General features: G+C 33.1%; 11 protein-coding genes, 4 long non-coding RNA genes and 2 pseudogenes across 23 annotated transcripts; 15 read left to right on the forward strand and 2 right to left on the reverse strand.

Annotated features, from left to right (window-relative positions):
* Positions 1-10,375: 10,375 nt before the first annotated feature.
* LOC130893977 (ATP-dependent DNA helicase pif1-like) lies at positions 10,376-131,270 on the reverse strand. 9 transcript variants are annotated; one of them, XM_057800453.1, is made up of 11 exons: positions 129,346-131,270; positions 127,543-127,719; positions 127,154-127,484; positions 126,470-126,649; positions 125,788-125,945; positions 125,631-125,727; positions 124,855-125,024; positions 123,556-123,875; positions 85,504-85,703; positions 10,964-12,766; positions 10,376-10,882 (listed from the first exon to the last, which is right to left on the reverse strand). In XM_057800453.1, the coding sequence occupies exons 10-11, from the start codon at positions 12,015-12,017 to the stop codon at positions 10,431-10,433; spliced, it is 1,506 nt and encodes a 501-aa protein (XP_057656436.1). In that variant the 5' UTR covers positions 12,018-12,766; positions 85,504-85,703; positions 123,556-123,875; positions 124,855-125,024; positions 125,631-125,727; positions 125,788-125,945; positions 126,470-126,649; positions 127,154-127,484; positions 127,543-127,719; positions 129,346-131,270; the 3' UTR covers positions 10,376-10,430. The 9 variants fall into 9 exon arrangements, 8 of the variants coding, with proteins under 8 accessions (XP_057656436.1, XP_057656430.1, XP_057656428.1 ...); XR_009059271.1 differs by lacking the exons at positions 10,376-10,882; positions 10,964-12,766 and adding an exon at positions 59,835-60,453 and having other exon boundaries at positions 69,382-85,703; XM_057800447.1 differs by lacking the exons at positions 125,631-125,727; positions 125,788-125,945 and adding an exon at positions 126,710-126,812 and having other exon boundaries at positions 10,376-12,766.
* Positions 24,061-25,011, forward strand: LOC130894165 (uncharacterized). The gene has a single exon (XM_057800783.1). It carries the CDS (start codon positions 24,061-24,063, stop codon positions 25,009-25,011), a length of 951 nt encoding a protein of 316 aa, XP_057656766.1.
* Positions 37,345-37,926, forward strand: LOC130894166 (zinc finger BED domain-containing protein 5-like). The gene has a single exon (XM_057800785.1). It carries the CDS (start codon positions 37,345-37,347, stop codon positions 37,924-37,926), a length of 582 nt encoding a protein of 193 aa, XP_057656768.1.
* LOC130894167 (uncharacterized) lies at positions 41,902-42,405 on the forward strand. Its single transcript, XM_057800786.1, has one exon. The coding sequence runs from the start codon at positions 41,902-41,904 to the stop codon at positions 42,403-42,405; it is 504 nt and encodes a 167-aa protein (XP_057656769.1).
* LOC130894168 (uncharacterized) lies at positions 47,480-48,031 on the forward strand. Its single transcript, XM_057800787.1, has one exon. The coding sequence runs from the start codon at positions 47,480-47,482 to the stop codon at positions 48,029-48,031; it is 552 nt and encodes a 183-aa protein (XP_057656770.1).
* Positions 51,281-53,694, forward strand: LOC130894169 (matrix metalloproteinase-2-like). The gene is made up of 3 exons (XM_057800788.1): positions 51,281-51,392; positions 52,039-52,922; positions 53,629-53,694. The coding sequence occupies exons 1-3, from the start codon at positions 51,281-51,283 to the stop codon at positions 53,692-53,694; spliced, it is 1,062 nt and encodes a 353-aa protein (XP_057656771.1).
* LOC130894170 (uncharacterized) lies at positions 55,685-59,605 on the forward strand. The gene is made up of 3 exons (XM_057800789.1): positions 55,685-55,925; positions 56,343-57,688; positions 59,141-59,605. The coding sequence occupies exons 1-3, from the start codon at positions 55,685-55,687 to the stop codon at positions 59,603-59,605; spliced, it is 2,052 nt and encodes a 683-aa protein (XP_057656772.1).
* LOC130894173 (uncharacterized protein K02A2.6-like) lies at positions 116,609-119,506 on the forward strand. Its single transcript, XM_057800794.1, has 4 exons — positions 116,609-117,444; positions 117,514-117,851; positions 118,079-118,351; positions 118,473-119,506. Exons 1-4 carry the CDS (start codon positions 116,609-116,611, stop codon positions 119,504-119,506), a joined length of 2,481 nt encoding a protein of 826 aa, XP_057656777.1.
* LOC130893982 (uncharacterized) lies at positions 130,400-132,947 on the forward strand. Its single transcript, XR_009059273.1, has 3 exons — positions 130,400-130,698; positions 131,009-131,207; positions 131,269-132,947. It is a non-coding gene; the product is annotated as an uncharacterized LOC130893982 (long non-coding RNA).
* A 4,921-nt stretch (positions 132,948-137,868) lies between these two features.
* Positions 137,869-143,427, forward strand: LOC130893981 (uncharacterized). The gene is made up of 2 exons (XR_009059272.1): positions 137,869-139,833; positions 140,296-143,427. It is a non-coding gene; the product is annotated as an uncharacterized LOC130893981 (long non-coding RNA).
* A 2,817-nt stretch (positions 143,428-146,244) lies between these two features.
* Positions 146,245-150,796, forward strand: LOC130893983 (uncharacterized). The gene is made up of 2 exons (XR_009059274.1): positions 146,245-146,954; positions 147,379-150,796. It is a non-coding gene; the product is annotated as an uncharacterized LOC130893983 (long non-coding RNA).
* A 45,882-nt stretch (positions 150,797-196,678) lies between these two features.
* Positions 196,679-200,081, reverse strand: LOC130894175 (NADH-ubiquinone oxidoreductase chain 5-like; annotated as a pseudogene).
* A 749-nt stretch (positions 200,082-200,830) lies between these two features.
* LOC130894176 (cytochrome b-like) lies at positions 200,831-201,879 on the forward strand (annotated as a pseudogene).
* A 22,778-nt stretch (positions 201,880-224,657) lies between these two features.
* LOC130894635 (uncharacterized) lies at positions 224,658-236,803 on the forward strand. Its single transcript, XR_009059357.1, has 2 exons — positions 224,658-224,806; positions 232,025-236,803. It is a non-coding gene; the product is annotated as an uncharacterized LOC130894635 (long non-coding RNA).
* Positions 236,804-241,612: 4,809 nt separating this feature from the next.
* On the forward strand, positions 241,613-241,993 carry LOC130894177 (uncharacterized). The gene has a single exon (XM_057800797.1). The coding sequence runs from the start codon at positions 241,613-241,615 to the stop codon at positions 241,991-241,993; it is 381 nt and encodes a 126-aa protein (XP_057656780.1).
* Positions 241,994-256,411: 14,418 nt separating this feature from the next.
* Positions 256,412-259,808, forward strand: LOC130894179 (uncharacterized). The gene is made up of 4 exons (XM_057800799.1): positions 256,412-256,640; positions 256,741-257,415; positions 257,463-258,767; positions 258,964-259,808. Exons 1-4 carry the CDS (start codon positions 256,412-256,414, stop codon positions 259,806-259,808), a joined length of 3,054 nt encoding a protein of 1,017 aa, XP_057656782.1.
* Positions 259,809-260,207: 399 nt separating this feature from the next.
* On the forward strand, positions 260,208-261,353 carry LOC130894180 (uncharacterized). The gene has a single exon (XM_057800801.1). The coding sequence runs from the start codon at positions 260,208-260,210 to the stop codon at positions 261,351-261,353; it is 1,146 nt and encodes a 381-aa protein (XP_057656784.1).
* Positions 261,354-288,358: the final 27,005 nt, after the last annotated feature.

A 288,358-nucleotide genomic window follows, 5' to 3' on the forward strand; every position in this document is an offset into this window, starting at 1 on the left:
AAGAATTTAAAACCAACAACAAAGATTTGGCAACGAGAGCATGGACCCCCCTTGTTTACGATAAGTATGACAAACAAAAAAAGAATTGTAAATCCACACCTATTACACCCCCTAGAGAGAAATTAGGGCAGATGCATTTGTTCGCAGATTCTCAGTGCCAATCTCCCTGCTCCACTCCAGAAGATGTAGTTAGAGAGGACTTCACTCAGGGTCTTCCTCCATTTACCGCTTCGTCAAAAAGCACAATATCAGGCGGATCTGTTAGAACTATCGCCCCAGGAAAATTGCCAAAAGCTGGCGAGATAGTGTACGGGGCACACCCTGACATGGGGTGTTACTATATGACCTCCTTTTCAAAGTGTAAGAAGGATGGAAATTTGTTTTGGGCTCATCTTAATAAAGAACAACAGGAAGATTTGGTAAGATTTATACATGAAATTCTATCACCTGGTTTTAGAAACTGTATCACTGATATGAGTGAGCTTGAGGAAATGACAGCCTCTGTATTCAGAGATGTGCCCATAACTACCACTCAGTCTACACATAAAGAGCACATATCTTTTGCATGCGCCTTAAACCTCGAAATAGGTAAATTACGGGGTGGACTACGAGATGGAGTCAGAACGGGTGAGTTTACTCCAGGCGACTTTAAAAGGGGGATGGAGCAAATATCAGAGAGTCATAGTTACTCCCTCCGTTAAGGTGTAAGTGTCTCACTCGTTTCCGTCCACTACTACTCCCCAGATATAAGAGGTGCAGCCATCTCGCAGTGAAAATGAAGAGTACCAGAGAGCGAAAACGATTGTTGAGAAATTGAGAGTTACGAATGACACAGCGGAAAGAAGAGTGAAATTAATGCAAGATTATAACGAACAATTAAGCACTAACGAGGAACAGAAACAGTATATTCTCAAAATAGTATCGGACTACCGACAAAAATACCCCGATTGTAAAAAAAGTTCGTTGATATAAATTATTGAATAGCATTACTTGAATAAAATATGAAACTAGCATGAAATTTTTTAAAAGGTTGTAAATAGAAGAAAGTACGATTCTGGCCGATAAGCGTAACACCACGACACTCGTTTCGCGGCGCGCTGCAACGAGCGGTTGTCGGCGTTCTCCTGCCGCGCACGTTGGTTTTACAGAAACAATTGAACATGCATTGAGGCACGTGTTAATGTTGATCAATTGAGCTGAAATTTTTTTATACCATAGAACTATTTTAGGAGGTAGCAAGTCACCTTCAAAAATAAGGGCCACCCAAATATATATATATATATATATATATATATATATATATATATTTTGTTTGAAACATTATCAAAAGTGATTCGATGCTTTTTGTTTACGTGTAATGATGGAATAGATGAGACCGCATTAGTGCTCCATATGAATTGTATCAGATTTTATCTATTCATTATTACTATCGAGTGTTCCCACCAGCTTTTATTTTTTTCACCTTTCCTCATTGTATAGGTATAGAAGCATTCGTATTTTGATTATTTTGAATCAATTATGAATCCTGACGCTAATCGTCAAGAAGGTAATAACCTTCCCGCTCCCCGAACCCCCGGTCAATACTGGGACAAAAAGGAAAACCAACGGAACAAAAACGTTTCCAATGTACGCGACCAGAAACCTCCGGCCAAAGGCCGTACATCCAAAACCGTTCAAGCGCCTCCGGCGCTTCCTAAGCCCACCAGGGCTCATGAGGTCTCGGCACAGAGTGTCGTATCTCATCACTCACCTAGCGAGTCTTCGGTATTCTCTAGCGGAATATCGATCCGTGAGTCTAATGATCGGCTCACCTTTAATGTTAGCTCCCCGGCTCTTATCAACGTCTCTCGTCGCATGTTTGCTGAACTCCTAACGGATGACGCAAATCTTAGATATTTGAAGACTGCCCCACGGTCACCTATCTGGCTCCTTTATCGGACCGTGCCCACCTCCAGACTCCTGGGGGTTTTAGTTTTAGGGATAGTACACCTTCCGACTTTTTATCTAAGTGGTAGACAAGTCTTCTCCTGTCTATTCAACTATTCTCTAACAACTGAATCGAACTTACGACAGGCTTAGTTTCAGTCCTAGAACTATGGTCTTGTGCATATGTGGTAAAACTTTCGCCACTGATACTGGGCTTCAGACCCATTCAAGAAGGCTACGCTGCCGGGGTGCACCCCCGGCTGACGGCAATGTTTGCTCCGTATGCAAACAAACTTATAAGACTTACGCTGAAATGCGACAACACATGCGGAGAGCACACCCCGTGGAGTACAATGAGGAGCTTGAGAACCTCTACGAAAAGCCTAATGCCCCCGTTGAATTCGAGGATGAAGACTACATAGAAATGGCCAAGCACGAAATCGCCTACACCGGTCGTTTCATTAACAAACATCTCCAAAGTATCTATCCTAACCGTACAATCGACTCTATTAAATATAGACGGAAACAGGATAGATACAAGGAACTTCTCGAATTCCTAAGAAAAGAAAACAACATCGAGGCCCGCGTAGACGTTCTCGAACAACTTGAGAACGAAAACGCGCGGCCCCACGAGGAAGCAGAAGGTGAAGTAGTGGAGTTCTCTCTTCTCGAGAGTCCTAGAGATCGAGGCAAGGACTCAAGCTTCAAAAATCGTCAGTCTTAATCCGAATGCTGAGGAGTTCGTACCCATTACGATAGAACACCGGCACAATACAATCTCTACGTTTTTATACGATTACTGGCACGCTAATGACGGATGGAACACTTATGATAGCACTTTATTCCGTTACTCTCAATTCACCAATCTAGACCGCCATAGAGAGGGAGTGAGAAAAGAGGTGAATGATTATATTACTGCTCTCTTCGACCGAGCAGGGACTGGGAAGCCCAAAACGAAGGCAAACGGAAACCGCAGGGCCCCAGTCTTTAATAACAGGAACCATGAGCGTTCATATAAATACAAAGTCGTCCAACGACGATATCGATCCGATCGAGCCGCTTTGGCGCGTGATATCCTAGACGGGAAACCGCTCTGGGGGGACGTGCATATTCGGAAGTCCCTCTCTCCTAGACAACGAACCAATCTTGGATCAGAAAGGAACACAAACTGGACCAGCCAATTACAGAGTCAGACATCCTCTGGGCCATAAACACATCAAAATCAGGGGCGGCTGGTCCAGACGCAGTGCCCCTGCTAGCTCTCAAAAAGGCCCCTGTGAAGAGATTGGTTCTATTATATAATGTCATGTTTCTCTTTGGGGTTACCCCCGAGGTGCTCCGAGGGAACAGGACAACACTTATACCTAAAGGGGGGGACCGACGCTTGATTAACAACTGGAGACCGATCACAATATCATCGGTCATTGTCAGGGTGTTTCATCGTGTCCTTGGTAAGCGCTTCTCGGCGTTACCGATACACGCAACACGCCAACCAAAGAGGTTTCATGAAGATCGATGGTGTCCTGTTGAATAACATCTCACTCCAAACGCTTATCAAGTAAAGAAGACGTAGAGTTAAGCCATACAACATCTTGTCGTTGGACCTTTCTAAAGCCTTCGACACAGTATCGCAATGGTCCATCCTACGAGCTCTGAACAGGTTCGGTATAGACGAAATAACTAAAAGGTATATAATGGACTCGTACCAAAAATCTTATACCGTAGTTTCTGCTGGCAACAAGAAAACCAGGAGAGTAAACATCGATAGAGGCGTAAAGCAGGGAGACCCTTTACCGCCCTATCTTTTTAATTTAGTAGTGGACGAGTTGGTTTGCGAACTAGAGAATGGTGGGTCGGGCATACCTGTCTCAGATGACATGAAGGTGTCAGTACTAGCGTATGCGGATGACCTAGTGCTGTTGGCCGAGTCTGTCAAGGGTGCCACAAAGCAGCTTAGAACTGTTACTGAGTTCTTTGCGAAGCGAGGGATGTCGATTAACCCGACAAAGAGTGTTGCCATATCGGTTAACGTCAACCGAGGCAACAAACACTCTTACGTGGTTACTAGGCCTCTATTCGCGGCAGAGGGTCAGTTTATCCGCCAATTAACACCTCAGGATATGTTTAAATACCTGGGCAGGCGGTATGGAGTCATGGGACAGACTCGATCCACCATTTCCGACCTCAAAATCCAGCTCGACAGAATAAACAAAGCAGGACTTCAACCGGCACAGAAACTTAACATCGTAAAATATTTCTTGTTGCCGCGCATACAAGATCAACTCCAAAGCGCCATAGTCACCAAGAAAACTTTAAAAGCCGCTGATACGATCATCAGAGTATCCGTTAGGAAGTTTCTTGGTCTAACCGAACATGTGCTGATGCTTATCTGCATGCCCCTATAAGAGGTGGCGGCCTGGGTATAACTTGCTTATTCCAACAAGTGCCTGCCATAATGAAAAGACGCTTTAATAACTTGATAAATAGTGCTACGCCAACAACGGCAGCTGTTCTTTCCCTGCCTTATAGCGTCAAACTGTATGAAAAACTGTTGAAGTGGACAAATAACAGCGGCGACAGCAGTAGCATCATCGCACGGCAGATGATCGAGAGGCTGGAAAACGGATATTCCGGAAATGGTCTCCATCAAGGTGACTGCTCCACAGAAAGTGGTAGCCGAGTCAACAACCCTCCGCCCTACTGGTGAGGGTCAGATTTCAAAAGAGCTGTGCAACTTCGAGGCAATCTCCTACCTACTAAGGGCATCCCGTCCAATCCACTACATGAGAGAAAATGTAGGATGGGATGTGATCGTAACGAGTCACTTAGCCATGTTTTACAAAAATGTCCTGCGTCACATTGGCAGAGAATAAGGCGGTATGACCAGCTCGTTACGCTTACGCGAAAAATTGCCGAGAAGAAAGGATGGGTAGTAGAAGTTGAACCCCACATTAGATGCATCGACGGCGCATTAAAGAAACCCGATCTCGTGCTCCAGATGGGTTCAAGAGCCATAGTGTGCGACATTGCCGTCAGCTGGGAGGGACCTAGCTCCCTCTCCCTAGCCGCTCTGAATAAGAGCGCCATTTATAGCGAGCCACGCTTCCTAAGTGCCATGACATCCCGATACCCTGGGAAACATATCGTCGTGGCCCCTCTAGTCGTGGGAGCGCGTGGAATCTGGTGTCGAGATAATAATATCATTTCTAGTATTCTCGGCTTTTCTAAGCAAGACATCAGATCTTACATTACCAAGACTATTATTGGCAGCCTCTCCATTCATCGCTATTTTATGGCTTAATAGGCTTAAATAGGCTGATGAAACATATTCCCGGTTTAAGAAGCCTCTATATGATTTTCGCCCGAAGGTGTACTACCATTAGATATAGGTAGATTATAATATTTTATTTATATTTATATATTCTTTATTTTATATATATTTCTAGACCACCTTCGGCTATCGTGGAACACTATGCACTTCCAGACCTGGTACTTGGGAACTAGGACTGGGAGTGTCGTGAATTCCATTCATGAGCGCACCAGCCAACTACTGCTAGGAAATACAATGTCTTGGCCTCGCTTTGGAAAGGAGTCCGTCCTGGAAAGTGGCGCGGACTATGAAAACGAAATATTGGCGGGGCAGGTTAATTCCTAAGGCCCCATGCCGTGCTGTTGTCCGAGGTCGGACAACAGAGAGTCATAGTTACTCCCGCCGTTTACCCGCGCTTGCTTGAATTTCTTCACTCTGACATTCAGAGCACTGGGTAGAAATCACATTGAGTCAACACCCGTTGGGGCCATCGCAATGCTTTGTTTTAATTAGACAGTCGGATTCCCCTAGTCCGTGCCAGTTCTGAGCTGACCGTTGAATGGCGGCCGAAGAGGATATCCAAATACCGATTAAGGTAATATGGAACCTCGCAGCAAATCGGTTCCGCGGGAGGCCAAGGCACGGGACCGAACTCGGATTCATAATCATCACAAACTCCAAACCCGAAGGAAAGAGAGATGCTCCAATTACTTCACCTCGCCCAGGCCCGGCACGTCAGCCGTGACCCACTTCCTCGCCAAGCCCGACACGCCCCGATCCTCAGAGCCAATCCTTATCCCGAAGTTACGGATCCAATTTGCTTCCCTTACCTAAATAAATAAAATATTATAATCTACCTATATCTAATGGTAGTACACCTTCGGGCGAAAATCAAATAGAGGCTTCTTAAACCGGGAATGTGTTTCATCAGCCTATTCAAGATTGAGCCATAAAATAGCGATGAATGAGATAGATAAAATATATATATACCTCGAAAGCAAAACTGATTCAATTATGCATAAAATCAAGAAAGCTGACTTCCTGTACTCCAATTTGGAGTCCATTGCAGACTCTTACAATATCACAATACCACCAGAGTCCTTTGAAAAGTTATTAAAATTGGGTCTAAAGTGTCCGAGGGAACAGGCACCAGGGATAGAGAATATTGTCCTTAAGTACGCTATTGACCTAGGGTACGCTGTTTGTAATGACCAAGAAAAACTGAAAGAATTTAAAACCAACAACAAAGATTTGGCAACGAGAGCATGGACCCCCCTTGTTTACGATAAGTATGACAAACAAAAAAAGAATTGTAAATCCACACCTATTACACCCCCTAGAGAGAAATTAGGGCAGATGCATTTGTTCGCAGATTCTCAGTGCCAATCTCCCTGCTCCACTCCAGAAGATGTAGTTAGAGAGGACTTCACTCAGGGTCTTCCTCCATCTACCGCTTCGTCAAAAAGCACAATATCAGGCGGATCTGTTAGAACTATCGCCCCAGGAAAATTGCCAAAAGCTGGCGAGATAGTGTACGGGGCACACCCTGACATGGGGTGTTACTATATGACCTCCTTTTCAAAGTGTAAGAAGGATGGAAATTTGTTTTGGGCACATCTTAATAAAGAACAACAGGAAGATTTGGTAAGATTTATACATGAAATTCTATCACCTGGTTTTAGAAACTGTATCACTGATATGAGTGAGCTTGAGGAAATGACAGCCTCTGTATTCAGAGATGTGCCCATAACTACCACTCAGTCTACACATAAAGAGCACATATCTTTTGCATGCGCTTTAAACCTCGAAATAGGTAAATTACGGGGTGGACTACGAGATGGAGTCAGAAAGGGTGAGTTTACTCCAGGCGACTTTAAAAGGGGGATGGAGCAAATATCAGAGAGTCATAGTTACTCCCGCCGTTAAGGTGTAAGTGTCTCACTCGTTTCCGTCCACTACCACTCCCCAGATATAAGAGCTGCAGCCATCTCGCAGTGAAAATGAAGAGTACTAGAGAGCGAAAACGATTGTTGACAAATTGAGAGTTACGAATGACACAGCGGAAAGAAGAGTGAAATTAATGCAAGATTATAACGAACAATTAAGCACTAACGAGGAACAGAAACAGTATATTCTTAAAATAGTGTCGGACTACCGACAAAAATACCCCGATTGTAAAAAAAGTTCGTTGATGTAAATTATTGAATAGCATTCCTTGAATAAAATATGAAACTAGCATGAAATTTTTTAAAAGGTTGTAAATAGAAGAAAGTACGATTCTGGCCGATAAGCGTAACACCACGACACTCGTTACGCGGCGCGCTGCAACGAGCGGTTGTCGGCGTTCTCCTGCCGCGCACGTTGGTTTTACAGAAACAATTAAACATGCATTGAGGCACGTGTTAATGTTGATCAATTGAGCTGAAATTTTTTTATACCATAGAACTATTTTAGGAGGTAGCAAGTATATATATATATATATATATATATATATATATATATATATATATATATATATATATATATATATATATATATATATTTTGTTTGAAACATTATCAAAAGTGATTCGATGCTTTTTGTTTACGTGTAATGATGGAATAGATGAGACCGCATTAGTGCTCCATATGAATTGTATCAGATTTTATCTATTCATTATTACTATCGATTGTTACCACCAGCTTTTATTTTTTTCACTTTTCCTCATTGTATAGGTATAGAAGCATTCGTATTTTGATTATTTTGAATCAATTATGAATCCTGACGCTAATCGTCAAGAAGTTAATAACCTTCCCGCTCCCCGAACCCCTCCGGCGCTTCCTAAGCCCACCAGGGCTCATGAGGTCTCGGCACAGAGTGTCGTATCTCATCACTCACCTAGCGAGTCTTCGGTATTCTCTAGCGGAATATCGATCCGTGAGTCGAATGATCGGCTCACCTTTAATGTTAGCTCCCCGGCTCTTATCAACGTCTCTCGTCGCATGTTTGCTAAACTCCTAACGGATGACGCAAATCTTAGATATTTGAAAACCTTTTATTTTCTAGCTAGCTTTTATAGAGTAAAACTTTTCTAGACACATTGAAAAAAAACTGATATCATTTTGTTTCAACTCATAAGACGAATACAATATTTTTTGCTAAGGGTAACCTCTAGAAACATGAAAGTCGCAATATTGCTGAATATTAATTGTCAGATTCTTCTATCCATCATTGGTAGTTTTTCCTCGAACTTTTATCTTTTTGTCTTTCTTCCTTGTATCGATGAAAAAGCAATTTAGTGTTTAAATGTGAAGTGTTTCTAGAATAAAACTATACAGCGATACTTTTTTGTTGGTTCGGCAGAAACGTCTACATTCGGAAATATGCCAGTTCGAGTTCGAAGTCTTTTAATGGGAGAAGGGCATCATGGAGGGCCCTGATCTTAGGTGGGTCCGATGTAGAAAAGGATGTTTCCTTTGCAGATGACGATTCGAACGACCAATAAGGTGCATCACTGAGCAGTAGAGCACCGAAAAGAGACAACATAGTGGGCATTCAAAGGCAAAACGTTTAGTAATCTATCTTAACCTAGCCAAACAAAGCAGCTGTTGATGGCACCACATATTTCACCGGAGGAGGATTTTAAAATGAACCCAGTGTATATCTCTTTCCTTACTGGCTTCTTCCAAAAACAACGAAAAATTCTGTCGGAAACGAGATGATCGTATATTGTGAAATATTTACATAAATCTGTCTACGCTAGCAAACCACTATATTCACATAGTGAGTGACATGCAGTGAGAAATAATTAATGATGAAATAAGAATTCAAGGTACACTTCTTACATTAGTTGCATTTTTGACTAAGATTTTTTTATTATTGTAGACAGTTCAGCATTACATCTAACATGCCAAAGATACCAGTATACGAGATCATTTCAATCTCTTCGTTCTCTTTTTGTCCATTAACTGAGAATAAGTGTAATGAAAGTGATACATTTTTAGTAATACTTTAATGTGTTACATTCAGCAATCTTAATTTGTTCTTGATTATGGCTGCTAATATGAATTATAATAGAAGACAGGGAATAGCTTGGCAAAATGACTTATACTCAAGTTTGCTTCAAGCTATTATCAAAGAAAATGTTGCTGTAGATGAAAATACGCATCAAACTATTACTGATCAGCAGTTGCTTAACTTGAGTAAAGCTGTGCAAATGTTGTTTGCAGGTGATGGAGTGTTGTCGATACTGAAGATTGAACTACTTAGATTAAGCAAACAAGTCAAAATTAAAGTTGTAAATATTATTCGCCAGGAAGATTTTTTAAATTAAGTATAATATTGTGATTTTGAAACTTATGATACAAGCTAGTTATATCTTACATACAATAACAGACTAATATTTATTATTTTTTTAGGTTACATGTTACTTTTTTTACTCAAATTGTTGTAAGATTTCCAATAATCTGTCAAAGTTCTGCTGTAAGCAATGTAATGGTAGAGCTTGGACTTTTTAAACGGAAGTATTGCGCGTACCAAACCAACTAACATATAATTGTGTTCAAGAGACAGTATTTTTGGCAGTTTTGTAATATCAAAATCCTTTTTTTGAGCCGATAAATCAATCGCTAAGTAGTGGTGAAATTTTACGTTGTTTGTCATACACCTCTGACACTTAGGACAAATTGAAGTAGTATTAGGCTGTTTGATATGATTTTGTAAATCACATATGTTCAGATCTTGCGAAGTAATCTTCTTTACGTGGTGATTTGTGTCAATATTTAATCTACAATATTGACAACGAGATGTTTCGGTAAAGCTGTACAGGATTCCCATCAATTCTTGAAATAGGGTGGTAATCGCTGTACGAAGAGTTATAAAATTATGACGGTTAATTAATCCGTGTTGCAATAATAACCTGCATCTGTTTTCATATAACATGCGTTGGTTATTTTTCTCTGCATACTCCAGAATCATTTTCAAAAAGTTGTTACCATCCGCATTCACAAACTCTTGGCAATTTTGTTTAAAGGTATCACTATACCTGATTGCTCTTGTCAAAACTTCGATAATGCTATCAAAAAGACTTGTATTTTCATAAACGTATCTTTTTCTTTTGTAAATGAACACTCTGCGCTGCCCATTTTCGATCAAAATGCTCTTGTACATTTGTTTACGTTGTTTCTTGTAATACTCTCTAACTTCTCTGAATGGTCTATAGTACTTGGATGTTTTTTTTTTGTTTTTTTTTGTTTTTGAGTTCTGACTTCTTATTTGCTCTCATAGTTTCTGCCAACCCAGTTTTTATTTTTACAATTGGTGTAGATGTTGAGATGGGCAATATACTATTAGCAATAGTCGAATCCAATGTCTTCGATTCACTTCCGTTATCAAAACAAGTAGGCGTTGATATGAGCGTTATATTTTGGGCAGTCGTAGAATGGATTTTTCTCGCTTCTCTGCCATCACTAATGTAAGTGGAGCTCGAAAAGGATATTGTACTTTCAGGACTCTTGAATGTGATTGCGTGCACTTCACTATTTATATTATCATTGCTGATTTGCAAAATATTTTCACTGGTATGATCAAAGCTCGCAGTCGTACAAATCGTAAAGTAATCGTGATCATCGTTGATAATCTTTAAGCAAGATTCCAAACTTTCATAATCTGTAATTAAAAAAATTAAGTATATATTAAATACAAATCGCAAATATATATAATTTTGTAATTGTTTATAGATATGCTTACTGTAAAACTTATCAGTTTCGGTAGTATTTTGGAAAATGCCTTGATCTTCACAATTTTCGAGAAACTGATTCGTTTCAGAAGCTTCGTAGGATAAATCAATTGTAGTCAAATCATTTTTCTGCACGTCGGCTTTGCCACCCCAGTTTTCTACAGGTTCCTTTGATTTTTCCAACTTTTGTAGCTTTGGTTGCTTATCTTGAGGAACTGTGTCGTCGACTTTCCTTTTTTTAAGAGTACTAATCGTTTCTGAAGTCTTCAGTAGTTTCTCTTGTATTAATTTTGAATGTGAAATTACAAAGTCATCAACCTTGAATCCAGATATTCTGTGATCTAATACATTAGGCACTTGAGAATCGACACTGTGCGTCACATTAGTAGGATTAGAACTGAGTGATCGGTTAGAATTTACACAATCGCCAAAACAGTCGTCATTGCTTAATAATTCATCGTATTCTTTCGAAGTTTTTAACTGAGTAAAGCTGTCAACTGATTCAGGCTTGGAATAAATATTCGTCCAGAAAGGAAAGTAACTTAAAAAGTTTGTAAAAGCGACTATTCGTTTTTCTCCGATGTGACATGTGTTTGATCTCAATCTTAAATCACCTGTATAAGGAGTGCAGTGTTCTTTGGCTTTGGATTCGATTTCTTTAATATAGTTATAAGTTGAAGTGCTGCTACTAGCGTCGATAACATCATTCATGTTAAAACCTGCATTGCTTTTATAATTTTTTATGCTATTAAATTCCTCAAAAAGGGTATTAATCTTTGGGTTCATTTGAAACTTGATATCCAAAATTTTTCGCTCATCGATCAAGTACTTATTACGACGATTGCTCAGCATAAAAACGTATAACTTTTGCACTTCCGAATTGAAAGTTTTTAAGTCATCTGAGAGACTCAAGTGAAACATGAATTTAGCATAAAATTTTTGTATAACGACGTCTTTATCCAATTTTTCTATATACAACAATATTGGTAGGATATCAAATCGTAGAAAACAAAGTCCTGTAAGGCAGTAGCCTATACCTTCATTTTTCCTGAGTAAATGATACATATAATGATCTAAGGAGCACCAGTTAAAAGCTTTAGTAGCACCTTCTATCACAGGCTTATAAGGTGGTATCAAGACTGAACTTGGTCTATGTATTTCTAATCGTAACCATTCTTTTATGCTGTATTCAATAAAATATTTATCTGTTTTTTCAGACACTACTTGGAATAAAGGAATACACCATCAAGAGAGAATACCAGAGAATATAAAATAATATCTCCAGTTTCATGATTACACATTTTCACGTTTTCCATGTAACCTTTACTCACTGTTAAAACTAGAGGGTTGTCCAATTTTGTAAAAATTTCTTTCCATGTTTGTTTTTGTAAAGGTGAGCAATAAATTATGTGAAATTTACATGTTTCAACGATAAATCCTCCAAATTCCACACTAGATAATAAAGAAAGCAAATCATCCAACATGTTCTTATCTTCAGCAGATTCTGTTTTTTTTCAACATCTTGTCTCGATGTTGAAGGAATTTGATGATTTGTGTTTTTGAAGAAGTAATCTTTTAGTTTTCGTAATAAACCTAGTCTACTTTTTTGCACATTCAAATATAATGTTTTTATTGTTATTGTAAATTTTTCTTTACTTTTTATATCACTCCACACCTCATTTGTTTCGGGCTTCAACAATTGATTAGAATCAAACATCTCATATTTGATTAAAGCCTCATATAAATCTAGTGTTGATACTGTCGTAGGTCGACCTACTCTCCTATTTTCTTGATTCATAATTGTGACAGAACTTCTGAAATAAAAAATAACAAATGTTTATAATTATAATCACCACATCAATTACATCCAACCTGATTAGAGATCCTTACGTGGATTTAATACTTTTGAATAAAGTTCTTTATTTACATCTTACTGTAAGTAACACGATACTCCCATAGTACAAGTGCAATGCATGTTCCTTTCATATTCTTTATATTAGAAGATGTGAATGCATACATTATAACCTATTCGTAAAAACGTTAAATAAAAAATCCGTGAATTTCCCACTGAGTTAACGTATAGGACTCGTTCAGCTTATAATATACACTTACAAAACCATAAAAACATTTTTCAAATAATCAAATCGACAGTTGAAAAACGAAATCGCTTAAATTTTGTCCTTCTCCAAGAGTGGACAAGTATATATGCACGATCCGCGTTTTTCTGTAAACGCAAATCAAAAATACTAGATCATGTTTCAACCTGCAAACGTGACCGGAATCTCGAATTGTTCGATGACTTCTGCTAGCTTCGACCGTTGCACGCAAGATCTGCACAGATAGTGGTACATACTGAAATATTGTTTGGCATTAAAAAATTCTAATTCTGGATAATAACTGTATTCGAATCATGATTCTAAAATTCAGCACGACATATAAATAAGAGGTTATTTGAAAACATGGTAAAGTAGTCTGCAGGTTTTTCAATTATAAAATGTTATTTTATGTTTTTCAAAACATTTGTGTCCGCCTGTGAAATTTAATTTAGATAACGGAGAGTTAAACTATTTACAGTTGAAATATTAGTTTAAATCAAGTAAAAGACATTAAAGCTAATAACACTCAATCGAGTGCAGAAAATTTGTCTGCCTTCCGAAACAAACGAATCTAAAAATTGAAAGTTGAAATGCCAGCTAAAGATGAAGATGGCATCCAGTTTGAAATTTCTACATACGATACTACAGCTTTGTTGCATCATAGCAAAAGACCCTTCATTAGTACACGCAGAAGAAAGGCTGGTGAAAAATTGGTCTATATGAGAGCTAAACATTTCAAGGATGAAATGGTAAATGATATGATGAGTTTTTCTGATAAAGAAGAGCGCCCGGATATACCTACAGCTGCTAATTTGAGAACTGTCAAAGCTGAAGGATTACGAAACTATTTACGTATTTCTGGGCCGACAGACCCAATCAAATGCCTCATATACATGATGGATGAATTCCAATTCATAAAGGAAGTCTACCCAAAACCATTTAGAGCTTCTTACTGGTTTGACAATTAGATTACTTTATGGAATGAGCTTGCACCACTGGATCTAGATATAAAACTTGATGCTACCGGTAGTTTGGTTAAAAAAGTTACCATCAATGAAGAGTCTAGTGCTTACGTATATTTATATCAACTGATGACAACTGTGGACGGATGTTACGCCCCGTTACTTCAAATGATTAGCTCAAGGCACGATGCTAATGTTATTAATCAATGGTTGAATGAATGGAAAAGCCGCGTGGCATTTTTACCCAGAGGATGTGTATGCGATGACGGATTAGCGTTATTGTATGCATTGTGTGAAACTCTGAATGATTGCACATACAAGTACTACTTATTAGCAAGTTTACTGATTTTGCAAGGTGAAAAAGACATTCCACCTTTGAAGTGTCACAAAGGTTTAGACAGAGCGCATGTTATAAAAACACCGACAACTTGGAAAGCTGTTAAGGAGAAGAACGATAAGACTTTCACCGACTTCATAACTAGATCAGTAGCACTGGCTTCTATATGTGAAACATTACAAGATGTAAGAGAAGTATTACTAGGAACTTTTATTGTTTGCGAAAGCAAAACGATGGAAGACAAATCAATCTGTGATGAAAAATATGAATGGTTCATGAACAAGTTTGAAACCTTTGGCACAGGGTCGAAAAAAGACGCACACGATGAAGAGACAAAAGAAAAAATTTCAAAAAAAAAGAAGATGAAAAGAAAAATGAAGATATTCCAATAGAGCTGTGCAATTCTGATGCTCAAATAAAATTACACATGGATAGCAACATCGTTAAAGATTACGTAAAATCTATATATGATGAGGCTCTTCGGTTGGTCAAGTTAGATGAAACAGAAGTTACTGATCAAAACAAGAATGATTTCTGCTGCCCAGAAGTGATAAATAATCTCTTTTTTTTTGTACAGCCAGTTTCCGGCGTGGACAAACGTGATGCGAACATATTTTGGAAGTTCGGATAAGGTTGCTATATCAGCAGATGTTGAAGCATATTTTAAGGATTTGCGCAACACGTACAATCTTAAAAGTATTCTTGCAGCTCACACATTCGTCATGTATCACGGCCGCATTATTGATGCTCAAATTAAATTAGCTAGGTGTAAGCTAATGGAGATTTTAAATCAAGCAGACAAGAGGACAATTGAACAAGAAGTTTCGAAGCTGAATTCCGAGATTTCTTTGCTAGTTTACGATATTGAACAGGCTACAAGCAATAACATGTGTGAAGAAAACATGCCTAAAGAAGGCATGAAAAAAACAATCTCAATTAAAGTGAATAACGCACAAACACATAGTGAAATACAAGAAGCAAGTGCTGATAGTAAGTTTGAAGAGCTCACAGAACAAAAAATGTCAACAAAAGTACACAGCGCAGAAGCAGATAAGCAAGTAAATAAGGCTGCATTGAAAAACGATTTAAAAGATAAACGCACTATTTTCAATCTTAACCGTAGCACAAATGAAGGCAAGTTTCATGCTTATTTGAGAAATGGACATCTCGACGAGCCTGTGCTAATAAATAATCGTGAAGTGATATTTGGAAATACTTGTGGTTATGATAGCGCTATTTCAATACTTATTTTTGCTTATGAAAACAATCATCTTTTCAAAGATTTCCTTGATGACAAAATAAAAGATAACGGATTATTTTTTGAAAGCATTGCTGGTTACTCAAATAGATCGATGAACATGCAGCAATTCTATGAAAATCGAGGTCTACTTCTTTTACATTTTCAGAAGGACAAAGCGCTATCTTACTACAATTGCGAAAGCTCCGTGAATACACTTTTATCTGCATTATTGCGAAACCAATTTTCATGCGGTGAAATTGTTCGGTGTAATGTTTGCAACCACAGAAGATTGGACAAATTTCGCATTTTAATTGTTAATGATGCGCACGCAACAAATTTCATAAGATGTGGTACAGATAACATTATACATAGATGCATAATGGATCTTTTCAATGGAGAAGCTTTGAATTGTAGGGGTTGCCGTCGTAACGAACAAACTGCTTTCGGCATACCCACTTTAGGTTTTTTTTTAGCAATCGATATTAGTAAAGTTTTTGAGGATTACAATCTGTTAACTAGGCATGTACCTGTTCAGTTACTAATACAGGAAGTTAAACTCATATTGGCTGGGTTTGTCGTGCTTAAACCTGCAGTTAGAGGGGGTATAGCGCATTATATTGCTTATTGTTACGATCGAGGCACAGGCGTTTATGAAGTCATAGACGATTCAAAGCTGGAATCGTCATTTATAAAAACATTGCCAGATGACTTAAAAATATGTACAATGATTTATATGATTTCGGAAAATTAAATTTCGTACAGAAATATCTTGCTAGAGACTCTGTAAGTTGTAAATTGCAAGTTCTTGTCGACGAATGCAATTAATCTTGAATGATTTCAATAAGTAGATAAAAATTATTTGGACAACAATTAGCGCTGCTTTTCACTTAATTCGAGAAATTAAACTTATGGGTTTCACAATATAGAATTTTTTGAAACTATTCAAATCTCACATGTCGGTATAATTCGAAGAATGCGATTGTAAAATTTATTATAAATCTTCATGCATATATTACGTTAAGGACGTTCAACTGAAGCAGATATTTTTTTATTGCTTCTATGAACAAACGTGTATAAGCATACTGGTCGCTAAAATTTTTGTACTATAAATGTTCAAGCGTGTACATTCAATATATATGATAAGATTTCGTGGTTTGAGGAATAAATTGCAATTCCTTCGTGAACATATACTTTGTGATCAGATAACAAATCAAAAACTTCAGAAAAAGGTAATTCATAGAAATCCAAATTACACAAATCTACTTTTTTTCAATTACAGTTGAATTATACAAGTTTCTTGGTTTGCATCTTTAAACTCTTGTGATCCTGAAACAAAATCTCATTTCAATATAAATTCTTTTATCAACGACATTCTACATTGAAATATGTTCATTGACTTACTTGAGAATTGTCAAATCCACTTTGTATCAATAATTGAGCTATGCTGACTTTGTTGAATGAATTAAATCTCATTTTGAAAAATTTCTACTTCCCAATTCATAAAATGCTGTTGGATATTGACTTTCAAAGAATACGCTAATCTCAAAAAATAATGTGCTATGTGATCTTTTCTCCTTGCCTCTAGATTTGCATCAGTCTGATTGGCCAATAGCATTGACAGATTTTGAGCAGATAAAAAAATTCTTTTTTTTTTCGGTGTGCTTACGAATACTGTTTTGAGTTCAGCTGTTTTTGGAATGCTGAGCAACTGTAACTTCCAGCAATTGAAGGCACTACAATACGTATTCAAATAGTTGCATTTAAAATCAAATTCATATAAAAATATAATTCAAAACATACCTTTCTGCCTTTCAATTGCATAGTTTTGGTCAACAAACAGCAAGTCACCATTTGGTGGCCCTTGATATGTATTCAAATTATGAGGATAAATCTCTCAAAGAGGATGTATGTACCTCTGCCTTACTGTAAAGCTCTCATAGCGAGTGCCACTTGTTACTTTTTTTTCACAACTTGTATAATCTTTGATGAAAATACTACAAGTTTAATTAATATTTCACAAAACACTACTACCTCGTCTCCAAGAAAATTTCATCATTATGTTTGTAACAAGCTTTTGTTTACATTCACATCAGCAGCATCAACTATATGATATGAATTCGCGCAGAGCCGCCAACCTCAAAACGAGTATATTGTACACTGGCCGGATATTTAATAAGCGCATGCGCGCAAACCTATGTTCGGTCATACATCTATTAGCACGTAAAAATTGATTATTTATTCTTAGCGCTACGATTAATGCTATTCGAAAAAGAAAAATACCAATCGAAAGAGAAAATTACGAGCATTCGATTGGTCTACGAAAAATAATAAAAACTCCACTCCTTGTTTAAAAAAAAAATTGATTCCACACTGCTGCCAGCAACTACTGTTATTTAATTTTTCATGAACAAAAGGGACAGAAAATTTTTTACAATGATATTCGTAAAGAGCATTGAAAACCCTTGAGGCTAGTATTTTTTGTTGCTATATTTTTAACTTATGGAGCCGTCCTTAAGTACGCTATTGACCTAGGGTACGCTGTTTGTAATGACCAAGAAAAACTGAAAGAATTTAAAACCAACAACAAAGATTTGGCAACGAGAACATGGACCCCCCTTGTTTACGATAAGTATGACAAACAAAAAAAGAATTGTAAATCCACACCTATTACACCCCCTAGAGAGAAATTAGGGCAGATGCATTTGTTCGCAGATTCTCAGTGCCAATCTCCCTGCTCCACTCCAGAAGATGTAGTTAGAGAGGACTTCACTCAGGGTCTTCCTCCATCTACCGCTTCGTCAAAAAGCACAATATCAGGCGGATCTGTTAGAACTATCGCCCCAGGAAAATTGCCAAAAGCTGGCGAGATAGTGTACGGGGCACACCCTGACATGGGGTGTTACTATATGACCTCCTTTTCAAAGTGTAAGAAGGATGGAAATTTGTTTTGGGCTCATCTTAATAAAGAACAACAGGAAGATTTGGTAAGATTTATACATGAAATTCTATCACCTGGTTTTAGAAACTGTATCACTGATATGAGTGAGCTTGAGGAAATGACAGCCTCTGTATTCAGAGATGTGCCCATAACTACCACTCAGTCTACACATAAAGAGCACATATCTTTTGCATGCGCTTTAAACCTCGAAATAGGTAAATTACGGGGTGGACTACGAGATGGAGTCAGAAAGGGTGAGTTTACTCCAGGCGACTTTAAAAGGGGGATGGAGCAAATATCAGAGAGTCATAGTTACTCCCGCCGTTAAGGTGTAAGTGTCTCACTCGTTTCCGTCCACTACCACTCCCCAGATATAAGAGCTGCAGCCATCTCGCAGTGAAAATGAAGAGTACCAGAGAGCGAAAACGATTGTTGACAAATTGAGAGTTACGAATGACACAGCGGAAAGAAGAGTGAAATTAATGCAAGATTATAACGAACAATTAAGCACTAACGAGGAACAGAAACAGTATATTCTTAAAATAGTGTCGGACTACCGACAAAAATACCCCGATTGTAAAAAAAGTTCGTTGATGTAAATTATTGAATAGCATTCCTTGAATAAAATATGAAACTAGCATGAAATTTTTTAAAAGGTTGTAAATAGAAGAAAGTACGATTCTGGCCGATAAGCGTAACACCACGACACTCGTTACGCGGCGCGCTGCAACGAGCGGTTGTCGGCGTTCTCCTGCCGCGCACGTTGGTTTTACAGAAACAATTAAACATGCATTGAGGCACGTGTTAATGTTGATCAATTGAGCTGAAATTTTTTTATACCATAGAACTATTTTAGGAGGTAGCAAGTCACCTTCAAAAATAAGGGCCACCCAAATATATATATATATATATATATATATATATATATATATATATATATATATATATATATATATATATATATTTTGTTTGAAACATTATCAAAAGTGATTCGATGCTTTTTGTTTACGTGTAATACGTGGAATAGATGAGACCGCATTAGTGCTCCATATGAATTGTATCAGATTTCATCTATTCATTATTACTATCGAGTGTTCCCACCAGCTTTTATTTTTTTCACCTTTCCTCATTGTATAGGTATAGAAGCATTCGTATTTTGATTATTTTGAATCAATTATGAATCCTGACGCTAATCGTCAAGAAGGTAATAACCTTCCCGCTCCCCGAACCCACGGTCAATACTATGGCAAAAAGGAAAACCAACGGAACAAAAACGTTTCCGATGTACGCGACCAGAAACCTTCGGCCAAAGGCCGTACATCCAAAACCGATCAAGCGCCTCCGGCGCTTCCTAAGCCGACCGGGGCTCATGAGGTTTCGGCACAGTGTGTCGTATCTCATCACTCACCTAGCGAGTCTTCGGTATTCTCTAGCGGAATATCGATCCGTGAGTCGAATGATCGGCTCATCTTTAATGTTAGCTCCCCGGCTCTTATCAACGTCTCTCGTTGCATGTTTGCTGAACTCCTAACGGATGACGCAAATCTTAGATATTTGAAAACCTTTTATTTTCTAACTAGCTTTTATAGAGTAAAACTTTTCTAGACACATTGAAAAAAAACTGATATCATTTTGTTTCAACTCATAAGACAAATACAATACTTTTTTGCTAAGGGTAACCTCTAGAGACATGAAAACCGCAATATTGCTGAATATTAATTGTCAGATTCTTCTATCCATCATTGGTAGTTTTTCCTCGATCTTTTATCTTTTCGTCTTTCTTACTTGTATCGATGAAAAAGCAATTTAGTGTTTAAATGTGAAGTGTTTCTAGAATAAAACTATACAGCGATACTTTTTTGTTGGTTCGGCAGAAACGTCTACATTCGGAAATATGCCAGTTCGAGTTCGAAGTCTTTTCATGGGAGAAGGGCATCATGGAGGGCCCTGATCTTAGGTGGGTCCGATGCAGGAAAGGATGTTTCCTTTGCAGATGACGATTCGAACGACCAATAAGGTGCATCACAGAGCAGTAGAGCACCGAAAAGAGACAACATAGTGGGCATTCAAAGGCAAAACGTTTAGTAATCTATCTTAACCTAGCCAAACAAAGCAGCTGTTGATGGCACCACATATTTTACCGGAGGAGGGTTTTAAAATGAACCGAGTGTATTTCTCTTTTCTTACTGGCTTCAAACCTCAAGATTCAACTTCCTTTTTGACCACATTATATGTCGAAGGCAAATGTAATTTCCAACGATGTGGGCCGTTTATATACTGTCCGAGGAAGGTGTAAGTGTCTCACTCATTTCCGTCCACTACCACTCCCCAGATATAAGAGGTGCATCCATCTCACAGTGAAAATGAAGAGTACCAGAGAGCGAAAACGATTGTTGAGAAATTGAGAGTTACGAATGACACAGCGGAAAGAAGAGTGAAATTAATGCAAGATATATATATATATATATATATATATATACATATATATATATATATATATATATATATATATATATATATATATATATATATATATATATATATATATAAAAGTTCGTTGATGTAAATTATCGAATAGCATTCCTTGAATAAAATATGAAACTAGCATGAAATTTTTTAAAAGGTTGTAAATAGAAGAAAGTACGATTCTGGCCGATAAGCGTAACACCACGACACTCGTTACGCGGCGCGCTGCAACGAGCGGTTGTCGGCGTTCTCCTGCCGCGCACGTTGGTTTTACAGAAACAATTAAACATGCATTGAGGCACGTTTTAATGTTGATCAATTGAGCTGAAATTTTTTTATACCATAGAACTATTTTAGGAGGTAGCAAGTCACCTTCAAAAATAAGGGCCACCCAAATATATATATATATATATATATATATATATATATATATATATATATATATATATATATATATATATATATTTTGTTTGAAACATTATCAAAAGTGATTCGATGCTTTTTGTTTACGTGTAATACGTGGAATAGATGAGACCGCATTAGTGCTCCATATGAATTGTATCAGATTTCATCTATTCATTATTACTATCGAGTGTTCCCACCAGCTTTTATTTTTTTCACCTTTCCTCATTGTATAGGTATAGAAGCATTCGTATTTTGATTATTTTGAATCAATTATGAATCCTGACGCTAATCGTCAAGAAGGTAATAACCTTCCCGCTCCCCGAACCCCCAGTCAATACTGGGGCAAAAAGGAAAACCAACGGAACAAAAACGTTTCCGATGTACGCGACCAGAAACCTTCGGCCAAAGGCCGTACATCCAAAACCGATCAAGTGCCTCCGGCGCTTCCTAAGCCCACCAGGGCTCATGAGGTCTCGGCACAGAGTGTCGTATCTCATCACTCACCTAGCGAGTCTTCGGTATTCTCTAGCGGAATATCGATCCGTGAGTCCAATGATCGGCTCACCGGGTCTTATCAACATCTCTCGTCGCATGTTTGCTGAACTCCTAACGGATGACGCAAATCTTAGATATTTGAAAACCTTTTATATTCTAACTAGCTTTTATAGAGTAAAACTTTTCTAGACACATTGAAAAAAAACTGATATCATTTTGTTTCAACTCATAAGACGAATACAAAACTTTTTTGCTAAGGGTAACCTCTAGAAACATGAAAGTCGCAATATTGCTGAATATTAATTGTCAGATTCTTCTATCCATCATTGGTAGTTTTTCCTCGAACTTTTATCTTTTTGTCTTTCTTCCTTGAATCGATGAAAAAGCAATTTAGTGTTCAAATGTGAAGTGTTTCTAGAATAAAACTATACAGCGATACTTTTTTGTTGGTTCGGCAGAAACGTCTACATTCGGAAACATACCAGTTCGAGTTCGAAGTCTTTTAATGGGAGAAGGGCATCATGGAGGGCCCTGATCTTAGGTGGGTCCGATGTAGAAAAAGATGTTTCCTTTGCAGATGACGATTCGAACGACCAATAAGGTGCATCACAGAGCAGTAGAGCACCGAAAAGAGACAACATAGTGGGCATTCAAAGGCAAAACGTTTAGTAATCTATCTTAACCTAGCCAAACAAAGCAGCTATTGATGGCACCACATATTTCACCGGAGGAGGGTTTTAAAATGAACCCAGTGTATATCTCTTTCTTTACTGTCTTCAAACCTCAAGATTCATCTTCCTTTTTATATCTATTTTATATATATATATATATATATATATATATATATATATATATATACATATACATATATATATATATATATATATATATATATATATATATATATATATATATATATATATATAATTTTGTTTGAAACATTATCAAAAGTGATTCGATGCTTTTTGTTTACGTGTAATTATGGAATAGATGAGACCGCATTAGTGCTACATATGAATTGTATCAGATTTTATCTATTCATTATTACTATCGAGTGTTCCCACCAGCTTTTATTTTTTTCACCTTTCCTTATTGTATAGGTATAGAAGCATTCGTTATTTGATTATTTTGAATCAATTATGAATCCTGACGCTAATCGTCAAGAAGGTAATAACCTTCCCGCTCCCCGAACCCCCGGTCAATACTGGGGCAAAAAGGAAAACCAACGAAACAAAAACGTTTCCAATGTACGCGACCAGAAACCTCCGGCCAAAGGTCGTACATCCAAAACCGATCAAGCACCTCCGGCGCTTCCTAAGCCCACCAGGGCTCGTGAGGTCTCAGCACAGAGTGTCGTATCTCATCACTCACCTAGCGAGTCTTCGGTATTCTCTAGCGGAATATCGATCGGTGAGTCGAATGCTCGGCTCACCTTTAATGTTAGCTCCCCGGCTCTTATCAACGTCTCTCGTCGCATGTTTGCTGAACTCCTAACGGACGACGCAAATCTTAGATATTTGAAAACCTTTTATTTTCTAACTAGCTTTTATAGAGTAAAACGTTTCTAGACACATTGAAAAAAAAACTGATATCAATTCATATTCAAAAATGTTTGACTAAGTTTTGGAAAGTGGAAGAAACACCCTTAAAGTTACCAAGGTCGAATGAGGAAAATGCGTGTGAAGAGCATTTTAAGCGATACACTAAACGAGATAAAGACGGGCGTTTTGTAGTAACGTTACCGTTTAAGGAGAATCCTGAAAAACTAGGAAGCTCACGGGAAATAGCAATAAAGCGATTCATGTCTTTAGAACGCAAATTAGAAGGGGACGCACGCTTGAAAAAATTATATGGCGATTTTATGCGCGAATACGAGGATTTAAACCTTATGAGTAGGATACAGGATACCGAAACTGACAAAAGTTCCTTCTATATGCCTTATCGCAAGGCGAATTCTTTCATCGTGATATTAACAAATTGAACAAGAATAAACCTGCCGCTGACTGCAAAATTATTAGTCTTAATCCGTTTTTGGACCGCGATGGCATTTTACGAGTTGGCGGACGGTTAACCAATGCCAAATTTACTTTTGAGAAAAAACACCCGGCAATTTTATCGTCTAAAAGTCATTTAGCCGAGTTACTAATAAGAAACACGCATTTACGATTGATGCACGCTGGACCGCAGCACACGAGACATCCGTTTGAATTCGTCGGCGTTGATTATGCCGGACCTATGTCGATCAAAAATAAATCCGGAAGAGGATACAAGGTATCCAAAGCTTACATATGCCTCTTTGTTTGGTGCGTTACGAAAGCAGTACATACAGAGTTGGTGAGTGATATTAGTACGGATGCTTTTCTATTGGCTTTAAAACAATTTGTCTCCAGACGAGGCAAGCCCGCTTGTATTTACAGTGACAACGGCACAAACTTTGTAGGGGCCAACAATGCCCTAAAGAAACTGGGAAGGTTTATTATTAATAACGAAACAAATTTAACAAACTCCTTTCAAGCTGATGACATAACTTGGAAGTTTATACCTCCGCGATCTCCTCACTTTGGAGGACTTTGGGAATCGGGAATTAAATGTATTAAGTATCATCTGAGACGTGTTACAAAAGATTTGTCATTCACTTTCGAACAGTTGTACACTATATTGACCGAAGTGGAAGCAATTCTAAATTCTCGACCATTATCGCCCCTATCAGACTCTCCTCATGACCTTCATCCTTTAACACCATCACACTTCTTAATCGGTCGATCATCAAATGCTGCTCCTGAGCCTAACATAACCCACTTGCCGAGAAATCGGTTATCCATGTATCAGCATCTAGCCCAAGTTAAACAGCACCTTTGGAAAAGATGGAACAAGCAATATGTGAGCGAATTACAAACGCGAACCAAATGGAAATTTAACTACGACTCGCTCAAGGCAAACACATTAGTGCTACTAAAGGAGGACAACCAACCCCCAATGAAATGGAAACTAGGACGCGTGGAAGCCATTCATCCCGGCGCAGACGGCGTAGCAAGAGTAGCCTCAATCCGTACCACCGACGGCCACGTAAAAAGATCTTTTGCCAAGATCTGCCCGTTGCCGCTTGACGACAAGGAGTAGTGAAAGACTAATGAACTGTGTTTTTTTTTGCTCTTTTCTTGGTGACTACGTAAGTATAATTGGCCTCATCGTTCTTTATGCAAAATCGACTTCTCTAGACTCTGATTCCATAGAACTGAACAGTTGAAACTTCTTTCAAGGCGGGGGGCATGTTCAGTTTCCCCAGTATGCCTGCGGAAAAGTGCGTATCGGCAACGCCGCTTAATAAGAGCTTCTTGGCGAGGCCACCTATTAAAAAAGTGCGAACAACGAGTGCAAAAAGAGATTCGATTGTTTTCCGTACTGAAACGTAGTAGTTTGTAACGTTATGTTATTAATACAGTTTTGATTATAACCTTAGAAAATATAGCTGATTTTTAGTAGATGTAAAATTGGGTTTGATTTCAAGTAAAAGATTATCAATCCTAAACATTGGTACTGATACCAATGTTTAGGATTGATATTCAAATGGAGCTTAAAATAGTTTAGAAATTGAGTACCCTATTTGCAGTTTCCGCAGGATCCAATTCGATCAACAACTCAAACCCACTATGCATTATACATATGAAATTACATCAGATGAAATTACATCAGAATCCTAGGTGGGCGGTGTACTGACACTGGCCCAAAAAGGAACCATACAATAAGCAATATCATAAGTGATGCGATACATTTTGGTTGAGTGTATTTACTCAATAACTGTAGGTTGCAATAATGCTGGATATTAATTGTATCAGATTTTATCTATTCTTTATTACTTAATAAATACGTTGAAATCAATGTAATGTTCAGATAACAAATATTTTGTAACCAGAGAAAATTTATTTTCCAGTTTTCCACTGCAGGGAATTAGGACAGATTCTTACATGAGTCACCTTTATACACTAGAGCAGTGATTCTCAACCACTGTGCCGCCAAATTTTGCAAATATATAATAATGTTAATATTATTAAATTATATCATTTAAAAAGAAAAATATTTTTAAAATGAATATATATTTAAATCCACAAAAAAATAAATTATTTTATTATTTGCTTCGCAACGCGTTTTTTCTTAGTGCCAAATTATGATGCATAGCAATAGGAATATGTCTCAAGTCCGCGCTCACTTGCCACTTTTGCATACAAAACGTGTTGTTTTAGTGATAATTGGAGTTCACAAGGTGTTGCATAGTAGTTACTGCACCTTTTCTTTTGTTAAAATTGGCAAATGTATGTGATTCGGTTTAATATTAATTTATTTGCATGTAGTGTCAATTTATAAATTTGTAAACTTATTAACTTTGCAGTACACCTATCCCCGATTTACACAGTATGTACTTGTTTTACACGTTTTCGCTTTTACACGGTTTTCCAAATAAGTTTTTTTTTGTTTTTATCGCACTCTACTAAATGCTACTGAGATTGAACACGTGCGCTGTGTACACATCTCACCGGGAATCCCGAGCTTATGTGCTGACTTGCTGCACACGCTGTATTTCTTCGCATAAAATTCAAGTTTTATCTACGGAAAATTGTATTTGAGTGAAAGTTTCACAATTTCAGAAAGGTTTAATTTTCCATATTCATAAATTACAAGAGAGTGCATAATTTAGATTATTATAAATTCAAAGGTAATATATGAACCATTTTTTTAAATGTTTCGAGAATATTATTTTTATTTTATTAGATCCTTCTGAAAATGGATGAATAGTTAAAAAGAAGAAAGTTTGATGATGAAAATAGTGATAATGACAACGTTAGGGGCCAAGTTAATGAGCCAACCCCGGCACAAGTAAAAAATACTTCTTGCTCAAAAAAATACGTTGTCCATCGGAAATATAATGATGATTTTTTGAAATTTGGATTTACCTTTATAATGGTAAATGACATAGTTGTTCCCGAGTGTGTGATATTTGGTAGACATGAGACGGCGACTGCTATCGCTGCTTTTTAAAACAGTGATAATAGCTTAGAGCAGCAAGACTGCTATCACATGTTGTTGTGAATGCTATTCTGCTCATTTACTTTCTTTCTCTTATTCGCAAGAACACTGGTTACGTCAACCTTTTCTACAGACACAGCATACGACTGAAAACGCCAACGCAGCTATATACGAATATATACCTTATGTTATGATGCTACATGATCGTAATTACCATGCAGCGGGCGGCAACGGAACGATTGGAAGTTTTGTTAGAGTTGGAGAATTCCGTTTTCTCAATATCAACGACATTTATATTTAATGTTGGGCCGAAAAATATATTTACCTCTGTTTTTCAGTAAACTGTATTATTTTGTTTTTTAGGTGCTTTTGGTATATTATTTTTTGATTTTCCAAATATAAAAATACAAAATATTTGTAGTGATTATTTCGTTAATGTTTTAGTAGTTCCATCTTTACACTTATGTTACTGGGTTTAACGGGTTTCGTCTCGTCTGCTGGAAATACCCGACCCGATGCATTTGTTATTTTTATTATTTGAAATTAAAAAGTAGAATTTTATCTCATATGAGAATTGTAAATAACATGAGTCATGGTGAAAGTAATAATAGTGTAAATAATAAAAAAACAGTTGATACTTCTCTGAACAGTGAAAATAATTATTGTATAGTTCATAATGATGTTACTGATGAAAATAGTTTATCAAGTGATATTTTTGTTGAGAACTATATCGAATCTGAAAATGCGTTGGAAAGTGAGGTTATAGTGACTGGTGAAATGGAAACAACTGATGACTCTAGTGAAAATGAAAATGTGACTCTGGAAAACGGTGAAAATTCAGACAGACTGCAAGAAAGACTTCGCGAATGGGCTTTGAATAATAGAGCTAGTCTTCAATCAAATACCATTTCAGAATTACTTGTTTTATTGAGGGAAGAAGGTCATCCTTCCCTCCCTAAAACGGCACAAGCATTATTAAAAACAAAATCTCAACAAGTCGTAGAGTCTATACCATCCTTAAAAGAAACAGACAGTGATTATAAATATTGAAGTCCTGATACATATTGACGGAATGCAAGTTTATAAAAATTCACAAATACAATTGTGGCCCATCTCTGTTAAAGTTTTTAATCCTAATTACACAACGCATCCATTTGTTGCTGCAATTTATGGTGGTGATTCTAAACCCGCCAATGTTGAACAATATCTGTCAGATTTTGTAAAAGAGTGTAAAACATTAATTAAGCATGGAATCACAATTGATAATAAAAAATATGCTTTCAAAATTATCGCTATAGTTGCTGATTCGCAAGCTAGATCATTCATTAAACGTTGTAAAGCTGCAGGTACTTTTTATGCATGTGAAAGGTGTACAATTAAAGGAAAATCTGTAGGAAAGAAAAGACATAAAAAAAGAGTTTATCCAGAAATGGATTGTGAACTTCGTACCCGCGAAAGTTTTAACAATCGTATTCAAGAAGAGCATCACAAGGAGGGAAAAAAATCCCCTTTACGGAAGCTGCCTGATTTTGATCCTGTGGGTTCAGTTGTTTTAGATTCGATGCATTTATTGCACCAAGGAGTTATGAAGACTATGTTGGAATCTTGGATCTTAAGAACGAGTATTGCGCGATTAAAAGTAAAGAAAGTTATCAAACTCCGAGAAAACTTTTTAAAACTAACTAGTTCTGTACCTTGTGAATTCCAAAGAAAAAAATTCGATACAAATGACTTAGCAAGATGGAAGGCAACTCAGTTTCGTTTTGTGTTATTGTATTGTGGACCAATAGTGCTGAAAGAAATCTTAGATGAAGAAATGTACCAACACTTTTTGCTCCTGTTTGTCGCTGTTCGAATTTTACACTCAAAAGAACTCATGATAAATTTTAATAGTTACGCTAGAAATTTGTTACGGAAATTTTTTTATTTATTACTGTCATTCTACGGTGAACAGTCTCAAACATTGAATATGCATAATGTAATACATGTACCCGATGATGTATTAAATTTAAATTCATCTCTAAGTGAATCAGCGGCGTTTTGGGGTGAAAATTATATTGGCAAAATGAAAAAACTAATAAAATCGCCATACAAACCTCTGACTCAAGTACTCAATAGATTATCTGAGCTGGAAAATGAGGCGGTAATTAAAATAAAGAAAAAAAATAATGTTGAAAAGTGTTTGATAGATAGTTCATCTTTTATTAACTTTGAAGGAATAACGTACTTCAGTGTTTCAAGTGTGATTATTAATCAAAATTATTTATGTGACAAACATCCAAACAACATTATTTTATTAAAAAACAATCATGTGATTTTAATTGATAAAATATTGACAACAAAAACAAAATTACCTAAAAAAAGTGAGATTTACATTCTTGGTCATAAAATGTTGAACACGACTGATTTTTTTAATTACCCTAGTGCTTCATCAGACGTCGGAATTTTCATGGGAGAAGAATTTTCAGAATCTTGTGAGATATACTCGACAGACTTAATAAAAAATAAATGCATACTGTTTGATTGTGATGACATGAAGTGTGTCTTTATTACACGAATAATCACGTAAAATTACTAAATGGATAAATATAAAAGTATAAATAATGTTCATTGTAAAATAAACGTAGTTTGTGGTGACACTGAAGTTGTCAGACATTAAAAATTTTTTTAGAATTTTATAATAATTAAATTATAATAAAAAAAAATTTAATTAAAAAATTCCACATGTGAAAATTAATAAAAATTAAAAGTGAAAATTTTTCGAAGCATTTCCTTATTGTAATTAATTTGTCATTAAAATTTTTTAATTTGACAGCTGACGACTAACTTCAGTATTATATTTTGCGTATTAAAAAAAATAAAATTATTTTACAGAAAACAAATAAAGTTTAAAACTCAAGTGTCGACATCTGTATACATGCGGTGTATATGTCACGATAAATATATTTATGTATTCAAATTAATAATATTAAAAATATTGTTGTGTATAACCTGTAAACATTTTCGTGAACAGTATAAAAAAAGTTTATATACTCATAATTATGTGTATAATTAAAATATACTGAGTTTTTTAACTAAAATAAAGTAGCAGTGTACGTACTACGAGTGTAGGTAAATAACAACCACACGAACATAAATATACACGCATCGATAAGCTATAGATGAAACTAAACAGTGTGTATAAAGAGATGTCAGTATGTAGGTGTGTAAAAACTCAGTAAATGTATAGTAGTGTGTGTAAATACGTGAAACTATAAGTAGCTATCGAGACGTGCTTTCCCTCGCATTTGTTAAAGCTTTGCGACATTCAACGTACATTTTCGCGGGTGAACCATCTTGCCTCGTGATTATAACCTAAAATCCTATTATTATTTTCATGTAAAAACATACTTATTATTAATAAAAATTAAAATTTTGGAATAATATTGTTAATTAAAATTATCGTCTGTAAAATCTAATTGATATTTTTGATATTTAGTTTAGTTTGAACATTAAAACGGATATAATTTACAATGTAAGTATACTTTTATGATTTATGATTGATTTCGAATTAATTATTTTAAAATTATAATTATCAAAATTGATTTTTTTTTAGATGACCGAAATTGTTGATGATAATGAACTTGATGATGTAGAGCAAGCTACTCTGTACGCAATTATTTGTTTTTTACCAAAAAAGACGATGGTCCTTTAGAGATTGATTTGGTTCCGTATTCTTGGCTTGATCATGATGGTGATAAACTCTTATGCGCGTACCCGAATACAAAAAAAGATCTTAAAAAACGGGATGAATACTTGAAGAATTTATCACCACCAAAAGACAAATGGCCACGGTGTGAAATTGAAATTATTGCCTGCTCTGGTAAGTAGCAAATTTATTTTTGTTCTCTTTTTTAGCCATCGAAGATTGACGATGCATCAATACGTTAATTGATAGATATTTACAATATTTTATTTAAACTTAAATTATTCAATTAAACAATTGTTTACTACCTATTATTTTATTATAAATATTTTTGAGAAAATTATCATATTTAGAAAATGAATGATGTGATTTTAGATACCTTAGAGAGAGGACAACGACGTTTAAAACGAGCAGAAACTACCCGTAAGGTTGAGACAGAAACCGCCAGTGATTCAAGTGCTATAAATCGACAAGACTCCAATCTCAACAATATTGTTGTGTTTGAAAGAGACGATATTATAAATGAATTGGGACAGGTGGAATCTATGGGTTCTGTTACTTATCAGAGCACAGGTTCACGCTCGAAAAAAAAAACTTGACAAATCATTGAAGAAGAATGGTATGTTTATAATTATTATTGCTAAACTATTGTATATTAATTAAAGTTGAATAACTATATAATTTATTTTTTCGATTTTTTTCATTTTAGACGTTGATTCTCCCATTCAGGACCAGCCAAAAAATCAGCAAGCCATTGTAACTGATATCAATTATGATGATATACAGTTTGGTAAATGTTTATGGTTTTTATTTAAAGAACAATAAATTGAATACTTGTTGATTATTTTCTTTGAAATATTGATTTCTCGTATTTTTCGGAAAAAAAAATTTATTTTCATTAATTATTATTTACCATTCCAACTTTTTACATGAATTAATTTTTACGGATTTGATTGAACCAATTATTCTCTAATTACGATGTGAAAACAACTAATTAATATTTTATTTGTATTTGCATATGCATCGAATTTGCTTACTTTATTTCCAAGTTTTTTTGTTGTAAGAAATATTGATTATTTTATATGTACAAGTCTTGATTTTTCTAGCTATAATTTTCTTCTTAATAAATTTTATAATTTTTATTATTAATTACTCAAAATATTTTTATATGTTTTATTATTTACTGTTGTTTTAGATCGTATAAAGGCTTATGTTGATGGAAAATTTAAAGAATTGTATGAAAAATTGGATGCCTTCAAAATAAGCACTGAGTATGTCGTCAAAAATGAAGCGAAAAAAGTTAAAACTCAAGTTTTAATGCAAAATGGTGAAAACGTCCCTAAAATGACTAAAGTAACTGTTATGGAGCCTTTTAAAAATATGTTTCCCATCAATGACAAGGCGCAATTTTTGATTTTTGATAAGAACCTGAAAAAAGATGATGAAAAAAATAAATTGAAAAACTTATTTAGAGTCATAATGTACGGTGAATCAGATATTACAGTAATTATAAGAAAAACTATATCTGAGGTAATTACACCTACGGTGCAATTAAATTATTCTGGCACTGGGAGAAGAGTACATAACATTGGCAAAGAAAATTTTAGTGCTACTCATACTTACAATTGCTTAAAAGGTATGATGTATATGTTTAAAATCTACATTTGAATAAATTTATGTTTTAATTAAAAATATTTTTAATTTCAGAGGTTGTTGAAGAAAAGTTTGGAGACTCTGATCAGTCTAAATCATTAAGAGTGAAGCTTGGCAGTTTTCTTGCCAATGCAGGGGACAGAGATGGAGGTCGCCGTCAACGAGCTATTAACCGCGATAACAATATTAACAATAATAATAATAATAATAACGAAAACAATAATAACAGCCAATAACTAATTATTATTTTAAAATTACTTATTTTCTTTTTTAAAAAGTTAATTACTTTTGCATTATTTAAACTTATTATTGCGGTGCAATATTCTTTTAAAATATTTAAAATAAAAATAATTTAACATTATAAATTAATATATTTATCAAATAAATATAAATGTTTCTAAATAAAAAATTTTTTTATTTCTAAATTAAAAATAATTAATAATAATAATAATAATATGTTCGGCAGAGCTTTGTATGCAATGCTTGGCCGACATTCTAATGTTACGCTCGGCCGCTGCTTGAATCCTATGCTCGGCCGATCACAGGATCCGATATCGGGATGGCGTTACAACCCGATACTCACCCAGTCTTCGGCCGACGACATATTCGGATACTTGGCCGATACTTTTAAATCGGCTGCCTGGCTTGGCCCATTAATGGGCCGATCCTCATTCTTTGTATGGGTTTTTGATCGGAAATAACGACCTCGGTTATAACGACTGATCGGTTATAACAACTCATTTTGGTAAGACCCACCAAATTAAAAGATCGGTTTTAGCGACGCCGTTCCTGTAATTCATAAGGAGACATTGTCTACAAAAGCCTTTATTTTTCTAGGAAACCCCTTTTGATAGAAAATCAGGTTTTAAACTGGTGAGGACTTTTCTGGGTGTTTACCAGTAATTCATAAGGAGAAAATTGCGTACAAAAATCCCTAATTTTTCTAGGAAACCTTTTTCGATCGGGTTTTGAAGTGGTGGGGACTTTTCTGACTGTTCACTCTTTGCTTATGTAGTTTAACTTCAACATTCAAAGGTGCAACTCTGTGTGGTAACTTGTGAACATCATGTTTAAAAGAAAAACTTTTACGTTGGAGGAGAAATACCTCATTTGCTGCCGTCTAGAGAATGGAGAAACGAACGTCAGCCTAGCAAAAGAATTAGAGGTGAGTCACTCTACAATATCATCCATTTGGAAAAAAAGAGATGAGATAAAAGACATTGTTCAAAAAGGGGATTCATTAAAAAAAAAACTCCGTAATTCCACTAACGAGAATGTGGATCAGTTACTTTTGAAATGGTTCAAAATCCAACGCAGTCGTAATATTCCGATCTCTGGCCCAATTCTGCTAGCAAAAGCGAATGATTTTTTAAAATCTATCCCCCGTAGTTCCAGGGAATCGGACGAAATTATTCCAGAAGTTGGGTCCAACGGTTTTGCGTTAGGCATGCCATTGTTTTTAAAAAACTTAGTGGGGAAGCCGCGGGAGTCCCATCGGCAACATCTGATGATTGGCTATCCAAAGTTTGGCCTACTATACGAGAAGGCTACAGTGATAGTGACGTATTCAACGCTGATGAGACAGGTTTATTTTATAAACTTACGCCTGACCGTACCCTTCACTTCAAAGGAGAAAAATGTTCAAACGGGAAACTTTCGAAAGAAAGGATAACTGTTTTAGTTGCTGCAAACATGAGTGGATCAGAAAAACGTAAGCTTTTCGTGATAGGAAAGTCTAAGAACCCGCGTTGCTTCAAAAATGTAAAAAATTTGATAGTCGATTATTACAATAACCAGAAAGCCTGGATGACAACCGATCTGTTCAATAAATTCCTTTTAGACTGGGACAAGAAATTGAAGAAAAAGCGCAGAAAGATTTTGCTACTCATCGATAATTGCCCTTCTCATATTAATTTGAGAGATTTTGAATTTATAACGGTTGTATTTTTACCACCTAACACAACGTCCGTTCTCCAGCCAATGGACCAAGGGATAATACAGAAGATTAAAACCAATTTCAGAAAGCAGCTTGTTTTACGGTTTCTTCAAGATGTGGAGGAAAATCGGGAAACAAAAATTAGCATCCTTGATGCTATTATAATGGTCCACCAAGCTTGGGAAGATGTACCTGCGACAACAATCACAAATTGTTTCAAACATTCTGGTGTGCTGGGAAATCAAAATGAGGAACAACCGTCAGAACCAGCCGAAACTAACGCACTGGATGAACCTGAGTTTTTGCCGTGGTCCGAATCCTTAGAACTGCCAACCTTAATAAATAAAGATGTCTTAGCAGACTATGCAAAAATTGACGAGGGTCTCCACACGGAACAAGATATTAGTGATGAGGACCTTATCAATGAACTTGACGCCGATATTGAAACCGACAATGGAGAAGAGGATGAAGAAGAACAACTTGACATCCCACCGTTAACCGACGCATTGAGGGCGGCACAACTTTTGAAGAAATTTGTGATGTGTGACAATCAATTTTGTACTCAGAATATAAAATCTGGACTTGATGGAATCGAAAAAAAAATTTCGCGCGAGTTTTATCTAAAAAAATGTAAAAAACAAAAAGTTATTACCGATTACTTTTCAGCTCGAAATTGATTTTCCTTTTATTTATGTTAATTATTTTAAAAAATTAAGTTTTATATTTATCAATAAAAAATTCTATTATTATTATGTTGACAATGTGTAATTAATTTAACAAAATTCCTATTTCACATTTGCTTAATGTAGATGTCATGATCGGTTATAACGACGATCGGCTATAGCGACCAAATGTGCCTGGTCCATTGAAGGTCGTTATAAACGATATCCAGTGTACATCATAACCTTTTGGAGTGTATAAAATTTGAAGGTCAACACACTGCACTGGCTATTGCGGAAAAGTTACGTAAAACACTCTCTTCATGGAACTTATATGACAAAGTGTTAATTTTCACTACAGACAATGCCAAGAATATTTGTAAAGCGGTTCAAATTGAACTCAAAATTAAACGTTTTGGTTGTTTTGCAAACACATTAAATTTATGTGTGCAACATGCTCTAAGGGCGTTATCACAGTCAGAACAGGAATTGTCAGAGGATGATATTAATAACGGTGTACATATTATTATTCAAAAAATTAAAGCGATAGTTAATAATGTAAAGCATAGCCCGCAAAATAATGAAAAATTATTACATGCTCAAACGTTACTTGGAAAAAAACAACCGCTGTCGTTGATAAATGACGTTAAAACACGTTGGAACTCCAAGTTTTATATGATACAGCGGTTTTTAGAATTAAAAGAAGCACTCGTAATGGTATATGCCAATTTACATGTTCCTAATACTGAAATGCTGACAGAAGAAGAGTGGCGTATAGCGCAGGAGATATGTTATTTACTACGTCCTTTTGAAGAAGCCACACGAGAAATGAGCGGTGAGCAGTACTTTACCGCAAGAAAAATAATTCCTGTGTCCCAAGGTTTAAAGCGGGTAACCCAAACCGCGATTACCGAGGGGAAAGTTATGTCCATCCAATATGTTGCACAAATACTATTAGATCAACTGAATACACGTTATAACAAATTAGAATTCAGTGGTTCTATCTTGTTCATTTTTAGATCCAAGGTTCAAACAACATGTTTTTACGGATTCCAATGCTTTACAGATTGTTCAAAAAGACATTACAGCTTGGGTGACGGAAAATATATTGAAAAAATTGACTCAAGCAGTGTCCCAGACAACTGTGTTGCAATCGAATATCGCCGATACAGCTAGTCATTCGTACTGGACGGTATTTGATAACAAAGTGTCGAACATTTTACCACCCTCAAATGCTAAAGCGTCTGCAATATTGGAAATTCAACGATATATAAGTGACACGGTACCTGATCGAAGAGTTGATCCGTTATTATGGTGGAAAAATAACGAACATATTTATCCAAATCTAGCGGAATTAGTACAAATAAGATGTTGCATGATAGCCACCAGTGTACCATGTGAAAGCTTATTTTCCAAAGCAGGAATGATTATTACCGAACGCCGCTCCAGATTGTCACATCAAACAGTGAACAAACTTTTGTTTTTAAAATATAATACAAATTAGTATAGGTTCTATTATTTATATAAAAAAATACTTTGTTTAGACTCGGATTAGCTTAGTATTTCATTTTTATTTTTTTTTGTATTTACTGTTGGAATTGGTTACTATCTAATGAATTTATTAATAATTTTATTTTAACTTATGTTGTTACTTTTTTTGTTTTACTTTTTCCATAGTAACTATCGTGTTTCTCTATATACCCTAGTATAAAAACTCTGTGTTTCTATGTATTATATGTAGTGTACCTATTTTGTACAACATAAATATTTATATGAAAACTGGTAACCGTATGCGCATTTTCGTTCAATTATGTATTATAATGGTTACTCCTTATTATTACGTTTATATATTTCTAGCAAATTGATTCTTGCAGTTTCTACTACGTACGATCTTCCCAAAATTAGTAAATAAAGTAAAACAAAAAGTGGAATTTTTACAGTTTCAGAAAACAATTAAATTGGAAACGGTGTTTACGCGTGAAATTTACAACGTTTGAAATGTGCAATTACATTATATAACATATTGCCAAAATAAACACAACAGACGAATGTATTCCCATTAATAATTGTGCGAAGTGTTACGTCACGCCGATATCCGTTACATACTTGAACTAATAAAAATTTCCGTCCCATCTCTATCAAACCGTTCTGAGAGTGGTAAAAGTAGCAGCTACAAAAGCATGCTTTTCTGCTAGATTGCTCTCTGCGATAGCTGCTATCATAAATCACTCTTTCGACCCAAGCCTGATATTTGGTTTTAAATTATCAAATAGTGCTATGGTTCCTAGCAAACTCCAACGTCACTTGGTGACTAATCATCCTTTGCTTTCAACTAAAGATTAAGCTAATTTGAAAGGTCTTTATCATCAAAAATTAAGCGAGTCGAAAAGGCTCAAGTAGCTTCTTACGAAATAGCTGAATTGATTGCTGTTAACTTAAAACCTCAAAATTTGGCTGAAGAAATTATATTACCTGCTTGTCGAAAAATTGTAAAAACAATGATTGGTGGATCAGCTGATATTGATATTTGCAAAATACCCCTTTCAAATGATACAATCCATCGCAGAATTAAAGATATGTCAGAAAATATTGAGCAAAATACTGCAAAAACTCTTGCAAATTCGAATTTTGCTCTACAAGTCGACGAAACAACAGATATTACAGGAAATGCTCAATTAATTGCATTCGTTAGATTTATTCACGAAAATGATATAATTAATCAATTTTCATGTTGTCGGGAGTTATCTGATTTTACAACTGGTAAACATATTTTTCAAGTAATTAGTTCATATTTAGAAGAAATTAAAGTTTCTTGGAAGTCATGTATTGGCATTTGCACAGATGGTGCTCCAGTTATGACTGGACATCTAAAAGGATTGGTAGCATATGTTAAAGAACTGAATGAAGATATTTTAGTTACCCATTGTTTTTTGCATCGAGAAGCACTTGTTACAAAATTTTTGCCATCAGATTTGAAAATAGTTCTGGAACAATGTGTTAAAATGGTTAATTATATCAAATCAAGACCATTAAAAAGTAGATTATTTAGTAAATTATGCCAAGCTATGGAAGCCAAGTAAGAATCCTTGATACTCCATACAGAAGTAAGATGGTTGTCCAGAGGAAAAGTTATATCTCGTGTGCTGAAATTAAAAGACGAAATGAAAATATTTTTTTAACAAAATAAAAATTATCAATTTGTTCATTTGTTAGAAGATAAAATATGGTGTACTAAACTTGCTTAGTTATCAGACATTTTTGTTATTTTTAACAACATCAAGTATGCAAGGGCAATGAAAATATCTTAAACTCAACCGATAAGCTGGTGGGTTCCAAAAACAAATAACTTTATGGAAAAATAAAGCTCAGGAAGGCAATTTAAAAAAGTTTGAGTCAGTCCCTAAAGACAGTTAAAAAAACTATTAAATTAATTATTGCTGATCATTTGACAACATAAGAAATTTGATTGGGTTCGCAATCCATTTCTCATAACGGATACTTCTGTATTTGACTTAACTTTGAATGAAGCGGAGGAACTCATTTTGCTTTGAAAACGTTAAATATGTGCGGCAACAAAAAAAGGTTGAGAATCACTGTACTAAATTTTACAGGGGCCTACACCCAAAATATTGAATCCAGCTGGAGGCAGAGAAGAGAAGAAGAATATCGAGGGGGGCAATCAAAAATAACTTTGACCTGCATCTTCATGAATTTCTCTGGAGACGGCGAGTCCGGCGAAAAAATGTGAATCCATTCGATGCAATCATTGTAGATATAAAATTTTTTTATCCTGAAAAGAATGATTGACCTCCAATGGATGAGGACGAGGAAAATAACTATATTTTTGTGGAATAAAATTGGTTTTCATTTATTTCCATTGTTTTTATTGCTCTTTCGGAACCGGAAAATTCGTCGATGCTATCGATTCGGTCAGGTTAGGTCAAGTCAGGTTAGGTTAGGTTAAGTTAGGTTCCCGAGTGGGTTGCTGGTCCCATACCGGGCGCCTCCCCAGGTGGTGGATAGAGGAACGCCTCCCAGATATGGGTGGTACCGGCGAAATGAAATAGCCGGGGCGAACCAAAACCAGCATGGACGCGACGGTTACTTAGGTGAAAGGCGGCACTCCAAAGGGCGGATAGAGCTCATAGCTGTGGTGAAAGCAATCTGCCTAGAGCTGGAAACTCGAACAAACCAAAAAAATCAAAAAATGAAATGTCGGAAACAGAAAACTAGCTACCCCAGGATGGGAAATCCCTCCCTGCTTTGGCAGGCTGCCCCACGGATTCTGGGGGGGGGGCACTACTCCGATAGCTCACGGAGCCACGGGCTCCATGCGAATAGAAAAGGATGGAAGTGAAAAAAAGCGGTCGGTTACCGTCGAATTTACATGGGATGAAAAAAAAAGAGGTCTTGTACACCAGAAGTAATGAAGACATTAGGAGGGAAACAAACTACAAGTGTCTTCAAACCATTACAAAGAAGTAAATCTTTGAGTTTAGCAAGCACACCATAAAGGAAACTAATGGATACATCAATACAAGATGAATCTGGAATATACAAGAAAAAAGAAAGTTCGGAACTTTTCATTCTAAAAGAAACTCTGGATATGATAACGTATCTATTCTCCGAGCTTGAGCAAAAAATTAAAGAAACTGTAAAAGGGATGGACGCAACCCAAACAATAAGGGGAATACGAGAGACAAAAAACGGAAAAGTTCTTATATTAACAGACAAAGACAAGGAGGAAGTAAAAACTCTTCGAGAGAAAATAGAAAGCACAAAGGACATAACGGTAAAAACTGACGTCGGAGACCCTCAAGCGTATAATAAAAGAAGGGAGGTCTACTACATTAGAGAAATGGACATTACAACTAACAGTAAAGAGTTGGAAGAAGCTATAATTTCTTGTGTAGGGCCAATGGAGAAAAACGAATACGAGATAAGTCCACTTAGACCAAATATTGGAAAAACACAAGCGGCCACCCTGCATATAAGTCAGGAGAAGACAAGGGCTCTAGATAATTTAACTAATATAAGAGTGGGCTATACTAGATGTAAAATCAAAAAAAAGATATATTTAAGCAAGTGTTGGGAGTGGCTGGTTTTATAGTCATACGGCCGACTACTGCAATGGACCAAATAGAAAAACTTTGCGCTATAAATGTGGCAAAGATGGACACAAAGCTAAAAAGTGCAGGGAAGGGGAAGTTAGATGTCTACTATGTAACGGCGAAAGTCATACTACGGGTACCGGAAAATGCAAGGCCTTCAAAAGAGCGCTAAGTAAAAGTCGCAGATATCAAAGACAAAAGAACACGAGGAACAAGAGGCAGATGGAGAGAGAAAAATAGAGAATTAGAATAGTTCAAGTAAACTTAAATAGATGTAAAGCAGCACATGACCTTTTATCAATACCCATGGTGGTTTCATGACAATAACAGAGATGTCATAGACCTAACAATGACAAAAGGGAAAATAGGTACAAAAACAATAAACTGGAGAATACTTGAGGAGGAAACCTTAAGCGAACATAGGTACATATACTTCGAAATTCAACAGGAATCAATAACGTATGAAAGCAGCAAGAACCCAAAAAATGGATGGAACCTAGCACGACTTAATCAAACAAGACTCATCAGAGCAATAAACGAGGCTGGAGAAAAAGGCCCGCTAGAAACACCAGAGCAAGTGTCAAATATATTAGAAGAAATATGTAATGCTGCAATGCCAAAAAGAGACACAACGAATGTCAGAAAACCAGTATACTGGTGGACTGAAGAGATCGCAGAGCTAAGGAAAGCATGTTTGGCTTCAAGGAGAAAGCTCACCAGAAGAAACAGAAAGCAGGCCACAGTTAACAACGCAGAAACAGAAGAATATACAAGCAAGAAGAAAGCTTTGAAAACGGCCATTAATAAGTCGAAAAGGTACTGCTGGAGTAAGATATGTGAGGAAATAAATAACAATCCGTGGGGTAAAGGATAAAAAATTGCGACAAGGAAACTAAAGCTTAGAACAAAAGGGCAACCACTCACAATGACAAATGCAATAAAGATAGCAACAACACTTTTTCCTTCGCGAGAGTAAATCTCCTGGGAGCAGGTGATGATTAACGGACCGGTACCAGAGGTAACAGCAGAAGAAATAACAGAAGCTAGCAAAAAACTTAAACTAAAAAAAGCACCTGGCCCGGATAGCATACCAGTCGAAGTACTACAGACAGTTATACAAAAGAAACCGGAAATGTTCTGCTCGGCCTACAGTAATATGCTAAAAAGTGGAGAGTTCCCAGAAAAATGGAAAATAGCAAGATTAGCTTTAATTGAAAAACCAAAGAAAAATCCAAACGAAGAACCAAAGTACCGACCAATATGTCTTCTTAGTATTAAGAAGAAGCATGTAGGAAGTTACTAGAACACTTAGTAAGAAACAGGTTAAAGGAAGATTTAAATTTAAAAGACAGCCTATCAGAAAGACAATATGGTTTCAGAAGCGAAAGGTCTACGACAGATGCGGTAAAGTTAGTCACGGAAATCATAAGAAAAGAAACACACGAAAAGTCTTACAGGCATCGAAAAATAGCTGCTCTAATAACATTGGACATCAAAAATGCTTTTAACTCTGCAACGTGGAAAGAAATAATAAAAGAATCACAGAATAGAGGAACAACACTTTACATAATAAAGATAATAATGAGTTATCTAACAAAAAGGAAAACAGTCATCGAGACAGAAGGAAAGACAATGGAAATGTGCATGACATTTGGAGTGCCACAGGGCTCTGTTCTGGGACCAACTCTATGGAACATATTGTATGATAGACTTCTAAAATTGGAATTACCAAGAGATGTTACTCTAGTAGGATACGCAGATGATATTGCTGCAATTGTAATTGGAAGAGACATGGAGGAAATTCAAATAAAAATCGATACTGCTATGGGGGATATCCAGAAATGGCTCCTAAACAACCATTTAGAGCTGGCTACAGAAAAACAGAAATACTGATAAATACAAAAAGGGACACAAGTCCAGCAAAAACCGTTAAGTATACTTGGAATGGAGATAACTCCTAAAGACTCGTTAAAATATCTTGGAGTGTGGATAGACAAAAAACTTAAATTTTCAGTACGCGTCAACAAAACAGTAACTCGGGCAAGTCAGACAACTATGGCATTGGCTAGAATCATGCCCAACATTGGAGGCCCACAAGCAAGTAAAAGAAAAGTATTGGCAGCAGTCGCAAACTCGATATTGCTTTACGCTGTGCAGGCATGGTCAACGGCAATAAAAACAAAGAAAAATAGAAAAGCATATCAGAGAGAACAAAGGCTCTCCGCGCTAAGGATATGCAGCGCTTACAGAACTGCACCAACTGAAGCACTTCTAGTAATAGCGGAACAACCACCAATAGATTTACTGATAGAAGAAACGTCATATATGGCGTGGAAAAAGAACGTAGGAAGCAAACTCGGAAGGAAGCTAAAGCCCAAACCTTACAGCAATGGCAAGAACGTTGGAATGATAATGGAACCGAAGAGTGCAGGTGGACAAAAAAACTAATACCTAACATAGAAATCTGGGTAAGCAAGAAACATGGAAATATTAACTTTTATATCACGCAGTTCCTACTAGGATATGGCAGCTTCAGAGATTATACATATAAAATTGGAAAAACGTGACAACGAATGCATATACTGCGGAGAAGCTGATACAGCAGAACATACAATATTCCAATGCCAGAATTGGAAACAACAAAGAGAGGTATGCCACCAAAAAATCGGCTGCAGAGTTACGAAGAAAAACATAATCAGGAAAATGATAGAAGAAGAAAATAAATGGAATGCAATAAACGAGATGATACCCCATATAATGAAAACAAAAAGTGTGGAAGAAATTGCTGACGAATACAAGTAGTTGTAGCTCCCTGCCATCTGAAGTAATGCGAGAGCGGTTTCCGGATGGAAGCTGGGAAGTAAAGAGGGGAAAGGGTTTTAGTCGGTCGACAACCGGCAAGGTCGTCAACCCGACACACCCCCGTCATACGCCAGACCAGGCGGCACCCTGTCACAAGAACAACAGACGGGGTAGTCTGACAAGCAGATTTCCTAAACCACTCTATAAAAAAAAAGGTTAAGTTAGGTTAGGTTCGTGCACGGAGAGGTCGGGTCGAGGAGGCAGGAAGTGAGTCGGCCCAAAGTAGAGTCGAGGGAGAAGTAGAAACTAAAAAAGAAAAGAAAGAGGGAGAAATGACAACAACGGGGGAGGAGGAAAGGGAAATAGATAATAAAATAATGGAAATAAAGAACATGCTAGGAGGGGACGAAAAACTAATTTAAAAAATTGAGGAGTTGAGGGAATTAATATTTAACAAAAACTTAAAAAATATAGGAAAGAAATGTAGGAAATGTATAGAGGAAGAAGAAAAACACAGGAAAAAGGAGAAAACATAAAAAATTATGGAGGAACTAGATACAGGGGGTGGGGAATGTGAGGTATGGGAAAAATTAGCGGGGGAAGAATGGGAGAATACAAAAAAACCATCAGGCACCGGCATCAGGGTTTTGCAGATTAATGTGGGAAGGGCCAGACTAGCTCACGACCTGACCCACGTTAAAGTTGCTCAACTGAAAGCGGACCTTCTTATCGTTTCAGAGCCCAATAAAAAACTGACTGAGGGGGGTGGTTGGTACAGGACAAGAGAAAGGACGTGGCGGTATTCTTTAGAAATAGGGATATTGGGGTGAGGAATATGCAAAGAGAAGCGGGCTACGTCGTGGTCGAGCTTGATTGCGAGATCACGATTGTGGCCTGCTACATTTCCCCCAATATCTCTATGATTGATTATAGAAAAATAGACAGAAAAGGTGGTGATCTACGAGACTCTTCAGTTAGTATTAAAGGACATAAAAGAAAAAATTATAAGGGAAAATAAAAAGAATAGTAACAGGCAAATGCCATATTGGTGGAACGATGAGATAGAAAAACTCCGAGAGGATTGCCTCCTTACCCGAAGGACATACACAAGAAGCGGGGGCTAAGGAAGTTACCAAGATATTTACAAAAAAAAAGCTCTGGGCAAGTTAATAAAAAACGAAAGGAGGAAAAGATGGCGGGCCATATGTGAGGATCTAGAAAAGGACATATGGGGCGACGCATATAAAATCACAATGAAAGCATTGAAGGTCGTCGCCCCATACAACTTGAACGAAGAGCAGCGGCTAGAGGCCGCGTCGCTACTCTTCCCTAATAAAAGGAAAGAAAACTTCCGCAAGGAAAGCGACGCGGCTGTACCGAAATTCACGACGGAAAAGATCCTGACCGCTGCCGAAGATATCAAGCAGGGTAAAGCCCCTGGCCCTGATGGCCTGCCACCAGAGGCAATTAAAACCCTGATCACAACGAGGCCTGAAACTGTTACATCCGTCTTTAACGAACTACTGTGTAGTCAAGAGTTCCCCAGAGAATTAAAAATAGCAAATTTGGTATTGTTATTAAAGCCTGGGAAACCCCCCGATTCGCCGGCCTCATATAGGCCGGTATGCTTGTTAGACTGTCTGGGAAAATATTACGAAATCCTAATTAAAAAACGATTAGAAAAATTCCTGGAGAGCAAAGCAGCTCTATCGGATCAGCAGTACGGCTTCCGCAAGGGTCGATCAGCAGTGGACGCCGCAAAGTGGGTACACGATGCGGCGAAAGTTTCAAGAAGAAGATGTGTAGTCCTCGTTATGAGACATCAAAAACGCATTTAATTCAGCTAACTGGGGCCTCATAATACAAAAATTAAATGAAATGGAGGCCTCAGGGTATTTAGTAAATATTTTAAAGGACTACCTAACCGAAAGGAGAATATGCGTATCGAGAAAGCAGGAAATTAAATTGACCGCCGGAGTACCTCAAGGGTCGGTGTTAGGACCGACCCTTTGGTACATATTATATGACGGGGTACTCCTATTAGAACTGGAGGGCGGCACCAGATCGATCGCATACGCTGACGACCTAGCGATATTAGCGGAAAGCGATATGAATTGGGGCATCGTATATATAATAATAGAAAACATGATAAGAATTAAAAGCTGGATAGAGCAGATGGACCTACAAATAGCAGTAGAGAAGACGGAAATAATAGTGCTAAGAGGTCCAAGAACAGTCCGGTATCAAATCCAATTTGATCTCGGAGGGCACTTTGTAATTTCCTAGTAAACATTGAAGTACTTGGGCGTAACCTTTGATAATAGACTGACCTTCTCGAAACACAGAGGCAGCGGTGCGGAAAGCCGAGGAAAGGACTTCCGCCCTACAGAAGATATTACTAAACATAGGTGGCCTCGGTAGCAAAAGGAGGAGGGTGCTACTTGAAGTAATGCATTCCACCTTCTTATACGGGTCATAAAGATTAAAAATATAAAAACTTATACACCTCGGCACAGAGGAAACCGCTGCTTCGGGTCTGCAGCGCATATAGAACTGTTTCAGCAATAGCGCTGCAGACGATCGCGGGAGCGATCCCAATCCACATATTAGTGGAGGAGAGGGTCAGAATCTACAGGAGAATCCAAGCTGACAAGGAAAACATTGAAAGAATAAAAAAGGAAGAAAGGAAAGTCAGCTTGGACAAATGACAGCGAGAGTGGAGAGAGGAGGGTGCCAAAGCCGAGTGAATATTTTTTAATTAGATTAAGAAAATTTTTAAGGTTAAATTTTATTTATATAGTTTAGGTAGGTTTTTTATGGTTATATATTTATTATGTGTTTGTCCCCTTTTTATTCTTATTTGTGCGTGATGTTTTAGTGTTTAGTGCATGTAGTAATTATATATATATATATATATATATATATATATATATATATATATATATATATATATATATTATTAAAGGAAGAAGACAACGGAGTGAAGAGTACAGCCACGCGATGTTCGCTAAGAACGGTCCCACATGCGTCGGTGGAGAAGAGGGTAGAAGAGCACACCTGGGACACCTTCCCAGAAGTCTTTTGAAGATTTTCCCACCCACACAAAAAAAAGGTTATTTTTATTTATACAATTTTAAATTAGACCTAAGATTTTATTTTTTTTTTTAATTAGATTGAGAAAGAAAAAAAATTTTCTTCTATTTATACACAATTTTAAATTAGAATTAATTAAAAAGAAAAATTCTTTTAGATTCCTAGGTTAGGTTTTTACAAATTTTAAGATAGGTTAAGTTTTAACTATACACATGATTTTAAAAATAGGATAAGTTAGGCTAAGTTTTACTTATACAGTTTAAATAGGTTTTATTTATGGTTATTTACGTGTATGTCATCTCTTTTTTTATGTGTCTGTGATGTTTTTTAGTGTCTAGTGCATGTGTTATTTATGTTATTTATTATTATTATTTATTAGAGGAAGCGAAGAATACGGAGAGCACACGGAGTGAAGAGTACAGCCGGCGCATGTGACGCAATGTTCGCTAAGAACGGTTCCACATGCGTCGGTGGAGAAGAGGGTGGGTTTTTAGCTGGTAGGCGTCCGGTTAACGGGTGAATCCAGCACACCTGGGACACTTTCCCAGAAGTCTTTTGAAGATTTTCCCACACACAACAAAAAAAAAGGTTAGGTTCCACTCCTGAGAGCTGTAAGACGTTGGTGGAGTGGCTCAGTAACTTCCTCTCTTCTCGGACCGTCTCGACGGACGGGTAGAGGGGAGTGAAGCTAAGAAACAGCTCAAAAAACAGGAGTAAACCTGGAGAAAAAATCCGTAATCCTACGTTGTTAGCCACCGTGGCTATGGGATGAATGGCTGCGCGGGATGAACGGTGCCTCTGGGATACCAGGCGACCTCCCAGAGTACCTTGCCTTAGCGAGGTAAGGGCGCACTGCCTCGCCGGACAGTTATTTCGGCCCCACTCGTGTGATTATTTATGGATAATACAAAAACAAAAAAACGCAGAAGAGGAAGAAATCTTTCGTCGGAGACGGAGTCATCTCTGTCTCATGACAGAAGGAGAAAAGTTCTGAATGATGAGGATTACACGTCGTCTTCTGGTGAAGACGATAAAAAAGCTACTGATGAGGATGTGAAAACTGTCGAGGATGACCTCGCCCGGGAGCTCTTCCAACCGCAGCTGATTCTAAAATACAAGAAAATGAAACAGTCGACCATGATAGAGGAATATAACGAGTGGCCCAAAAGTCGCACAACGCTAACACAAAATGCGCATGAGTTGGTTTCACCCTTCTAGTACAAGGTTACGCGTTTCTACCGAATATCTTACAGTTGTTCGTGTGTAAAGGAGCGGTGAGGGTATTTAAATGTGTAACGGGATCGAGTTATCGGTTCACAATTGCGGAACGCGTGTTTTTAGTGACCTCGTACTACCGTTATCATGCCGATTATCAAAACATTTTCTCCGATTTTGCCGAAAAATTTCCTACAGTCAAGTTCTGAGGCGTGAAACTGTGTATCGCTTGATAAAAAGGTTCGAAAAAAATGGTACTGTGAATGATACGAAGCGTTCGGGGCGGCCACGCAGCGTGCGAACTGCAGAAAACTTACACATCGTCGCTGAGAGTTTTGTTGAAACACCGGCGCGATCAGTCCGTAAAGCTTGCCATGAATTGGAAATTTCTCGTTCCAGCTTGCAGCGAATAATGAAGGAAGTAGGTATGCATGTTCACAGACCACGACTTTTACAAGCATTAACAGAAGACGATCCGGACCGCAGACTTCAGTTTGCTGAGTGGTACGTAATTCGATGTGAAGCGTTCAAAGACTTCTTTAAAACCATTTTGTGGTCAGATGAAGCACAATTTAAATTAAATGGCCGAATCAACAGACACAATTGCGTAAACTGGTCTACAGACAATCCGCATATCACCATCCAAGAAAAATTAAATGTTCCAGGTGTAACGGTATGGATTGGTGTTTGCTCCTTCGGAATCATTGGCCCTTACTTTTTCGATACAACAGTAACAGGTGCTGCATACCTTGATTTGTTGATGGAACTGCGCGAAGAACTGAATAATAACCCGGATTTTTCTAGTCGTGTGTTAACTCTTCAACAAGATGGCGCGCCGGCCCATTACGCTGTAATTGTTCGCGAATTCCTAAATCAAAATTTTCCGGATTGGATTGGTAGACGAGGTCAAGTGGAATGGCCACCAAGATCTCCTGACCTGACTCCTTTAGATTTTGCAGTGTGAAGAATTTTAAAGGATAGGGTGTTTAAAAATGCTTTACCAGATGTGGAGACTATGAAAAACATAATCACCAACGAAGTCGATACGCTGAATGCAGATAAACCTACACTTGCGCGCATCTGTAAAGCTGTTAAGAAGCGATGTCTGAAGTGCACAGAACAAGAAGGAGGTCATTTCGAACATCTGTTATGATGCCAAGAAGTCAGCTTTTGCCTTGCTTCAAACTATTTTTGTGTATTTCGTTTTTTTTTTCGAATAAATTTTGTACTTTTGCTACGCAATGTCATTTTTTTTTCAATTGGTTGCGCGACTTTTGGGCCACTCTGTTTAATTGAAGAGATGCAGGAGTCAAGCGAAGAGTTTGACTTCAGAAAGTCCGACCTATTCTCAATCCTACTCGGGATGTGTCTACTCTCCGTTCCGAATAATAAAGGGTTTTATTTATTTTTATTATTTATTTATTTTATTTTAATTTATATTTTAGACGAGCTAATGCCGTTTATTATTATGGAATCCCAAACTAGGATACCTACGGTTATTTATAAGATCAATAGTCCAATAAATTTTCCATATTTATTTACTACACATATGATGCCCGGGGTCACGTCTCTTTCTGCACAGCGTGGTGAGAATGTGGGCCTGATACAAGCAAAATAGCTAATGATCAAAAAATGGGCAAAAACCAAATCAAACTACTACAAGTGAACCTGGGAAGGTCCAAGATGGCGCACGATATAGCCTTCGACGAAGCGAATAAACACCAAATCGATATTATGATAATTTCCCAGCCAATCAAAAACATCGCAAAAAAAGGATGGCTCGTAGATAAGAAAGTAGGCGTGAAGATTGCCATTATAAATAAAAACTTAGAAATCGATAAGACGCTTCGAGGTGATAACTGCGTGCAAATAGAAACCAAGGGCACCATTATGACGGTCGCGTATATCTCACCGAATATAAGTGCTAGAGAATACCGAAAGGCCATAGATAAAACATTCGAAACGGCTACCAGAAACAACGGAAGACGACCATCCATAATGGCCGGAGATATAGTAGATGCCACCAGTAAAGATGACGATAATACCTCGATGCAACCATTCTGGTGGAACCCAGAAATAGAAAATGTCAGAAACGAATATAATAGACTAAGACGTAGATACACCCGAGAAAAACTCCCACAACTAAAACAAAAATGGGAAGACGGTATGAAAGAACAAAGCAAACTTCTTAAAAGATTAATTCTGCAGGCCAAAAAGAGATGTTGGGATGACCTCATGGAAGACCTGGAAAACGACATATGTGGTCAGGGTTATAGGATAGAGACGGGTAAAATGGCCAATAAAACACAAGGTCAACTCAGCGCGAAAAAGAGAAAAAAGATCCTCTGCACCCTCTTCCCGACAATAAGAGGGAGAATGATAAACAACGACGACGACGAACCCGCACTACACGAGGAACCTAAGAGTTTCACCAGCGTCGAGCTCGAAATAGCCATTAAGGATATAAAAAACGGCAAGGCACCAGGACCAGACGGCCTGCCAAACGAAGCTCTAAAAATCGCGGTGAAAACTAAACTGTTGCAAATCCTAAATTATTTAAACGAATTACTGAAACAAACAACAACGGTTTCCCGACTGCTGGAAAACAGCTAAAGTTGTTCTACTTCCGAAATAGGGTAAAGACCCAAACGAGACAGGCAGCTACTGCCCCATATGCCTGATCAACTCTTTCGGAAAATTATTAGAACGCATAATTACAAATAGACTGGGTGAGGAGATCGAGAATAAAAACCTCTTATCTCCACACCAGCATGGCTTCCGACCCAAAAGATCAACGATGTCGGCAATAAAGGAATTAAAGGAAGTTGTATGCAAAACCAGCCACAAATGGGGTGTATTTGTGGCGATAGACATAAAGAATGCTTTCAATACCGCGAAATGGCATAGAATAGTCATGGCTTGCAAGGATAACGGGATCAGCCCATACTTAACAAAATACATAAAGAACTAGTGGCAGGAGGGTGACTTCCGGTATCATTTCACACAAATGTACGATGGGTGTTCCGCAGGGCTCGGTCCTTGGACCAGTCCTGTGGAATATTATGTACAACGGTATCCTAGAGTTGGACTACGGCCCAAAAGTTTCCACTATAGCATACGCAGATGACCTCATATTTTACATCGAAGGCGACAAAAAAAATGAGGTCAGGAACAGAGCAGAGAATACTGTAGCTCTAGCGGTCCGTTGGATAACAGCAAACGGACTAAAAATTGCTCCACAAAAAACGGAGATACTGGTGGTGAAGGGACACCGGAAAACAAATGGCCCCTTCAAAATGGTAGTGGAAAGACAAAGAGTTGAGGCCAAGAAGAAAATAAAATATCTGGGAGTAATCATAACGAAAAACCTCAACTTTCTGGAACACATTAAATATACGGTCGAAAAAGCCAACAAAAAGATTACGCAATTACGGAGGCTGATGCCGAATGTAGGAGGACCTGGTTATTGCAAGCGCAGGGTTCTGTGCCAAGTAATGCACAGCGTCCTCCTGTATGCGGCGCCAGCCTGGCGCGAAGCCATGAAAATACAATCGTACAAGGAGAGATTAATGGCTGCGCAAAGAAAAGGCTTATTGATGGCCGCCGCTGCCTATAGGACCGTATCGGCCGAGGCAGTCCAGGTTATAGCAGGATTCCCACCAATTGATCTCATGATAGCTGAGATATGCTTTCTATATAAAATAGGAGGCAGGTTAGCCGGCAATAGACGAATGGCAAAAGAAAGAACATACAAAAAGTGGCAGGAGAGGTGGGATAGTCTGGAGACGAAGGCCCAGTGGACAAAAACCTTGATAAGAGATATAAGAAGCTGGGTCATGTGCAAACACAGTACCACTTCTTACTACATCACGCAGGTTCTAACGGGACATGGTTCGTTCGGTACCTTCACGAAAAGAATCCGTAAGACCGAGGATGACACATGTAAAACATGTGGGCAAATGGACGACCCGGCCCATGTCCTCTACGAATGTGTGAGATGGGGTGAGGAGAGAACCAGACTAAAAGAACAACTAGGATGTGACTTGCCAACGGCAACCGTGATCATAGGGAAAATGCTCGAGGATAAGAAAACCTGGAACGCGGTAACGACATATATGACCGTAGTAATGACCAACAAGGAAAAAGAGGATAGAAACACCCAGGGATAGAAATAGATAAGGAACAGGATTTATAAGGGAGGTGCGCCGATGTAATGACAACTTGTTGTCCTCCCGGCGCACGCAACTCCCAGGGATACAGAAACAAGGAGGGTAGTTTAGTGGGTGAGAGTCCCACACAAACTCACAGCATTGCACCCGCCAGCTGTGAGGACGGCATTAGCTTCCACCCTACCTTGGGGCCAAAAAAAGAAAGGTTAGGTTAGGGTAGGTTAGGTTAGGTAGGTTAGGTTAGGTGCGTTTACTATCGTGTCAACAGTTTCCACATTCTTGAGAAAGTCGGAAATTTAAAATATGACATCTCAAATTTCCATAGGAAGCTGAAAGAATTAGAAGATGAGCAACGTATGTCTGACTACAGAAATAGGGAAAACCGTGTGTTAGAGAGAGAGCAGCGAGACAATGTGTAAGAGAGAGAGAGAGAGACTTCGTTTTTGCGCATGCGTAAAGTTATATATTCGTTGCGATTATAACAGCGGGAGCGCTGATATAACAGGTCGGTTAAAAGTCTTTGGGTTTTAAAAATTATATATACCATTATTATTCGCTAATCTTGTAACATAAAAGTATAACGTATAAATAAAAAGAGATTTTGTCAATGTAAGGTATCACGCACGTAATCGAGACAGATTCGTTGCGATGATAACAGCGGTAGCGCTGATATACCAGGTCGGTTAAAAGTCTTTGGGTTTTTTAAAAATTATATATTCCGTTATTAATGTGATTGGAAATTAGTTTTTTGAGGATAGCAGAAGAGTGAAGATCATGTTATATTATAATATCATTATATTAGCTGCAGTACTATGTCCAGTACTATGCGTTGTCGACCAACAGTATGCTATGAAGTATTTACAATGGTTCGGGTACGCAAATGAAAATGATTTGACTAAACTTGAGGATTATTTGTTGAGTTTTCAAAAAAGATATAATATCCCTGCAACGGGAGAATTAGATGAAAATACAATTCAACTTCTAAATAGACCAAGATGTAATGTAAGTGAAGCAGCTTCCGACGATGATCATTCTTTTAGAGTTAAATCAAAATGGTCAAAATTTGATTTGAAATGGTATTTCCCTCAGGCAACTCCAGAATATCTTAAAGTAACCAAAAAGGCTTTTGAAGTGTGGAGTAACAGTTCAAAGTTTAAATTTGAATTAATACACAAAATACGGCCTTATGCTCCCGATATATCTATTACAGTTGTACGGGGAAAGCACTATTTTCGAGCAAATTGCCAAGGTAGAGGTGAGTGCTCCAGTACATTTGATGGGCCCGGAAAGGTGTTGGCACATGCTTATTTCCCAAAAGGCAACAGTTGTATAGAGCTTCATATTGATGCTGATGAGAAGTGGGATTTAAGTTTGGATGGATCAAGTTTAGAAGATCCGACTAGCCTACTTATGGTATTAATTCATGAAATTGGGCATATTTTAGGAATTGCTCACAGTGATATTGAGACAGCAATAATGTATCCATGGTATCAATTCAACATTGCTCCTAAATTGGATGAGGATGATAAAATGGCCCTTGAAGCTCTTTATGGACCAATCAATACATATGTAAATAATCCTTTCAAACCCACATCAGCGCTGCCACCGACTACAAAGACACTTGCACATCAACCAAATGAATCGGATAAAAATTTATGCGACATAACACCGTCATTGCCATGGCTGGTGAATTTGAAAATTACCATTTATATATTATTAATGAAAATTCCCTATGGAAAATTGATTTGAACTCGAAACTTATTCCCTCGCAACCAGAAATACTCGATGATTATTTACCTGAAGAAGTGGGTCCCATAATTCAGATTTTTCAAAGTTCTTCAGATAATTTAATAGCAGTCAATGACCGTAAATACTATGTAGCAGATTTTCCAACTCTACAAATACTTGAGGAAAATAATTTAATTATACCTAAGAATTCTCAAATAAACACAATGTTTCAAAGCAATCATGGGAAAATATATGTATTTTATAATAACAGTAATTATATTGAATTTAATAAGAACTTGAAAACTGTTCGGAATAGAGGACAAATAAAACATATTTTCCCTGGACTACCCACAGATGTTACAGGAGCATTCCAGTACATTGACGGACACATGTACTTTTTCAAAAACACCACATACTACAAATATAATGTGTTTACCAAAAAACTTGTTGCAGCCGGACCCTTTAATTGGAACGTGTTCGATATTCCATGTCCAAATGGAGACCTTTTAAATCATCTCAAAATTTTATTAACAAAAATAATTTCTTTTTATCAATGATGTTGTATATTTTGAAATAAACTCTTATTAAATTTTTTTTTTGGAAATTCCCGAATGCCAATCTTAAGATAACTTACCTATTAATAAGAAATTTTTTGATAACGCAGGAAATTGATAAGAATATTTCTAAACCAAATGGACCACATGTACAGGAAATAGTGAAAATTTATTAGAATACTCGGAAACCATATGGACCACATTTACAGGAAATTACAAAATTACAAAATTGCCGCAAATAAAATATTTTTTCTAGAACATTCTATCACAATCGTATGGAGATAGTGGCATGAGTATAAATAAGATGTTGCATTGTGTTGGAGCCAGTCTCTTCCACTGCCAGCAAGAGAAAAACCAGCTCTGAAGAACAAATACTAGTATCTGTTAAAATTGTGCCTTAACAAAAAATGTAAGTATTTTTTTTTCTTGTGGGTTACGCGCTCTCTCTCTTTTCAGATGGATTTAAAAAAAATTAACGCAACGTCTCTAATTACAGAGAGAAAACCAATAACAAAAATACAAGATCTACCTTTGAATACTCTGAGGGCTATAAAGAAGGCAAAAATAGTCAATTCCAAATTCGGAGAATCAGTTTTATTGGATTTAGATACAGAAGTAGTGTTTTTACCGCAAAGAGTCACAAGTGTCTACAAACCAGTCATTGAAGAATTTGAAAAGGAAAAATACGGAATTATATTCAAGGGATTAGTGGATGTTGGAAAAAATCAACGGCTAGCGTCATTTGAAATTGAGGAACTATAGACGTGCCTAAGACACAGAGAGAGAGAGAGAGAGGTGAGTACCATGAATATTGTAAAAAAATCTGAAAATTTACTGCAAGTCATTAAAAATGTCAGAAAAATATTGTTTGATAAGATAAGGGATAGAGATGTGGAAATTTGGTTGAATCGATTGAAAAAACAAATTAAAGTATGTAATTTGACAATTAAAAAAGGAGGACTGCATGTAGGTACAATTAGGAAATTACAAACATACATAGGACATTTCAAACATTTTAAACAACTTATTTCAAATAGGAATATAGGTATGGGGCTGAATAATAAACTGAAAAATAGGGTTAAATGGGAAAATGTAGCTTCTGCATTTACAAGAAGAATTAAAACCGGACTAATAGTAAATTTATATCATAAGGACTTAACGCAATTTTTAAATGATTGTCAAATAATTTTTAAAAATAAAATAAGGGAAATTTTTAGGAAAAAATATTCTGTTGTTAAAGTTTATGTTTGTTTTTGTGGAGAGTTCATTAAAAAATCTGGTGAAAATGAAATTTCTAGTTTCCATTATTTTATGACTAAAAATTCTATTATCGATGTATCGACCGATATAGAGCGATGGTTTTTCGAGAACGTCAAAGATAAAATTAATTTTAAATTATCAGAATTTCAAGAGAGGGACTCTGGTTTTGCATTAAGTAAAATTATTTCTTTAGAAGTAAATATCAATAAATTTGAAATTGGAAACGGCTCATCTTATATTAAACTTCCAGAACCTATTCAAAAAAAGCGAGGGTGCATAAACATTAAAAATTCTGACCAAGCATGTTTTTATTGGTCAATTGTTAGTGCTTTGTACCCAGCCAAAAATAATAAAGAACTCACTTCCTCATATCCATATTATAGCACAGTCTTGAATACACAAGACTTGGAAGCTCCGATGCCCCTGCATCAAATTTCAAAGTTTGAAAAATCTAATAACATTTCCGTCAATGTCTATGCCTTGGATTTAATTGAAATAAATAATAAAAAACCATTTTACAAAGTATATCCAGTAAGACTTGCTAAATCAATACACGAGAAACATGTAAATCTTTTATTAATTCAAAATACATATTTTCCAAAGCTAAACGATTATGAAGCACCTCCTATAGATAATAACAATTCAGAAATCACATATCACTACTGCTGGATCAAAGATTTGCCACGTTTAATTAATAGTCAGTTAAGTAAAACTACATATAAAAAATTTATTTGCAATCGCTGCATAAATTATTTCAGTAGTGAAAGTAAATTGAATGTCCACTTGAAATTATGCTCTGAATTAAATAATTATAAAATGTCTTTTCCAAAATATGAATCTGTTAGTTTTAGAAATTATATATATAAACAAACTACGCCTTTTGTAGTTTATGCCGACTTTGAGTGCATGCTAGAACAATTTACAGATAAAACACAGCTTCATAATAAGACAAATAAATATCAAAAACATATAGCATATAGTGCTGGTTACTATGTAAAATGTAGCTACAACGAAGACTTGAGTTTTTTCAAGAGCTACAGAGGTAGAGATTGCATGGATTGGTTTGCAAATGAATTATCGAATTTAGCTGAAAGTATTAAATCAGAAATTAAAACTATTACACCTATGGAAGAAAAACCAGATTTACGTGTGAACAATGTGTCACATATGTGAAAAGGGTTTTTCCTCTACAGATATCATTGTTAGAGATCACGATCATTTTACGGGGAAGTTTAGAAATTTTGCACATCAAGCATGCAATTTAAATTTCAAAAAACTGTTTGTTGTACCTACAGTTTTCCATAACTCAAGTAACTACGATAGCCATTTCATCATTTCGGAATTAAGTAAAAGAGGAAACATCAGTTTACTCCCCATAAATAAAGAAAAATACATTTCATTTACACTTAACGATTCAGATACAAATATAAAATTTCGATTCATAGATTCACTGAGGTTTTTGGTGCTTCCTTGGAAGAATTGGCTGCTACATTGAATGATAATGATTTAAAAATTTCCAAAAGAGAATTTAGTAATTTAAGTGTCGAACAATTTAAATTAATAGCCAAAAAAGGGGTTTTCTGTTACGATTTTATAGATAGTTGGGAAAAATTAAATACTTGTGAACTACCACCAATAGAGGCATTTTATAATAAATTGGAGGATAAAAACATCAGTATTGAGAAGTATTCTCATGCTCATGCAGTGTGGAAATCATTTGATATTGAAAATTTGGGTCAGTATTCTGATCTGTACTTAAAGACCGATGTTTTACTTTTATCAGATGTTTTCAAACAATTTCGAAGAAAATGTTCAATTACTTATGGTTTAGACCCTGCATGGTACTATACAATGCCTGGATATACTTGGGACTGTATGTTGAAATATGTAGGATGTAAATTAGAGTTATTGCATGACGTAGACATGATCATGTTTATCGAGAAAGCAATTCGAGGAGGAATTTCGGTTTGTAGCAGTAGATTATCGAATGCTAACAATAAGTACATGCCTAAATATGATTCTACAAAACCCTCAAAGTACTTACTCTACCTGGACGTCAATAATTTATACGGGTGGGCTATGTGTAAACCATTACCATACGGAGGATTTGAATGGTTAGATAATGAAAATTTTGATGTTATGTCTGTGGCAGATAATTCTTCCGTAGGATATATATTACAAGTAGACTTGGAGTATCCACATGAATTACATGATCTTCACAGAGATTTTCCATTTGCTCCCGAACACCGCAAGCCTGTAGGCTCAAATTATTCCAAATTAATGACAACGCTTTATTGTAAAAAAGAATACACAGTTCACTATCGTAATTTAAAACAAATGTTAGCCAACGGTTTGAAAATTAAAAAGATACATAAAATTCTGAAATTCAATCAATCTGCATGGCTGCGGCCCTATATCGAACTAAATACTCGTTTGAGGGCTGCAGCTACCAATGACTTTGAGAAAAATTTATATAAATTGGCAAATAATGCTGTGTTTGGAAAGACGATGGAAAATATACGGAAGCACCGAATTGTAAAACTTGTTAAAACCTGGAATGGTCGATACGGCGCCAAAAATTTGATATCTAGTGTTAGGTTTCATAGTCGAACAGTTTTTAATGAAAACCTAATTGCAGTAGAACTCACTAAATCAGAATTGGTTTTCAATAAGCCTCTTTATGTTGGTATGACAGTTTTGGATTTGTCGAAGCTGTGTATGTATCAATTCCATTATGATTACATGATTCCGAAAATGGGTATTGATAGATGTAAATTAATGTACATGGACACAGACAGTTTTGTGTATGAGCTCATCTGTGATGATGCATATGAGGAGGTGCTAAAAGCTGATTTAACAAAATTCGATACTTCAGATTACCCCATCAATAATAACTATAATATTCCACAGGTAAATAAAAAAGTTCTGGATGTTATGAAAGATGAAAACAAAGGCCAAATTATGACTCATTTTGCAGGCTTGAGGTCTAAAATGTATTCTTTTAAAGTTCAATCAGGTGCAATAGTAAAAAAGGCAAAAGGAGTTCGATATAATGTAGTAAAAAACAAAATAAATTTTGAAGATTATGTAAACTGTTTAAATGATTTCAAAGAAAAAAATATTACTCAACGCTGTATTAGGTCATATGCTTATAACGTATATAGCATAGAACAGACAAAAATTGCGCTAAGTCCTCATGACGATAAAAGATATTTGATTACCAATAGTTATGATACGCTGCCGTGGGGTCATTATAGTATTCCAGACTTACTCTCTTGTAGATAATGAACTCCTCAACATTAATGGAATTATTCATCATAAAAATTTGTGAAACGATAAAGTCAGCAGCCGATTTCGCAGAGCAATCCCCTCTTCCTCGGAAATTGACCGAAAAAATTTCCTGATTACAAATGGAATGCGATGATAAAAGAGGCTGAGAGTAATCCAAATTCTTCATCCATTGGAATAGAATATATTGACTATAATAAAGAAATACCGTTATATTTAAGAAACACTATATTAAGTAAAACAAATTGGGGAGATATGTTTGAAGAATCTACTTACTGCGTATGGTCTAGTGGATATTGGCTTCCACAATATCGTATAAATGTTTGTAAATCATGTTATTTTGTATTTAGAACGGTCCATAAATATTTAAAAAAGAACATCTTTGTTAATTATGATCACTGTCATGAAGTATTTGATGGTGACGAAATTGTTGAATGTGTATATCAAGAAATGTCCTATTGGTGTCAGAGTTGTTTTAACAAAGTCTTATTCATGATAAAATCACATGAGTCCTGTATTAATAATTTACATGAGATGCCTAGAAATAATCGTTTTGATGATTCTGATATAGACAGTGACATTGATACTTTTGAGGCCGCTATGCAGTAAAAACAATATTCATGGAATGTATCTCTCTCTCTCTCTCTCATAAATGTAGAATATTATCGTTTTCTTATTATAAAATTATTCCTGTGTTTTTGCGGTATTATGAACGGTGGCGGTTCATAATGCCACATCAAAATATCTGTTTTATCATAGTTTTTTAGTATGCGTTTTAGGTGATTTATATGAGCGTTGTTAGTGTTAGGCATAAGTCTGTGCCCAACAGGGCTTTATTAGAAATGTATTTTTATTTTTTTTTCTTTCCACTGGTCATTGTGATGTCATCCTTCATGTATAAGTGTTATACTATGACAGTCACGAGAGTAATAAAGAGTTTCAGCGATAATGTGAGCTTTTATTTAAGAAAAAGCAGTAAAAACAATATTCATGGAATGTATCTCTCTCATAAATGTAGAATATTGTCGTTTTCTTATAATAAAATTATTTTTAAAATTCTTGTGTTTTTGTTAGTTTCCAATATATCTTTATGTCATAGCAGTAAAAACAATATTCATGAAATGTATCTCTCTTGTCGTTGCGTCAAACGTCACATCGTTACGTCAAACGTCACGTCGTTATGTCAAACGTCACGTCGTTAAGTCAAACGTCAAGTGCTGCGTCAAACGACCATCAAACGTGTCTACGTATGAGAATGTTCTCTTTCGTAATATGTCTTCAGAAGAGTACAGACGTCGAATTGAAGAGTTTATTAATAGCATTGGTGAATTAAAGAAAGATATTGCTTTCTATGGAGATAAAAGTGAGGTTATGAAACAAATGCAGAATCTTAGTTTATTTGATAAGAAAGTGACGTGGAGCAGTCTTCACTGGGTGCCTGAAGAGGTCCATCAGTTGGCCCGTAGACTGCCGCAAACTACTTATCCGTTAAGACGTATTCAACCTACACCTTGTTCAACAGAACAGAAGGGGATATAAAAAATGAAATTAATTCTGTTTTTGCTATGTCATGTGTAATATTAGTAGCTGTATTTGTTTTAATTTTAAAAATTATTTTGAAAATTGTAAAACGAAAATTCCAATCTTCATGTAATATAAAAGTTGATGAATATACAGAGTGTTTCAATAAAACCCATATTTTAAAAAAAAAAACTTTATTTATAATGGTAATACAGTATTTAAAAACCAGTGACGGAGACGTTGTACATTTCTTTCAGTACATGAAAATAGTCCAGATGCGTGACAGGGGTTTGGATCTTGAGCAAAGTTTCCAGTTTCACAGGGTGTACCATCAAATTTGCAAACGTCAATAATATGTGGAAAAATACCGAAAATGTGACATTTCTTTTGCAGAAACTCGACTTTTTGTTGTCCTCGAACGTAAATGTAGTCTCCGGATTTCGCTACAGGTATTACTCGAGGAACCTCGACTTCTTTTTTGCCACCAAATTCTTTAATAAGTGCTTTGGCTGCTCGTAAGGCAAACGTTGCGGTGTCTTTCAAAGATGTTCCTCTCTTCAATGACTTTCCCACTTTCAGAATAACATCTCGATGCAAGGAACGACGTTTGCGACGACAACCCATTCCCAGCTTTCTTTTCACCTTCATTCCGCCTGTTACAAGTAATGCAGCAGCTTTCTCTCCCAGTGAAGCGTCTTTTGATTTGACGCGTGCCCAAGCTTTATCTTCAAGTATCTGATCGGCTTTGTGTCGTTCTTCGAGAGACTTATTCTTCCAGTAAGAAATATCGTGTTGTTTACAAGCAGCGTCCAAGGGGTTGATGCCCGGATCTCCACGATCAAGACGTTTTTCCAATTTTGTACCAGCTAAAAAAAAAAATTTTTTCGGAAAAAGGGTGTTGGGGTGGTTTACTTACGTCCACAGTACTGATAGCTAGGTAAGTGAAGTTCAATAGGTAGTTTATTGATGAGAGAATTCAAAATACCCTCTCCTTCAAACACCAACATTAAGACTGACACGCTTAATTGGTGACACCTATATTTAAAGAGTAGTACTACGAAAAACGACACACACAATGAAAATAATTCAACAAGAGCAGACTATACCCATTGAAAATCTGGATTTCACCTCAACACCAACTGTTGGCAAACATGGTAAATTGTTGCCAAATTCTTTCCGTGCCATTATATGTGGCCCCAGTGGGTGTGGTAAGACGAACGTCGTGCTGGCGCTCCTATTCAATCCAAATGGCGCGAAATTCAAAAATGTTTATGTCTATTCAAAATCGTTATTTCAACCAAAGTATCAATTGCTACAAGAAGTTATAGCGCAAGTCAAGGGTGTTGGGTATTTCCCATTTAAAGACAATGAGGAAATAATTAGTCCAGAGAAAGCTCGACCAAATTCCATCTTTTTATTCGATGACGTAGCCTGTGACGGTCAGCAGAAAATTCGTGAATACTACTCCATGTGTGGACATAAAGATATTGATGCTGCATATCTTTGTCAAACATACTCAAAAATACCGAAACAGCTTATTCGCGACAATTGTAATGTTATTGTGTTATTCAAGCAGGATGAGGTGAACTTGAAACATATATTCGACGAACACGTATCTCCAGACATGACGTTTGACACATTCAAAAATGTGTGTTCAAAGTGTTGGTGTGATCGCTATAGTACTTTGGTAATTATGAAGGATTTTACCCTTAATGGTGGTAGGTATCGCAAAGGATTCGATAAATATATAAAATTGTAAGCTGCATCTTTAGTCCATACCAAAATGTCTGACGATAAGGTTGCTAATGCATTGCGCAAGAAAAAAGTGTCCGAACCGAAAAAATACTTGTCGTTGAAATTAGGTAAATCAGAGCAAGATGAGTCTATTAATAAACTATTCAAGCCGATATCTAAACCACTTGAAGAAATTGTGCAATCCTCAAAGACATTACAAAAAACGATTACAAATTTAAATCCAAAAGAGGAAATAAAGAAGGAAGAACCTGATGATGTGTTTACACCTTTTCTCGAAACGGAACCGGTGGCCGAAACCGATGAATCCGGAAATATTACACGTTCTGAATCTCCAGAAGAGATGCGCCCCGAAATTTCCCAGGAAGCTTTCGCAGACTATTTGGACCAATATCCAGCCATCAGTCATCAGTTCATTGAAGATTACTTCCAAAAAGATGATAAAATTGATAAAAATTATGGTCCGATATACAACGATGAAATCGGTTGGTCATTAGGCAAACGTCGAATTGCATTTGATGGAAAAACCGGTAATATAAACATACTACCTGAGAAAAACAAAGGAGGAAGATATGTAATTGGAACACCAGGCTTGTATGAGCTTCTATTTTACCGAGACCCCAGTTATAATGATCAAGATTTACAGAACTATAAAAATCTTTTGACAACAACTGAAGTTCATTTAGACACGTTAGATCGTCTTAAGGAGTCAAGTACTGAAAAATATCACTACATCATAAAACCTTTATTCAAAACAAAATCTCTAACGACGACGAATAGATCGTCGCAGGTATTGACTCGTCTAAAATCGATTCCTTCAGCAAAAGGAAAAGGCATCGATCGTTTAAGATATAATGATAAACCTATGGAGTATATTTATTGGGATGATGCGAATGAATTGGTGGAACGTTTGAAGTTGTTGATTGCTTCAAAAGAGGCAGGTAACACGTCACACGACAACGAAATAGTAGCAATTATCAATGAACTCAAGGAGGCTGATATAATAGAATAAGTTGAAACTTGTTCATTTTAATTATGCCAGTCGATAAATTCGGACATAGACATCAAACGCCCTACGCGCGTTTACCAGTGAAAATTACGTTTCCTCATACACAGGACGGTAATATTGATATTGAAAATATGAAAATTTGTAATGTTAAGGAACCGACAACAAATAGTGATTCTGCAACAAAAAAAATATGTTGATGTCCAGTTGAATGACCTACGTGCTATCAACTCGCCATTAATTCAAGCACATGGTGTGGAGCTGCAGCAACAAGACCGTGATATAAAGGATTTAGCTGTAGGATTGAACGAAATGAGAAATGAGCTTCATAAGACGAAGATCCCCATATTACAGGCGCACATTACTAACTTACAAAATAAAACTAACGAAATTGATACATTTATTTCGCGAAATCCCCCTGTAGCAGCTAAGGATGTGGCTACGAAGAAATACGTTGACAATTCAATTGTTGCAGCCAAAATATTTATTCGAAAAGAATTCACTGCTTCTATTAACATGTGTGTTGAGAGCATACGTGAGTTACAAAAAGAAATTACAGAAAATATCAGATCCGTCTCTGATATGAAAACTAACGTTTCGGGCATTGTAAACAATATTAAGGTTATGAATACGAATACCGTTAACCGCATTAACAGTCTGGAGCTGAAGCTAGCTGGTAGTACGTCATAATATGTATGTAAAGAAAAAATTCATCTTGTAAACGAACTCCACAAACCGATACGGAAAAAATTTCCTCGGAGACGCACTATTATTAAGGGTCTTGTCGATCTTTGGCAAATGGATCTTGCGGAGATGAGGAATTTTGCATCACAAAATAGGAATCATAAAATGATACTGGTCGTCATTGATTGTTTTTCAAAGTTAGTGTGGACACGCCTACTAAAAACGAAGACCGGAGAGGAGATTACTCGGGCATTCTCGGACATTCTCGCTCACACTAGACGAATACCGAAAAATCTGCAATCTGATCAGGGAAAGGAATTTTACAACAGCAAATTTCAAAATTTAATGAGAAAACACAACATAAATCATTATAGCGTATTTAGTACAATGAAAGCCTCTATGGCAGAGCGAGTTATAAGAACGCTAAAATCGAAACTCTACAAGTATTTCAGTTTAAATGACACCTACAAATGGATTGATATTCTGCCTGAAATAACTCAAAACTATAACAATACAAAACATTCCACATCAAAATATAAACCTTCTCAAGTCAACAAATCCAACGAAAAATCTATTTTGAATAACACCTATAGTCATTTAAAGATAGCCGGTCCACGAAAATTTAAAGTTGGCGACATTGTGCGCATATCCAAGGCAAAGCATGTCTTTGAAAAAGGATATACACCCAATTGGACTACAGAACTATTCAAAATCACCAAAGTTAAAATTACCAATCCTGCTACGTATTTACTTGAAGACATGCAAGGTACACCAATCAGCGGCTGCTTCTATCATGAAGAACTACAGAAAACATCGAATCCAGACATTTACTTAGTTGAAAAGGTGCTCAGAAGAAAGGGTAACAAAATGTACGTCAAGTGGCTTGGTTTGGATAGCAAACACAACAGTTGGATAGAAAATATTGATATTGTATAGATTTTTTTTTCCCCCGGTTCGCCGCGCTAAAAACCTTGAAAGAGCTCTATAAATTGGAGTGAGCTTTGGATATCAAACCCAGTTAGCAACATGAGTTCCCAAGATAGTGGTATTGTCGACATCGAATCTGATTCGAGTAACTACAGTTCAGAGTTAGATAGAATATTGGAAAACTATGAGACTGCTGTCAAGTCTGAAAACATTTACCTGCTTTCAACACAGTATCCAATTTCGGGGTATGAAGTAAAATGTGGAATAAGTCCTGCAAGATCATTCACACCTGCTGTTATCTTATCTCAACATCTTAAGTTCAGCAAAATATCTTTCAGTACTTATGAATGGAATACCTTTATCTCAATGTCACAACAGATCTTTCATACCGGAGACGAGTTCAAACCTGATTCATTACCATGTGGAGATTACTGTACCATCACCCCATTGAATTACGATGACAGTAAGGTAATTTTAGTCAAGAAACATGGTGTTTAGTATTACATGGATGAAGAAGAAGTATCGCAAATTTTAGAATTAAATAATTTAATTATACAACGTATATCTGTGTTAGAAAATTTGAATTTTTGTGAATATTATTATAATGTTTTGGATTTCTGTAAAAATACCTTCTCCGAAAGTCCTTTACAAATTTTATACGCATTTTGTTCTATTACACCAAACGATATGTTACACAATGCTCTTAGAGAATTTGTATACTTTTATAAAGTTAAAGTTATCAATGATTTAAATAAATAATTATTATTCTTATTGTTTTTTTTATGTTACTTTTAAGTCACCCGGTATACGTTACTTTTAACTGTATTTCAGTAATAAGACGCTATCAGTTAACCGCAGATTTTTATATTACAAGATTAGCGCTCCCGCTGTTATCATCGCAACGAATCTGTCTCGATTACGTGCGTGATACCTTACATTGACAAAAAATCTCTTTTTATTTATACGTTATACTTTTATGTTACAAGATTAGCGAATAATAATGGTATATATAATTTTTTAAAACCCAAAGACTTTTAACCGACCTGGTATATCAGCGCTCCCGCTGTTATCATCGCAACGAATCTGTCTCGATTACGTGCGTGATACCTTACATTGACAAAAATCTCTTTTTATTTATACGTTATACTTTTATGTTACAAGATTAGCGAATAATAATGGTATATATAATTTTTAAAACCCAAAGACTTTTAACCGACCTGTTATAATCGCAACGAATATATAACTTTACGCATGCGCAAAAACGAAGTCTCTCTCTCTCTCTCTTACACATTGTCTCGCTGCTCTCTCTCTAACACACTCCCTATTTCTGTAGTCAGACATACGTTGCTCATCTACTAGAATTAACCGGTAACACAAAGAAAAGAATACCATGCATAACAAGGATTAGCCAACAAAGGATCCAGTTAGAAGAACATATAAAAAGGTGTTGGAAAGAATATATTCTACAGCTCTTTCGGGACAGAAGACCACAAGACATAGATCTACCAATTTCTGACGAATGTCTTGATATTTTAGAATCAGATGTCAGAAATGCACTAACAAATAGCAAAAATGGAAAAGCACTAGGGTTGGATGGAATACCAATTGAACTATTAGAAGCATTAGATGGATCGAACATGAAAAACTTCACTAAGAGACTAAATAATATCTACCAACAAGGAAATATACCATAGGAATGACTGAAATCAGTGTTCATACCGATACCCAAAAAGAATAACCCGGAGCTTTTTTTGTTTTAAACCTTCATAAACCTAATTACCAGGCTATGGAATTCCATAATAGGATTTTATTTGGTCTGTAAGTTCATTTTTTAAGTGCGAAGCAAGTGTGCATCGTGCGGCCCTAAAGACAACATTTCCATGCTGGCGTCACGCGATGCATCCGTGTTTCGCAGTGATCAGGAATAGACCTACAAGACTTAAATGCGTGTTATAAAATTTACGTCGTCTAATTGCTTAGTTTATCTTGGTCATTCACGAAGATAACTTCAATTGTGTAAAAAAGTAAATAGATAGTGATATTAGTGAGATGGGTGATTATGAGAATGAACAGTTACGTTTACAAGTAATGATGGACGATATTTTATCAGATGAAGAGCCGTTTGAATAATCGTCGGAAAGTTACAAGGCAAGCACAAGTTATTCTGAGTCTTCTGATTCATCTTATTCTCCTGTATAGACAAAAGACAAAGTGTCAAGAAACATAAGTGCTAATCCTGTTGACATACCTAGTACATCGTCCGATCAACTGTCTACCGAAAATGTACCTAACCAGAGGCAAATTGGGAGACGTATAGCACGTTTGAGGTAACGCAGAGCACGTAATTTTGTAATCTACAAAATTGAATACATTGACGAGCTCACAAAATGACAGAAGAAAAGTTACTAGAGGCGGTAAGGGAATACGGAGAGCTTCACGATACAAAAAATCGAGAATATATAAAGACGAAACTGAATTGTCCACTGTTTATTTCTTCTTCGATAGAATAAATTTATTAGGTGATATAGATATAAATGTTTTGTACGATTGTCAAATGTCGCGACTGTCAATCAAATCCAAACTCCCACCACTCAGCACGTGTAGCATGTCTTTCGTGTCAAGCTACCTCACACGTCCTATACGTGTCTCCGAATTAGCGCCTTGCCTAAAAAGGCCCCCAAAAGAAACCGCAGTTTCTATACAAGAAAGAAAAACTGTTCGAGGGAAATTTCTTGTTGACAATGGGAAGCAAATATCATGGTTTGACAGGACACGGATGATTACACGGTCTCGATCACTGATAACCTCAAAAAACGCATCAACCGCTTCTTCAGGTCTAGAAGAACGTTGACCTCCCAATTTATTTTTTATCTGCGAAAATAAGAATAAATCATTGGGTTCCAACTTTTGTTGGATTTGGTTCGTCTTGAAAGACTCATACAATCAATTATTGTTTAGTTTCTGAATCATATGCATAGATCCCTGATTCGACGCTTTTCACGATCCTATAAATATTCATGCAATATTGAATGTACACGAATGGAGTGATGCCATATCTCAAAACTTAAGTAGCAACCCTCGTAATGTTGTTGAGCTAATTTGAAAGAACAAATAAGTGAAATAGCTGTAAAGAGATTGAATAAAAAAATGCAAATCTCCAACTTGTGGGATGCTTTATAGTCAATTTAAAAACAACTTATAATTGTATGTCTTCAACTGAAATTTCCATGCTGAGATTTAGATTATTAGGAAGCAGGACCTTCGCAAAATATTCTACCGTCTCTATAGCTTGCTATAGAATCTGCAGCTGTCGTCCTCTGCCATGTTTATCGTCTTAAACGTGCACTAAATAGCCTTCATAGTCTTCAATACCCAGACAAGATACAAATATTCAAACTGTACAATCAACTTCCAAACTTTCTCGCAGTAAGGAGATCTAATAGAGGAAGAAAAGCACCTAACCTAACCTCAACTCTTTATAAAAGATCTGGAAAATTTGAAGAAGCCAGAGAAAACATCCAATTCTAATGTTCCTGGTCTCAAAAGGAATGCTGAAAATAATCAAAAACAAAAAACAAAATAACAATGACGAAAATGCCATTTTCTTATATTTTAATGACGTAAGCAATTTTTTAGCATCGACTGAACCTTGGGCACACTGCCAGCTCTGTGACGCCAACACAAGCGTTGGCACAGTAATTTCTTTAACGCATTTCTCAGGAACAAGTTAAGAATAAAACGATAAAAGTATGACACGTAAGAAAATTGTGAGATTTTGAAAGACACGCGAGCTGTATATCAAATATCATTAAGAAAGAGTTTTTAACTAAACGAAACGGAAATATCAGAAATAAAAGGAGGTAACATCTGATTTTGAAATTGAGACCTCCGAGAAAGTTTCAATAAGAAATATGGTCTCGAAACGTTTCCATATTTAGAACACACTCCTGAAAGACTTTCTGATCATTTAGAAATTGATTAATCTCTGCTTGTTGAATTAGCTTATGGAATTCCAGGTAAGTCAAATCATTAAAAGAGCTTCTCGGACACTATTATTATTTGAGAGCAGATAGATCATTTATCGGCTGATTGTGGAACCTAACCTAGAACCAGATTTTGATGACAGTATTTGAAAGGCGGGCGGGTCCAATATTTGGTGGAAATTTCAAATTTAAAGCATTTTTTACAAGAACTTTAAATTTTCATTTAGTAGGATCCTATCATATGATTACGACCGACATCATGATCGTATTAAACCGAATAGTTTCCAAAAAATCTTAAAGGGATACATCTAACAAATTATGGAATTAGAGTTCGACAGTTTCAAAATAAAAACATTTCGATACTTTTCCTGGCATAGAAAATTGTGCTATTACCCAAAAAGACAAAACTATTTTGTTGAAACCTTCGTTTGAAAGAATAAGATATTCGTTTTCTGGTCAAATATGAGAAAAACTAAGACCACACAAATAGATTTATTCCAAAAATTATTAGCATTCGAATATGAAAAAAGTCCTTACGATCCCACACTACGATACTACACTGATTTCTAGAAGCTTGAAATATTAGAAGGATTTATTATACAAGGCAAGATACTTTAACTACATGTTTTATTGAAGTTAACGGAAAATCATCTATTAATTTTCAAATTTCAAATTAATGCGTAGAGCAGCGATGATTTTTCCATGGTAGATCATGTTAAAATTGAATCAGAAAAATAGATATTGTTCAGTAGATTGACAGAGGAATATTTTGATTTCCTTCTGACTTTGTTTTGTATTTCGTTACTATTCTAATACAATTTCTCACTGATGATTGTGATACTTGAATTCCGTAGACTCTTTTGCTACTTCTATTTTTTGTGATTTACTAACGAGCTAGAATTGTGAGAAAAATAATAGGTGTAATCAAGTGTAGCGAATCATCTATTAACTTATAAATTTCAAGTTAATGCCTAGAGCAACGATAATTCTTCTAAAAGGATTACTTTGAAGTGAAACAAATAGTGTAACGTTCTCTCTCGGGGAGCTTCAGTTAGTTCTGCGCATCTTTTGCGTGCATGAAGCATGTGCAGTATAGATAAAGTGTGTCGATTAATATTGTCGGCACCGTAACGTAGGGACGTTTTTTCCTATACCAACGGTATTACATATATAACTGATTCATCAATAACACATTTCAATTGTGGTTAGGTTCAATCGTTTCTCGCCTTTTCAGCTGCCATTTTGTAGTCTATCAACAAAATGAAAGTACTAGATCTATGACAAAGTCATTATATAATGTTTACACAATGCTATAATTCAAAATTTTTGGTTTTGTTAGGTTAGGTTAGGTTAAGTTACAATTTATCACAAATGTGCTTGCTACTGCTGCTGCTTCTGTTATACTCTATTATTTATACTTCTGTTCCTTCATGTAGTCTTACCTTAATAATTGACGAAAGACACGCGAACGATTGGAACAAATAACAAAATCAACAATAGTTTTTCTATATTATGGAAGCTGACAACGTTTAGAAAACAAGAAATTTAGGTCAGCTGATTTTATGTGTCGTCCTTCTTGCTCTTTCAGTTGGTGTTTGGGCTACCTGGCTGGCGGTAGCGTTTATTAATACTCATCCTACCTGTTTAGATAATAAGACTGAATTTTTAAATAATTATTGAACGCGTAATTTTAAAATTTTTGTCTTTAGATAGGTCTCACAGACACACATTTTTTGCGTCATTAACGTTTCAAAAATTATATTTTTGTCCGCACGTTTTATTATCGAGTATTCCAGTAGATATTAGTAGAACTATTGCGAAAGACATCCTAATTATTGTTTCAACAGTGCGGTATTTTCAGAAGATGTTGCTCCAAGTTTAGATAGTCAGTCAACATTAGATGTTGCTATCAGCTCGACTTGTGATTTAAGTATCAACGAAACTAATGTTTTTCATGATATTTCTGACATAACATTGAAGTTCCACGACTTAATGTTTGTTTTTACTGCAATAAAGATCGTAAACAGAATAAAGGTAAACAACAAATTTTTCATTCGTCTAATGATAGAAAACTTTTCCAAAAAATCATTGAGTGAATGGAGAAACTCAATAATGAAGAGTTGTTACAGAAAATTACTCATTTTGAACCCGCAAATAAAAAAATATTCATCATTTGTGTGAATTAAATTATTCAAAGTAGTATAATAAAATAGTTTCAGACATTCCACATACTTCTTAACAAAAAAATCGTAATATCAATAAAAAAAATTTGAAATAGGAAGTTTTTAAAAAAATTGTGTATTGTTGTCATCTCTATGTGATATATAGAACTATGAGCAGAAACTTCAGCCTGAGACTGAAATTAGTTTAATAACTAATAATTTTCTCGAGAAAAAAATTCAAAAATATTTTAAGAAAATAATATTAAGGTAATATTCAGGCAAAAGAAAGCAATATTATTCCCAAAGATCAGGGTCGTGCCGGGGGTGCATGGCACCCGGACGGCACTGACACGGGGCGGCAAAAGGCAAAATGTGTCTAAAAAAAAATAACGGAACCCTATCATGCAATATTTAGTCGCAAAGCGTGAAGTGTCTTTCTTTGGTAGCGGCATTTCTCCGAAATATTGTTTTCATATTATTACAACAATACCAAAATAGTGAGTTGAGCGTTCGGGCGAATCGGGCGGCGTAAGAAAGATAATAAATAGGTAATAATAAAGAATAAGTCACTTGCCACAAAAATGACAGAATATATTAGAAGATTACTTGAATAAAGGGATCGCGGCTTTTCTTTTGGCTTTTGACTCTTAGACTCTTTGCCGACTTTGAGAATGTGGGATTTTTTAATTTTTCTAATGCCGTGTTTTCGTGTTTATCTAAGTTTGCGTAGCCTATTTTTAACTTTTTTAATTTAAGTTGATTAGTTGAAAACTAAAGAGCAAAGAGTAAAGATTGCGATATTACGAATTAGGGAAAAAGATCAGTGTCTAATTTGATTTATTTTTATTCAGTGATTGTGAACGGACTGAACGGTAGGTTTTAATTATTTTATATTAGACAATTTGCCAAAATTTTTAATCATAGTTCAATTATTTAGTTGTCTGATGGTCGAAAGAAACTTTTTGATTCACAATACCGAAAAAGGAAGTTAGAAAAAGAGACAAAAAACGATTAGCTGGATCATTAAAAAAGTTTTTTGTGTCCAGGAGCATGTTCAATATTTAATAATACACAAACTGAAGTTAGTGAAGATATTCTTAAGGTAAATAAGAAATTATTAAATGATCCAGCCTGTTGGCCGCAGGTATATGACTGGCAACATTTGTCTCGGAATTTAGAAAGGCATGAAACAAGTAAAGGCATTTTGAGAGTGTTAGAAAATGGGTTACTTTGAAGAAATCAATTGAGAAAAGTTTTACTGTCGACTCTTTTAATCAAAATTTAATTCAACTGGAAAATAAAAGATGGACACTCGAATACTTTTCAAAAAAGGTAACGGCAATTTTTTTAAACTTATGGAGACAATTGCAACAGACAATTGCAACATTTGATAACGTAATGGCCGAACCATATTGATAAGGTTCAAAAAGATAGCAAAAAAATGCCACACTATTTGGACAATAAAATACAAAATGAATTAAGTTTCCTGATAGGAGAAGTAAAGAGAACTATTATTGAAACCTTAAAATATTGTAAATATTTTTCAATTACTCTTGATTGTACACCTGATATCAGCCACCAGATAACAATTATTGTTAGATTCGTTTTCATTAATGACAATTCAAAAAGTATAGAAATTGGAGAACATTTTTTAGGATTTTGCCCAGTTACAAATACTACTAGGGATTATCTGATTTTTTATAGAATTATTTGAAAGAAATGGATATTAATATTGCCGACATGAGAGGTCAGGATAACGGTGCCAATATGAATGGCAAACATAATGGTCTCCAAAAAATAAAATTTGGGTATTAATCCAATTATTAATTAAAAGGGTTAAGAGGTAAGCAAATTTACGAAGATATGCTTAATACTCTTGGTAATCAATGTCGTTCGTATGCGACCGTGAAAAATTGGACTGCAAGCTTCAAAACAGGTAAATTTTCTTTTGAAGATAATGACCGATCGGGAAGGCCAGTTTCTGTGTCAATCCCCGAAAATATCAATGTAGTTCATGACATGATTTTATCAGATCGTTGAATTGGGCTAAAACGGATATCTGCAGCACTGAATATTCCATACGAACGCGTTCATTATATAGTTTACGTCAATTTAGACATGAGAAAAATTGCTGCAAAATGGATCTCCAAATGTTTGAATGTTGACAAGAAGCGTGGAAGGGTAGAGCATTGCGTTTGATCTGTGCACGATTTGAAAACGATGTAGACTTCTTAAACCGAATTGTTACTATGGATGAGACTTGGGTACATTTCTACGACCCAGAAACAAAGTGTACTGAATCCATATCTGATTATATATATTTTTAATTAATTACATAATTGATAAGTAATTTAACAATTTCATAAAATAATTTAGATATTATTATTAAACGAACTAACGTGACTCGAAAAGGTCATAACAAGATTTATATTTTAAATTATTAAAATAACTCGAAGGAATTTAAAAACAGTACGGTGTTTAGAAACAAATACAGATCGTGTTCACTTTCATTAGAGGTAAACAATACCAGCCTTGTCGAGTACACAATAACCATGAAAACACATATATATTGCTGACACTTCATACGAAAGAGAGAGTATTAATGGAAACATGATTTCTCGACATGGTAGTTCGTCGACTTAGTATATTAGGCCGGTTTTACGTATATTATAGAAAAATGTATTTAGTGTCAAAAGGCTTAGCCGTAAGTATTATGTTAACGTAATAAACACCCAGTGATTTTTGTATGTTAAGTAAACTAACTGATTCAGCAAAAACATCCTTAATTAAGAAACAAAATGGGAGGCAAATCATCAAAACAAGAAGTCCAAGACAACGGAGCCGTAAATAACAATTTCATAGTCCAGGACGAACAATTAATGAATCAAATGACAGAGCTAATGTACGTAATAGTGATCATTCTAATCCTGAAACTGGTATGGTCCGTCTGGAAAACACACAGAAGATACCTGAGATCTAAAGGCACCAGTCGCAACCCTAAGTGTATAAAAACTGTAAGTACTTCTACGAAATTCGTGTATGATAAGTTGTACGTGTAATTTATGGTTATATATATTCTTATTCTTTGTGTCTATATTCTTAAATTTTTAATATTTATGTCTATACTAAGGTTACATGGTTATATCCTATATCTAGATTTTATGTATTTATGTATGGTACGATTATACTAAAGCCAGCCGAGACACACTAAACTTAATTAATGTCATTAACTTGGGAAGAATTTGATATTAAGCTAAAAGAAATAGTGGAAGATGTAAATAGACAAAGTAAGAGTTTTAAAAAAAGAGGTTCTAAAGAAACTCGAAATACATAGGGACGTAATTAGTAATTCAGTAAGCTCTTATAATAAAAAATTTGATAAGATTCAAGATAAAATATCACGAATATTTGAAATATTAAATTATCAGATCTCATTACCACACTCAATTTTGCAAGAACTAAAGGGTGAAATATTACAAACAATATACAAGGTGAAATGGCGTTGAGTATGAATGAATTTTTTTAATTTAGGTAGCAGAATTTTACCAACAGAATTAAGCGGAGAAGCCAGCAAGTTGCAATCATTTTTAGACGCATTGGAGCTTCTGCAATTGAACATACAGGGAAACGAAACAAATGCTGTAGCAATTGTTAAAACAAGACTTACAGAAAAGCAAGAAATTTAATAACTACAGAAACGTCGTTAGAGGAAATAAGCCGAAAGTTGAAAAGTGGAATCAAAGGAGATAATCCCAGTCTCCTGTTAGCAAAACTGGATAAACTAAAACAAACAGGAAAAGATATAAACAGTTTCGCCACAGAACTTGAAAAGTTGACAGAAAACCTGCAAACAGCGTACATATCCGAAGGAATGCCGGAGAACTTAGCACAAAAATACACGACGTAATAAAATCAATAATGACAAACGTCACATCCGAATCGACCAAGACACTAATCGCAGCTGGTAACTAATCGACACTAGAAATAATTAGGAAATTGGTTTCAGTAGATAACATGACAAATCAGCAAGTACTGTATTATGAGAGTAATCAAAACTATTACAGGTCAAGAAATTACAGGTCAAGAAATTACAGTTCAAGTTTTCAAGAGTGAAACCGTAAATGAAAATCAACGGTTGGGGTTAGTTAGTTAGGGTAGAACAAATGATAAATCCACGATTTTAGATAATTATTTAATTTATACGCTTGACTTATCACTTTCAAATTTTGTAGAAATTCAGACTAATATCTCAGATAACACCTGCAACTTTATCTTAGAAACAGGAGCAGACATTTCATTAATTGAAATATCACAAAATTTTCCACAACAATTAATTCAGACTAATCAAAAAATAAGCATTAAGGGCATAATAATGCAAGGATTAGCTACAACATTAGGAAAAATTAATATAATTCTTTACATTAACAATACAACTTTTTATCACAACTTTCATGTACCATACGAAAATTTTCCTTTACCTACAAATGGGATAATAGGTAGAGATTTTATTAGCAGCAATAATTGTATATTAGATTATGACCAATGGCAATTGCATATAAGGAGCAAAAATAGAATCCCAGTATCTGTCCAAATTTTCGAAAACCCAGAATATGACACATTAGCTATACCACCTAGATGTGAAATATACAGGTTGGCAGAAAATTTCAAAAGGTTAAGAAAAGAAAAAATAGTAGAACATCAAGAGATAGCACAGGGAGTATTTTTAGCTAGAGCAATCATTTCAAGTAAAAATCCATATGTTTGAATTTTAAACATGAATTATGAGAATGTTGAAATAGATACGAGAAACATTAAAAACTTCTAAAAAATTCACATCCTTCAGCACAGAAAAAGGTTCGTTATAGTTCACGAGACTAAGTTTCGGATTGAACGTTAGTCCAAACAGTTTTTCATGAATGATATCCATAGCATTCTCGGGTTTAACTCCAGAAAAAGCATTTATCTATATGGATGACATAGTAGTAATAGGAATTTCGGAAAAACGTCACCTAGACAATCTTAGAAAAGTTTTTGATGCTTGTCGAAAATACAATTTGAGACTAAATCCGCAAAAATTCTTCAGGCGACAAGTCACCTATTTAGGTCACAATTTATCAAGTGAAGGCGTCTCCCCAGAGCAAAATATTCAGTAATCGAACAGTATCCAGTCCCGAAAAATGCGAGTGAAGTAAAAATATTCGTTGCATTCTGTAACTATTACAGACGTTTCATTCCAAATTTTGCAGAGATATGTGTACCTCTTATCAATTAAAAGAATTATTAGCAATACATTGAGGAATCAACCATTTCAAATGTTACTTGTACGGAAGTCCAAAATAATGTGGCATATAGGCAGCTACCTCCTAGGCAAAATTCTATGCCGAATTATCAATATACTAATCGAAATTCCGCATCAAACCCGCAAAATCGTCCATCAACTTCTTATATCCCTTCTAATAGGAATAATACAAACTTTTCTAATAATGGTCAAAACGTCTTTAAACCCAATCAGAACCTAATATTTCCAAATCCAACTCCAATGAGTATGTCTACAAGAAATACATCTAGACCCCAACCTCAAAATGATCAAAATAGGTTCCAACACAATCCTAATCAACCTAGAATCTTCATCTCGGAAGAACTCCATAATATAGACGATTCTGATTGCACTAATGATGAATCCGATAATTTTTTAGAGACACCAGCCTCGGAACCAAACCAAACATTATCGAATTGTTAAACTTAAATAATTCAGAAAGCGTGTTACCCTATATAATTTTTCCGTAACAAAATCTTAAAGTTTTAATTAATACTGGTAGCATAAGATCCTTTGTGACACCAGCAGTTGCTGAGAAATATTTCTAAAAATCTTATGTCAAAAAACCCTTCCATGTAAAATTTGCCTTTGGTAGCAGTCAACAAAATTTCTGCACACTCATTCCAATCCCTAAAATGTTAATTATAGGCAACCGTTCAATTTAGAATATTGCGTTTTCAAATTTCATGATCAAAACACGGTTCCAGTTAATTAAAAGTTATATATATGTTTATATATATATATATATATATATATATATATATATATATATATATATATATATATATATATATATATACTAGCTGACCCGACAGACTTCGTCCTGTCAAAAAGATTTGTAATGTGGAAGTTTTTGTGCCTACGAATTTTAAAAAATTCTCCTGAACAGAACCGTCACCCTGGTGATAGGGCGTTGTGAATAAAAAATAATTAAATAAAACATATATAAGGATTTAAAAGTAAGTAATCGCTTTATTTTTAATCATGTGAATCATAAATAATTATTATTATTATCATTGTAGTGCTTTGTGGTATACGATGTTTTTTGTTTGATTACCTGGCGCATAGATAAACAAATCTGATGGTTTTCCAACACGGGAACAGGCAACATACAATTGACCATGTGAGAAACATGGGTTTTCTAGATTAATACCACAAACACTTAATGATTGCCCCTGGGACTTGTTTATAGTCATAGCAAAAGCAAGCCGCACTGGAAACTGTAGTCGTTTAAACTCAAATGGCACATCAGTCGGAATCATTGGGATGCGCGGTATGAGAACATCTTCTCCTTTATACTTTCCTTTGAGTATAGTTGCTTCTATCACATTGTTTAGTAATTTTTTTATCGCTAACCCTGTACCGTTGCAAAGACGCGGTTGGTTGATATTTCGCAACATTATAACCACCGATCCGATCTTTAATTGAAGATTGTGAGGTGGCAATCCTGGCAAATCCAGCGAGTTTAAAAATTCCGGTGGATAGTTGACTACATCATCTTGATTAGTAGCCGAATCAACTGATTTATATATCCTCAATTCGCCTGTAATTTGTTCTTGAATTTTGAAATTTAATTCATTTACATCTATGTTTTTTGCAGCCAGTATAGCTCGTTCGCTCAACCAATCATGGTTTCTGTAATTTTGAGAAACATCTGGAAACACCTTCTGAATAAGTTCATCTTTTGATTGAGTTAACTGACAAAAACTTTGAGGAAAGTTAATGCAGCCAGTCAACAAGTCTATAGGTAATTTGCCATTACCAATGTCAATGAGTTGTTTAGAGAATATGTTTCCAGATTGGTCATTTTGCAACTCGACACGCATATTCTTGCTTAAATGAAGTACTTTGACATGTTTCCACAAATTGGAGGACTTTAGACATGCATTGAGTTCATCAGCTGGCGTTGATCGTGGAATCACTGGCAATGTTTGACGAAAATCTCCTGCTAATAAAATCATTGCACCACCAAATCGGTTATTATTGCTCCGTAGATCTTTTAAGGTTCTGTCTAAAGCCTCCAAAGATTTTTTATGTGCCATCGTGCATTCATCCCAAACAATCAATTTACATTGCTGCAAAACCTTTGCCATTGCAGAGTTCTTCGAAACGTTACAGGTTGGAGTTTTATTGCTTTGCATATTTAATGGCAATTTTAGTGCTGAATGGGCTGTTCGACCACCTTCAAGCAAAGTTGCTGCGATTCCCGACGAAGCGAGTGCAAGTGCAATTTTATTTTGTGAGCGAATTGTTGCTAATATTAATGAAATCAAAAAAGTTTTTCCTGTACCACCAGGTACATCTAAGAAGTAAATCCCTCCAGTTTCATCATTTGTTACTTTCATAAGAGTTTCAAATACATACTTCTGTTGTTCATTTAACAGTGGAAGATTTGTTTGAATTAATTCTTTCAAAGCGTTGAGATCATACAGTCTTTCTCGATGCAACTCTTGGTTAAAAGCGTCATGCATTGAACGATTGGGCGCGGTCAGGCCTAATTGAATTAATAGTTTGTTTGACATTATCAAACATGTCCTCAATTGAAATCAATGCTTCATTGTAAATTTCTTCACTGATTTGTATATTTGGATTTCCCATTCTATTCCGTATTTGATACAAAATATCATCACACATATAATCTTTGTACTTGATCCACAAATCAATTGGGTTTGATGGGAAGCATGTAGATATGATTATAGAAAACAATGTTCGTATTTGATGAGCGTGTGATGATATTACAGCATCATTGAGAGTTTGATCCCAATGAGCGTCATTTTCAAGTAAATACATACCTTGAAAGTTGGCATAAAATTTTCCCGAACTACATTTGTTGCCCCAAATGAAGTCATTTGAAAGCAATTGTTATATTGTTGGATATGTGTCAAAAAGTGTATAGAATCTGTTCCTATTCCTGAAACCAATGAGTACAATGGTTCTGGTGGTGGATCCAATGGTATCAATTTCACTTTACCATTTGCGCAACACAATCCATTGGCTTCGTTTTTGTATTTTAATGCCTTACAGTGTGAGCAAACCGAGTTCATAGAACCAATAACAACACATTGGTAGTTACTGTAGTCAATTGACACATCGTAACTGAAAGCAGCTCGATTCAAACTTGCGCGATTATTAGTTGAATGTCGCGCTCGCGCTTCACGCGTTTGTGATATCCGAATTCTTTCACGTTCATTTCCGTCGTCACGTTCTTGTGCAGTACGATTAGATCGGTAATTAGCTTGGTTTGTAGCATTTCTGGTTCTTCTACCTAAATTGCTTCGTCTTATAGGAGGCATATCAAATATACATTATTTTTTCACTAATCACGAACTAATCAAACACTAACTAACTAAACACTCTGCAAAAAACACGATATACGAATTTGTTTCGTGTATCAGTTGACAAAAGCAAACTCAGTAGATTAGGTAACAGACAACTTTTTTTTTTTTAATTTGATATGACTTGAAGTCAAAAAAATAATAAAACACTGTTGCTAACGCGATTTTTGTTTGACTGATGTAATGACGTGGAAACTGCTGCATTTTATCTCGCGTGCCGAAACTAATACAAAAGAAACGCGAGTTTCGGAACGCGACATTAAACTCCTCCAACTATGTATTCTGTGCTCCAACGCACACACACACATTGTTTTGATAGATATGATTTTTGACGTTAGGAACACACCTACATTGCTTAGACAACAGTGAGTGCTCAAATTGACTACGTTTTAGTTACAAATCATTTGTATGGGAAAAAGAAAAGAGCTATTTTTAGGGTTTTTCCAGCAATAATTCTAATTTTTCTCGCCGTAAAAACCATCCTTGAACTTCAACGAACATTTTAAAAAAAGATTTGGCCAAATTGGTCCAGGCGTTGTTGAGTTATGCGCTTACCAACACATTTTGCGATTCATTTTATATATATATATATATATATATATATATATATATATATATATATATATATATATATATAAATAACTCTCACATATTAGCCATCACAAGAGCACAAACTAGAAACGGGAAAACTAAAGGAGAAAAGGATCATGCACATAGAAAGAAGTTGAATTAGACAATTACTCCTATCTCCAATAAGATCTAGACACATTTGCTAGATAGAGACGATTTTTACTAATGAATATTTTCCCGGCGTAGGTAGGTACTTTTCTATCCTACTAGACTAGAAATTTACCTCATATCTCTCCTCACTAATCAAATGTCGACTAGGTACGCTAATAAGGCGGCATATTTTATTCTTGCATCCGGGCGACGGATACCCTAGGCTCGACCCTGTTAAAGATTCTAGTTTATTATAAGATGATCTTAGTAAACTCAAAGAAAACGACCTTATTGAGAAAGTCGTATTAATCTTGCGAGAAACTATTTTAAAAATTGAAAAATCAAAACTACCAAAAAATAAAACTGGCGATTTAATTGCTAGCGAATTTGTGATTCCAGATAAATTAGATCGATTCCTCAAAGTTTAACGGTTAAAATTACTATGGATTGAGTTCCTCCATTGCTGCTGATGCATTTTTTTGGGTAACGTATTACTCTTGGTACGACGATGAAAAGTCCAACAAGCAGTAAAAAAAATATATACTTCAAATAGATTACGACATTGCTGTAACTGCACTACTCTAGAAGAATTGGAAACAGAAGCAACAATTGCGTCGTTACAAAGGTATCAAGTTTGTCCGCCAGACATCATTATAAATTCCTCACTGTGCCCTGGTGTTGCCTTTGACAATTTTGATAAGATACATTGACACCTTGGACGGAAAATAAACTTGACATGATACTGTGGAGTAGTAGAGATAATAATTCCCATAGCGAATTGAACTAAGATGATGGGAATTGTTATTCAGAACATTTATCACCAACACGAATCAATTGATTAATCAACCTAATTACGCTCGATATTGAGTAAAATATTCAGATAATTTGAATAATGTCATTAAAACCTATCCCGGACTAAAAGATGATTTTAATAAAGGATATTTTGGAGTCAAGAGAACTGATAAGCCATTCTCATGAGAACCAATAGATCTCACTTTAGAACCAACTATAAATGCCGATGTGGCAAAATGACTGAGTGGAATTGCTCACTTTACTAATTTTATAGCTGCACGTCAACGCACATGTCTTGGATGTTTGTCTTAAGGTAAGATGTTACAGCAAAATTACAACCCAATAGAATAAAAAGCTATGGAAAACAAATTGCTGATTTCATTGAAATAATCGAAAAAAATTGATTTGATCAAACATTATATAAGGAGAATTTGTACAAGATTGCTACTTCAAGACCTGCTTCTCCTGAGGTTGCGGATTTTCTACTAAATAATGAGAAAATGCTAATGATTTAAGGAACCAATTTGTCAATGAATGCGTTGAAGATGAAAGTAGATTTGTGAAGCCAATAAAAAAACTAAAGTCTTTAATTTTGCTAAATCGCCAAAGAAAATAAATTGATTTGGGGAATAAAATTGTTGAGTTGTGATTCTATTCAGTAGAATGTTGGGGATTTCCTTCACTCATAAGGTTCATATATCGAGAAAATTTTGTCATTCCCACTTACTCCAATACCAACATCAATGTGCCATCCGGATGGTTCAATCTGTAAAACTAACACATCACAGTTAGCTAAGCTCATAGACACTGTTGAGCAACAAATGTCATCTTTTGATGTTTTCTTTTTGTTGCATCTAATGAAAGATGTACATTTGACGGTATATCTAAAAAATTTCTGAGTACTATCTTCCATAAGAAATCTATTCGGATTGACATTATCTTCGACCAATATTTTTTGCCGTCTATCAAAGATTGTGAGCGTTCACGCCGAGAATAATCAACTTGTCCAGTATATATTGGTTCAAATCAAGTTCGGCCACATAATTTTGGAGCAGAACTCAAAAATATCCAATTCAAAGAAGCCCTTGTTAACTTTTTCATTAATCACTGGGATACTGAAGAAATGTTATAACTTTTATTGTTAATAAAACAATTTACGGAAGTTCTAATAAATGTCTTTCTTAAAAAATTGTAAATAACAAAGTTATATTAAAATTTCTGAAGAATCATTATCATGTGAAAAACAAGAAGAAGCTGATTCTAGAATTATTTTCCACATTTCGATGGTTTTCTGACGCAACCTCGTAACTCGATTTTTAACGATTTTGGGATTTAAACGGAAAATTAATCGGTAAATATCGTCGCATCGATCTGTAAAGTTATAAATAAAAATATTCATCCAATTTTTTTTTATTTAAAAAAATACAATCTCGTATCTCAATTCAAAAAACTATGTCATGCGCAATCTCGTATCTTAAAATACAATATGGCGCATAAACAAGTTCCCTCTCAGTCGTGTGATTTAGTTAAATGTTTTTAAAAAAATTTAACTACTCATATAATGTAACTATCACTGACGGTGAATAAACAATAGTTAATAAATACATTTTTCATTGGAATGTAGAAAAATATCACAGTAAGTATTAACAATACAATATTTATCAATTCTAACCTATTATTACTGACACATTTCTCACATGACACTAAATTTTATATTTTTTAGAGTTAAATATGTCATCCGAAAATATAAATAATAATACGACAAGTGACAGTCAAGAAGTAGAAATGGTACTTGATGAAGCTACTGGAGTTTTTGTTCCTGTGGAATGTACACCAATGGACGAAGATGAGGAGGAGAATGTTGATTCTAGTTTATTTATAAATATGCACTTAGATGAAACTACTAGACTATTTGTAGTAGATTCAGATCAATCACATTCATCACGTGGATTGTTAAATTCTTCAAACTCTTTAGTTTTGAACCAAACTGACAGTGCAACTAGTGACGTAAGTCCATCTCGTCCATCAATAACTACTCTTAGTGAGCATTCAGGAATTATATCAAAAAAAAGGGCTCGTAAGAATCAAGGCGAAACTAAAGACTGGGAACGAAATAAAGTAAAAAAAGCTCGTGAAGAAGGTAAGGGTTATTTTAGCATAACTAGGAAAAAGAGTGAGAAAAGTTCATTAACTCAAAGAAATGAAAGAAAAATAAAACCAGGATGTACGTCAAAAAAATGTGCTGCTAGTCATAACAAAAAGTGCAATGAAATTTCTGAAAAAACAAGAAAAAAAATTTTCAATTCATTTTGGAAGGACTTAAGTTGGGACCAAAAGAAGTCTTACGTGATCTCTCTTGTTACCAAAGAAATTATTCCTCGGAAAGAAAATTCAAAGGACTCTCGGCGGAATTTCACTCTTAAATATTATCTGATGGTCAATAATCAAAGGTTATTAGTATGTAAAAAAATGTTATTGAGTACATTGAGTTTAGGAGAATCCCAAGTTCTAAACTGGGTAAAGAAAAGTGATGATTGCGGTTTATTGAAAAAAACAAAATTCAAAAACACTAGAAAAAATTCTACAGAAGTCAAAGGAAAGCTATCACATGTTGAGAATTTTTTAAATAAGTTGCCCAAGATGGAGTCACACTACTGCCGAAAAGATACTTCAAAATTATATTTAGATAATTTATACAAGTCTGCTCAAGATGTATACCGGGATTTTTCAAAATCTATGAAAGAGCTGAATATTCCAGACAATGAAGTGCCTAGCTATGGATTTTTACTTAAAAAAATGCAATCTATGAATATTGACATTTTTCAACCGCGTAAAGACTTCTGCGATACTTGTTTTGCTTTTAAAAATAAAAATATATCTATAGAAGAGTACAATAATCATGTGAAAGAAAAAGACCGTGCTCGGGATGAAAAAGAACAAGATAAAACAAAGGCTATTGCTGGAGAGATCAAGGCATTCACTGTAGATGTCCAGGCTGTGCAAATGATACCACATTTACCAGCAGGTGCTCTTTACTTGAAACAGAAATTAAAGTGTCATCAATTTACAGTGTATAATATAGCTAATGGAGATGTATTGTGTTATGTATGGCACGAAGGTGAAGGTGGCATGGATGGCAACGTTTTTGCGTCTTGTCTTCTTGATTTTTTACAAACCGAAGTTGAGCTTGATACGCCGATTGTATTTTACAGTGATGGTTGCAGTGCCCAGAACCGCAATGTCACTATAGCTAACGCTTTATATCAATTCGCTGCAAAAAATAATATTGAAATATGTCAAAAATATTTAGTTAAAGGTCACACACAGATGGAATGTGATTCGGTTCATGCAGCAATAGAAAGACGTAAAAAAGATCGCGAATTGTATGCACCGTGTAACTTTGTAAAAATTATTGAAGAGTCTAGGATGAAAAAACCGTACAAAGTTAAATATCTTGATTATAAATTTTTGAAAAATTACTCTGATTTAAAATTTTACAAATCAATTCGGCCTGGAAATAAAACTGGTTCACCAACAGTATTACAGTTGAGAGGATTAAAATATAGTCAAGACAAGATAATGTTTAAGTTATCCTTTGATAACGAATGGGAGGATCTTCCACAACGTTTGAACAAAAAAATTTCTGTCAATACTGATATTAAGGCTTTATATTCTAAAGAAATCCCATTAACTAAACAAAAATACATGGACTTATTATCTCTCAAACAATTAATACCTAAGGACTATCACTCTTTTTATGGAAATTTAAGATACGTGAATAATGAAAATTAAAAATGATATTTTTTTAAATCTGCAAGTATTGTCTGTAGGCAATGAAAAAAAATAATATTTGATGATTATTTTATTTTATAATTCTATTCGAAAAGCCAATGAAAGTGATTAAAAGTATTAATGAAACTATGTGATATTAATACTAATACTAGAATTAAGACAACAAATTTATCTAGATTTAAAAGAGTAATATATTGTAATAATTAAGAACTCTTATTATTTAAAAGTTAAACAATAACATTTTTATTCGATTAAGAATGATTTAAAAAGTTAATTTGTTCGCAAAATAAAATAATTAACAAAACTTTTCCATGTACTTATATTTGTAAAGATTACTACGCAATCACGTATGTTACGTTTTTTCCTCTGCAGCAAACACGTATCTCAGAAAATAAAAGAAAAAATAATGATTAAATGTTTTAAATGCTAAACTTATCTCAAAAATTTATTAAGAGAGTGAATATTTTTTAAATTAATAAAAAAAATTGTTTAAAAAAATTTTCAATTTCATTATAAAATGTTTTTTGTCATTCCTGAAAAGTAGTAGTTTTTGAGATACGAGGTTGCGTCAGAAAACCATCGATTTGTCAAATTGATTTAGACGCAGAATTTGTTATATGCTGTTCAGACTCTGATATTTAAATTATACTTCTGGGAAATATGGATCATTTAAACGCATCTTTCAAAAATTTGGAAAAATATGGGTGTAGGCAATCATCAGCGATACAACAACGTAAATGAACTGTACCGAATCCTTGGTGTCTCTTTATAGAAAGCTATACCATGTTTCCAGGTGCTTACTGGATGTAAGTACACGCCAGCATTTTTTAGAAAAGGTAAAGTTAGGCCTTATAAATCAAATTTTATTTTCAATAAATTCAATAAATTTTAAAACGTTAATGACGCATTTTTCAATTTTCTTCTCTCTAACTGAATTTTATTCCAATTTTATTTCTGTTCCAATGTTTGAATTTCTTATATATAAATTTGTTCTGAATAGAAGGAATGTAAGTAACGTAATTTTGAAATTATTTTCTGTCTCATTCTTGATCATATTCTACAACTCTCTTTCTCTTTGACTACTAGCATCATAGGGCAATACTTTACATGAGTTTTTAATTTTTTTGGCAAATTATCTTTAGACTATTTTATCTTCAAAGAATACAATATAAAAAATACGGACATTCTGAAATGTTTGGAATTTTTGATTTTAGGAAATAAAAAATTTGTACACTGAAAATGTCTGGCAATAAAAAATGTATGTCTGGGAGACCTATCTAAATTCAAAACTTTAAAAATTACGCGTTCAATAATTATTAAAAAATTCAGGATTATTACTTGTACAAGTAGGATACGCATTAACAAACGCAAACGCTACTGCTAGCCAGGTAGCCCAGACTCTAACCGAAAGAGTTTCTTACTCAACATATCAAAAAATCAACTGACCTGGAATTCTCTCTCAAAAACGTTACTAGCTCCTATACTACTACTCTTCAAATGAGTATAGAAAAATCATTTTCCTGTCAAATAATGAATACAATAATTTGAAGTGGCATCCTACAAATTTTCTTTCATTATTATTTGTGTTTCCATTAATGAATTGTAGTTGACATTCAAAAGATGGAGCATTTCAATATTGGAAAGACCTAAAAAAAAACACTTTCTTTATTTATGCTCAGCTACTAAGCCTTTGATGTGTTTAAAAAAATTTAATTTAAAAATTTTGTCCTGTTCATTAAACAAATACCTCAAAGTTTGTATGGGAAGAAAAATGTATAAGGTAATCACATATTTTATTACCTTCACTTTCTACAATATGCAATAGTTAAATACAGAGTACACATATAAATATGTTAACATGTGAAATAGAGTAGCAGCATTTTAGTTATATAATATCGTCGACAGACTAGCAAATGCCAAATGTAGTTCCAAAGAATATAAAAAAATTGTATATTTTAAACGAGATATCCCCTACAATATTTGACAATTTTCAATTATTTTTTTATTGCTAGATAAAGGCAAATATATATTGACCATCGATGTGAGGAAAGTAGGAAAATGTTTTTATTACAACCGATACGTTGGTATCAACATGCTGAGAAAATAAAATGAGTCACTTTGTTTATACTGGTATTATAATGATATAATATTGGTTTTATTTTATTAAATTATTCTTTTCTATGTTAGGCTAAGAACTCATAGACTACAATATGTAAATACTCATTTTGTTTACATTTCTTTGTTTCTAACATAATGGAGCGCCTCCTCTTCATCTCAGAGGTGTTCTTTGGCTAGGGATGGCCAACCCGCTGCTTGCCTGGGAGAGTTTGGCGGCTTAGAAATTTATCAAACATTAAAAAAAATATCATTGTACCAATAGTCTATTCTGGAATGCCTGAAAACGCGGAATCGCAACAAAAGTAAAAATAATAATCTAACCATACAGAGATTATAATAATACTAAAATTTCGTTTTTCTTTTTTTTTTTTTCTTTTTACAAAATCATTGTGACATATTATTCGAAATGTGTGACAGAGATGTTTTACATACAAATTAAATGTGTCTCTTTGCGCCGCCTAATGTTACAAAATGATCTTGCTTAAAAAAATCATATAGAATCCTTTAATATAAAATTATTTATTGAACTTCTGAAATATTATCATTAAATTTATTAGAATATAATAAACGTAAAGGTTTGCATTATTAAACAAAAAAATATTTTATCGTTGGGTCCGGCTACGTATGTTTTTTCTTGCTATCTTCTGTCACGCATTTCGCAAAACAAAAAACGCTTCTTAGCTGTTTGACCTTCAACACTAAGCAACAGTACGGTTTTCTCTTCCCCCTTGGCCTCATGCCCTGAGGCCCCACCCGGGAGCGAGCCGAGTTATTCGCCTGTAGGAAGTGAACAGAGGTGCGTGTGTTTATTCGGCGACCGCTCTGTCACGTAAGTAAGAAAAACCTTTGCTGGAGGCTCCACCAGAATGTTTATTATCCAGTCCAAAAGTTTTAGATCATGATATCAAAACCAGATGTGGTCGTGTGATAAAAAAACCGGACAAACTAAACTTATAGGAGGAGATGTATGATATAGGTTATCAATTATATATTTGTTTCATAGCTATCCCGCCACCTTTGTACGAGTCAATTAAAAGTTACAATTAATTGGCTCAACAGGGATGGGGGGTTCCACTCCTGGGAGCTGTAAGACCTTGAAGTTGGTGGAGTGGCTCAGTAACTTTCTCTCTTCTTGTGCCGTCTTGACGGACTGGTGGAGAGAAGTGAAGCTAAGAAACAGCTCAAAAATCCAAAGGATTCAGTGTTGTACGCTGATGTAATGACAATTGTTGTCCTCCCGGCGTACGACACTCCCGAGGATTGAGGAGGGTGGTTTAGTGGGTGAGAGTCCCACACAAACTCACAGCATTTGCACCCGCCCGTTGTGAGGAAGGCATTAGCTTCCACCCTACCCCTGGGCAAAAAAAAAAAGGCATGGGGGTTGAGGCTGTTAATATTGACAAACAATATAGTTCTGTGGTCAAACCTGAAAAATGTGTTTCATATACAAAAAAGAAGAAGAGAGCGGGAAGCTAAGTAGATAGACTGAAGGTGGTGTCGAAAGCATGGTCGACAGAGTGAATTAAGTTTTTAGTTATTATTATAAAGAATTATTGTAGTCATTTTGTTCCAATAAATAATTTTATTTAACACACTCTATACAACGCACATTTAAACCTAACATTGGTTATGGGCCCAGAGGGAGTGTGTTAAAAGTGGAAAATTAAAAGGTTACTATAACAAAAAGGAAAAAATGGCGAGTATGGAAAACAAACATGGAATCATTCCATTTAATGGAGATAACTTTGATAATTGGAAATTTCGGTTAAACTCCGTATTAAAAGCAATGGATTTAAGTGATATCCTAAAAGAAGTACCACAAAGCAATAGGAATGATGATTGGCAAAAGAAAAATAACAAAGCCTGTATGGTGATTATACAAAGTGTAGCAGATACTCACCTAGAATATGTGAAAGAAACAGAGATAGCATATGAGATGATACAAAAAGTCACTAAGTCCACTAAAAGAGAACCTTTATATTTTTAAAAAATAGTATCGCAAACTTCCAATGCTTCTCCATTTTTGTTTGATAGATACTATCAATTCGTCATTCTTTTAGAACTGATAGCGATATCTCATGTGAAAATTACGACTTTTTTGTATTTCTTTTTCAAAATTTTGTAAATCCTGCTTCTCTTTAATTGGATCCGCTTTTGGAGTCTGTTGTTATCGTAATGTCATCGATATTTTCAATTGCTTCGATAAATGTAATATTCAAATTTCATGGAACGTCGTTAAGTGATGGAAAAATGCCTTAATAGTGCATTTATAAAGACAGAACGTTTTCAACGCTATCCAAGCTGATATTGTCATGAATTTTTAAAAAAAATCAAATGTTAAATATAATTATACAAATTGATTGAATATAATGTAATGAATAAAACTATTTTACTTAACGGACTTTCATAATTCAAGGAAAATATGAGTAAGCTCCAAAAACAGTTTATCACTGTTAGTTTAGATTATATACCGTTATACAATTAATTTTACTGATTTTCGTAAATTATAGAATAGTACCTTTTATAACTTAAGTCATAATCGACGATACGATATCTTAGGGCATGTTTGCATGCCCGGTCAATGGCCACTTGGTTGTGATAGGCGATGGGCGTGCTTGCAAACCTATCTCATAGTTCGCTTAGATGCAGCCGCGTTTATAAGCTTCAAAAACTTAATTTTTATGTTGAAGTCTCTTAGATATAGCCACGGGTAAGAGATTGGGCTCCTGCTTATTTTCTTTGTGAAAAATGCTAGTCTAATCTTTCAGGAGTGCATTTGCAATTTATCTTGTCTAGGAGTGTTTATTATGGCTGAGAATATTTTCGCTATAGGACATATTAATTAATATTAAGCACAGGGGAATTTGCAGTGTAATTTCTTTAGTTGTTTGAATTCAATTTTTCTATGGAAAAATATGGGAAAATGTTGAAATAAAGTTTGTTTTTGCTGTTGCTGATGAGACAACGTTCGCTTTTATTCATGAATGTTAAATGTAGAAAAAAACTTGTTTCTTGAAGACCTTTACTTTTATTTTGTTGAATAAAGTTATATCTTATACTAAAAATTTACGAAATCCACAAATTTTTTTTACAACCATTTTCCCTTAATTGAATTTACATCATAAAAAATTTAATTTTCCAGTTTTCTTCTTTCAATACCTCAAGTATATAAATTAAATTAGCTTTAAAGTACAATTTATCCTGAAAATGTGATATATATTAAGTGTCAACTGAAAAAAGCCTTACATAAAGCATCAAAAGTATTTATTAGAGTAAACAGCATTCTCACGTCGAAATTATAGTGATTATTTTGGTGAATTATTGTGGCTGAAGTGCATTTTTTTATCAAAATAGTATATAATGATCAAAAAATACATCGGTTTTGAGTTAGTCAAATTTGAAAAGGGTTTAAGGAATTGATTACCTCAAAATTTAGATTAAAATTTTGTCGAGTAATCAGAGAATATCAATATTTATTCACCCATCCGTATTTCATGTTTTATTTTTTCAAAAAGTAGAGTATCATCATAGATAATATGAAAATTTGTCGGGATTCTAGAAATACGCTTTCATTGCTATTATTCCCCTTCGTTCGATGGAAATCGCACGCATAAAGATGAAATTTGAGAAAAGTCAGCAGTTGGAAGGAGCCATGTCTGGCAAATAGTGTGTATGATCAAAATGTTTGAACTTTGATTATGAGCTATGTGAGAAGGAGATAATTTTTTTGTATCCAGAAAAAATGATGTTTTCAGGTATCTAGACTCTTGCTCGCTTTACAGCCGACGTACAAGGCTAGCACCACTCCTAAGCCTCTTGTTTTGTATCATACTCATAATAATAGGCCCAAGTCACATCTACAATTATAAAACGGCACTAAATTCTTTTTATCTTCTAAAATGCATCAAATGCTCTTGGAACACGAGGGCCATTACAATAGTTCGATATTTCTTTTTTCAAACCTCTACTGATTGAATATCTGAATATCCAAAGCTGGTTATAATTGTTACAGATACGCTAACAACAAGAATTTGTAAAGGTCGTCCAAGCCATTGTAACATGCCATCGGCAAACATTTTGAATATGCCTTCTGATTTATTTATTCTAACATTCGAGTTTTTGAAGAAATTAATTTATTATGGACCTTCCACTTTAATCGAAAAATTCAATAAAACCTCGGAATGTAATCTAATTCTTCCTCTACCTATCTACACCTTAAATCATAGTATATTTGTGGTGATTCTATTCTTTATATTCACTGGAAAGTTTTTCTTTGCTTTATTTTATTATTGTTTTCACAAAAATTCCGGTTATCTTTTGTGTAGTACTTTCCGTGTAAATTTATATTTTATATTTATTTGAGTATCAGAACGAATAGAGTAGTACAGTTTCCTTTTTGGATATATTTAAAAAATATATAAATTCGGTTTTTATATATGTTAGAGCATAAGCTCCTTTTTATTCAAATCTGTTCTTTTTACTCGTTCCTTCTTTAGTAATTTCCATCAATGTTCCCGTTTCTCATTTTCATTTTTTTTATATTTGTAGCCCTCAGCTGGATTCCCAAAGGTTGGAAATGTAATGGTTGGTTTTTTTGTGGTGTATCGGCTTAATCCTTGGTTTAGCTCCCAACCAGGCAGTTGTAGAACTGCAGGAAAAAATAAAATGAACCAATATAACTCCAACGTTTGGGAATCCAGTTTAGGTTTGCAATTAAAAAAAAATGAAAATGAGGAAAGGAACGGGAACATAAATGAAAATTACTAAAGAAGGATCGAGTAAAAAGAAAAGATTTGAATAAAAAGAAGCTTATGCTCTAACATACAGAAAAAAACTGACTTTATTTTTTTTAAATACACGGAAACTATTATATAAAATTTGCTTAAAACAAAAGGAAATCCATAAAAATAACTATATATAAATAATTTTTTTGGGCACAATAGTAAAAAGTAAAGAAAAATTCACCAGCGAATATAAAAAATAAAATCACTACAAATTAACAAGTTTTTATTGAATTTCTCGAATAGAGTAACAAATTAATTTCTTCAAATGTTGGAATAAATAAAGTGCCTACTGTGCCACAATACGTGAACAAAGGAATGTTCAAAATGTATGAAAAAGTTTCTTTTTGAAAAGTAACAAGGATCTTTTCTAAAACCGTTCCAGTTAGAGCGACGAAACCATCTTATTTGAATTTATCCATAAAGATTAACTACAAAAAGTTTTTAAAATAAAATGTTTGAATACTACAGTGAAACATTCGCTCCAAATTACAAAACTATACTATATTTTTTGACTTTTCTTTCTTAGTAAAATATTTTCTTGAGACCGCTTATTTTGTTTGATTTACAGTGAACGGGATTTTTTAAATGAGAAAGGCATTTTTTGTTTTACACCAAAGCCAACGACGCTTTCCAATAATTTTGCACAATAAATTAAGTAAAACATTTTACAATTGGTGTATAAATAATAGAATCGAAAAAATCAAATATTTTTAAAGAAATCAGCTATAGTTATACTCCTAAATTTAAATGAGAAATACTTAAAAGGGACTGGAAGACAGGATATTCGTAACAAAGCTACACGTCTGATCCTACTGGCACAAGCCGAGAAGATTGGACAGATTTGTCGAGCTTTTGGGACAGTATTGGGGTTTATTAAAAAATTTAGCACATTACCCTACTTCCAAGAAGGTATGTTGTCACTGACATATGTTCCTAAATAGCTAAAATGACAAATTGAAATAACATTGTTTTCCATTTTGTTACTCAGCTCTACTTATCTACTTATTCATAGTTATTCATTGTAATAAAATTTGGAATATTCATTACAAATATTTTTTTATAAAAACAAAACGAAGCATGACGAAACCGTAGGCGCTATCGTGCACCATCCACCTGATCTATCTTTTTCAACTAGATAAAACTAGATAAGTTTCAGATAAAATGAGCAGTAGGACAGCAGCATGGTAGGAAGGTATTCTAAAGGAGTCGATAGTGGAACGGAATGAGAGAACAGGACACACCTTAAGGTAAAAGCTAATCTCAAACCGCCGCTTCTTTTTCCTTTTCTTCTTTCGTAATAGGAATGAGAAAAAGAAGAATGAATGTACTACCGCTATCGCCAATATAGTTGTTGCATAAGAAAAACTATTTTCATGTCCAGTGTAAGCATATTGCGAACAGTCCGTGGGTAAGAATACCTAAGTCGATTTGTTATTTTCATATCTTTTATTAATTCATATGTTTTGTTATTGACGGTTAAAGACATTATAATTGGCCAATGAATAATCGGGCTAAATGAAATCTAAACTAATTTTATGGCCAAAAATAATCATCTTTATCGCTTTCCAAAGACACGGTCTGATTCACACTAGTCAAATTAACTATTCATCGTCAAGTAATTGTAAAATTTTAAAACCAATTTTGGTAATATTTGGCAATTACATAAATGGAAACGTGAAAATGTTTGTTATTATGGAATTACATCACTGGCGTGGTTTTCCTTTGTACATTAAGTTTTCTGAATAAGAATTTTTCTGACGAATAAATCATATTGGCTTCCAGGTAATTTGATCTTCAATAAATACATACAGGGGTTTCTCACAAGTAATGATGGTTTTCATATGCGAATCCTACTTGTTAACTTTTTAAGACCAGTCTCTAAGTCTATAAAGAGTATAATTGTTTCATTTTCTTTTCATCATTATTTCTTTTTTTTTTATTGACAACGCAGTACTTTCATACTCGTATAATAAATAGTATGGAGTGCGATAAATATGAAAATCGTTTATTGTTACTTTTTGTTATTTTATTGGAAACAATAGTTCGAAATAGCCGTGACGGAAAATATGTTAAATAGGGATTTCAAGGTAAAAAAGCAAGCAGAAGATAACCAACTTGGTACCAGTAATCGCCGATTATTGGACTTCCTTGGGTATTCTAGAGATATCATGCATCACTATTTAAAATCATTAGCTAAGATCTATAAAAGTTTTGGAATAGTGCCACCGAATTAACCAAGATTCAAGCGAAACGGTGAATAAATGTTTGTGAACAACAATTCGAACATAGAAAATCAGTGATTAGATAAAGATCTTGCCGATTCGAGCGGAAAGTCTTTTGTGTTTGGTAGAATTATGAAGTTTCAGTCTATTTCGAAACAATTGCAGATGATTGATCTATCAATGCCGAGGTATATAGTGGACAGCTGATGCGAACGTATGAGACTTTATCGGAGAAATATCCAAATTTAGTTAACCGAAGATTCTCTTAAACAACAATACAATGCTAAACCATATACTGCGAAAGTTACGCTGCATAGGATTGGTGGTGTTGAACTCCTACCACATCTTTTACCTTCAGATTACCATTTATTCAGACCCATAGCGAAATAGTTGTTTGGTAAAAAATTTTAATCCAAAAAGATATCTAATTAAAATGCAGTACGACAATTGTTTGCATCTAAGCGAAAAGAATATATTTCAAATATTATGGCTTTTTTGTATCCCCTCTATCATTCGTTTTCTCCATTGCTTTAGACAGTTTTTTTTATAAAGACACTGTGAGAATAACCGTTTAACATCAGGGTGGAATAGTGGAACTAACATTTATTTACAGGGGATAAATCATGATATACTTGAAAAAAGTTTAATGATTTACTAAATTATTTCAAATCAAATTCACGGAAGAAATAAATATGAAAACATCATTTTTTGTTTTAGTATTGTCACAGAAAACAGTCTTTTACTCGCTAGCAACGGGCTGAGAGAATTCAGAGATCAGTACAGACCCATCATCGTCACTGTCTACCCCTGCAAAAGAGTTTTGAGCCACGGTTAAAATACTAATTAAACCTTCAGATTTAATATTGATCATTTCACTACAGACATAATGCTTCTTCCTCTTCTTCAGATTCCTCTATTCTTTTTTTCGGTTCCTCACCAGATAGATTCCTTCTAGCTTTGGTTGGTTGCTTCCTTAACATGATTCGTTCTCTTTATTGCTTTAGTCAGTTTTTTATAAGTATATGAAGAGACGCTGTGAGACTAATCCTTTAACGGTGGTCTTTATTTTGAGAAAGCATAGGAAAACTGAAACTGCTAGGTGTTCATTATTGGATTATATCACTGGTATGGTTTTGTTGTAACATCACTTTTGAACAAAAAGGGTATTTCTGGTGCTCCAAGTTATTTTTGACAAAAATGCTTTATCTATAAAAAATGAGATAATAATGAACGGGATTAAACTACATCAACAGCTCTATTTTGGTAAATCAGCTGACAAGAATTATGAAGGTAATAACCACTGTAGATTATCTGAAGGGATTTATATTAATTAGTACCGTTTTCCAGCCAATTGCATTTAAAAATTGAGTATTAATATATTATCAAAACATTTTTATCAGTGTAAGAATAAAACTAAAATAAGTAATCGATAGTTCGAAACTCAGATATTCATCTACACAAACCCAATTCAAACAATTTTGTTTGTACATAATCAGAGAAAAAATCACTTTTACTTTTTAAGCGTATTATTAATCAGATAGCATCATATAATAGACGGAGTCCCCAAGAAAAAGTGTCAACGACCTATACAAACTCGAACAAATCGGAGAATGACCGCGCCGATGAAATCGTCCCATACTACGCACCATGTGCTTCAGCATGGACGAAAAGGCATGAAATTTCTCTGCGATTATTTCACAGCGCTGCCATATCTTCTATTTTCTTCGAAATTCACTAATCCCATGAAGAGATATAAACTTGAGATTTAGGTAATAAAATACTTCTTAATGAAGGATAATAGAAATACGTTCTCCAACTTTCTCAGGTTTTTAACACCTACACAGAAATAAATTAATCTCATATTTTCTGTATATTCCCATACCAACGTTAAGTTATGGTTACGGACTGACCAAAATAATATCTTTATTAGAACCTTCAAAATAGGCTAATACAAGCATAACAACGATTAATTAAATTTTTCATACACATGTTGTAAGTCTCGATTGTGATAGTCTTCAGTACCTTTAACGAATTACTTGTGGCTTCAATGGCCTCATGATGCGTTCCTCGAAGAAAAATCACAGTGAGCCAAATCTAGCGAAAACGGTTATAAGCTATGTCTCTTGATTCGTATTTGGCCAAAAAAATCAGTCACAAACAAGTTGAAAAGTGACGGGACACTATCGTGGGAAATAATCCATGACTTGTCTACCCAATGAAAGCGTTACCGACGAATTGCTTCTCTTAGAAGCCTCCATACGGTGATAATCCTTATCGACCATTTGAATTTGTTTTTAGGTTTCTGCTCATTTTTGGAGCGCCTTTTGGTATATTGCTAGGAAGATTCAGCCTCATATTCACAAACTCACGTCTTGTCACGAATACTGAAGCGTTTGATAAATGAGTATCCTCAGCTACATTGTTAAGTCGATTTATAAGAGATAATAAAAGCGTCAGCTATCTCTCAGATAGTCGTTGATAACGGTGACTTTAAAGTTTTCGGTAACTGCCACCTTTACTGAATGCTCTGTGCCACGAAAATACTTGCTTTCGTGATAAAGTAGAAATGTTACTGATGTGCAGTTTAAATGAACCAGCCCGTGTTAAATGTGATCAGATTATGTATGTTGATCATTGTTTCCATATTAATTACATCGTCTGTATAATTATAATGCAGGTTTGTACGTACCGGAATGACATTGATAGGTTTCACGATGTACTAGACTTTTTTTTATATAAATACGCTCCAAAAATTTTCATCTGCGCGTCTGTATTCTTATCAATCTCGCGGCTTAACTGTATGTCTTAATGTTTTATTTTTTGTTGATAATCCGGCAACACCGATACTGCTTTCTTAGGGAGTGCATTCACATTCTACCTTAGATCTTTTATGCATTATTGCATCAATAATCGCCGGCAGAACGTCGTCAGTTGTAATAGGCGTCACATCGAGTGAAGTCGGTTTTTTTGTGTGGCGTCAAAGCTACTGGCGTGTGATATTGATTCACAATCTTATAACTAATGGATTCAGAATGAACGAATTTTTTTACTCTTGATTCAGTTTGTAATTTGTATCCACTTTATATTTATATATTTAATTTGTAAGCAACAGTTAATTTTTCTTGCAAAACATCTATTTCGGTTTTAAAATTTTTTAATCTGACTGATTAGATTCATAGAAGCATCCTAGGAAAAATTCTTCTTTACCTTCTGTGGTATCTACCACATTTTTTTAGCCCCGTTGCCTCCTAAATATAAAATTCAAAAATCACTATTTACATAAATTATATAAGAAAGAAAAAAATAGAACAACCAAATTATCGTAATAAACATAAAATATTAGTTTAAACTATATCAATAAATTTGATTCTCAAAAAGATGTGGCAACTAATGAAGACACATCATTGTTTGTTTTAGTATTGTCCTTAAAAAACAGTCCTTCACTGAATGCGCGCATCGAGCATGGTTCGAGCGCACAGCTTATATAGGAAGATGCATCGAGCGCACATTTGCAGGTTTAAAGACGGTATCTTCAATTCCAGTATTTAGCTTGAAATGTTTATTACCGTGAATAAGATTTTAATTATTTTGAATCTAATACCAAAAATGCACCCTCAGGGGGTCGCACTGCGACTACGGGTGTGGCAAGCCCGAGGTACCCTAGCTAGAGATCCACCCCACTCCCAAGGTGGACTCTTCCCAAAAAACCCCACTATTCCTAGAAGATTTTCCTCCTCCGACGCTATTAGTTTACGAGGGCTAGGGGGCTTCCTACCTTTTTTTCCTGTATCCCGGATTGGTTCTGCGTTGTAGTCTGCTGGGAGTGCATCGCCCTGCTTTCGGTTCGTCACCGAAGTAGCTGCTGATGCTGATGTGAGCTAGTCTCTGCCGAGGTGGAAGCCAGCCACTACGGGCCCTGATCAGGTAGTATGTATTGAATGTGGAAGTCGGAAGTTCACATCGCCCCGGGCGAGTCTGGTCCGTCTGTGTGTTCCGGGACTGGCTAAGCGAGGATTGGGCCTCAGTGAACTGGGGTAGGCGACAGCCGAGGGTACACCCGTTCTCAATCAACTCGACCCGCCCCCTTACATACGAAGCGCTGGTGACAAGAAATAAATGGATAGCTATAGTTCAAACGACGAAAAAACTGCATTGTCTTTAGAAGACAAAGGACAAAATGAAGGAGATATGACCCCAACAGGGTATCACTGGATGTTTACTACAGACCCTAGTGTTAGGAGATCCTCATTGGCAAGAACACCACCAATGAATCGCAAAGATTCAACTGCCTCTGCCACGGATGATGTTTTTGCTAGCCTAGAGACAAACTCTGGCACACGTCAAGATGACAAGACTGGGAGCCACAGTAACACGGCGTACGAAGCAAGTAGCGACAACAGTCACGATGGACTGGCAAAAAATACCAGTCCAGACAAAAAGAAACGAAAGCGAGACTCACATGGAAAGCATATCCCGGATGATACTAGCCAAGAGATGACTGCTGCTATGACCGCCTTGGGTAGTCTTAATAAAAAAGTCGACGAATTAAAAAATGAAGTCAAAGTGAGTACAAAGACAAAAACTGAAATCAAGGCAATAACGAGAGAGCTCGTAAGCATAATGGCAACCCTGAACAGAAGAATGGATGTTTTAAACATCAGACACACGCAGATGGTGCGAAACAACACTGAGCAATCATCGCCAGGTAAGAGCAAAACTGCTAATAATTTAGCTAAACCAGAGGACAATAATCCTAGCTACGCAAGACAAAGTATAGGAGTCCAAGCTGATGAAACCGACATAAGACGAGAGTTACTCGATCTTACAAATGAAATACGTACCAGGGTTGAGACGCAAATAACAGCAAGAAAAGGATGGACAGGGCTAGAAGAGGTAATACATCTCGAGTGGCCAGAAAGCTGCTACCAAAGCACCGTTGTTACAGAGCTGGGATCGCTTAGAGAGCTTCGAGGAGACCTGGTAATAGTAGCAGACCCTGATGTAACCTTGACCACCACTACGGAAAGCGACCTAAAATGCAACTTTCCGGAAATAACAAGCCTTATGTGCGAAGAACTTGAGGAAGGGTGTATTGAATATGTGAGGACGAACACCGAGGTCATACTCAGCAAAGGCAAAAATGGAGCAAGGTCAAGAACCATGTACATGCTGCCGTACAAGGTCAACCCAGAAGGGAAAAACGACATGGGTCAACTATATCAGTTGCTAGGCAAACTGCAAGCAGAGGTTCAAAACCATGGAGTGACGGAAATTCAAGTAGTAGCCTTCGGCAAAATTGATAAAATCTACCTTAGAAAGTGCGCAGAAGGTATCTTCAGAGGATCTGAGGTCAAAGTGCAAGTTATTATACCTAGAGATCCAAGCCGACTAGCACCTAAGTCAAGTAAGGGAGGACCAGCGACGACAACAGAGAAGATTATAATCAAATCTGAAGGAAAGCAATATGCTGACATACTCCGTTCGATCAAGAGTAGTGTGAACATAGATGAGATGGGTGTTAAGGTAAAAGGCATTAAGAAAACCGCTAAGGGTGATGTCCTTATGGAGATACTTGGAGAAAAAAATCAAGTAACCGCCCTCAGACAAGCTATAATGGACAAGGATAAAGATACCCAGGTAGAAATTAAAAGAGATGAAGACATTATTCATATCTCGGACATAGACGGAGATATGAACGCAAAACAGATAGAGCAAGATGTCAGGAAAAGCGTAGCAAACGCAAAAGAAGATGACGTCCGAGTGCTCTCTTGCAGACCAAACCAGAGGGGAAACCAAACTGCTACACTTGCGGTCAAAAGAAGAGTGGCCAGCGAATTACTCAAAATGGATACTGTGAGAATAGGGTGGGCACCGTGCCAGGTCCGAGCAAGGGTCAAAATCACCAGGTGTTACAAATGTTTGGAGTTTGGCCACCGCACCAATGAATGCAAAGGAACCGATAACTCGAAGATGTGCCTTAAATGCGGCAAAGATAACCACAAGGCCAAAGACTGTACTAACAAAAGCTATTGCCTAACATGCAAAAAAGACGGTCACAGAGCTGACCAGACTGCTTGCCCTTACTACCTTAAGCTTGTAAAGGAAAAATCAAAAGCAATTAGTGACACCAGACGCAGGCTCAGCACTGCACGCGGTCAAAACTTTAGTGTTCAATATTAAAATACTTCAAGCCAACGTTGGACGTGCCTATACAGCCCAAGACATGGCGTATGCCACCGCAGTTCAGCAAGGTATTGATATTATGGTAACTGGGGAACCGAACAAAAAAAGGACCAAAGAAGCAAACTGGATCAAGGACAGCAGGCATAATGTGGGGGTCCTACTTCTAAATAAAAAGCTTAGCGTAATAAACCACGTAGTCGGAGATGGTCACGTAATTATCAAACTCAAAGATCTTGAGCTGATATGTTGCTATATATCCCCAAACATCAGCATGGAAGACTACAAAACTGAGGTGGACAGTATAATGGAGCACATAACGAACAACAGTGATGCCATTATTCTGGGAGACCTAAATGCCAAGTCCCCAATGTGGGGATCACCTGTAACCGATGAAAAGGGTCAATACTGGGTGGAATGGATCAACGCTCGCGATTTGGTGGTTCTGAATACTGGAAATGAGCCCACATTTATCCGAGGAGATAGCGAGTCCTTTATTGATGTCACCATAGCAACCAATCGTGTATCTCAAAGAGTAACCAACTGGGAGATACTTGATACCGAAACACTGACAGAGCACAGATATATCGCATTCGAAATTAAAGTAGATAGAGCGAAGACCAAAACAACTTCAATAAGGCCCCTTATTGATTGGACCGCCTTTAAAGCCTGCATAGAGTTGCTTACCATTACTCCAGATGAAATGAGTCATGAAACAGTAACCAAGCTGATACAGATGGCAAGCAAGAACAGCACGCAAAATCGAATTCTAAAGACTGAAACATCATATTGGTGGAATGAAAACATTGCTGAAAAACGGTCACTATGCAACAGATTAAGAAGGGTACAACAACGTGCGGCGAGAAGAAACAACCCAAATCGAGACGATATTGAAGCAATGAAAGAGGCGTACAAGACCAATAGAAGGGAACTCTGCTGCCTAATTAAGGAATCAAAGAAGAAATACTGGAACGACATATGCAAAGAACTCGATAATAATATATGGGGAGATGCGTATAAGCTAGTAGCAAAAAAGCTTAATACTCTAAAACCCTATGAGCTTGACATCGAAAAGAAATCCGAAATCGTGGCAGTACTGTTTCCACCCGGAAATGATAAGTGGAGATACCCTGAAAAGGAAGCTCCAGCCCCACCCTTCACAGCAGAAGAGCTAAGGAAGGTAGCCCAAAGTATCAAATGTGGAAAATCACCTGGAATTGACCAAATTCCCCCTAAGGCTATCAAAATAGTAGCAGATTGTGCCCCAGATTGGTTATTAGGCATGATGAACAAACTACTTCAAAAACAGGAATTTCCAAATGAATGGAAAGTTGCAAAGATGGTTTTAATACTAAAACCAGGAAAGCCAGCTGAGTTACCTAGTTCCTACAGACCACTCTGTCTGTTAAATTCCTTGAGCAAGTTACTAGAAGCGTTCATACGGGGAAGACTACAAGATGAGCTTGAAGACAGAGGAGGGTTGCACATGTGTCAGTATGGCTTTCAAAAAGGGAAATCCACGATCCAGGCTGTAGAAGCTGCACTGAATACTGTAACGGAGTTCAAAAGTAGATTCTGCACCCTTGTCACAATTGACGTTAAGAATGCTTTCAACACTGCATGTCACAGCCTGATTATCAAAGAGCTACAAAAAAGGAATATATCGACATATCTAATAAACCTTGTCTCTAACTATTTAAGAAACAGAAAGCTGCAATTAGAAAAGAATAGGGAGATGGATATTACGTCAGGTGTTCCCCAGGGTTCCGTCCTAGGCCCACTGCTATGGAATGTACTATATGACGGCGTGCTGAGCTTAGAACTAACTCGTAATGCTGTAACAATAGGATTTGCTGACGATCTGGCGCTGATAGTCGGAGCAGAAAGCCAACAGACATTGGTTACTAACACCAACATGTGCCTGGAAAAAATAAATACCTGGATGAGAGACAACAAGCTTGCTCTTGCCCCCCACAAAACTGAGGCAATCCTACTAAAGGGTAAACAAAAGAGGGAGAAAATAAGCTTCAGCGTAGACGGAGTCAATATAAAGCCAGCAAAGAACTTGAGATACCTAGGTATAACCATTGACGAAAGTAGAAATTTTGGCAAACATGTAGAAACAGTAACAAAGAAAGCTACAGAAAGGGTGTCCAAACTTGCTCGGATTATGCCAAACGTAGGAGGTCCTAGGCAAAGCAAAAGAGCAGTGTTGTGTAGTGCTATGCAAAATATTGTCCTATATGGAGCCCCAATATGGCAAAAAGCGCTTATGAGAAAAAAGCACTTTACTACGGTCAATAGAGCACAAAGAGACATGCTGTTGCGAGTAGCCTCCGCCTTCCGAACTGTGTCTGGAGTAGCACTCCAAGTAATTACGGCTACGGTGCCCATTGACCTCTTAGCCCAGGAAAGAACATCCAAGTACAAATCGCTACAGAATAGCAACGAAGCTAGAGAAAGTTCCCTCACAACATGGCAAACTAGATGGGAAGGTGAGACAGTAAAGGCCCAATGGACCAAAAGGTTAATACCAGACATCAAGCCGTGGGTTAAGTGCGAGCACCGCCAGGTAGACTACTACCTGACACAGGTCCTAACAGGACATGGCGTCTTTCGATGCTATGCTAAACGGTTCAGAAAAGACACCACGGATAGATGTATATACTGTGCCGCCGTAGACACCGCCGAACATACCATCTTCGTATGCTACAAGTGGAGAGAGGTCAGAGACAGGACTTACAGACAGCTGGAATGCGAGCTCACTCCAGACAACATTGTAGAGAAGATGCTTGACAGCACAGAGAACTGGAAATTGGTGCAGAACTTGGCTAAGAGTATTCTCAGCAACAAGGAAAAAGATGAAAGGCAAAGACAGCAGAGAGAAAGGAACCCGAACTCCTAATCCCGAGAGGGGAAGGGAGACGTAGGGTAAAAGGAAACCACTGATAGCCCGTCACTCATGAAGTATGTTCCAGGAACGATGCCATAAGTGACAAAAGGGGCCGTAGACGACTAGAAGGACACTCCAACCGTCCGAGCCTCTCTGCAAAGCAGGACTCCGCAGAGGTGGTGAATGTTTCCCAGCAAATTGCTGAGGAAGTGTGACAAGTCGTTATTTAAAAAAAAAAAAAAAAAAATACCAAAAATGCACTCATTCTTAGAAAAAATAATTTTTTCTATTACTTTTTGTTCAATATTTTATATAATATTGAACATTTGCTCATTTTGGAAAATGGTTTTTCGATTATTATGATAATAATTATTCAAAAGTTCAAAAGATGTTTGCCCATCTCTGGGACTCACTTTGGCAGATCAAATTTTCTTGTGCGCTCGTCGAACGATATTTCGGATTCGACACAGGTCGTGGTGTGCGCTAGATGCAAGAAATGTTTTCTAAATGAGCCTGTGCGCTCGATGCACGTGCGCTTCTCGCACACCACCTCTTCACTTGCTATCATCGGGCTGACAGAGCTCATCGTCATTGTCTACCCCTATACAAGAGTTGTGAGTTCAGTATTTATAGTTAAAACAATAATCATAACTTTCAGATCAATTTGAATATTGATCAATTCACTACAGACATAATGCTTCATCCTCTTCTTCAGATTCCTCTATTCTTTATTCTGTTCCTAATCAGACAGATTCTTTTTAGATTTGGTTGTTTGCTTCCTTAACATGATTCGTTCTCTTTATTGCTTTGGTCAGTTCTTTTTATAAGGAATAACAGTTTTACCTATTATTTTCTACTCGGTAATCTTTAGTTTTGATACTAATTTCAAGAGAAAGTATCGGAATACTGGGACTGCTAGGCGTTTTTTTATCGAAGCACTATGAGAGTCAGACATACGAATATTTAGGTCGATTATTGTTTTCAGAATAAGGTCTAATTTTTATCGTGACTTAGGGTTTAGTTAGGCTGGTCGATTGCTGGAGAAGCTTGAGGTTCAAACGCATCAACTGGATAAGGAGTCATCATCGTTTCTTGACTGAATACCCGTTTTCTCGAAATCTTTTAATGCAGTTTTCGGTTGATTGCAATCGTTATCACACTTCATCTTGGTAATAGAGACTTGAAGGTTTTATAAACGCAACATCTAGAAGCTGGAATTTGTGTAAATAGTGCGATTAGAAGTACAATAAAATAAGATCATTTTCACGAGCTACATCGATCTCTTTTTGGTATTGGACGCATGTCCATTTAGAACTAAGAATTGGGGATTATTACAAAAATAATTCCACAGTCATCCATTCAAAGATAATCATTTTACAAGCTATCTGATAATGAAATAAAGCTCAAAATACGTTATTTCCCGTCCTTTGATTTTTAATCGATAAACTGTAGCACCACACGTATTTTCTTAATATAAAAATATTTCGAAAGTTTCACGTAGTTAACTGTTGTATCACAGGACAACCATAATATTTACGGAACTTGTTACCAGCAAAGAAAGTGAATAACTGGTAATTCAAGATAAAACTAAATAATAAACGTCCTATAAAGCTTGGTCAAGTAGCTACCATCTTTTATCATGGAATGTTAGAATGTATTCAAAAATGTGTCGTGTTTGAGGTAATAAATAACATTTTTTTTTCTATTCTATCAAAGATACAACAGTAAAAGTCAGTGGCGTGAACCTCATATATTTTATTCAGCATCCGAATAATAATTTTAGCTCAATCAAATTGGAAATATTTTTATATCTCATTTAGAATGAAACTACGTTTATTATATTTGGAGATTCTATTCCCTTGCAAATTTAAACCGTAACTTAAGTAACCCTGATATGATTGCACCGTAATATTTTTTTCTTTTGTTTGTGAAAATTCAGCAGACATACCATGTTGATTCCAAAATTTACCACAAAGCGATAGGTCTTCAAGATCTGTGCTAAAATAGTTATTGACATCCTCATTATTCACCTCCCTTTTCCCTATTGCGAAAATTAAAAAATTGCTTTATGGAAAATCATTTTAGAGCACCTAGACATTCTAATAAATGTAGTTGATCAGCTGATCACTTCATCTTCAAACTTATCTTTAAGCAGAATTAGTTAGACAATCGTTTTTTAAAAAAATAAAAAATAAGTTAGTAAAAACTTTTGATATGATTATTTTTAAAACATGTCGTTGAGCGAATATGTGGTTACTTTTCAAAAATGTTGTCAGACTAAGATTTAGTAGGGGAATTTACTCAAATTTACTCGGTACACCCCAGGTTGATCGTTCGTAATAGAAATAAATAATTCTGTTTATATAGTCCAGTAATTATAGGTTTCATCTGCGGAAAAATTCCTAGTGATTTGAATTTTTATATACACCTTCATTACGATGTTGTAATGAAGATGTGAAAAATCGACATTGATAAAACGCCGGCTAGAAAATTTATAAAGCTCAAAAGTCACGAAAATTCGTCATCACCTACGAGGTAGACGTTTTTTTACATGGTTTCCCCCATAGGCATAATCCATCATATTCAATAAAAGGTTTTTTTTATTCAAGAATAAATAATTTTTTATTGGAATTAAGTGAAATACAAAAAAATAATAGTATATTATTTTTTTATTCATTACCGATACCTTCAGTTTCTCAATCAGTAATAATTGCTGACAAAACGTCGAGTGGACTCATTTCTAGATTTACATCTACAACTTCGTCATTTCCATCATTTGTGGGCCCTGAATTTAATGATGACTGGCCACGGCAATGATCACAAACTTTTTAACACTTCTATCAAATTTTTTTGCATCCACATATGCCGCCACAACCTTTCGAACAATTACAAAAGATAGCGTTCACTAGATCATCGGGTGCTAGTGGTAACAAAGTAATTGTTGGCTGTTCTGGATCAACCAGTTTTTTCAAAAATTAATGTAGGTTGATCAAGTATTTGTGTGTATATATCACGCATAAAACAGCTAAAATAACGTGTTTAACACTCAAGAAATAATTAGAGATATTTGCGATAAACGGATTTTCGTAACCCTTTGACATTTATAAATTTTTTATCCGGCGCTATATCTTATATTATATTATAGTATATATTATAGTATATATTATAGTATATATTATAGTATATATTATATTATAGTAACAATTTAAAACTAGTCTTATAATTGTATCTTGATTGAAGTCTGTTTATAGCGGAATATTTTGAAAATTGATTTGATAGCGTCATCTCTAAATCGCGCTAGCGATGTGAGGTAAATTAGGTTAGAATCATATCTAGTAGATAAGTTTGGTAAAAGGGTTTATTCATATCCTGTATATTTGCGTACTAGAGGTCTTTATATACGTAGGGTGTTCTAAAAGTAATGTAAGTGACTTTATTTTCATTCAACCGACGTCGTACCGCAATTGAACCAGTTGAAACTGTTGGTTGTAACGTCAGGTAGAAAGCACATCGTGCATCAATGTGCTCCAAATATCCGGATATTGATTACGATCCGTAAGATTTGCTTTTGACCTTATACAATTGAAAATGCAGTTCTCTTTGGAACAAAAATTATTTCTATGATCGAGTCAGCTTAAAAACAAGATCAGTAAGTATTTTGGTAGCACAACCACCACAGGTGACAATGTGATGGATGTGAAGGAACTGTTGCGCTCATATCGACGACGAAGTGTTCTTTTGATTGGCCGATTTGTTACCTCGAAAATTCAAGTTTATGATATCGCCATATCGGCTAGCGGCAAATTTGCATTAAAAGGTTCCACTGTAGACCAAAATTTCCACCTCGTTGAAATGTACCAAGAAAATCTCAGGATATACAACTTGACCATACAAAAGTATTTGAATATATTATGCTCCGAAAACGTATCCTCGGCAATCCTCGGAGTAGCACAGTCCAGTGTCCCTTTGTTCAAAGAAAACCGTGATGATGAAATCCACGTTTATTGCCCATTTTGAAATGCGCGGATTGATTAATTACGAGTTTTATTTATCTGGAAACCCTCAAGTAAATAATACACAGTGTTCAATGCGTCCGGAGAGACATCTCTGACCACTGGAGGTTGCATCAAGATGACGCTCCGACCCTCGCTGCCTTTATTATATCTGAATACCTGGTTAAAGCAGAGGTGGCAGTGATTTCTCTGTCCCTGAACAGTCTAGGCATATCTCCTCACTCTTTTTTGTTACCACGTCTGAAATCACCTATGAAAAGCAAACATTTGGAGCATCATGATCAGGATATAGCCTGCTCCACACATTAGGGCTATTATTGGGTCCAGCGTCTGAACTAACTCGACTATGTTTGTGGATCATTTTAATAGAGTGCTCATACATTGGTGCTAAGGGCATTTCTTTCTGTATCGGGACAACATTAATATGTCTAAGCGTGAAAAAGAAATAGCGTTTTGTGCATTTGTCGTGATGATTGCTACCAACTATATTTCGAATTTAATTCTGCAACAAAAATCAGAGTATATGCTTACTATTGATTAATTGACTGATGAGCCCAATTGAAAGATGTTTGATCAATTGTTATGAACTGTTGGATAATGTTTTCTTCGTCTTCAGGACATTATTTTTGGGGCTTTCATAATGATTGTAATTTCAATGAGGGTAACCAATTTCGGATCAAATTTCACAGACAAACCTTTAATAACCCCGAAAACAGTGAATTTCCCTTTTTAAAATGTTAAACATTTCCTAGTTCTATGCAATGCCACTGTACTGTTGACAACAATCCAAGAATATTTGTTTATTTTGTCGGTGAAAGGGAAAGTGTAGAGAGAACCACTTTGGGAGCAATAAGCTGCCAGCGTTTGTTGCACTTTCTTTACTTTCTATTTAATCATGCGGGAGACAGAGGGAACTCGATTTATCTATGAGCTTTTATTTTTTTCTGTTAATGCCAACAACATTTTTGTTTGAAAAGAATTTTGTTCGGTTGTTATTAGATATAATTTCAATCAAATGAGATATGGACAATTTCTATTATAACTGTAACAGATTCATTTGAAACAATCACCCTAATTATAATTTAAATTCATCACTTGAGAACGGTAATTTGTCACAAAACTTAGAAAGTAACAATGAAGAAAATTTATTTATAACGAAAACAATTTGTTCAACTGCACGATTAGAAATTATTCTTCAAGAATGTATTGTTTCGTGAACTAAGATAATGAGGAAAACAGATATGATAAATTATGATAATGTTGAATAAAACAAACTTGTAATTATCTCATTTCAACCGTTATTCTAAATGAAAATAAATTTTGATATTGTCCTACGAATAATAGTTTCTTTTGAAAATATATTAATCATAAATAAATCTAAAAGGGTCAGTTTGGTATACCGATGGGTCAAAGTCGTAATTACGATCAGAGGAAGCTTTTTGTAGCGTTGTACCGAGAACGGAGTAGTCTCTTAAGCTTGGTTCCCTAGCCACAGATGGTCCCTAGACATTCTGGAATTGGGGAGAAGCTACCTCATCAGAGGGCAGTTAAGTTACTGGGAATAGCCTTATCCAATCTGAAAGAATTCAACTGAATCTGATTCTGCAAATACGAATAACTTACTCAAAACATATTTGTATTTGTTATTAGTTAGTTGATGTCATCTGTTAGATATTAAATCGTCATAATTAAGTCGATTGTTGAAATTTGTTTACTAAGGTTGAATGAATTACTTCATTTCTATATGCTTTTCCCTGGTAGCTGCATTTGAAAATCTTGTAAATGATAGTGTCTCTAACACCTTTCGTATTGGTACATTTTAAAATAAAATGTGAATATTGTTTGAAATTTGTTGCAACGTATATTAAGTAAGTTTCCACACTATTGAATTTATTTATGCGTCCATTAAAGAATTTAATGAATTGCCAAAATTTAAAAATAACCGCCATGAGATAAATAAATGCTTTTGCCATAAGGCTCTGTATGCAGAATTATTTGCTTTGTGTAGTTATTTGGTAGTTTGAGACCTCATTGTTTCCACCTTTATTACGAAAGGCTTTCTTCAAGAATTGTTGTACTTAATGTCGGTGAGTGTTATAAAGAGTCTGAAAAAGCGAGTTTAAAACCTACATGATTTTAAATTTTCTGGATGATCACTACCGTAAAGCGGTAGTGAGAACTGGAAGAACTACCATATCTCTTAAAGATCACGCAAACTTTTAGTGATGATGAATTAATCCTTTGGGAATATTTATTCTGAGAAAAATATATTAAGCACTATACATTTCTAACGGAGAAAAATGTATTTATCTGACAGTGACTTTGGAAGTGATTACAAATTACAACTTGAGCTTTGGAATGCTTGAACTTGTGTCTGGGTGCGGAAACTAGTTTTTTATACCAAGTACGCGGCAATGTACATATTGGTAACTGATGGGAAATGAGCAGGATTCTATCCAAAGCTCTTTTCATCTCATGAAAAGGAGTCATCTTCTTCTTGTTCTTATATCTTTCAGCTGCCACTGGGTTATCACTCCAGCTCTGGATTTTTTTCTGTCTAAGATCTTCTTCCACAACTTCCCTTCGCCGTTTTTTTAGTCTACCTCTTTTCCTATTGCCCTCTGGTATCTGCCATGTAACTCATTTTAAGAGTCTGTCTTCGACCGTTCGTGCTAAGTGACCTTCTTGGTTATCACTTTAGGACCTTCATTATTCAGTAGTGTTTGATAAACCTATTGTCTAAACTTGAATACAATAGTGAAAAGTATTGTCCAATAAGTCATGTAACAATGATGTAACAAGTGCTGCAAATTTTGAAAACTTGCTTGTCGACTTACTAAAAAGTTTCACTATTAAGATCTATAAAGTATCTGTGGAGTCCCGTAGATCAGATGTTTCTGAGATTGACCAACATGTTCCGCTACTGGCCAAAGCCCTCTGCCGTTCCAATAAACTTTGGTGTGTGGATGACTCATTTTTTTTTTGTTAAAGTTTAGAGTCAATACAAAAATAATTGTTCCTTTATTAAATGAGAGAGAGGGAAATCCTTTATTGTCAAAAAAATTGATACAATTTGTAGACAAAAGCTTGTAAAAACCAGAAAAAACAGACACAAGTAGAAGGCACTTTCCAGTAAATACGCCCTCAGATTATTGCGGAATGCGAGAAAAGATGATATCGATTTAATTTCAATTGGCAAGTGATTGTGCATTTTTTGCATTGTAAAATATTGAGCTTTTAACTATTTCTGAACGTGGAGTAGCTAGGTAAACGTTGTGCTCCGTGAAGTTTACTAATTCTTTATTGGACTTAATTGGACATTTAGACGTATTTTTATAAAAAATCTTGTTGATCTTGAGAGTTACCAAATATTTAGTTCTGAAATATATCTTAAAATCAAGATGTTACAGTATCGTCCACATTTCTATAGTTTCGTTATTGCCTTTGCCCTCGTCACAACTATCGAAGTGTGCGTGGGTTCACACATGCGTTAGGAGCAATGAACTCGCGGTCGTATCATATAAATAATATATCTACTTCATATCCCAAAATTTCATAAAAATTTTTTATTAACGCTTAGAATCAGATAAATGCATAAAATGTTTTATAAACGTAATCGATCTAGCAGTCTACCCACAAGAAGCAGAGAACAAGAACACACAATGAACTTATCTCATTTCTCGAATCTTTAAGAAAATTGTGTGTAGGCTGTTTCCACCAGTGGTAAGTCGGAGCTTGGTGTACTGGTATGTTGACGAGATATAACTTAAATAACACCATATAAAAATTAATTTTTCAAATATTCTTCTCTTTGAAGATGTCAGTTGAATAAATTAAATTCCTTTTTCACATTGTTAGACAATTTGTTGATGATTCAGTATAATTAAACAGAATAATTCTGGTCATGGTACAAAGAGAATTACTGTTTAAAGAATGATTCTGCTATTCACACTGGAATATTAGGTAATAAGTATGCAATTACATATAAATTATTTGCAGATTCTATATAAAAATTATCAACGCTCCCATTTTCGTCTTCAAAACAAAATTAATTAAATATAGTGGAGAAGAAAGATATCTAAGTAAAATTGATCCTTAACATGAAAAGTCATATGTGAAAAGCTCAATATGAATCCTAAACATTATGTATTTATGCAATAAATATTAATTTTCAGGTGAAAATTATGGCTTTTGTTTTAAACAATTGATGTGGCTCAATATATAATATTAGGTTCAAAGTCTATAAGTGTTTTAAATTTAGATGTTTGAGTAGTTTAAAATCCAATTAACAATATTGCGAATTCATACACAAAGAAATAACGAAGCAAAGTGAAGAGAATGCTGTGAAAAACTAGAAGAAATATTGACCGAATTCCAAAATAAACTTCAATAAAATATTTTCAATCATTACTTGACTTTTTATTTGTAGATATATATAGGAATTAGTAAATAAAAGTGGACATTTAAGTGCAAAATAACTAAACTTAATTTCGATAAAACTTACATAAATACAATCCTTTCATAAAGAATTGAAACCTGGGAGTCTTTGGGATATAAGAAAGCATAGCGTTTGTAGGACAAAAGCTATGAAAATGAGCATGTGCAAGTGGGACGTAGGACAAATTTTTGTTACCAGGGGGCCTCTGATGTACGAATTGTTGTTTACCAAATAAGATATTGATTTCAGGTAGAAACAAAAACGAAAAAGCAGAGCTTGTACACGATGGAACGCCAATCATAAAAGCTATAAAAAGTTGTACGTAGCACCTTTGTTTTTCAATGTTATGAAAACTTCAGTACCTTGATTGTCTAGTACCATGATTCCTAAAGTGGTCAAGGTGGATCACCATGGGTTCACGGGGGTCTACGTTGGGTGTGACAAAAAATTGCTGGTTTATAAAGATTTTATTTACTTTTTGACTCAGTTTTAGATTTTCCGGAAAGTAAACATTCTGATTTGTAAGAAAAACTGATCAATTTTAAAACAGATATCGCGTATTTGATAGATTTGTTCAAAAATTGTAGGACGTCAACTAACAATAAGAAGGGGACAGCCTTAGTTTAATAAAAATGAAGAGTGTAATTCAGCTTTTCTTAAATAAGTTGAAATTTATGATGGAAAATATTGGTCGGCGCGAATTTTCACTGTTTTTAAACTTGTCGCAGGTAGAATGCCTTGATGAAGATCTTCAGAGATACGTCCAACATTTGATTGATGATTTTAAACTCAGAATTGACGATATTCTGTCGATGGATCATGAATCCATTTGATGAAACGGAAGTGGTGAATGTGATATTACAAGAGGAGCTACTCGAGCTTAGCACCTAATGAGGAGGTCAAAGTGACATTTAAAATAGATTATCAACCACTGTGGTTGCAGGTAGAAATATCCAAAAGATATCCTAGACTATGGGGAACTGTGCAAAAGCTTCTGAGCTTCTGAAGATTTTCATATCTTGTCGAAAAAAATTTTAGTGTCGTTAAAAACTTATTAACGAAAAAAGGAGAGAAAATTTGAGGTTATTCTTTACAAAAATCAAGGCAATTATTGATAATTTGCTGTCAATGTCATGTACATCATGTACAAGTACATTCAAATTATATATTTTTTTGTAATTACCATTGTAGAAGTTACATTACAAGTGTTTAATTTTAATTATACTACGACTGTTTTAAAAAAGTAAAGTTGAATGGAGTCACTTTTTCGATTGGCCAACTTTGCTTTTTTTATATGATCTTACAGCACAATCAATTGAGATTTAATTGAAAATTTCTTTAGTTGATTTTATTATCAAATAATTCACACTATCAAGCAATCAATTCTAACCTAAACTCAATCACAACGCAAGTTTCCATATATAAATGTAATCCTCGCTTTTTTCCGAGATTTGGGAATTGGTAGATGATCCAGTAAAATTTTGAAAGTGCGCTATGAAACAAAAAAGTTTGGGTCTACTACAAACTGATGAGAACCTATGGCGTTGATAGAGACTATCTACATCTTATTAGTTTATAAATATTTATAAAAAATTTATAAAGAATCACCGCCCCCATTAGAAACTAACAATACTATGTGTGCCAAATTTAAGAGTGAATTTATTATCAATCTCTTCAATAGAAAAAGCCGGTTTTGAAATTGTTTGTGTCGATGGTAAAATCATTATAAAGAAAGGAAAAACTGTGTTTGTTAAAGGCGCAAAATGTAACAATTTATATAAAATAATTTTTATGCATAACAATAATGAATTTGCAAACTTGGCAGCCAACAGTAAAGATAAGCAACTTTGGCATTTCAGGTATGTTCATTTAAATTACAATTCACTTTTAAAAATTAAAAACTTGAATTTAGTGGATGGGATGCAGTTTGAAAATTCAGAAGTGGAGACCATATGCGATGTGTGTGTAAGATGTAAACAAAAATGCTTTCCGTACTACTCAAAGATATCTAGATCAAGTAGAGTATTGCAGCTTGTACACACGGATGTTTGTGGTCCAATTAAACCAGTTTCTCGAAATGATAATTTATATTTTGTAACTTTTGTTGATGACTATTCCAGGTTTGTAATGGTTTATATTATCAAAAATAAAGATGAGGTATTTAGATGTCTAAAAGATTATGAAGCAAAAGTAGCATCTTTGTTTTGCACAAGAAGGATATCTAAAATTAGATGTGATAATGGTGGAGAATATCGTTCTAAAAAAATTCAAAATTTTTGTTCTGAAAAGGGAATACAAATATCTTACACTCCTCCTTATACTGCTCAGCTTAATGGAGTTGCTGAAAGAATGAATCAGACCCTGATGGACAAGGCGAGATCTATGATAATCCAAGCAAACATGGACAAAATATTTTGGGAAGATGCTATCCTTGCAGCCGCCTATATTACAAATAGAACTCAATCATGCTTAGTTAAAAATAAAACACCGTTTGAATTATTTTACAATAAAAAACCCAATGTCGCTAATATGAAGGTGTTTGGTTGTATTGCATATACAAGAATTCCTGATTCATTAAGAAATAAGCTGGATGAAAAAGGTCAAAAATGCAGATTCATAGGATACACAGAAAATGGATACAAACTTTGTAATAAAGAAGAAGAAGAAGAAATGTTTTGTTCAATGAAAGCTGTTTCTCTTTAGAAGAAAACAAAAATTGTAATATTCAAGCTGAAAATGAAGAGTTTGAAGATGAATATAGTAAAGAAAAAGAAGTAAAAAATCTTAGTTTAAATGAAAGAATTCAAGAATCAAGAGAAAATATTCTTGAAAATGTTGAAAATAGTACAGAAGAAGAAAGGCCTAAAAGACAAGTGAAGTTACCATTAAGATTCAATGACTTTGAATTAGATGTAAGTTGTTTAGCATTAATTTCCGAAATATCAGATGTCCCGAAATCATACACAGAAGCGAAGAAAACTTCAAATTGGCCAAGCTGGGAGAAAGCTATTGAAGATGAACTAAATGCATTAAACTATAATGACACATGGAAGTTGGTTGAAAGACCAGAAAATGAATTAAGGATGACGGTGCAGGTAATTTTAGTTATAAAGCGAGATTAGTAGCAAGAGGATTTGAACAAAATAATTTCAATGAGTTTGGACAGATACATGCGCCAGTAGCAAGGCTTTCCACTTTAAGAATCCTAATTTGTATTTGCAATAACTATGATTTACTTTTGGAACAATTGGATGTAAAAAACGCTTTCTTACATAGTAAAGTTAAAGAGAAAATATTCATGGAATTACCTGAAGGTCTTAAAGTAACAGTTGCTGATAAAAATAAGGTTTGTATGCTAAATCGGGCAATATATGGACTAAAACAAGCACCCAAAGCTTGGAATGAAACCTTCAATGATTTAATGGTAAACTTAAATTTTAAAAGATCAAAATCTGACTACTGCTTATATAGTTTCCTTGATCAAAGCATAAGATGCTACTTACTTCTGTATGTTGATGACATTTTGATTGCGTGCAATGATTCTACTTTTCTCAATCAACTTAAGTTAAAGCTATGTCAAACGTTCAAAATAAAAAAAAGTATTAATGATGAATTTGATTTCTTAGGTATTAAAATACAGAGGAATCAGAAAAGTGGAGTCATGACTTTAGATCAGATTTCTGCTATCAACACCTTAGTAAAAAAATTCAATGTAGAAAATTGTAAGAAGGTCAAAACTCCTATCGAAAAAAATTTGAATTTAAAAAGATGTGAAGAAAGTCAAAAAACAAAATCACCTTATAAAGAACTTTTGGGGAGTTTGATGTATATAATGATGGGCACAAGGCCTGATATTTGTTTCAGTATTAGTTTCTTTGGGCAGTTTCAAGATTGCGCTAGTGACGAACATTTCAAACATCTTCTAAGAGTGCTCAAATATTTAAAGTTTAGCGTTAATTGTAAATTGCATTTTTACAAAGGTGACAGTAAATTAGTTGGATACTGTGATGCAGACTGGGCTAATGATATTTTAGATAGAAAATCTATAAGTGGTTATTGTTTTAAACTATTCAAAAATATTATTTCTTGGTGCTCTAAGAAGCAACCATTTGTAACATTGTCAAGTACAGAGTCTGAATTTGTGGCAGTATGTGTTGCATCATGTCAACTACTTTACATTAAAAACTTGTTAGAAGATTTAAATCTTACTTTAGATTTACCAGTTTGTTTATTTGAAGATAACCAAAGTGCCATTAAACTACTGCAAAATTTTGAAAACAACAAGAGATGTAAGCACATAGATGTTAAGTTACATTTTGTATTAGATTTAATAAATGAAAATATTGTCAGGATTGAATACTTATGTACTACTGAGCAACTATAGGTTTGAGGGAGGCTGTTAATATTGACAAACAATATAGTTCTGTGGTCAAACCTGAAAAACGTGTTTCATATACAAAAAAGAAGAAGAGAGCGGGAAGCTGAGTAGATAGACTGAAGGTGGTGTCGAAAGCATGGTCGACAGAGTGAATTAAGTTTTTAGTTATTATTATAAAGAATTATTGTAGTCATTTTGTTCCAATAAATAATTTTATTTAACACACTCTATACAACGCACATTTAAACCTAACAGAGGCCAGTGTTTTGGACTCGAGAAAAGACGATTCTAATACGCGGCTTTTCGTCAACACGTTTCAATAAAGACACGTGGTGTTACATTAACAGATTCGTTTTATTTTAACAAAATAGCTCCGATCATGGTATAATACATGGTGTCAGGTGTAAAAACTTGATAAAAAAGCTTGAGTAAATTTCGTACATTCGTACTTAGACATTAGTAAGCTGGACTTTGCTGCGATATAAGTAGAAGCCAACAGCAATCATACTTCAAACCTCCAGATCCTTTATCCATTGAAGGAAGCCTAGCTGATAACTGGCAAAAATTTGAACAAAAGTTTCGAAATTTTCTGACTGCTACAAGTTTAAGCAATGAAAATGATGAAAAAACGGTTGCAATTCTATTGAACTTAGTTGGTGATGATGGTCTTGATTTATTTAACTCTTTTGATCCGTTACCGGAGGCCCAGAAAACTCTTGATAATGTCTTGAAAAAATTTAGAGATCACTGTGAACCAAAGAGAAATGTTATATATGAAAGGTTCTTATTTAACAGTATAATACAAGAAGAGGGACAAAGTTTTGATAGTTTCCTGACAGAATTAAGAACAGCGGGAAAAAAAACTGGTTATGGTAATTTATTAGAAGAATTTATAAGAGATAGGATAGTGATGGGCATCTACGACCAAAGCACTAGAGAAGAATTGTTAAGAAAATCTGATCTAAAGTTGACACAAGCAATAGACATCTGTAGAACAAGAGAAGTTAGTCAAAAATAGCTGAAGGCTTTGCAGAATGAAGCTAGTGTAAGCTCTGTAAAGTCTAAGCATTTTGTGAAAGAAATAAAAGAAGGGAAATGTGAATTCTGTGGCTATGTACATCGAGAGAAAAATTTATGTCCTGCTTGGAATAAAACATGCGCAAAATGTCAGGGACGCAATCATTTTGCGAATGTGTGTAAAAAAGAGTATAATATTAATCAGTCTGAGAAGAAATGGGAAAAAAAGAAGAGCTATAGAAGATTGGGCAGAAGAAAAGTGAATAAAGTAGAAACTGAAACTTTTAGTGATAGTGAATCAGAAAATATTGAATGTGAGAGCAGTTCAAATGAGTTATAAGTTCAGTAAATAAAAAAAGTTGGTTCTGTTAGTAGTGTAAAGAAACCATTGTCATGGTTGAAGAAAATTATTGTAGAAGGTCATAAGGTAACATTTAAGCTAGATACAGGATGCAAAGTAAGCATTTAGACTTTAAATATTGTTAAAAAACTAGGGCTTCTTGATAAAATGCAAAAATCTAAAATCAAACTAGCTCCGTATGGCAGTCGGGATTATGTATTCGCTCCATTAGGAGAAATCACTTTAAAATGTCAAGTTAATGGCAATGTTAGAAACATATTCTTTGCAGTTTGTGATAATAACGAATTGCCACTACTGAGTTGTGCTGATTGCGTTGATTTAAACTTAGTAAAAAGAGTAGACTCAATTGTTGAAAATTCTGGTCAATTTATATCACTCGATCATGTTGTTAAAAGATACCCAGTAGTTTTTGAGGGTCTTGGTTCTTTTCCTAGAGAACATCACATTACTTTAAAAGAAGGTACAGTTTCAGTAGTTCAACCACTTAGACGGATTCCAATTGCATTGCATGATCGTTTAAAACTTAAGCTTGATGATCTTGAAAAACAAGGTATTATAAGGAAAATTGATAAGCCGACTGAATGGTTGAATCCTCTGGTGATAGTTGAAAAGAAAAATAAGGATTTATGCTTGTGTCTTGACCCAAAATATTTGAATTTAGCAATAAAACGAGAAAGATTTTTGATTCCTTCAGCCGAGGAAATAGCTGTTAAACTTAATAATAAAGAATATTTCACAGTTTTAGATATGAAAGACGGGTACTTTCAAATTCGAATTGATGAACAAAGTCAAGAATATTGTGTCTTTGGAACACCCTTTGGAAGGTATGCATTTTGTCGTTTACCTTTTGGAATTTGCTCAGCCCCTGAAGTCTTTCAAAAACAAAACTATGAAATATTTGGTGACATTGAAGGTGTAGGTCTTTACTTTGATGATTTGATTATAACTGGCAGTAATGAAAAGGAACATGATAATAATTTACGGTTAGTTTTGGAAAGAGCACAAAAATATAATATAAAATTTAATAGAGACAAAATTCAATTTAAATCTAGAAGTGTTAAGTTTATGGGTCAAATTTACTCACAGGAAGGTGTCAAACTGAACAGAAATTATGTGAAATCGATTCTAGAGATGCCAAAACCCAAAGATAAAACTGAACTATTAAGAATATTAGGCATGGCTAAGTATTTAGGAAAGTTGCCCAACATGTCGAAAATAACAGCTCCACTTAGAAATTTGACCAGGAATAATATTGATTGGCAATGGACTAAATTGCATGATGAATCTTTAACTAGACTTAAAGATAGATTAATCAATGCCCCAATTTTGTCATTTTTTGATTCAACAAAACCTATAGAAATAGACACTGACGCTTCCAAGGACGGTCTAGGTGCTTGTCTATCAAAGAGATGCTGGCGATTGTGTTTGCTACTCAAAAGTTTCATTATTTTATTAATGGATTTGATGTGAAAATCAACACTGATCATAAACCCTTGGAATCGATCATGAAAAAAGATCTAGCATCTATTTCTTCCCGCCTACAAAGGATGAGACTCCGCTTACTAAATTATAAAATAATTGTGAATTACAAACATGGAAAATTTTTGTATGTGGCAGACACGCTGTCAAGAGCGTTTTTACCAGAAACTGAGCTAAAGTCTGATCAAGAATTTAATTTTGCAGTACACTCTTTATCAAAAAATTTAGCCATGTCTGAAGAGCGGAAGGAACAATTCGGGAAGGAAATCGTGAAAGATGAGATTCTGAAACAAGTTATCAACTTCCATATAAAAGGCTGGCCCAATAATAAACATCACATGTCTCCTTCTTTGAGGCATTACTTTCAAATCAAAGACAACCTCAGCAATGTTGATAAATTGCTGTTTTTTGGTGAGAAAATTGTTGTCCCAACTGCCATAAAGGGTGATATGCTCAAATTATTGCACGAGGGTCACTTTGGGATTGAAAAATTCAAATGCAATACGTGCAAGACGTATATTTTATTGGCCAGGGCAATCTGTTGATATTGAAGCCTACATAAAAAAATGCAGTATCTGCGAAACTTTTGCGGAGAAACAGCCAAAAGAGTCGCTATTACCATATGAGTTACCGAATCGGCCATGGGAGAGATTGGGATTAGATATTTTTTCGCATGCCAACAAAATTTTTCTCATTGTGTTTGATTCATACTCCAATTGGTTGGAAACCACTCAAATTAAAGACAAGTCGGTGAAATCAGTTATTTTAGCTTTGATGTCTATTTTTTCTGTTCATGGGTCACCAGATAAAATAACTGCTGATAACGTGCCTTTTGATAGTAGAGAGTTTAAGACGTTTGTAAAAAACTGGAATTTTGAAATCATTTTGCGCAGCCCGTATTATGCACAATCTAATGGATTGGCAGAAAAAGGGGTAGATATAGGTAAAAATATGCTAAAAGAATGTTTGAAAGAAAACTCTGATATACACACTGCTTTATTGCAATACAGAAATTCACCACTCAAGTATATTGGCTATTCACCTGCAGAGTTATTGATGAGCAGGATTTGCAAGACAAAAGTGCCTATCAATTCCAGTCTTTTGCACCCGAAACTCTGTGAAGACGTTTCTGAGAAACTATTGCGAAGACAGAATATTTATAGGTCTTACTATGACAAGAAAAGTAAAGATCTAAAACCTTTGGACCCTAAAACCAATGTGACGATTTTTGACCATGTAAAGAATAAGTGGGAGCCTGCACAAATTGTTTCCAAGCATAGCTCTCCTAGATCTTACCTTGTGAAAGATTCCTTTGGTAATGTGATTAGGCGTAATCGCATTGACCTTAAGGAATCCCTAAATGAGTATGTGTCTAAAAGCAACGAGCCTGACATAGATGAGAGTAGTGGTGAACCTTTAGTTCAGCCTGCTGTGTCACTCAAGAATGAAAAACCTTTGCTGGAGGCTCCCCCAGAATGTTTATTATCCAGTCCAAAAGTTTTAGATCATGATATAAAAACCAGATGTGGTCGTGTGATAAAAAAACCGGACAAACTAAACTTATAGGAGGAGATGTATGATATAGGTTATCAATTATATATTTGTTTCATAGCTATCCCGCCACCTTTGTACGAGTCAATTAAAAGTTACAATTAATTGGCTCAACAGGCATGGGGGGTGAGGCCAGTGTTTTGGACTCGAGAAAAGACGATTCTAATACGCGGCTTTTCGTCAACACGTTTCAATAAAGACACGTGGTGTTACATTAACAGATTCGTTTTATTTTAACAAAATAGCTCCGATCATGGTATAATACAGTTACTACTTTAAAATTTTATTGTAATTAATATTTATATATGTAATATTATTATTTCCCAGCAAATCTGTCATATTCACCCACTTTTACGAACAATTTGTAATTTTGTGAACGCTAAAATTCTCGAACACTATTATTTTACACTTCTGTCACAAGGCACCTCTGTCACAAATAAACTGTGACGGAGTTTTTGTCTTGAACTTTGCATTGATTGATTTTTAAAAAAGTTAATTAATATTTTTTATGTTCTATATATTACATTATCGATTATTTTATTCATTTAAGGTATTATCATCGGGGTAATTAAAAATGGCGTTATCTGCGGTTGAAAGGCAGCGACGTTGTCGTGAAAAAAGGAAGCAAGACCCCGAAAAAGTTGCAGGAGTGAAACGAAAAGACTTAGAAAGAAACCATACTCGCAAAAAGCTAGTCAAAGATATGACACCTAGGGAACACAGACAAATGAAAAGAAAATGGCACAACGTTCTAATGAATGCTCCGGCTTCTACAACTGTTCCTTCAAGCCCCAGGTTACTTCCTTTAAGTCCTAGATCTTGTTCACTAACTTCAATCTCATCCACTGCTAGAGCAAGGGGTAGAAAAAAAGTTAGACGAGACAGATCGAAAATTTATAGGCAAAATATGAAACTCCAAGACAATGTAAAAGAATTACAGAAAAAATACGAAAATACAAGAAAAGACTTCAACGTCAAAAAAATAAAAAAGATAACTTATTACATAATATGACAAAAACTATAAAAAAAATGAAGGTAAAATTAAAAGCGCCAAAGAAGAAAAAAATATATAGTATCTTGACAAATGCCATTAAGGAACATTACAAAAAAATTAAAGACTATAAAACAAAACACTGCTTAAAAAAAATCCTTGAAGACACAACAATTAAACGTTCGGGACTAAAACTTAAACTGTTTCAAGAGACTTTGGAAATAAAAAGAAAATCAAAAAACTATACATTAAGCCCAAGAAGTATTTCATTGAGAGAGAAAATTCATACATTTTATCTCAGGGATGATGTGTCACGAGCTACTGCTGGGCAAAACGAAACTATAACTTTTCATAAAAAAAAAGATGCAAAAACGGATTTTGTTGGACACAAGGAAAAATCTATACTTATTTCGAAAAGAAAATCCGTACGTTAAATGTCACTACAGTTATTTTGCAGGACATAAACCCTTTTATGTCGTACCACCTCGTATTGATGGCCGCGAAACCTGCATGTGCAAGCTGCACGCAAATATTACGTTTATGAAAGTTGCTCTTTATAAAAACAAAGTTATCAAAACAAATGACATGAATCTGATAATCTCACAAATTGTATGCGATGTAAATTCATTAACTTGTATGAAAGGAAAATGCACTGAATGTGAAGCAAAGAAACTCAATTATGGTAATATGATCGACCAAGAGAAACTGGTTGAATTGGTACAATGGATTAGAAAAACAGATATTATTGAGAAGAATGGAAAAAAAGTTAAAATCAATAAAAACATAAAACAGACCGACCAAGTTACAATTGCAATTTTGATTAGTAAATTTGAAAAAGAATTAAAAGTTTTTAAATCACATATATTTAATATTAGAAATCAATATAAATCCTATCGCCAATGTATAAATGAATTGACTGAAACCGAAATTGCTTTACATATTGACTATAGTGAAAACTACGCCTGTAAGTACCACGAAGAAATTCAATCAGTACATTTCGGTGGATCACGAAACCAAGTGACTGCATACCGCAGTAATGTATTACTGGACTTCTCCAAAGGACAAACATATCACTTCTTTTTGTACTGTATCTTCTGATCTTAATCATGGCCCTGCAGCTATTTGGGCATCACCTACATCCAGTTCAAAAAGAATTACCCCATATTAAGACAGCCCACTTTTTTTCTGATGGACCAGCAACACAGTACAAGCAAAAAAATAATTTTTATCTTTTTGCAACAAGATTTTTTTAACAATACAGATTTGAAAGTTCAACCTGGAATTTTTTTGAGTCTGGTCACGGCAAGGGAGCAGCTGATGGTATAGGAGGGTCTATTAAACGTTTAGCTGACCATTTCGTCGCCAGTGGACACGACATTAGTAACGCTTTACAATTTTATGAAGCACTTAAAGACCGCAGTAAGATAAAGCTTTTTCTTGTTGACAAAGATGATATTGCCCAGATTTTAATGGAAATTCCAAGTAAAATTATTCCGCTGAAAGGTACTATGAACGTCCACCAACTAGTTGTTCAGCAACTTAGAGTGCTAGGCTATTGATCATTGAGTTGTTTTTGCCACAAATTTTGTGATTGTTACAATTTGAAGACTTATCGCCCATTGCCTGAACATGAGATGGAAGTTAACGACAGCCCAACCTCAGATTTAAAAGAACCACTGGCTGATATAACCAACATAATTAAAGCTCCTACAAAGAGATTTTATGAGACTGTTTATACTTCTACTTCAGAAGATGAAGATGATCAGCCTCTTGTTAATCAGAAAAAAAATGTGCACATAAAACCGGGTACTTCATATGACCTGTCTGTTGACAACATCCACCCATTATTAATAAAAAATGGTACACATATATTAGTAAAAGTAACCAGTAAAAACAAAGTCGAGTACACGAGGTATTAACAGAATTTAGTTTATTATCTTAACGAGCAAAAATGTGAGAGTGGTATTAAATGTTATTTTTTATATATTTGTAATAAAAATTCTTATAAATCGAGTTACATAATAATAAATGCTTGTATTCTAGTTAAGCAAAGTTAAAGAAAAACTGAAAATTTGATTTTACATAATAACTAATGAATATATTTTTTTTTGTGACTGAGGTGTTTATTTTTTCTTACTATTCCGATTAAACTTAAAATAAATAAAAGATATAAAATAAAACTTCGATGCATTATACATTTCTGAAATCTTCGATAACTGGACAATGATGTAAAAATACATATTATAAAAGAAATACACTTTTATTTTTTTAAAAAATCAAAAAATTTATCACTCAGATTGTCGGTAGAAAAGTAGAACGCCCCTAATACTAATATAATTTTATGTGTGGCTCGCCGAAATATCAACACAATAACTTATTGTATTATTTGTATACAGATTGGCTTTTTTTTCTATTTTCTTGGCCTGCAAGATCATTTGGGATGGTCACTCCTAGGAGAGATAGATTCAAATATATTAAAAAAATGTGAAGATCTGAATACAATTGAATATAAAAACATAACCTATAAAAATGCTGATATTTGCAGACGATATAATGTTATAGTAAATTTTAAAAATAGAATCCAAAAATTAATGGATGTCTGATCCTTAGAAATAAGAAAAATGACAAAACTAAAGTTGAAATAATAAATGTAAATCAAAAGAAACCAAATCTGAAGCTAAAACTTCACGGAGAATAACGACATAAGGATACCTTAGTATGGTACCAACAAAAGACAGAAAACCAGCTGAAAGAACAAATAAATTTACAACAGTACCAACTATAACCTACACAGCAGAATATATGACAATAAAGAGAAAACATATCTTAACCCAATGATAATTAAACATTAGAAAGAAAATTAATTAGGATAAAACAAAGAATATAGAAATTGAAAAATAATTAAAACAAAAATCAATAAAAATTTAGACAATATACAGCTGAATTGATATGTATATATTATAAGAATGAAGACATGTACACTACACCATTGAAAACTGAGAAAAAACTATGGTGAATAGAGCTAATGAAAGAACTAAGAATAAAAATATGAGATCACAGGAAATATACTAACCTCCAAAACATCTTCAAACGGTACAAATTTACATAGTGAATCCATTTTTTGCTCTCATCTATCGTGATAAGGACTTTTCTAATCCATTTTAACCATTTCTTAAGCCAACCGGTCAATTCTTTTTTGGTTTCCTTGGAGGAAATGAACTTGATTTTTACATAGGGAATCCATTTTTTGCTCCTATCTATCGTTTTAATGACTTCTCCAGTCCATTTTAACCATTTCTTAAATCAGCCGGTCAATTCCTTTTCATTGTTCTTGTATTTTGGAGTCTGGAAGGAAATTAATCGAAGGAAACCAACTCTCGACCTCAGAGCGCACTAAAAGAAAATTGGCTCAACATCACAAAAGAAACCATATCGAACTTGAATCAGCTAATGTCTAATCATATGAGAAATATTATTATAGAAATTACCCATTATTGAAAATTAAGTGATGAATTAGATAATAGTTAATACGCCATCATTGTTACCGTAATAAAACGAGTTAATTTGTATTATTAGTAAGAACATTTAATTTTTTTTATTTGATGCATATTGAAGTCAAATATTTCCAAAGGAACTATTTTTATGTCAAATGCAGACGAAGCTACTTCCTATTTCACAAGGGTGTGAGCACTTTCATAAATATATTTTTAGTGGAACTGTGATTTTTGAAAGTAATGAAAAGACTGTAACAATTTTTCTAAGAATCATAAGAATAAACCCATCTAAAACTTCAAATATTAGGTTAAATTTGGAACAGTACGATATCATGATATTTTTATTGAATTGAAAATTGGGTAATAAAACTTTTTCTTGCAGATGCACTATCGATATCGTTTAACACAGACTTACATTATTTAATATTGGTACATCAGAAAAATGTAAAAGTAATACCGATAACACCACAGGATTAAGTAATATGGAAAAGTTGTTTATTTCAAAATATATTGAGAGACCTGCCTCGTGAAATAAAAGAACATATTATTATAAAATTTCCGAAAGCCTGAGTATCTCCGTTCTATGTATGAATCTGAGTTTATACATCATTTTATTAATAAAAAATCAAAAATTATGCATCTTTAAGCATGAGGTGTTCAGACAAAGTTATCTAAAATCAAACGAGACGGCATAAAAAAAAGCAGAATTTGAAGGAAAATACTAAACAATCTGATTTATACATTAATTCTAAAAATACAAACAATTATCATTCAACCATGCTACAAGCTTGTTTTTGGGAGAAACTTCAAATTTCTTCACACTCACCTCTCAAACTTTTCAAATAGAAATCAAACATAACATGAAAATAAAAACTCACATCTTTACAAGAGACAAGATGATCACAAATGCTCGGTTTTGGTTAGGTTCCCGGTGTAAAAAAGATCTTTTATTTGGCCCCACAAATAAAAATCTAGGCAAGTTAGGTCTGAAGATCTGGATGGCCAAATAAATAAACTTGTCCTATCCATCTATCAGGGTACGTTTAATCTAAAAAATGCACGACTTATATGTAATAATATGCCGGGCAATCATCAGATTGTAAGAACATGTCACTACAAATGACTAAGTAAGGGCATATTTTCTAAACGAAAAGACAAATTCGTTTTTTCACAAGTATAAATATTTTTCTTAATTAACTTTCTCATTCAAAAAACTGGCCCAATTATTTGTCCGCCTAGAAACCCACGCCACTCATTTACAGACCAACGACCCTGATGTTGGATTTCCCGCATCCAACGGAGATTCGTTTTGAACCAGTAGTGTTGTTAATTGTTAGATTTATTACCTAGTTTATTTAATGATACGTTTTCATTGTTAGTAATATTAGCTTCACTTTTAGATAGCGCCATTCATCGGCAATTCTAAGATTATTATAAGAACAGTTTAAATGACCGCAGGTAAGCCAATGTAAGAACTTTCCATACATTCTAATTTTGTTTTTATCAAGATTATAATAAGAATGAGTATTAGTTTTATATAAGACTGATAGGTCTGTTACTTTATTTTCTATGAAAAAGTATCATTTTCCTTCGATTTTAAGAGTTTCGTAATAATTGCTATGATTTTTCTTTCAGCCCACAACATTAGATATACCATACAAAGCTCAGTTGATAGATATTTAATACTGATTTGAACATATCACCTCTGGGATCACTGAAAATACCTTCTCAATATATATTCACCCATGTATCTAAAAGTATGACATCGAATCCAATAAAGGTATATTCATAAAGATTGTATAATCTAATACCTAAAATTCTCGTGTCGTGGTATTTGTTGCCAACTCCTCCGAATTAACTGGACCGATTTTCGTGATTTTTTATGTGAATATAGTGTAAGTCCAAGAATCGGCCAACATCTATTTTTCATATCTCTATATAATAAGGGTCGCTCACACCAAAATAATGCCTAAGAAAATATTTCAAAGAAATAATGTTTATGGCAAAACAACGTTTGTCAGGTCAGCTAATATTTATTATAATAATTACATAGAAGGGTTAATGCTCAATACATTCTTGTATAAAGAAGTTTATTATATTTATGTAATTTTGATGACCTATACATTTTGTAAAATATGTATTAGAATGGTCAAAAACTTGAATTGATGTTTCCCAAAAATGGATCATAACATGAATTTGAATATAATAACAGAACCAATTTTTGAAAATATTTTCTAGTTTACAAATTTATGGTAAAATTCAACTAATTTGTTTTTTGGGCCATACTTAAAAAACCGACTCGACAATTTCATCTTAGATGAGAACTTTAGTTCCTTAAAATGGAGTTTTGAATTGAAGTAAAGGTAAAATAACATCTAATATCTGTTATTAGCAGTTGACAGAAAAGTTTCTGGACATTCCAAATTTTTATAAAAATACTACCCAAAAAATCGAAGAATACTTGGTGAAAATAATAGAATGTATTACACTCACCATTTGTACTGAAGCTATACAAAGCTTTCTTACTACATATTGAATAAAAGGAGATTAGTAAGATTATCAAGTCATATCGATCCATCCAAAAAGCAAATACTCAATGCGATTAATCTTGTTTTCTACTATTTGCATTTTAACATCTTAGTCGGTAAATCAGTTTCAAATTACTACTTCAACCTAAAAACAAGAAAACACTTCTTCAGTTGAGCGACACAAAATGTATAGTTAGCTTATTACTGGGTATTGTGATAAAGCAAGAAAATTTTTTTCTTTAGTAATAATTTAATTTCCACTCCTGTCAGCATTCAGTTGAAGTTAGAGGCCTTTTTCTGTTCTCTTTCTTCCCCCAAAATAAAAAAATTATACATTACATTTAATAATTCAACAGAAAAACATTTTCACACTGATGTTTTTTTGGAAAAGATCACTTTTTCTATTATATTTTTTTCACATTCAAAATTTTGTATTACTCCTCGATATTTGTTACATGACAGTTTTAATAATTCATATGGAATGCAATAATGTATCAATATTTCTGGCCTACAAGAATGAGGCTCGTGTGATTTAAATAAATCCAAAATATAGTGTTAAATTATAGAAAAAAATCAGCTTTTCCCCCACAAAAATTCACAAAAATACGAATCTTGCATATTCCGATATGTTACTAATTAGTACTTGTACCTTCTCTTTGCTCTTTATGTATGTGCTCCAGTTTCCGTATTAACAGTGAACTGATTAACAGTGAAGTGTATAAAATTCATCTTCTACTTTTGTAGTTTTGGTATTGGAATTCCACACATCAGACATAAAAGTAGTTCCGGATTCTAAGTACTGGCCAATAATATAAAGCCACACTTTTTTTCTCCTGAAAGGCACGGCAAACAAAAACATTTCCCATCTTCTTGACAAATTCCCACAAACACCTAGTGATGCGTCCTCGATTGTATATCGTTTGTGAATAAACAGGACTCATCAATTTATATGGGTTTTTTTGGGTTCTTGCAACAATTCCCTAAAATAATTTTTCCAGTTGGTTACCTCATCATTACTCGACCCTAATTCTTTCGTACCCTATTTCTCTTGTGGCCATGCATGTATCAATAATGCTAGGGTTTCATAATAATGAACTGCATTCCAACCAAGTCCCCATTCTCATAAGTTTCACGAATTGGCAACTTCTCTTCTTGTACACCCACCGAACTTAATTATTACTATAAATAGTACGCATCACTTGTTTCTGCTGTTTCCTTTTGGAATAATACACTTTTTTTTAAATTCTGCTGTTTCCTTTTGGAATAATACACTTTTTTAAAAAATTCTACTTCATTTTTTCGACACTACTTTTTTCAATAAAAAAGTGTACAACTAATATTTTCAAATTGACTATCAGAACCACTCTATGATAATACTGAGAGAATATTAGTCGATAACGGATAAAATCCCATTTCAAAATCCAATCACACACGTTTGTAAATATTACATCACCTAATAGATTCACACAATAAACATCAGCTACAACAACATGTAATAAGGAAAGCCTAAATAAATACAATTAATAAATTAAGCTAATACCACATCTATTAAGGAATTCCAAAATCTCTCATATTCATTAAATCATTCCACAATTTTCTACAAGAAATATTCAATACTCAGAAAAATTTCAAATGTAATTTTAAATCAACAAAAACAGAAAAGAGAACATCAGCTTAATGAGATCTATATACCATTACTATCAATCACCTTACTGTCAATGTAAGTGATATATGTATGTTATAATTTATTAACCAAGCTAAAGAATAATATTATAGAGTACAACGTAACTATTGTGAATTGTGAATACAACAATACATTATAATAACCTCATATGTCTTCACTATACTGAATAAATAAACAGCCACCTTTATATTGCCCTTCTCTTTTGTGTTTTTTTATATTTCACCCATTTATTCATTTTGTTGGAGATTAAATATAATATAAAATTAGTTGAAAATAAGTTGGTAATTATATTGAACTATAAAGTTTACTTCTGTTTAAATTCATCAAACTATCAATTTTCACAAGAAGAAGAGATAACATTTATAACACTGTTACATTAACCGTTTAAAGGCAATGATTCACTTAATTAATATGTTCATTATTTTTGCAATTCGAGTACCTACTTACATTATTTCATAAAATGTAAGCATGTTTTCTAGAAGCAATATTGAGGTAATATAAGCTAGCAGAAAAAGAATTGATTACATTATTAAAATATAATAATATGAAAAGGTATTCATGGTGTTTTAATGATCACAACTGTTGCAATTAAAAAATGTGCTAGTTTGGTTACATACACTATGCCACTCACTTCCCTGATTGCCTTAACAGACATTAGAACAAGAGTACAAACCAGCAAAAGTATCCAAATCCCCAGCCATACTGAAAACAGCTGCTAATAGAACCTTTTTCATTTCATATATCAATTGGATGTAGATTATTTTCCATCAGTTATATAAACAGATTTAAATTGATAATACAATATGGGCTAATCTAATACAACTCCAGAAAAAAATGTTTTATTCCTCAATTTTTCATTTTATTTATTAGGAGTTATTTGAAGGTTCACAATAAATGAATGTTTGGAATTAATTTGTTAAACGAAAGAAACTGATTTACAATACACCTTCTAGTTAGAATCCCTATCACAATCAATAACAATTTTTTTGTCACTATTGAACAATAAATATCCAATTATAATTGTTTATTTATAAATTATTTTAATTTTCTCTTTGATAGCCTATTTTTCATTTAATTCTCAATTTTATTAGCAAACACTAACTAACATATCTTCATTTTACTCACATCATGAGGATACTAAATATAGGAAGATTTACCTGTTTCATTCTGGTTATCCGCATATGTACTGAAGCTTCTTTCTACTACCTTTCACTAATTCATAATGTTGGTGTTATTTGGATGCTAATATTTTTAAACTCTGTGGCTTTCTTCAGCTTCATAATTTTAACCATTTTTACTTTGAAAGTACCAACTTCATTCCTGTATTTTGCATACAAGTCAATCAACTGTTTCATGTTGTTTCGTTGTTTATTGTTCAATTTCTTTTTTTATATGATTTATTAAAAACATATTTATTAACTAGTAGTTTTATTTATTAGCACTTTCATTATCAGGTTTTCAAGCTACCATGTTTTTTATCACTTTGCTATCTTCTTCTTTTTTCTATCTCTTGACAGGACTAGGGATATTCGATATAAATCGATGCATCGAAAACATTATACATTTTTTAATCATGTTTTTAGAGATATTCATTCATATATCTCTGCAAAACTATTTGACTGGTGATAAAAAAGGACAGAAAATTCCAAATCAAAATTCTATGATTTAGTAAAATTTCTAAATTCTATACTGTTATAGGGAACATTATCAGCATAGAAGATATCAGGAACACCAAATTTAGAAAACAAATCCTTACAATGCTTGATCATAGAAAAAGCTGTTTTATTTTGGATAGGAAAAACTTTCAACCAATGAGAGTAGCTGTCAACAATTAACAAATAGCTTTTGGACTGGTAATCAAAAAAGTCAGAAAATAATATTTGCCACGGTCTTTGGTGGCGTCCATAAGTTCCGTGAGGTGTTCAAAGGGGGAGGGGGTCAAGTTAAATCTTTCCAGATCTCACTTGGGGAGAGGGAGGTTTCAACAAATATCACGTATTTTTTTTTTTTCAATAGAAAACCATGTAGAATTGTGTGAAAGTAAAGTTAAATTGAAGTAAGAAATTTTTCTAGAATAAAAATATATGCGAAATTTTACACAATGGTGTTTGTCGTACTACCCCGAACTCCGCAAAGTAGCACAATAGCTCCCCGATTGTTTATGTGCTTTCGACCAGCCGTATCGATACGCTCGACTCGATGAATGTCGCAGCGTAAAGAGCCGAGTAACAACGACGCAAGTACAAGTGCTATAACCTGCTTTGTTGATGCCCGCAAATATTTTATTTAACAACTTTTTTGATACTATTTTAATGATTAAACATGAGTTTTCAAGAATATTATAATGCTTACGTTAAAAGACACATCTACAAGACAAAGAAATGCTGTCAAGAAGAAGTGGTAAAGTTATGGAACACAGCAAAACAAAAGTATCCAAAGAAAGAAGATTTGGTGAAACATATTCAGCATGAGATTGATCAGCAGCGGAAAAAAAGGTCTCTCTCTCTAAGGTAGGTTAGATACCTCTATTTATTTATTTATGCTATAAATTTAATTTTAATTCATCTAAATGTTCTTGATTTTATGTCCTTTAGCTATTTTAAAGACCTAAAATCAGAAAATTTAAATGCATTGATATATCAAAAGGTCTAAGAAATAAGAAATAGGAGAAATTTAATTTTATGTACAATATATTTCGAGATTGTGCTGAGGAGAAAAAAATATAGATCTTCTTAGCGGAAAGTTAAAAAATGCATAATTTTGTTCTAAACGTCTCTAATTCGTGAATCTTGAGTCTTTATAATGATATATTTATTCAAGGGAAACACTCGGAGCTCTAATAATGTTTCAACACAAGTTGATACAAGCGCTCAAGGTATGTCAAACTTAGAATGCGCGAGTTAAACTGAAATTAACATCAAGATTATTCAAAATGAGGAATCAGTGACTCGAAATGAGATTTCTCACTGTAATCAGCGGCTCATGGATCAAGATTACGATAATGAACCTCAACTGGCAGGTTAGTGTTTACCTTTTTTTTGTATGTGCGACATTTTCTTTATTTTTTCTTTCCCCTACAGGTGCTACAAAACGGAAAATTCAGCGACGATCTGAGATGAGAAGTTGCGGCAAGAAATTGATAATTTTGAAAAACAGCTCAAACCTAAGGAGAACCAAAGAGTATACTCGATGAAGCATAGAAAAAATAAAAATTATCGAATTGTGTTCTAAAAATCCTGGAGCAGCAAAATCGTTGATACCTCGAGCAAGCTCTAGACGTCCGCGCTTGGAGGAAGAGCAGTCTGAAACGGAGTCGCTGTGAAATTGTTCCTAGTGTCCATAGTCTTTTAGAGCTGCTCACTGAAAAACTTATCGAGCTGGGATTTAATATTTCTCGAAGCGCCGCTTACATTCGACTGTTGCCTAGACGGGCAGATACGCGGTAGGCTAAGCACCACGTAGTGACTGTAACGGTGAAGTTGAGTCGTCCTGAAGCAGACCATCATAAAGCGCACCAAGACCAATACTTTTCTGTAGCTTCCATAAGGTCACTAGAAACTGTAGCCTCAATACTTGGCCCTGATTCTATGTCTTTTTTATCCCAAGATGACAAAGTATGGGTCCCCATAGGATTGACAACAGCAAACAAACAGGCGCCTTTGCTAATGCACGTTGAGTATAAAGTGTCGTTACCAGATCGCGACTTTATAATTACTGCAAGACATAAATTGATCCCGAGTGTCTATGCTTTGTGTGAAGTAAAACCGAATGAGATGGGGCGGCCAGAAGCCGTCTCATATAGTGGACCAACATATATAGCAATCCGAAGTGGTAAGCACTCGTCTTCGACTGCAACTAGTCACGCTGAAGACTTGGACACTCTTTTAACTCTTCAGCCTTTTGGTAAATTAATGAAAAACGAAGCCTGTCCTTATTATTTCGAACGATGGCGGTCCCGATGAGAACCCGCGATATCGGAAAGTAATTGTACATTCTATACAGCATTTTAAAAAATATGAATTTGACAGAATATTCATTGGGACTAATGCCCCGGCAGAAGTGCTTTCAATAGAGTAGAGAGACGCATGGCTCCACTTAGCCGAGAACTATCAGGTGTTGTTCTTCCCCATGACTGTTTTGAGACACATCTTGACTCCACGGTAAAACAATCTGCAATCCGCGTCGGAGTTCTTTACATGATCTTTTTTTATTACCTCCATATCCCATTCAAGTTAATGGAGATCCGGCGATTCCGGATCCTGAACAGCATGATGGAAAAACATTTGCAACATTCTTCATTCGCCACTGCCTACCTATTCAACCATTACACACCTTCACAAGCATGCCTTATGATGACCTCTATTGTCCAAGTTTACGTCACGATATAGAAAAGAGATGCTGCAATACATGTGGTATCTATTTCGCATCCATCATCATGCACGAGATGTGCAAACACTTAAATTGCGACCATCGCGTATTGTTTCAAGACAAGCGACTGTGTGCAAGCGACAACGGTTTGGAGTGGCTCAATCAGAACGAAGTTGAAGGAGCAGATGATTTCATTGAAAATTATTTGAATACGTTGGTTCTAGTAGACACTCTTGAGAGTACACGAGTCTCCATGGACTGAATTAGAATAATCTCTTATTAATTTACGTTGAAGTATTTATTATTTAATTTCATCACAGTGATTTTAAACTAAGGCAATATTCTCAAATCACAATTGTATACTAGTCTTTAATAAAAGTGATAGAGCAAATTGTTTTTTTTTTTGTATTTTTTTCAAATCCAATGAATTTTACAGCCAAAAACACATTATAAAAAATCTCACGTGAGAATGGGGGAGGGGGGAGAGGTAGTAAAGAAAAATCTTACGAAATCTCATCAGGAGGGTGGGGAGTCGAAAAATCCTAAAAAATGTCTCACGTAATTTATGGACGCCCCCTTTCTGGTGTTTTATGTGGTACAAGAGTCTCTTTCGGGTTAGCTGGCCTATTGAATTGACAAGTTTCACAATTTCTTACATAGTTCTCAATATCTTTAGACATTTTGAGCCATATCACAATTTTACGTGATTGTAATTTACATTTTTACATTCCAAAGTTGGTCAAATGTATTAATTTAAACCTAATACTTATAAGTTTCAGAAGGAACAACAATTTCTATGTAGTAAAATAGCAAATTGTCAGAAAAATATTTGTTATGTCTCAAGTTAAAGGAATATTTCAATTCAGAAGTCAACTTTTTATCAGTGTTGGGCTATGAGTTATTCAACAATCATTATTAACAGAATTTTGAAAAACAATTTCCTTTTCTGCAGACATCGGTACAGTTAAAGAGAGTGCATGAATAGTGAATTCTAGTTCTGTAGGACTAGGTAAATATCTTGTGTCTAAAAGTTTTTCAATAGCCGAAACAGCTTGTACATTTTTTTTAGAAGGTTGTGTTCCATTTTTTGTTATGATTTGATCTAACAAATTAACAATGCCATTTTATATTGCAGCTTATCAAAGTTAAATTACAGATTAAATTGCTTTTCCTTCCAGCTTAGCTAAAATTTCGTCATACCTAGGAATAATATAATGCTCTCGACAAATATATTTGTTCAATGGTTTTGGATCTAAACACAAACAAAGTAATCCATTAGAATTCTTAACAATCATCAATGAATTAACCCAATCAGTTGGATACTCAACTTTAGAAATTATACTTTTTTGTTCAAGATCATCTAACGTTGATTTGAGTTTTTCATTAAAGGCCAATGGTACCTTCCTTTGTGTTTGTATAACTGGTATTTCATCTTCTACTATACTTACTCTAGATATCATGTTAAAATGTAAACAATCACCTAACTCCAGTGAAGGCCCTGACTCTAAATCAACTATAAAAAATTCAACATTTTTAAATTGACTTTTATAAAAACACTCAAGTATTATGTGACCTAGAGGTTTCGATTTAAAATTTCAATAGGAAATTATTGTCATGGATGTTGAAATAATTTTAGATTTATCAACATTTAGATCATTAAAATATTTCAAAGGTACAACGCTAGATTCAGCTCCTGTTTCAAGCTTAAACATAATGTCAATTGTCCATATTGTTAACAGTAATAGGTTCATACCAGCTATTGTTTTTAATATTTGGCTTATGCTCATTAATAAAAATAGAATTCTCAATACCTCCATTGTCCCTACTTATAATATCTGAATTCTGAGTTTACATTGCCCAAAACCTGTACTTCTGATGTTAGTTTCTTAGCCTCAGCTTCATCTTGTTCATTTGACCGATATTCTTCCTGCCTCCTGTTTTCTGGCTATTTGGAATTAGAATAATTACCTCGTTCTTACCACTTGTTTTGGTGCTGTTTGTCCTTGAAAAAACAAACCTTAGCAAAATGGCCTTTACCTTGACAAATTACACAAGTTTTATTATAAGAGGGGCATTGTCTAGGTTGATGACTGAAAACACATCTTTCACATTTGTGTAAAAACAATATTGAAGCATCTTGTCTAATGACATTGATGGTTCTCTTAATAAATGTCTTTGAACCTATTTATCCAGAACACCCAGTGCTATTCTGTCTTTTATCAGCCTCTCTGCATAGCTGCTTTTACACTGACCTTTTTCACATACAAACACAAACAAACAGTTTGCTGCTTGAGTATATATTTTGACCTTCTTTTTGCTGTATGCTGTTAAATTTAATTGTTTTCATACTTACATTTCTTTGGGTAAGAAATGATCATCAAAACAAAATAACACATCATCTAGTTTTGAAGTTTTGGTTGTTTCAAATGTATTATAGATATACAAGTAGTGCTTTTTCCTGAAGCTAACAAAAATATTTCAAATATTTGCTTCCATTTGGACCATCCATGTGGCTCCTGTACGTTAAACGCTTCCGGGGACTTGAAGTATTCCATTTTTCACTACACTTTTGATACATCCGTACGATTTTCTTATTTTTAACTTCTCGTTTTTTATTATATTTATTGGAGGGAAAATGGCTTCTGTCTAACTTTTATTTTTTATTCTTTTTAAGCTGTCGGCGATTTTCGACTAAGCTTCTGACACCATGTATCGTTGTTTATTGTTCAATTGCTTCTTTTATTAAAAATATATTTATTTACTAGTAGTTTTATTTATTAATACTTTCATTATCAGGTTTACTAGCTACTATGTTTTTATCAAGGTCCCCTCTTCTTCTTTTTTATCTTTTGACAGTATCAAAACTAAATAACTAAAAATGCATAAAACTTAAAAATATAGCCGATTTTAAACGTGTACCTAAAGCAAGTTACCAAATCAAGTAGCTAAATTTAGTTACTTGTATGGTGAAAACAACTTGAAATAGTACTTGCGCAAATACCTAATTTAGTAAACTGTTTAGTCAATTGAATAGAAACAATTTCTATTTACTTGAGTAAGTAGTTTCTCCCACCACTGCTTTCCGACAACTAAAACGCCGACTAAACGAGTGTAGACAGGTTGCTTCAGTCTAGTTTATTAGTACAGAGTGAGGGGATTATTTTTATTTGATTTGGTAGCGTGTTAAAATGTCTCGTTAGAGTGAAGCGACAACATTAAAGTTTGTAGAAGAATATTGCGAAAGGCGATGCCTATGAGGCACAAGGGCTGCAATTTATAAAAATTAACAAGCTCGGGATTCGGCGTATAAAGAAATTGAGGAGATCATGGGCATAAAGGGATTCGGAGTGCCTGAAATGAAAAACAAGATACGTGCGTTGAGGTCAACTCAGTCTCAAGAAAAAAAGAAAATAAGGGATTTGATGAAGTCGGGAGCAGGATCGGAAGATATTTATATTCCCAATGTAAAATGTTTCAAGGAAATGGACGCATTTTTACGTAATGTAGAGGAAAATAAAAGACCTGGGTACAAGGATAATCTCCTTATAAGTATATTGTAGCATATATATTAAAGTACAATCAAAAAATCATCCGCTGCTGCCATGAGACGACACCTTCACCCATAAGGTACTGGTAGATTCGGTTTCGTATTTCTCTTGCATGTCTTGAAGAATGATTACTTCCTAAAGTTCTTACAGACGGCAAATGTACATTAGTCTCATTTCTTCAAATATCTAATCTAATTTGGCCGCTTTGTATATCTTCTTCATCGACAGATCCATTTGGGCAGTTACGGATTAACCCTTAATCAAATTAAGCAATTGCCTAGGGCATCACCTTTCATTGTAGTGGTAGACGTTCTGTACACGCGCGTATGTGTGGGTAAGGTAAGGGATGGTTACAATATTATCAGGCGTCAGGTAACATAATCAAAGAAAGAAATAAAACTAAACACACACCCTGGGATACACTAAACAGTACAAATAAAGTGATAATGACTCAATAAACCGCTAACATACCTCTAAAGTCGCGGTTCTAGTACAAGTTTTCACAGAGTCTGGAAATTTGTAAAAATGTCTGGCATACCCACAGGCATGGATTGCTTAGTCTTAATCCGTCACTGCATTTGGGGTATAAATGTTATAAGAAGTTATTTGCAAATAGTCGTGTATTGCGCAACAGCGTTTCATAATTTTATCAACAGTTTCTGGTAAGCATGCTATAGGCTTCTCAAAAACACGAAATCTACTAACTAACTAAAGCTTTCTCTACTATCCTTCTTGCCCGAGAAAGGTGATAATTAAAAATTTTCTGCTCTTCCGAAAGTGATACTTTTGAATATGGTTTCATCAAATACATTTTAGCGGAAATGCATCGTCACCAATAATGAAGCCAACAACATTTGGCAATAAACAATTCTCTTGGGCATAGGTGGGAAACCTGCGGCCTCCGCGAGGTTCTTGTGCGGCCCTTTGCCACCTAGTACAAAATGGTAGAGTTCGTTTCAAACAACTATTGACCATCCGTTTCAGACTTGGACACACAATATTGATTTTTTAAACAGTTTTCAGCGCCCCCAAGTTGCAATAAGAATGAACTAAACGAAAAAAAAGCCGGCTTATCTGTGTGTGTGTTTTTTCTTTTTTCTTATTTTTTTTCCTTTTTTCTTTTTTTATTTAGAAGGAATATTGGGAATTGGTGAAAAATTATTTATTCGGAGATTTCAGAATTCCAGAAATCAATTATGCTTTTCTCAGAGTATTGCCGAAATGTTGGTTTTATATCCAAATAAATAATTTTTCACTTCACTACTGAAAAGTTCTTCAAATAAAAAAAAAGTTAAAAAAATTGAGATATGGAAATTTCTGTAGTAAGCTCCTTCTACGTATCTATTTAATCGAGTAACGAAATACTCTCGAATGGATTTGCAAAATGGAAAGGCGCAAATTTATCTTGAAATCAAAAGTATTTACTTGGGACATAAATTAGCAAATTGCGTCACTTATTCTATTTACAATAACTCTAAAACGTGAATTTGGTTTAGATTTTTTGTACTAGCAGCGCTAGTTTCTACTATTTCGTATGTCTCGGCTCTTGACTTTTTGTCACCTATTTACAAAACTGAAAGGAAGATGGCGTCCGTTATTTTCACACCAATTTATTTTTTTATTAAGACCAAAGTTGTGTGTCAGAGTGAAGAAACATACCTATTTTTATTGAATAATGTGTCCACCATCACGGAAATATGAATGGAAACTTCTAAAAAATTGAATCCCATACTCTACGAACAGTGGTTGATGGTCGAATGCCCAATAGTGACATCTCTTATTGAATAGCTGGATTTCATAAATTTTGAGTATTAATTTCATTAGGAAACATTTTTTATTTAAGTGCCTACTTTATTAGTATTAGGGGGTCGTTTTAATACGTATCAAAAACATTTTTTTATTAGTTGTATTTGAGGTCCATATTTTGAAATTATCTTGAACGATTTAAATATAATTTTTTGAAAATGAGATTAAAATTTTTTTACTCCTTTGAGAGGTGTATACAAATTTATATGAGAGGTAGGTAAATGAAAGAACCCTCTGTAAGTTATTGTAAGTTAAGAAAAAGAATTTACCTAAGTGACTTTCTTAATAAGATGCAATATCATCGTAGTCGATTAAATAGTAATTATTTGTTATTTTATATACAAAGTGAGTCCAAAATTGAAATTCTCATTATATTTCTTGTTTCGAATGTATCACACTGTAATTTATCTTCGTGTAATTTTTTTTTAGTATTCCCTATACGTTAAACTTATAAGAAAATTGCTAAAATTTATTGTAAACCGTAATTATTACCATTTCTTCAGAAAATATGATCAATCCAGTATACCTAATATACAGGAGCTCCCATCCAACTAAATAATATGTTTGGTTTGTAAAGGGGTTGCAACATTCAGTATAGTTCGAGATAATTTCAAAATATGATTTTTAATGATATCAATTATTATTTGGTACACTCTATGTAACTCTTTCAACATCTATATCAGGTTAAAAGACAAAAATAAATAACTAGTTTTATACACGAATTGGTAAAATTAATTTGATATCATGAGATATCGTCTTTTTGGTTTGATTGATTATTTTGGGGACATCCTGTAGATAAGTTTAGATTGTAACCGTGATTGATGTTTAAATAGCTACGAAAATGAATTTTTTTAAATCTCAAATACAGAAGACTCACCTTATATATATATAATCTACTTTGCAAAGCATTTACAAAAAATGTGTTTGTAAGAACGGAATTTTTTTTGGAAAACTACTAGAAAACATATATATGATTTTTATTTTTCTAATATTATATTAGAAAATACAAATAGTTGAGAAAAACACTGTATATCATAATTGGTAAAAATTTTTGGTAAAAATAATTTCAGAAATAAAATAATGTGGGCAATTATAATTTTCGGTTTTCGAAAATTATTTTTAAAAATTTATTTTTAAGTTTAAATTACCAAATGTATTCAATAAGTTATCTAAATCGTTCATAAAAATTATATATTCAAAATTATTAGATTATCTCTTCCTTGCTCAAAGTTTGATAAGGATAGATAAAAAAAAGGAATAAAAATAAGGAAACTTGGCACTTACAGCTATCTGAAGTCCTAAAGTTCCTCGTTGAACACGTAGATCTAGTGCTGCTGTACTGAAGTACGTAGTCGGAATTTTTTATCGCACTTTGCGTGAAAAATCGCGACCGCACTAATCCGAATAACTGCGCCAATTATAATTTTCGGTTTTCGAAAATTATTTTTAAAAATTTATTTTACACAAAATTACAATAAGTTGAATGAATATAATTAATCTCACAAGCGAACTAACTATAAACATTACTAAGTTGTTTACAATAAATCATATTTATAATAAAATAAATGCTGATGAAGTGTTTACGATATTTAATACAATTGGGTTTTATAAAATGTCCTTCAAGAATTTTCTTCATGTAACTGGGACTCTCTTCTGTCTTAAAATCTCAAAACTTTTAGTTGTAAACAACTAATAAAATCAAGTTTGAAACAAAAAAGGAATTTTTTGTATAATTGGAATTCGAAAGCGAACAGAATTTTATTTTAAAATATCGTTTTAGTGAGAATGATTTTGAATAATTTTGTAGGGATTTTGATTTGAGAATCGCAAATTTAGTGAAAAAGTAATTTTCCGTAAAAAATTTTCATGTTATATTTTGTTTAACTTGAAAACCACGAAGGCGAATTCGACAAATTTGATTAGGTGGGTGATTTTTTACTTTTTTGCTTGCAACTCGGATATTTTTTGTGAAGTTCATTTTGAAAATCTGATTTTATTGATATAATTTTCATTTATAACTAACTCACTCAAGTCGAATAAATTATAACATCTTGGGTAATATAACTTTGAATTTATAATACCGGGTACCACCTAAAAAGTGTGGACTTGATATTTACGAGGGGAAAAATTTTAGTGGCTGACAGATTTAAGAAATAATAAAAGTTTTTTTTTTAATATTTAGTTACATAATTTTCAGTTATTATTCATATAGTAGTTACATAATTTTCAGTTATTATTCATATAGGGGCAATCTATAAATAATTATAATGTTTAATTTAATTGTTTGACGTGAATAAATAAAGGGGACATTTGCATAATTTTTTTGTACTTTTTTAATTGCAAGGGTATTTAGAAAAAATATTAGAATTCATGTTTTTGTTTCAGGTGTTGGTGCGCGATTCTACGCGAAATTTTAACCCGTTAACGAAACGAAATGTAAATGTAGTGCACGTTCCATAATGCGGTTTGCCAAAAAGTAGGTGATTGTTGGATAAATAACAAAAAAAAAGATTTTCCATTCTTCATAACAAATAACTCAAACTATATATTTTACGTTTCTACTTGGTACTGCTAGATAATTCAATTCATTTAAACGTACGTTGAAATTTTCCAATATTGTAAATCAAATAAATTTTTCTCCATCCATTATTCCAAAATTTATGCTGAGAAATTAATATTTTTCCCAAAAATTGAATGTAATACAATTTCAATATGATATACGAGGTATATCCACAAAGAAAGTTTTATGTCACGTCAGAGGGTGAGATGGGGCATTATCGTGAAAAAAAACAAAAACTATTTGACAGTAATCCTCGGAGTTTGCTCTGTTTCTTAATTTCCACGCATGCGCCAAAATTAAACGGCAAAAGTCGGAGCAAACGGTGGAAATGAGTTGTCGAGGTGTCGAAATTTGCTTAGGGGTATGGTAAGATACCAAAATTTCATCCCCTATGACTATTCGAAATATAGGTTTTCATTGCAACTTAGAAATGGAACTTGTGGATGTACCTCGTATGAAGGAAATGCTAAAATCAGTTATTAAAACTTTTTATTCAAATTTTTCTGAAATTTTTGGTCCGAATTATTGCATCAAATTTTGATTGAAATGTTTTTTTTTGTTATTTATTGAGTGAGCAGAACTTTGATCAGATGTTGTTGGTTTTTGTGTTTTTGGGAATTCTAGGAATATTTTGTTGATATTAATACAGTTACAGATTTTAATTATTGAAGAAAAATAGTTTGAATTTATTTTTGAATAACTTTTTCAACATTCAAAAACGAAAAATATATGGTGTGCGAATCAATAAAGCGGTATGCCAAAAGGTAGGTGATTGTTGAATAAATAACAAAAAAACATATTTCTTCAATTTTTATAACAAATATGTATTTCAAACTACAAATATATGTGTTTCTAAAATGGTAATGCTGCTGCATCAGGAATATATAAATACATGTAAAATTCTATTTTCTATTATCGTTTTTCTGTGTCACGCTTCTTTCCAAAACTTAACCTGTCTGAAAAATAAATTTTTTATGTAATAAATTCTTTACAAATTAAATGTAAAACAATTTTCCTATTGTAAAGAAAATACTAAAATTTGTCATACACGTCTAAATAACATTTTTATAACAGTTTCAAGATTAATTTCAAATGAAATGTTTTTTTTTTGTTATTTATTGGGTGTGCTATGAAAATTATTTCCATGATAATTTGTTGATGGTTACAAACAGGAGTCATACAGGAGACAGGACACATACAGGATTCCAGGAACATTTTGATTGTTTACGTACGGAGATATCGTTTCAAATTCGTTTACATAATTACCTATTTATTATTAAACAGAGCCACTTTATTTTTGACTTAATTCGAAAAATTTTATTAAAATTTAGATTAAATATTAAGAAATTATACAATACATTATTTTCCAAAATGTCTTTAGAAACCATTTAAAATACAAAGATTATTTTGAGAATATTATCCAAATAACTTTGATAAAATTGATTAGATTCTGGTGAAATTTTGTGTAAAAATTGATGGAGTAAATTAAAATTTGAAAGTTAAATGTCCATTCGTTTGGAAACGAGAAAAGAAGATGATATGTTTGAAATAACAATTAGGGCATTATGAAAGTTATTAATTTTGATAAATTTGTTGAAAGATTCGAAAAAAATTGAGAGAGGCTCAATATATGAAAAATCCATCTGAATATGAATTGAAACGAATTATTTATTTTTTTAGAGGTATCTAGGTACAATGAAGAGTTTGCAGTTCTTTGATGTGTTATATTTCCAAATTTTTGAATTTATACTTTCTTGTTTTGATGTTTGTGTGATATGTGATCGCATGGTTATCCCCAGGTACAATAAGGACTTGTAGTTTTTAGAAAATCTCCTTAAACTTTATCCTTTCAATTGACAATTTACTAATTTTTTTATTTGAATCATAATTAATTAACGAACTTTTTGTTAATTTTTTCAATACTCTTGGTTATATAACTAATTAAGTTTAACTTGTAGATGTGATTTCCATTCAAATGACTTTCTATGTAATCTGTTGAGATTTTATCAACTATGAGCACGAGGCTGTTGAGTTAAGCTAATTTTTTTTCAGAAAATTAGTTCTCTAGAAACGACAAGTACAGGCTTGAAGTAGTTGCTCTAACGTAGTGGACTAAGAAGTCTCTGTTATGGGGATGATTGTGTGATGTATGTCTTTGGAATTTGATCATAAATGAGGCAGGCAAGACCATATGTGACTACAAATTTTTATATACATTAAATTAGGTTGGGTGATTTCGTTTTCTAGTGATAGTAAAGTTATAACGCAATGATAAAATTTTGTCTGATGCTTACAAAGATATGAAAATCAAGTTACTTTTGAGTTCTTTATTTGATAGAAAAGTTTCACATCCAAAAAAATCGCATGAAAAAAAAAAATTACAAATATCTGGAGAATAATATTCGTATGAATTTTTCTTGTTATGTTTGGTATTTTCAGTTAAGTAAATTGAAAGTATGTGTGTGATAATTATTGTATCTTGTATGCGTGTGTAAAAAATTCCGTTTTGCAATCTTCATATCGATGGCTACTTCATTTGTTATAAATTTTCGTTTTTCTTTCCCGAACTGGACCTGAAATTTAAAAATATAAAATGTTGTAAATCTCAGATCTGTGAATTACTTTGATAATAATTGAATGATAAAATTATTATACACTTTTTTGTTCTTATACAGAACTTAATAAAATTGAATTTTTCGAAATGAAAATTACATTTTTTTAATAATAATTCGAAAAAAAAACATATTTTCTGGACATTTTATTTTATAATCGACTATGAACAATTTATTCAAACGTTAATTGTTTCTAATTTATATTAACCCTTAAAAAAAGAAAACTGAATCTGTTTCTTTTTTAATTTTAAATGTTTTCTGCTCAAGTTAGTTGAATGTATATATGTAATAATATATTTTGCAAAATAAAAGATTTTCTCAAGAGTTATCGAATATCGATAGCTACTTCATTTGTTATAAATTATCATCATTCCTACCCATTTTCGACTTGAAATTTGAAAAGATAAAATGTAATAACTATCTAAGGTAAACTTCGAATCTTACTTAGACAATTGAATAATAAAATCATCATATATAGTTTTTTCTAATGCAGAACTTTACATAATTGAATTTTTCGAAACTGAAATTCCATTTTACCAATAATCATTTGAGAAAAATACATCTTATGGACTATTTTATTATAGAATTGACTTGGACAATTTTTTCAAACGTAAATTATTTCTAATATATATCAATCATTAAAGAAAAACCACCGAATCTGTTTATTTTTAATTTTACTTTGAAAATTGATTGATAAAATTATTATACACTGTTCTGTTCTTATGCAGAAATTTATAAAATTGCCTTTTTCGAAACTAAAATTACATATTTTTAATAATCATTTGAAAAAAAAATCATTTTCTGGACTATTTTATCATATAAGCGACTTGGAAAATTTTTCAAAGCTATTATACATCGTTTTTTTCTAAAACAAATTTTTATAAAATTGAATTTTTCGAAAGTAAAATTCCTTTTCTTCAATAATCATTTGAAAAAAAAAATCATTTTCTGGACTATTTTATTAATTGAGCCACTTTTTATGGTTATAATTGTACCGTAACCAGCGGCGTGGGTAACCGCATTCATTTCGCCTTCACCCAAAAACCAAACACTTCCCACTGAAAAAGTGTAGGCTTAGCCCTAGCAACATCGTTTATGTCAATACTGACATAACCCCCATTCCAAGCCGCCTAAATGACCTCCAAGCCCGCTAAGTGATTCGAACCATCGAATCAAGTAATTTCGTTGCGAAAGAGACCCTCCTCATCCTACCTTAATTTCCTCAATAGTTCCCCCATATCAATCAGATAAATTCCGACCCCCAACACCCACCCTCACTGTCATTCGATCGTCGGAGTTGCAGGTTTTCTGCGGTTTCCCTGCAACCTGGAGAACCGATTCTCCAGACAAATGTCCGACGATAGGGAATAATACAGCCGCAGCTGTACCCGCCCACCCCAAATCAGATTAAGAAAAAACACAAAATAAACAAAAAAAATATAAAAAAAACCCAAAGGAAAAAAAAGAAAAAAAAATTAATTAAAAAAATTCTTGGATAAAAAATAACAACCCCGCTAGAAGCAGCCGAGCAAGCACTCCCCAACAAAACAGTCACAAACCCAGCCCTGCAGAGGAAAAAAAATTCCTATATCAGGGCCTAAGCAAACAAATCCAAATTACCCAAAAAAAAACCTTCCTTCCAAATTCTACCCAACGAATCTCTCTCTCTCTCTCTCTCCATTGTAGGTCATTACATTTTAGATTTTAGCGGCGCTTAAGCTTACGTTGTAACTTATTATTCAAAATCCTTTTGAATATTTTTGTGAATTGTGAAGTGCATCATTTAAAAATGTAAGTAATTTCTGTCTCTTCTATTTTCATTTTTGTATTATTGATGTTTAATATTTTTGAGAATATAAAATTTATTTTTCAAATTATATTCTGGATATATTTTTATCTTTTGGACTTGTGATATTTTAAAATTGTTTTTTTTTCTTCAATTTTTTTCAATCTTCAATTATTTTCTTATATTTAAATTTCAAGTGTAATTTTGTGGATAAATGTTAAATTTTCAATATATAATTATTCCAGATTTTCAATTGTTACTCTGAAATTAGTTATTCATTGTTACTGGACTATTTTATCATACAAGCGACTTGGAAAAAATTTTCAAAGTTATACTTTTTTTTTTAAACAAATTTTTATAAAATTGAATTTTTCGAAAATAAAATTCCATTTTTTCAATAATCATTTGAAAAAAAAAATCATTTTCTAGAGTATTTTATTAATTGAACCACAAATTTTTAAACGCAAATTATTTCTAATTTATATCAATGAAAAAACACTGAATCTATTCATTTTTAATATTCTCTGGTGAAGGTAACACAAGAAAGTATGTATGTAATAATAATAAATACCTTTCAAGAAATGGAAATTATCCAAAGTCCATCAAATAGGAAGCTAACTTGTGTGAAAAATTAAGTTTCCCAATCTTCCTATTGACAGCTACTTCATTTGTATAAATTTTCATCCTTCTTTTCCATTATCGACTTAAAAACTTGAAATTTGAAGATGTAAAATCATGTGATAAATATCTAACGTAAACTCCGAAACATTTATTTGAATGATAAAATTATTATACACTGTATTTTTTTCAATGTAGAATATTATAAAATTGAATTTTTGAAAGCTAGAACTTTAATATTCTCTATCAATTTTTGGGACAAACGGTCTTGGTGTTCAGAATTTTGAACCTTTCATCACAAACATACTAAGAGGAATGAAATATGCCCCTCCCCACATGTTCTGATCGCTTTGCTGGAATTGCATACATCTTTCGAACCCTTGTTTTGATTGGTCGTTTTCATCCAATGTAGCTCTTTCCATTTTAAATTTTTGCGGCGCTTAAGCTTACGTTGTAACTTATTATTCAAAATCCTTTTGAATATTTTTGTTAATTTTGAGTGCATCATTTACAAATTGTAGTAAGTAATTTCTGTCTTTTCTATATTCATTTTTGTATTATTGATGTTTAATATTTTTGTGAATATAAAATTTATTTTTCAAATTATATTCTGGATATATTTTTATCTTTTGGATTACTATCATTGTTTTATTTCTGCAATTGTAATATCTTGTTATTTTTTTTCTCTAATTTTTTTTGAATCTTCAATTATTTTCTCATATTGTAATTTCAAGTCTGATTTTGTGGATAAATATATCCACATATTATATTTTCAGTGTATTATTATTCCGATTTTCAATTGTTACTCTGAAATGTTTTCTGAAAGAAATTAGCTATTCATTGTTATTGTATTCTTGCATAAATTTCATTTCCCGTAGAAGATCTTGTCATCTTCGTTTTGAATTCTTACAATTTTTTTCATTATATTATCTGTATGAAATTTCTTAAGTATACATATTCTCTAAACCATCATTCGAATTTATTAAAATTTATTATTTTCTTGTATTCAAATCCAGAAGTAATTTCACAAATTCAAAATTTTCTCGTAAATTCAGTTATTGTCTCTTACTGCATGTTTCATATCTTTTTATTTTTGAGAGGTGGTTGTTATAGAAATGTTCAATTTGATTTTTATAAGAATGTCCGTCCAATATTGATTGTTAAAAAAATTTCCCTATGTTGAGTTTAATTTCTATAGTTTCTACTAGCTGACCCGGCCACGCGTTGCTGTGGCTGAAGTTTTTGTTATATTACATTATAGTAAACAATCTAAGAGGAACGATAAAAGAACATCAGACACGGAGTCCACTATGCTTATTTACACAGATGGTATTTGAAAAAAAAATGGTGATCTCCTTATTTGACTTTCTACTACTATAACCCTTTAGTACAATGAAATTATTTACGAACAAAGACGAAAATGTTGATGGTGGTATACAAATTCACTGGATTGAGATTTGAAGGGGAAGTACGTTGAACACAATTAATTAAAATGTTCTTACACTTGATATTAAGCAGAAATCAATACAAAATAAAAATTTATCAGATTTATTATTTCCATTTAATTTTATAACAAATAAGTATATTACAGTATAATACAGTAAATAACATGTGACGCTTAAACATCATGAATGAGGTAGGCAAGGCAGACAGTCTTAAACTTTTAAACATTAATGTCTCTTTTTTTGAATTATAAATACTTTCAATTTCAATTTAATTTAACACCAATCGGTGCACAATGTTTTTGGTTAACCTGTCTTTAGCTAACACAAATAGATTCGACGGTTTCCCAACACGTGAACACGCAACATATAGTTGCCCATGAGAAAAACATGGATTTTCCAAATCTAAACCACAAATGGACATTGTTTGACCTTGAGATTTATTTATAGACATGGCGAAAGCTAAACGAATTGGAAACTGTAGCCTTTTGAAGGGTATGGTAGAATCTGATGGTATCATCGGAATACGTGGCAGCAAAACCACTTTTCCTTTAAACTTCCCAGCCAAAATGGTTGCTTCAAGAATGTTACCGGTGATCTTTTTGATGACCAAACGCGTACCGTTACATAATTGAGGCGGATTCAAATTACGGAGGAGAATAATAGGGGAACCAATCTTTAATCGAAGATTATGTGGTGGCATTCCAGGTATATCTAATGAATTTAAAAATTCAATCGGAAAATTGCACATTGAAATAATAAGTGCTAAATAATAGAGATTAAATAAAAACAATAAAAAAAAATATTTGTACAACTATTGAAAAAGTGTAGGAAATTGTGTATCATTTTTTCATTGACATTTTAATTAAATTTTATAATTATGTGATAATACTTACATACATATATTCAAATTAAATTATAAAGTTTTGATCAATGAAGCACAAATAAGTAAAAAGCAGGATTAATTTCACTGTATTATCTTCATTATAATATGAATTCAATTAACATTTCAGTCTAAGTAACACGTGGCCGGCTATGCTAACACCAAAAATTTAAAAAGTGGAAATAATTGAATTATGCGGTATTTCGTTCACTACAAAATAAATTTAATTAATTTTATAGCGTCAACAACACGTGGTAATTATGCTGTGAAAATGTAGCTTATATGACACGTTCGTAGATTTACCATAGCAGCGCCATCTATTGATTACTTACTCAACCCAGTCGAAAGGTATCGACATCTGTTAGAATCATTTGGAGTTAACAGATAATTTTGACTGTCAAATAATAACAGACGAATAATTAGCAATAAATTAAAATTGCGACTATAATTTGAGATTTAAACTATCCTATCTCTCAAGTTGGATCGAACTGCACATGGTGTGCAAATTTTATTATAATCGGTTAAGTGGTTTAGGAGTCCATTGAGGACAAACATTGTGACACGAGATTTATATATATTAAGATTTTTTCTACTAATGTTTAACATTTATCTGAATATGAATAATTAGAATGGTCGACAAAAAAAATGTTTTTGTAGTAACACAAGAATGAATAACATATTGTGATAAAATGGAAAATATGAAAAAAATAAATAATTGTAACACGTAAGTTACGTTTTTAAGTTACATTTTCAGAATCATATTCATTTGTAAAATATTTAAAATATTTATTGAAAAAAATAATTTCACTTTTTTTAAATCTTATATATTGACAATATTTATAGTTTACATCTAGTAAACATGCTTCACGTGTATTAAAAACAAAAATTTTAAAAAAATCCCTTTCATTATCAATTAGCTTTTTCCTTTTATGAGGGGTTGCACTTTCTCTTTTTGAAAAACAAACCGTAATCACCCATTATTCTAATATCCTGGTAGGTCCTTTCACCTCGCTGCTCATCACTGAAAGCTCCCAAATTTTCGGGAAAAAATGTCAGACGCGAATAGAGATGATGAATTTTCAATGACATTCGAGCACTAAGGGATTTGTAGGCGTCCCCTCACTACACTAACAAATGCATTCCACGGTATAAGTTCCTGCGTGGTCATCGTCCGGCAATTTTCTTATTTGTGGCTCAATAAAAATACCTTCCATTAATTTGGCATCGCTCAACTGGCGAAAAATTTCTCTAAGGTATTTGAATTTCACCATAAATAAACTGCGGCGCGTTTGACTCGACACTTTCGTCTTTATAATCACTTTTTGCACTATGAACAGAAGAGAACCGCTTACCATGAAACTCAACAAAATACTAATTTTTAATGTTATTTTTATGTTTATTATTCTGAATAATACAGTTCAGGTACTTTTTCGGCCATAATATTTACCGATTCTATCCGCCCCTCTATAAAATTACCTACCTGCTAGCCAATAAAAATAGGGATAATTGAACTATTGAAAAGTCCTAGATATTAGGAATTAATGAATATTTTTTCTATTATTAGAGGAGTATTTTCATTTAAAAAATTAATTTCTCACCTGTGTTACGAAATTCTTTCGACCATTGTTATTATACATAAAAATTAAGGGATATAACATAAAATATTGGGGTGCAGTAAGTTTTATTTTTATATAAATGAGGGTAATGAATTAATTAAAAGGCTAGGTAATGACGATAAATAGCGACTTGTGATTAATTGATCCGAGAATTAACTTTTGACGAAATGCTGCGTTTCTTTACTGACAGGCCATTCTGGATTTTGAGCTGCGGGTACTGGTACTTGTTTGATTTGTAGGTGCATAGTCAGTCGTCTGGTGACGTCTCGTTTCGAGGGTTAGCAGTTTCATCCGGTCTATAGTTTTCATTTTTCTATTGCGGGGACTTGAAAATGATGGAAGTTTTTTATCATCATTTTTCATAACATTTATCGTAGGGCATAGCATGTGAAACGAGTTTTTTATCATGTCGTGGCGTGAAAAACGTGACTAGGATCTTGGAATAAAAACTGGAAAACGGTCGAAGGATGAAAAATGTCGTGAATGAGGGAGGGTGTACCTGTTTAATGCATTTTTACGCGAAATTTTAGATAAATGAGGATAATGAATTAATTAAAAGATTAGATAAATACGATAAATAGCGGCTTGTGATAAATAAATCCGAGAATTAGCTTTGGACGAAATATGGCGGATCGCAGAAGAAATCTAACCACCTATCGCTGACATAGCTGAAGTTGTCATTCAAATATTGTAGAAATTTGGAATTTATATTGGACTGATGAAATTTCTATCAACAATTAACCTCTCAAATTATGTTAAAATAAATTTGAAAATTTGTTTTATATTCACAAAGTTCATAAACGATCCACGTCCTATTTTTTATGCACGCACTATTTTTATAATTGCGACAGAGTAATAATTGTTAGCGTTATTCCTTTCAAAACTAATATATGTTCAACAACTTGGCAACTTAGTAATTTGCTTTTGGTAATAAATAATCATCTCACTAATTTTCCAATCAAGACTTTGATTAGACTAGAGAATAAATCGAGGGGTGCATGAAATTTCTATCAACAATTCAACCGCTCGTATTAGGTCGTACCAAATTCCTGAAAGTCTCAACATCTCCCTAACTACTAAATAAATATTTTTCAGAGTTTTCATATTTTCTGTGTGAAAAACCAAATAATAAAACCAAAACAAATATTTGACAGATTGGGAATAAATTAAAAAGTCTCAACGTATTTTTTATCACAATTTATTTCAACAGTGAGCTGTTTGTTAGCTTCGCTTCTACTCTCCCGTCCTAGAGGCTCGAAAAAGTAGCAAGTTACTGAGCCACTCCACCAACTTCAAGGTCTTACAGCTCCCAGGAGTGGACCTAACCTAAGCTTACATTTAATCAACTAATTTTAAACATATTTACAAATCATTAAAATCAATTTCCTAGCTCTTACAATAAAACTAAAAAAATTACATCATGAAATAACAACATAAATATAACAACACTTCACTTCAACTCCTGCCGCCTCCTTAGCCATTACACAAACTTCCAGGGCGCTAAAACAAATAAAAATTAATACAACTCATTCAATAACTTTTCGAATAAAGCTAATAAAATTTATTCCATTTCTTAATTAATCTTTTGTCCATGAAATTGTACAAGTAAACACTTACGTTCAAATTAAACACAACACTTTAGTAACTTCACGCTAAAAATTAGTAGTTAGTAGTTGGTTTTCACACAGAAAATTGAAGGAAACTAGTTAAATGGAAAGATAAAATCAAAAACATTTAAACACTCAACTCTCAAGTCAATCTGATAACTGAAAGAAAAATTAAACCTATTTTAATAAGTTTGTTTGTTCATTTTCTAATTGCTATTTTTCTCAATTGGTCTCATATCTAAAATAGGAAAAGGAAAATTATACATGTGAAATATCTTTATAGTTTTTGAATGTGAAAAAAAATTAGTCACAAAGTTGATAGTTACAATTTGTTGTAACAAGTTCTTACCTTAAAGTTGACGAAAGCTATAAAAATAGGAATAGAATGGAAGGAATTAAATAAAACAATATATTTTTATTTTATTTCACAAGTTTTTTGCTAGTACTACAACACGAGGCGAATCCTTGAGAAAAAAAAAAGTGTCACCAACTCAAAGTAGTTGTTTTTTGTACAGAATGGCGTTTAATTTATGTAACAATCATTCGCTACAATTTGCTACAACAAGTTCTTACCTTAAAGTTGACGAAAGCTATTGCCGGGAATTGAATGGAAGGGAATAAATAAAACAATATAATTCAAGTTTATTACACAAGTCAAATAAATATCTTCCCAGTCTTTGCTAGGCAGATCGCTGAGGAAAAAAAGTGCCACCAAGACAAAGTAGTTATTTTTTTCTGAAAAGGCTAACATCGGTGATGAGTTCATCATATGCTACATTTCGTTGCAACAAGTTCTTACCTTAATGTTGACGAAAGCTGTAAAATAGGAATAGAATGGAAGGAATTAAATAAAACAATATATTTCAATTTTATTTATCACACAAATAAAATATATTTCTAGTCTTTGCTAGTAACAACACAAATTAAGAAAAAGATGTCTCCAGTTTGCAACAAGTCCTTACCTTAAAGATAAGAGATGCGGCCGCCACCTATGAAGCAATTTTTAAAATAGGAATTGAAAGGAAGAGGTTCAAATAAAACAAAATCATTTTATTATATCGTCTTTAATCTCATTTTTTGTTGAAAACTTCATTTAAATTTTCTTGGATTGAAATGAAGGGAAATAGAATAATATAATTTTATTTATATTTCTTAGTTTCAACTGACAAACACACTAATAATAATATTTTGCTACAATCATTTAATAGGTTTTTCACAGAGCAAATGCAACTGAACTGAGAGATGGAAAATATCGAAATGTCAAAGATGGATTTTATTAGTTTGAAGATGAGATCGCACCGGATATAAAGAATAATTTAAAGGACACAAAACATGAATTTAATCAAAAAATTATGAATTGGTAAAAGTGAAGAGAAAAATTATTCAGCTGAATGTTTGATCGAGAGGAAAGATGTAGTGCAGGTGATGGATGAAAAGCAGGTATAATCGGTGAAATCCCAGGTACTAAGCCTCACAAAACTATCTCATCAACCGAGTTCTTTTGATCAGACTAAAAAATGAGTCGTGGGGCGCGTGAAATGTCTATCAACTATCCCTTTCGCTCATATAATATTAACTACTATTTTTTATATTACGCCGAATTTCATTTTTAGTCTTTTCATTTGTTGTTAAATAGAGATGGAACTGAAGAAAATATTGAGTTATATAAAATACAGAGCGGCAATAAAATATCATGACCAATTTCGAAGATATGATAAATTTGTGAAATAAAATTGTAAGTTGTTCTGAAGTCCCGGTAGTATCAAGTTAATTTTGAATACATAGATATATATATATATATATATATATATATATATATATATATATATATATATATATATATATAAGCTGTACAACAATCAACAGTACGAATGTCATGAAAATGTTAAATATGTTGAAATAAGCGGGTAGGTACTTTGAGTTTTACGTTTACGAGATAATAAGTTTGATCTGAAGAACTCTGGAATCAAGAATTTCGGAAAAATTCGAAGTCCTAAATGAATTTGATTAGTTTAAAAATAATACATTTCGAGTATTTCGCAGCACAGAAAATAAGAAACAAAAAACGAGGCAATGTGTATGACCAACAATTTTGGAAAATTGGCAAAACAATACAATTATTTACTCCTAAGAACGCGATACCAACTTCCATCTATTTTTCAAAGTTTTCCCACATTAGAAAGCGGACGCATCGGCACAGCGACGAAATTGAAAACCCTTAGTCCAATTCACGTTGCCTCGATACGATGCTGTGGTATTTCACCGGGCGATGCGAGTGGGTCACATCTACCTCATCAATGGAGGATGAAAAGAAAATAATGGGATTGAAAAACACTCCATAGAAAATTGGAAATTTCAAAATATGACAATTTATATGATATTCTGAAAACATGAATAAATAATAAAGAGAATTTTTAGTTAGTAGCACAGAAAAAAATGGTTATTCACGGTTTGCATTCGTAAATCTGTTTTTATGGAATTATTTATTATACCTACCTATATTCACGTTGAACGTTTCCATCGGGAATAAGGATTGATGATTCGTGTAGGATTGATGTAACAAAAGCAATATGGGTAATTGGTCCTTGGTATTATGTTTTACACTTCTCTCTCATCGATCTTAGAGCCTTTTGAAAAGACTAAAAATGAAATTCGGCGTAATATAAAAAATAGTAGTTAATATTATATGAGCGAAAGGGATTGTTGATAGAAATTTCACGCGCCTCACGACTCATTTTATAGTCTGATCAGAAGAACTATATGGATGAGATAGTTTTGTGAGGCTTAATACCTGGGGCTCCACCGATTATACCTGCTATTCATCCTTCACCTACACTACATCTTTCCTCTCGATCAAACATTCAGCTGAATATTTTTCTTATTTCACTCCAATTAATTCAATTTTTTCTGTTTTGATTCATCTATCGTGTCCCCAAGGAGTGGTTTAATTCCTCATTATTCTACATTAATCATTGGTATCTAATTTGTAGCTACACCCTGTATTATTTTAATTCCTTATCTTTCGTATACACTCCGTACTGGAATGTGATCTTCACTCTCGTATACACTCCGTACAAAATAGGTGAGACTAGTTAGGGGACAACGATTGACACTTTAGTTGTTTTTTGTCACTAGAATAGAGTAGAATAGAGTATAGTAGAAATAAGTAGAGTAGATTTATGATTCTCAGTATTTCTTATTATTTGTTCCATCATTTCAGAGATTATTATATAACTTTAAATCGAGGGATTTAACGTCAAAAAACATTCATATTCACTGTTGCGTATTATATAATTGGTAAAACTGAAGAGAAAGGATTTTCTAATTAGGTAAACAGAAAAATATCACTTAGGTAATGGAGAAAAGTTTGGGCTTTTCGCACTGGATATTAATTTGACAAAGTATCTGTAAAAGACTGGAATTTCGAAATGTCAAAGATGATTTCAGAAGACCCCTAGCAATTGGTTTCAATATTATAGAGAAAAACTTGTGTTTTGCGTACGAGAAAAGGAAGGAGAACAACAACCCTTCGTTGACTGCGTGGATGAATGAGAAATTGAATCTTTACTAGAGGACACAAAAGAGGAATCGAAACAGGAAAGTTTGAATTAATTGATGTGAAATGGAAAATTATTCAGCTGAATGTTTGATCGAGAGGAAAGATGTAGTGCAGGTGATGGATGAAAAGCAGGTATAATCGGTGAAACCCCAGGTACTAAGCCTCACAAAACTATCTCATCAACCGAGTTCTTTTGATCAGACTAAAAAATGAGTCGTGGGGCGCGTGAAATGTCTATCAACAATCCCTAAATATTAACTGCTATTTTTTATTTTACGCCGAATTTAATTTTTAGTCTTTTCAAAATACTTGATTGATGGAAAAAAGCGTGAAGAATAGTACCAAGGACCAATTACCCATATTGCTTTTGTTACATCAATCCTACACAAATCACTAATCCATATTCCCGATGAAAACGTTCAACATGAATATAGAGAATGTTTTGATCAAAATTAGTTGGCTGAAAGGTTAATAGATATCTTTTCATTTGTTGTTGACTAGAGATGGAACTAAAGAAAAAAATATATAGTGAAAAGATTGCTTCGTACTAACAGAGGACGAAGATATGATTAAATTATTAAATGAAATTGTAAGTAGTACAACAACCCCATAGTTGACTTGGTAGATGAACAAGAAATTTAACCACTTCTAGGGGGTACAAGAGATAAATCGAAACAAGAAATATTGGGATTTATTAAAATATCTTGGAAGGCCCTAAAATCAAGACTCCGTAGAAAACTTAAAATTTCGAAATGTTTAGAATGTGAGACCCTGTATTTATCAGTAGTTTGATTCCTTATTTTTGACAATCCAATTACTGTAAATATACAAATAATAAAGTTGAAGCAGGAAATTTCAAATAAATACAAGTTGAAAGATAAACAAAACCGTTTGATCAGACTAAAAATTTGTCTTTTGGAGCGAGTTACGTCAATGAACATTGTTTATTAAGCTTTATTGTATAACGCCGACGAGGCACTTTGTAAAACATATAAATATTGTAAACCTGTAATAAATTGAGATTCTGTTTTGTCAATGTATTGAAAAAACGTTTCTCAACGTGTAATTCGTTTTTAAAAACGCCTTTTCGAAGTTCAGTAACGTAATTGGCGCAGTCAGTAGGATATTTCGGAAATTTAACGTATCGCACGGGAAATTTTTCGTTTCAACGATTAACCGAAATATTCGAATTTGTGTTCGGAAACTGTGAATTTGAGTCCATATCGAAGAACTGTAGATAGTTCGAGTGGACATCGAGCAATTCCGTCGGTTCCAGTGGACGACACCAGTGAAGAACTTAAGAAGAGCTAGAAAACGAGGACCACGATTTTCCTGGGCTAAGAACTAACATCGTTCCAACCTTTAGGACCCCTAGAATATGATAGCTTTAGTTGTAACGTAAGTGCTCATTATTATTTCCTTTTTCCACATCCAATAATTTAGTAGTTATATAAATATATAATCGTTAGTATATTTTGATGAGCGAATTTGACGTAGAAAACATAAGTATATTATTTGAAAGAATTTTAAGTTTTCGACCAAGCGAGGATAAAAATTTTGAAAATAGTTCTAATGAAAATAGTTTAGAAAATATAGATTTAAAAATGACTACATCAGGTACGAACTACCAATTACTTAAATTATATTTAGATTCAATTCCAAATTTTGATGGAAACCCTCATACGCTTAATATATTCATTGGTAATTGTGAAAGTTTTATTTCTGCGTTTGCTAGTAATTCAGATAATGCGTTAAACACATTTTTACTTAGAGCTATTATTGGAAAATTAACAGGTAGAGCTCAAATATTAATTGGTTCGCGCACAGAATTAAAAACATGGGATGAAATCAAACAAGCTTTAAATTTAAGTTTTGGGGATCAACGAGACATTGACTGTTTAGTTCAAGATCTCATTAACCTAAAACCATTTAAGAATGAAACCCCTTATAATTTTGGTATGCGATGCCAAGATTCTAGAAGCTTCATTATTTCTAAATTAAACACTTTACATTTAGACTCTAGTGAAAAACGCTTACATCTCAGGAATTACGATAATTTAGCTTTAAAAACTTTTGTTCGTAGTTTACTTTTTGTACTCTACCCAAAGATCAAGTAATTTGAATTCAAATGTGTCATTCAAACCTAGTTTGAGAGTTACACCTACTAGAACACAAAATATCAACCATTATCCCACAAATCATAATAATGTACAACCATTTCAACCACCCCGTCCAATAATTTCACCTAATTTAATAACTCATCCTCCAGCATCATACCCATCAAGTTATACACAACATTTTCCTACAAATCCGTCTTACAGTAATTGGCGTCCAAATAACAATTATCCAACTCAACGTCATCCATTTTTCACAAACCAAAACTACAACCCGATACAAAGACCCTCACAACCACCACAGAATTTCAATCAACCTCAAAATATTCGTCCTAATAATCCGCAATATAATCGTCCAAATAATTCACAAGCTTTCAAACCAGAACCAATGGATATTTCTTCAGGAAATACTATACTTAAGTCCCATTCGAGACCCAAATTCACATCTGCAGAACTTTTTAATCAATCTGTAGATAATTCTGATTCTCATGATCAATTTTATTCTATTATGAAAATATCGACGACGCCGATATAAACAATTATTATACACAGGAAACAGAACATTCTTATGTAGATAATCCGACGAATTCCAAAGATTTTTACACAGATGCTCACATTACAGAAATATCAAATAATCAGACTCAGGATTTTTATACTCTCACGAGCCCCAAGCAAGGTAACTTAATATATTTGAACGCATTAAAAACAAATCTGCCATGTATAGAAATTCCAGAAATAAATGCAAAATTTTTAGTTGACACAGGAAGCTCAAAGTCACTTATAAATCCGAAACTAGCTTATAAATTTTATGCGAATTATATATTTAATGAAAATTTTAATATTCAAACTCCCCTTAAAATTAGTTATCACGACGAGGTAGCGTATTGTTCAATATTTTTAATTTACAAGAGTTTCACAAATTTTATCTTTTCAAGTTTAGTGAAAAATTTGATGGAATCATAGGCATAGATTTACTTAAACAATTAAATGCTAGTGTTAACCTCAGTAAAAAGCAAATTATTACTCCTAATACAATTATTCCTCTAATATTACTTGCAATCGTATGGGCTTGCAAACACTTTCGACCCTATTTGTACGGACGACAATTTCACATATATACTGACCACAAACCCCTAACCTGGCTTTTCAAGTTAAAAGAACCCAACTCAAAATTAGTGAGATGGCGTTTGAAATTAGAAGAATACGACTATAAAATATTTTACAAACGCGGATCTTCAAATGTTGTGTCTGACTATCCAAGTAGAATACAAATTAACGCTTTTGAAACTGATTCAATTATTAATAACCCCGGTGACACGAATGACAAAATTTTAGAATTCTTACGAGAGTTCGAAAACTCTTTAGAACAAGAAAACAATTCTATCAATGAACAAAATCAATCAAAAGTAAATATTATCTCAGACGTACAAATACCGCCTCCTAAAAATACCACTAATATACCTCCAAATTTACGAGACGAACTCAATACACCTGAACCTAACTGGACGAAACCTTCTACCCCTAAATCCAATTCCTCAACTATTCATTCAGCTTTTGAAACCACTAACCAAGGAATTCCTATATTAGATGAAATTATTAATAACAAAGTTCACCAAATTTTAGTATATCCAAATTTATATCAAAAACTAGACATCTCTCACGATACATACGAAAATCACAAGATTACGAAAGTTAAAATTCCAGAAAATGACAACGAACGTTTTATAATCGAATTTTTAGTAGAAAACACAGATCTTAACAACACATTCTATCTCTATTTTAACAAAGACAACATGTATCATGATTTTAATAGAGTTTATTTGAAACATTTCTCTTCAAATCAACCAAGACTTATCAAATACACTAAATTAGTTAATACGGTATCAGATAAAGAAGAACAGATCCTTTTACTCAGAAATTACCACGAAAGCAAAACCACACACAGAGGAATTCAAGAAACTTTCGAAAAATTAAAAATAAATTACTATTGGAAAAATATGAAAAAATCGATTACTAATTACATTAATTCTTGCGCAATTTGTCAGAAAAATAAATATGCTAGAGAAAAACCTTATGTTCCGCTAATGTTAATCGAAACTGCATCAAAACCATTCCAAATTATACACGTCGACGTTTTTGTTTACAACGGAAAATCTTATCTAACCTTAACAGATGCATTCACAAAATTCGCACAAGCAATGCACATTCCTTCTAAAACAGCTGTTATAATAAGTAAAGCTCTAATAAAATATTTTACATCATTCGGAGTAGCACAATTAATTGTTTTAGATAAAGGTACAGAATTCCATAACGATACTATTAAAGAACTTTTGGCATTACACTAAATTAAAATACATTTCACCACAACTGGTCATCATGAATCCAACTCCATAGCTGAAAGAGTTCATTCAACCTTGATTGAATACTACGAGAACTTTACCCCGATGAAGATGATTTAATAGATTACGCAATAATAGGGTACAATAATTCTATACACAGTTCTACAAGTTTCACCCCTTTTGAACTAACCTTTGGTCATACAGATTCTAGAAACCCAAACGAAATTTTTATACCCCAAACTTTCTATAATGACTATGTAGACAATCATGGAACAAAGTTACAATATGTTTATAAAGATGTACAAGAAAAATTAAAAACAAATAAGGAAAAAATTTTACAAAACCGAAATACTAACGGTGATTCGAATAGTGAATTCAAAATTGGTCAATTTGTATATAAGCATAATCCCAAAAAACGAAATAAAAAAGACAAACGTTTCCTAGGTCCTTTCGAAATTAATCAAATACTTGACAGAAATCGTGTTGAAATTTCTGGAAAATTACTTAAACATAAAAAACTTAAAGCACATAAAGAAATTGTTCACATAAATGAACTAAAAAAACCTCCCATTTCAGTTTCTTCTTTTGGACCGTTGAAGGAAGACTTGATGCACCCAAATTCCATAACCTAAACGATAATCCTGGCCTCCTATCCTTACGACTAGGCACTGCTCATATACAAACCGACTTTTGGACTTTCGTACATGTTTATGACATTACATATATAACTGATCACTTTCTAAATTTAAAGGACCAATATGATAACCTATACGACTATTTTTCAAATCATCCTAGCATGTTCAACTTCACAGAGTACTTTGATAACTCCTACCACATAATTCGAATAATAAAAAATAAAATCACTTTACAAATAGAACAATTAAACCCATGGGGAAAACATGCGAAACATCGAACAATGTCATGTGAGTGCTATTCAAGAAGATAAAATTCAGCTGAGAAGATAAACTCGTTACCCATTCATTTTCAAAGTATAAGTTTTTATTCAATTTTATTATATTTTATAGTTACAGCCTGCGTTATATACCTAATAATTAGAATAAGAAGAAAGAAGAACCAACCCGAAAAAGAGACAACAAGCGAAGAAGATGTTTTGAAAAATTTTCCTCTAATGCCGAACTCTGGTCCATCCCCATAGTTCTCTCTTAGGGTGGAGGAGTTACGTCAATGAACATTGTTTATTAAGCTTTATTGTATAACGCCGACGAGGCACTTTGTAAAACATATAAATATTGTAAACCTGTAATAAATTCAGATTCTGTTTTGTCAATGTATTGAATAAACGTTTCTCAACGTGTAATTCGTTTTTAAAAACGCCTTCTCGAAGTTCAGTAACGTAACTCGCGACTTTCCGAATTGTCTAATCTTTAAAACAATTTGAATGGATCACAATATACTGTAATATAATTTTTGTAAGATGTAAGCCAGTCGTAGATAATAGGTCCCTATTGGTCCTTGAAATTTAAAGTATCCTAAAAAAAATCAGTTACCTAGTTTTAGGAGTAAGGGTATTTTTGATGTTGAATTAGTATTAGTAGTATATTAAAAACCAAATGATCAATGCCTTCCCATGAAAAGCTTGACCCAGTCACTTTCAGGTAGGTTATCTTTGAAAATGGAAACATTCCGGCCACACTTCTCCAAGTAAGACATGACATTTACTTTGAGGTCATTCACGCAAAGAGGAAAATCATAGGTTGCTACTGCTAGGATGTGACCAGCCAGAACCTCCTCTTCTATCTGTTGGACGACCTGGCGACTTAAGGCTGGCTAAGAGTGAGGCTTCTTCCGTGGCTGCTTTTTTTGCCTTCATGTATAATGCTATAGTTGCAACTGGAATACCGTATCTACAACAAACAAAAAGATACCTATATAAATCACATGCATTCATCAAGAAACACATTTCCATGTCAACATAGGAGGTTAAATTCACTTTTCAGCAGCAACTCTGATTGTTATCTGACGTTTGAGACATTTATCCTCAGCCTCATACAAAGTTTCAGCACTGTAGTTGCGGTAGGCACGTGCCCCAAGCTTACGAATGTATTTTCGTGGCATTTCAAGTCATTAAACTGCGAAAAAATACAAAAAAAAATGATGTTCTAAAGTAACCCCATGGCCATATTTAGAATTCCTCATGTATCAAAGTTACCCCTTTAACTTGTGTTGTTTTATGTTTTAATTCACAGTAAATCGTAGAATTGAATTATAGAAATAAAAAAAGGCAAATTCATCTGTGTAATCGGAAAATAACTCACCCGAATTCAACAGGTTGCTCAGTTGGTGGCACCAGAAGAGGTTACGACAACAAACTGATAACAGCTGATATCACTGATAACACATAAATCAGTGTTGCGAAAATGTGATAATGATTTTTTCAATAGATGGGATTGCAACAATACTAACTTGCATTTGAATGCATTTACTGCACTAATCATGTCAGCGATATGCTGATTTTTACCTTGTATTTTTAAATTTGATTCATTCAACTTTGCCGTTATATCTGTCATTTTCTTATTGCTCTTAAAATTCGTCTCTATATGCAATAAGTTCCTTTATTTGTGGCAAAAGCATGATAAACCGCTCAAGTATTTTACCTCTGCTCAGCCACCTCACTTCAGTAAGTAAAAGAAGATCTGTGAACTGAACGTCTTTATCTTCTAAAAGTGATTTAAACAATCTGTGTTGCATAGCTCCCGATGTTATGGAATTGATAATTTTATCATAACTATCGTAAATACGTGTTGAAAACCGATTGTTTTTGCGCATAAAATTTTCTGATGTATGAGGAAATAATAAGGGTTAGTGTAACCTAAACCCATGCGCGCACTGAAATGGTGTAGTAGTGGTGAGGTATTGGAATAGTACGTGGCATAGCGATGGTGAACATTTGGCGTGGCGATGGAATAGCGGCGAAGTGGTATGAAAGTGATTTAACGCGCACTGCAGTGGCAAACAACGTATGGTGTCACCGATTTATCAGTTCTTCAGAGGATGAAGATGCTCTTTTATTTGTACAGCTTGCTAACTTAAAATCAGGAGAAGAAGAAAAAACACTTTTGGGTGCATCCTCTCTGACAGAAAAATGAAAAATTTGGAATTTTTTACGTTTATCAAAAGGCTTTGAACTTGGATGGCCAGAAATTGAAACTTTTCTATCGAATGAAGAAGGTGACATTTTACAAGTTACTGACAAAACTACGAACTATACTTCAAAAAAAGGATACAAACTTCAGGAATTGTGTTTCTCCCGAAGAAAGACTTTTAGTAGCATTGTGGTATGTATATAATGAAAAATATTAATATATTCATTAACCAAATAAAAATTTATTTAAAAACATTATTTTGAAAAGCGTATTCATTATTTGGTAATAACGTGAATGTATCTCCTAAAAATTATTTTATGAACCAACATTTAGGACTCCCACTTTATATTTCCTTTTCTGCTTGTCCGTCATTTTTTATTTTAAGTCGGGCAATAGACTCAACAAAAATTGTATATCGGCATCATCATTAGTTAAAGCAGGTGGTCTATACGGTGCTTGCTTTTTATTTTCAAATACTCAAAGGCAGATTTGTTAACGTCTTCCAAAGTTACTTGATAGTGAATAGTTTTATTTCTTTTAGGTTTATTTTCACTGAGTACTGACGAACTGGATATACTTCTTTTTTGTTTTCCTTGCTTTGAATTATGAGAATCGTTTTTTTCCAAACTATCTTGCTGAGATAAAATTACATCTAATCCTCGTTGACATCTTCAGTAATCGACTGTTCATCATCACTATCGTTTTTTCTCCCTTGGTTGTTTTTGTCATTTGCACTTCTTAATTCTTTGGTTTCAAGCTCCAGGTCATCCGTAAATATTTCTTCAGTATCGGCCTTTTCATTATCCTTTGGTGGTTCAACATTTCCTTTGGGTTGGCATGACTTTGTGAATTGTTGAACAAAACATATGTACTCCGACAGATAGTATGGGCGTTTTACTGATGCTCCAGATCCAAATGGCATGTATGTCTTTTAATGTTTCGTGTAACTTCCACGTAGATTCTTCCACCTTTTTTTGCAGTCTGCGATGGTAGCACATCATTGAGATTTACAAACGAGCCTATTCCTACGAGTGTCGTTATCGCTTTTAAAAATATAAAAAATTACATGAAAATGGCCGAAAAGTACATTACTTCACTCGTTTACGTCATGTGCGTGCGAAAAGTACGCAGTGAAGAATTTTACAGCACTTAGGGCGGTAAAGTACTAAGTACTTACGGCACGGCATTCAAATGAGTAATAATAATAAAAATAATAATAATAAAAAAAAATTCCAGTTACATGTAGAGAATTCTTGAGGGACATTTTATAAAAAACGCAATTGTAACAAATATCGTAAACATGTATCAGCATTTATTTTATTATAAATAAGACTTTTGTAAACAACTTAATAATGTTTATAATTAGTTCGCTCTTGAGATTAATTGTATTCATTCAAATATTGTAAAATAAATTTCGAAAACCGAAATTTATAAGTTTCCACCTGCCTCTTTGTCACCACGCCACTGCCACGTCACTTGATGATCACTTTATTGCGCGCCTTGCTTAAGATATATTTGTATACGTCGAGCATAAGAAAGATGTAGTTGACTCCGAGACTTCGACGAGTGAACAAGTGCGAGAGTGTAGTGAAGGGAAAGCGGACCCAGGTACTCAGGTGAGATACCGATTAAACTTTCTTCTTTTGCAGGTAGCTGTGCTTTGACACAGCCTTTCATTTATAATGATAAAAAACATTTCTGCTTGAAAGAATTGTGTTTGTCAACACAAATTTGATTGTGCGGAATTTATCCGTTTCCCGAAACAGACGTACTTGTCAGTACGGCTTAAACTTGAAACCTGAAAACTCCAAAAATAGGGAGAAACCCTACGACAGAGTATCGTCGACGAAGAGACAAGATGAAGATAAAACAATTGAATTTACAAAACTGATAACTCAACAAAAAGCTGATTATGAAGCATTGGTAAAGTCGATGGGACAATCAAATCCCTCGAAGAGAGGATGAGAAATTATGAAGAAACGATCATCGGTAATGACAAGCATATTAAGTCCTTAAACGGCACTATTAGAAGACTGCATGCCGAAAACAACTCATTGGCAGGAAAAATACTAGAGTTGAAAAAGAATCCAACTAAAGAAGATGAGATGAAAACTCAAAATACAATAAAAGAAGGAACACAAAATGAAGACTGCCCCATGGAAGGAGACTTCATGGAAGTGAAGAATAAAAAAAAGAGAAAGAAAGCAGAGAGACAATCTTCAGATGAAGAAGAAATACCAACGGACAAACAAGTCCAAGAAGATTTGGAGAAGATAAAACGAGAAGAACAAAGGAAACAGACAAAACCGGAGAGAAGGCCACCTCCGATAATTCTAAAATCCCCACTCATGTGGACAGCATTACGCAAACAGCTAGTGCAAAGAAAAATCGATGCCCAGTGTAAAATGGGAATACACACGGGCAAAATAACGACGGCGACGAAAGAAGTTTTCAACAAAATAAAGATGCTCCTGAGCAAGTATAAGGAGATTGAGTGGTATACCTACCTACTGAACGAGGAAAAAGAGAGGAAGCTTGTCGTAAAAGGACTAGCCGTTAACACCCCAGTGTTAGAAGTAGAGGATGAACTGAGGGATGGCAGCTGACAAGCCGTACACAACGAAACGAGGACAACACACGAAAACTACTACCTATATACATGGTAGTAATAGAACCTACAGAAGAACCAACTTATAAGAAGTTGAGATACCTCTGCCACACAAGAATAAGTGTGGTAGAACAAAAAAGGCACGACGGACCTGTACAATGTTACAGATGTCAGGGATTCCATCACGGACAAAGCACGTGCAACATGGACGTGCACTGCGTGAGATGCGCGGGAGCGCATAGAGCGGCGGAATGCACGCTCAGCAAGATAGAAAAACCTAATTGCAGGAACTGCGGAGGAGAACACCCCGCAAACTACAAGGGGTGCCCGAAACACCCGAAAAAGTTAAAAAACAATCCAGCTAAGAACACCACGCAAACAGGACGCACTTACGCACAAGCTGCTAAGAAAACGACAACGACAGGAGAAAAAACACCAGAGCTACTGAGTGTGTTGCAAAACATGCAGACACTCATAGCAACACTCATTGCCCAACAGAAGTAAACCACAAGAGTACACCCCCCGACACGGTAACTCTGCATTTCACAAGCAAATGTAGAGTTATACGTCGGGGACAGCTATAGAGAAGGCGAAGGACCACTCGGATTAGATCTTTTCCTACCGGTTGGAGGTTGGAAGAGGTTTACCCGAGGCAACGAAAACACACACACATATTAAGACGTACAGAACAAGAAGCCAAGAGTGTATAGCCAACAGGCTAATCTCTTAACAAAAAGATAAGACATCCCAGAATCTCCCATAGACCTCAGGGGAGAGGAAGGAGTCTACGCGCGAAACTGCGACGCGGAAGAGGATGAGGACCTGTCGAAATGACAGGGAGTAGTGGAATGTTCTTCTTTGCACCCACTCGTGGATTTATCCGGGGGTGGATGCCTAGAGGGACGGGCTCGTCTCAAGGGAAAGTGTGTGTGTGTGTGTGAGAAAGATGTCTGGGGTAAGTGTAAACAATTCGTCTTATCGTATGCTGCAAAAGTAAATTTATTTCGAGAAATCGAAAGTCATTTAGCCCAAATTATATGAATCAAATACAATGTTAAATATTATTTACTCCATTTTATCGAGTGTAAGCGTGGGCAAATGCATAAAAATCTCTTCTCATTGATTATGCTCCTATCTTGTATAACAGGCCAATGAAATGTGGATATCTTACCAATTCTACAAAACTTAACTTCTAGGCATGGTTCCATCTCTGTCAACTGGTCCAAGTACATTTTAGTTTGTTTCTCTGACTGAATTTAACAACAATCCAATCACAAGTCTAGCTGAATTTCATTAAAGGAATTGATTTCTTCCTTTATCTCTTGCACTTCATCTACACTTTGATCGTTTGAAAGACTTTGAAAGTGTTTATAACTGCTGTCCTTACAGGTTTTCTTTTCTTTGCTTTTAATATTCTCTAATTTTTTTCACTCAACCATAGATCTATTACCCTCAATCAACTTTTTAACTTTCGTTACTTTGGGTTTCTTTTCTAGCCATCTTCTGAAGTGATCACTTCAGCACCTACACAGATTTCATTCCTTCTATTGACAATTTTTGGTGTTTGTTTCATTTCTTCCAAAAGTAGCTTCTCAAACGTTTTTTTCTGAAGGTCTGTGGGACAGGCTTCTGTGTTGTTGGGGTGTTTGTAATTTGTGTTGTATAATAAAAACATCTTCACATACAAAAATCACTGGGTGTTTATTACGTTAACATAGTACTTAAGGCTAAACCTTTTGACACTAAATACACTTTTCTAATATACTAAGTCGCCGAACTACCATGTCGAGAAATCATGTTTCCATTAATACTCTCTCTTTCGTATGAAGTATCAGCAATATATATGTTTTCATTGCTATTGTCTACTCGACAAGGCTGGTATTATTTCCCTCTATTGAAAGTGAACACGATCTGTATTTGTTTCTAAACACGAATTTCATGGAGAAAATTCTAGAAGGTCATTCTAATAGAACGCAATTGTATCAAATATTGTAAACACATTGTCAACAATAATTTTATTATATAAACAAAAGAATGTAAACACCTTTGTAATGTATTATAGTTAGTTCGCTCAAGAGATTAATTATAATCATTAATCAATTGTAATTTTATATCGAATAAAATGTTAAGAAAACATATTTTCGGTTACGAAAATATAATTGGTGCAGTCACAGTAGGATAGTGCGGTCGCGAGTTTTACGCAAAGTGCGATAAAAGTTCGGATTAAGTACTTCAGTACCTCAGCACTAAATCCACGAGCTCTACGAGGGATGACTTCATATAATTGTAAGTGCCAAGTTCCTATTTTTATTACTTTTATTATCTATCCTTATTGATTCCGAGTAAGGAAGAGATAATTTATTATTTGTTTTTCATCAATCATATGAACGATTTTGATACGTTGTTAAATACATTTGATAATATACACTTGATAGATAGTCCAGATTACGATAAAATGGCAACGACTAATCCAAAAACCTTTAATTGGAAATTATTTAAACTAAAACTGGAAAATATAAAACCATACGACGGTAACAGAAATACTTAAAACAAATTTATCAATAGATGTGAAAAATTAATAGAGACGAACTCGATTTATAATGTGCAAGATATCAATAATCATGTCTTGGAATGTATCCAAGAAAAATTAAGACGTGACTCATACTACAAGAATTGACAAGAGCACGACCATATAAAAATGAAAGTTTGATAGCGTTCGGAAATAGACTACAATTATTAAAAAGCCAAACAATCCAAAGAATTAGTAATAATTTGAATTTAGGTGAGATTGGCAAAAAATGTCAAATCAACCATTGCGAAAAAACAGCTTTGAACACCTTCATAGCAGGATGTTCAGGCACCATACGCAACAATATGTATTTGAAAAAGCCTGTATCGCTAGAAGATGCTATGGCTTATGTCGACGAATTTGAAAACTTCGAGAAACTCTATGGCCAATAATAACTTTAAAACTAATTCAATGAAAAATAATAGAAATAATCAATATAATAACAATACAATACAATCCCTACTATCAACAATATCAGCAATATGATAATAATTATAATAGAAATCAATTTTATAATAATAAAAGATATAATAGTAATAATAATAATTACAACTTCCTAGTCAACCAATTAATATAAATTCCATGCCACAAAGAAGGCAAAGTTACTCAACAAATGCACAGGTATTTCGTACCAGGAAAATAGTAATATAAGTTTAAAATATTTCAATAGAAAATTAAATGCGATACTAAATGACAAAATAATAGAAGAACAATTTTGGAAAAATTAATATTATCATTCATTAAAATGGTACGCAATTCAAGAAATTACACAATGGATTTTTATACAAAGACCTTTCTTTCTTTTTTATTATTATGTTATAAGAATAGATAAGATTTAGAATCAATAGAAATTAAAATAAGTAAAATATAAAAAAATTAGAAACTAGAATAATAAAAAGTTATTATTTATTAGAATATATATAAGAAATTTAATAATATAATTCATGACTTTGTGTATTTAACTAATGGAAAAAGAAGAAAACAATATAAAAAAATTTAAATTATAATCAGTGTAACACAAATGAAACGTTTAAGACAATTTATATTATTTTAAATGAGCCTCTTAATGTTTATCCTTTAGAAATAAGCCAATATGAAATTCATAATTTTAATTATTTGAAGGAGTACGAAAAAATAATTAGCGAAAATATAATTGACGATATATGATAGAAATCCCCCAGTAATTGAATTTAATTTAACCCCAACATCTAGCAAACCATTCGAACATATATATATAGACACTTTTAAAATAGCTAATCACTCATATTTAACTATAATCGACGCATTCTCTCGTTACGGTAAGGCATATTCAATGTCAAGTGTGAATGGAACCTCAGTCGTTGATAATATATTCAATTATGTTACTCATCACGGTTTACCTTATAAATTAACAGCTGATTGTGGTTCAGAGTTTAAGAATAACGACCTTCAAGATTTTTGCAAATTGCACAAAATTGAACTACATTATACGACATCTAAAAATAGTAATTCTAATTCACCTGTGGAACGATTCCATTCTAGTCTAATTGAGCTCTTTACATGTTTAAAAGAAACTAATAAAAATTTAACGCTTGATCAATTAAAACTAGAACAGAAAAATTGTTACAGAATAATGAAGCTGACGAAAGTATTAATAATACTACTTACTTACAAGACGACTAAGACAGAAGACATAGCAATTACAAAAGTAACTAACTTACTATTACTCATTAATTTAGGAACCAGTAATCTTGTAAATACTAAACACACTTTTATATTTTATATAGATTTAGCATTTATTCGTAAACAAACTAATAATTTGAAACAATATTATTATAATTTAAAAAATAATTTATCTCAAGCGAACGCTACAAATGTGAAATACAAAATTTCACATTTCAATAGAAAATAAAATAATAACTTTGAATAATTTTATAACATTTCACAGTACAATTTCACAGATTAATCTGGATTGTCAAAGTTTAATTACATTGATTGATAATATTGAAAACGCGATAACATTTTCCAAATTAAATACAATTCATAGTTCTGTTATATCGAGTCAAGACATTTTAGAAATGATTAAATATTTAACCACTATTCATAAAGAAGAACAAATTCCAAAATTTAATAATATTTTAACGTATTATCTCTTTCTGGGCTCACAAGTAACCTTTTCCATATCCAAAATAATTTTTGTTACCCATGTTCCAATTTTGAAACCTAGAAGCTATGAATTTTTCAATTTATACCCTATAATCCAAAATCATACGATATTTATCCATCCTCAACCTTACTTGGCCAAAAGTCAAGAAGAAGTTATTTTTATCAAAGAAGAATGTCCAGTGTTAGAAGAAAAATATTATTACAAAGAAACATTTAAGTTAAAAGACAATTGTACTATTGAATTGTTAAGCGGACGCTGTGCTGAAAATGATGTTGTTAGTGAAATAAATCTCCAAGAAACTATATTAAAATAAGTAACAAATAACGAACTTTTAGTAATTCCAGATTCAGAAACTGAAGTGAACCGTAACATCCAAATAGAAAGTGAAATCTTCTCAACTAACATAAAAATCAAAAAAGGAAAATCAATAATATTACCGAAATTAAACTTCAAATTTTTAAATAATAAAATTTATAAATCTCCAAATTTAATTACATGGAGAAAATTCTAGAAGGTCATTTTAATAAAACGCAATTGTATCAAATATTGTCAGTAATAATCTTATCATATAAACGTAAGAATGTAAACACCTTTGTAATATATTATAGTTAGTTCGCTTAAGAGATTAATTATAATCTTTCGCCAATTGTAATTTTATATCGAATAAAATTTTTAAAAAACATATTTTCGGCAACGAAAATATAATTCACGTACTGTTTTTGAATTACTTATCAATTATGTAATTAATTAAAAATAGATAATCAGATATGGATTCAGTACACCATCCTTCCTCAGTAGCGGGAAATTACATTTATTTTTCCACGTACAATGTTTGTTGTAATGTTTATAGGTACAACAGTTTTGTTTGTTGTTTGCACTTCACTTCACAAAAATATTTACTCCTTATTCTATAAACATAGTCTATTCATGTAGTTAATTGAGTTTTGTTTGTATCTTGAGATGTTATCTCACAATTTACACCTATATATTTGTTATCTTAAACTGCCCGAGGTACTGTGGGTCAAATTTTTGCCTTTCTGCTTTCTTGAGCAGTACTAGGTCTCCTTGTTTATTGAATTGCTGATGCTTCTTCCTCTCTAATTTTCCCTCTATTTACCTCAGGGCCGGATTAAGATTTATAAGGCCCGGGGCTGAAGTAATGACACGGCCCTCTTAAGGAATTCGGAAACCCGGAAAAATTCACAAAATAATATCAATACGTTAGACTTGTGGTATCAAAACATCAAAAAATACAGAATGATTTCCAAATGATGGGGCCCTCTTGGACCTGGGTCCGGTGCTATAGCCCCCCCAAGCCCCTGGTTTAATCCGGCACTGAATTACTGTGTGTTGTGGTTTAACTTTGTTTATTTGACACTCATGACATTTTTTTACATAATTTCTTACATCTCTCTCCATGTTTTTCCATCCAAAAATTGATCTTATCTTCTTTAATAGTAGGTATGTTATTTCCTGAATGTCCTCCAAAAATCGGGTCATTGTGATATCTTTTTAGGATCTGCGTTATTTCTTCTTTCGTTTCCATTACTTTTGGAATGTTACATATATTTGTTTGTATATTTTTCAATTTTCTTTTACTTTCTTCTATAACAGCGTTGTCCAACTGGCAGCCATTCGTTGTGGCCCGCGAAATGTTTTACGGTGAGGATTATGTTTTCTTTATCATTACATACCTTACATCAAAAAAAAAATACATTTTGAATTAGGGCATTAGGGCAGCAGGGCCGTAGTCAGAACCAAAATTTTAGCAGGGCTATTAGATTTTTTACCAGGGCCCATATTTTCACATTGAAATATACTGATATTTTAATTTTAAGGGACGATTTACGTACGAAACATACACCGCCATTAAATATGTTTTTTCCCTAAGAAATAAAACCAAATTGAGTGTTAAACATGTTCTATTAAATAAGAATAAATTTATAAATTTAAAAAGTTCTTTAGAACCAAACATGAAAAAAATATTTTATTCTTTGACTTACATGTGAACAAATATGCTTTGATAAAAAACAAAAATAACAGAACACTTTTAAAACTCATAACATTTAACACTTATTGTTAGAATATCTACATAGAAAATCATAAAAACAACACAAATACAAATAAAATAAATTTTCAGACAGATAATTAAAATGATTAAAACTAAAAAAGTTGCAATTTTCTTTGTTTACGATTGTTAAATTTTATTAAAAATGACTCCATGTCGAGGGACTCTGTTCTTCGACTTTCAAAAGCCAAGTAAATTAAATCGGCCATACGAGGCTGACTCATAGAATATCTCTGTGATCTGTTAATTGCAGTTAATGTTGAAAACGAAGATTCATTTACTGCAGTACTACACCCAAGGGTATATACTGTCGCAAACAGGGCGTATGTATTTTTAAATACTTCCCTTTGTTTATATAATTCAGCAAAAATATCTGACTTTGGTTTATTGTGCATGTAATCCTTGACTACTGCCAGAGTTGGTAGTGAAATCCCTAAAAAAATGTATAACACAACTTAAGAATTGCTACAAAACAAAATGACACTTACCCAACTTTTCCATATATTTGATTTTCTCCAGATCAAAAAGCTCAATGCTACTTATTGCAGTAATTAGTTCATCATTGCCAGAGAACCTCTCGTTTCATAGGGATAATACAAGGTCCAAGGACTCAAAAAATTCGGCTTCAATGCCACTTTTACTGGCATTTGGTTTATTAGACATTTCAGACGGCAGTTTTTCCATTACCAGATATTCCTTCATAGTTACGCTTAACTTTGGTACTCTCTTTTCAGTTGGTATTGCTTCCGTATCCTTTAAAAGTTGTGAAGCTTCATTGGCTAAACTTTGATAAGTCTCATTTGTTCTTAGATCTCGAATTTTATTTTTTACTGACTTAATAATTTCATTGGCTTCCTTTAGACTAATTGTACGAGCTTGTAAAGCTGAATCGGCAGGTTCTAAGAGCCCAAGTAACTTCTTCATAAAAACAAGGATGAATCTAAAGTCGTATTCCAACATAACTGATTTAACCCCAACAGATTTGACTGATAAATACACAGACCAACAAATAAATGACCGATCATTTTTAAATTCATCCAATGATCTTAATATTTCAGTGTAGTTTGAAAATATAACTTTAACAATTGCTATATGCCCAGATCAGCGCTGCTCCAATAGTCTACCAATAGACTTTCCCCGATAAATAGCAGCCACTTTTCCATGTCCAAAAAATTCATGTAACATAACAGTTTGGTCAAAGAAGTGTTTAATTGAATCTATTTCTGAAATAGTTCGCACAACTACAAGATGGAGCCGATGGTTAAAGCAATGTACGTATGGAATAAAACGTCCTAATGATTTTTGGATTAAAGCAGCTACTCCCCCCTTATGGCCGCTCATAACACTAGCACCGTCATAACATTGGCTAAGAAGGTGTTTTGTATCTATTCCATTATCATTAAGAATATTAAGTGTCATATTTGTGAAAGTTTTGGCTTCTAAATTTTTTGTAGTGTAAATACCTAGTAAAGATTCAAACACTTTACCATTTTTGCCATATCTTACTCCAATTGATACATTTTCTCTGTTGTTTTTATCTTTTGTGCCATCTTCAAGTAATGTAAACCATGGTACATCTGCAGTTTTTAGATCACCAACAACTTGTTCACGTACCATTTCAGCTATTATCTCATTTTGAATATCAGGAGATGTATACTTAGCATTTTGAGGAATATGTGGAAGACATTCGGCCAATTTTTCGTCCTTTTTAATTGTATATTTAAATAAATTTAAGAATAATCCCCGCTCTTGTTCATTCTCAATGTCATAATTGCCCCGAAGAGCTAGTTCATTTACTGTTAAAAACTGAATTATCTCAGCAATCGACTCAACATAATATCTGTATTTTTGCAAAATATCACTATTGATAAGCATAGACACAGCAGTGCCAGTTAAGTCTCTGATTTTTTTCTCGTTCCACATTTGCATAGCTTTAATGTGAACTGCCGTTTTTTCATGCGCTGGAAATTCATTTTTAAGATCTGTTGCATTTTTCCAGTTACTAAATCCGGAATAGGTATACACCGTGTGTCCTTTGCTTCCATTTGGTTGGAACTGACGAAATGCATAACAAAATGCAGCATTTAGCTCTTGGGAATATTCTAGCCACAAAAATCTCTTATACCAGTTAACTTGAAAAGACCGGTTATTTTCTTGTTTGGGATAATTAGCTAGTATTATTTGTTTTATATTCTCACCTTTTGGTGCCAGATCTGGAGCTGAACTGCTGGTTAAACTGGATAAATTGGTTGACCATCAGCATTTTTCTGACTTTTGGAATTACTGCCCGATGTATCAGGTACAGAGTCAATAGCACGTTTTTTATTAAAAAATTGTCTTATGTCCATTTTTATTCAACTAACTCACGACACTCGCTCAGAAAGTCAAAAACAATACTAAAAATACTCACTAAAGCAGCCGCAAAAAATTTCCCTTGATAAAGAAATAAATATGACAGCTACATGAAAATAATTATAAACGGATTATCGCGCCGGCGCGGCAATTCAACAGGTGGCTCTCGTCTTTCGTAACTTTCCCGACTACCGAGTGCCAAGCAGGTTCGCTACAGACTAATTTTCCAATCCAATGTGTAAATCTTTACGCCGCCGCGTCTTAACCTACGCGGCACGCGGTGGTATGGTGGTCGGCATGGCACAGGACAGGACTCTACCCGTATAAAAAAAATATATACATATAGAAAATAAAACTTGTGAAGTCAAATGACTTGCCGAAATTTTTGACGCGTGCTTATAGTATTTTTTTACCAGGGCTCAAATTTTTTTTACCAGGGCTCTGCCCTGGCCAGCCCCCCTCTAGCTACGGCCCTGTAGGGCAGTCTCTCAAACCTGTTTTTATATCACATGCGCTGCCCACGCGCTGCATAGCTGACGTGCAACATCCTTCCTCCACCACTACGAGAATTGCACCCAACACTGCGCATCACAGTTCACGCTGGCCACACCTCCCACAAGTGCACGATGCCTACTGAGACCGTCCGCCGCTAGCCGCCATCCCGCCATTGTGCTGTTGACACGTAGTCTGTTACGTCGCGAGTGAACAATTAATTGTTATTGAATTCATTCTTTATTTTAATTCCTTCCAATACAATAAAGTAATAAGTGGAAAATCAGTAAAACGTAAAGTTGACTGTGTGAATAGGAGTTACAAAGAAAATTGGGAGAGTGATTACTTGATTGCTAACCATAATGAAAAGTTGCAAAAACGTTATTTCAGTGCTGAAAGAATACAATGTGAGGAGACATTACACAACCACTCATAAAAATTATACAAATGAAAGTCGGCGCGCGCTTAGTTACAGATTTAAAGAAAAAGCTTAAACAGCAAACTGGTAAGTTTAGTAAAAAATCACACTCTCAAACGCATTCTTTGCATGCATCTTATGCCGTGTCGCTTGAGCTAGTAAAGGCAAAAAAATCTTTTACTGATGGCAATTTAATTAAAAAGTGTACCGTTGAAATGGCGAAAGCTTTTGAAGATTCTAAAATGGCGGAGAAATTTCAATCAGTGCCACTTTCACATCAAACCATACAAAGAAGTATAGTTGCTATGGGTGAGCAAGTAGAAAAGTCTATGCTTAGCCTAGTTAAAAAAAGTTCATATTTCTAACTTTGTCTGGATGAAAGCACTGATCAATCAGATGTTAGTCAGCTCCTAATATTTGTGCGTACTACTTATGACGATTTTACCAGTAAACAGGAGTTATTTGATATCTGCCCTTTTTATGGAACAACTAAAGAAAGAAGAAAGCAGTTGATAGAATTGGAGGTTTCGATAAATGTTCAGCCATAGCAACAGACGGGGCCCCATCAATGACAGGTGAAAAAACTGGATTAGTGGGTCTGCTTCGAGAGAATGGTGTTAATTGTCCTGAAATCCATTGTATCAGGGAGCTTTATGTGGAAAATCAGTCGAGCAAAATCAAGTTTTTCAAACCGTGAGTAAGATCCCTTCTACACAGGCAACTTAGGCAGTTTTTAGTGGAAACAGACGCTGAGTGTGGAGACTTGCTAATGTACAACCATGTAATAAGGTGGCTGAGTGCAGGAAAGTGCATGGAACGGTTTTTTGCCATAAGGAAGAAAATTCCTGCATTCCTCAATGAATAAGTTTCATCGAACACAACTGAATTGGAAAGAAAGATTAAGGATCCAGAATTAAGAATTCTTAAGACAGTTAGCTTTTTTAACAGATCTGACTTATCATGTTAACAGTTTAAATTTGAGCCAGACGGTTTCAGATTTAATCGGAAAAATAAAAGGATTTCGGAATAAGATGAGCGTGTTTAAACATGTTTTGGAAAAGAACAACCTGACATACTTCCCTAGCTGTCTGCAACTAGCAGAAGAATGCAATATTGAGGAAAATATTTAGTTTTTATGCTTCAGTTCACAAATTCAACAAGTTATTGATGAATTTAATACAAGATCTGAAGAAACCGAATGTTTCAAAAGCAGTTTACTGCTTTATAATGATCCTCTTGGAGCAATCATTGAAGATCAACCACCCGACTTACAAATTGAGTTATGTGACCTTTAAGCTGACATGTTCCTAATCACCAGACAAGAAAGGGGACCTGAATTTCTCAAATTACTGTCTAAAGAGATATTATGGTGATATTAGTGTAGAATCAAAACTTTTAATTTTATCACTAGAGTCAACAACCGCATAAGCTTTCTGAAAAATTATGTATCAAGCTTTATTAACATTAATAACATTTTTTCCATACATTAAACATGTAAATTCGTGCACAGCTTCCATCTTATTATCATTGAAAATATCCACATCATCTATTAATGACGCGAATAAATCTTGATACGTTTTATTTTTAGGCCGAACTTTTCTTTATTGTAAAAAGCTGCAGTGTAATCACAGCCCTGTATGAGCATGAAAAGCAGGCAATGAACGATATAATTGAGGATCTAATTTTGATGCTAACTCGGAACAGTTGATACAATTAAATTCTTTGTTACTTTTTTCATTAGATGAGCCAACTAACCAAATGTTTTTGTTTGGCACTTTATGTATATTCCCCAGTATAATGACCATTACATCAGTATCTGTTGCCTTCACTAATATTTTAGAGTTTTCCGGTGCTTGGTTAGGTGTCAGTTTCTTCATGATAACAACGTAAGTCGATTTCTTCTGATTTAATCACATGATCATTACTCACATAACAGGAAAAACATTTTTCTTAAACTGTTATAAAAACTTTTTTGTTTCCTAAAGCTGTAATCAAAGAATCATTTTCCCAATAATCGGATACGAACTGAACGAGAGCATTATTGAAGTTGTAATTTTTCATATTTCCTAAAAAATCGTTTGGTCTGGGCTGAAGTGAACCCTTGATCGAAAATGGAGTATCAAATTCTTTGCGGATTTCGCGTTCACAGCTTTTGATAGAATCTTTTAAATATCTATCAAATATTAAATGAATTTCTGAAGCGCTTGTTGATTAAAGCTTAATAAGAATCGATTCGGCGACTTTATCAAAATTTTTTGATAAATTTGATCCAATAAGCTGCAGATAGTACATAAAATCCGTAAATTATTTCAATATCTACGCTTGGAGACTGAATCGTTTGAACATTTTGTTTTAAAATTTTTGCCAAAGTCGATTTATGGGTCTTGTATATTTCACCTGTGCACGAAAATAGGGCTGGTGGTAGTGATGCTAAAGGGTATTGAAAACAGCGTTCTATGTCGATTTTTTTATGAAGAGCTTTGGCTAATAGCCTACCAAAAATGTCACGTTCCATTCTTAAAATAACTTTTTTGCTTTTATCACTACTTTTTTGTGATTTAGAGACACATAAAGACTCAAAACTCAATATTATATTCCTCTTGATACTTCGTTTAAATCGATCGGAATTAGATACACACAACAACAACAACAGCAACAAAATTAGATTTTTGCTCGCTGCCCGTAGTTCTTAAATTCAGGAAAAAGTTCGCAACCCCAGGAGGCGCAGCTCGGCCACTTGTAATATTGAAGAGAACGTTTTTATCTATTGTAGTAAGTATCAAAAGGGTTGAGAGTATTTTTTATTCCATCAATAATAGCATCTAGAGTTTTTCTGTCTTTGACAATACGAGATATTTGTGACCTATCATCTACATGAGACAGTTTTACATTATTTTTGACAAATGATAAAATCTTAGTTACATACAGTGGCTCAAAGCCCACCTTTGGCAATATGATATTGAATCTACCGGAAAGTGTCGACTCATGTGATTTTCGGCATCTGCATTCACAGTTTATTCCAATGTTAGATCAACCTGTGATCTAGCTAAAGGAGTTTTCGTCTAATGTCAAATGCTCCACGACGAAATTCTTCAACAAGCGGTGAATTTTGTACTTGTAGGTTAATCAGATTACTCAAATACTTAACAGCCCATCTAGCATAATTAGGCTGATTAAAAATAAAAAACAAATCAGACATTTCATAAATTAAATATAAATATAATTCAAAATTATTACTGTGTATGCTACGTGAAAATCATTTATTTTTGATTCATCTAATCCTGTATATTCTAATTCTACGTTCAATTCCACTTTATCAAATAATTCTACTACTAATTCTCCTTTTGTATCATTATTCATTTCTCCTAGCTTTATAATATTTTCTTCCGAATTCTTTTTTGTTACATTCAATTTATCTTTTTCTTCTTCATCAAATAATTTACTGAGATCTAGTTCTAAATTGTTCATTTATTTCTTTACAATGATTTAATTCCGATTCTTTCATTTTTATGAATTTTTGATTTTGTGGTACTGAATTATTAGATGTAAAATTTATTTCAATTATTTGTTCACTGGGTTCTGGTTCGTTAGTTACTATGAAATTTTCAAAGTATGCTAATAGATCATTAGGAGTAAAATTTATTTCTTCTATTTTTCACTCTTTTTCCGGGGCTTTTTTCGAAAATTTACGGTTTGACATTATTTTCATCTGGCTCAAATAAATTCTGAGAATCAATTATTTCTTCTTCTTCTTCGTTATCGTTACAATTATTATTCTATAATTCCTCAGATGTAAAATTTGGTTTTTCCTTTCTTGATTGGAAATGTTTATAATCATTATTATTATAATTATTGTTATTATAATTGTTATTGCGATTAATATTTACATGTCTACTGGGTTTATCTGTGAAGCTTCTCTATGTTGTAGACATCGATCGGTTCTGGTCTTGGTAGTCGATTTATAGGTATTTGATTTGGCCGGAAAACATTGTTTTGCCTTCTTTGTGGTATGGAATTTATATTATTATTTATATTATATTATTATTATTATCATATCTTTTATTATTATAAAATTGATTTCTATTATAATTATTATCATATTGCTGATATTGTTGATAGGAGGGATTGTATTGTATTGTTATTATATTGATTATTTCTATTATTTTTCATTGAGTTAGTTTCAAAGTTATTATTATATATATTATTATTATTATTATTAATTTTTTTTTTTTACCGAACTGTGTCTACCCCAGACACAGTTCGGAAGGCGGAGGCTTCTCGCAACAGCATGTCTCTTTGTGCTCTATTGACCGTAGTATAGTGCTTTTTTCTCATAAGCGCTTTTTGCCATATTGGGGCTCCATATAGGACAATATTTTGCATAGCACTACACAACACTGCTCTTTTGCTTTGCCTAGGACCTCCTACGTTTGGCATAATCCGAGCAAGTTTGGACACCCTTTCTATAGCTTTCTTTATTACTGTTTCTACATGTTTGCCAAAATTTCTACTTTCGTCAATGGTTATACCTAGGTATCTCAGGTTCTTTGCTGGCTTTATATTGACTCCGTCTACGCTGAAGCTTATTTGCTCCCTCTTTTGTTTACCCTTTAGTAGGATTGCCTCAGTTTTGTGGGGGGCAAGAGCAAGCTTGTTGTCTCTCATCCATGTATTTATTTTTTCCAGGCACATGTTGGTGTTAGTAACCAATGTCTGTTGGCTTTCTGCTCCGACTATCAGCGCCAGATCGTCAGCAAATCCTATTGTTACAGCATTACGAGTTAGTTCTAAGCTCAGCACGCCGTCATATAGTACATTCCATAGCAGTGGGCCTAGGACGGAACCCTGGGGAACACCTGACGTAATATCCACCTCCCTATTCTTTTCTAATTGCAGCTTTCTGTTTCTTAAATAGTTAGAGACAAGGTTTATTAGATATGTCGATATATTCCTTTTTTGTAGCTCTTTGATAATCAGGCTGTGACATGCAGTGTTGAAAGCATTCTTAACGTCAATTGTGACAAGGGTGCAGAATCTACTTTTGAACTCCGTTACAGTATTCAGTGCAGCTTCTACAGCCTGGATCGTGGATGCCCCTTTTTGAAGGCCACACTGACACATGTGCAACCCTCCTCTGTCTTCAAGCTCATCTTGTAGTCTTCCCCGTATGAACGCTTCTAGTAACTTGCTCAAAGAATTTAACAGACAGAGTGGTCTGTAGGAACTAGGTAACTCAGCTGGCTTTCCTGGTTTTAGTATTAAAACCATCTTTGCAACTTTCCATTCATTTGGAAATTCCTGTTTTTGAAGTAGTTTGTTCATCATGCCTAATAACCAGTCTGGGGCACAATCTGCTACTATTTTGATAGCCTTAGGGGGAATTTGGTCAATTCCAGGTGATTTTCCACATTTGATACCTTGAGCTACCTTCCTTAGCTCTTCTGCTGTGAAGGGTGGGGCTGGAGCTTCCTTTTCAGGGTATCTCCACTTATCATTTCCGGGTGGAAACAGTACTGCCACGATTTCGGATTTCTTTTCGATGTCAAGCTCATAGGGTTTTAGAGTATTAAGCTTTTTTGCTACTAGCTTATACGCATCTCCCCATATATTATTATCGAGTTCTTTGCATATGTCGTTCCAGTGTTTTTCCTTTGATTCCTTAGTTAAGCAGCAGAGTTCCCTTCTATTGGTCTTGTACGCCTCTTTCATTGCTTCAATATCGTCTCGATTTGGGTTGTTTCTTCTCGCCGCACGTTGTTGTACCCTTCTTAATCTGTTGCATAGTGACCATTTTTCAGCAATGTTTTCATTCCACCAATATGATGTTTCAGTCTTTAGAATTCGATTTTGCGTGCTGTTCTTGCTTGCCATCTGTATCAGCTTGGTTCCTGTTTCATGACTCACTTCATCTGGAGTAATGGTAAGCAACTCTATGCAGGCTTTAAAGGCGGTCCAATCAATAAGGGGCCTTATTGAAGTTGTTTTGGTCTTCGCTCTATCTACTTTAATTTCGAATGCGATATATCTGTGCTCTGTCAGTGTTTCGGTATCAAGTATCTCCCAGTTGGTTACTCTTTGAGATACACGATTGGTTGCTATGGTGACATCAATAAAGGTCTCGCTATCTCCTCGGATAAATGTGGGCTCATTTCCAGTATTCAGAACCACCAAATCGCGAGCGTTGATCCATTCCACCCAGTATTGACCCTTTTCATCGGTTACAGGTGATCCCCACATTGGGGACTTGGCATTTAGGTCTCCCAGAATAATGGCATCACTGTTGTTCGTTATGTGCTCCATTATACTGTCCACCTCAGTTTTGTAGTCTTCCATGCTGATGTTTGGGGATATATAGCAACATATCAGCTCAAGATCTTTGAGTTTGATAATTACGTGACCATCTCCGACTACCATAATATCAATACCTTGCTGAACTGCGGTGGCATACGCCATGTCTTGGGCTGCATAGGCACGTCCAACGTTGGCTTGAAGTATTTTAATATTGAACACTAAAGTTTTGACCGCGTGCAGTACTGAGCCTGCGTCTGGTGTCACTAATTGCTTTTGATTTTTCCTTCACAAGCTTAAGGTAGTAAGGGCAAGCAGTCTGGTCAGCTCTGTGACCGTCTTTTTTGCATGTTAGGCAATAGCTTTTGTTAGTACAGTCTTTGGCCTTGTGGTTATCCTTGCTGCATTTAAGGCACATCTTCGAGTTATCGGTTCCTTTGCATTCATTGGTGCGGTGGCCAAACTCCAAACATTTGTAACACCTGGTGATTTTGACCCTTGCTCGGACCTGGCACGGTGCCCACCCTATTCTCACAGTATCCATTTTGAGTAATTCGCTGGCCACTCTTCTTTTGACCGCAAGTGTAGCAGTTTGGTTAAAAAGATTAAAGAGTTTGAACTGTTGTACAACCCATTTTAGTAGGTACAGGCAAATAAGGTGAAAGTAAATAATAAGTAAAATTTGTGCTCTTAAAAGAAAAATTGTTTATCTCATAAACTAACCACTTTAACCTACAAGTATTATACATTTTTGAAATCAGCTCAAAGAGGAGTATCCAAATTTTACATAAAAAATATGAAAAGTAATTTAAAAAAATAAAGGGGATGCTGCTAGGGGTGAGGAGGTGGTTTTTCCAGTAAGTTTAAATAAGCCATAATGCTTGCCCCTTCCAACATAAATTGACGTGTTTTTGTATTTTTTCTAAATACCAGTATTACAAAAGTTATTAAAGGTGGATACTTTTATCTGAAAAGCACTGTATATAAGATGAATACATAAAAACCGTATTCTATTTATTACATATTTATTTATTTATTATATTATTATTTAAAGTTAATATGATACTTAGGATATTAAGTTTCTTAACAATTCCGATTCTCTCCCATTAAACCCCGGTTTTTCTACATTCACCATTTCTCTAAGAGATCACTAGTTCTTTTCCCAGATAATTCAGTTGTACAACTGGAATTCGAAAAACCACAGATCAAATTATTTTTGACATGGATTTAGAAGAAATCTTCAAACTGTTCCTCCTCAAATCCCGAAAGATAGTTGCTCTAAATAACTGTCCCCTTCTCACAACGTTCTTTTTGAAAAATATGCCGATGTTCACATTCCACTTATCACCATGATTGTCCTAGAAAATTAAAAACTTCCAAAATTCCCAACAAAATTTTATGTAAAAGAGACGGAGGATGTATGATTTTAGTTGTCAAAAGGAACTAGGCAAACAAAGAGAACTCTGGAAAAATATTTGATAACAATCCATGTTGTATTTCACGTATTAAGTATATACATAGTGGGAAAATGTAAGGACTAAGGAAGAAAGGATCAAAATAAAATCGTTGTATATTGAATATTTTATTGCCAACAAGAAAATAATATAAAATAAAAATAATTGGACCTAATACAAATGATTCCAAGTAAAATAATTTTCAGGTGATTTTCGCAAAATGTATCAAAGGAATTTTCGGTTCAATTATCACTTTTCTACGTGGTATGAGGATTTTTCTGGTACTACGACATGAATTTTCACCGACTGTATTTTGCTGCATGCTAATCTTTGTATCATTGTTTCGGAGCTTTCAGAAGCTCAATTTATCATATTAACTTTAAATAATAATAAGTATAATAAATAAATATGTGATAAACCATTTACTGCTTTTATGCATTTATATGTATAACATACTAAATATACATCAAGAGCATGGTGTCGTGATTTACATTTATATCGATTATAACTGTGTGACAATATTCTTAAGGATCTTTTCATTATTCTTGTCGATCAAATATAATGATTGATAATTGGTACATTTATAAAAAGTATTACAATTTTTCAAATATTTTCAAATGTTCAAATTGTCAGCATTATGTATCTTTCACATAGCTTCGTCAAATTAAATAATGAATAACATAAAAACGAATTATAAAATTATACTCCCGCCTTCTCCCTGTCAGGTACAGAGTTCTAAAAATTCAAATGAATCTTCTTGGTGATATCTGCCGTAAATAGAAGTTCGATTCATTTTTTATAATTATACGATTATAACCTTTGGTCATTTCTATTTCGTCAGAAACGTATGGTTCCATTTTCTGGAAGCAATCGATATCAGATTTGTAATATTTTCTGGCCCTACTCACTTGCAATCGGACGAAAATCCTCAGTTCCATTAATTTATTTTTCTTTTCTTCCGGCAGTAGATTGTTTTCAGTTGTACATATCGGTGAAGAATCGGACTTCTTATGATGCTGGTGGAAAAATATGTAATAAAAAACAGAAATGCCTATAATATAGAAAAATCGGAACATGGAACTCAAATACTCCACAAACAATTATTGAAATAAGTAGAAGGAGGCACAAAATGAGTATATCAATTCAAATAATTGACATAAGGAGGAAAAGACTAAACAATAAATGATGAAAACAATAATAACAACAAGACAAATAGTGTTGGAAGCAGATTTCATAAAATTTTTTTTCAAAATCAACCTATATAAAAATTTAAAAGTACACTAAAAAGTGGAAAATAAGGACATTTATGGGTCGTAGTCGATAAAGTTGGTACATTTGCCGTCAGAATTTGGTAATAATAGAATTTAAAAAAATATCAACAATTTATTATAACAAAACCAAATGTAAGCACGTTCAAATTTTGTCTTTTTCATGAATAGCAATATATCCTCTCATAAACATTTTTCTATTCAACTGAACGTATCAACCTTGTCCGCTACCACCCCTATCCTTAAATTCTTTTTCAGTTTTTAGTGCACTTTTGAAGCTTTATAAAGTATGATTTCAAAAAGTGTCGTAACTGTATTAGTGAAAAGCTTAATATCAGTATTGAATTTGTAAATTAGCCATGAATATCATTTTCAAACACTAAATAAACTGTTTGAAAGGAAGGTCAATTAGAAAGGTCATGAAACAACCAGACAAAAAATAATAATGGTTAAAATGATGAAAAAATCAAAAGGAAAAATAAAATTTGGAATAAACTTTGGAGTATAGTGAGGTGGTGATGGACTTAAATATAGCAGTGGAAGATATAATATCTAAGGGAATGTGATGTAATAGTCATAATTATCCAAAGAAAACAAATAATGGCAAAAGACCGAAAAAGCATTGAAAATACATTGGAAAAAATTGTGGGAGCGGTAGGAGAAAGAGGAATAAGAATAATTCAAGAAATCTGATACGTAAAAATTTACATACATCGAACGACTACTGGGGAAATGCTGTAATTGTCGAATATTCTAATTGGAGAAGACATCATTTAATTACAAATTGATATGAATTAAGAGCTACACTGGTCAAAATTATACCTATAACACACACGTTCAATACTCTTTTTCTCACAATACTTAAAAATATATCTTTATGTTATGAATTTTTCTGATTTTGACCAGTGTTACTTTCAATATTGAAAAATCTTAAAAAATTTCCCTTAACTTCAAAATTCGAATGTTTTCATCAATAAAATTCACTCGATAACAAATGGAAAGTTTCCACTTACTCGAAGACATTTGATTACTTGAATTTGTCAATAAATTGGAGTGGCTGTAAGAAAAACCGGAAGAATCTTTGGTTACTGGGCGTTATCGATCTCAATTGTCAGCGCCCCTCACGATTTGGATGTTGTATGGTACGGGCAATAATCGGCGGTACATAAATATTAATAAAATTTATGACACATTGGGAAGCGTCAAATGCTCTAGTTTACCAGCGTTCCACGCATTAACGGGCTGTGATTACAACCCAGCTTTTCATCAAAAGGGGAAAAGAAAACCGTGGGCGCTGTACTCAGAAAATGAACAATATCAAAAAGCATTTACAGTTTTACAAGATCCACGAAACAGCAATTATGAAAATGCTTTTGACCCGCTCGAAGATTTTGTCTGCAAAATGTACGCTACAGTAAAAAATGGGGTAAAAAATTGCTCGAATGTCGATGAAGCTCGATTAAAAATATTCTTCTCGACATATACTACTAACATCGAGCCCACGGACGAGTTCAAACAAAAATTAAAAGACTTTGACGCTTGCACATTACCACCTTGTAAGCGTGAACTCAAGCAGCAATTACTTCGAGCTTCATACATTGGACACATGTGGAAAAATACCTTTTCTCCAGTGCCCAACGAAACTCTAAATATTCTGGAATTCGGCTGGAAACTCGAAGATGACATGTATTCCTTCCAGTGGTTCGAGGGCGAGGACGTACCTTCAAATATTCAAGAAATAACTGAAGGTATTTCATTTTTTTATTCATACTTTCATAACAAATAGGGGGAAAATTCCGTGAGTTGAAAACAATAGAATTTAGCGCTCGCGAGCCGCGCTAGAGAACTTTAGGTATTTCTCCCCATTGATAAAATTGTTCAAATTGATAATTAAAAATCAAATGTTTATTTAATTTTGAAAGATCCAGAAGAAACAGATACGGATAATGAATTAGTAAGAACAACTAATTTTGAAGATTTCGGGGATGAAACTGATAACGATGACAGTGATTGTGAATCCGACATTGGAGAAACTACGGAAGATGAATCAGTATCATTACACACTGATTCATCTTCCGTTTTAATATAAGTGTATTAATACAAGTGTACAGTTTTGCAAATAAAAAGTTTTTGGAAGAAAGCCACGTACCAATGTATTGGCAGCGGCTTTTTTGTTTATTTAAGTAATTTTTCATCAATAAACATGCATGCCATTTGTTATTGAAGTTTAAAATAATATTTACAGACAATGTACAAAAAGGCATGCAAAAAACAGGGAAATGTTCCTTATTTTTAAATTTGTTGAAAAAATTTTTTTAATTTTATTTTTGCACAAGTTTTTTATGCCAGGCTAATGTAATACGCATGCCATTTTTTTATCAACTTAAAATAATGTTTTTTAATGAAATATTGAATGGCATGCAGAATAAAGTCACGGAAATTGCAACCGCGTTTTTTACAATTTACGTCATGCATGCCACTACTTTACAATTTCCTGTTGTGCATGCCAAATTTGCTAACGTCAATAAATTATAAAAATCAAGTATTGTTCAAATGGCATGCAGTTTAAAAATCATGGAAAAGTCGTATTGAATTTTCACAACATTTTCCTAATATTTCCCACCCTTGCTGCAGAATTGCTGTAATAACTACTAACAACTGCTCAAACAAATAAAGGTATACAGTTTAATGTCATATCTTTAGGTCGTATATCAATTACTGTATTAATAAAATTAATTGCTCCTAAAATAATTGAAGATATAAATGTAAACTAAAAATAGCTAAGTCTACTGAAGATCCACCATGTGCGATATTAGATGAAAGGAGGGGATAAACCGTTCATCCTATACCTGAACCTCAAAAACTTATATAATTTATTCGGGGATATGCTATATATGGAGCACCGATTATTAAGGGAACTAATCAGTTTCCAAATCCACCAATTATAATTGGTATTACCATAAAAAAATTATGATAAATGCATGAGCAGCTACGATAACATTGTAAATTTGATCATTTCCAAGTAAAGTTCCGGGATTTCCTAATTCTGTAAGTACTAGTACTCTAAGGGAGGTACCAACTATTCCAGCTCAAATCCCAAAAATAAAATATAATGTTCCAATATCTTAGTGATTTGTTGAAAACAACCATTTATTCAGTAAAATGACTGAGTTCGGGCGATAAATTGTAAATTTATTTATTAATATTAATATTCTTTTACCAAGCCTTATATTCAAGTATGATATTAAATTGCAAATATAAAGGTAAATAATGTTTAAGGCTTAGATCAAATATAATATCAACTTTGAAGGTTGATAATTTAACTTAACTTAAATCCTTATAAGATATTTAAGATCCTAGTACAAAGGCATAAGCTAAGTAAAGAAATTTAATTAATTTGTTCGCATTTAATGAACTAAAAAGTTGGTTTAAGTTGATAAGTTCAATTTCATAAAAAATAACAATATTTAAAGTAAAAAAAATTAATAATGAAATATACTAATCAAATTAATTTGGAATTTAATATTCCTGCCAGCATTCAACCGATATGGTTAATTGAAGAATATGCTATAATTTTTCGTAATCTTGTTTGATTTAACCGTTAAATTCCTCTTACGATAGAAGAAGTAATAATTACGAATGTTCAAAATTATTATTCTTAAATTATACATAATTGAAATTATTGGGGCTAGTTTTTGTCATGTTAATAAAATAAGGTTATTTATTCAATTTAAACCTTTTATTACTTCTGAGAACCAAGTATGAGAATTATTGGGGACATAATTGGGAAGCAATTAATGAAATAATTACGCTTCTGCGAGAAAAATATTTTTTTTCTGTTATTAAGGGGATGATTCTTTAAAGGTTAATTTCTAGACCAATTCATATATTAAATCAGGAATAAGATGAAATTGAAATTAAAGCTCCAATTATTATTGAAGTAAAAAATATGATTTTATTATTAAAAAGGACTCAGAAAGACTCAGTAAATATGTCAAGTTATGGGAGGTACTTGAGAAGGAGACACTCAGTGACCACCAGTATATTTACCTAGAAATGGAGAAATCGGCAGCGATAGATCACCTTGGGAAATCCAAAAGAAGCAAAAAATGGATATCTAGTAAGATTGATGAAATGGCCTTTAAAAAGTCCCTGATTCAAAATATTGAAAAATATGGAACCAAGGACACAAATGCCTGTGTTGCTGCTATTACAGCAGCATGTGACGGAGCAATTCCGAAAAGAAGAGAAACTGAGGTGTCCTGCAGGAGAGAAGTATACTGGTGGTCAAATGAAATAGCTCAACAGAGAACAGAATGTATCAGGATGCGAAGAGCCATGCAAAGAAAAAGAAGAACTGGCACATCTGCGGCGGTTGAAGAAACCACCAATGCTTATAAATTGGAAAAACAAGAGTTAAACAGGGCCATTCAGAAAGCAAAAGAGCTGATATCTGGGGTTTGGGCTATAAGATAGTAAGAAAAAAGCTCCCAGTATACACAAAAATAGATCCTGAAAAGAAAAAGGAAGTGGTAAATGCTTTATTCCCGCAGCACGAAGAGGTTACTTGGAAGAAGTACGTTGCTGGAACTTTTGACCTGTTCACCACAGAAGAACTTAAAGAGGCAGCAAATAAATTGAAACCAGGTAAAGCGGCAGGTCCAGATGACATCCCTTCAGAGGTAGTCAAACTAGTGGTAAAAGTAGCACCCGAATACTTACTGAAAATGTTCAACACGCTTCTTAGAGAGGGCCTCTTCCCTATTTGCTGGAAAATGGCTAGGCTGGTACTACTACGGAAACCTAATAAGGACGGGCCTAGCCCATCATCCTTTAGACCCTTATGCTTACTGGACACCTTAGGGAAACTCTTAGAGCACTTACTATCAGAAAGGATACGCAAAGAGCTTGAACACAAGCAAAATCTTTCTAACAGGCAATTTGGTTTTCGAAAGGGTATGTCTACAGTAAATTCCATAGAAAGTGTTTGCAGCTTTGCGAGAGAAGAGCTGCGGAAGACCTTTAGAAATAGACAATTGTGTGCACTTGTTACAGTGGATGTTCAAAATGCGTTTAACACAGTAGACTGGCAGCAGATAATAGGTGAACTGGAGAGGAGGGACATATCTCCTTACATCCTAAGAATGGTGAGCAGTTATCTTTCTAGCAGGTCTCTCTGTATAGAGGAGGATGAGATGGTACCCATTACAGCTGGAGTGCCACAAGGTAGTGTTATGGGCCCATTGCTGTGGAACATTATCTATGATGGGGTTTTAAACTTAGGACTAATGGAAGGAGTATCGACAGTGGCCTATGCAGATGATCTCGCAGTCATGATCAAAGCCAAAACAGAACAAGTTCTAATGGAAAGGTGTAATGATGCTTTGGAAGAAATAGAAGCTTGGATGAGGTCAGTTGGACTTAAGATAGCTCCCGAGAAAACAGAAGCTGTGATGATAGTTGGGAAGAAACGTCATGGCCCAATAGAACTTAAAATCGGAGGTCTCGCCATTCACCTAAGATCCATGTGAAATACCTAGGTGTAATCATAGACAGAAGGCTCAAGTTCACTGAACACCTCAGATATGTGTGTAACAAAGCGAACGTTACAGTTTCTGCTCTCAGTCGTCTAATGCCTAATATGGGAGGCCCATGTGAAGCAATAAGGAGGATTCTGGGGTGCGTGGCGGAATCTATACTTTTATTCGCAGCTCCAATCTGGGGTAGTGTTCTAGAGATTAACAAATATAACACCGTAGCCAGCCGAGTACAAAGAAGAGTAGCACTGAGAATATGCAGGGGCTATCGTACTATCTCAACCGAGGCTGCAAGAGTACTTGCACGAATAATACCTATAGATCTTCTAGTTGAAGAGAGATCGAGAGCGATAGGAATGACAGCAGGTGAGAAAAAGGCTCTTCGAAAAGAAACAGTACAGAAATGGCAAAATAGATGGAACGCCAGCGACAAGGACGTGTGGCTTCACAAACTGCTACCAGATATTACGTCGTGGTATGAGAGATCCTGTGGTGAAATTGGATACCATTTGACCCAAACAATGACAGCCCATGGCTTCTTCCAAAGTTATGTTAGGAGAATAGGTAAAGCTGAAAATGACCTCTGCCTATACTGTAGCTCGGAGATAGATAATGCAGAGCACACAATTTTCAGATGTCCTGCGTGGGCGGATATTAGAAACTTGTCTGAAATAACAGTAAGAGCTGAGTTACGACCAGAAAATATAGTGCAGATCATGATGGAAGCAGATTTTAAATGGAAAGCCGTTGAGAGTATGGTGGAAAAAATTCTAAAAAGAAAGGAACAGGACAGTAGACAAAGAAGTCCAAACACACAGCAACATTAGAAGATAATAGATAGACCCGAACTCCTCATCCCTGCATGCAGCAGGGGAAGGGAGAAGTAGGGAGCAAAACAGAAAAGAAGGAATCACAAAAAAGGCAGCTCATCATTATGAAGAAATATTTGTTAATGGTGCCAAATGATTAATGAGCGGAGTTCAGATAAAAGCGACTAACAGAGGACATACAAACCGTCCGAGCCCCACCGCGACGCAGGAACACGCAGTGGAGGTGAAAGTTTCCCAGCAAAACTATTTGCTGTGGAATTGCGATAAGTCGGTATAAAAAAAATTATTAAAAAGGAAAGAAACCTTTATAAATGGGGTATGAGCCTAGTAGCTTGAACTTAGCTTACCTTTTTTACACTTTAATATAAGATGTATATTAACTTTTGATGTTAAAATAAATAGTTTGATCTATTAAGTGTAATTTTTTGGGGGACAGGGGTGGGGGTTAATGAAGGTGGATTACATATAATTAATTCTTTGAAAATTACCCTTTTTTCAAACACATCATTTTTTTAATAAAAGAGTTTCTAATTAAACATGGAATTTAAAATTACCTAAGATGTTAATAAGAGAAAGAAAAATTTTTTATTAAAAAAATGTTCATTTTTGTGCAATTTTGCCACATTTTTTGCACATTTTTTGCAACAGAATTTTGTGCAATTTTTTTCCACTAACAGTAAATGCTAATCAATCATGGAAATTTTCATAGAAAATTTTAAACATATAGGTTTTTCCGATATAAACATTTAATAGATTAAAATAATAGAAATGTGTATATCACCCAAGAATATCTTTAATATGAAATTTTCAATAATGTTTTTAGTAACTATATATATATATATATATATATATATATATATATATATATATATATATATATATCTCACTTAAAAACTTTCATTGAAAATCCCAGAAAGAGAATCACATATAGATTTATAAAACATAAAAATTAAATAAATATTAAATACTTTAATTAATTTAAATTTATCATTAAAATTTGAAATTTCACTTATTAAATTTTATATTGAAATTGTTCTAAACAATTAATTACTATTAATAAAATTAAATTATATTATTGTCTAGCCACAGCTGCTAGCACAATTTTTGTTAATAATACTTATTATTTCTAAATCTAAATTTCTACAATATATAATTTTAATCACTGTTCAATTCTTCTATATAATAATTTATATATAATAACAAATAACACCTTATTTTTAAGTTACAATAAAATTTTTAATATAAATAGAATTAAATAAACACAAAATAAACTTCCTGTAAAATTTTTCCCACTGACTAAAATTAAAAACCGCCGTTCGATCCCGATGATCGCTATCACACTGTGATTTCATGGCTAAATAAAATTGAACAACTTTCCCAGATTCACGGATGGACCGATTATGAGAAAACTGGATACATGCAAATGAAGTTAAGGGGTGCAGCGCGTGAATGGTTTTTTCGTTTGGACAACTATGACAGAACTTGGGCTGAGTGGAAAACATCGTTATCCAGGGCATTTATTTTCCAGATGTGTTGATTACGCCATTCTCTTACCACTCTCTCTACGCCACGACGAACTAGTCGCACGAAAAAAAAGTCCCGACTCACTACTCATGACTCACTACTATCATGCGAAACTGAATCTTACGCAATAATGCCGACTAGACAATGAAGCTACAATCTCCTGTATAATTCGAGGACTCCCTGATGAGTTGCAGCCAAACGCTCGCGCACTTCAATGTATCACTCCAGATGAGCTGTACGCAGGCTTTATTTTCCCTATGGACAATTATCAAAGCCCCCAAAAAAGCGCAATACAGCCTCCCTCAGAAAAGAGATCTAAAATTGAGTGCTACGTTTGTGGGAAGTTAGGACACTAAACCATCTACTTCAAAACAGGGTGGACCAGAAACATCGCGATGTTCAGTATGCCGTCTTACAAACCACGCTACCAAGGATTGCTTTAAACGACAAGCTAGTTCCAAACAAAGATAAAGCGATGCGATTTTTGTAAAATTTTGAGTAGGTCAACACTTTAGGGCAAGCACAAAATGATTTATATAAATTGGTTGTTATAATAAATAATATTCCGTTTAGAGGGTATTTAGATACTGGTAGTTCAATAAATGTGGCAAATATAAAGGTTCTAAATCAAACAAAATTACAATTGATGCCCTCTACTACGGTTATTAGAGGTTTTGGTGGGTCATTTGTGATTCCAAAGGGCCTAATTAAAACCGATGTTTCAATAAATAAAATAGATTTTTCTACAGAAATCCTAATAGTAAATACACCAATGAATGATATTGATATTATTATAGGACAGCCTATATTAAGTCAACCGAATATCATGTTGAAAATAAAACCCAATCAAGTAACTTTATCAAAATATGAAGGTGAAAACAAAAATAGTATTCAAGTCAAAAAGTTAAATAACATTGAGTCTTCTGTAATAAAACGAGGTGATTTGGCGGATGGCGAACTGGATGATCTATTTCGTTTACTAAATTTAAAACAATCTTGCTTTGCACGATCTCCTGCCGAGCTGGTCAAAATAAATAATACTGAATTTTCCACAGCCTTAAATTCAAAACAAACAATATACTTATAAACCGTATAGATTGCCAGAAAAAGAAAAAACAATAATGCGAGAGCAAATAAATGAACTATTATCAGCAGGTATGGAGATTATAAACTATGCATTGATTATAGAAAGCTTAATGCTATTACTGTAAAAGATCATTACCCATTACCAAATATTGAGGACCTTATAAACAATTAGGCGGAAATAAATATTTTTGTAGCTTGGATATGGAAGAAGGTTATTACCAAATTCCTTTAACAAAAGATTCTATAGATAAAACAGCCTTTATAACTCTAGACGGTCAATACGAGTTCCTCAGGGTCCCATTTGGCTTATGTAACGCTACCGCGTCTTTTCAGCGATGGGTGAATAATATTATGGGTCCATTACGTCATTCGGAAATATTAGTTTACCTTGACGATATTTTGATTCCATCAAAATCGATATTTCAGGGAATGGAAAAACTTAAACTATTTTAGAGATATGCGAAAAAAGCAACTTAAAATTAAACTTGGGAAAATGTTATTTTTTCAAAACTAAAATTGATTTTTTGGGATACGAAATTAGTGGAAACGAAATCAAACCCGGTTCAAAAAAGGTAGAAGCAATAAAAACATTTAAAAACCCCCTCAAATGTGCATGAAGTAAGACAGTTCTTAGGTCTAAGTTCATTTTTCAGGAAATTCATTAAAAATCATGCCGAAATAGTCACATTAAAGAAATTCCTAAGAAAAAACGTAAAATGGGATTGGGGTTAAAGTCAAAATAAAGCAGTCTCAAAAATAAAATAAATTCTAATAAATGAACCTGCTTTAACGATATACAACCCTAGATTCAAAAAAATAACTACATACTGACGCTAACTCGAAAGGCATTGCCGGTATCCATTTCCAAAAAACAAGCAGCAGACTAAAGCCCGTAGCTTATGAAAGTCAGGGTGCAAAATGTCGCATGTAGATGCCCTAAGCCGAAACACGGAAAATGTTTTAGGACTTGAAATTGACGACTGGGCACTAACAGTACAAATACAAGACGAACAAATTCGAATAATTCGCGAAAAACTAAAATCGAGCACAGCGGTTAAAGAAATAAAAAACACGTATTGTCTTAAAAACGATAGAGTTTACAGGAAAATTTTAAATGGCGAATTAAGACTGGTAATTCCGAAAATATATAGGTTTAATATAATGAGAAAATATGATGAAATAGGTTTAAAACGATGCGAAACTTTAATAAAAAGTAAATTTTGGTTCCCAAAAATGACACGGTTCATAAAAAAGTATGTTAATGCATGTATTGATTGTGCATATAAGAAAAGTCTATATGGCAAAAAAGGTTTCCTTCACCCTATAGCTAAACCAAAGGAACCCCTTGGTACATGGCATATTAACCACATAGAACCCTTTTGTAAAACAAAACGCATACATTTTTATGATCGTGGATTCGTTTTCAAACAACTTGTTTGTAAGACCGACTAAAACAACAAACTCAAATGAAGTAACATATTGTTTAAAAGATTTATTTAGTATGTTTGTAATACCCAAACGTATTATCGCAAATCGTGGCAAGGCCTTTAAATCTAAAACATTTAAATAATTTGCGACGAAAGGAAAATTAAATTGGTTCTAAATGCAGTAGCTTCGTCCCGTTCAAATGGACAAGTCTAATGCTACAACCGTACCCTCTAGATGGCATAAATAGGAGTGTACAGAATGAAAACGAATGGCACGACAAACTGCCAGATGTTGTCTGGGGAATGAACAATACCATTAATGAAAGTACAGGGTACACCCCACACACATTAATGTTTGGTTTTGATAAATATCGTCACGGAAATTTAGATGAAAAAGATATCCACACCTAAAATAGGCAAGCAATCGCAGAAAAAGCCTAAACAAGAATGGACTTACAAAGCAAAAAAAATGCAGAAGCAGTTTAACAAGAAAAGGAAAGAGAACACTAAATACAGTGTAGGAAGCTTGGTTCTATAGCAAGGATATAAAAAAGACACTAAAGATGTCAGTCGCAAGAGAATAGAAATCTGGTGCAATAACTGAATCAGAAACGTCTTCAGACGAAAAGGTAAATAGTACGGATGAGTTAATTGATTTATTGGAGTCTTTATTAATTAACCTAAAAATGGAACACCATACCACATAAAAGAAAAAAAACAATAAAACAAAGGTATTAAAGTGAAAGTGGATCACCACATAATGGAACACCATAACGTACGAAAAATAATTGTTAAATATATAGTACACATTTATCGACTTAAAAAAAAAACATTAAAAAAATAGTTTTTTTTTCAGCACTAAGAGGAAGTACCGACCTGATCTTCGCGAGGGCGAGCGGGAAAACAGGATTATTAAAGTGCGATATTTAGAGGGTGCTTATTATAACAATAACCTATTAATAATTGGTTTATTAATTACAATACTTATTATATACCAATGTTGACGAGATATTGTTCGAGAAGGAGCCTATCAAGGATCACATACCTTTTTAGTTACTAAAGGATTACGTTGAGGGATAATTTTATTTATTACATTTGAAGTATTTTTTTTATTTCTTTTTTTTTGTGTATTTTTTCATAGATCATTAGCTCCTAGAATTGAATCAGAACTATTATGACCTCCTAAAGGTATCCAAACATTTAATCCAATTGAAATTCCTCTGTTTAACACTTTAATTTTATTAACATCAGTAACATAAGCTCATCACAGATTAATAGAAAATAATTTCACACAAGGACTTCAAGGACTAATTTTTTACAGTTATTTTAGGAATCTTTTTTACAATTCTACAAGGTTTGAGTATATCAAAGCCCCTTTTTCAATTGCTGATTCCTTCTTTTTTTATAGCAACAGCATTTCATGGATTACACATTATCATTGGAACAACATTGTTATTAATTTGTACAATTCGTCAATTTTTAAACCATTTTTCCTCTGTTCATCATTTTAGATTTGAAGCAGCTGCTCGATACTGACATTTTGTTGATGTAGTATGATTATTCTTATACATTTCTATCTATTGATGATGTAGATAATTTATATAATATAAAAATTATATTTGACTTCCAATCAAAAAATCTAGAATCTAGTATAAATAATTAAAATTTTAATAAGATTAATAATAATAATTTAATTTTAATATTACTAACAATTATTTTAAATTTAAAAAAAGATATTATGACCGAGAAAACAGAAGTCCTTTTGATGTGGATTTGACCCCAAAACTTTAGCTCGTCTTCCCTTCTCTCTACATTTTTTTTAATGCAATTATTTTTTTAATTTTCGATGTTGAAATTACTTTACTTTTACCATTAATTATAACAATAAAAATTTCTAACATTATGAAATATTCAATAATTTTAATCATCTTTATTTTTATTTTATTATGAGGCCTATATCATGAATGAAACGAAGGAGCCTTAATTGAATTAATTAGGATAATAGTTAATTATAACATTTAAGTTGCATTTAAAAATTATTGATTTATTCAATTTATCTTAAATAACAAGCAAAATATTGTATTTAGTTTCGACCTAAAAGTTTGATTTATAAAATGATTATTTTTAATTCTCCAATTAAAGAAATAAGAAATTCAAGAATAAGCTTCTAACTTAATTCTTAAGCAATGAAATTTTGTTTTTATTTCTATTTATATAGTTTAAAAAACAATAAATTTTCATTGTAAAATTAGATTTTTCTTATAAATACTTAAAAGTCTTTGACTTCCTTCATTTCTTCAAAATGACACTCTTTATAAGCTATTTAAGTAAATATTTAATAATAAAAACATTAATCAAAAAATTAATTATAATAAATAAATTTTTAAATGATTAATTGAAAATAATTGCATAAAAGTTAACATTTTTAAATTTTTTGCTATTTGTTGACCTCCATAATATTCTAATCAACCCTGATAAAAAATTTTTGAATATAATTTTCCTATATATAATGGTAAATAATTTACCCCTAATGTAGACAAATAAGGCATATTTCATATTATTCTTATAAACAACCTTGAAATTAAAAAGTTTAAAGTTAATAACTGATAAGAAAGTTTAAATTTAGGCAATTCATAGCCTAACCATCTTCCAATCATAATTACAAATAAAGTTAATATTTTTCTAAAAAAGCTAGAAAAATAAAATAAGGGGTAGAAAAAAGTAACCATGAAAATAGTCTTCCACTAAAAACTACAAATAAAATTAATCCTCTCATTCCTTTTAATATAATTATTCTTCCTTCTTGAATCATATGTAGAGATATAAAATTAAAAGTACCAATTATTGAATAATAAGTTAAACGAAATCTATAAGAAATTGTTAATCCAATTGAAATATAAAAAATTAAATAAATATGAATATTTAAATAATTCATTGATATAAATTCAACCACTAAATCTTTAGAATAAAACCCTGATATAAAAAGGTAAACCACATAAAGATAAATTACAAATATTCAAATAAGTACATGTTAAAGGTAAATGTTTTACTAAACCACCTATAAAACGAATATCTTGACAATTAAATCAGTTATGAATAATATTGCCTGCACATATAAATAATAAAGCTTTAAATAAAGCATGAATTAATAAGAGACAGAATAAGGAGCAATGAAATTAGAAGAATGTGTGACGTTCCGGATATAGTGAGATGGGCCAGAACTAGAAGAAGAGCATGGAGAGATCATGTCAATAGAATGAACAACGATCGACTGGCGAAAATCGCAAAGGAAGAGAGACCCAATACAAGTAGACCGCCTGGAAGACCACCAAAGCGCTGGTATGAGAGCTGGTCCTCGCAGTCACAACTTAGGCTGCCTCTTTGAAAACACAAGATAGATACAATTAAACCTAATTGTCTTAAAGTTGATAAAGCAATATTTTTTTTAAATCAAACTCAAAAGTAGCCCCTAGTCCTGATATAAATATTGTTATTGATGAAATAAATAATAAAATTATTATTAAATTATTACTAACTGAAAAAAATTAAAGCGAATTAATAAATAAACACCAGCAGTAACCAAAGTAGAAGAATGAACTAAAGAAGAAACAGGAGTAGGTGCAGCTATAGCTGCTAGTAACCAAGAAGAAAAAGGAATTTGGGCTCTTTTTGTTATTGCAGCTAAAACTACTAAATACCTAATTAATTGTATAATATAATGCCATTTTTTAATTTCTAAAATAAAAATAAAATTCCATCTTCCAAAATTTAATATTCAAGCAATTGATATTGGCAATCACCAATTCGATTCCTTAAAGCAGTTAATATACCAGCCCTAAAACTTTTTAAACTTTGATAATAAATAACTAAACAATAAGAAACTAAGCCTAAACCATCTCAACCTAATAAAATAGAAATTAAATTTGGTGAAATAATTAATAAGATTATAGATAAAACAAATGTTACAACCAATGAAATAAATCGCCCCTGAGGGGGTCGCACTGCGACTACGGGTGTGGCAAGCCCGAGGTACCCTAGCTAGAGCTCCACCCCACTCCCAAGGTGGACTCTTCCCAAAAAACCCCACTATTCCTAGAAGATTTTCCTCCCCCGACGCTATTAGGTTGCGAGGGCTAGGGGGCTTCCTACCTTTTTTCCTGTATCCCGGATTGGTTCTGCGCTGTAGTCTGCTGGGAGTGCATCGCCCTGCTTTCGGTTCGTCACCCAAGTAGCTGCCGATGCTGATGTGAGCTAGTCTCTGCCGAGGTGGATGATGGCGCGGGATCGGAAGCCAGCCACTACGGGCCCTGATCAGGTAGTATGTATTGAATGTGGAAGTCGGAAGTTCACATCGCCCCGGGCGAGTCTGGTCCGTCTGTGTGTTCCGGGACTGGCTAAGCGAGGATTGGGCCTCAGTGAACTGGGTAGGCGACAGCCGAGGGTACACCCGTTCTCAATCAACTCGACACGCCCCCTTACATACGAAGCGCTGGTGACAAGAAATAAATGGATAGCTATAGTTCAAACGACGAAAAAACTGCATTGTCTTTAGAAGGCAAAGGACAAAATGAAGGAGATATGACCCCAACATGGTATCACTGGATGTTTACTACAGACCTTAGTGTTAGGAGATCCTCATTGGCAAGAACACCACCAATGAATCGCAAAGATTCAACTGCCTCTGCCACGGATGATGTTTTTGCTAGCCTAGAGACAAACTCTGGCACACGTCAAGATGACAAGACTGGGAGCCACAGTAACACGACGTACGAAGCAAGTAGCGACAACAGTCACGACGGACTGGCAAAATATACCAGTCCAGACAAAAAGAAACGAAAGCGAGACTCACATGGAAAGCATATCCCGGATGATACTAGCCAAGAGATGACTGCTGCTATGACCGTCTTGGGTAGTCTTAATAAAAAAGTTGACGAATTAAAAAATGAAGTCAAAGTAAGTACAAAGACAAAACCTGAAATCAAGGCAATAACGAGAGAGCTCGTAAGCATAATGGCAACCCTGAACAGAAGAACGGATGTTTTAAACATCAGACACACGCAGATGGTGCGAAACAACACTGAGCAATCATCGCCAGGTAAGAGCAAAACTGCTAATAATTTAGCTAAACCAGAGGACAATAATCCTAGCTACGCAAGACAAAGTATAGGAGTCCAAGCTGATGAAACCGACATAAGACGAGAGTTACTCGATCTTACAAATGAAATACGTACCAGGGTTGAGACGCAAATAACAGCAAGAAAAGGATGGACAGGGCTAGAAGAGGTAATACATCTCGAGTGGCCAGAAAGCTGCTACCAAAGCACCGTTGTTACAGAGCTGGGATCGCTTAGAGAGCTACGAGGAGACCTGGTAATAGTAGCAGACCCTGATCTAACCTTGACCACCACTACGGAAAGCGACCTAAAATGCAACTTTCCGGAAATAACAAGCCTTATGTGCGAAGAACTTGAGGAAGGGTGTATTGAATATGTGAGGACGAACACCGAGGTCATACTCAGCAAAGGCAAAAATGGAGCAAGGTCAAGAACCATGTACATGCTGCCGTACAAGGTCAACCCAGAAGGGAAAAACGACATGGGTCAACTATATCAGTTGCTAGGCAAACTGCAAGCAGAGGTTCAAAACCATGGAATGGCGGAAATTCAAGTAGTAACCTTCGGCAAAATTGATAAAATCTACCTTAGAAAGTGCGCAGAAGGTATCTTCAGGGGATCTGAGGTCAAAGTGCAAGTTATTATACCTAGAGATCCAAGCCGACTAGCACCTAAGTCAAGTAAGGGAGGACCAGCGACGACAACAGAGAAGATTATAATCAAATCTGAAGGAAAGCAATATGCTGACATACTCCGTTCGATCAAGAGTAGTGTGAACATAGACGAGATGGGTGTTAAGGTAAAAGGCATTAAGAAAACCGCTAAGGGTGATGTCCTTATGGAGATACTTGGAGAAAAAAATCAAGTAACCACCCTCAGACAAGCTATAATGGACAAGGATAAAGATACCCAGGTCGAAATTAAAAGAGATGAAGACATTATTCATATCTCGGACATAGACGGAGATATGAACGCAAAACAGATAGAGCAAGATGTCAGGAAAAGCGTAGCAAACGCAAAAGAAGATGACGTCCGAGTGCTCTCTTGCAGACCAAACCAGAGGGGAAACCAAACTGCTACACTTGCGGTCAAAAGAAGAGTGGCCAGCGAATTACTCAAAATGGATACTGTGAGAATAGGGTGGGCACCGTGCCAGGTCCGAGCAAGGGTCAAAATCACCAGGTGTTACAAATGTTTGGAGTTTGGCCACCGCACCAATGAATGCAAAGGAACCGATAACTCGAAGATGTGCCTTAAATGCGGCAAGGATAACCACAAGGCCAAAGACTGTACTAACAAAAGCTATTGCCTAACATGCAAAAAAGACGGTCACAGAGCTGACCAGACTGCTTGCCCTTACTACCTTAAGCTTGTAAAGGAAAAATCAAAAGCAATTAGTGACACCAGACGCAGGCTCAGCACTGCACGCGGTCAAAACTTTAGTGTTCAATATTAAAATACTTCAAGCCAACGTTGGACGTGCCTATGCAGCCCAAGACATGGCGTATGCCACCGCAGTTCAGCAAGGTATTGATATTATGGTAGTCGGAGATGGTCACGTAATTATCAAACTCAAAGATCTTGAGCTGATATGTTGCTATATATCCCCAAACATCAGCATGGAAGACTACAAAACTGAGGTGGACAGTATAATGGAGCACATAACGAACAACAGTGATGCCATTATTCTGGGAGACCTAAATGCCAAGTCCCCAATGTGGGGATCACCTGTAACCGATGAAAAGGGTCAATACTGGGTGGAATGGATCAATGATGTAAATTATGGATGATTATTACTTATACGCAAATGGAGCTTCTTTTTTTTTATTTGTTTATATATTCATATTGGACGAGGAATCTACTATAGATCATATTAGAAACATGAATAATTGGTGTAACAATTTTTTTAACTATAGCAACTGCCTTTTTAGGATATGTTTTACCTTGAGGACAAATATCTTTTTGAAGTGCTACTGTTATTATTAATCTAATATCTGCACTTCCTCACTTAGGAAATATACTAGTACAATGAATTTGGGGGGTTTGCAGTTGATTATGCAACTTTAACACGATTTTTTACATTTCATTTCATTTTACCATTTATTATCTTTGCTTTTATAATTATCCACTTATTATACTTACACCAATTAGGATCTAGAAATCCAATTGGTACTAATAGTAATATTGCCAAAATTCCTTTTCATCCTTATTTTATCTTTAAAGATATTTTAGGAGCTCTAATTATAATTTTTTTATTAATCTTTTTAACTTAGAGAAATCCTTACTTATTAGGAGATCCTGACAATTTTACTCCTGCTAACCCTTTAGTAACTCCTGTCCATATTCAACCTGAATGATATTTTCTATTGGTTTATGCTATTTTACGTTCAATCCCTAATAAATTAGGAGGAGTAATTGCATTAATTATATCAATCGCTATCCTATATTTACTTCCATTTATTAATAATAAAAATTTTTTAAGATCACAATTTTATCCACTAAATAAATTACATAAACATTAGTATCTATTATTATTTTATTAACGTGAATTGGAGCTCGGCCAGTTCAGGACCCTTATATCTTAACAGGTCAAATTCTTACAATAGTTTATTTTCTTTATTATTTAATTAACCCAATTACTTCATACTTTTGAGATTCTATTATTTTTAAATAGTTAATGAACTTGTATAAGTTTATATTTTGAAAATATAAAAAAGAGGTTAAAATTCTCTATTAACTTATACTAAAAATAATTAACTAAATTATAAGAATAAAAAAAAATATTCTTATTCTCCAAAAAAAAATTAAATAATTTAATGAAATAGGTAAATAACCCTTTCAAGCTAAATATATTAATTTATCATAACGATAAAGAGGTAAAATCCCCCGAACTCAAAGTCAAAAAAAAGATAAAAAAGATAATTTAAAAAAATATATAACTTATTAAATTTGCCCCTATAAATAAAAAAACACATTATTTTTATAAACAAAATATTTCCATATTCTGCTAAAAAAATTATAGCAAAACCTCTCCTTCAATATTCAACATTAAATCCTGAAACTAACTCTGATTCCCCTTCAGCAAAATCAAAAGGAGTACGATTAGTTTCAGTTAAACTTAAAACTAATCATATAAAACATAATGGTAATAATAAATATATAAATCAAATAAATTCTTGATATTTAATTAAATCAATTAAATTTACACTTAAAATTGAAAATAAAAAAGATATTAAAATTGAAGCTAGTCTTACTTCATAAGAAATTCTTTGTGCTACTGAACGAAGTCTGCCTAATAATGAATAATTAGAATTTGAAGACCAGCCAGCTAATATAATTGTATAAACACTTAAACTTGAAACAGCTAAAAAAAATAAAATTGTTAAATTAAACCTAATACTAATTCTAATAAATGGTATACATATTCATATAAATAAAGATAATAATAAAATGAAAATAGGCGATAAATAATATAAATTAAAATTTACTATAAAAGGATAAGTTTGCTCTTTACTAAATAATTTAATAGCATTTCTAAAAGGTTGAATTAAACCAATAAATCCTACTTTATTTGGGCTTTTACGAATCTGAATATACCCTAAAACTTTTCGTTCTAATAATGTTAAAAAAGCAATCCTAATTAATACACAAATAATTAAAATTAATCTTGAAATTATAATTATTAAAAAATCTTTTAATATCAAGTATTATTTGTAATATAAATTACATTTAAAGATTCTAAATCCATTGCACTAATCTGCCAAAATAATTATTTTAATATAAAAATTATTTTTTTCATTTGGTCCTTTTGTACTAAAATGTTAAATTTAATTAAAGATAGAAACCAACCTGGCTTAAACCGGTTTTAACTCAGATCATGTAAGATTTTAAAAGTCGAACAACTTAATTAATTAGCTTTTGCACCAATTATAAATTTTAATCCAACATCGAGGTCGCAATCTTTATTATCGATTGAGCTCTCTAATAAAATTACGCTCGTATCCCTAAGGTAATTTTATCTTATAATCAAAATATTTGGATCAATTATTTATTAATTAATATAAAAATAGAAAAAAAGTTTATTAAATTTTTTTATCACCCCAATTAAATAGTTTTTAAATATAAAAAAATTAATTCTAAATCATTTATAAAAAAAATTATAAAACTCTATAGGGTCTTCTCGTCTTTTAATATTATTTAAGCTTTTGAACTTAAAAATAAAATTTTATAAAAATTAAATAGAGACAGTATTTTTTTCATTCAACCCTTCATTCCAGATTTCAAACCAAAAAAATATCAATTATTAATAATATAAAAATATTAAAAAATATTTATATCAATAAATAAATAAATTAAATTATATGTTTAAAAACGAATAACATTTCATTACAAAAAAATATTTAAAATTATTTATTCCACAATAAAAATTTTAATTTTTTAGCTCTTTTAAATTCGAAAAAATTAAACATATAAATATTATTCAATAAACCCTAATACACAAGGTAGAAAAAATTAATTTATCTTTTTTTAATAATAAAATTTTCTTTCACAATACAATTTACTATAATTGAATAAATTTTTTCTTTTTTATTAATAAAATAAATTTTACTTAATTAAAACTTTTTAACTTAAAAAAATAATAAAATTCTTATTTCAAATTAAATTGAATCTCACAATTAACTTTTTAATGTAACTAAAATACTTTTTAATCAAGCTCTAATTTGTATTCTAGACTCACTTTCCAGTGAATCTACTTTGTTACGACTTATTCCATATTAAATTAAAATGACGGGCGATATGTGCATATTTTAGAGGTAAAATCATTTTAATCAATTTATTAAAATTACTATCAAATTCAAATATAAATTTTTAATAATAGAAATTATCCAAAAATATTTTTATTGTAACGCATTACTTCTTATATATAAATTGCACCTTGATCTGATAAATTTTAAAATATTAAATTCTAAATATTTATAATTTTAATAAAATATTCAATTACGATGATATACAAACTAATAATATAAGTAAATTAAATCGTGGATTATCATTTACAGAACAGGTTCCTCTGAAAAGACTAAAATACCGCCAAAATTTTTAATTTTCAAGAACATTGCTATTACTAATTTAATATTTTTAATTACATTTAAAATAATAGGGTATCTAATCCTAGTTCATACTTTAAATTTTCAAACTTCATCAACAAATTTAAATTTATAAATAAAATTTAAAATTTCATTTATTAAATTTTATATTAAAATTATTTCTTACACTAATTTTTATTAATATAATTAAATTATATTATTTGTATAACCGCAACTGCTGGCACAAATTTTGTTAATAATACTTATTACTTCCAAATTTAAATTTCTTTAATATATAATTTTAATCACTGTTAAATTCTTCTGTAAAATAATTCACATATAATAAAAAATAACACCTAATTTGTAAGTTAAAATAAAACTTTTAAAAAATATTTACTTTTCCCACTGACTAAAATTAAAAACAAATTAATTCCAAAATTTATTTTTTAAATTTTAACCTAATATTTTAATTTACAATTATACGACTAATAATAAAATTACCTTCATATATGAGAACCAAATAATAATTTATAACCAAAAATATAAATTATATACATTTTAAAATTTTTAACAATTAATCTTCATCAAATAATCTAACTTATCCCCATAAACTAGATTGACCTACACCCTTAATGCAAGCTATAAAATGATTAATTAAAATTTTTCAGTCTAATTTATCCCCATAAACTAGATTGACCCGCATCCCTGAATGCAAGTCATAAAATGATTAATTCAAATTGTTCAGTCTAATTTATCCCCATAAACTAGATTGACCTACATCCCTTAATGCAAACTATAAAATGATTGATTCAAATTTTTCAGTCTAGTTTATCCCCATAAACTAGAATGACCTGCACCCCTAAATGCAAGCTATAAAATGATTAATCCAAATTATTCCTTTAATAAAATCAAATAAAAATATTTATCCTGCAGAAGCATCCTTAAAATACTTTATTACTCAAGCCTTAGCCTCTACTATTATCTTATTTACTGTAATTATATCATTAATCTCCTCAGATTATATCCCCAATAATTCTGACACTTGATTAATAATAATTCTTAATTCAGCAATATTAACAAAATTAGAAGCTGCCTCCTTTCACTCCTGGTTTCCTGTAATAATAGAAGGACTAAATTGAATAGATAATCTTATTTTATTAACGTGACAAAAATTAGCCCCAATAATTTTAGTGATGTATAATTTAAGTATACCTCAATTTTCAACATTTGTAATTATTACTTCTTTTATTGTAGGAGGAATTTTGTGATTTAATCAAACAAGCCTGAGAAAATTTATAGCTTATTCTTCAATTAATCATATTGGTTGAATACTTGCTGGAATATTAAATTCTAAGTTAATTTGGTAAGTATACTTTATTATTTATTTTTTTATTACTTTAAATATCGTTATTTTTTTATAAAATTAAATTTATTTAACCTAAATCAACTTTTTAATGCATTGAATGCAAATAAATTGATTAAACAATTTTTTATTTTAAATTTTCTATCTTTAGGAGGTTTACCGCCATTTTTAGGATTCCTACCAAAATGAATTGTGATCAATAACTTAGTTTTAAGTCAAACATACACTTTAAGAGTAATCTTAATTATTAATTGCCCTATACTTTTATATTCGATAAACATTTTCCTCTCTAACTATTTTAATAGTAGAAAATCTGGTTAAAGCAACAAAATTTAAGAATTTCATTTTTCTACTCTTAAATGCATTTACTTTACTTAGCTTATACCTTTGTACTAGGATCTTAAGTATCTTATAAGGATTTAAGTTAAATTGAATTATCAACCTTCAAAGTTGATATTATATATGATCTAAGCCTTAAACATTATTTACCTTTATATTTGCAATTTAATATCTTGAATATAAGGCTAGGTAAAAGAATATTAATATTAATAAATAAATTTACAATTTATCGCCAGAACTCAGTCATTTTACTGAATAAATGGTTGTTTTCAACAAATCATTAAGATATTGGAACATTATATTTTATTTTTGTGATTTGAGCTGGAATAGTTGGTACCTCCCTTAGAGTACTAGTACTTACAGAATTAGGAAATCCCGGAACTTTAATTGGAAATGATCAAATTTACAATGTTATCGTAGCTGCTCATGCATTTATCATAATTTTTTATAGTAATACCAATTATAATTGGTGGATTTGGAAACTGATTAGTTCCCTTAATAATCGGTGCTCCATATATAGCATATCCCCGAATAAATTATATAAGTTTTTGAGGTGCAGGTATAGGATGAACGGTTTATCCCCTCCTTTCATCTAATATCGCACATGGTGGATCTTCAGTAGACTTAGCTATTTTTAGTTTACATTTAGCTGGTATATCTTCAATTATTTTAGGAGCAATAAATTTTATTAATACAGTAATTAATATACGACCTAAAGATATGACATTAGACCGTATACCTCTATTTGTTTGAGCAGTTGTTAGTAGTTATTACAGCAATTCATCTATTATTATCCCTACCAGTTTTAGCTGGGGCTATTATATTATTAAATGATCGAAATTTGAATATATCTTTTTTTGATATTGCCGGAGGAGAGGACCCAATTTTATACCAACATTTATTTTGATTTTTTGGACATACTAAAATTTATATTTTAATTATTCCTGGTTTTGTATTAATTTCTCATATTGTTAGACAACAAAGAAGAAAAAAAGCTTTTGGTACATTAGGTTTAATTTATACCATAATAGCAATTGGACTACTAGGATTCATTGTATGAGCTCATCATATATTTACAGTTGGTATAGATGTTGACACCCGAGCTTATTTCACATCATCTACTATAATTATTGTAGCTCCTAGTGGAATTAAAGTTATTTAGTTATTTAGTTAGTTTATATTATTAGCAACATTTCATGGATTAAAAACTAACTATAGACCAGCAACATTATGAGCATTAGGCTTTATTTTTTTATTTACAGTTAGAGGATTGACAGGAGTTGTCCTAGCTAACTCTTCAATCGATATTGTTTTAAATGATACTTATTATGTTTCAGCTCATTTTCATTATGTTCTTTCTATAGGAGCTGTATTTGCTATTTTAGCAGGTATTGTTCAATGATTCCCTTTATTTATAGGTTTAACTTTAAATATTTTTTATTGAAAAATTCATTTTTTTATTATATTTATTGAAGTAAATTTAACCTTCTCTTCATAACATTTTTTAGGTTCAATAGGAATACCACGACGATACTCCGATTATCCTGATATTTTTACTCTATGAAATATTGTTTCATCAATTGGATCTTTAATTTCCCTTATTAGAGTAATTTTTTTTATTTATTTTTTTCTCTATACAACGAAAAAGAATTAATTCATTAAGAAAAATTCTTCAATTGAATTATTACAATTTCATCCTCCATAGCTAAGTATCTAAATTCAGGATCTGATAGTTAGATAGATCTATCAAGCTATTTCATATACTATGTTAGGCAATTTATATTGGTGTTTTATAATTCAATTAGTAGAAATAGATTGAATATTAAGGGTTTGACTGTAAGCTATTCTAATATTTTGTTATTTAAAGATTCCAGAAAGTTTAGGAGTAACTGATTTTATATATGGTAAAGGTGTATAAATATATGGAATATTTCTATCAACGTGAATTTGAATATTGAATTTTGAAACTTATGAATTTAAAATTTTTACAACAATTAATACAATTCAAAACCACCGAAAATCTTAATTAATTATTGTAAGTAAAATTTTAATTATTTTTATACATTTATATATAGGTATTTCTTATATTATATTTGACCATAATTTCAATCCCAGACGATGAATATATAAGTATTCGAAAGCTTTGAAAATACATTAAAGTTAGTCCAATTTGGTTTTTCATTGCCACCCACCCAATGAGAAACCGCTCATAATATATATATATATATATATATATATATATATATATATATATATATATATATATATATATATATAAATGTTCTTGATTTTAGGTATCTTCTGTTTCAAAATTGGTTTTTATTCAATTTGAAAGATAATAAAAATAAATTTGACGTTTCGGCTTTTCTTTGATTGACACTGACAATTTGCGTATTTATATTGATCTATAGATTACCTTTATCATGAATACCAAAATAAAAAAAAATCAAATTAGAGCTTTGTTCTAATAGCAGTGATTAAATTAATTATTTGTAGTTTTATAGAATTTACAAAATAGAGATATAAATTTTACTTAAATTATAAAGGTCTTTTTTATCATTTATAGCTTTTTCGTTCTTATGAATGTGAAGCATTTCTAAAAATATTCTTTTTCGTGTATTAGATTCTGTTTCAAGAATTTTTGAATCTTCATAATTGGATTTATGTTTTTGTATATTCCATGTTCGTTAATGCAGTTTTATTGTTTTTATCGTATTGATCACCTTTTAGTCTATTTTCCAAATACTGAAATGTCTATCCTATATAGACAGCGTCACAATTAGTACAAGGCACTTGATATATACATAATATTATTTCTTTTGTTATTTGGTATTTTAGATTTAAATTTAGTGAAATATTTGGATAACGTATTATGTTCTTTTTGACTTATACTAATATTATATTTATGAAAATACTTTGATAGTTTTTGGGAATCCTTATACCTACATATGGTAAGGAAAAATGTTTTATGTTTTGATGTTTGCTTTCTGTTTTGTTATTCAATTTATTGTAGTATCTGTTCATCCTTTTCCTGGTTATGAACTTCTAATCAACTTAAGAAATCGCATTTTTCAATCTTCCAGTAAAAAAGGATCAGCAAAATCTACCCCAACATTTAAAAAGGAAGAATAAACATTTATTCTAACATCCAGAAGATCACCCATCAAATATTGTAAACCTTTAGGTTGGGCTTCAGTGCAAATTACATATTTCTAGTAATTTTTTCACAGGCATTTCTAGACGAAATAGGCCAATATTTTTCTTTGACTGTATATAATAATTGTTGTGTTCCCAATGAAGAGATTTTCTATGGAGATGAGTTGGAATAATATCAGTCACAACATGAGATTTGAGTAGAATAATTGGAAATTTTTTATCAAAATGTTGTTTTGCCCTACTTAATATACCGCCAATACGAATAACTCTATCCTTTAGGAATGGGTTTGGTGATAGAATCGGACACCCTTTTAGCATTGATCTTTTATTTGTTAAACAATAATATTCATTTGCAAAGTATACCTTCTCAATTTTTTATATAATGCATAATTCCGTGATTTTAAGTTCTTTTGGAGTGAGTGGGTCGATAGTCGGCGTATTTGAGATAAGTTAAAGTTTCTTTCCGAATGATTTAATTTTTTCACAAAACCGAATTATGAATGCAGTGACAGCGAATAATTTAGAAAAATTTGAAATTCGTTCAAGTAGTCTTGTAACTAATTCATTTTGGATTACATTCGTGGATTTTGTTTTGCCTTTCGGAATTTCGTAGTCACCCCTCAAATTCCAAGTACTGCTATTGTTTAAGAACCAATGAGGTCCGTACCACCATAGAGTATTGGTTTTTTAGAATTTTTAATGAACATCCGCGCGATAAAATGTCAGCAGCATTGTCATTTGACGATACATGATACCAATGAGAACTATTTGTTGAGGTCTGAATTTCAGAACTCTATTCGCGACTAATGTTTTCCACTTGTAAGGTTCTCCTTTTATCCAAGCTAATGTAACAGTCGAATCAGTGTAAAAGAAATAATTATCAAACTTCAAATTTATTGTATTATTTATTTTGTTCACGAGCTGTGCTGTTACTTGCGCCGCACATTAGTCCAGACGGAGTAGGGTCAATTTTTTGGTTGGTGCTACATGAGATTTCGCGCATAATAGATTGGAATAAATTCGTCCGTCTGGTTTGACACATCTTTTAAACAAACACGAGCCGTATGCCTTTTCGGATGCATCGGAAAATGCATGAAGTTCTTTCGTGACGCTATCGTTATACAAAACGTGACGAGGACTGGTTTTATCATTTAAAATTAACATCTCCTTTTTGAACTCTAACCACAACTTCTCTAAATGCGGAGGTATGGGTTCAACCCACGATATTTTCATTAACCACAACTCTTGCATCATGATTTTTGCCCTGACTATAAATGCACCTAAAAAACCGAGTGGGTCAAAAATTTGACATATTTCTTCGTTTTGTTTCCAGTTCAATGTTCGACTCAATATTGGTTGCTGCATACATTATGGAGTCTGATTGTGCATTCCATAAAATTCTTAGTTTTGTTTGACTTGTTTCCGCTAAGTTGCAAATATTGAGATCTAGACCTTCACTTAGCTTCACCTTTGCTCAAAATATCAGTACTGTTGCTCAATCATTTTCGGAGTTCAATACCTGCACTATGATTATTCAAATGAAGTATTTAAACTAATAACTTGAATGAAATAAGCAATAAAGAATATGATTAATGAAAGGAACGGACTCTTCACCTTCTTCTTGTCTCTGCTAATGATGGAGATGAGTTCCCGCCTTTATGTATCTTCTTTAACCTCACTTCTTAATTGATGCACTTCTTCAATGGGATTTTTATGTTTGGAGATGAATCACAATCCTATCGATTAGACCAAAATATGTTGGAGGACAATTTAATTGATTAAGAGAAAACTTATATACTTCAGTGGACTGTAACACTTTATGTTTAACATAAAATATAATTCTCCGGTACAACACTCTACTTCGCTGATCATTTGTGGTAAACTGAACTTTTATTTCTAAGCACTATTGCCGCTTTTACAAACAATGTTTTATATTCATCAACAAGGACAGTTTCCTCGAAATCTTCCATTACTTATTGTGTTATAGCACTTGAAATGGCAGCTCCATAGTACAACCATCAATTTTTATGTATATTTGGTAACAGATTACAATTACTGAAAAATCAAACAATACAAAGAATCAGTAATAATTTAAATTTAGGTGAAATTGACAAAAAATGTCAAATAAACCATTGCGAAAAAACAGGCATCATACGCAATAACATGTATTTAAAAAAGCCTGTATCACTAGAGGATGCTATGGCTTATGTTGATGAGTTCGAAAATTTTGAAAAACTCTATGGCCAATTTTATGAGTCCAGAGTCAAATATAATAACAATAATAATAACAATGTTCAAACGAACCAAATAAGAAATAATAGAAATAACCAATATAGTAATTATAATTCTCTTTACCGACAATATTAAGATAATAATTATAACAGAAATAACTATGAAAACAATCAAAGATATAATAACAATAATAATTATAATAATTTTCCTAGTCAACCGATAAATGTAAATCCCATGCCACAAAGAAGGCAAAACTATCCGACAAACGCACAAGTATTTGGCACTAGGAAAAATGTTTTCCGTCCAAACCAAATACCTACAAACCGGTTACCAAGACCAGAACCGATGTCTACGACATCGAGAAATTTTTCCGATAAACCTAGTAGACGTGTAAACATTAATAACAATTATAATAATAATAATAATGCAAACAATAATAGATATTTCCAATCACGAAATGAACGACCAAATTTTACATCAGAAGAGTTATATAATAATAATTGTAACAATAATGATAATGAAGAAGAAGAAGAAGAAATGATTGATTTCCAACATTTATTTGAGTCAGACGAAAATAATGACCAAACCGTAAATTTTCGGAAAGAGCCTCGGAAAAAGAATCAAAAATAAAAGAAATTTTACTCCTAATGATCCATTAACATATTTTGAAAATTTCATAGAAACTAACGAACCAGAATCCAGTGAACAAGTAATTGAAATAAATTTCACATCTAATAATTCATCACCAAAAATTCAAAAATTCATAAAAATGAAAGAATCGGAATTAAATCATTGTAAAGAAATAAATGAACAAGTAGAACTAGATCTCAGTAAATTATTTGATGAAGAAGAAAAAGATGAATTAAATGTAACAGAAAACAATTCAGAAGAAAATATTATAATGGTAGGAGAAATGAATAATGATACAAAAGGAGAATTAGTAGTAGAATTATTTGATAAAGTGGAATTAAATGTGGAATTAAAATATACAGGATTAGATGAATTAAAAATGAATGAAAATGATAATGAAAGTGAAGTAAAAGGGAATGTAATAGAATTAAATGGAAAAATAAATGAAATAAATAATGATGAGACAATGGAAGAAAATGATATAAATGATGTTATAAAAATAGATAATGATATATTAGAAAAAGAATGTTATGTTATAAAACCTGAATTAAATACAAATATATTGGATATACAAAATAAAAATAATATGATTAATAAAAGAGACATGAATAATGAAAATGAGAAAACCAAAATTAATTACGAAACAATTAACAAAGAATTTGATAGAAATAATTATGAAATAATTTCAAAATATTTCAATAGAAAATTAAATGCTATACCAAATGAAAGTTTAATTGAAGAACTATTTTCGAAACGTAGATATTATCATTCATTAAAATGGTACGCAATTCAAGAAATTATAAAATGGATTTTTATGCAAAGAACTTGCTTTCTTCTTTATTATCATGTTATAAGAATAGATAAGATTTAGAATCAATAGAAATTAAAATAAGTAAAATATAAAAAAAAAATTAGTAAACTTAAAAAAATAAAAAGTTATTATTAATTAGAATATATATATGAGAAATTTAATAATATAATTCATAGTTTTGTTTATTTAACTAATGGAAAAAGAAAATAATATAAATAAATTCAAATTATGTATCAGTGTAACACAAATGAAACGTTTAAGACAATTTATATAATTTTGAATAAGCCTCTTGGTATTCCTCCTTAGAAAACCCAATATTAGAAATACCAATTTCAAATAGATCATTGAACACTTATAAACATCAAATTTTAATAACAAGTGGCGAAGTAAATAATATAAGAACACAGAGAGAAAAATGTTTTGATAACACTCGTATATATGTAATTTAATCTAAGAGAGATTTAGAAAATAACATAATTCAGTTTGTTAAGGAATATATTGACCCTAAACAACTTTACACATTATATTTTAGAGAACCCTTAAAACCAGAACGATTTATAGCTACAGTACAAAAATATTTTAAAAATGCAGCATTTAAATTTATTCATTGTATAAATGTAGTCAAAGATATTTGAACTGAAGAAGAACAAAAAGAAAAATTAGAATACTATCACATATACAAAAAGGGACACAGAGGAATTAATGAATAAAAAAATCACTAACTGAAAAATATTATTGGCCTAAAATGTTACAAGATATAGAAAATTTTGTTAATAATTGCGAAATATGCCAAAAGAATAAATATGACAGAAATCCACCAGTAATTAAATTCAATTTAACCCCAACAGCCAGTAAACCATTTGAACATATACATATAGATACTTTTAAAATAGCAAATCAGTCATATTTAACTATAATAGAAATTAAAACATAATTATTTGATATAGGTATCGTTTTAATGAAAATATTGAAAATAGACAAAAAAAATTTGTCAAGAGAAATCACAATATCTAAAGTATATTAAACATCGCCCTCTATCATTAACGATTCAAATTCTATCGTTTAGAATTCATCTACCATAAGATTTTGTGGAAACCGAACATAAGAAACACCACGCTGCAATTTGTACTATAAGTATGTTAAATTCGCATCAGCTATCGAGCAACCCCCCGACTTTCGTCCTTTTTCGGACCTTTTGTGTACACACTGTTGCAGAGAAAAATATTTTTTTTATTAACAATTTCAAATTATCACAACAGTATATAATAAATACTAATAGAAAAATCAAGAAAATACATTTTGAACCGGTCCAACGGGAATTAAACTTTCTAATAAACATTAGAAATAGAAGAAAAAAATATAAAATTTTAAAAAAGTAAAGATTTCATACATAAATTTTAATGCAAGCGGTCCACACGAACCTTACATTACTCATCCCAGGTATAGTTTTTTGCCATACCCAAATGGGCCTGCGGCTAATGCTAAGAATTTATATTATACATTTGTTGTGAACTAGAATTTCCAGATGTTGGTTTTCAGTATTGGTAGATATTTTAAAGTTTAATAGTTTATTACAGTGGTGCTAATAAAAATGCCGACAAACGTACCGATTTTCATCTGAAATGTGTGTGCATTGTCGAGAAATTCCCATCTTTGTAGTTTTTACACTATCCACCCTTAGTGCAAGAATTTGATTATTGTAAAACGATTTTTTTAATCAGTGTCAAATCATCTTTGCGACAGCTCATTTATAGAAAGTGGAAGTTTTAGTTAGTGAATAAGTGCCACACAAAACTATTGTATGCATTAAAACCTTTATTACAAACAATGTAATAATAAGAGAAGTACTACTGTTAACGAAATATTCTATGCACGCTACCTACGAAGTCAAAGTGTCGATTAAAAAGTGTTAGTGTCAATTTCGCATATATGTATGTAATAGTTGCATTTTTCTATAATCTTTAATCTAATAAACTTGAAATGTAAGTATATTTTATTTTCATTATTAATAAAAAAATGTCCGTTTTTCTTTCCTATTAAGTAATACTATTTATTTTATTGTAATTTCAACAAGAGTGAAAAAAGAAAAAATAGTAGCATCACCGATTTTTTAAAAAAGAAACTAAAAACTAGTAGTGATGATGAGTCAATGACATTGAGCCAAGTATCCAACACCAACTGCAACGCTGATCAACTGGATCTGTTGAACTTGCAACCATAGCATCAACGTCAACAAGTACTTATAATGATAACGATTCTGACGAAGTCTCGTGGCCTAATATTTTGAGTGCGGAAAACAGTGCACATTAATTCAGAAAAAAATTAAGTAGCGAACAGCATCAGCCAATAGAAAATGTAATAGACAATTTGAATAAGGCGTCTATTAAGAGCACATCTTTAGTATTTAGAACTGCTTATTATTTAGCCAAATACGACCGACCATATTCGGATTATTATAATTTATTGCAATTGCAAGAATTAAATGGAACAATTTTGGCACCTGGTTACGGTCCAGATATACCTTCACAAATATAATTAATCACATATCCAAAAATATGAAATTAATAATTTGTTCAGAAATTATTATCAAAACAAATGGAAAGATTTCTATTTTCATTGATGAATCTACAACATTAAATAAAAAATCTACTCTAATTATATTTTTAAAATTCGAAATAAATAAAATCAGTGAACCACGATTCCTTTTTTTTTGATTTAATAGAATTGTCCGATCAAACAGCATCAACCATTAGAGAATACCTTTTAAATAACTTGGAAAAATATGGCTTCGACGAGAATTATTTGAAACAAAATTTAATTGCATTTACTAGTAAAGAAGCAAGTGTAATGCAGTCGAACTCCAATAATTCGAACTGCAAGGGACCGTAGCAAAAGTTCGAATTATCGAGGTGTTCGAATTATCGGAGTTGTGCACATTTACATACATATATGTATGCATTTCGATGCATCTTTCCATTTTATAAATAAATAAATATGTTATGGGTATATAACATGTTTATTTATTTATTTATTTAAAATAATAATTTGTATACGTTTGAAGAATTTTTGGTCCTAAAAAGGACCGATTATTTATCTTAAAATAAAAAAAAAATACATATATTTATTTTTTTGTAAAGAAATCAGCTATGCTAGATTGCTTCATGCTGACGATTTTTTCCTTTGAAGCAAATCGAGTGATTCGACAAAATATCGTCGTCTTACCTAGAATCTGAAGATTCGAATTTTTCAATTTTTTTCAACACTAACAGTTCGAATTTTTTAATACCTTTGTACATACATAATTTATACAAGAAAAATTCGAATTTTTCAATTATTCGAACATCAAAAATTCGAACTTTTCAATTATTTAAACGCCAAAAATTCGAATTTTTCGGTAATTAACACAGAAAATACGAATTTTTTTGATAATTCGAACTTCAAAAGTTCGAATTATCGAGGTTTTTTTACATGTGTTAGTAATAGGAATGTCAAGGGACCGACGCAAAAGTTCGAATTAACGAGGAATTCGAATTATCGGTGTTCGAATTATCGGAGTTCGACTGGTTAGGAAAAAGGTCAGAGGTCAGGCTACAAAATTATTGAATAAATTTCCAAGAATAACGTGGCACTGTTTAAATCATCGTCTGAAGCTCTCTGTTAATGATTCTGTCGCGGAAGTAAATGTTATTAACCATTTTCACATATTTATGGATACATTATATACCATTTATCATCAATCTCCTAAAAGTCAACGCGAACTAGAATCATGGGCGGAAAATTTGGGAGAAGAAATTAAAAAAATAGGACGTTTTTTAGGAATAAGGTGGATAACTAGTTCATTCAGAACTGTTAATGCAGTTTGGCAAAATTTAAAATCTCTTGCTGAACATTTTCATTAAACCGCAACTCGTTCAAAAGCTGATCAGATCATGTCTAAACAATTTATAATTAACTTGGCATTAATCTATGACGTTTTGTATGAAGTTTCCATCTTTTATGAAGCGTTACATAACAGAAGTGTAACAATGATACATGCGGACAAACTAATCCGTCGCACTATTCGCTATTTGGAATCACTAAAAAAAGTTAAAAAAGGAAACAAATTCATAGAAGCATCAGAGGCTGTTCAAGTGAACATTAACTTTAACAGATAATAAAAAATTCTTATTATTAACAGAAATCAATTCCTTGTAAGTCTCATTAATAATATGACTAGAAGACTACATACAGAAAATGATTTGATAAGTGAATTTCGAGTACTAGATCCAACGGAGTGGCCGGCAGATATTGAAATTGGCTATGGAGAAAATGAAATCCAATCATTATGCACCAGATTTAATTTAACATCACCGATGCAATGTGTCAATGCGTTTAGAGATTATATTGATACTGGAGGCAAAGTAATTCCTGAAGACGTAGAAATCTTAATTTCATACATAAATAATATTGTACCTTGCAATTCGACAGAGTGTGAGCGCGGATTTAGTAATATGAATATTATTTTAAATGAACAAAGAAATTAGGAATATTAATTGAAAATCTAGCAAATCTTCTATTTATAAAAATGATTGGCCCACCACAACAATTATTTCAACCAGATAATTACGTAAAAGCTTGGTCAAAGTCTCATCGTTCAGCAGATGACAACAAAACAAGGAAAATTCAACCAAAAGATCCTGAATATAATCATCCTATTTGGAATATTTTATAAAAACCATCGGTGTTTTCATGTATTGTTAAAAATATTGTTTGAGTATCTACTATGCGTATTTTATAATTTGTTAACTAATTTTTATTAAACGGTTCTATTATTGGAATGAACATATATATATATATATATATATATATATATATATATATATATATATATATATATATTATATAAAATAAATAAAAATAAAAAAATTAATAGAACACCACTGCAATACGGTGTTTTCCTATGTTTGATTTTCTCAAAATCTCAAGGTATATTGTATTATTGGACAAAATCTCTTTCAAACGATACCAAGTTTATAAAAATAGGCTAAGTAGAACTAGACATTTTTCATAACTCTCCCCTATCTCTTATTTCAAATGATAAAACTTCTGAATTAAAAAATTCACAAAATTTGTTTGAAAACTATATTATCGTGTTCTATTCCACTTGATTCGGGGAATTTCAAAAACATTTACCTACATTTTTATTTAATTTTTCCAAATACACCTTCTAATGAGTAATAAATCTGAAATTCTGAAAATAATTTTCAATTGTTTTTTGAGGATAGTTTTGTTACAATTTTTTCTTTCCTGAGATATGGTTGACGGCTATTTTTAGTTGACCACCCGGTACAATTATTGACTGAATTTACTACCGATCACAACCTCACGAATCCCATAAATATATGAATAAAATATAGGCGTTGACATGACATTGTTGCCATGTAACAAAATATATGATGACATGTATATTTAAATTTAGCCGCCCCGTATACATTATTATTGTATGTGAAAAAACGCAATTGGAAGGTTAGAACACTTGATGAGAAAAATATAGTATTTGCACTAATAAATTTATTGTAAATTAGAGTGTAAAAAAAGAGGAATTTTTTTTTATTTCAATCATAAAATATTTGAGAGAAAATAGATTGGTTTAAGAATTGTAAATTCGTTTTTGTTTAATTGGCGTTTCTTAAAACGCACATCACTTAGTCCCTTAAAAAACCGGCATCATCTCTTTATAAAAACACTTAATATTTCGTTCAGTTGAAAAAGGTTGGAAATTGACGCCAGTTTCAAATAAAAACTTGTTTACATTCTCAAATTCAAGACGTTGGTCGGTTGTGCAAAAAAAGTGCCGGAATTATAAATTTCGGGTTTCCAAATTTATTTTGAATATTTGAATGAATACAATTAATCTCAAGATAGAACTAATTATAAACATTAAATATCATCAAGTTGTTTACAAAAATCCTATTTATAGTAAAATAATGCTGACACATGTTTACGACATTTGATACAAAAATAGAATAAATGCTGATACATGTTTATGATATTTGATACAATGGTATTGTTTTAAAAAATGTCCTTCAAGAATTCTTCGCATGTAACTCCTCCATCCCTAAGAATGAAAAATAACGGAGGTATTTTTCATCTCTTGTTTTCTTTCCTCTTCTAATTCGATTTCTTCATTCTTCGTTTCTTCTATTTTCTGTTTTCTTATAAACTTATATTTATATTTACGAATTATCCAAAATATTATTAAAATTATACAAATTATTATTATTACAGTAAATAGTCCTATCGATACATGGTTTTGCGGATTATAAATTTCATGGATTGGTTTTATATTCTTAGCAATGTTATTAATTTCATATAATTTGTTAAAATCTATATTAGTTAAATTAGGAGATTTATAAATTTGATTATTCAAAAATTTAAAGTTTAATTTCGGTAATATTATTGATTTTCCTTGTTTAATTTCGGTAATATTATTGATTTTCCTTGTTTAATTTGTACATTAGTTGAGAAAATTTCACTTCCTATTTGAATACTACAATTTTTTGGAATTTTTATAAGCGATGGATACATTATTTTAAAATAGCGGTCTGATACACATTTAGAAATTACATTAGTTTCTAAATTTGGAATCACTAAAAGTTCATCATTTGTTACTTGTTCCAACATTGAAGATTAATTTCACTAATAACACAATTTTTACCAGAATGTCCATTTAGCAGTTCAACAGTACAGTTATCTTGTAATTTGAAAGTCTCTTTACAATAATGTTTTCCTTCTAACTCGGGGCATTCTTCTTTGATGAAAGTAACTTCTTTTTGACTTTTGGCCAAGTAAGGTTGAGGAAGGATAAATATTGTATGATTTTGGATTACGGGGTATAAATGGAAAAATTCATAGGTTTTAGGTTTTAGGATAGGAATATGGGTAGCAAATATTATTTTGGATTTTGAAAAGGTTACTTGTGAACCAAGAAAGAGATAATATGTCAAAATATTATTAAATTTTGGTCTTCGTTCTTTATTATAAATGGTACTTAAATATTTTATCATTTCTAAAATTTCTTGGCTTGATATAACTGAACTATGAATTGTATTTAATGTAGAAAACGTTATTGCATTTTCGATATTATCGATAAGTGTAATTAAACTCTGACAATCCAGATTAATTTGTGAAATTATACTTTGGAATGTTATAAAATTATTTAAAGTTATTATTTTGTTTTCAATTAGATGTGAAATTTCTCTAAATTATCAAAAAGTTTTTGTTGATTAACCCATAGAGTCGTAATCGATTTGTTATAATGATCAATTAATTTTTTATGTAATATTTGTAAATTAACTTCGTGAATTATTTGTTTTTGATTTATTATACCGTTCTTCATCGTCTGAATCTAAAGTTCCAAAAAGCCATTTATCTATTTTGCCTACAGCATTTATTAATCCTCTTTTCAATCTTAAATGTGGATAAATATTTTCTGATTTTTTATCTAAAGTGTTAATTAAAATTTCTGTTCTACTACTCTGTTCAGCTAAGTTATGGTATGAAATAGGATTTGTTGCGTTCGCTTGAGATAAATTATTTCTTAGGTTATAATAATAATTTTTTAAATTATTGATTTGTTTGTGAATGAATTCTAAATCTATATAGTATATGAAAGTATGTTTAGTATGTATAAGATTACTAGATCCTAAATTGATGTGTAATAATAAGTTATTTACATTTGTAACTGTTATGTCTTCCGTCTTGATCGTTTTGTAAAGTAATAGTAACGTTAATACTATTGTCATCTTCATTATCTGTAACAATTTTTCTGTTTTAATTTTTTTGGTTTTCTAATTATATTTTTATGATAAATTCCTTTATCCGTTTCTAATAATATGCCAGAATCTTTTACAATTTCGGCCTTTTTAAATTTAGGTAGTTTTTTGGTCTCTGAATTTTGTTTTTATGTTTTGATTTTCGTAGGAAAGGAGATCATTTCTACTTTCGTTTCTCTTATTAATTATTTTTTTTTAATATTAGCATTTCTTTCTTTAATTTTTTCATATAATAATTTTGATGTTTCCTTGTGATTTTGTATGTAATTAGATATTATTAGGTGATCGTCTTAGTCAAATGGATCAGGGTTATTTATATAGCCTTTAATAATTTCAAATGGCGTGAATTGCGTTACCGAATGAATCGAATTGTTATATGCTAATATTGAATGTTTTATCAATTGATCAGTAGTTAAATCTTTATTATTTTCTTTTATGCATCTAAAATGTTCAATTAAACTGAAATGAAAACGTTCAACGGGTGAATTGGAATTACTATTTTTAGACGTTGTATAATGTAACTCAATTTTGTGTAATTTGCAAAAATCTTGTAGGTCATTATTCTTAAACTCTGAACCGCAAACAGCTGTTATTTTGTAAGGTAAACCATGATGAGTAACGTAATTTAATATGTTATCAACAACTGAAGTTTCATTCACACTTGACATTGAGTATGCTTGACCGTATGGAGAGACATAGATACATTTTCTCGTTATTGTTGAATATGAAAGATCTACTATCTTAATAACATTGATATATTAAATCAAATTTAATTGAAGGGTTTATATTATATTTATTCATTTAACACAATTCACAATTATTAGTAAAGTTTTCTACGTCTTCTGAACTCATAGGTTTGTTTTGATTAATTTACTTATATCTATTTTATTTTTGCGCCAATTATAAGTTTCTTGCCAATTATAATTTTCGTTGATTAGTTTTTTATCTTCTTTTGGATAGTTAAAGTTGTGAATTTCATATTGATTTATTTCAAATGGTTGGACTTTAAAAGGTTCATTAAAATTCTATAAATTGTCTTGAACGTTTCATTTGTGTTACACTTATTATAATATAAATTTTTATATTATTTTCTTTTTCCATTAGTTGAATAAGCAAAGTTATGAATTATATTATTAAATTTCTTACATATATTCTAATTAATAATAAGTTTTTATTATTATAGTTTCTTTTAAAAGTTTACTAATTTGTTTTATATTTAAATTATTTATTATCTATTAATTCTGAATCTTATCTATTCTTACAACATAATAATAAAAAATAAGAAAGTTCTTTGCATAAAAATCCATTTTATAATTTCTTGAATTGCGTACCATTTCAATGAATGATAATATTTATTTTTCCAAAATTGTTCTTCAATTAAACTTTCATTTAGTATAGCATCTAATTTTTTATTGAAATATTTTGAACTTATTTCATTATTATTTCTATCAAATTCTTTGTTAATTGTTTCGTAATTAATTTTAGTTTTCTCATTTTCATTATTCATGTCTCTTTTATTAATCATATTATTTTTATTTTGTATTTCCAATATATTTTTATTTAATTCAGATTTTATAACATAACATTCTTTTTCTAATATATCATTAACTATTTTTATAACATCATTTATATCTTTTTCGTCCATTGTCTCATCATTATTTATTTAATTTATTTTTCTATTTAATTCTATTACATTTTCTTTTACTTCACTTTCATTATCATTTTCATTCTTTTTTAATTCATCTAATTCTACGTTTAATTCTGCTTCTCCTTTTGTATCATTATTCATTTGTTCTACCATTATAATATTTTCTTCTGAATTCTTTTCTGTTACATTTAATTTATCTTCTTCTTCTTTATCAAATAGTTTACTAAGATCTAGTTCTACTTGTTTATTTATTTCTTTACAATGATTTAATTCTGATTCTTTTATTTTTATTAATTTTTGGTGATGAATTATTAGATGTAAAATTAATTTCAATTATTTTTTCACTAGGTTTTGACTCGTTAGATTCTATAAAATTTTCAAAATATGTTAATGCATTATTAGGAGTAAAATTTATTTCTTCTATTTTTGATTCTTTTTCCGAGGCTCTTTTCGAAAATTTACGATTCGATCATTATCTTCGTCGGACTCAAATAAATGTTGAAAATCAATTATTTCTTCCTCTTCCTCTTCCTCTTCTTCGGATGTAAAATTCGGTTCATTTCGTGATTTGAAATATTTGTTATTATTATTTACGCGTCTACTTGGTCTGTCAGAAAAATTTCTCGATGTCGTTGACATCGGTTCTGGTCTAGGTAATCGATTTACAGGCATTTGGTTCGGGCGGAAAACATTTTTCCTAGGACCAAATGCTTGCGCATTCGTCGGGTAATTTTGCCTCCTTTGTGGCATTGGATTTACGTTTATAGGTTGACTAGGGAAACTATTATTATAATTATTATTATAATTATTATTATTATTATTATTATATCTTTCATTATTATAGTTGTTATTATTATTATTTCTATCATAATTATTATTATAAGGTTGTCGGTAGAAAGAATTGTAATTATTATGTTGATTATTTCTATTATTTCTTGTTTGATTCATTTGAACATTGTTATTATTATTGTTATATTTAACTTTAGGTTCGTAAAATTGACCATAAAGTTTTTCGAAATTTTCAAATTCATCTACATAAGCCATAGCGTCTTCTAGAGAGTTAGGCTTTTTTAAATACATATTGTTACGTATAACACCCGAACATCCCGCAATAAAGGTGTTCAAAGCTGTTTTCTCACAATGATTAATTTGGCAACTTTTATCAATTTCTCCTAAGTTTAAATTATTACTGATTATTTGTATAGTCTGACTTTTTAATAATTGTAGTCTGTTACCGAATGCTATCAAATTTTCATTTTTAAATGGTCTTGTTCTCGTTAATTCCTGTAAAATACAATCTAAATCGCGTCTATCTGCAAAACACTGAATTAACGCCTCTTTTAATTTAAACCAGGTATTTAACTCAATTCTATTTCCCACCATTAACTCGGCTTTATCTATTTATTTTTCTTGTAAACATTCTAATACATGATTATTAAATGATTATTAATGTCTTGATCGTTATAAACTGAATACGTCTCTATTATGTTTTCACATCGATTTATAAATTTATTTAATGTATTTTTATTTCCGTCGTAAGGTTTAATGTTCTCTAACTTTAATTTGAATAATTCCCAATTTAGGGTTTTTGGATTTGACGTTGCCATTTTTCATATATTCTGGATTATCTTTTAAGTTTAACTCACTGAATGTATTTAATAATTTATCCAAATCGTTCATGAAATTATATATTTAAAATTATTAAATTATCGCTTCCTTATTCAACGTTTTGATAAGGATGGATAATAAAAAGGAATCAAAATAATAGGGAAACTTGGCACTTACAGCTATCTGAAGTCCTGTCCCTCGTTGAATATGTAGGTCTAGTGCTGAGGTACTGAAGTACTTAGCCGGAACTTTATCGCACTTTGCGTAAACTCGCGACCGCACTAATCCGAATGACTGCGCCAATTATATATTTCGGGTTTCGAAATTTATTTTTAAAAAATTTATTTTGAATATTTGAATCAATACAATTAATCTCAAGATCGAACTAATTATAAACATTAAATATCATCAAGTTGTTTACAAAAATCTTATTTATAGTAAAATAATGCTGACACATGTTTACGACATTTGATACAAAAATAGAATAAATGCTGATACATGTTTATGATATTTGATACAATGGTATTGTTTTAAAAAATATCCTTCAAGAATTCTTTGCATGTAACTCCGGTTCATTTAACATTCCCAACATTTTTTGTTGAACATGAGTGTCGAACGTACACGAACCAAGTTGGTCCGCTGTACGAAAAAACATCGTACCGACTGGTAGGGACGAATCAAAGCGATCGAAAATGTAATTTAGACATTCAGTATTCAGTAGTGCGGGTGCTCTCATTAGATATAGATTTGTGTGTGGTCGGAGTTCTAACAGATTTAGATACCTGATTATGTGAGTTTTAATTTTTGAATTTACCATTAGAGTTTTATTTTTAATGCGAGTGAATATTGCTTCCAGTAGAAACAATTTTCAACCATTTACTATATTATTATGAATAGAAACTGAGAGTTGGTAATTTTTTTGGTGTTATTGTGATTTGGAATTCCGGTGGTTAGGTTTAGGTCAGTCAGTCAGTAGTCGAAGGGTCTTGTTTTATTAATAAAGTAATTCTGGGAAATTATAGAAAAAGAAAGTTTTCCTATAACATGTGGTTATGAATGCAAAATCGTCACATAAAATTTGAATGATTTATCGTATAAATATTTGTTTAATAATTTTAGTTTCATGTGACCTCAACTTTAAAACTATTTAATATAGAATTTATATCGCCTTGATAGAATTGATTGGGGTATATCTAAAAATATAGAAATGGCATTCAATTTAGGAAATTCATTAATAAGTGATATTAGCGCATCATATATACTTCTAATCTAATTCTAATGGCCTAAATTATTTTAAAAAAAAAAACTTTTTTCTGCACACCAAACAAAAATTGAAATATTGCCATGGTACGTTACTTAATGAATACACGGTATATACAGAAAGTTTGGATTTTGTACTACAATTTTTTTAACGTGACTGATTAATATTGATGTTACATCACTAATTAGAAGCATCTATTATTTTCATAATAATCATTTGTGTCGTTTTATATATTGAAATGACACAAGGTGTTCTCATTTGATATAAGGGCCTTTCTCTACTAACAGGAAAATCATGGTCCAAGCATGTTTTTTTTTATTTTGGCTATATTAATGCATAGTTCTATTTATCAAAACACATAATCTATAACCTGTTATTTAAGGAGCCAAGCTGAATCAATATTTAGAATCATAATCATTTCATACATTCGGTCTAAAAGCCACTAAAAACAGTCCTCTGTTATGTCCTAATTCTGGATCGAGTATGATTCGGTCCGGTTTTTATTAGTTGTATTTAAAAATGTGAAATCTTATTACTCTATGAACATAAAGAATATTGAATGCATGTGAACAAAAAACAATTATAATTTTAGAGAATTTTTTTGTGCTAAAAACTAGTGTTTGAATTTTGTCCGATACATTTTTGAACAGTCCTCTGTCACAATTTGAATATCGCGCCACAAAAATATTAAACACTATTGTGGCTACATTTCGCGTCAAACGGAACATTAACAGTGTGAAGTTTGCTCGGTTGCCATCCTAAACAAGTCGCCGCCATTTTTCCCAGTGACAACTCCGCGTCTGTGTGGGAGCCACGTCTCTGTAGTGTTGAGTGAACATTCCTCTGGTAAGTCTATTTTACGGTATTTTATGTGTTTTAATTATATTTATTTTACAAAAAAAATTGCTCAGTGTGATAATTTATAGCTGTTTCTGTGTTATGAATTAATATTTAAACTTATACGTGTTATGACATTTTTTACGTAAAAATAACAGTCCTCTGTGCAGCAGTCCTCTGGAAATTTATAACACAGAGGACTGTTCAATGTGACAGAGGACTGTTTTATTTGACGTCCGTGTATTTTATTAATATTCTTTATAGTCTGCACTAACCTACTGCTTGCCGATAGCCTCTTTCTTTCTTACATTGGCCTGTCACGCTAATTCAGGTCTTTTGTTTTCTATTATGGATTTTGGAATATAAAATAATACGTACCTAGTAACTAACTGTTTTTAAACCCTTACGGTTTTTTTTTAATATTGAAAGTATGTTTTATTGTTTTAGTATTGCCGCAATGCCACCAAAGAAGAAACCTAAAACCAAAGAAGAAATAAAAGAGCAGAAACGAATTGCAGAAAGATTAAGATATCAACGGCTAAAGAATGACCCTGTAAAAAGAGAGCAATTGAAGGAAAAAGAACGACGAAACTACCAAAGAAAGAAGGAAAAAGGCATAAGAAAGTCAGTTAAATATATGAGTCGACGTGAACACAAAGCTGTGACTAAAGAATGGAGAAATCACTGTGCTACATATCGCGCAAAAAAAAAGCTTTAAAAGAAATTACAAACAATTTTGTACGACATAATACGCCTGAATCCGAGGGTTCACCTTCTCCTCAAAGTTCTGTCGCTCTATCAATACTACCTATGACCACTCCACGAAGTGATGCAAGTAATGCGAGAAAGCGTAATGCTAGAAAGAAACGTGACAAAATTATAAAGGATAAAGACAAAAAGATCGAGTATTACAGAAAAAAATCCGAGAAGTATAGGAAGAGATTAGAACGTTTGGAAAAAGCTAAGACAAAGAAAAATGTAGACACACCTAACACTAAACTGACCGAAATGTGTGATTCGCCAGGAGCTCGCAGAGAAGTAGTCAAAAAGGCGCTATTCGGTGAAGTGTTGAATGCCCAGCTGAAAGAGAACTACGCTAATTTAAAAACCTGCAAAGAGAAACAAATATTCGGAAAATCGTGTCCGGTAAACTAATACACAAGTACAAGTTATGGCGAAGCAAAGATATATAAAACAATTCAGAAGTCAGCGCGTCAATCGGGTTTAGTACCCAAGCTTCGGACTCGCAAAGACAAAATTTCATCTGATTGCATAAACACTGTACGAACCTTCTACGAAAATGATGACAACAGCAGACTTGGCGCAGGAAAACGAGAATGCCTGACCAGAAAAGGGGTTAAAAAACAGAAAAGATATCTATCGGATAGTATTGGAAATTTATACAAGAAGTTTCAAGCTGAACATTTTAAAATAAGCTACCCAACGTTTTGTCGTCTGCGTCCTTTCTGGGTCATAACACCAAATGTAAACGAACGTAACACGTGCCTCTGCATTAAGCACGCGAATATCGATCTGAAACTGTCAGCATTGCACAGAAGAAGAATTTTGACTTACAATAGTCACACTGCACTGCTTGAAAAGACATGTTGTAATCGCTATGACGAGCTATGTTTGTCACGAACCTGTCAACGCTGTATTGACAAAAATCCTGACTACAGGGAGTTTGATGACAGCAAGCCTATTGAATTTAAACAATGGATATCTGAGAAACAAACTTACAACGACCCCAAGACCAAGAATGCTCGAACAGTTACCAAATACCTAAAGAAAATGTTCACGGTTCGCCCTCGAGAACTAATAGAAGAGCTGCACGAGGATTTGGAAGCCTATTATCAACACGAGAGAAACATTACCCATCAATACAATGCTATCAAGAAATACAAACAAAACCTTACCGACGAAGACGCTATCATACATATGGATTTTTCAGAACATTATTGTTCCAAATACGGTGAAGAAATACAAGCATTTCATTTTGGAGGGTCGAGACTTCAGCTAAGTCTTCATACTGTGGTAGTGTATACCAAAAAGTCTATCAAATCTTATTGTTCCGTTTCCAAAAAACTCACACATTCACCAGCTGCTATATGGGCACATTTGCGGCCAATCTTTAAAACTCTCCCACCTAACATAAAGAGCATCCACTTCGTCAGCGATGGACTCGTAACTCAATACAGAAACAAAACGATGTTTTACATCCTGGCATCAAGGCTTCAACAAGAGGTTTCAAATGTGAAGAAGTTTACCTGGAACTATTCAGAGAGTGGCCATGGCAAAGGGGCCCCTGATGGCATTGGAGCGACCTGCAAGAGAACCGCTGATGCCGTCGTCGCTACAGGAGGTGATATTGATAACTTGGAATCATTTGTAGAGGCCATTCAACGAAGATGTTCCGCAATTACCTTGTTCACAATCGACGATAAAGCCATCCAAGAATTGACAGACGGCCTTCAAAATGAAACAGTTAATTTTAAAAGCTTTAATGGCACTCTTAAACTACATCAAGTAAAGGCTGAAATATTAAGAAGTCCTCTGGAATCAGCTCCAAAGGCCGCTAAACTCATAATGAAAAGTTTAAGTTGCACTTGTGAAGACGAGTGCCAGCATTTCAATTTAGGAGTGTTAGAGTACAAAAACAAGACAAAACTTAACGTAGATGATATTTACACAGAATGAAAGTGAAAACATGGACAACTCACAGAATTCCACAATGGAAACCGAAGACGACGGTGCACTGGCTGGACCTAGTTCAATCAACCAACAGAATTACACCATCGGTGATTACGTCTTGGTTAAATTTCTAGTAAGAAATACTGAATATTGTTATGCTGCAGTAATCAATAAGATAGACACGGAAGAAGGCGAACTAACAGTAACCTTCTTAAAAATTTGTGATGACAAAGGACACACATTCAGAGTCGATGAAAATGATGTTTCTGATGTGCCCTTTGACCAAGTAATAAAGAAGTTGCCAAACCCAGATGTTGCCCTAAAAGGGAAACGAATATTTTATTATTTTAATATACCTGTACCTGTTTTTGAGAAATAAGTCTGCATTGATAAGTAAACAAGACTGATTCTTAGTACCTAAGCTTAATTTTGATTATAATTATTTTAATTTGTTACTTAGAGAGCTAAGCTCGCAATTTATTCCTGATTTATCATCAATACTTATAAGTATTTAAATTCTGTATGTGATTTAGTATTAAATAAAGAAGAGAATTTATTTGATTACATTTAATAATTAATATTGTATTTTTCTTCATATAAACATTGACATAAACTGTTCTCTGGGTGGAAAAAACAGTCCTCTGGGTGGCAAAACAGTCCTCTGTCGCATTTTTTTACAAAATTGCCTATAATTCGAAAAATAAGGGAAAATTACAATGGTTTCTTGTTTATATGTACTTATATTATAACTATCTATCGACTTAACATATAATATTTTTAATTTTCTAGAGAAATAGGGTTGGGACAACTGTCAATAGACAAGTTTCCAGTTAGTAGAGAAAGGCCTATAACTGAACAGTTGATGTTTTAATTTACTCCACTTTAATTTCCACAGATTATGAGGTATATATATGGAACCTTTTCCAAAGTTGATTCAAATATATAAGTTTCTTCAAGTAAATATGTTACATAATGTAAGTGTAGATTGATATTATGAGTGACGTTTGCAGGTAATTCCAAAATTGTCGAAGTTCGTTTGCTGAAAACGGAATTAATACAGATGAATCACCCTCTTTACACAATCCATCATACAAATAAAATTAATTTTAGTTACACATTAGGGTCGTATAGTTCTTCCAATATCAATTGAAGATTATAAGAGCTCTTGACGACAATTTTGTTTGATCTACTATAGGCGTAGATACCTCATTTTATAAATTTATTATTTTAATAAATACTTTTAGAAATCTGCGTATCTTATGCGAGAAAGTATTCGCTAAAAGACAACCGAACCATTATAAATTGGATGGCATTAAACGACGTTATTTTGACAGATGCACTTAATTGTAGCCCTACTTGGAACTTGAAAAAACACTATTGTACCTCGTTGATTTGCTACAACTGAATGTTAAATTATAAAACGTAAATTGACGAGAAAAATGTACCTGCCTGGTTTAAACATGGTACCAGACGTGAACTGGGGCCTTTTTGTAACACATTCGTTTTTTTTTTTTATGGAAAACGAAGTGTCGAAGAAGAAACCAAAAAGGGAAAATGAATTCTTTGCAAATAAAGCAAAATAAAGAAAAACCATTCTAATTCCAAATTATCTTTAAATAATCAGAACATTTGATTGAATTATGAAGGGCTGTAAAGAGGGTGATACCACATACTCTTATCTTCTTTTTTAAGAACATATTCAACACAGTTTTTCCAAAGCTCTTGGCGGTATTTTGCTTGAGGTTTCTTTACGAGTTCTACAACCTCTTTACTCAGTTCTGAAAACTGATTACATTTTGGTAATTTTGATTTTACTTGTTTTTCGGTTCTGTGAATGATCCACAGCAACCTTTTTCGTAACTACTCGATAAATGATTAATTCTTATTATGATAGCGTTTTCAGATCGCTAGATCTTTTTTTAAACATTCTAATATTTTTAAAATAACTTGCTGTATTTGTATAACTAAATCTTCATTATTAAATTCATACCTGAATTTATTCTCACTACACTGTGCAATTTTATTGTCCTTATTCGCTCATAGTCTAAAGAACACAATATTTCTATTTATTTAAAGAAATTTATGAATTAAATAAATCTCACCAAGCGGCGCTACAGGAATATTTCGACAGCTTTGATCAATAGAAATGCATCTATGTTTACGATTCGATGATTTTATTGTTAAACAGTAGAGATGATGAGTCCACGTGGGTTGACGGTTTGTTAGATGTCAACTGAATTTTATAGGGGGAGTTAACATAATTTTTAATTTCCTATTTATATAATAATGATTGTTTTTCGTATAACTGTCTTCTGCAATTGATATTGGAAAAACTATAACATTTTAAGTTTTCGCAAAAAATGGGGAAACTTGATATTTTTGAAACAATTTCCATTACAAAGCAAAGTTTTGAAGAAACAAAATATATGCCGGTTCTATATATAAACAATAAAAAAATATTTCGATATCTAAATTTTTAGATCCAACAAATGTAACTAATGATTGGTCTACAATTTCAATTTGAAAGAGACAAAAAAGTTTTATTAGTATACTGGTATGGGATAGAAAGTATGTTTTATTTTCAAATTTCATATATATTTTCGTAAAACGGTTTCCAAAAAGATTTGTTATGTTGTAATTTAATTTATGTGCGTGGAGTTGCCATCACATAAAAAATTCTCCTTATTTCTATCAAATCTAGTGTGTAATGAAAATTGTGAATACCTAGAAAATTCTAAATTTACGATTTACTACAGTTTATGATGTGGTGAGGAATTTCTCTAGTTCTCTATTAAAAAGCATACGTTATATATATGATATAAAATTTGATGAATATAAATTAAAACTCCAAAACAAAAACTTGAATCATAAAAATAATAGGTTCGTTCTTTAAAACAGTCTGATCATGCGCCATATGAAAATAGCGTTCCAACAGCATCAAGTTCAAGTAATGAACAAAAAATTTCACTTTCTACAACAAATTGAGTTTGTTCACTTGTTAATTGATTATTTTTGGATTTGCGCATGTCCACACATATTTTACATCGAATATCGTGCTATATTATGCCGTAAAATATGAAGATATAGATAGAAATATAGTATTTAGTCAATAGTAAAGATGAAATTGAATGATTTAGTGAAACTTCATAACAAAAATGACTATTTTCTTTTTTCTCCCAGCTTTGTTAAGTTACTATTCTAACAACAATTGTTATGTAGGTACGTGTTCGTAATAATTCAAGTCATGCGTAGTGCATCCAAATTCGAAACATGATCCAAGCATACTGTTGGAACAAATCTAAACACAATTGAAATCCGTTCATTAAACACCTTGACGGAAATTTAAAAAGGATCAAAATATTTATGTATTATGTACATACATGTTTTTATTAGATGTTTTTAGTGCGCGATTCGACTCGAAAATTTTAACACGTTAACGAGACGAAAAGTTTAAAGTGCGCGATCGATAACGCGGTTTGCCGAAAGGAATGTGATTGTTGGATAAATAACAAAAATAAAAATAAGTCTTATTATTATATAAAACTTTTTCAACCAGATATTTTCACGATTCTGAACCGAACTGCTAGTGTATATATGGGCACATTAATTGTTTTCTGCATTATTAAACCTCCAATAATTATACCTGAAGAACTGAATTTTGTAAAATTGATTTTTTTCCAAATTTCAACTTTTATAATAAGAAAGCAGCACTGGAATTCATTATACACGCCTAATAAATAAAATTTTTGAGATGAATTTTCAAAAGCGGTTTTAATTGAAATGTTTTTATTTTTGTTATGTAATGAGTGTGGTATGAAAATTAATTTTAGGATAATTTTTTAGTGGTTTACATTTATTACAGGATTCCCAGTAATATTTTAATCACATACGAGGGTTACTACTCAAGTTTTGAGTTAGACAAATAAAAACAAATGTTTATCATTGAGTACGACTATTGTTTTTCAAAATCTTCATTAAGATCGAGACACTTTTCCATGCATTTCCGATTAATGTACTTCCAAATCATATGATTTGAACGCTTCAATCGCTTCTTCAGTTGTACGGAAAACCTTGGCTCGCAAATTTAGTTTTGATCCGCGGGAATGGGAAGAAATTATTGGGTGCCAAACAAGAACTGTACGGGGAATGACGCATCAATTGATGGTTTGACTGTTTCAAAACCTTGTTTGAACTGATTTGTGAAGACTCATCCATACTCTTTTCCTTGCCCTTATTTTTAAGAAAACTTCTAACAAACAAATGCTGATGTACCATTCAAAATTGATCATTCTACGTTGCTCTAATGAAACGGTGGCTGAAAAAACAGGTGCTTCGTGTACGAACAACAAAACTTCTTTTGAGCAATTGTAGTATTCAACGCGAACAAATATTCATTTAATATTGGAATGCTTCATTCTCACGATATGTCACATGTCGATCTTGCAATATCAGTTTACACATAGAATCGATTTTTTCTGGCACAACAGTCAATTTTTGATGACTTTCATGAAATTCATCCAGTGGCGATGTACAACCAAGATTAAACCAACGAAACTCGGTGGTTCAAAATGGTACTTTATCACCAAAAGTCGAAGCAAATTGATCCACACAATGCTGTTGTTTTTATTTTTTATATTTTTACAAAATTCACATCAACTATATGCTGGTTATTGAGTTTATTATCGAAATCCGTCTAATATAATTTTTGGTGTTAGTAATATTGTATAATAGGTCTAAAAATTTGATGAAGATCTTTCTGCGTTAAAAATGGACACTCTACAATTATGTGTTTTATAATCAATTTGCAATTGCAGTTGTTACATTTAGGTTCAGGTTCAGTATGGAATAAGTAGCTATGGGTCAGTCGCGAATGCCCTAGAAGGAGACGTGTTAGAAAATTTTCATCTCTACGATTTTTCAGTATCACTGACCATGGTTTCATGGAGTCCTTCACTTCACGAAGCTTGTATGTGGACTTTGATCATTTGTTCTCATTCTTTGAGCACTTCACATTTTAGGAATGATTTAATATCGACTCTAGTTGAAAAGTTCTCGCACTTGCTTAACTGCTATTGGTTTAATCTACATCGAAAATGTTCGCGATCCAATTCTATTTTTTGACCAAGATGAATGTTTCAAGTGTCTGTAAACATTTCAAATAGCATTCGTGTAACAACACGTTCTGAATACTTTCACCATTAAAAATGTCATACTTTATAATGGTTTTCAAATTTAACATACTCTCAGTGTTGCTATATCTGAAAACTTAACTAACAACCCTCGTACGTACGGAGAAATCGTTTCGAATTCGTTTACATAATTTTTCAAAAAAAAAAATGAATATTTTTGACATAATATAAAAAAATTTGTTTGAAATATCAAAAAAATTAAACGGGGGGACTAAATATGAAATAATATTTTCGAAAATTTCTTCTGAATACCAAGATTATTTTGAATCACTTTGATAAAAAAATGGTAGGGTAGATTGAAGTCTATAGGGAAATAGCAAAAAAATTACATTAAAAGCATTTTAAAAATCGAGTTTTAATGTTAAATTTGTTAAGATTATTCGAAAATATTTTGAACAGGTTCAAATAAATGAAAAATTAATCTAGATAAATTGAAACTGAACATATATTTATATTTAGGTAGATACAAGGAAGAGTTGGGAGTATTTTGATATGTGGCATTTTCAAATTTGTTAATTTAGTTGTGGGGGTTAAACAAACTTCAAAATTTGTTAACGATGTTTGAATAACGTTATGATAAAATGTGATCGCATGGTTATCCCCGGGTACAATAAGGACTTGTAGTTTTTAGAAAATCTCCTTTCAATTCATAATTTACTCGTTTTAAGCAAATTTATCAAAAACACTCGAAACCAGATTACTTAAAATATGTCGCAAATTTGGGGTACTCCATCATATAAGTTAAATTCGGAATCCATCGCGTATTATATATATCTGATCAAAACTATTTGCCCGATTTGTGAAGGTGATTAAATAAAATCTGAAAGTTACTGTTTTAGACAAAGCTGTCGATTGATCCATGATTTCTATCCTTTACTTTTATAAATCTGAATCTAGTAAATATTTGATGAATAATTATCCTAATATTAATTACATTTGACTTGATTCCAAGGGGTAGCTAAAAATTTGTTAATTGATTGAATACTCTTTGCTATATTTATTATGTAACTTGTAGATGCGATTATCATTCAAATGACTTTCTGAGTAATCTGTTGAGATTTTCTTGAACTATGAGGACGAGGCTGTTGGGTAAAGCTAATTTTTTTCGGAAAATTAGTTCCCAATAAACAACAAGTACTGGCTTGAGGTCGCTCTAATGTGGTGGACTGACAAGTCTGTACTATGGGGATGATTGTGTGATGTATGTGTTTGGAATTTGATCATAAATGAGGCAGGCAACCGCTGCGATATGGAAAAGTGATTAATAAATTTCGGTATCGGTGGTTTCGGTGTGTCGCGAATCGATTTTAAAAGTATTGGACAATATGGAAACTGGTATATGGGTATGGAATAAAGAAAATATGGATATGGAGATTCGGTTTCGTGGATAATAATAAGTGAGTACATTTTTTTACTTATCAAATTAGGTTAGGTAATTACCTTTTTTAATGACAGTACGTTGATTATCACACAAGTATAAATTGAGCTTTTTTGAGTCAGTCGTTTGATATATTACTCTGTTGGAAATCTTTTCTTTTGTTTATTTCCCAAGTGAATGATTGAATTTATGCAGATAAACAGTATCTTTCATAAAATGCACATTTTTTTTCAAAATACATCATATGGAGAGTAAGCGCTTATATGAATTTCATGTTTGCTATCTTCAATTCGATACCCACTTCATATATTATAAATTTTCGTTTCACATATACATATCTAATTTGAACTTTATAATCTCAGATTCACCAAGTAGTCACTATATTTTATCTAAACTACGGCAGATATGAATGATTATCGTATTCTTGTCGATTCAAGGATACTATTGATTTCTTGAAAAATTTTTTATTAAGTATTTGAAAATATAAATTACGTTTTTATAAGTGTGATTATAAGAAAAACAATACAGAATCAACCAAATTTGGGTTAAACTAGGCGGCCATTTTCATATAACCACACTGTATTGCAAACTGGTATACGAATCAGTTGTCAAAAAGCGAAAAGTAACAGCCAATTTTTTTTTTCGAGGTACTGTAAATGTAAAATTTATTGTAAGAATATGTAGTTAATTAAATATTCTACACGTTGATTCACTGTGTAAAAACTTTTATGGAAAATTTATGCCGAATCAGAAGTTTCCCGAATTTTTTTGGTTCGTTACACGAACATACCTCGCGTCCGATAGACGTGAGGACCATTAAAGCGAATATTAATTTAGTAGCATAGTAGTGGCGTTGCTGCTAAAGTAGCTGAAAGTAGGTTTGCTGATCAAGCTAGCGGCTAAGTTTACGTCGAGTAAACATCTGTGACAGTGAAGTGTAGTGAAAGCGGACTCTGATAAGACCCTGATAAAACTTTCTATTTCAGGTTGTGTCATTTAGGTACATCCTTTATTTTATATGTTTTAAGATTTTTAATTCGCATGAAGAGAGTTTGTTAATAAAGCAAGTTTGATTGTGCGGAGAATTCCGTTATTTAAAATGGCCGTACACTTAGTTAAATGATAATTTGAGGTCAATAAAATAGAAGAGAAAGATCAAGATAAGAGTTAAAGGCATAGAGCCTGACAACTCCATAAGTAGGGAAAAACCCTACGATAGAGGAACGTCGAAGGATAGAATAACGAAACTTCTTGAAGCCATAATAAAGAGAAGAAGATAACCAAAAAAAGGATGAGGAAATCAAGCTCCTGAGGAGAACAGTTGAAACACAAACAGCTAGAATGCAGAACATGATGGAAACAATAGACGAAACAAACGCCAAAGCAATAACACTTATCGAACAAAACTAAAAGTACAAAAAAAAGAACAAACCAAAATTGAAGACAAAAACTGGGAAAGGAGATGCGAGAGCCCGACAATAAACATGGAAGAAACTAATAACGAAGACTGTCAAATGGAAGATGAGGAATTCACGCAAGTGAAAAATAGAAGGAAACGAAAAAAAGCGGAAAGGTAAAACCACAGATGAAAACAAAAATGACGGTAATGAAAATGAAATACAAGAAGAATTAAAAAAAAATGAAGAGAAGCGGGGAACAAAAACTGAAAAAACCAGAAAAGAGGCCACCTCCAATTATACTGAAATCTCCACTGATGTAGACAGTTATCAGGAAACAGCTGATACAAAGAAAAATCAACGCGCAGTGCAAAATGGGCAATTTTACAGGAAACATCACCACGCAGTCAGTGGATGCCTTCAATAAAATGAAGATGTTCCTGATCGAGCACAAGGAAATAGAGTGGTATACGTACGCACTCAAAGAAGAAAAAGAAAGAAAGCTAGTGATAATAGGACTAGCTATGAACACCCCCGCATCGGAAGTAGAAATCGAGCTAAGGGAAAACTGACTGAAGCCCAAAAAAGTATGGCAACTCACCAGCTATACTCAGAAGAACGAAGACAATACAAGAAAATTGCTACCAATATACATGGTAGTTATCGAGCCTGCAGAAGAGCAGTCATACAAAAACTTAAAATATCTCTGCCACACGAAAATAAGTGTGGTAGAAGAACAGAAGAAACACGACGGACCTGTACAATGCTACAGGTGCCAAGGTTTCCATCATGGACAGAGCAAGTGCAACATGGACGCTGTGTAAGATGAGCAGGGGCTCACAGGGCTGCGGACTGCACCCTGAGCAAAACCAAAAACCTAAATGCAGGAACTGCGAAGGAGACCACCCAGCCAACTACAGGGGGTGTCCAAAAAATCCTAAAAAATGAAACAACAAACATCAAAAACAACGACCCCAGGAGTCAGCTACGCCCAAACGGCTACGAAAACGTCAGATTCAAAGCACAAAGAACACAAGGAACGAGTGAGATATTGAGTATGCTGCAGAATATGCAGACACTAATAGCCCAACAAGCATAATAGAATGGCGAACAACCTTCCTAATCAAATAAAGATCGGCTCGTGGAACACAGGAGGGCTACGAACAAACCAAAACACCATGGGAGTGATCTTGGAGGAAGAAGATTAAGATATCTTCGCACTACAAGAAACGAGATTGCCAGGTGACACACACAGATTCACCTGGCCAGGCTACAACGTTTAAAGAGACGATATAAACGGACGCTCCGGAGGTACAGCGATCTTAGTGAAAAAAGAGTTGTGCCAACACCGAATAAACTCACCGGACGGACTACTTAGAATGGAGGCGACAATAGTAGTCATTAAAACATCATACGGCGATATTAGAATGATATAAGCATACGTATGGTCTGACACCACAATACACGAGGAAGACGTGTTAGCAGTACTACCAGATGGTGAAAAAGGCATTATCATAGGAGATCTGAACGCCAAGTCCCCTGCGTGGTACAGCACAAGAAGAAACAGACAAGGAAGAAACTTGGAGAAGATCATAGAAGATCACCCATCCTATCAAGCGATAGGACCAGTAAGACCGACACACCACCCATCAAACGGAGGAAGGCCCGAGGTTATAGACATCGCTGTGTTGAGAGACATGGCGATGCCTGTAGAAATCGGGACTGAAGACGGCGGCGACGCTCACTCACCACTCGTCGTCACCATTGGTAGCGGCAACAGACAAACAGGAAGAACCGTGAGAAAAACCAACTGGGATAAATTCAGAAGGCTAACAGGACAGCTGTTAGGACCAATCACGGAAATAAGAAACAAAGAGACGCTAGAAGAACAGGTCTGTCTCTCCGAAGAAGAACTATCAGAAGCGATAGAATGAAGTACCACAATGACCATAGCAGACAAATACGGCAGATCTGAGAAATCTGATTAGGGAGAAAAATCGAATAACTAGTAGAGCCCAAAGGACACAAAACTCAGAAGAAAGAAGGAGAGGCAGGGAAATGAAACAGGAAATTCAAGAAAAATTACAGGAACACAGAAGCAATGAATGGAACAGAAAGATAAACGAATTAGACCCGCAAAAGCCCGGATTATGGAACATATCTAAAGTCCTAAGAGAAGAAAGAAAACTAATGCCGCCAATACACGGAATCAACGGGATGGCGTACACAGACAAAGAGAAGGCAGAAGAGCTGAAAAACACAATGGAACTTCAGTTCACACTGAACGAGCATCCCGACGAAGACATGGACTTCTCAGACATGATAGAAGAAAATATAAACGAATACCTAGAAGACGAGGAGGACCAAGAAACCCTAGGATTCGCAACACCGATGGAAGTGAAGGAATTACATAGGTTCGCATCAGCAAGGAAAGCACCGGGAGTAGACGGAATCTCAAACAGAGCGCTGAAAAACATGCCAAAAAAAGGTATGGCATACCTTTCGAACATAATAAGTGGCATGTTGAAGACAAAACACTTCCCATCGAGATAGAAACAAGCAGACATTATCATGCTGAGAAAACCCGGTGAAGATCTCACTTTCCCCCAAAACTATAGACCGATAAGTTAGTTATCTGCCATGAGTAAAATCGCAGAGAGAGTGGTACTGAGGATTGGAGAAAACACAACACCGAACAACAAATCTTGAGACTAGTAGAATATACTACTCAAGGTTTCAACCAGAAAGCGAACGACACTGTAATAGCAACGAGGTGCGTTAAGGTGAAAAACATCACGAAAAGACTCCAAAACGCTGCAAAAGAGATTGAAGAATGGTGCAAAATATGGAAAATACAAGTCAACTGTGAGAAAAACCAAGCAGTTCTCTTCAAGATAGAAAGGGGACCTCTTAACAAAAAGATAGACATCCCAGAATCTCTCATAGAACTAAGGGGAGAGGAAGGAGTCTAAGCGCGAAATAGGATGAGGACCTGTCGAAATGACAGGGGGTGGTGGAATGTCCTTCTTCGCACCCATTCGTGGATTTATCTAGAGGTGGATGCTTAGAGGGACGGGCTTTCTCACGCGCATGTGTGTGTGTAGCATAGTGTAGCGAGTATATAATCTTTGTTTAGCGGTGTTCTTAACAAGTGAAGTTGTGTTGATTACTGCAATTGTAGTTTTCGATTTATAAATTTTACTGTATTCAGAAGTGTACTTATAATATGAAATACGCAATAATGTAAGTTTTTTCTCATCGTTATAGGCCAGGTACTGTAGCTCTTCGTGAGATAAGACGTTATCAAAAGAGTACCGAATTACTTATTAGAAAATTGCCATTTCAACGATTGGTTCGTGAAATAGCACAAGATTTTAAAACAGATTTACGTTTTCAAAGTTCAGCGGTTATGGCTCTCCAGGAAGCTAGTGAGGCTTATTTGGTAGATCTATTCGAAGATACTAATCTGACTAATCTGTGTGCCCAACCACAAATAATTTAACATTTATGATAGTAGCATAATATCTTAATATAAACATAGGATGTTCGTTTGAAAACATCTATATATATAATAAAACTAAGTCGATAAAATGTGCGTGCCGATAAAACTTAAAAAGGAGTCCCGACACGATAAAGGGACTTATGTGGTGTGATAGCCCTTTATCCCTCCTAGAACAAGAAAGTTCCCGTTTTAATCTAAAGGGCATGTTTTTAAAGATATAAGGGACTTTCCGACCCTTCAACTTGGAAATTAAGTCCAGTGGCGCCATCTGTTATCGAATGACGAGATCTTCAATGAAACACTCATTCGCTTAGAAGATAAATGTTTAGCAATAAATAATCAGGCCTTAGTAGAACTTGGAATGCCAGCACCACAAAGAAATGCTTTTAGTGTGCTAAACTACGAAATTATGAAGGAAAAAAGTTACAACATCAATGAACTACTTGAATACATTGCTCACAACAAACCACTTCTCAATGACAATCAAAAAAAAGTTTACGACGTTATAATGAGCCGGATAAATAACAATATTGGTGGAATTATTTACTTGGACGCACCAGGAGGCACTGGTAAAACGTTTCTCATAAATCTAATACTGGCGGAAATACGTGCTAAAAAACTCATCGCACTGGCACTAGCATCATCTGGCATTGCAGCCACACTTATGGAAGGAGGACGAACTGCCTATTCTGCCTTACAACTACCATTGGATATAGCCGAACAACAATTCCCGGTATGTAAAATTTCAGGAAAATCTGGACGTGGCCAAATTTTAAAACAAGGTAAAATTATCATCTGGGATGAATGCACCATGGTCCATAAAAAATTTATAGAAGCCATGGTCAGAACATTACAAGAATTGCGAAAAAACTCTGAAATAATGGGAGGAGCTCTACTCATACTCTCAGGAGATTTTCGACAAACACTTCCAGTTATTCCCAAGTCAACATCAGCAGACGAGATCAATGCATGCTTGAAAAAATCACATCTCTGGCCACAAGTACAAATACTGCAATTAACAAAAAACATGAGAGTTGAATTATCAAGAGATGAAACAACAGCACAATTTGTTAAAATACTTTTACAAATCGCGCAGGTACATATCCTACTGACCAAACGACCGGCCTCATTGAACTTAATAGTGATTTCTGTGATATAGCCACTACTGAAGACGAACTAATCGACAAAATTTATCCAAATATTATTCAGAACTATACTAATGCAGAGTGGTTATTTCAAAGAGCAATTTTGGCCACTAAAAATAATATTGTTGACGATATCAATTTTAATATTCTAAAGAAAATACCTGGTGAAGAGAAAATATATAAATCGATCGACACGATGGTATCCATTGAAGAAAGTGTCAACTTCCCCACTGAATTTCTAAACTCTTTACAAGTACCAGGAATGCCATTACATTGCCTTCGTCTGAAAATTGGAACTCCAATCATACTATTCAGAAATCTCAACTCCCCAAAATTATGTAATGGAACTAGAATGATCGTAAAACAGCTATCGAATAATATCATTGAAGCTGAACTTATTTCTGGAAAGACCAAAGGACAGACAGTATTTATACCTAGAATACCTCTGATCTCTTCGGAATTGCCATTTCAATTTAAAAGACTGCAGTTTCCAATAAAATTAGCCTTTAGTTTTACAATTAACAAAGCGCAAGGACAAACTTTAAAATATTGTGGCATTAACCTCAAAGAATCCTGAGAATGAGAAAACGTTTTCAATAAACTTTTTTTTTACTTTTTACGTCATAGTTTATTTTTTTATTTCGACTCTACCACGTCATCTCATATCAACTCCCGGGCGAAGCCGGGTTTTTTAGCTAGTTGAAATATAAAAGGAAGATATGATTGTTGATTGGCTAAAGAAGACACACACACACACGCACGAGATAGAGAAAATTATTATTTTTAACTAACAAATTTTAGACAATATCGACATATAATAATTGAAAGTTTATAAAACACATTAGATCTACTATATCGTAGGTAGGTTGAGACAAATCTAGAAGGTAACAACCTACAATTACATCGATCGATGAAAATATTATATATAATATAACATATCAATTATTGAAACGAAATTCAAAAAATTCTTGTTTCATAAAAACAAACACATTTGTTTTTCATTTTCTTCATAAATAAATGAAAAAATTGTGGCCCTGATAAGGGCCATTTGTTATTATTGTCGATTGTCGTCGTACCCATCATCAGTCCGATAATACTTCTCGATTGTTGTACTATCTTTCTGTCAGAAAAAAGATATTCTTTTTATTTCTTCTTTTTAGGAGCGGCGGCGGCGGCTTTTCTTGCTTTAGGAGAGGAACTGCTAGCAGCTGCTTTCGCAGTTTTCGGTTTTGGTGCTTTCGGCTTTTTCGTGGGACTGCCTTTATTGGATTTTTTTGCTTTAGTAGGATTCTTCGTTTTAATTTCGGATGATGCGGCACTGGCTGTATTGGAGGCGGCGGCGGCGGAGGCGACTCCTTCTTTAGTCGAAGATTTTTTGTCTGTTTTTTTTTGGCAACTTTAACGCCTTTCTTATCAGTAATCGGTGTTGTTGTTGTCGTCGAAGTTTTTAAGGATGCCGAAGCTAACTTGAATGATTCGGAAGCTCCTTTACCTTTAGTTTGTACCAAAGATCCCGATACTACAGATGCTTTCAAATATTTTTTGATGAATGGCGCTACTTTTTCTGCATCAACTTTGTAATTGGCAGCAATGTATTTTTTAATTGCTTGTAAAGATGAGCCTCCTCGTTCCTTTAAACCTTTGATCGCATTGTTTACCATTTCCGAAGTCGGAGACGACGAAACCTGCGGTAAATTAGACGCAGACGTTGCGGTTACAACCGAAGTTTGATTTTCTGTATCCGCCATAACTACTAACAACCTTGTGTGTTATATCGTCGATAAACTACACTAAACTGATATAAAAAAAAATATTGGATGTAGTTTTATATTTCATTCGTTTTATAAAATTTCACCTCTATATATACTTAGTAGTATAAAAGACTTTTAATTTTCCGCGTGTAATGAGTTACAAGAGTAGTCATTCAAATGAAGCGGAGGAAAGACTGAACGAACGAATAGAACTAAGTTAAACAACGAACCTCATACCAGAGTTATTTAAGAGCGAAAACTTATAGTGATTAAAATGTTAGTGTGAGGAAAACATGCAAGCCTATAGTGACAGTTAAAACATCTCCTAGGGAATCAATTACTAAGGGTACGTACAAACATGAAATTATTGAAAGAAACAGAAAGAAACACCCACTAAAAAACACCTCCACACAAAAAAGTTGCAAAAAAGGTGACTTGGAAACCAGCCCAAACGAGGAATGTGCATCCGTATGCGCTTCTAATAGCCCCAACTCACCTCCCACATCTATATATTCAAAAAAACTACGATAAATTGAAAACAAAAAACGAAAATTACCTCTCAACTAGTATATATAAACGAAGATAACACGTCTTCCGAGGAAAAACTAGATTCATTAAAAAATACTGGAATAAACAACCCTAAAACATTGCAAATAACGGAAAATCAACTTAAATCTGTCGACATAGAGACATTGTATAAATGTCTAGATATAACAAATAAATTTTCCAAAAATAGTGCAGAACAAGAAAATAAGTACCCTGTATCCAGTCCATCACCATACCAATAATTATGGAAAAAAATTCAATTGGGCTCAGCGCAAACGAAAACATATTAGTTGAAGTAGATAAAAACCATCAAACTCCAACTAATACCAACAAACAAACTGTGGTGAAAGCACAAATCCACAAAGCAGCGAATCACTCTTGGGCACAAGAGGTAGAAGATGCAGAAAAGGCTACACCAAAGGAAAATTCAGACAATTTCACATCACAATACGAGGAAATGATTAAAAACATAGAAATTACAGTCAGAAATCTCGATGTGTTTTCGAACAAAAGCAAACCAAAACAAAAAGTAGATATAAACGAAATTATCACAATTCCACAAAGTGAACCCATGGAGGTTGAGGAAATCACTCCACCAGGTTTCACCAATCCCAGAAGATACACTCCCTTTAATAAAATTATAACTCAGAACATAAACCCGACCATCACGCAAAACACATATGAAATGTCCGAATAAGAGTCTCAACAAACAATAAACACCCAAAAGAAAAGGAAAAAAACTACCTTCAGAAAATACAATGCCACAGAATCAAGTTCGGATGAAGACAAACAGAATAAACAATCCAGCAAGAGGCAAAAAGCTAAACAAACGAACACTACAATCAAAAAGAATAACACATCTTGCCCGCCAATCGTCATTGATGGCAACGTTTCTGCACATAGGGATATGGTGAATAAGTTGAAGGAAAATATTCGCAAACCGTTCGAAATCAAATACACAAACAATTCATCAATCATTTTCACTAAAGACGTTGAAGACTTCGAAAACTTGAAAAAGGCCTTAAGAGAGGAAAAAGTGCAATTCCATACTTACTCAAGAAGGGAGGATAGATCTCATGCATTCGTTCTTCGTGGCTTAGCCGAAGGTCTTCAAATAATAGATATAAAAGAGGAACTCAAGAAAACATACAAAATTCACACCAATGATATTTTCAGAATGACCACGAAAGGTAGACCTCTCTACCTAGTAGTGACTGATTCAAAAGTCACTTTGGACTTTCTAAACAAAAACGTAAAGGTGATAGAACACACTAGAATTCAATGGGAACATCGTAGGCAGACAAAACCGATAATACAATGCCACATTTGCCAGCAATGGGGACATGCGATTTCAAATTGTGGTAGAGCACCGAGATGCCTGAAATGTGCTGGACAACATCTCACACCGGAATGTCCTAAGGAGAGAAGTAAACCTGCGAGGTGCGCAAATTGCAGGGGTGACCACCCTCCCAACGCAGAAATTTGCCCGGAGTTCATTAAAAGAAGGCAATGGCTTGAAGAAAATAGAAATGTATACACTAAACCGGATCCAAAAAAATACATTCCTGCCCCTACTCCAGCTGTCAACCCATGGACACGAGTATCCCAAAATAAACAAGATTTTCCCAGCTTACCTAAAAGACAAAACTCCCAACCGATTCCGCAAACCCCTTCCCTTCAACCCACTTCCCAAAACAAACAAGTCAAACAGCAGATACTGACGTGGACAAATTTAATTAATTAAACAGTATGTTCAAAGAGCTGCATTCATTGGTAAATTTGGATGAACAAACCAGAGCCGTCGCAGATCTGCTACAAGAAATGAGGAAGGCGACCAACAAATTAGAAAAATTGACAATCTACAATAAATTTGTTGCTGGTATAGACAACTATGACATCTAGGCAGGTAGGTGGCAAAGCAGTATTTCAAAATCGATCTAATCTTAAAATAATTTTTTGCAATATAAACGGAGTTTTTAACAAACTCCATCTTATAAGACATTTTCTCTACATTCATAAACCTGATATATTTTTTCTAATAGAGACTCTACTCAAACCAAACAAAACAGTAAATTTCAGAAACCCCGAATATCGTCTTTTAGACAAGACCGCCCCGATGATGCCAACGGTGGCGGTATCGCATTACTCATCACAAAAGGCATAAATTTCCAACTTTTACAACAAAATAATTCTGTGATTGAGCATATCGGAATCCTTCTCGATAATAAAATTAAAATAGTTGGTGCATACAACCCTCCAAATACTAAATTGAACGAATCAGATTTTTTCAATATTATGAAAACCCACAACAAAGTATTGTTGATGGGTGATTTTAATTGTCGACACCCACAGTGGGATCGGTACGCAAACTATCCTAACAAAAATGGAAGTACTCTCTTAACTTTCTGCGATAATTCGGATTGCAACATATTTTTTACTGACGATCCTACCCATTTTCCTTACGCAAACCACACCCCTAGTACGTTAGACATAGCAATAGGACGTAACATAAATAACATAACAAAAATGAAGACATTGACAGACCTAATTTCCGATCACGATCCCGTCCTAATTCAACTTAAACTTTCACATAATATAAGCAACACAATAATAAAAAATATCTATGACTACAGCACCACGAGCTGGGTCAAATTCAGAAGAATCATTAACGAAAACATTGAAATCATAGTCAAAATTGAAAATACAGAACATCTAAATAGAGTCATTGAAAATTTACAAGATATAATCCTAACCGCTAGAAAACTATCCACCACCCTTAAGCGTATACCCCCAATAAACGATACCCTCCCGGACTACATCACTGACATAATACACGACAAAAATAAAGCACGCAAAAGATGGCAATCATCAAAGCTAGAAAACGATAAAATCATATTAAAACAATATCAATATACAATAAATAAATTAATTAAAGAATACAAAAACAATAATTGGGCGAAATTTTTAAACAAACTGAAACCCGAAAATAACTCTTTATGGAAAATTGCCAGACATTTCAAAAACCAACGTAACGAACTAACAAAAATTGTTTACAACGACCGCACTATAACGAATATGACTGAAATTGCAGAGAAGTTTGGAGAGTACTTCCAATAAAACTTTATAAACAACATGCCCAACACACAATATCACGACAATATCTCAAATATTGTACGAAATCACCTAAACGCACTAAATATACAAAATTCAGAATATCTTACAACTTGCACTGAAATTCATAATATAATCTACAAGTTGAAAAATAAAACTGCACCGGGTATAGATGGCATAGCCAATATACTACAAAAATCTTCCCAAAAAAGCTTTAGTGCAACTTACACATATCGTTAATTTTGTTCTAAAAACAGGACATTACCCCGATAAGCTCAAAATTGCCAACATCCTTCCCATTATCAAAGCTAATAAACAACCATACTATGTGGATAGTTACAGACCTATATCCTTGCTCAATAATATTGCAAAGGTGATAGATAAAGTAATTCACAAAAGATTACAAAACTTTATTGAAAAACAAAAAATTATACCACCCGAGCAATACGGATTCAGAAATGGACACAGTACGACGGCCCAAATAATACGAGTTTTTAATTATATTAGAGAAAGCTTCCAGGACAAAAATAAGTCCATCATGGTCGCTATCGACATCCAAAAAGCATTTGACTCCGTATGGATCGAGGGTTTAATTTTTAAATTGATCAATTTAGAAGTTCCAAACTATTTAATAAAAATTTTGCATTCCTATTTAACGAATAGAGAATTTTACGTCAAAAACAATGAAAGCCAGGCGGGTCCATACCCCATAAAGGCTGGAGTTCCGCAAGGGTCCGTACTATCACCTCTGTTATATTCCCTTTTTACACATGATATACCCACTTCCCAACAAATCCTAACAGCTATGTATGCAGATGACACTTGTTTTGTAGCATCGGCAAAACATCCCGATAGCACTTAACATCATCCAAACACATTTAAACAACAAAATTTTACCATATTTTCAGAACAATAAACTATCTATAAATGCGTCAAAAACAGAGTACTTGTTACTCAGACGTATAGCCAGGAAAAGCAGCTCATTACAATCGCAGCTTCACATTAACGGACAAACGATCCTGCCAAGCAGTACCCTAAAATATCTAGGGTATATTGTGCAAGGAAACACGAATGCTAACGCCCACATAGCCAAACAAATACAAAAAGCTAAGATTGCGATGGGCAGACTTTACCCTCTCATCTGTAAACTCAGTAAACTTACCACACAAAACAAACTTTTATTATACAAACAAATCATTAGACCCATTTTAACATACGCAGCCCCAGTCTACTACACAGGTACTGTTACGACTTCTAAATTTTATATGGAAGCTAAACCTGGCAACGCTGCGACCACGAGGGCCCAGAAGAGAGACAGGAAAAACCCAGGGCATTCAATATACACACCACAAGAGTTGCAGACGTAAAATTTATAAAAATCTGTTTAATGTATAATAATTCAATATCAATATATGAGATGCAAGGATAATATATGTAATTAAAGTTGTGCGTTTACGAAATACAATAGTGTATCATTATTATTATAATAAAAGAAGAAAGAACAAACACCGACACCTAAACATTTGGTCCTTCGAGCCGCTTGAGACGATATCCAGCTAATTCCGATGATAAGCCGACAGACAAAAAAGTGAGTTTTTTCCTTTATTTTGCTTTGAAATCCTTTCAAATGTGGCCTTTGTTTGAAGAGTAAAGTTAATTCAACCTTATATCAATTTAAATTATTTCATATATAGTTGAAATTTTAATTTATATATTATATTGGCGTTGCCTTGAGTTGTTGATTTAATCATAAAAATAAAATAAATTGCTATCGCCATATCATAATATTATTTACAATTGATTTATTCTTATGCACACAATTCATATGCATTTATAATATATTGGTGTAGAATAGAGTAGAGTTATCCACAAAAAAGTTACATGCGAAGAATTCCTGAAGGACATTTTTAAAACAATACCATTGTATCAAATATGATAAACATGTATCAGCATTTATTCTATTTTTGTATCAAATAACGTAAACATGTATCAGCACTATTTTATTATAAATAAGATGTTTGTAAACAATTCGATGATATTTAATGTTTATAATTAGTTCGATCTTGAGATTAATTGTATTCATATAAATATTCAAAAATAAAGTTTTTTAAAAATATATTTCGAAACCCGAAATATATAATTGGCGCAGTCAGTAGGATTAGTGCGGTCGCGAGTTTACGCAAAGTGCGATAAAGTTCCGGCTAAGTACCTCAGTACCTCAGCACTAGATCTACGTATTCAACGAGGGACAGGACTTCAGATAGCTGTAAGTGCCAAGTTTCCCTATTATTTTGATTCCTTTTTATTATCCATCCTTATCAAAACGTTGAATAAGGAAGAGATAATTTAATAATTTTGAATATATAATTTTATGAACGATTTTGATAAATTATTAAATACATTTAGTGAATTAAACTTAAAAGATAAACCAGAATATATAAAAATGGCAACGTCAAGCCCAAAAACCCTAAATTGGGATTTATTCAAATTAAAGTTAGAGAATATTAAACCTTACGACGGAAATAAAAATACTTTAAATAAATTTATAAATCGATGTGAAAACCTAATAGAGACGTATTCAATTTATAATGATCAAGACATTAATAATCACGTATTAGAATATATTCAAGAAAAATTAATAGATAAAGCCGAGTTAATGGTGGGAAATAGAATTGAGTTGAATACATGGTTTAAATTAAAAGAAGCGTTGATTCAATGTTTTGCAGATAGGCGCGATTTGGATTGTATTTTGCAAGAATTAACGAGAACGAGACCATTTAAAAATGAAAATTTAATAGCATTTGGTAATAGATTGCAATTATTGAGAAGTCAAACTATACAAATTATCAGTAATAATTTAAACCTAGGAGAGATTCATAAAAGATGTCAAATTAATCACTGTGAGAAAACAGCTTTGAACACCTTTATTGCGGGATGTTCAGGCGTTATACGTAATAATATGTACTTAAAAAAGCCTAACTCTCTGGAAGACGCTATGGCTTATGTAGACGAATTTGAGAATTTCGAAAAACTTTATGGTCAATTTTACGAACCTAAAGTTAAATATAATAATAACAATGTTCAAATGAATCCATCAAGAAATAATAGAAACAATCAACATAATCATAATTCTTTCTACCGACAACCTAATAATAATAATTATGATAGATATAATAATTATGATAGATATAATAATAACAACTATTATAATGAAAGATATAATAATAATAATAACAATAATTTCCCTAGTCAACCTATAAACGTAAATCCAATACCGCAAAGAAGACAAAATTACCCAACGAATGCGCAAGTATTTGGTCCTAAGAAAAATGTTTTTCGCCCGAACCAAATACCTGTAAATCGTTTACCTAGACCAGAACCGATGTCAACGACATCGAGAAATTTTTCTGACAGACCTAGTAGACATATAAATAATAATTATAATAATAATAATACAAATAATAACAAATATTTCAAATCACGAAATAATCCAAATTTTACATCCGAAGAACTATATAATAATAATTACAAAAATAAAGAAGAAGAAGAAGAAATAATTGATTTTCACCATTTGTTTGAACGCGAAGAAGATAACGATCGAATTGTAAATTTTCGGAAAGAGCCTCGGAAGAAAAATTAAAAATAATTGAAATAAATATAGCCGCAAACAACCCTTTACCTTATATTGAAATTAAAAAACCAAATTTAAAACTATTAATAGACACAGGAAGTAACAAATCAATATTAAAACCTTCAATTGTAGAGAAATATTATCCTCAATGCATATATAACTCAAATGTAGAAATTAGAACATCATTAACTAGTAAAATAATTCGGCATCAGGCAAAAATCCCAGCATTTAAAGAATTCAATTATAATGATACAATAGATTTTATTTTATACGATTTTCACGACTTTTTTGACGGAATATTAGGTATAGAGGACATGATGAGAATGAAATTAAATATTGATTTTACTAACAAACAATTAAATAACAAAAACGTTTCAATTCCAATAAAATTTAGAAAACCAACTGACATAAAGTTCTCATTTGACATTGGACCGACTGAAAAATTATTAAAGTCTGTACCAGTAAATGTATTAAATGGAGAAATATTAATAAACAAAACACAATTAGGAAAAGCATATATTCCAGAAACACTAACAATAGCTCGAAATGGTTATGCTATAGTTGAGATTATAAATGAATCATTTAAAACAATACCTATAACTTTAAATGAACCCCTTAAAGCTCAACCATTTGAAATAAATCAATACGAAATTCACAATTTTATTTATTCAAAAGAAGATAAAAAACTAATTAACGAAAATCATAATAGGCACGAAACTTATGATCGGCAAAAAAATAAAATAGATATAAGTAAACTAATTCGAACTAGTCATATGAACGAGGAAGAAAAGAATAATATAATTAAATTATGTAAGAAATTTTCCGATATTTTTCTTAAACCAGGAGATCCACTAACATTTACATCCAAAATAAAACATTCAATAAAGACAACAGATGAAATTCCTGTACATGTAAAATCTTATAGATACCCATACGTACACAAAGAGGAAGTACAAAAGCAAATCAATGAGATGTTGGAAAAAAGAATAATAAGAGCATCATATTCCCCTTGGAGTTCACCTATATGGATCGTTAGTAAGAAATTAGATGCATCCGGAAAACAAAAATGGAGATTAGTAATTGATTATAGGAAATTAAACGAAAAAACCATTTCTGATAGATACCCGATTCCAAATATTACTGATATATTAGATAAATTAGGAAGAGCGCAATACTTCACAGTATTAGATTTGGCTAGTAGTTTTCATCAAATCCAAATGTCGGAAGAATCGATAGAAAAGACGGCGTTTAGTGTAGATAATGGACACTACGAATTTCTTAGAATGCCCTTTGGATTAAAGAATTCACCCGCAACATTTCAAAGAGTAATGGACGAAATTTTGCAAGAACTACAGAATAAAATTTGTTTAGTATACATGGATGACATCATAATATTTAGCACAAGTTTACAAGAACACATGCAAAATCTACAAGCAATATTTTATAAACTAAGAGAAGCCCAGTTAAAAATTCAATTGGACAAATGTGAATTTTTATGCAAAGAAGTAGAATTTCTTGGACACATTGTTACACCAGAAGGAATTAAACCTAACCCAAAAAAAATTAAAGCTATAAAAAATTTCCCTATACCTTATACTCAAAAACAAATTAAATCATTTCTAGGATTATTAGGATATTATAGAAAATTTATTAAAAATTTCGCAAAAATTACTAAACCTATGACGACATGCTTAAAAAAAGATAGAAAAGTAGAACATACGCAAGAATTTATAAATTGTTTTAATACTTGTAAACAACTTTTAACGTCAGAACCTATATTGGCCTACCCAGATTTTAATAAAAAATTTGATTTAACAACTGATGCATCAAACTACGCAATAGGAGCAGTATTATCTCAAGAAGGACATCCAATTTCCTATGCTTCAAGAACGACGCAGAAACGAATTACTCAACAATAGAAAAGGAACTATTAGCAATAGTATGGGCATGTAAATATTATCGACCCTATTTATTTGGAAGAAAATTCACTATATACACGGATCACAAACCTTTACAATGGTTAATGTCACTCAAAGAACCAAACTCAAGATTAGTAAGATGGAGATTGAAACTAGAAGAATATGATTACGAAATTAAATATTTAAAAGGAAAATCCAATCTAGTAGCAGACCCATTATCACGAATAAAACCAGACTGTGACGTAAATGCTTTAGAAACAGAATCACTTAATGTTAATATCGACGACTTAGATTCAATAATTCAAAGAGAAATTGATAACTTACCAAATGATTTTGAACCGATAAATGATGAATTATTACCTGACTTATCATATTTAGACGATGTCGAAGAAATTATACAAAATAAAAATATAAATAATAACAAAATAAACATTATATCAGATATTCAAATACGACCACCGTTAAATAGAGATTCAGATTTAGAAACTATACATTCTTCTTTAGAAAATCCAATATTAGAAATTCCAATTTCCAATAGATCATTGAATACATATAAACATCAAATTTTAATAACAAGCGGAGAAGTAAATAATATAAGAATTAAAAGAGAAAAATGTTTTGACAATACTCGTATATGTGTAATTTTATCTAAAAGAGATTTAGAAAGTAACATAATTCAATTTGTCAAAGAATATATCGACCCAAAATTACTTTACGCATTATACTTTAGAGAACCTCTAAAACCAGAACAATTTATAGCCACCGTACAAAAATATTTCAAAAACGCATCATTCAAATTTATTCATTGCATAAATGTAGTAAAAGATATTTTAACTGAGGAGGAACAAAGAGAAAAATTAGAATATTATCATATATATAAGAAAGGACATAGAGAGATCAACGAACTAAAAAAATCACTAACTGAAAAATATTACTGGCCCAAAATGATACAAGACATGGAAAATTTCGTTAATAATTGTGAAACATGTCAAAAGAATAAATATGATAGAAATCCACCGATAATAAAATTCAATTTAACTCCAACAGCTAGTAGACCATTTGAGCACATTCACATTGACACCTTTAAAATAGCAAACCAATCATATTTAACCATAATAGATGCTTTTTCTAGATACGGTCAAGTTTATTCAATGTCAAGTATGAATGGAACTTCAGTTGTTGATAACATATTAAATTACGTTACTCATCATGGTTTACCTTATAAAATAACAGCTGACTGTGGTTCAGAATTTAAGAATAATGACCTACAAGACTTTTGCAAATTACACAAAATTGAGTTACATTATACCACGTCTAAAAATAGCAATTCTAATTCACCTGTTGAACGTTTTCATTCCAGTTTAATCGAACATTTTAGATGCATAAAAGACAATAATAATGATTTGACTCCCGATCAATTGATAAAACACTCAATATTAGCATATAACAATTCAATTCATTCGGTAACGCAATTCACGCCATTTGAAATTATTAAAGGCCATATAAATAACCCTATGAAAATCAGAACATAGCCTACATAAAAACAAAATTTCGAGACAAGAAACTACCTAAATTCAAAAAAGCTGAAATTGTAAAAGATTCTGGCATACTATTAGAAACAAACAAAGGAACATATCATAAAAATATAATTAGAAAACCAAAAAATTAAAACAGAAAAATTGTTAGATAATGAAGCCGACAATAGTATTAATGTTACTATTACTTTACAAAACGATCAAGACGGAAGACATAACAGTTACAAATGTAAATAACTTATTATTACCTATCAATTTAGGAACTAGTAATCTTATACATACTAAACATACTTTCATCTACTATATAGATTTAGAATTCATTCATAAACAAATCAATAATTTAAAACAATATTATTATAACCTAAGAAATAATTTATCTCAAGCGAACGCAACAAATCCTATTTCGTACCATAACTTAGCTGAACAATCTTTGAGTAGAACAGAAATTTTAATTAACACTTTAGATAAAAAATCAGAAAATATTTATCCACATTTAAGATTGAAAAGAGGACTAATAAATGCTGTAGGCAAAATAGATAAATGGCTTTTTGGAACTTTAGATTCTGATGATGAAGGAAGATATAATAACGCTATAAATGTTCTACAACAAAATCAGAAACAAATAATTCACGAAGTTAATTTACAAATATCATTACATAAAAAATTAATTGATCATTATAACAAGTCGATTACAACTCTATGGGATAATCAACGGAAACTTTTTGATAATATAGAGAAATTTCACATTTCAATTGAAAACAAAATAATAACTTTAAATAATTTTATAACATTTCAAAGTACAATTGCACAAATTAATCTGGATTGTCAGAGTTTAATTACACTAATTGATAATATCGAGAATGCAATAACGTTTTCTAAATTAAATACAATTCATAGTTCAGTTATATCAAGCCAAGAAATTTTAGAAATGATAAAATATTTAAGTACCATTTATAATAAAGAACGAATACCAAAATTTAATAATATTTTGACATATTATCTCTTTCTTGGTTCACAAGTAACCTTTTCAAAATCCAAAATAATATTTGCTACCCATGTTCCAATCCTTAAACCTAAAACCTATGAATTTTTCCATTTATACCCCGTAATTCAAAACCATACAATATTTATCCCTCCGCAACCTTACTTGGCCAGAAGTCAAAAAGAAGTTACTTTCATCAAAGAAGAATGCCCCGAATTAGAAGGAAAATATTATTGTAAAGAAACTTTCAAATTACAAGATAACTGTACTGTTGAACTTTTAAATGGACATTCCGGTAAAAATTGTGTTATTAGTGAAATTAATCTTCAAGAAACAATATTGGAACAAGTAACAAATAATGAACTTTTAGTGATTCCAAATTTAGAAACTGATGTAATTTCTAAATGTGTATCAGATCGCTATTTTAAATTAATGTATCCATCACTTATAAAAATTCCAAAAAAATTGTAATATTCAAGTAGGAAGTGAAATTTTCTAAACTAATGTACAAATTAAAAAAGGGAAATCAATAATACTACCGAAATTAAACTTTAAATTTTTGAATAATCAAATTTATAAATCCCCTAATTTAACTAATATAGATTTTAATAAATTGTATGAAATTAATAACATCGCTAAGAATATAAAACCAATTCACGAAATTTATAATCCACAAAGTCATGTATCGATAGGTCTATTTACTGTAATAATAATAATTTGTATAATTTTAATAATATTTTGGATAATTCGAAAATATAAATATAAGTTTGTAAGAAAACAGAAAATAGAAGAAATGAAGAAAGAAGACATTGAATTAGAAGAGGAAAGAAAACAAAGGATGAAAAATACCTCCGTCATTTTTCATTCTTAGGGATGGAGGAGTTACATGCGAAGAATTCCTGAAGGACATTTTTAAAACAATACCATTGTATCAAATATGATAAACATGTATCAGCATTTATTCTATTTTTGTATCAAATAACGTAAACATGTATCAGCACTATTTTATTATAAATAAGATGTTTGTAAACAATTCGATGATATTTAATGTTTATAATTAGTTCGATCTTGAGATTAATTGTATTCATATAAATATTCAAAAATAAAGTTTTTTAAAAATATATTTCGAAACCCGAAATATATAATTCGCTTTCGCCGGTATATTTTGTTTACGATTTTTATACCTAACACGAATTATCAGTTTAGTTTTTTTTGTTAGAATTCTTGGTGTTGTTGTGCGTTCATATTACACTGTTGCCAACAATTTAAATTTCGCACAAAGATTATTATTGCATCATTTTCAAATTAAAATGGCTGAAGATCTATTTAAAACCTTAATTAAAAAACGAGGTGTTCTTAAAGGAAAAGTTTCTGTTTTTAGCAATAAAATTACAAAATTACAGGAAAGTTTTTTGAATGAAGAAAATATTTCGGAACAAACTATTATTGAATTAGAAGATAGAATCGGTCAGATTAGTGATATTAGTAATGAGTTTGATAGTATTCAGAGTCAAATTGAAATGGAAATTTTAGATGATGAATCCAAGTTTATGGAACAATTAGCTCAACGAGAGCAGTTCTTACAAAATTTTTATGATTCATTTGCGTCAGCAAAACATTTATTGAATCAATTAAAACCAGCTAATAATAGTAACAGTGATCATAATTCCGATAAGAATTCGAGTATTTCAAGCAAAAATTGTAATTCTCCTGCAGTAAAATTGCCAGACATAAAATTACCTACATTTAGTGGGTCTTCAAATACCTGGCTTGAGTTTCGAGACACGTTTACCGCATTAATAAACGACAACCCTGATATTGATGATATAAATAAATTTCACTATTTAAGGGCTTCTAGAGGGTAGCGCTAGTCAGATCATTCAATCTCTTGAAATTTCTGCAGGAACGTATAAGGTTGCATGGGATTTGTTATGCAAACGATATGATAATAAAAAAGCATTGATATACAATCATTTAGATGCATTGTTTGGTTTAGAAAAAATTGTTAAAGTCTCATCTTTTAAATTAAGAAATCTCTCAGATACAGTCTCCAAACACTTGAGGGCTCTTAACAGTCTTAAACTTCCCACAGATCAGTGGGATATTCTAATTTTACATTTAATGGCCAAAACTTTGGACGATGGATCTGTTAGTAAATGGGAGGAATACAAGTCTAAAAAAGATTTGCCTTCTCTTGAGGATATGTATGAATTTTTTAAAAGTAGATCAGACTTGCTAGAGCGATTAGAGTTGAACAAACTTGAACAGGGATCCAAGTCAGGGAAAACCAGGGGCTTACTTTCTGCCGATTCAGAAAATAATTCACATGAAAACAAAACATCTTTTCAAGGTTTCAAGTGTGCCATATGCAGTGGCGATCACAGAGTGTTTATGTGCGACAAATTCAAGGCAATGTCTGTGCTAAATCGCATGGAACAAGCCAAAAGACTAAAGTTATGCTTAAACTGTCTTCGAAGTGGCCACAAAACCAACCAATGCAGATTGTATGCTTCATGTAAAACATGTAAGGGTAAACACAATACTCTTTTACACATAGAAAAAAAAATCAAGCAAATCAAAATATAAATCAAGAAAATGTTTCCCTAACTACAAGTTCGGTACATTTTCAAATTCTGTTATCCACTGTAGTAGTAGATGTTTTAAACAGTTATGGTGCTTACGTACCTGTTCGAGCTATTCTAGATTCAGTATCAATGTCTTCCTTTATAACTGAGTCTCTTCACTCAAAACTAAATATTCCAAAGCAAACAATAAATTTCGCTGTTTCTGGTTTGAACAGTGCCTTCTCTAATGTGAAATATAAATGTTGTTTAAAATTTAAATCTCAACATAAAAATTTTACGACGGACTTGTCTTGTTTTATTTTGCCAGAAATAACTGGAAACTTGACTACATTTTACATTGATAAGCAAAAGCTATTGATACCTAAATATATCAATTTGGCTGATAAAAACTTCAATAAGCCCGGACCAATCGAGATGCTGATAGGTGCTGATATTTTTTGGAATGTTTTACGTCCAAACCAATTGAAGTTAAATACAAATGGTCCTGTTTTACAGGAAACTCAGCTTGGGTGGTTGGTTTCAGGTAAAATACAAGGCTTTCAAATTTCTAATAATATAGTTTGTAATTTGGTTAAAAATAAAGGTGATTTATATATCCAAGACCAGTTATCAAAATTCTTTGAAATAGAAAGTGTTAAAACTGCCAGTCCTTGGTCCAAAGAGGAAATGGACTGTGAAACTCATTTTAAAGACACAACAACAAGAACTCAAGAAGGTCGTTTTGTTGTATCGATTCCATTGAAAGCAAGTCCAAAAATATTAGGTGAATCTTTAGGTCTAGCCAAAAGAAGATTCAAATCGCTTGAGCAAAAATTCTCAAAAGAATACCAATTCTCAAGAATGTACAAGAATTTTATTCTCGAATATGAAAGGCTCAATCATATGCAAAACATAGGAGAGGTATCTGAAGTAAATCATGAGGATGCCTATTATTTACCGCACCATGGAATTCTACGTATGCATAGTGCAACAACGAAATTAAGGACAGTTTTTGACGCCTCGGCGCGATCTACAAGTGGAGTTTCTTTTAATGAACTTCAGCTAAAAGGACCGGTAATTCAAGATGATTTAGTGTCAATATTATTACGCTTTAGACAATATAAATATGTTGTTACCGCGGACATTGAAAAAATGTACCGTCAGGTCTTGGTGTCAAAAGATCAGCATAAAATGCAAAGAATTCTATGGCGAGATAACGAAAATAAAGCACTAAGTGTCTGTGAACTTTCCACGGTAACTTATGGTACTACGAGTGCACCATTTTTAGCTATTAGGTGTTTAGTAGAATTAGGTAAACTTTGTGAAAGAGAATTCCCGATTATTTCAAATATTATTCTTCACGACTTCTATGTCGATGACCTTTTGACAGGTTTCGATGACATTCACATTGCAAAAGAAAGTTGTCTTAAATTCAGTGAAGTTCTTGGATCAGGCTGCTCGAAAGTAGCGATCAAACTTTCCGGACATAATGCATGATCTAAAAGAAGGTAAACTTGCTGATTCTTCGGAAGGTCTAGTCATTGGCGAAGATGATGTTGCAAAAACCCTAGGTATATCATGGATGAGTAAAACGGATAAATTAATATTTCATATTGATGTTGAAATGAAGGGTGAATGTTTAACAAAAAGAGTTATGCTTTCAGGCATATCCAGAATATTCGATCCAATGGGTCTACTTGGCCCTTGCATTGTAATTGCCAAAGTAATGTTACAACAACTTTGGAAGGAAAACCTATCTTGGGACAGTCCAGTTTCCCATGAATTACAAGTTAAATGGAACAATTTTATACAAGAACTTCCGTCATTAAATTATTTAAAAATTCAGCGACATGTTATTTGTGATAATTCCACACAAATAGAATTACATGCCTTTTCAGATGCTTCTGAGGTAGCATATGGTGCAGCTGTGTATGTCAGATCAAAAAATTGCTATGGTGAAACATTTTGTCATTTGCTTATTTCTAAAGCTAAAGTTGCGCCAATTAAATCACTAACAATCCCTCGGGTAGAATTATGTGCAGCCCATCTTCTGGCTAAACTTGTTAATAAGGTTACTACTTCTTTGAGGCTTGATTTCAATTCTGTAACATTATGGTCTGACTCCACAATAGTGTTGGGTTGGATTAAAACTCCAGTTCATTTGTTAAAACCATTCGTTCGTAATCGAATTGCTGAAATACAGGATTTAACTGATATCAGTTCATGGCGTTATGTTCCAAGTTTAGAAAATCCTGCAGACATTTTATCAAGAGGCTCTTATCCTAGTAGTTTGAATAATTCAAATATATGGTGGCAGGGTCCATATTGGCTCCAAGAGAGCCCTGACCTTTGACCAAAAGACAATAAGACGCCTATTCCCCTTCCAGAAATAAAAACTACTTTGGTAGCGGTGTCTGAATTTAAATTTCCATTCGAAAGGTTTTCTAATTTGAATCGATTGAGGAGGTGCATGGCTTTCATCTTAAGATTTATAAAAAATTGCTCAAATAATAAAGAAAATCGATCGATTGGTGTTTTTACAACAACAGAATTAGATAACTCTTTGAAGTTGCTTGTAAAACTATCCCAAATATCTTCGTTCAATAAGGAGTATAATTAGTTAAAAGCTGGGAATGAAATTGACAAAAAAAGTAAACTTTTATCTTTAAACCCGTTTATGGACACGAGCGGTATACTTAGAGTTGGAGGTCGTTTGCAGAATTCAAATTTTCATTTCAATAAAAAACAACCAATGATTTTGTCGTCGAAACACCATTTCACGAAACTTCTTTTTGAACAAGAGCATAAGAACTTATTACATGAAGGACCATTACAATTATTATATAATATACGAGAAACGTATTGGCCAGTCGCCGCTCGCAACCTAGCTAGATCTATTATTCATAAATGTATACAGTGTTATAGATTAAAACCAAAATCAGTCCAACCTATTATGGGAAATTTACCAAGTGATAGATTTTTATCTGGTTTCCCCTTTCAAATCACAGGTACAGATTATGCCGGACCTTTTCATGTACTTAATAAAAGGGGACGTGGCTCAAAAATCATGAAAGGTTACGTTTGTCTGTTCATATGCTTGGCCACAAAGTCCATTCATCTTGAGTTTGTAAGTAGTCTTTCAACTGATGATTTCCTTTTGGCTCTGAAACGCTTTATCAGTCGACGTGGAAAACCATCTCAAATTTATTCAGACCACGGTACAAATTTTATTGGTGCAAATAGAAACTTGAAAGAACTCTATGATTTTCTCTCTCAAAATGAATGTTTAATTAGTGATTCTATGAACAATCAAGGCATACGCTGGAACTTTAATCCAGTCCAAGCTCCATATTTTGGTGGATTATGGGAGGCTGGGGTTAAGGCAATGAAATATCACTTGAAACGTGTTTCTGGTAAATCTAACTTTACTGTTGAAGAGTTCACGACTTTGCTCTGTCAGATAGAGGCCATATTAAACTCCCGTCCTCTTTGTCCGCTATCTACTAACCCTTTAGATCCTTCTCCTTTAACACCAGCTCACTTCATCATTGGTCGTCCACTAACTTCAATTCTGGAGCCAGTTATGATTTTAGAAAAGGAAAGCAGGTTATCCAGATACCAAAAAATCGAAAATGCTCGGCAACACTTCTGGACGAGATGGTATAAGGAATACATTTCCGAACTTCAGCAACGATCTAAATGGAAGACGAACCATGGAGAGTTGGCAGAAGGTATATTGGTACTTATAAAGGATGACAAACTTCCACCTCTTAACTGGAAATTGAGGCGCGTAACAAAATTATTCCGGGGTAGTGACAATATCTCGCGAGTTGCGGAAATTCTCACCAACAATGGAACTGTCATCAGAGATTTTTCCAAACTGTGCCCTTTGCCGTAAAAAAAAATAAACGTGTGTGCTTAAGTTTAAGTAACTGTTATATACTCTGTTAAAAGCTGGTGCTTTTAAGGCCGCGGGTATGTTACGACTTCTAAATTTTATATGGAAGCTAAACCTGGCAACGCTGCGACCACGAGGGCCCAGAAGAGAGACAGCAAAAACCCAGGGCATTCAAGATACACACCACAAGAGTTGCAGACGTAAAAATTATAAAAATCTGTTTAATGTATAATAATTCAATATCAATATATGAGATGCAAGGATAATATATGTAATTAAAGTTGTGCGTTTACGAAATACAATAGTGTATCATTATTATTATAATAAAAGAAGAAAGAACAAACACCGACACCTAAACAGGTACCAAACAAAATTTCCGCACTCTGCAGGTGGTACAAAACAAATGCCTCCGTATGGCTATTAAATATTAATGCTACCCAAAACTTCCTAGAACCTCGTGGTTACATGACATAGCCGATATACCCACTGTCAAAGACTTCGTCGCCAAAATTTTAACAAACTTTTACAATTTTTGTCTACCAAAAGATCTTCGAGAAAAACTCAGAGCCGCAAATCGCGCAGGAGATATCCACGACAGTGGTTGTAGGCTTCTGCATGGTTTACTAATCACGTAGTTTAGTTAGAGAAATCCAAATTTATATATACCGAAATCATAGTAAATAAAAACTTCAATATATTCATACGAACCACGTATACTTTCTCGAAAACTAGAACCCCGATCGACTTTCGAAACCCTGTTTTTGCAAGGAACCACAACAGTACTTTCAGACGTACACAACACATCTAGAGATCGCCAGAACAACGGCCAACGCATGTATTGTTATCTTTTAGATGTATTGTAAATAGGGAAACATAGAAGAAAATAAAGACATTTTTAAACAAACAAACAACGAACCTCATAAACCAAACCAACCTCAAAAACCTTGGTTTCCTCGAGATTTTCGAATGTAATGTAATGGAAAAAATTGACGAAGAACTAATTAAGGTATACTTCGAACTTTCGCCGAGGTTTTACTATAATTTAATAACTGCTTATAACGTTTGTTATTAAAAAAAAGTACCACTTAAAAATGGTTAAAAATTTATTTCCGACGATGCTTAGCACTTAAGATATAATTTCGAAATTAAATAAAAGTTCTTAAAATACAATGAACTTAAATAGAAACGTGTCTATTCACAATAATGACCAATATTTAAAAATATGAAAACGAATTGAAATAATACCACAATTATCATTTGAACGGTGACATGTCTACCCTGACTTACGCTACACGTCTCTACTATATGTTCGTAACTAATATATTATTATGAGTATTTTTCAATAACAATCTTCCGACATACTAAATATAAGAAAAAAATATCAAATTTCAATATTGGAACCCGCGTATAGTTCATTTTAGATATTGAATGGTGGTAGTAGAAAATTATATTTATTACAATAGATTGATTGATTGACTGATTAAATTTTCTTTGAACGAACTTCGCTCTATTCGCAACTATGTCTGTCTATTACAATATTATTTAATATTTTATCCGACAATTTTTTTTTACATTGTATAGTATATTATTTTAGGAAATGAACATATTTTATTTAAAATTTCAAACCAATTTGAGAAGGAAATGTGTTTTTAATTTTAACAAAACTTCAAAGAAGCCAAAAAAACTACTTTTACCAACGGCAACCGACCAACCACTTTGTATGTTTTATCTTACCGACGGTCGGGTTTTTTTTGCCTTTAGCCGACAGTGAATTAGTATATGAGACTTTTTAAAACAAAAGCAACGTTAGAAAGTATATATATATATATATATATATATATATATATATATATATATTGTAATTATATTTATTTCTACCTCTATTATTGTTTTTATTTTTCTACTGTTGTCGCGCTAGCACGTTCTCTTTGAGTTCTGGCATAAATAAATAACTTATGGATGTTTTTCCTTTTAACAAATCAATAAAAGTTTTATGTTAAAAGTTAATTGTATTATTTTTAATTCAAATGAAGTTTAATAAAATGTAGTTGAGTACGCCTATGAGTCTAACCTGAAGTTAGCCGTTCCTCTAATTTGATAATTCTACACAGTTATCTGTTATAAATCGACTCAGATGAATATTCTATTATTTAGATGTACAATATAAGGAAAATTCTAGAAAATTATGTCAATTTTATATGATATAATCAAGAAGTTCTATTTCTGTGGAAGGATTACATATGATACATTGCACAAAATTTAATTATACTACACAATTCATATTATTTCTACGGAAAAGGAATCTTAACCTCACAAATAAGGAATTTTATCCATTATCAACGTAAGTATAGGTGATATTCCTTTTTTTTTTTAAATTATTTTATATTGTTACTATTATTATTATTATTATTATTGGCCAATAATACGTGAAGGAACTGACCTGAGATGATAATATCTTGCAATATCAGATCTAAAACTTGCATTTACTTCTATGAATTGTCAGTAACAAATCTTCAACTCATTGGATTAGTAACAAATCTTCAACTCATTGGATTTTCTTCAGTCCAGATATTTACCTTCCATTCATCTTTAATAATTCGCAATTATTTTGTATTTTGATTCAATTTTAACTTCTATTTCTTATAACTTTGCACTCCCCATTCTCTTTTCTGCTGATACTCTTTTCCAATAACTGATGCCTCTCATTTTTTTTTTTACCTAGCAACCATATAATATGACCGACTAGACTTTTTCTCTTGTCTCCTCACAATGTCCTTCACTTTTCAAACACTTGTCAGTTCTTATATTTATATTTTTAAATAAACTTTTATTTCATTAATAGTTTATGAATTTTCACTATTATGGGTCATTTTGGCAACAGTTTCATATATTTTTTTAAAAAAATCAATCTTCCACTAAGTTTTATATTAATTTATAATTAATAACATTATTCTATGATACAAATTATGATTTGTACATATGCAATCCTTTTAGAATATATCATTTTTAATAAATAACTCCTTATATATAAAATAACTATAATTAATTAACTTGCAAATATCAATTCAATTTCTTTTATTTTTTTATCGATTTTCTGCCTTTAGTTTAATTATTATCTTTAGTAAAACTAATCTCAATAAATTATAAATTTTCATTATGTACCTACTTGCTTTTAGATTTCTGATCATTTCAATTCCCCCCCATAATTAAAATTTATAATTTCCCTATCCATAATCAATTCTTTATGAATTCCAATTGAATTATCTATTTAATAATGTATAAAACTCCCTATCACTAATAATTGTATGAAGTCTTCAAACTCAATTTCTTTAATATATCTGTAGTTTCTATTTCCAATCTTTTATCCATCAATCCAATTTCAATTAATCAACATTCTTATTTAAAATACTGTGATTATCTTTTTCCTACTTTATATTATTCTCTCTATTCCTATAATTATCGTTTATTTCGCCATATTATTATAATAATAATCTTTATATTTCTCCCTCCATTTCTATAATTTCCCCTTTTATTTAACAATTCGCATTTTTCAATATTATCATCATATTCTTATTTCTCTCTTTTCAATTCTATAATTATTCATATATCTTTATTTTCTTTATTATAATATTATATCATTAATAACAATATAACTCAATCATCCTACAATTAACCTATATCATATTTCGTCAGTTTCTTCATTTACTTTTCATAATATCTCATTAATTAACGCAGTATGTTAAATAAAATCATCATAATATCATTTTTAGACAATTGATCCACAATTTTGTTACTAATTAAAGTTACTTCAGATCCTGTATCTATTAAAACTTTGCATTCAATATTCCCAATTTTACCCTCTATAAAAATTAAATTGAATTTATTATGGTTTTAAAAAAATTCCCCATTATTTATGAATTCGCGTGGATGTTCATATCTAGAATAGATAACATTATGTACATGGGAGCGATTTATGCAAAATTTCTATCCTCATCTTGTTGAACAAGTTCCTCATCTCTTTCCTTATGTATCATAACATTTACTTGTCTCACACTTTCCCTTTCATTTGGACTGTTGGCATTATTATCCCTGTTATTATCAGATCTTTGATCCCTATCAAAATTGTACTCATCTCTTCTGAAATTACCCCTATCCTGTTGCTGCAAATTCCTACTTCTATTTCCATTATAAACTCCCCTGTCATATTGTCTATTGAAATAATCCCTGTTTCTGTGACTACTATTCCTGAAATTATTCTGTCCATTATATCTTCCTCTGTCTCCATTTCCAAAATTCCTGTCCACATTTCCTTGATATCTTCTGTTTTCGAAATTCCTGTTTCCATAATTTGTATTTCCATATCTATCGTAATGATCTTTTCTAAAAAATCCATTTCCATTTTCACCCTGTCTATCATTTCGTATATCTTCATATCTATTTTCACTTTGATATCTATTAATTCCGTTTCCATTTTGTATACTCCTTTCAACTCTTTGTAAATAACTTGACATATTATTCATAGTCTTTATATTATGTAGAACTATCGTTTCAGACATCTCAGCATTAACATGTCTTCCTACATATAAAACTAATTCTTCCTCCTTCATTGCTGGTTCTAGATATTGTGCTATATTATAAAGTTGCATAGCATAAGAATTTAAATTTTTATTTTTATTGTAGTCAAATTTTCCGAAATACAACCGTTCTCGAAAATTGGCCTGTTGAATTTCCACCCAGAAATACATTAAAAATTGTGTTTCAAAACCTTCTATATCTATAATCTGCTCTTCTTTATTGCAACACCACATTAGTGCATGTCCTGATAACATTCCCCTAATTATTATTTTCATCTCCATCAAATCCTTTATTCCTTTCATTTTACTCTTCACTATTTTCATAAAAACTTTAGGGTGAATTGTATTTATATTTCCATCAAATTTTACCCCTATTTCCACATTTTCTGTACACATTATGCCTCCTCCATTTCGTCTTATTTTATCTTCTATATCTTCCACAGTTTCCCGCAATTTCTTATTCATCTCCTCCAATTCCCTATTAAATTGCTTGCCTTTAGTCTCATTTCTTTTAGCGCATGTCCCTGTTCTTTCTTCTACTCTAACATCTAAGTCTTTAATTTTTTTATTGAAATTTTCTTGATATTCCTGCATTACTTCTTCATTTTGTCTTGTAACTTCCATTAGTATTGTTTCTGGTAAATTTTCTTATATGCATTTTCCTAATGCTTGAACCTCTTCCACTACCTTTTTTTCAATTTCTTCTCTGATTTTGATCCCATTTTCTTGGATCTCCATTCTTAGATTCTTATTTTGATATTCCATATTTTCTTGCACCTTATCAATTCTTTTTTTAAAATCTTCGTTTTCTTGTCTAAGTTTCTTAATTTCCTTCAAACCTTCAATTTTAACCTCTTCAATTTTCCTCTCCAATCTATTCATATTTCCATTAATATTATCCATCTTTTCATTAAAATCTCCCCTCATATTATTCATATCTTGTTTAATTTCTCCCCTCATACTAATCAAAAATTCCATTAATTGATCATTATTGTTTCTTTGTTGTCTCCTATCCTCCTGTTCTTCCAATTCATCCCCTGTCACATTTCCATCTGATTGTTCTCTTCCTTGTTCTAAATACTGCACCTCAAAATCACCACTTCTATGCCTTCGTTCTTCCTTTTCCTCTTCTGATCTTTCTTCTGTACCTACCTGTTTTCCATTTCTTAAGTTCATTTTCCTTTCCATGATTTCTTTGTTTATTTTTATTTTTAGTGATGTGTTATTATTATTTAAGAGCCCACGTTTTTCGTTTTATGTGAGCCCCACGTTGGGCGCCAATTTGTAATTATTTATTTCTTAATTTCTACCTCTATTATTGTTTTTATTATTGTTTTTATTTTTCTATTGTTGTCGCTAGCACGTTATTTGCCGGGCATGAAACTCATTCTCTCTTTGAGTTCTGGCATAAATAAATAACTTATGGATGTTTTTTCTTTTAACAAATCAATAAAAGTTTTATGTTAAAAGTTAATTGTATTATTTTTAATTCAAATGAAGTTTAATAAAATGTAGTTGAGTACGCCTATGAGTCTAACCTGAAGTTAGCCGTTCCTCTAATTTGATAATTCTACACAGTTATCTGTTATAAATCGACTCAGATGAATATTCTATTATTTAGATGTACAATATAAGGAAAATTCTAGAAAATTATGTCAATTTTATATGATATAATCAAGAAGTTCTATTTCTGTGGAAGGATTACATATGATACATTGCACAAAATTTAATTATACTACACAATTCATATTATTTCTACGGAAAAGGAATCTTAACCTCACAAATAAGGAATTTTATCCATTATCAACGTAAGTATAGGTAATATTCCTTTTTTTTTTTAAATTATTTTATATTGTTACTATTATTATTATTATTATTATTATTGGCCAATAATACGTGAAGGAACTGACCTGAGATGATAATATCTTGCAATATCAGATCTAAAACTTGCATTTACTTCTATGAATTGTCAGTAACAAATCTTCAACTCATTGGATTAGTAACAAATCTTCAACTCATTGGATTTTCTTCAGTCCAGATATTTACCTTCCATTCATCTTTAATAATTCGCAATTATTTTGTATTTTGATTCAATTTTAACTTCTATTTCTTATAACTTTGCACTCCCCATTCTCTTTTCTGCTGATACTCTTTTCCAATAACTGATGCCTCTCATTTTTTTTTTTTACCTAGCAATCATATAATATGACCGACTAGACTTTTTCTCTTGTCTCCTCACAATGTCCTTCACTTTTCAAACACTTGTCAGTTCTTATATTTATATTTTTAAATAAACTTTTATTTCATTAATAGTTTATGAATTTTCACTATTATGGGTCATTTTGGCAACAGTTTCATATATTTTTTTAAAAAAATCAATCTTCCACTAAGTTTTATATTAATTTATAATTAATAACATTATTCTATGATACAAATTATGATTTGTACATATGCAATCCTTTTAGAATATATCATTTTTAATAAATAATTCCTTATATATAAAATAACTATAATTAATTAACTTGCAAATATCAATTCAATTTCTTTTATTTTTTTATCGATTTTCTGCCTTTAGTTTAATTATTATCTTTAGTAAAACTAATCTCAATAAATTATAAATTTTCATTATGTACCTACTTGCTTTTAGATTTCTGATCATTTCAATATATATAATATAATATAATTTTCAGTTAAGTGGAATATCACCTTTCGTCATATTTAATAGAATTCAATTATACAATTATATAATTAAATAATTCAATATATATATATAAAGTCGTTCGTTCGTTATATATATATATATATATATATATATATATATATATTGAATTAAAGTCGTTTGTTCGTTGTTATCATAGATATATATAAAAAAGTAGTATTGTGGTTCTGAAAAGAACCGTTTTTTTTGGTCGATGTTATTATTTAAGGAAATAAAATAGAAAATTTTCGGTCAATATAGTAGATGTGTTATACTTATTATTTAGAACTGGTATATTTGGTAACGGCTTTAGTTCCTTCACTGACTGCGTGTTTTGCTAATTCTCCGGGAAGCAATAATCTCACTGCAGTTTGAATTTCTCTACTTGTAATTGTTGAACGGTTATTATAATGAGCCAATCTGGATGCTTCGGCGGCGATACGTTCGAATATATCATTAACAAAACTATTCATTATACTCATAGCTTTACTCGATATACCGGTGTCAGGATGAACTTGCTTAAATACTTTGTAAATGTAAATAGCATAACTTTCCTACCTCCTCCTTTTTTTCTATTTGTCGGCTTTCGAAATATTCTTTTGAGCCTTTCCGGCTTTTTTCGCTGCCTTTCCGCTAGCTTTTGGTGGCATTATTCTCTCAAAAAAAAAAATAAAAACACTTGGATGACGTACCGTATTTATCGAAAAGTGGGTAAAATTAGAAGTTACAGCACACACACACACTTGCGCGTGAGAAAGCCCGTCCCTCTAAGCATCCACCCCCGGATAAGTCCGCGGGTGGATGCGAAGAAAAACATTCCACCACCTCCTCATTTCGACAGGTCCTCATCCTCTTTCGCGTCGCAGTCTTGCGCGTAGAATCCTTCCTCTCCCCTTAGTTCTATGAGAGATTATGGGATGTCTATCTTTTTTTTGTTAAGAGATTAGCCTGTTGGCTATACTCTCTTGGCTTCATGGTCTGGACGTCATAATGTGTGTGTGTGTGTTTCGCGGCCTCGGGTAAACCTCTTCCAACCTCCAACCGGTAGGAAAAGATCTAATCCGAGTGGTCCTTCGCCTTCTCTCTAGCTGTCCCCGATGTATAACTCTACACTTGCTTATGAAATGCGGAGTTACCGTGTCGGGGGGTGTCCTCTTGTGGGTTGTCTCTAAAAACCTAGGATTGTGGATAAAATTTTTTTTTTCTGTTTTTGTTTTTTGTGTTTTTTTTGGTTTTTTTATTTTTTTTATACTAACCTGACCTACTACTACTACTAACCTACATTACCTATCCATCCAATTGTTTTCTGGGCGTCTTGTGTTTCTTGTAGTCTTCTTTATTGTATTTTATGATTCTCCTTAATTCTTCGTTGGGGTGTGTTGCCAACTCCTCGAATAGCTTTATTGCCCTTTGGTCCATAATGTCTAATACTTTTTCGGATCCCGTTTCTCCGTATATTTCCTCGCTACTTGTTGTCCAGTGAACATTTAGTGCTTGTCTCAGTGTTATGTTTTGTTGAACCTGTAGTTTCTTCCTGTTTGTTTTACTCGTGTGTCCCCAGGCAACAGAGGTGTACGTTATAATCGGTATTATTATACTCCTGATAAATCTGAGTTTTGTTTCCGTCTTTAACTTGCATTTTCTACCGATTAATCCGCATAGTTTTGCTCTCGCTTATCTCACTTTTTCGACAGTGTTTTTCACGTATTCGTTGAAAGTGAGACTTTGGTCTAGCGTTACGCCTAGGTATTTGGCCTTTTTTGTCCACTGGATTTCTTCGTTGTTAATTTTTATTATCCGGTCGGGTTGGTGGCTCCTTTTTTTCTTAAAGATAACTGCTTGGCTTTTCTCGCAGTTGACTTGTATTTTCCATGTTTTGCACCATTCGTCAATCTCTTTTGCAGCGTTTTGGAGTCTTTTCGTGATGTTTTTCACCTTAACGCATCTCGTTGCTATTGCGGTGTCGTCCGCATATAGCGCTGTCAAGGTATTCTCTGTTTTCGGGATATCTGCTGTGTATATGTTATACAGCATTGGTGATAGTACCGCTCCTTGCGGTACTCCCGTCTGCTGCTCTCCGACATCCGATTTTTCGTTTGCAACCTTCACCTGAAACTTCCTGTCTTTGAGGTACGTGCTCAGGAGTTTTATGAGCGGTTTTGTATATCCTGCCTCTTTCATCTTGTAAAGCAAGCCCTCGTGCCATACTCGGTCGAAGGCTTTGCTTACGTCTAGGAAGATTACCCCTGTGGATTCTTTCTGGTTGAAACCTTGAGTAGTATATTCTACTAGTCTCAAGATTTGTTGTTCGGTGCTGTGGTTTTTCCTGAAGCCGAATTGTTCCTCTGGTATTGTATTTAGTGTCTTTGTTTGTTCGTTCAGAATCCTCAGTATCACTCTCTCTGCGATTTTACTCATGGCAGGTAGCAAACTTATCGGTCTGTAGTTTTGGGGCTTTTCCCGGGTTTTCTCAGCATAATGATGTCCGCTTGTTTCCATCTCGATGGGAAGTGTTTTGTCTTCAGCATGCAACTCATTATGTTCGAAAGGTATGCCATACCTTTTTTTGGAATGTTTTTTAGCGCTCTGTTTGAGATTCCGTCTACTCCAGGTGCTTTCCTTGCTGATGCGAACCTAAGTAATTCCTTCACTTCCATCGGTGTTGCGAATCCTAGGGTTTCTTGGTCCTCCTCGTCTTCTAGGTATTCGTTTATATTTTCTTCTATCATGTATGAGAAGTCCATGTCTTCGTCGGGATGCTCGTTCAGTGTGAACTGAAGTTCCATTGTTTTTTTCAGCTCTTCTGCCTCCTCTTTGTCTGTGTACGCCATCCCGTTGCTTCCGTGTATTGGCGGCTTTGGTTTTCTTTCTTCTCTTAGGACTTTAGATATGTTCCATAATCCGGGTTTTTTCGGGTCTAATTCGTTTGTCCTTCTGTTCCATTCATCGCTCCTGTGTTCCTGTAATTTTTCTCGAATTTCTTGTTTCATTTCCCTGACTCTCCTTCTTTCTTCTGGGTTTTGTGTCCTTTGGGCTCTTCTAGCTATTCGGTTTTTCTCCCTAATCAGATTTCTCAGATCGTCACTTATGGTACTTCATTCTATCGCTTCTGATAGTGCTTCTTCGAAGAAACAGACCTGTTCTTCTAGCATCTCCTTGCTTTTTATTTCCGTGATTGGTCCTAACAGCTGTCTTGTTACCCTTCTGAAGTTGTCCCAGTTGGTTTTTCTCACGGTTCTTCCTGTTTGTCTGTTGCCGCTACTAATGACGACGATTGGTGAGTGAGCGTCGCCGCCGTCTATGGTCCCGATTTCTACAGGCATCGTCATGTCTCTCAACACAGCGATGTCTATAACCTCGGGCCTTTCTCCGTTTGGTGGGTAGTGTGTCGGTCTTACTGGTCCTATCGCTTGATAGGATGGGTGATCTTCTATGATCTTCTCCAAGTTTCTTCCTTCTCTATTTCTTCTTGTGCTGTACCAAGCAGGGAACTTGGCATTCAGATCGCCTATGATAATGCCTTTTTTAACATCTGGGAGTACTGCTAACACGTCTTCCTCGTGTATTGTGGTGTCAGGCCGTACGTATGCTGATATTATTCTAATATCGCCGTATGATGTTTTAATGACTACTATTGTCGCCTCCATGCTAAGTAGTCCGTCCGGTGAGTTTATTCGGTGTTGGCACAACTCTTTTTTCACTAAGATCGCTGTACCTCCGGAGCGTCCGTTTATATCGTCTCTATAAACGTTGTAGCCTGGCCAGGTGAATCTGTGTGTGTCACCTGGCAATCTCGTTTCTTGTAGAGCGAAGATATCGTAATCTTCTTTCTTCAAGATAACTCCCATGGTGTTTTGGTTTGTTCGTAGTCCTCCTGTGTTCCACGAGCCGATCTTTATTTGACTAGGAATGTTGTTTGTCATTTTATTTGGCTTGTTGGGCTATTAATGTCGCTATGAGTGCCTGCATGTTCTGCAGCATACTCAATATCTCGCCCGTTCCTTGTTGTTTTTGTGAGGTTGTGACTGACGGCGTTTTCTTGGCCGTTTGGGCGTAGCTGACTCCAGAGATCGTGGTTTTTGTTGTTGGTTTTTTGGTTTCCTCTTTTTTTGGATTTTTTGGGCATCCCCTTTAGTTGGCTGGGTGATCTCCTGCGCAGTTTCTGCATTTTGATTTCTCCGTTTTACTCAGGGTGCAGTCCGCGGTCCTGTGTTCTCCTGCGCATCTTACACAGCGCACGTCCATGTTGCACGTGCTCTGTCCGTGATGAAAACCTTGGCACCTGTAGCATTGTACAGGTCCGTTGTGTTTCTTCTGTTCTACCACACTTATTTTCGTGAGGCAGAGATATCTCAGGTTTTTGTACGACTGCTCTTCTGCAGGCTCGATGACTATCAATTTTCTTGTATTATCTTTATTTTTTTGTGTATAGCTCGAGAGTTGCCATACTTTTTTAGGTTTCAATCCTATTTCCCTCAGCTCGGTTTCTACTTCCGGTGCTGGGGTGTTGACTGCTAGTCCTTTTATCACTAGCTTTCTTTCTTTTTCTTCTCTGAGTGCGTACGTGTACCACTCTATTTCTTTGTGCTCGTTCAGGAGCATCTTCATTTTGTTGAAATCATCCACTGATTGCGTGGTGATCTTTTCTGTGAGGCTGCCCATTTTGCATTGGGCGTTGATACCTCTCTGTATCAGTTGTTTCCTGATAACAGTCCACATCAGTGGGGATTTCAATATGATTGGAGGTGGCCTCCTCTCTGGTTTTTTTGTTTTTCCTCCTCGTCTCTCTTTATTTTTTTCAATTCTCCCTCTATTTCTTTTCCACTTTCACTACTTCCGTTTTTGTTTTCTTCCGTGGTTTTGCTTTTTGTCTTCTTTCGTTTTCTTTTGTTTTTCACTTCCGTGAAATCCTCCTCTTCCATTGAGCAGTCTTACTGACCTAAGAATTTTCCCTAATCTCTTTATAATACTTATCGGCTCCGCCCATTAGAAAAAGTACGCACCAATCCCAGATTAGTACTCCGTAATGTTGGGCAAAGCTATAAAAGAAGGTCATAAATAAATTTATCTCATTCATTGTGTTAGTATCAAGCTGCTATAGCGGTTTAGTATATTGAAATTTCTTGTATACTTACAAAAAAAAAATTAATAAGATGGGTCGTACTAAACAAACGGCTAGAGATTCGACTGGAGGGAAAGCTCCTCGTAAACAATTAGCGACGAAAGCCGCTCGTAAAAGCGCACCAGCTACTGGTGGAGTAAAAAACCTCATCGTTATAGGTCAGGTACTGTAACTCTTCGTGAGATAAGACGTTATCAAAAGAGTACCGATTTACTTATTAGAAAATTGCCATTTCAACGATTGGTTCGTGAAATAGCACAAGATTCTAAAACAGATTTACGTTTTCAAAGTTCAGCGGTTATGGCTCTCCAGGAAGCTAGTGAGGCTTATTTGGTAGGTCTATTCGAAGATACTAATCTGACTAATCTGTGTGCCCAAGGATATCCAATTGGCTAGAAGAATTCGCGGAGAACGAGCATAAATACAAAAATTTTTTTTTTTTATAGAATTACATTCTATATATTTGATTATAAAAGTTATTTTGCCGTACGTCACATAAAGTCCGTTTGTGAAAACAATTTCATTTTAAGTTTATTTTAATTTGTGATTTTGGAACAGACATTGTTAATAATAACATTAAATGTCGTTTCTTTTCTTACAGGTATGAAATATTTGTTTAGTACTAAATAGGTGCATACTTTTGTTTCATGTAATTTTTAGTTTACATGTTAATAACAAAAAATCTCTTTTCTTACAGAGAAACACAATTGTGTTTGATTGACTGTGTCACCAAAACCACAGATATATTGGAAATTGTCTTATAAAACGACATTTATTGTCAACAAAATGGAAAAGTTGAAGTTTACTTTTCAAGTGAAACCAACAACAGACGGAAAGTCAAACTATATCGCCATAACCGCAATTGTGACTGAAGATGAAAAATATTTCCTTATTCCTGAAGAATTCCAAGCTATTTCACAGCACACATATATTCAAACTTCGAAAACCTTTGTCACAATGAAAAATACATTAAAAAAAAGACATCAAACTAGAAGTGTTTGGATAAAAACAACAGAAGATATATTAAAAACATATGTTGATGAGGATGGCAATATGATTTTTCAGAACCAATTTCTAGAGGAAACTACCAAAGAACAATTGACTGTCGTAAGCAAAACGTGTTCAGAAGATTCTATAGCCAAAATTTTAGAGAAATTAATAGAAAACCAGGAGAAAAAAGAAAAACAAAGCATAAAGAAGCTAGCTGACAAGTTTGTAATTGAAAAATTTGATGGAAAGAGTTCAAATGCAAATCAGTGGATGGAAGTATTTGAAAAAGAATGTGAAAGGTTCAATGTATTAAAAGACGAAGAAAGAATTGAAATCTTTAGATTATTTCTTGAAAAATCGTGCACTGATTGGTATTCTTCCATGATAATCAAACTTACCTTACATTCCGAGTGGTTACAATGGAAATCGAGCTTTATACAGACTTATGCAAATAAAGGTTGGACTACTAGCAAGTATGCTTTATCGTTCAAATATCAATATGGATCTTTATTAGAATATGCAGTTAAAAAAGAAAAACTTTTACTAGAAGTAAGAAAAACAATAGATGAAGGGACACTTATTAATATAATTGCCGCCGGCTTACCAGATTTTATAACTGATCGAATCAACAAGGAAGAAATTTTACATACTAAAGACTTGTTTAGTGAACTTGGAAAATTAGAACATTTGGTTGCAAAGAAAAAAAATATTAAAAAAAAAGACGATACCAAGCAAGTAAAAGAAAAATGTAGTATTTGTGAAAAATTAAAAAAGGGTGTACGCTATCATTCAGAAGATTCCTGTTGGTTTAGAACAAAATCAGATACAGAAAAGGATAAAAAGCAAATAAAGCTCGTTAACAATTCAGAATTGGAATGTGAATTGCAGTGTGAAGATCAAAAAAACTAATAGTGCCGCCATTGATCAAAGTCAAATTAGTACTCAATAAGAATGTTGAAGTTTTTGGGATCTATGACTCAGGCTCTAATGTCTCATTGATAAATTCAAGATTGTTAAAAATAAATAATAAGGAAACCAGTCACTACAACAATACTAATTTGAAAACGATTAATGGCGTTAAAAAGGCAAATGGCATAATTACAATAGATATAGCCATTTTTGATGTGGAAAAGAAAATGAATGTTTTTGTAATAGACAAGGAAAATTTCGATTATGACTTCTTAGTGGGACTAGATTGTATAAAAGAGTTTTACCTAGTTCAAAATGCAAACTTAGAAATTAGTCAAAAAATACCCATACAAAGAAGTGGAACAGTTTCTAAGGAAACAGATTCAGATATAATTTCTATAAAAATAAAATCTGATAATTTAATAAACTTCAATGAAGGCATATGTGGAAAAGACTTTCAAATTTGTATTAATCATCTAGACTTTGAAAAACAGGCATTGATTGATGAATTAATATCAAAAAATAAGTCAGTATTTGCAAAGGACAAATTTGACATAGGAAAGGTAACGGATTATGAAGCACACATAGACCTGTTAACAGAAAAATATTGTAGTAAACGTCCATATCGTTGCACAATTGAAGACAAGAAAGAAATTGAGAATCAAATTGCAAAATTATTGGAAAAAAATATAATAGAAGAATCATATAGCCCATTCGCAGCACCGGTCACATTAGCATATAAAAGAGAAGAAGATAAAAAATCAAGATTGTGCATTGATTTTCGAGACTTAAATAAAATAGTTGTGCCTCAGTCACAGCCATTCCCTCTTATTGAAGACCTAATATTAAAGACAAGGGACTGCAAGTTTTTCTCAACACTAGACCTAAATTCAGCGTTTTGGTCTATACCTTTGCGTGTAACTGACAGATACAAAACTGCATTTGTGACACAGGAGGGGCACTACCAATGGACCTGCTTACCATTTGGATTAAAAACATCTCCAGCTATATTCCAGAGAATAATGTGCAATATCATACGGAAGCACAAGCTGGAAGAGTTTACGGTATGTTTTATCGATGATATTTTGCTATTTTCAAAATCATTTTCGGATCATGTAAGGCATCTAGAACAACTCTTTCAAGCAATTAAAAGTGAAGGTTTGAAACTAAAATTCTCTAAATGCACATTTGCAGCGGATACAGTCAAATACTTGGGTCATGTGATACAAAATAATTCAGTTAGACCGTTGAAAGACAATTTAATATCAATAAAAAATTTCCCGATTCCAAAGAATCAGAAAAATGTGAGGCAATTCCTGGGAAAGATAAACTTTTATCATAAGTATGTGCCAAATATAGCAATAAAGTTGGAACCATTACATAACCTTTTAAGAAAAGGACAAACCTTTAACTGGACTGAAGCATGCCAAGAGTCATTTGATGAAATGGAACAAATATTATATTCTCAACCGGTATTGACAATCTTTGATCCAAACCTACCTATTCACATATACACAGATGCCAGTATACTAGGAGTAGGAGCAATACTAAAACAGCCACAAGGAAATAATGAAGAAAAACCAGTAGCATATTTTTCTAAAAAGTTAAATGAAGTCCAAAAAAGAAAGAAAGCTATATATCTGGAATGCCTGGCAGTCAAAGAATGTGTAAAGTATTGGCAACATCTATTAATGGGTAGGAAATTCATTGTCTTTTCAGATCACAAGCCATTAGAGAACATAAACATAAGGTCTAGAACTGACGAAGAACTAGGCGATTTAACATATTACTTATCACAATATGATTTCCAAATTAAATATTCTCCAGGAAGATACAACACTGAAGCTGATTGCCTGAGCAGGAACCCAGTGCTTGATCCAAATGAAAACCTAGAGGATCAGTTGAAAGTAGTGAATACAATAACACTAGAAGATATCTTAAAAGATCAAATTAAAAATGAATATATACAATGCAGAAAAGGAAAGTTAGTAAAAAGAAATAATGTTTACTACAAGCAAGTAAAGAAAAAGGAAAAAATCATTATATCAGAGGAATTGAGCATAGAACTCATGAAAAATGTACATACAGATCTAGGCCACATAGGAATTAAACAGATGCAGAAAATGATTAGCTCAGTGTATGCAGCAGAAAATATGACTAAAAACATAAAATTAATCTGTGAGGGTTGTATAGTATGTTTAAAGAATAAATCAAGAGGACATAATAAATATGGACTGATGTCTCATTTGGGTCCTGCTACAAAACCTTTTCAGATATGCTCTATTGACACCATAGGAGGTTTCGGAGGTTCCAGATCAACGAAGAGATATTTACACCTTTTATCAGATCATTTCACCCGATATGCATATATTATAACATCAAGTACCCAAAATGCAAATGACTTCATAAAGCTGATAAAGAATTGTGCAGAGAGTGATAACATTGAATTGATATTATCAGACCAATACCCAGGTATCGACTCTAAGGAATTCAAGAGATTTTTGGATGAAAATAATATTCCCATAATTTTTACAGCAGTGAACTCTCCTTTCTCAAACGGCTTAAACGAGAGATTAAATCAAACATTGGTCAATAAAATAAGGTGCAGGATGAACGAACATGACAAGAAAAAAGCATGGACATCTGTAGCTCACAGTTGTGTACAAAAATACAATGAAACGGAACACACTGTTACTGGATATGCTCCAAAGTACCTACTTTATGGCACTGATGTCACGATTTTGCCAAATGAGCTGAAACAAAAGAAGTCTGACTACGATTTAATCCAGGCCAGAGAAAAGGCACTAAAAAATACAATCAAATCACATAATTACAACAAGACAATTTATGACAAAAACAGAAAAAATATAGACTTCAAAGTTGGTGATACTGTTTTTGTAGAAAATGGAAACAAACTCAATAGGAAGAAGCTAGATGAATTGAGACTTGGACCCTACAAAATCATAGAAAAATTTCAAACTCAATCTTCAAGATAAGCACTGACCATAGAAGATCAGAGTCAAACTTTTTCCACATCTCGAAGCTAACGCCAGCTCCTGCCTACTTTTGAAGGTATGCATGTGAAAATATAGTCTCCTATCTTCGCTGGGAGGGGAGATGTAAAGAAAAATATAATTTTCTTTTGCGTGTTATTTTGCCGTACGTCACATAAAGTCCGTTTGTGACAGATGATCTGTCACTGTCATCGATGGGAAGCAGTGCATAACCTCGAATGTCGTGTTGTGTGATTGTGTGCTGGAAAACAATTTCATTTTTAAGTTTATTTTAATTTGTGATTTTGGAACAGACATTGTTAATAATAACATTAAATGTCGTTTCTTTTCTTACAGGTATGAAATATTTGTTTAGTACTAAATAGGTGCATACTTTTGTTTCATGTAATTTTTAGTTTACATGTTAATAACAAAAAATCTCTTTTCTTACAGAGAAACACAATTGTGTTTGATTGACTGTGTCCAAAACCACAGATATATTGGAAATTGTCTTATATATATATATATATATATATATATATATATATATATATATATATATATTGTAAGTAAAAACGGTTCTTTTCAGAACCACAAATAATTTAACATTTATGATAGTAGCATAATATCTTAATATAAACATAGGATGTTCGTTTGAAAACATTGAAATATAAAAGGAAGATGTGATTGTTGATTGGATAAAGAAGACGAACACACACACACACACACACACACACGAGATAGAGAAAATTATTATTTTTAACTGAAAAATTTTATACAATATCGACATATAATAATTGAAAGTTTATAAAACACATTAGATCTACTATATCGTAGGTAGGTCGAGACAAACCTAGAAGGTAACAACCTACAATTACATCGATCGATGAAAATATTATATATAATATAACATATCAATTATTGAAACGAAATTCAAAAAATTCTTGTTTCATAAAAACAAACATATTTGTTTTTCTTTTTCTTCATAAATAAATGAAAAAATTGTGGCCCTGATGAGGGCCATTTGTTATTATTGTCGATTATCGTTGTACCCATCATCAGTCCGATAATACTTCTCGATTGTTGTACTTTCTTTCTGTCAGAAAAAAGATATTCTTTTTATTCCTTCTTTTTAGGAGCGGCGGCGGCGGCTTTCCTTGCTTTAGGAGAGGAACTGCTAGCAGCTGCTGGCGCTACTTTTTCTGCATCAACTTTGTAATTGGCAGCAATGTATTTTCTAATTGCTTGTAAAGATGAGCCTCCGCGTTCCTTTAAACCTTTGATCGCATTGTTTACCATTTCCGAAGTCGGTGGATGAGATGGTTTGGTCCTAGGATTTTTAGCTTTTTTTTTCCTTTTTATTTATTGGAGACGACGAAACCTGCGGTGAATTAGACGCAGACGTTGCAACCGAAGTTTGATTTTCTGTATCCGCCATAACTACTAACAACCTTGTGTGTTATATCGTCGATAAACTACACTAAACTGATATAAAAAAAAATATTGGATGTAGTTTTATATTTCGTTCGTTTTATAAAATTGCGCCTCTATATATACTTAGTAGTATAAAAGACTTAATTTTCCGTGTGTAATGAGTTACAAGAGTAGTCATTCAAATGAAGCGGACGGAAAACTGAACGAACGAATAGAACTAAGTTAAAAAACGAACCTCATTATAGTTGAAAACTCAGTGCTTATTAAATTGATTATATATCACCCATATCACCACCTACCCGGGTACTCCATATCCAACGGAATACACCCGACGACTTAGAGAGAAAATAAGTAATCTCAACGAAATAAAACCAGAGTTATTTAAGAGCGAAAACTTAATTAGTGATAAAAATGTTAGTGTGAGGAAAACAGGCAAGCCTATAGTAACAGTCAAAACATCTCCTAGGAAATCAATTATCAAAGGTACGTACAAACACAAAATTATAAAAAGAAACAGAAAGAAACACCCACTAAAAAACACCTCCACACAAAAAAGTTGCAAAAAAGGTGATTTGGAAAGCAGCCCAAACGAGGAATGTACATCCGTATGCGCTTCTAATAGCCCCAACTCACCTCCCACATCTATATATTCAAAAGAACTACAAAGAATTAGAGAAAAAACTCAAAAATTGGAAACAAAAAACGAAAATTACCAACTAGTATATATATAAACGAAGGTAACACGTCTTCCGAGGAAAAACTGGATTCATTAAAAAATATTGGAATAAGCAACCTGAAAATAACGAAAAATCAACTTAAATCTGTCGACATAGAGACATTGTATAAATGTCTAGATATAACAAATAAATTGCCCAGAAATAGTACAGAACAAGAAAACAAGTGCCCTGTAAGCCCAAATAGTCTAGATATAACAACAGAAGGCCTGGATTTCTCTGTTCCTGCTTGTCGTGGCAAAAATTCAACACTAACCTCAGACCATCAGTCCATCACTATAACAATAAATATGGATGAAAATACAATTGGGCAAAGTGCAAATGAAAACATATTAGTTGAAGTAGATAAAAACCATCAAACTCCAACTAATACCAACAAACAAACTGTGGTGAAAGCATAAATCCACAAAGCAGCGAATCACTCTTGGGCACAAGAGGTAGAAGATGCAGAAAAGGCTACACCAAAGGAAAATTCGGACAATTTCACATCCCAATACGAGAAAATGATTAAAAACAAAGAAATCACAGACAGAAAACTCGATGTGTTTTCGAACAAAAGCAAACCAAAACAAAAAGTTAATATGAACGAAATTATCACAATTCCACAAAATGAACCCATGGAGGTTAAGGAAATTACTCCACCATGTTTCACCAAACCCAGAAGATACACTCCCTTCAATAAAATTATAACTCAGAACATAAACCCGACCATCACGCAAAACACATATGAAACACTTTCGGAAATGTCCGAAGAAGAGTCTCAACAAACATCAAACACCCAAAAGAAAAGGAAAAAAACTACCTTCAAGAAATACAATGCCACAGAGTCAAGTTCGGATGAAGACAATCAGAATAAACAAACCAGCAAGAGGCAAAAAGCTAAACAAACGAACACTACAATCAAAAAGAATAACACATCTTGCCCGCCAATCGTCATTGATGGCAACCTTTCTGCACATAGGAATATGGTGAATAAGTTGAAGGAAAATATTCGCAAACCGTTCGAAATCAAATACACAAACAATTCATCAATCATTTTCACTAAAGACGTTGAAGACTTCGAAAACTTGAAAAAGGCCTTAAGAGTGGAAAAAGTGCAATTCCATACTTACTCAAGAAGGGAGGAAAGAGCTCATGCATTCGTTCTTCGTGGCTTAGCCGAAGGTCTTCAAATAATAGATATTAAAGAGGAACTCAAGAAAACATACAAAATTCACACCAATGATATTTTCAGAATGACCACGAAAGGTAGACCTCTCTACCTAGTAGTGACTGATTCAAAAGTCACTTTGGACTTTCTAAACAAAAACGTAAAGGTAATAGAACACACTAGAATTCAATGGGAACATCGTAGGCAGACAAAACCGATAATACAATGCCACATTTGCCAGCAATGGGGACATGCGATTTCAAATTGTGGTAGAACACCGAGATGCCTGAAATGTGCTGGACAACATCTCACACCGGAATGTCCTAAGGAGAGAAGTAAACCTGCGAGGTGCGCAAATTGCAGGGGTGACCACCCTCCCAACGCAGAAATTTGCCCGGAGTTCATTAAAAGAAGGCAATGGCTTGAAGAAAATAGAAATGTATACACTAAACCGGATCCAAAAAAATACATTCCTGCCCCTACTCCAGCTGTCAACCCATGGACACGAGTATCCCAAAATAAACAAGATTTTCCCAGCTTACCTAAAAGACAAAACTCCCAACCGATACCGCAAACCCCTTCCCTTCAACCCACTTCCCAAAACAAACAAGTCAAACAGCAGATACTGACGTGGACAAATTTAATTAATTAAACAGTATGTTCAAAGAGCTACATTCATCGGTAAATTTGGATGAACAAACCAGATCTGCTACAAGAAATGAGGAAGGCGACCAACAAATTAGAAAAATTGACAATCTACAATAAATTTGTTGCTGGTATAGACAACTATGACATCTAGGCAGGTAGGTGGCAAAGCAGTATTTCAAAATCGATCTAATCTTAAAATAATTTTTTGCAATATAAACGGAGTTTTTAACAAACTCCATCTTATAAGACATTTTCTCTACATTCATAAACCTGATATATTTTTTCTAATAGAGACTCTACTCAAACCAAACAAAACAGTAAATTTCAGAAACCCCGAATATCGTCTTTTAGACAAGACCGCCCCGATGATGCCAACGGTGGCGGTATCGCATTACTCATCACAAAAGGCATAAATTTCCAACTTTTACAACAAAATAATTCTGTGATTGAGCATATCGGAATCCTTCTCGATAATAAAATTAAAATAGTTGGTGCATACAACCCTCCAAATACTAAATTGAACGAATCAGATTTTTTCAATATTATGAAAACCCACAACAAAGTATTGTTGATGGGTGATTTTAATTGTCGACACCCACAGTGGGATCGGTACGCAAACTATCCTAACAAAAATGGAAGTACTCTCTTAACTTTCTGCGATAATTCGGATTGCAACATATTTTTTACTGACAATCCTACCCATTTTCCTTACACAAACCACACCCCTAGTACGTTAGACATAGCAATAGGACGTAACATAAATAACATAACAAAAATGAAGACATTGACAGACCTAAATTCCGATCACGATCCCGTCCTAATTCAACTTAAACTTTCACATAATATAAGCAACACAATAATAAAAAATATCTATGACTACAGCACCACGAGCTGGGTCAAATTCAGAAGAATCATTAACGAAAACATTGAAATCATAGACAAAATAGAAAATACAGAACATCTAAATAGAGTCATTGAAAATTTACAAGATATAATCCTAACCGCTAGAAAACTATCCACCACCCTTAAGCGTATACCCCCAATAAACGATACCCTCCCGGACTACATCACTGACATAATACACGACAAAAATAAAGCACGCAAAAGATGGCAATCATCAAAGCTAGAAAACGATAAAATCATATTAAAACAATATCAATATACAATAAATAAATTAATTAAAGAATACAAAAACAATAATTGGGCGAAATTTTTAAACAAAACTGAAACCCGAAAATAACTCTTTATGGAAAATTGCCAGACATTTCAAAAACCAACGTAACGAACTAACAAAAATTGTTTACAACGACCGCACTATAACGAATATGACTGAAATTGAAGAGAAGTTTGGAGAGTACTTCCAAGAAAACGTCGGCCCAAATAATAGGAGTTTTTAATTATATTAAAGAAAGCTTCCAGGACAAAAATAAGTCAGTCAATCATGGTCGCTATCGACATCCAAAAAGCATTTGACTCCGTATGGATCGAGGGTTTAATTTTTAAAATGATCAATTTAGAAGTTCCAAACTATTTAATAAAAATTTTGCATTCCTATTTAACGAATAGAGAATTTTACGTCAAAAACAACGAAAGCCAGGCGGGTCTATATCCCATAAAGGCTGGAGTTCCGCAAGGGTCCGTACTATCACCTATGCAGATGACACTTGTTTTCTAGCATCGGCAAAACATCCCGATCAAGCACTTAACATCATCCAAACACATTTAAACAACAAAATTTTACCATATTTTATACAAAATATATTTATATAAAAACTTCAATATATTCATACGAATTATTCAATGCCAACCACGTTCCTTTATCGAAAACTAGAACCTCGATCGATTTTTGAAACCCTGTTTTTCAGCTGCTTTTCAGGGATATTTCAGCCGGAAGATTCTGGGAGTCATAACTATATACCAGGGACAGAGTTATTGTAGCTACATCAAACTTGTGGATAATGCCCCGATGCAAGGAACCACAACAGTACTTACAGATGTACACAACACATCTAGAGATCGCCAGAACAACGGCCAACTTATGTATTGTTATGTTAGATGTATTGGAAATAGGGAAACATAAAAGATAATAAAGACATTTTTAAACAAAAAACAAACGAACCTTATAAGCCAAACCAACCTCAAAAACCTTGGTTTCCTCGAGATTTTCGAATCGAATGTAATGAAAAAAAGAACTAACTAAGGTATATTTCGAACTTTCGCCGAGGTTTTACTATAATTTAATAACTGCTTATAACGTTTGTTATTAAAAAAAAGTACCACTTAAAAATGGTTAAAAATTTATTTCCGACGATGCTTAGCACTTTAGATATAATTTCGAAATTAAATAAAAGTCCTTAAAATACAATGAACTTAAATAGAAACGTGTCTATTCACAATAATGACCAATATTTAAAAATATGAAAACGAATTGAAATAATACCACAATTATCATTTGAACGGTGACATGTCTACCCTGACTTACGCTACACGTCTCTACTATATGTTCGTAACTAATATATTATTATCCGACATACTAAATATAAGAAAAAAATATCAAATTTCAATATTGGAACCCGCGTATATTTCATTTTAGATATTGAATGGTGGTAGTAGCAAATTATAATTATTACAATAGATTGATTGATTGACTGATTAAATTTTCTTTGAACGAACTTCGCTCTATTCGCAACTATGTCTGTCTATTACAATATTATTTAATATTTTATCTGACAATTTTTTTTTACATTGTATAGTATATTATTTCTGGAAATGAACATATTTTATTCAAAATTTCAAACCAATTTGAGAAGAAAAAAAAAGTGTTTTTACGTTTAACAAAACTTCAAAGAGGCCACAAAAACTAGTTTGACCAACGGCAACCGACCAACCGCTTTGTATGTTTTATCTTACCTACGGTCGGGTTTTTTTTTGCCTTTAGCCGACAGTGAATTAATATATGAGACTTTTTTAAACAAAAGCGACGTTAGAAAGTATATATATACAGTGCTTTTCAGATAAAAGTATCCACCTTTAATAACTTTTGTAATACTGGTATTTAGAAAAAATCCAAAAACACGTCAATTTATGTTGGAAGGGGCAAGCATTATGGCTTATTTAAACTTACTGGAAAAGCCACCCCCTCACCCCTAGCAGCATCCCCTTTATTTTTTTAAATTACTTTTCATATTTTTTATGTAAAATTTGGATACTCCTCTTTGAGCTGATTTCAAAAATGTATAATACTTGTAGGTTAAAGTGGTTAGTTTATGAGATAAACAATTTTTCTTTTAAGAGCACAAATTTTACTTATTATTTACTTTCACCTTATTTGCCTGTACTAAAATGGGTTGTACAACAGTTCAAACTTTTTAATCTTTTTAACTGTGCTATTTATTATGAAGTTACAATAAGTGTTCAAAATGAGTACCATTCACTTCCATACAATGGTATAATCTATTTTGAAATGCCTCTCTGACATTGCTTAATACGGCTGGATTTAATTGTCGACATTCATTTTCTATCCTCTCTCGTAAATCATCCAGAGATTCTGGTTGGGTAGCATAAACTTTTGTTTTTAAATACCCCCATAAAAAGAAGTCTAGGGGTGTTAAATCCGGTGACCTAGGTGGCCACTCCAGCATCTGCCCCCTTCTACCTATCCAACGAGCGGGGAATGTTTCGTTTAAAAATTGTCGGACAGGCATAGCATAGTGTGGGGGAGCTCCGTCTTGTTGAAATACCAGTAAATCTTCGGAAAGGTTATCATCATTTTCTATTATTGTTGTAATACGTGGGTCAACCCCTTCCCTGAGTAACTCAAGATATGATTCACCATTTAAATTTCCGTTGATGAAGAAAGGTCCGACAAAGTGGTCACCTAGGATACCACACCAAACGTTTAACTTTTGGGGATGTTGTGTATGGAATTCACGCATAATATGTGGATCACTTTCAGCCCAATACCTACAATTATGCCTACTTACTAAGCCATTTAATGACCATGAGCATTCATCAGAAAAGCAAATATTGTTTAACAATTGTGGATTGTTATTGATAATTTGCGTCATTGATTTGCAAAACTCTAGACGACGATCAAAATCATCTTCATTCAACTCGTGCACCAACTTAACTTTGTATGGGTGGTACTTGAATTTATGTAGAACTCGGAAAACTGTAGAAGATGAAACACCGATCGCTCTACTTGTTGTACAACCCATTTTAGTACAGGCAAATAAGGTGAAAGTAAATAATAAGTAAAATTTGTGCTCTTAAAAGAAAAATTGTTTATCTCATAAACTAACCACTTTAACCTACAAGTATTATACATTTTTGAAATCAGCTCAAAGAGGAGTATCCAAATTTTACATAAAAAATATGAAAAGTAATTTAAAAAAATAAAGGGGATGCTGCTAGGGGTGAGGGGGTGGCTTTTCCAGTAAGTTTAAATAAGCCATAATGCTTGCCCCTTTCAACATAAATTGACGTGTTTCTGGATTTTTTCTAAATACCAGTATTACAAAAGTTATTAAAGGTGGATACTTTTATCTGAAAAGCACTGTATATATATATATATATATATATATATATATATATATATATATATATATATATATATATATATATATATATATTGTAATTATATTTATTTCTACCTCTACCTCTATTAATCTAAAAGCAAGTAGGTACATAATGAAAATTTATAATTTATTGAGATTAGTTTTAGTAAAGATAATAATTAAACTAAAGGCAGAAAATCGATAAAAAAATAAAGGAAATTGAATTGATATTTGCAAGTTAATTAATTATAGTTATTTTATATATAAGGAATTATTTATTAAAAATGATATATTCTAAAAGGATTGCATATGTACAAATCATAATTTGTATCATAGAATAATGTTATTAATTATAAATTAATATAAAACTTAGTGGAAGATTGATTTTTTTAAAAAAAATATATGAAACTGTTGCCAAAATGACCCATAATAGTGAAAATTCATAAACTATTAATGAAATAAAAGTTTATTTAAAAACATAAATATAAGAACTGACAAGTGTTTGAAAAGTGAAGGACATTGTGAGGAGACAAGAGTCAGTCATATTATATGGTTGATAGGTAAAAAAAAGAGGGCAGGCATCAATTATTGGAAAAGAGTATCAGAAGAAAAGAGAATGGGGAGTGCAAAGTTATAAGAAATAGAAGTTAAAATTGAATCAAAATACAAAATAATTGCGAATTATTAAAGATGAATGGAAGATAAATATCTGGACTGAAGAAAATCCAATGAGTTGAAGATTTGTTACTAATCCAATGAGTTGAAGATTTGTTACTGACAATTCACAGAAGTAAATGCAAGTTTTAGATCTGATATTGCAAGATATTATCATCTCAGGTCAGTTCCTTCACATATTATTGGCCAATAATAATAATAGTAACAATATAAAATAAAAAAAAAAGGAATATTACCTATACTTACGTTGATAATGGATAAAATTCCTGATTTGTGAGGTTAAGATATAAGAAATAATATGAATAATATGAATTGTGTAGTATAATTAAATTTTGTTCAATGTATCATATGTAATTCTTCCACAGAAATAGAACTTCTTGATTATATTATATAAAATTGACAGAATTATCAAATTAGAGGAACGGCTAACTTCAGGTTAGACTCATAGGCGTACTCAACTACATTTTATTAAACTTCATTTGAATTAAAAATAATACAATTAACTTTTAACATAAAACTTTT

The sequence above is a fragment of the Diorhabda carinulata genome, chromosome 5, assembly GCF_026250575.1.
Source record: "Diorhabda carinulata isolate Delta chromosome 5, icDioCari1.1, whole genome shotgun sequence".
Lineage (NCBI taxonomy): Eukaryota > Metazoa > Arthropoda > Insecta > Coleoptera > Chrysomelidae > Diorhabda > Diorhabda carinulata.

Coding starts and splice junctions, on each gene's coding strand:
- LOC130893977 (XM_057800448.1), bottom strand. CDS start 12,017: ATGTATCATTTACTCAGGAAAAATGAAGGTATAGGCTACTGCCTTACA.
- LOC130894165 (XM_057800783.1), top strand. CDS start 24,061: ATGCACGCTGGACCGCAGCACACGAGACATCCGTTTGAATTCGTCGGC.
- LOC130894166 (XM_057800785.1), top strand. CDS start 37,345: ATGATTGGTGGATCAGCTGATATTGATATTTGCAAAATACCCCTTTCA.
- LOC130894167 (XM_057800786.1), top strand. CDS start 41,902: ATGGAGATAACTCCTAAAGACTCGTTAAAATATCTTGGAGTGTGGATA.
- LOC130894168 (XM_057800787.1), top strand. CDS start 47,480: ATGAAGGAAGTAGGTATGCATGTTCACAGACCACGACTTTTACAAGCA.
- LOC130894169 (XM_057800788.1), top strand. CDS start 51,281: ATGACAACTTGTTGTCCTCCCGGCGCACGCAACTCCCAGGGATACAGA. Junction 51,393..52,038: donor CAGCATTGCACCCGCCAGCT/GTGAGGACGGCA, acceptor TCATTATATTAG/CTGCAGTACTATGTCCAGTA. Junction 52,923..53,628: donor CACCGTCATTGCCATGGCTG/GTGAATTTGAAA, acceptor TTGATAACGCAG/GAAATTGATAAGAATATTTC.
- LOC130894170 (XM_057800789.1), top strand. CDS start 55,685: ATGCTAGAACAATTTACAGATAAAACACAGCTTCATAATAAGACAAAT. Junction 55,926..56,342: donor GGAAGAAAAACCAGATTTAC/GTGTGAACAATG, acceptor TTAAATTAATAG/CCAAAAAAGGGGTTTTCTGT. Junction 57,689..59,140: donor ATAACTATAATATTCCACAG/GTAAATAAAAAA, acceptor TGTTTTTGTTAG/TTTCCAATATATCTTTATGT.
- LOC130894173 (XM_057800794.1), top strand. CDS start 116,609: ATGCAAAAATCTAAAATCAAACTAGCTCCGTATGGCAGTCGGGATTAT. Junction 117,852..118,078: donor CGCTTCCAAGGACGGTCTAG/GTGCTTGTCTAT, acceptor TGTATGTGGCAG/ACACGCTGTCAAGAGCGTTT. Junction 118,352..118,472: donor TGATAAATTGCTGTTTTTTG/GTGAGAAAATTG, acceptor TTTATTGGCCAG/GGCAATCTGTTGATATTGAA.
- LOC130894177 (XM_057800797.1), top strand. CDS start 241,613: ATGGTATCCATTGAAGAAAGTGTCAACTTCCCCACTGAATTTCTAAAC.
- LOC130894179 (XM_057800799.1), top strand. CDS start 256,412: ATGGAAATTTTAGATGATGAATCCAAGTTTATGGAACAATTAGCTCAA. Junction 257,416..257,462: donor GTATGCTTCATGTAAAACAT/GTAAGGGTAAAC, acceptor AAAAAAATCAAG/CAAATCAAAATATAAATCAA. Junction 258,768..258,963: donor TAGGTGTTTAGTAGAATTAG/GTAAACTTTGTG, acceptor ATCTAAAAGAAG/GTAAACTTGCTGATTCTTCG.
- LOC130894180 (XM_057800801.1), top strand. CDS start 260,208: ATGATTTTGTCGTCGAAACACCATTTCACGAAACTTCTTTTTGAACAA.